Raw genomic sequence first — 288,358 nt, 5'->3', positions numbered from 1 at the left:
AGTTCGGCTCAGCAAAGGCGACGACGCGTGAGCGAAGGGAGGTTTCTCGGAAGCGGGATCCGCCGCGCGCGCTGCGTGTGGTGCGGTGCGCGATGCTGGGGAGGTTCCCCGTCTGAAACCCATTAGGCGCGTGCGATGAAGGCGGGTCAGTGTGTGCCACGAAGGCCGTGCACCGGGAGGGCGCGCGAGGGGAGCTGCGGGCGAGAGGCAAGGCGCGTCGAGGGCCTTGCGGATGGAGGGGTGGAGTGTCGCGCTGCGGGGGCTGGCGAAAAAATTGCTTGACATCCAACTCACAAATTCATGGCTACATTCTCCTCTTCTTTCCTCAACAGAGAGACTCAAGCTTGACCCTTACCTGAATGGGTAATAAAAAATACTTCTCTCTTCCCTGAAGAGGAGGTGTTTGCAAAATTAACTTTCGAAGAGAAATAAAGTTTTCGTCAAAATTCTCTATCTCTAGGCTTCTCTTATGAAAAGGTGGCCGATAACAAAGGTTGAGAAAAATATCATGGAGGAGTGAGTCCATCACACTCTCCTTGGAAAAGGGCCCTCGATGATGGGATGGCCTACCAAAAAATATTGGGGGGCCACAAGGAGAACGAGCTTCCGTCGAAGCTCTCCCTAGAAATAGGGTTCCTTGTGTGATAATAAAAAATTGCTTTGCAAACTGTTCATGAAACACGAGTCCCTTCCAACTCTCTCTAAAAAAGGGGTTCAACAAACCAACAAAAAATGCATGCGAAAGGCATGAGCTCTCTTGAATTCTCCCTATGAGAAAGGGTCCCTCACAAGAGAAATGATTGATAATTAATTTTGAGCCAATTGGCAAACAAGTTCGACACAAAGGTCGAATCTTGAAATACCATGATTGGCGGCTGCAACCTAAAGATTGAAAAATAATGATTGACTTTGATAGAATTGATAACCCGAAGGTTTGCTTGATAAAAATTGATGACCATAGGTCTGACTGACAAAATTGGTGAAATGGGCGACCCAGAGGTCTGATTGATAAAAATTGATTGATTGAAATTGATCGATAAAAATTGATTGATTGAAAATTGATTGACCCGAAGGTCTGACTAACAAAATTGGTGACTCGAAGGTTGGTTAGATAGACTTGAGTGACCCGAAGGTCTGATAAAGATTGTTTGGCTCGCAAATCTGAAGTTTGGCATTGAGCCTGAACCCTAATGCGAGACTAGTGTTTGGATTGAATTTTGGAAGAGCGACCAGTATGAAAAATCAAATTTTGAAGAAGCACTAGCACGAACACTGAGTTTTGAAAGAGTACCAGCATGAATAATGAATTTTGAAAGAGTACCAGCACGAACACTGGATTTTGAAAGAGTACCAACACAAACACTGGATTTTGAAAAAGGTACCAGCACGAACATTGGGTTTTGAAAGAGTATTAGCACGAACACTTGATTTTGAAAAAGTACCCATACGAGCACCGGATTTTGAAAAGGTATCAGCACAAACACTGGATTTTGAAAAAGTACCAGTACGAATACTGGATTTTCAAAAAGTATCAGCATGAACACTGGATTTTGAAAAGGTACCAGCACGAACATTGGATTTTGAAAAAAGTACCAGCATGAACACTGGATTTTGAAAAGGTACCAGCATGAACACTAGATTTTGAAAAAGGTACCAGTACGAATACCAGATTTTGGAAAAAGTACCAACACGAACACTGGATTTTTGAAAAAGATACCTGTCGATTATGATGGGAGATTTTTAGTCTTCAACCTCATGATGACTTGGACAACTGCTGGGGTCTCATGATTTGTCTCTTATCTTGAACGGGTAAAAATTTGATACAAATGCAAATAGATGCAAATGAATGCAAAATATAAATGAATGTGAATAGATGCAAATAAATGCAAATGAACGATGAAATATTTTGTTTGATCCTGCCTGCATATAGAACATTTTAAAGTAGAGATAAATTTTCAAAAAAATGCCCTAGTGTAACTGGGAAGTAAGATGTTAGACGAAAGGATAGACAATTGACGAACGCTCTCTGAAGATAACAAGGCGACAGATTGGCAATACGCTTTTTGATTGATTCAGGAGGCACTTTAAAAGAGGTCACTCATCGCAAGAAGATATTTTGCAAAAAGAAGACGGTGTCAGGTTATGAGAAAAAAATAGATAATTTTATTGATGCATTAAAATAAGAATGACAAATCAAAAAAAGAAATTAGACTACATCATCCCTTTAAAACAACAAAAGCAAGATAGGAGAGCATTGACATTTTCAGTTTCTTGATTGATCAAGGAGAGGCTCGGTCAAGACAGACTGGTCCTCTGCTTTGTCTGCCACAAATAGGTTCTTGTTGATGCAATCTTGAATGATGTTCTTCAGAACGAAGCAGTTCTCTACGTCATGTCCTATCGCGCGATGGAATTTACAAAATTGATCTTTGGATCTTCCCATAACCATGGGGGGATCAAGGACTCTTGGGAGTTTTGCTAATCCCTTGGCCAATATGTATTCAAGAAACTTTTCACCCGGCTGCTCTAGGGAAGTAAATTCGCAGTCATAACTCCAACCGTCATGCTTTATGTTTTCTTTTTGTGGGGGTTTCTGGTGAGAGCTTGACTTAGAGGAACTTCTTCTTCTGCTTTTGACACTGCTTCCATCGGGCTTGGAACCTCTCGTACTGCTGTTGTTGTTGCGAGTGGTGTTCGTGGAGAAGGTGACAAGTGCTTTCTTCTTGACAGGAGCCCTTATGTGACTGGCTTCGGCTTGTTCGATCATCATTTTAATCATTATTCTCTTGAACAACTGATAGGCGGAAGGATTGATGTTATCGCCACCCTGCTGACCCTGTCCTCTGGCAGATCGAAGAGAATTCATCTTTTCTCCGCTGCTGATGTCGATGATGTGTTGATGTGGTGTAGTCTTTTTGCCTGATCCGGTCTGAACCACACGACAATGCCAAAGCTCTCTGTAGGACAAATGGAACGATCAAAATGATAGAAAAGTTCTTGAAAGCAACAACTTTGATGAAGAATGATAGAAAGAAAAATAATGGATGAAGACTTGAAGTTAGGTTAACAATTTGAGAGATATCCCTTTACCCGAGATTGGGTGGTCGCTGGAATCACGACAATTGTATTGCCACTCTCGCTGAGAGAGGTAAGCAACTAAGATATGCATTGTTACCTAGGCGAGGTCGTCGACCATGAAGAAAATGCCACTTTTAAAGGAAAGAGATATCTCGACCCATAAAGGATTTTTGGAATAAAATGAGGGGAAAAGGAAGGTGGGCGGACAATTTCCACCGCAATAAACAAACGATTCTTTGAAAATACGAGGAAGTAACAAGACTTGAGAAAGGCGCACAATTTTTTGAAAAAGTAGATGGCATGATCAAAATAAGGCCGGAAGTTTGAGATCCAGCAAAAAGGAAAGAAAATCGCCTGGAGCTTTTTGAAGAAAACAGGGAATTTCTTGAAAAATCATCCATTGTTTGATAAAAAAAATTGTAAAAAGGGGAAATATAAGAAAGTAAATGGAAAATAGGGAATATTGAAAATCATCCAGTATTTTTATAAAATCGTTGGAAAAATATGAGAAAATAAAATGAAAATGAGATGAAAAAGGGGAAATAGCTAGAATATATTCAATCACATCCTGTAGAAACAAGTATACGCATGAAACATTCCCTAAAAAGCTGACTCTAAATGCACAAGTTTGAAACAGTTGTTGGACCCTAACCCTAACTCTAACTCTAAGGCTCAGATCATCTGTGTCCAATCATTCTATGTTGATATACTCGAACCAAGGCTCAATGTACGTGGCGTAAAAAGAATTTCTTCAGTTCTAGGCTCATGTTTTCCAACATCCTTGAGCGTCTGCCAATATACTTTGGACTATGGCCCTTGGTACGTGACAGAGGGGGGGGGGGTCAACCCAAATAGGTGAACCAGTTGTGAGGCTTTGTCCCGAACTATCATTCTAGAAGAAAGCCCAACAACGTAGTAGCCAGGTAAAAGTAGGTGGGGTTGTTTTTGAAATATGATCAATATGCAAGAAAACAGAAGGCTCTAATGACCTAAAGAAGTAGAGTTTTGAAAAATTTATAAGAAGCAAACATCATTTTCAATCAAATCCTAGATTGAGGAGGATTGTATTTGATCTAGGTCTAAGTGAGCATGAATAATGCCTCCTCAATCGGTCCTACCAAACCATGCCTAAGTCTACATGCAATTCATGTCAACTGGGTTTGAGACTAGGCTCATAGGCTCACAAGATATAAAGTTGACATTTGTAAAACACGATTTTGACAAGTTGAATAGAGAAAAGCACTAGATTGATCAGGCGAAGACAGGTCCCATCACGGTCACCAAACCTGTTATCATTGCAAAATTTTACTTTTGCAAGTCAAACTGACATTTGAAAAGTTTTTTAAAATAACTTGCCTCCATTTTAAAATGCATTATAATTCTGAAGAATGGGACTCGTCTGTCGGTACGAGGTTCAACCATTCCTGGTACCATAACCATGGGTAATTGAACCAAGGATCAATCTAGTGCTTTGCTTTGCTTAATTTGTCTAAATTGATATTTTATTTCCTAAATGCACAAAGAATCATGCATGTGCTATGAATTTTTGAAAATGCAGATTTAAAAATGTGATGTTTGCTTGGAATAATTGGAAATACTTGGAAAAGGAGACACTTTAAAAATCATGAATCACATTTAGAAAACATTTCTGAAGAAAAGGAAAATCGATTTCTGAAGAAATCTTGAGGTTTTAAGAAAATCAATTTTGAGGAAATACAAATGACTTTGAGAAAAGTTGATTTTTGTTGAGATTGAATTGGAAAACATCAAAAGATATGGGCGTCTAGCCCTGTGAAAACTATTTATGATGCAGTTTAACTTAGATGATGCATTAATGCTATTTTATGAAAATATTTTCTGAAGAATTTTTGAGAAAATCATTGATAAAAGGATTTTGTGCCTTATAGAATTTCAATAAGATAGATTCTCCTCATATCCCTAACTATGGTCATGAATACATATTGAATATAACTCATTTGATTCTAAAAGGAAAAAATATTTAGAAAACTTTGAAAATATGTAATGATTTTTTAAGATGCCTAAGAGTGTAGGTCATTTGTGGCTTAGAAAAAGATGATAAATCTAGGTTTCATTCGTATGCTGGCAATGGCCATAAATACAAAACTCACTGAGTTTATCAACTCCTTAGAAGTTAGTGCACGTGTCATTCGTGTAGACCATTGTGAGTTTGAATATGTATGAATCATCATCCATCACACAATTAATATTTATTGAAAGAAATAAACTATATGCAATGCAACCCTATTCTAAGCAGGAAATTAAATTCTTATTCCAAAGTTTAATTATATTTTATATCAATGATAAATTAAAATAAAAGAAAAGATAAATAAATAAAATATAGTCTTGAATGTCCCTGCAAAACTAAAAAACTTGTTAGTGAAGATATGTCAGATTTTTTGGATTTATCCAATAATATCTAGAAATTACTGGATTTATCCAGATATAAGCCTTTTTCCATGTTTTCTTGAGATAAACATAATAAAAGATGATATAAAATTGAAGAAATAATAAAAAATAGAACTTTGGAATTCAGAATTTTGGGAAAAATGACAAAAATGCCTCTAAAAACAAGACTATGGTCTTGAAATCAGGGTTTTCAGAAAAGATTTTTGTAAACCTTTGGATTTAGAGATCAAATGGATTCAAATAAACACCAAATCAGGTGTGAAGCACTCTAAAATGATTATAAACAAGACCAAATATTAAAAATATAAAACATTTTATAAAAAAATGAAATATCACAAAAATAGTAATTTTTGCCAGTGTTTTACTCGAGCCAGGACTCTACGGGCACCCTGTTTTCATGATTTAATCAAATAATATATCAAATGAATTCAAAAATCTATAAAAATTGACATGGATAGTTCTGATAACTTTAAAATTAAATTGTTATAAAAAAATATTTTTTTGATATTATTTTAATATGAAAATTGAATAAAACCCTAAAATATATATTTTTGCCTGCGGGCACACACTTGTCATAGTGTCAGACCCAAATTAGGTATCAAATCACCATAGAAATTCATAAACTTTTACAGAGAGATACTAGATAAAAAATAAGAGATTTCCCTTTTTATATATTGGAAAAATAATCTGGAGTTAGGGAGACATCGCTCCGGCAATATACGCTTGATTTCGATGAATATATAACGAGTTGAAATAAATATATCTGGTTCGGGTACAGGAAAATATAGCAAATCATGTTAAAATGTTTTAAAACTTTATCAGATAAAAGTAGACACAATTTTTTTATTTTTTTATTTTTACGGATCATCAATCAAATCTTCAGTGAGGAAGATACGATCGACACAAGTCGATCTAGGGTTTAGACAATGTATAATGAGCTTTGTAAAACCAATTCTACTTTCTAATAAAATAAAAATAGCAAATAGATGCATAAAAATCTGAAAAATTTACAAGAAACACTAGACATGATAACGAAGACACTGCAACTTACAGATCATTGATCGGATCTCTGACGAGGGAAATACTACCTTGGCAAGTCATTCCAGAATCCACATAGTGATTTCACGATTTAAAAAGTAAGGTTCAATTTTCTATTTTTTGACAGGGTTACAGAACTCAAAATAATCCAATTTTTTTATAGAAAATCACTGACATATTTACGATTTAACCCTACAACAATCAATTTTTTTTATAGAAAAACATACATGAAATAATACTGTTCCTGCATGCCCAGGATCAAAGATCGCATATTATCGATAAAACTTAAAAACCCCTAATCCAAATGTAAAAAATAATAAGAAAAACATGCAAATAATATCATGAATTTGGATTTAATGCTTGAATGAGTAAAATAAACATCAATATGATAAAATAAGCAAAAAAAATAAGGGAAAACATGGTTGAAATTTGATTTAGCCACTGAAAGAGGGATTCGACCATCAAACAGTCAAATCTTGATCTTTTTCGGGCGTTTGATATAATAAACTCATAACCAACAATTTCAATAGATTATGAACATGCAATCAACTTTGGATGATCTGCAGATCATCATATTGAATCATTTTAGGGCTCCTTAATTAAAAAAAATAAGGAAGAAACTCATGCATAGGGGCGACAATGGATAAAAAACCTAAAAAAAAATAAAAGAAACTAATAAAATAGCAAAGAAAGCTAGAAAAACTCTTACCTTGGAGGCTGCTGCAATGAAGGAGAGATTGAGAGGAGGAAGCCATGAATTTTGGGAGAGAGAAAGAGGTGAGAAAAGCCTCCTTGACCCCCCCTAGAGTCCCTATTTATAGGTTTTCAAGCATTAATTAGGGAGACTCCTAATTGTTTTGAAATTTTCTTAATTAACTTAATTAGGGGGGTGGTTTTTCTAGCTGGGAATCCTATCCTAACTAACCTCTAATTAGTCAACCCTAACTAAGATTCCTAATCGGACCTTAAAACCAACCCAAATATGGCACCACCCTGTGGGCCCACATTTGATTTTAAAACTTTAAGTAAAATAAAGTTCAAATTATTAGAGTAAAAATGATTTTTTTAAAGTAAAATTCATCTCTTTTAAACTCCTACCCTAATTAGAACACTGATTAACCCTAAGCTAACCCTAACTCTTTCAAATATGGCACCACCAAGAGTGGGCCCCACTTGATTTTTCAAAAGTGATTTTTAAAACTTGAAAATGAAAGTTTTCAAAAAGAGGTTTAGAATTTAGAATTGAAATTGAAAGTTTTTAAACCAAATAGAGTTCTGACTGGATCAGAACTCTTCCAGATGTGGCGTCAACTGAGTGGGCTCTACATTAGGGTTTTGAAAAAGTTAAAATAAAGACTGAAAATGGTTTCAAAATAGAGTAAAAATCACTGAATAAAAATCAAAAGTTTTTAAAAATAGAGTCCTAAGCAAACTAAAATTCTAGACTAGAGTCCTAAACTAACTAAAACTCTAAAATTTAGGTTTTTGAAAGCCAAATAAAGAGTTTTTGAAAGATTTTCTCAAAATAAGTGAAAATAAGTCAAAAAAAACAGTTAGGGTTAGAGTGCTAACTCAACCAAAACTCTGAAATAGAGTCCTGAATCAACTGAAACTCTGCAAAATAAACAAATTTTTGAAAAAACAAGTGAAGAGAATGAAAATGGAAGTAGAAACAAAAATCAGAATGGAGTCCTAACCGGATTAGGACTCTGGGATAGAGTCCTTATCAGACTGAAACTCTAGATTTTTTGGTTTTTTTGACAATAATTGAGAGAGTTTTTAGAAAACAGGTGGAAATAGGATGAAATTTGAAATCAGGATTAGAGTCCTAATCCAACTGAAACTCTAAGGCAAAGTACTAGTTCAACTGAAACTCTAAAATATTGGGTTTATTTTTGAAAAACATGTAAAATAATGGTAATAGATAAAATCATGGTAGAGTTCTGAACTGATTGGGACTTTGGGACAGAGTCCTGATTTGACTGAAACTCTATAATTTTGCTTCTTTTGGAAAACAGATGAAAGGATTTTCGAAAATAAGTAAAAACAACAAGAAGTGAAATCAGAATAGAGTTCTGACCCGACCGAAACTCTATGGACAGAGTTCTAATTCGACTGAAACTCTAAAATTTTGACATTTTTGAAAGATAAATAAAAGAGTTTTAAAAGGTTTTCTCAAAATTTGATAAAATGAGCTAAAAAATGAAGTTAGGGTCAGAGTCTCAGTTCAACTGAAACTCTTGAAATAGGGTCTTAAGTTTACTCAAACTTTATAAAATTGGATTTTTTTTTGAAAAACAGGCGAAAAGGTTTTAAAAACAAGTGAAAAATGGAGTTAAAACAAAAATCAGAATAGTGTCTTGATCTGACCAGGACTCTGAGATAGAGTCCTAATTCGACTAAAACTCTAAGAATTTTAATTTTTCTGAAGACAGACAAGAAGATTTTAAGAGCTTTTCGCGAAAATAAGTGAGAACAGAATGAAAATTGAAATCAAAATTAGAGTCCTGATCCAATTGGGACTCTGGGACAGAGTCCTAATTCAACTAAAACTCTTAAAATTTAAGGTTTTCTAGAAAACAAATAAGAGGATTTTAGAAAACAGGTGAAAATAAGATAGAAATTGAAGTCAGGTTCAGAGTCCTAATTCAACTAGAACTCTGAGAATTTTTTATTTTCTGATAAGCAAATGATGAGATTTTTTAAAAAGGACTTTTGAAAATAAGTGAAAATGAAATTAGGATAGAGTTCTGATTCAATTAGGACTCTGAGGCAGAGTCCTAGTCCAACTAAAACTCTAAAATTTTGGCCAAAATAAAAGGTTTTGAAAGGTTTTCTCGAAAAGAGATAAAAATAGAAGTGAAAAGTAGAGTCCTGATCGGACTGAAACTCTGGAAAAAAGTTCTAATCCAACTGAAACTCTGAGATTTTGGCCAAAATGACGAAAATAGATAAAGGATAAGACTACTTCTGATTTAAAACCTAAAATGGAATTTTGAAAAAGGTTTAAAAAGTAAAAAGATAGAGTCTTGATTCGACTAGGACTCTGAAAATTTGAAAAATTTGAAGAACGAAGGAATCCAGATGCGACTAAACCTGGATGAGTCTCATCTGAGAACTGAGATCAGTTAAAAATTGATTTTAAAATGAATCCAGATTGTTTTGTAAAGAAAATATTTTAAAATAAAAGAATATAGGATCCTGGGGGTTAACAAATGACAAAATATTGATGTAAAACCCATGTATTTGAAATTGATTTTGAAAGAAAAGTTTTAAAATCGAATATGGATTGAATATTTTAAAAAACAGGAGTATTGGATCTCGAAAATGACATGCAATGCGATGCAATGACATGAAATGATACAAAATGATATGAAATGAGATGCAAAAGGCAAACCCTGGATAAGGGATTTGAAATCCCGAACCCCTGGTAGAGATAAATATTTGAACATTTCTGTTTGAAGGCAAGAATTTGATGATTGAAATTGAGCCAAAATAGATATTAAATCTTGATTGCAAAATGAAGTATCAGAATTTGGTGTATAATTTGAGCTCTGAATAGCCCTGACTCGGGTGTCGACCACCTGGTTCCCTGAAGGATTTAAAGAGTGGATCTCAGTGGTAGGAGGAAAGGTGTTTGTAAATAAAGATAAAAAAATTGAGGTGCTTACAGGAGCAGGAGCAGTCATCCATCTGAGGTGCTTATAGGGGAAATGCAAGAACCCGAAATTTTTGAGTTCTAGATTGGATGACAGGAGCAGAGGGTAGAGTTGGATGACTCTTGCTGGAGACTTCTCAGCAAAGAAAGATCTGAATATCCCAACATAATCCACATTTTTCGTGGATGATGAGCATGGGAGATCAACGATGGAGGTGTGGGTGATCGATGGTAGTGGTGGTTGGCAAGTGTGAGTAGAGATGGAAGCGAGGGAAGAAGATGGTGGTTGGGCTTCCTCCGTCCCAACATGCACGGTTGCAGTTTGAGTTCAACCAACGGTCCTACTTTTTAAAACTTTGAATTGAAGGGAAATTACGTAAAGATCCCTTAAAAAAACCCATAAAATACACAAGAAAAATCGCCTGGATCCCAGTTTGGCAAGGTCTTTCCCATCCATACCCGAATTTGTTTTTCATTCTTATTAGATAGGGATGTCAATAAAACGGATTCTATCCGATATTTAATAGGGTTCGACTCTGTTTAATCAGATTTTGGAAGCCAACCTATTATAATTGGATGAGGGTATGGTTTTAATTTTTTGCTACCGAATATGGAAAATATCCAGATTTAATGGATATCTAAATCCGATTACATGTAAAAACTGGATATGTTATGAGATTTTTACCATCTAAATCCGAATAGGTTTAGCAAGCATCCAATTAGTCAGATCTGATATTGGCCACATCTGATCCAAATCCTAACAAATTAGATCATAACCACATTTGGATATGTAGGATGTTGATAATGGATATATCCAATCCAAATCTAAATCCAACTAGTTCACAATCACACTACCCTGTAAAGTTGAAAGAGTTTGGCATTTACATCAACCTTTAAAAGTGCCACATATTTTACTGCCTTGATTTTTATTTATTTGTTGGAATAATAGTGTCACTATTTAAAATAATTGGTTCATACTAGGGGTGTCAATGGGTCAGATTTGACTGGACTGACCCATACCAAACCCTATAGGGTCAGAGTTTGGTGATAAATAAGAAGGTCCAATTAGAATCCGGGTCAGACCCAAAGAGTTCGATTAATACATGGAGCTGGGTATGGTTTGTAAAATTTCATACTAGACCCATGCCCAATCTGAGTTTCAAATAAGATTTGAAAATTTTCAATGTAAAAAGGATAAAGAACATTATTTTATCGAGTATGGACTGGCTCTGGTTCATGTAATCATTATAGAAACTGGGTATGGTTTCTCTTATAGTGGATTTTATTGAAACCGAGTCCAGACATGATACCAGCATGCCAAATCAGGTCTGGGTCTGGTTTCGCCTAGATCCGAACCAAATCCGACCCATTGACACCCTAGTCCATACGCTCCTGAAAGTTTTGAGAGAAAGCTAAGTAGGAGTGTCAATGGGTCAGGTTTGGTTCGGACCCAGGTGGGACCAAACTCATATATTGATTTGAGATGTTTGTATCGGATCCAGTTGAACCCACCATAAGAAAAATCATACCTAGATCCTATAAGGATTACATGAATCATACCCGGACTATATCCAATTAAATAATACATTTTTTGATCATTTTTACATTGAAAAATTATGGATATTAGATGGGATTCGGATCGAGCCCGTGTGTGGTATGAAATTTCACAAGCCATACTCAGCTCTATATATTAATTAATTAGACCCTTTGATTCTGACCCGGACATCCTTGGTTATCACCAAACCCTGACACTATAAGGTTTGGTACAGTCGGTTCATAGTCAGACCCGACCCATTAACACCCCTAAAGCTAAGCACATGTAAAATTTTTGTAAACTAAAACGATATAAAAACCCATAAATATAAAATATGAATTAATATGATCTTGAGAAAGTTGCTATATTTTGAGAAAAATGATATTCTGAAAATTCCTATTTCATCATCACTTAGTTATATTGCAATATTTCCAAAATACGCCGAGATTTGTGAACATAGAAGTTTTCACCTTTTCATAACACACAATAGAGAAACGAAAAGAAACGAGAAAAAGTAAAAAGCCAAAAAAATACAATGGAATGGCCCAACCAAGTTCGAACTGGTGACCTTTCACTCTACAACCAAATACTCTGACACTAAGCTATAAACTCATTTGACGTGATGATGACCTCAATATATTCTGGTATTCATTAATTTTGAAGTGGCCCGGCCCCAATCTCTTTGTTGGTCTCTCTAATCGTTGTTGATTGAGAGCGAGGTGTCTCGTTATTCCCTGCAGGTTATATGTTCCCCCCTGAACAGGGCCGGTACTGAGATCTCATGTTCGGGGGTTCCAAATAGCGCCACGTATAAGATGCAGACCGGCATGTATCCTCATGTGTGTCCGCATCATATTGCATCGTAATTTGGTGCCGCAGCAAAGACTTAAGTACCCTTTACCGTCATTCGCTTCCTCTTCCTCGAACGGACATAAATACCCTCCTTCTAGAAAACTGAATTGTCGGTTCTTGAAAAGGACAAAAATTCCCTTCATCGTTATCACACCAAAATGTTCCGCAAAGTTTGCGTATGCAGCAAGCTGTATGTTGTAGGATTTAAATAGTTCAAAACAATTCATTCTCGCCCAAAGCAGAAAACTCTACCGGAGCATTCTTTGCTTTCATCTGTGTACAACGGAGCATCCTTTCCTTTGTTCCAGAGCATCTGTTTCCGTCTTACGCGCAGTCGTAGCATCGTTGCCACCTTGTGTTGCGTATTAGTTGTTACTGTTGCTTACTCTATAGTTGGAATATCCAAAATCCTATCATTTCGGTGAGTTTCGTGTAAGGTTTCGTTATTCAATCTGTAGGTTTCTTCTTATACAACGACTTGTAAGTTTGAGAAATCTTACAAAGATGTGTACTTATGAACCCAAATGTTGCGATGATTTGTAATCATGATGATCGTTTAATTTGTTGTGCAGGTTAGCAATGTCTGCGCCTCATCAGAGAAGAGATGCCCCGTCGTTCTATGGTTTGTGTATTAGAGAAGTGATCTGTCAATCTCATCTATCCAAGGTTCTTGAAAGGTACCAAAATATACTTAACATTGAGAACGACGAAGACAGGGAGAAAGCCTTGTAATTGTATTATGCGGAGGATTATCCCTCAGATATCGAGGCTGCGGACCAAAGGAAGAATGTTGAAGAACAAAAGATGCAGAAGAAGGATGACGAAGAGAAGGCAAAGCAAAGAAATATGGAGGAGAATGAAAAGAGAAGGCGGAGGAAGATGGCAGAGCAGAAAGAAAGGCAAAAAAAGAATGAGAAGGATTGGCAAAGGTATTTTAACAAGGTAATGATGGAGGCAAGGGCGGAATTGGATAAGGGGATCTTGGAGAATAAAGCAAGGCGAAACAAGGCAAAGCTACTGAAGGAGGCGGAAGAGAGGCAAAGGCAAATGAATAAGGAGGAATTGCAACGAAAGGAGAAGGAGGATGAAGAGAAGAAGGAAACGCAACGGAAGGAGAAGGAGGAGGAGGAACAAAAGGAAAGAGAAAGGAAGAAGCAGGAGGAGGAAGTGTTGGAAAGAAGGAAACACTATTTGGAAGAGGAAGAAAGGCGACAGAAGGAGAATGAGGAGGAGGAACAGAAGGAAAGGGAAAGGAAGAAGCAGGCAGAAAAAAGGCGGCAGGCGGAAGAAAGGCGGCAGTTGGAAGAAAGACGGTGGAAGGAGAAGGAGGAACAAAGGCGGCGGAAGGAGAAGGAGGAGGAGGAAGAAAAGGAAAGTGAAAGGAAGAAGCAGGTAGAAGAAAGGCGGCAGGAGGAAGAAAGGCGCCGGAAGGAGAAGGAGGAGGAGGAAGAAAGGGAGCGGAAGGAGAAGAAGGAGGAAGAAAAGGAAAGAGAAAGGAAGAAGCAGGAGGAGGAAGTGCGACGGAAGGAGGAGGACGAGAAAAAGGAGAGAGAAAGGAAGGAGGAGGCGAAAAAGGAGAGACAAAGGAAGGAGAAGGCGCAGAAGGCGAGAGAAAGGAAGGAGAAGGAGGAGGCAAGAAAGGCGAGAGAAAGGAAGGAGAATGAGGAGGAGAGAAAGCAGAGAGAAAAAAAGGAAAGGGAGGAGGAGCGAAAGCAGAGAGAAAGGAAGGAGATGGAGGATGAGGAAAGGAAGGAGAGGGAGCACGAGAAAAGGAAGAAGAGAATAAGGAAGGAGAAGGAGGACGCGAAAAGAAAGGAGAGAGAAAGGAAGGAGAAGGAGCTCGAGAAAAGGAAAGAGAGAATAACGAAGGAGAAGAAGGACGAGGAAAGGAAGGCGAGAGAAAGGCAGGCGATGGTGGAGCCAGTAGAGATGGAGATTGAAAGGCAGTTAGAGACTGTGGACCCACCAGAAAGGCCTAGGTTGGAGGGAGAACAGGAGAATAGAGTGGCCAACGTAAATAAATTCAGCCTGTCTTTGAAGATTTAATAATGTGTTTAGCGATTTTGGTACAACAATTACTGTGTTAGGTATTAATATCTATAGCGATTACTGCGATAGTTTGTGTGCAACCAATATTATTTATAGCAGTTAGTAGAATAGTATTTATAAGTACAAATGGAACTAATTGACAATTGGTATGAATAACATGTTATTTTTTGTTACAGGGAAGTCACAGGAGAAGGAGAGCACTAGGTGAAAAGCCCAGAGGCTGGTGTCAATGGCCTGTAGTTCTGTCATGGTATGGTCAGCTGAGTGCATATCAGAAGGACCGATTACGAAATATGCACTTCGGTGCCCTTTTGGACCAGCAATATTTTGAAACTTGCTAGAATACCATGACCCACCTGGTAAATAAGTGGAATGATAAGACTAACACATTCCAGTTTGATTCTTCTGAGATGACCATGACTCTAGAAGATGTGACGAGGATTACTGGCCTTAAGTGCGATGGCAGTGCTGTCCTATTACGTCATTCAAACTATAACGCAAGGGAAGAATGCACGGCCCTTTTGGGAATGTCGATGGACGAATGGAGTCAATGTATTTCTGGTGGAATGAAGTCCACATCAATGAAAGTGTCATTTATCCGTAATAAATGGGAAGGTCGCTCTGCTACTTGTGCATCTGAAACAGCTGACCAAGAGTTGCGCGGCTTCTTTCTTTATTTTTTTGCTCTTATATTATTTTCCGATTGTTCTGGTTCAAGAATAAGTTCCATGTGGCTGCAGTACCTGGCAGACTTAGATGAAGTCGACAACTATGCCTGGGGTGTCGCTATGCTCACACACTGGTACAGTCAACTCTACCGTGCGAGTAATGGTACGAAAACAATTGAGGGATTTTGGCCATTTGTTCAGGTATTTGTTGATTGCATAGTTAGTAATTGTAGACTAATTTCATTGAAGGTTGTAGTGTTACTAATAATATTGTTTTTGTTAGGCTTGGGCATGAGAACATATTATCCCATTGCATCCATGTGCTACCCCTGCGAGTTGTGGTTTTCCAAAGATCAGTCGGTGGGCTACAATAAACGTCACAGTGCATAATGCTAAGTCCATTTTAGATGGGCTGCAACTGAATGAGGTAAACGTTCTAAAATTGTTTACTTATCATTGAGTATTATAAATCGTTGTAATGTTTAACATTCTTAAGTAATCATCGTTGCAGGAATGTTTTCCGTAGTACATATTGTTGTCGCCATATCATGCATAAGTAAATTGTAATATATTTGTCACTCGTTATTAAAAAGAATTAGCAATGTACAGGTTTTGTGGAGACCTTATGGAGATAGGGAGGCCGATGACCAAGACGTTATTGCAGAGGCTGCTAGATTGTCTAACCGCGATTTGTGGCTGTTTTGCAATTATGAAGCCAAGTTGCAGCATGGTAGTCGAGTTCTCCTACAATCTGGCTTAGGACAGTCCATTCCAAATATGCCTTTGGAAGTGAGAAGGAAGTTGAATAGTGGTGGGTGCAGGAACGTGAATTGGCGCGAACTCTACATGGATGAATTATTCATTTGGAACTCGAGTGGTGTCCCTGCCGTATAGTATGATTCTAACGGACAACAATTTGATCCCTTCTATTTCGAACGCTATTGGGAACCAATGCGCCGAAATCTGTCGATTGATAAAATTGGGAACCCATGCATCCCAACTGCCCGCTCTCATGTTGCAGTCAAGCCTCTACAACCAAAACGTCGTCTCTCTTCTGTTACAACAACGATTCCCTCAACAACAAAGCGCGATGAGGAGCGAACAATTGCTACAAAAGAGCACATTGTCTCTGCCTCAAGGTTCGATCTTATGGAGAGGGAGAATAAGAAATTAAGGACAGAAGTTAGCAATATAGGGATACAATTGAACTCAGTTATGGAGATGATGACCAACTTTTTTAGTAAGATGCACGCAATCCAGAGGCCACCCAGGATAGAGGGTCCACCAATAAAAACAGAGAGACAAGTGTATGATATTTCATCTGATTCGTCAAGTGCCTAGTAATAAACCCTGGGCATTTTTTTATCACGATAGCTATTTATTGTAATTGTATAATTAATTATCGTAACTTGACATTTTTTTATTGTTTAATTCTTTATTATTACATGTAACAGACACGTTTCGTCTGTGGATCTCGTAAATAAATAAATTTTAATCGAAAATAGATGTATGTTCTTCAGAATGCGTGGCATTGAATTGAATAAGGTCGTCATCGTTATGATAGAGCATTTCTGCCCAGCAATCGCTGTATTTGTCTCCCCTTAGAAAATACATCGCAAAAAGGATTTGCGATGTAGGTCGTGAACAATAATTTAACGAGTTCTGACGTCGTAATTGACATCAGTGAATAGCGATCAGAGAAGATTGATGTGACAAAATCGCTATTGATGATCATAAGTAAACTGTAAGTAGATTGCAATCGCGCAATAGGATGCCGGACAGCCAAAATCGGTACGATATTGTTCTTTGTCAGAAGTCGCTCATTTGCGAGGATTTCAATTCATGAGGTCAACAACGCAAACGGCAATGGCTTGTCCCTTTGTAAACATTGTAAGTCAACAAGGATTTGCGGTGTTAAATGATACTAGTATAAAGCGACAATGAACGTTGTTAAAAAACCGACAACAGCTACGATATTTGGCATGAATATATCATTGTATCCATGTTTGATAATCAATTGAGTAATCGTCAAAGATTATTCATACCTGGAAAATGGGTTTGTTCGGGTCGGGTCAATCTCTCATTCAACCATTGTTATAATATGAAGTCGAAACGACGGTTTTTTAATTATTTAAAACCCAATCATTTAAGTTGCTGGTTGTCTTCGATAAAGGACGGTATTCGAAACGACGGTTTTTAATTATTTAAAACGAAATTATTTAATTAGCGGGTTTTTTTCGAAAAAGGGCGGCATGGGAAAAGACGTATTTTGTATTATTTAAAACACAATCATTTAATTTGTGGACGTTTATTGAGCAAGGGCGGCATGTGAAATGACGTATTATTAATTATTTAAAACGCAATCATTTAGTTTGCGGGCGATTTTCGAAAAAGGGCGGCATGTTAAAGGATGTTTCCTTTATATTTGACTGACGACGTCGATTCTGTATCTGCGTTGCAAAGGTGGCATCGATATCGTCGTCTAGGCATGACGCCGAAGAAGAGGACTATGGCAGCAATACGACCAGGCATGACGTCGAAGAAGAGGACGATGGGAGCAGTACGACTAGGCATGGCGCCAAAGGAGAGAACGATTGGAGCAATACGACCAGTCATGGCGCCAAAGGAGAGCATGATGGGAGCAATACGACCAGCCACGGCGCCGACGAAGAAGACAACCACTCCCACAGTACCAGCTTTACCGCTTAAGACGTATAATTTTGCCTTTTCATGTCGTATTTCGTCTTTTGTTGATAAAACGATACTAGTATAAAGCGATGTTAAACGATACTCGGCCTTTGTAAATGGTGTTAGTCAACACCGAGAGCGGTGTTAAACGATACTAGTATAAAGCGATAATGAACATTTGTTGATAAAAACCACAAGGATCTGATTGATCCCACGTTAAGAACTCCAAAGCGATTGTGAGAAATTGTGGAGTACCACTCACACTTGCACTTCCACTGTTAAAGCGAACAAAGCTCACCATGTAACAGACGAAAAGGTTTACTTACCTATTAAGAAATGAAGTGAGGAAGAGAAACAACACATTGATTAGCCTTTTATTTACAACATATAGCTAAAAGTTTTCACAATATAACAATTGGAGGTGTTGGGAACACGAAAGAATTGCTGCAGAAGAAGTTGAATCGACATCTTTTATTTACACTCATAGCTTTACCAACTAACGTTGGTAAATTGACCGGAATTCCTTCTTTGTTCCATTGTTGATCTTTCTTTGTCCAGGAATGGCGCCGTTGAAATGTAAGGTTCGATTTCTCGCAATCGCTTGGAGCTGCATAAGTAGACTTCGTAATCGCTGCATAGTCAGTTGTGGTTATCGCGGGAAAGCGATTGTGCTGTCAGCTGGACAAGAATCTCGTGTGGGCTATTAGTTTAGTTGTCATGCCTCTTTGCATGAACCGATTTCAACATTGTTGGATTTGTTACAAGTTTATAGTGATTTGTCATCGACGACTTGCGGTCCGTGCTTGTGTTTTTGCTTAAATCGATAAATAGCGATTTGTGGCTTCTGCTGGAAGTCGATTCATGACATCACTTAATGGCAATTTTTTGGTTATCGTCGAATAACGATATTTGGCATTGCAGCATAATGATTTGGGGGTATTGTTCGATTGTCACTCTAAGCGGGATGCGAAGGGTTGTTCAAGTAAGTTTTTTTGGGGCATTGATGAAGGTTGCGTTTCATTTTATGATCTAAGTAAGATTTCATTTGCATGGTGATAGCTTACTTAGATCATAAAATGAATCGCAACCTTCATCAATGCCCCATAAAAACTTACTTGAACAACCTTTCTCAGCCCGCTTAGATTGACATTCGAAAAATACTCACACATCACTATGTTGCGATGACACAAATTGCTATTCAACGATAACCACAAATCGCCATTCAGTGATGTCATGAATCGACTTTTAGGAGAAGCCACAAATCACTATTTATCGATTTAAGCAAAAACACAAGCACGGACCGCAAGTCGTCGATGACAAATCACTATAAACTCGTAACAAATCCGACAATGTTGAAATCGGGTCATACAAAGAGGCATGACAACTAAACTAATAGCCCACATGAGATTCCTGCGTCCCATACCTATCTGTCAAATGCATCAGAGTCTGTCATGATAGAGAAAATATAAGACACTGCATTAAGTTTCACAAGAAATACATATCTCCTCACCACATTGATTACATACCAATAGACTTGTAAAACTGAAGTGATCCTTGCCGGAAATCTGGTCGGGAGGAATGGAGGTTTCAACGTTTGCTGGTACTTCTGTAGGGTATTGCTGCATGTTGGACATTACACGAGTTAGATATTGACAAGATTCACGTAATGGGAAGCAATATAATGTCTTACATACTTGTTCATTCGAAGGGCTTTGTTGTTTTTTATTACAGGTTGGTTGTTTCTTAGTCATTTTCTTGCCAACCAATTCTAGTGCACCCTTTGACCTCCGACGACTGCGATCAAAGGCAGGTTTTCTTTTGATACCCTTCGCTTCATGAATATGTCCATCATAATCAACAACGTTCACTACTGACTTGTTGAAGACAATGTTTACGCTTCGGCGCAACTTCTCGGGAGTGTCAAGCGAAACATGATTTTCACCTACGCTGTTCGATCCCATTATCTTCGGCTGGTATTCATTCGCTGCAACAGACTTAAGGTGAATTAACTCCACATTTTCAAGTAACTCCATTGCAGCTTTTCTCACAGATACATAGCATTCTTCACTTCTCGATGCCAAATCAACAACATGCATGAATGACCTACACAGTTGTTGGTAACGAGAGGCTATGTGGCACTTCTGGTCAACACCAGATTTACTCGCATTGTCCATAACGAGCATTTCAATCTTTGCGCGTCTCTTCCATCTTCGCATTACGTAAGACTCAGGTGTTTCTTGTATCTTCTCTAGATTGAGTGCCTTTAATGCATGACAACATATAATAACTTTGAATTCATACATTTTGCACGAACATTCAACTCTTCCATTGTCAACATTGTACGTGACATGTGCTTCTTGCCTTTCGTGATGGTTTTCGCCCTGCCATAAAATATGGTATTTGTGCATATTCTCGGTTTGCACGAGTTTTTCTATTTTGCAATTCGTGACATGTAACACCTCTTTCTTGATTCATTCAAATACAGTCAGTGTATACAGAGCTGCAGGTCACATCAATATTTTCATGCCAAGAGTTAGAGGTTGTGTATTGAAGCATTTCACGTCTTGTTCAAGCTCACTCTGTCTTAGACCGTCTACAAATAAATCATATTGTTCCATGAAACGAAACATTGTTAAACATGAATACAGGGTCTTCTTCAGCATGGCATGCATAGATTCAGCTCTTTGTGTGCTTATCATACCTGCACAAAAGTATTGTCTTCCATATGCCAATGCCCACTTCTCTTTTTCTGCATATAAATTTTGTAACCACAGATAGTCAATAAGGTCGTATGTCTTAATCTTTTACTCCCAATCTGACTTAAAGGTGACCTCGTCTACGCTATGAAGTACACACCTTGTAAACTTTTTGTCAAACCTTGTATTCTGATTAAATATGTGTCCTATGTTCCTTGCTGCATTTTGAAAGATATGCCACAAACATAGGCGATGATGTGCATCTGGCCACACATGAAGCACTGCAGCCGCAATTGCGTGATCACCATCTGTAAGTACAGTTTCAGGATGCTTCCCGTTCATTGCCTGTGTGAATACTTTGAACAACCACTCAAAGCTTTCCTTGGTCTGGTCATACAAAAACGCCCCGCCTAATATACAACTCTGTGCGTGATGGTTCACTTTGACAAACTGCGCAAATGGCCACTGTTCAGTATTAATCTTTACTGTAGTATCAAACACAAGCACATCATTAAAGCATTCATAATCCACTCTTGACTTTGAATCTTCCCAAAACATATTCACAGCATACTCATCTTCGTCCACTTGCATTGCACTAAAGAAATCATGTTCATTGCTTGATTTATTCTGTAAGTAATGAACCAAAGAACACATTTCTCTGTTCTTCATGTTTTCTGTCATCTTCCTTCTCAAGTGGTTTCTTAGATCCAAAGGTGTGAATGACACATTTTCGCGACCACCATCCATGCGGGTAAACAAATTGTATGTCTTCCTTGGTGCAATGTCGGCGCTATCGGCTATTTCAGCCATTGCAGCATGCGCTACAGTTACTTTACGATGTGACCTTAGCATAGGAGTCATACATGATGCAGATAACTCATGATTATGATCACTGATTAAAGTACGCACGATAAATTTCCCATTCGGATGTCTTCTCAAAACCATTCTCGCTTGACATCCACATCTTGATTCTGGCATGCTCCTTGTTGGATTTCCCATTGATTTCTTCTAACCTTGCTTGGAACAAACATATGTCTTTCTAACCACGACACCCTGTGCATTTTTTCACCAGGAAAACCTTCTCACACTGAATCCAACTTTTAAGGCATAATCATTGTAAAATTTATATGCAGCTTCCTTATTATTAAACTGCATTCCTTCTACAGGAACAGAGTCAAGTGTAATTCCATGTACATTCCCAGTTCCGACGCTTTTATTGTGTGTACTGACATCAAAATCTGCCTCATTATTGACTTGCATTTCTTCTATTGTAACATTCAAGTCAAGTGTACTTCCATGTATATTCCCGGTGCCTACACTTTTATTATGTGTACTGTCGTGGTAGTCTACCTCCTTATTGAATTGCATTTCTTCTACTGGAACATTCAAGTCAAGCGTGGGTCTAATGACTGCACCCTTCTTTTCATGTGCATCATTAGTGCAGATGTTCAATTCTTCGGTTGCGTCAATAGTATAGATATTCAATTCTTTAGATCTTTCGATTGATTAAGCTACATCATCTTTATTACAACCTAATGATAAGCTCAACAATGTTTTAAGCAATATATCAATCTGTGTTTGCATCAAAATAGCAAACAAATCGATATTAACTAACAAAAATGTATCTCACAAAAATGGAAGTATGTTACTAAAACAAGGGTTTTTCGATACAATGCATATAATGAGTTAATGTAGGATACCTGATGGGGTAGAGGCCCTTCCTAGCATTTGTAAACAAGCATTCTTGTCAACAGGTCCCAGTGTCTTACAAATATCGATAAGTTTTCAACCATCGTAAGAACATGATCTACCTGCAATAACCAAACAATGCCTTAATGGCACACCAGACGACATGCCTTCTTCATCGATAGCATGATGAGATGAAAAGCTACTCACGCTGCCTTAATGGCACTGGTTGGAATGTTTGTGAATCATTGCTTTCTTCCATAATGCCTACAAGCAACGAAAAAGAAGAGAAGATAGTGGAATGTTTTATAAACAATATATCAATTTGCGTTAGCAAGCGTATACGTTTACTACGATTTAATCAGGATGCATATAACAACGGATATCGATAAGGTTAAGCAAGTCAAAGCAATGATTTAATGAATGACAGTATCAAAGCAAGTGCGGTTTGATATTTGCTTATACTGAGCATCGAGTTGTCGCTTACCATGCCAATTGTAATACACATGTCGTACATGTGTGTTAACGATAACACTCTCATTACATCCACTAGGCTCAAAAGCGAGTCCAATCGAAGTCGCTGAGAGAGCAGCGACATGCCTGCAAAAATCGCCCCCCCCCCCTCCCCCCCACATGCAAGTAAAGATGTGTTTCTGCAAGCACACATTTTCAAAGTTTGTGCACAAATATCTTAGAAATACATATTACATAACATATAATATCTTACAAATCGACATACATATCGATTTGTAAGATATTGAAAATCGATACGGCAATTCAGCATAATAACTTACAACTCGACAACCAAAACCATACTATCTAAAAGGTCGATAAATATATCGCACAATAAATTACAAATCGATAAGAAAGAAATTGAGCATAATAGCAAACAAATCGATACAATGCATATAATGAGTTAATGTAGGATACCTGATGGGGTAGAGGCCCTTCCTAGCATTTGTAAACAAGCATTCTTGTCAACAGGTCCCAGCGTCTTACAAATATCGATAAGTTTCCAACCATCGTAAGAACATGATCTACCTGCAATAACCAAACAATGCCTTAATGGCACACCAGACGACATGCCTTCTTCATCGATAACATGATGAGATGAAAAGATACTCACGTTGCCTTAATGGCACTTGTTGGAATGTTTGTGCATCATTGCTTTCTTCCATGATGCCTAACGACAGCAAAAATGAAGAGAAGACACATGAATGTTTTGTAACACAAGGCAGGCACGAGAAGGCGACAATGTGTTGTAAAACAAGATAAAAAACAAGGCGGAAAGCTCGACTGGAGACGAAGGCAAAGTTTGGGTTGATAATGGGAGCTACTGTTACAGCAGATGGCGCAGGAGTTTAATGAATAGGGAACGTCTCCACTTTAAATAGTTAACATCAAACTTTCTGGATGAAGGACTTTTTTGTCCTTTTCTCGAACGATCGTTTCACAGCTTTTTAATGGAGGATATTTTTGTCATTTCATCGAACCGTCATTTCAGGGCAAGAAAAGCAAGTAAGGGTGATTAAGTCTTTGCAACAACACCAGAGTCCGATGCAAAGGTATGTCAACATACACGGGCATACGAGCCCCATGTGCATGAATACGTGGCGCTCATTCGACCACCCGAACACAGACGTGGGATTCAGTGAATCATCGGGGGCGAACATACACCACCCTCTCCTCTTGTTTAGTCGAGTCCCCCTCTAAAACTTCGTATGACCACCCTTTTTTTGTACATGCTAGGGATATTTGTTTTCGTTTTTTTTTTCGATACTTATCAAGGAAAACCTTGCTGGTTTGGACCCTCGAGGGTTTAAAGCAGATGCAGTCGAACTGGGTATGGTTTCTCTTATGGTGGATCAGATGACACCAAACAATGATAGAATCCAGCTTTCGGCAGGCCCTGAGTCAGGCTTCAACTTTTAAGGGTATTTTGGTGAAACCCTTACATCAAGCTACGTTCGGCTGTGGAATGATGAGTAAGCCCCCAACTAACCGCTGTGGGCAGTTAACGTCATCGTCCAATACATCTCTCCCCACTCAACACTGTTGAGCATAAGTACCACGTGCTGCATTGGCTCCAAGACTAAGTTGCGTGTCTGCCCCGGCTGTGGACACCACTCATATCCATGGAATTGTGGACGATAATTTTGTAAAAGAAATTCCCATCTTAAACTTTTCATGTTAAACAAGAAAGATTACCCCCGACAAGCAAACTCCACTACAACCCCACCTACATGATCCCTTTAGAAAGGAAACCACCACCTCTTCACCCTCCCCCAACATCATATTGTGTCATATCTCCTCCCCCCCCCCCCCCCCCCCCCCAACAATATCCCTTCCTCTAAACTATACTAAAATATTTAGTATTATTCAACAACACACAGAGAGAAAGAGATGGAAATTTGTGGGTGGCTATGGTGCCTCTTCCCACTCATCGTCCTGTCAGTTTTGGTGGTGCTGCTGCTGTGCATCTTGAAGCCGTGCTGCAGCTGCAGCATATGCCGCTCCTACCTCACCAACCAGTGGACAGAGGACTTCGACAACCTGGCCGACTGGTACGCGTCCCTGCTGAAGCAGTCCCCCACGCACACCATCCACAACCACCTGCTGCGCAACATCATCACAGCCAACCCCAATAACGTGGAGCACATCCTGCTGGCCCGTTTCGACAACTACCCGAAGGGCAGAGCCTTCTCCGCCATCCTGCACGACCTACTGGGCCGCGGCATCTTCAACGTCGACGGTGACCTGTGGTGGCAGCAGCGCAAGATGGCCAGCTTCGAGCTGGGCAGCGTCAGCGTGCGGTCCTTAGTCTTCGGGCTCATACGGGAGGAGATCCACGATCGCCTGGTGCCGGTGCTCGGCTCGGCGGCCAGGTCCGGGCATTGGGTAGACCTGCAGGACGTGCTGAGGCGGTTCTCGTTCGACTGCATCTGCAAGGTATCCTTCGGCGTTGACCCACGGTGCCTCGACCTCGCGCTGCCCTTGTGCGAGTTCGCCAGGGCCTTCGACTCGGCCTCCCAGATATCGGCGCGGCGGGCTACCATGTGGGCGCCCTTCGTGTGGAAGGCCAAGCGCCTGCTGCGGGTGGGGTCGGAGCGCGAGCTCAGGGAGGCCGTCCGGAAGACGCACACCCTCGCGGAAGAGGTCATCCGCAAGCGCCGGGCGGCCCTCGGCCCAACCTCGCACCAAGACCTCCTGGCCAGGTTCATGTGCTCGACCGGCGACGATCGCCTCATGAGGGACATCGTCATCAGCTTCCTCCTCGCAGGGCGAGACACCATCGCCTCCGCCCTCACTGCCTTCTTATGGCTCATCTCGCGGCACCCCAACGTCGAGAGATCCATCGTCGCCGAGATACAGAGAATCGTTGGGCCAAACACCGGTCTGCAGTATGGGCAACTGAAGGATCTGCACTACCTCCACGCGGCGCTCTCCGAGAGCATGAGGCTCTACCCACCGGTGCAGTTTGACTCCAAGTACGCCACGGAAGATGACGTGTTCCCCGACGGGACGTTTGTGAGGAAGGGCACCCGGGTGACGTACCACCCCTACGCTATGGGGAGGATGGACTCCATATGGGGCACCGATTGCGAGGAGTTCCGGCCCGAGAGATGGCTCAGGGACGGCGTGTTCGTCCCCGAGAACCCCTTCAAATACCCAGTCTTCCAAGCGGGCTCCAGGGTCTGCTTGGGGAAGGATATCGCCTTCATTCAGATGAAGAGCGTTGCTGTCTCCCTCTTCCAGAGGTTCAGGTTAGAAACCAGCCCTCGCTGCAATAGGTTGAAGTTCGCCCCTGGACTCACCGCAAACATTAGTGGTGGCCTCCCTGTTATCGTCAAGCCACAGGACATAAGCGTATGAGCTGATAAGATTGTGTTTTAATCATAGAGTGTTTGACAAACTTATGCTTTATTCTCTATTACTGTGAAATGTATAATTTTGTACGGAGGACCACATCCATATTTAAATTTTAAAACTCATACTTGCTTTTGCCATAAAAATGGGCTGGCATAGTGAGCGAAGCAGGTTATATGTTCCCCCCCGAACAGGGCAGTTAGCTACATCTCATGTTCGGGGGTCCCAAAGAGGACCACGTATGTAAGCATGTGTGTCTCGTATCCCCATGTTTGTCACCATTAATTAGCGTTGGAGTTTGATGCCATTCAAAGACTTAAGTATCCTCTCCTCCATTGGTGCAAAAAAAAATGACGATTCTTGAAAAGGAGTGGTTGTAAAGACTTAAGTGCCCCGAAGATGATTATTTAAGACCTAGTCTCTGCACTGCAGGATTATCCGAGAAAGAAATCTCCCCTGGAGGAGGCCATGAACATCAACCCTCTCACTCTCTCTCTCCCTTCTATTTTTGCTTCTGTGCACATCCAACAGAAGATCCTATATTGCTCCATCAAGCACCGACTGACCTGCACATTGACTGTTGTGGAGCCTGATTCAGAGTTTTTACCCTTACAGGAGAAGGGTTTGGGGGCTCATCCCAGCGTGGGTAGCATCATTATACTAAATGAGTTGTAGATCCTGATTCAAAGTTTTTACCCTTACAGAAGAGGGGTCTGGGGGCTCCTCCCAGCGTGGGTAGCATCATTCAACTTGAAGAGTTGTGGAGTCTGATTTAGAGTTTTTACCCTTACAGAAAGGGGGGTCTGAGGGCTCCTCCCAGCGTGGGTAGCATCATTCAACTTGAAGAGTTATGGAGTCTGATTTAGAGTTTTTACCCTTACAGAAAAGGGGTCTGAGGGCTCCTCCCAGCGTGGGTAGCATCATTCAACTTGATGAGTTGTGGAGCTTGATTTAGAGTTTTTGCCTTTATAGGAGGAGGGTTTGGGGGCTCCTTCCAACGTGGATAGCATTGTTCAAATTGATTCGTTGTGGAGCCTGATTCAGAGTTTTTGCCCTTACAGGAGAAGGGTTTGAGGGCTCCTCCCAGCATGGGTAGCATCGTTCAACTTGATTCATTGTGGAGCCTGATTTAGAATTTTTGCCCTTACAGAAGGGGGGTCCGGGGGCTCCCCTCGGCACGGGTCCCGGGTGTCGTGGTAAAAAAATGCACAGGGTGTCATGGTGAGAAAGACATATGTTTGTTCCAAGCAAAGTTGGAAGAAATCAATGGAGAATCCAACAGGGAGCATGCCAGAATCAATATGTGGATGTCAAGCGAGAATGGTGTTGTGCAACTCAAATAACACAAAATAATAAGGGTTTGGTTTTTAGTTAAAATGGGAAATGAAATTATAATAGAAATTACTTAAAATTTATAGGAATAAACTATACTCAATAACAAAGACACCACTTTTTACGGATTTGGAATATGACCTCCGGTTAGGGAGATATGGCCCTGACAAGTTTGTCCTAATTCGGGTAGCGATTTACAATGATTTGCTTACTGAATAACACTATAAATCGTTATAGCGATTGCGGAAGACACTACAAATCGCTATAGTGAGATTCAAAAACACTATAAATCACTATAACGATTTGCGGAAGACACTACAAATCGCTATAGTGAGATCCAAAAACACTATAAATCGCTATAGCGATTTGCGGAAGACACAACAAATCGCTGTTGAAAAGCCGGATAACACTATAAATCGTTGTGGGGCTCGTTGGAGACCCGAAAATACTACAAATTGTTGTAGGAAAGCTCGATAACACTACAAATCGCTGTTGGAAGGCCCCAAAAAAATTTGGTCCAGAGGGCGCTGCCCCCCGCCCGCTGACCGCGCAACGGGATCCGCGCCGGGGGGGAGCCCCCGGACCCCCTCCTGTAAGGGCAAAAACTCTAAATCAGGCTCCACAACGAATCAAGTTGAATGATGCTACCCACGCTGGGAGGAGCCCTCAGACCCCCATTCTTTTAGGGTAAAAACTCTGAATCAGAATCCACAACTCTTCAAGTTGAACGATGCTACAGTCAGTGTGCAGGTCAGTCGGTGTTTGATGGAGCAATGTAGGATCGTTTGTTGGATGTGCACAGAAGTAGAGAGAGAACGGAGAGAGAGTGAGAGGGTTGATGTTCATGGCCTTCTCCAGGGAGAACTCTTTGCCTCCCTTGATTTCTTCTCTAGAGAGAGAGAGAGGGTTTTACAGTGTTTTACGGAGAAAGAAGAAGAAGACTTTGAAGAGTCAACATCATCCTCGACTTTCTGGATGGAGGACATATTTGTCCTTTTTTTGAACGGAGAAAGAAGAAGAAGACTTTGAAGAGTCAACTGAAAGTGCACTAGGATCGAGACAACGAGCACTAGAGGGGGGTGAATAGTGCTTTTAAAAAATTATCTGCAGAATATTTAATGATTTTGCAAATCTCAAAGCAAACACACAAAGAACACAAGATTTTATCCTGGTTCGGTCTAACCCGACCTACATCCAGTCCCCAAGCAAAACCCGCTTGAGATTTTCACTATCAACCTTGTAAACTACAATATCACACAGACCATAACTGGTCCCACTTTCAGTAACAACCCTACTGAAAGCAAACAACTCCTTTACACCAAGGAGTCCTTCTTTTTACAGAAAATAAGTAACAACTTACAAAACAACCTATGAGCCTTCCTTTTGAATGCAAATGAGATGCAATTGGCTTTTGAGGTTGTTGAAATACTCTACTCACGAATTCACTATCTCTCAAAGTGATTTGAGTGAAAAAGTGAAGTGAAAATATCACGTGAGTGAGAAAACAAATACTTGAATGAATAGGAGTGAAAAGCAATAAGTAAATGATTCAAATCAATTGAATTCTTGTTCTATTGAGTGTAAAATACACTCATATTTATAGTTCAAAGATTCCATACGTTGAGAGTATGAAAGGGTGTCAAAATAGTTCATTTTGAACGATCAAAAAGCTTGAAAAATGAAAAGACACGCCTTTTTTGAAGTTTCAAGAAAACGGCAAAATTAGTCGACTGAAACATCAGTTAGTCGACTAATAGTTAGTTATTAGTAGACTGACAGTTATCGTTGGTCGACTGATCTGTTAATCGAGCCGTTTGAAAATCTGAATTTTTGAAACTTAGTCGACTTGAGAAAAGTTAGTCGACTGATAATATCATCAGTAGACTGAAAAACCTTTTAGTCGACTGCTGCTAAAAAATCTTCTGAAAAACAAACATTCTGTTCGGTCGACTGATAAAAAGCATTAGTCGACTGCTGCTAAATTTTTTTTTAGAAAACACATGTTCTGTTCAGTTGACTGATAAAACCATTAGTCGACTGCTGCTAATTTTCCAGAAAACAGACATTCTATCAAGTCGACTGATAAAACCTTCGGTTGACTAATTTGACAAAAATGAGTTTTTAGAAAATATGGCGCGAAAGGATTAGTCGACTGGTAAGTCTATTGGTCGACTAATAAACATGAAAATTTAAGAAAAGAGTTTTCTAAAAAGATTTTCATGAGGGTTCTTTTTGAAAAAGTTTTTCTAAAGACTTTTAAGGTGAAATGCAACCTAAATATGCACTCTAAGTAAGGCTCTTACAAGAATCTAAGACTTTTAATGAATTAAACATTTGCACACTAGTCTTCAAAGATTCTTTATCGAATTCTTCAATTTCTTCATAGCCTTGGCTGAAATGCAGTTGATTCCACTTGCTCATCATCAAAACCTTGTACTTGAAGTATCATGCATGGCTTCATTGTCGTAACAATCTCCCCCTTTTTGATGATGACAAACTTAATCAAAGATGAAGCATTTAGATGCATAGATGGAGATTTTACTCCCCCTATCAATATGCTGCAAAACATTAAAAGTTAGCACATTTAAAGCACATATATCACATATTGATTGGTTTGCATTTCCATTCATCATTTCTTCATGCATTTAGAAATACATTCATTCAAAGCTTTCTTTTTCTCTTAATTTTGCATTTCCCATGCAAGATCTCCTGCAATGTAATTGCTATCATCTTTTTCTTCCCCTTTGTCAGAATCAAAAAAGAGTAAGGGCAGAAATAGCATAAGCAAAATAGAGATACAAGTTTAAAATATTACAACCCATAAAGTATGAAAGTTCAGACAACAAAGATTAGAAAAGTGAGTTAAGAAAATCCTTGATTGAAGTAATCTCTTTCTGAATCGAAGATAGTTGTTGAGTCACATCTTCACGAAAAGTGTGTTGATGCAGCTCCAAAGCTTTCAATCTCTGCATAACTTCATCATGGTCTTGACTTGTCGAAAATTTCTTTCTTTTTGCATGAGATGAAGGTGTCGCAGAAGGTGAAGGTTCAGAAATTGATGGTTCATTAGGATCAGATGGTTCAGTTTGATCAACATTTAAAGGAGGCAGATATTTAATTTTCATTCTTTTAAAAATTGTTTGATCAAAGAACTCTTTTTGCCTAATGTATTTTTCATTTGTTAAAGGAACTTTGAAATGTCTAAAAATACGGGTTAAAAGACAACCATAAGGAAGAAATGGTTTTTGTTTCCACAAGTTTGTAAAATACACATTGGCCCAGTTGACAGAAATATTTCCAAATAAAACATAAAGAGCCGTAGATAGATCTGTGGAATAATAATCAAAAGAACCAGTTTTGGGTAGAACATTATGGGCAAGGATTCGTCCAGCAATGCGTGCATGAGTTTGAAGATTAGTATTTTTGAAAGGAGGGCAGTGAGGTGCGCCTGGAAGAAGAATTTGTTCAAAAACTCTTTCATCATTTAATTCAATAGTGTTGAAAAGAGTGTCTGAAGGTGGAATTTCAAGAATTTCTCCAAGTAATTTCGAATCAAACTCGATTTCAACATCACGAACAAGAGAGGACAAAACTCCAGTTTCATGATCCATTTGTAAATTCGTGTAAAACAAGTGAATAAGAAACATATAGTGAAGGGTATCTGCACAAGCATAAAAAAGATGTGAAATTCCAGGAAATAATTCTCTTATTTTGTAACGAGAAAACAAGTGAAATAGAACATTTCGTCTTGGTAAAATAGGTAGTGCAGAAATTGATCCAAAAGTATCATAGAGAAGAGGATTGCAAAGTAATCTTAGTGAAAAACCATGTCTTGAAGAAGGTGTAGGAGGAGGAGAACCTAAACCTTTTGCAGATGCAGACTTCGTACGAGGCATGGTTAAAAAAAATAGAGTTACCAAAAACAATGACGGCTTCCAAATGATTTCCGGCAGAAGTAGAACATTGTCCGACGATGTGAAACAGAACCAGAGGAGGATACAATGGCTGACGGCGAGTGAGAAGTCGGCCACAAGGGGATTCCAGCAATGCACTGTCACACAAGAGGGTTCTGGCGTGTTTTGAAGATGCTCCAGTTACTGCAGGAGGATTCCGGCGTTTCAAGATCACGACCAGAAGACTCAGGCGTCTCCTTGTTATGGTAAGAAAATCCCAGCGAAAATGGGATCGAACGGCACTCCGAGGGTTTTTCGGAAGAAAGAGAGGCAAAAGAGAAAGAGGGTTTTCGTTTTTAAGAAAAACGAAAAGATACGAAAACGAAGTGAAACGATGCTTATTTTAAAAAGAACGGGTGTTTTAAAAATCCAAGGGGTATCGGGTCCCTTCATTTAAAAATTTTAAACAATTTTAGTCGACTAAATCTTTATCGGTCGACTAAGAATGTGCGACTCATTCTAAAAATATCATCAGTCGACTAGAAATATATCGGTCGACTAATATGGTGCGATACATTCCAAAATTTAAAACACCAGTCAACTAGAATTTTATCGGTCGACTAATATAGTGCGATTTATTATAAAATTCTAAAACATCAGTCGACTAGAATTTTATCGGTCGACTAATATAGTGTGATTTTGAGATTTTGTTCAAAAATCAGCATTTTTATAAATCCAAAAATGAGCAAATACCTAGTTCTCTCCTAATTCTCATAAAATCTTTATTTTTAAGAGTTTTAGTGAAGATATCGGCATGTTGTTCTTTAGTGGAAATAAAATTTAACGAAATATCTCCTTTTAACACATGATCTCTTAAAAAATGATGTCTAACTTCAATATGCTTAGTTCTTGAGTGTTGAATAGGATTTTTCGAAAGATTTATAGCACTAGTGTTATCACAATAAATAGTTGTTGAGTAATTCAAACCAAAATCTTTTAAGGTCTGTTTCATCCAAAGTACTTGTGAACATGCTAAACTAGCCGCTATATATTCTGCTTCAATTGTTGAGAGTGATACTGAATTTTGCTTTTTACTAAACCAAGAGACTAAGGAATTTTCTAAGAAATGACAAGTTCCACTAGTACTCTTGCGATCAGATTTACTTCCTGCAAAATCTGCATCACTATATGAAACTAAATCAAAGGAAGATGATTTTGGGTAAAACAATCTGAAATCTGAAGTATCTTTCAAATAACAAAAAATTTGTTTTACTGCAGTTAAATGAGATTCCTTTGGATTAGCTTGAAATCTTGCACACATACAAACACTAAGCATAATATCAGGTCGACTAGCAGTTAAGTATAATAGAGATCCGATCATACCTCTGTAGAGCTTAGTATCTACACTTTTACCATTTTCATCTTTATCAAGAGAAGTAGTTGTACTCATAGGATTCCTTCTTGATTTCGATGAGTCCATCCCAAATCTCTTGAGAAGTTCTTTTGTATACTTAGCCTGATTGATGAAGATTCCTTCTTCAGTTTGCTTTATTTGAAGTCCAAGGAAGTAGTTTAATTCGCCCATCAAGCTCATTTCAAACTCTTTCTGCATAGCTTTAGCAAATTCTTTACAAAGAGAATCATTAGTAGAACCAAATATTATGTCATCAACATAAATTTGTACAATAAGAATATCTGAATTAAGATTTTTAATAAATAAAGTGGAGTCTACCCGACCAATGGAAAAACCAGATTGTTCTAGAAAATTTCGTAGTCTTTCATACCACGCTCTTGGTGCTTGTTTGAGTCCATACAAAGCTCTTTTCAATTTGTAGACCTTTTCTAGATATTTCTCATTTTCAAAGCCTGGAGGTTGCTCTACATAAACTTCTTCATTGATGTGTCCATTTAAGAATGCACTCTTAACATCAATTTGATATAACTTGAAGTTCATGTAACTAGCAAAAGCAAGCATCATTCGAATTGACTCTAATCGAGCCACTGGTGCATAGGTTTCATCAAAATCTATGCCTTCTTCTTGATTATAGCCTTGTGCCACTAGCCTTGCTTTGTTACGAATGACTTCACCATTTTCATCCAGCTTATTTTGGAAGACCCATCTTGTTCCAATTACTGGATGATCCTTTGGTCTATCAACTAGATCTCAAACATCATTCCTAGTAAATTGGTTAAGTTCTTCAGACATGGCCAAAAGCCAAAATTCATCAACACAAGCCTCATTGATATTCTTTGGTTCTAATTTAGATATGAAAGCAACATTTGCAATATATTTTTCTAACTGCCTTCTAGTTTGGACACCACTCTTTATTTCACCAATAACTTGTTTATGTGGATGATTAGGAACTTCTTTCCAAACCGGTTGAAGAGGAATATTTTCTTGAGAAGTACTCTCTATCAAGGGTTCTTCTTGAAGTATTACTTCTTCTCCTTCGCTTAGAGGTATAACCTGCTCACAATTCTCATCAAATGCAACATGTAAAGATTCTTCAATACAAGATGTTCTTTTATTGAAAATACAATATGCTTTACTTCTAGAAGAATATCCAAGAAATATTGATTCATCTGATTTTGAATCAAACTTATCAAGATTATCTTTGGTATTTAACAAGAAACATTTACTACCAAAAATTTTGAAATATGAGATCTTTGGTATACGATCATAATACAATTCAAAACATGTTTTATGTAAAATTGGTCGAATAAAAACACGATTTAAGACATAACATGTTGTATTAATTGCTTCAGCCCAAAAGTATTTTGGTAAATTTTTATCTTGAAGCATGGTTCTAACACATTCTTGCAAAGTTCTATTCTTTCTTTCAACAACTCCATTTTGTGGAGCCGCTCTAGGAAAAGCAAAGTTGTGAGATATACCATGTAAATCACAAAACTTTAGAAAAGATTCATTTTCAAATTCACCACCATGATCACTACGAATTTTAATAATAGATGTAGATTTTTCATTTGTAATTCTTCTACAAAGTTTAGAAAATTCTGAAAAAGCATCATTTTTGCTTTTTAGAAAAATCACCCATGTAAACCGAGAATAATCGTCTACTATAACAAAAGCATACTTGCTACCATTTAAACTTTGAATTCTAAATGGTCCAAATAGATCTAAATGTAAAAGTTCAAGAGGACGTTTTGTTGAAACTATATCTTTTGCTTTAAAAGAACTCTTGATTTGTTTACCCCTTTGACAAGCATCACATAAGTGATCCTTTTTATATGGTATTCTAGGTAGGCCTCTTACAAGATCATTCTTGGATAACTTTGAAATAATTTTAAAGTTAACATGTCCAAGTCTCTTGTGCCATAACCATTGAATTTCATTTGAAACAATAAGACATTTTTCATTAAAAGAGGGTAATTCATCTAGATATAGTTCATACACATTGTTTCTTCTTTTACCTTTAAAAATGATCTTTTTAGATTGAAAATCAGAAATTAAGCATAAATCATTTTCAAAAGAAACATGAAAACCTTTATCACATAATTGACTGATAGATATTAAATTATGCATTAAACCATCTACTAAAAGAACATTTTCTATCAAGGGAAATTTTGGATTACCAATATTACCAATACCTATCACTTTTCCCTTGTTATTGTCACCAAAGGTGACGGTTCCTCCATCCTTATTTTGGAGGGTGGAAAATAACTTCGGCCTTCCAATCATATGTTTGGAACAGCCGCTGTCCAATATCCATTTGCTCCTTATGTTGTGTACCTACAACAAAATCAGAAAACAGAGCATTTGACCCCTTTCTATTTTCGGGTCCATGAGAGTTAGTCTTAGGAACCCATATCCATTTGGATTTTGGTTTCCTTTGATAATAAATATTCTTTCTATAAAAGGATTTAGAATAAACATGTCTAGAATAATCATATTTAGATGCATTTCTATTAGAACTAGAAAGTTTAGTTTTATGAACAAAAGGTTGAGAATAATGTCTTTGATTTTTCACTACATAGTTTGGTCTATTTTGACTATCAAAGAAGCTATATCCTAATCTGGTTTTATTAACCGAGCATCTTTGAGAACCAAGAAGTTTTTCTAGATTCTCTTGACCATTTGTGAATTTGGTCACTATAGAAAGAAGATCATTTGACTTTTCTTTAAGACTAGATATTTCTTTTTGTAAGAGATTGGTTCTAACTCCAATTTCTTTTATCTCAAGTGCTTGGCAAGAATTTTCCTTCTTGAGATCTTCTATTTCTTGAAGTAACACTTTATTTTGAGAGTCAAGAGTTAAATTTTCAGTTTTTAACTCTTTATTTTTAGAACTAAGACTCTTAAATTTAGCATATAAATCATTAAATGCTTCAAATAACTCATCATAGTCAAATTGACTTACCGAATCTTCTTGTGCTACAAAACACATGTTGGCGACTTCTTCATTTGATTCTTCATCGGAAGAGGAGTCACTATCATCCCAACATGCTTGAAATGCCTTTTTCTTCTTGAATTGGTCCTTGGGCTTGAATTTGAGAAGAGGACAATTTTTCTTGATATGTCTTGCCTTTTTGCAGTTAAAGCACTTGACTTCATTGGAAATGGAAGAATCTGCTTTCTTTACCTTTCTTTGAAATCTTCCCTTTTTGATGAATCTTCTGAATTGCCTTGTGATGAGGGCAATATCTTCATCTTCTTCTGAATTTTCTGAGTCAGAAGTAGCCTTAAAAGCAAGAGATTTCTTCTTAGGCTCTTCTTCTTGTCTGTCTTGAAGTTGGACCTCATATGCCATTAGGTTACCAACTAAGTCTTCAAGAGTGAGAGTATTGAGATCATTTGCTTCTTCAATAGCAGTGGTTTTTCTCTCCCATTCAGGAGTTAAACACCTTAGAATCTTTCTGACTAAATCCACTTGTGAATATTCTTTTCCAAGGGATTTCAAAGTGTTAGTTATATCGGTCATTCTAGTTACCATGTCCGATATAGATTCATTTTGCTTCATTTTGAACAATTCAAATTTATGAACTAAAGAAGCAATTTTAGATTCCTTTACCTTTGACGTACCTTCGTGAGTTACTAGAAGAGTATGCCAAATTTCATTTGCTGTAGAGCATTGAGAGATGCGATTGAATTCTACCTTGTCAACGCCACAATATAATGCATTCATTGCTTTGGCATTCAATGAAGCAATCTTTTTTTCATCATCGGTCCATCGGCTGAAATCAATTGATGGAGTTTGGTACTTTTCTGAAACAACTCTCTAGATATCGAGATCCATGGATTGCAAGAATATTGTCATTCTTACTTTCCAGTATCTATAGTTTGTTCCGTCGAAGAGAGGAGGACGAACAGAGGAGCTTCCTTCTTTGTGCTGAGATGTTGTAGTTGCCATGCTAGATGATGGTCAAATCAAAGTAATAGCAAACTTGTGCTCTGATACCAAATGAAAGTGCACTAGGATCGAGGCAACGAGCACTAAAGGGAGAGTGAATAGTGCTTTTAAAAAATTGTCTGCGGAATATTTAATGATTTTGCAAATCTCAAAGCAAACACACAAAGAACACAAGATTTTATCCTGGTTCGGTCTAACCCGACCTACATCTAGTCCCCAAGCAAAACCCGCTTGAGATTTTCACTATCAACCTTGTAAACTATAAGATCACACAGACCATAACTGGTCTCACTTTCAGTAACAACCCTACTGAAAGCAAACAACTCCCTTACACCAAGGAGTCCTTCTTTTTACAGAAAATAAGTAACAACTTACAAAACAATCTATGAGCCTTCCTTTTGAATGCAAATGAGATGCAATTGGCTTTTGAGGTTGTTGAAATACTCTACTCACGAATTCACTATCTCTCAAAGTGATTTGAGTGAAAAACTGAAGTGAAAATATCACGTGAGTGAGAAAACAAATACTTGAATGAATAGGAGTGAAAAGCAATAAGTAAATGATTCAAATCGATTGAATTCTTGTTCTATTGAGTGTAAAATGCACTCATATTTATAGTTCAAAGATTCCATACGTTGAGAGTATGAAAGGGTGTCAAAACAGTCCATTTTGAACGATCAAAACGCTTGAAAAATGAAAAGACACGCCTTTTTTGATGTTTCAGGAAAATGGCAAAATTAGTCGACTGAAACATCAGTTAGTCGACTAATGGTTAGTTATTAGTAGACTGACAGTTATCGTCGGTCGACTGATCTGTTAATCGAGCTGTTTGAAAATCTGAATTTTTGAAACTTAGTCGACTTGAGAAAAGTTAGTCGACTGATAATATCATCAATAGACTGAAAAACCTTTTAGTCGACTGCTGCTAAAAAATCTTCTGAAAAACAAACATTCTGTTCGGTCGACTGATAAAAAGAATTAGTCGACTGCTGCTAAATTTTTTTTCAGAAAACACATGTTCTGTTCAGTCGACTGATAAAAAGCATTAGTCGACTGCTGCTAATTTTCCAGAAAACAGACATTCTGTCAAGTCGACTGATAAAACCTCCGGTCGACTAATTTGACAAAATGACTTTTTAGAAAATATGGCGCGAAAGGATTAGTCGACTGGTAAGTCTATTGGTCGACTAATAAATATGAAAATTTAAGAAAAGAGTTTTCTAAAAAGATTTTCATGAGGGTTCTTTTTAGAAAAGGTTTTCTAAAGACTTTTATGGTGAAATGCAACCTAAATATGCACTCTAAGTAAGGCTCTTACAAGAATCTAAGACTTTTAATAAATTAAACATTTGCACACTAGTCTTCAAAGATTCTTCATCGAATTCTTCAATTTCTTCATAGCCTTGGCTGAAATGCAGTTGATTCCACTTGCTCATCATCAAAACCTTGTACTTGAAGTATCATGTATGGCTTCATTGCCGTAACATCAACATCATCCTCGATTTTCTGGATGGAGGACATGTTTGTCCTTTTTTTGAACTATTTGTTTTTTCTTTTTTGAATGAAGGGCATTTTTGTCATTTTCTCAAACCATCACTTTATGAGAAGAATAGCAAGAAAGGGTACTTAAGCCTTTGCAACAACACCAGAGTCTGATGCAAAGTTATGTCTACATACACGGGAATACGAGCCCCATGTGCTTGTATATGTGGTGCTCATTCAAAGCCCCAGACACAGACGTGGGATTCAGTGAATCATCGGGGGGGGAACATACACCACCCTCTCCATAGTGAGGGTGGTTTTATAGGCGAGAATTTCTAAACATGTGTTAGACTTTATAGACTTATATTTAAAGTTTGATTATTTAGATTGATGATTTAAACTATTTATTTTACATTATGGCTTCAAATAGATGATTTGAATGATATTAAACATGTGTTGGACCTCATATCCTCAGGTTATATTTCACGTTTAAAAAATAAAATAATGATTTGATTTTTGACAAAAAGTCTTATAGTTTTGTACAAAAACCTGGTACTAAAAGATAAGAACTGCTTGCACTCAGGTGAGCCCTAGTGCTTTGTACAATTGTAATATGATCATAAATTAGTCTTGAAATCAATTCACTTTCATTTAAAAATAAATTTAATTTTTTAGAAGTGAATTTGCGGTTATTACAAAATTTGGTGTAGGCCCAACAAGATTGGTGCCAGATGGACAAACTAGGCACTTACTTGGTATGGGTCTCTTGGATTGGATCTAGGTTCAGATCTAATTCGGACCCATAATGGTTGGTGCTAGTCTTAAAGATTGGTTATGATCCAATGGATCTGAGTACAGATTGAGTATGACTAGCCCAATGCATATATGATCCACTAAGATTAGTGCCACTCTATTGGACTGGCTCTGATCCAATAGATATGGTCCTACATAGTCCCAATCCACATAGGCCAGTGACAGTCTTATAGACTGGCTCTGATATAAATGGATCCGGATGAAAATGCCTTATCTTGAGATTTATAAATTCATGTGACAAATAATTTAGTATGCTTGACTCAGCTACAACTGGCCTTTTAAGCTCCAAATGTAAAAAAAAAGATGCCTTTAAAATAGACCAATTTTTTCAAACAAGTTATTTTTAGAAACAAAAGCATTTGATCAACAAAGCTCGCATGCTTGCTGACAATTTGTTGTGGCAGCACATACCAAATAGCTGTTGTCTTTTCAGCAACACGCAATTACTATGCATGCTCCATTACTGTCAACTATCTAGCAGAGTGAGAGAGCATAGAAAAATCTACTGAGTTGCGGCAAATTCAGGCTAAGTTTCTGATGCTTAGTGGGATGCCTGTCCGATGCTCATACACCAGTATATTCATTGAATATGTGGAACAATCTAACAGAGTTCATCTCATGGCATTGGCTTTCATGCATAGTAGTGAACCCCCTTTCTAAGTAACAACGATGAATGCTATGAGCGAAATTGTGTGCGCAGTTGGAACTGCTCTGTTCTGTTGTGTTGAGCTATGTGCAATGTGCAGGCATTCTTCCTAAATAGAATGGGGCAGGTTTGTAGATACTTCAACAGGAAGCTGTAACTTAGAGTATATGACCTGGGAAGTGAGATAACGGAAGACAGAATGTATCATGACGGAAACAATTGGTTGCTGAAACTACTACTACCCGGTTCGTGTACACTAACATGGTCCACTGACATGCTGCTACTGTCATGCAGTCCTAAGTATATCAGATATTTTGTTGCATGCAATTGGACTTATAGAGGACACACACCTGTTAGTTTGCAGGAAGATGCAACCAAACCAATGCACCTCAATTCAAACACTATGAAGTCAATTAGGCCCTCATCTTCACAGCTACAACAAAAGCATGTTGAGACGGGTGATCTAATAGAGTATATAGCTGGCCCTTGGGCTGCAATGCTGCACAAGATTGTAGACAACATGAATTTCTGCAATATGTTACTGCTTCCCACTGCGTGTCATGTGCCAAGCGAAACAATAGCTGGAGATGATTGCTGCACCGAAGGCATGCAAGCCTTAATTTTTGTGTTATCATGGCAGCTCCTTAACTGTCACTTGGACCTGATGAGGTATTTTTGCCAGCAAGCAAATTCATACAAACTAATCACTCTATATGACATATTACGCAAGTAGGTCTGAGACACCACCAACGAAAGAGGCCAACAAAACATTCTAATGCAGAGTTTTCGCACAAAAGATGCGCTCTACAACCTTGGTGGCTGATTTAATCCTACTGCAAATATCCCAGTTGACACCTGCTGAGAAGAGTCCTTTCTTGCTGAACAGGAATGTGACAGAATTTTGTTGCACTTCCCTTCTTTTGTTGCTGCAATCCCTTTACCGAAAATGTCCATCAACATACACATCGATATGAAGCAACCTATGAATGCTATGTTCAGTGATATGCAGCTTGATACGTACACGAGAGCTGCATCACTGTGATCCAAGGTACACCAAGAGTACAGTTCTTCAAAGAGCGATGCATGTCACAACCCGACATTTGAAGTTGCAAGAGGCCGCGGCACTTACATGAAATCGCAGGGAGGGAAAATGAAGGCATGGCATGGGTATAAGCAATGGCAGCCACCTTGGAGCTCTCAATGTTGCGTGCAAGCCCTATAATTGCCTTGAGGACAAGGTAAATTTTAAGGAAGCAGGAATTGATACCGACCAAGTTTTGGTCCAAGCCTATGGGTCAGCTAATATGCTTGGGCGGGTTCATGGGGCAACTTGGGGATTATTGTAAGCCTTTAAGGGCATTATGGGTATGAATTGTTTGTTAGTTAAAAAGGGTACTTTTAGTCTTTTGAGTTCCTTGCTAGAGTAGAGGCTCCCTCCTACTTGTATTCATTCTATCATCTTAATAACAATTGACTCGCTCATCTAGTTCTCAAGTCGAGTTAGGCTCCTGACAAGTAGTTGAGAGAATTTTGTACCCTAACAACTCCACCAACCCTCTAACCTCTCCTTAACCTCTTCCATTCTCCCTAATCCCCTCTCTATTCTCCCTTCTTTTTTTATTCCTCATACCATAGCTGACCTCTATTCATCCTAAACACCTTAGCCGATCTTACCACTATCATTTTCACCCGTGAACCTTGTTACCTCCCGTCGTTCTCCATTAGAGGATGTGGATCCCAAAATTTGAAAGCAAAAAGAGGGGTTTTCAAAAGAAATTTAAAAAAAAATGAATAAAAAACTGGATCCAAATTTGAGAGTTTATCAGGTCCGCTCTTCAAGCTTTGCATATTTCCTCCTCCATTAAGTAAGGATCGACTGCACGAGGAGCTCAAAATTTTCAACACGGGTTTCAGCTTGTGAGTACAGATACCTCATATGCATATCCTAAAGAAAGGTGAGGTTAATGGTGTGAAGCACCAACAATGCTTGAAAAAAGCACAAAAAAAAACATGACAAATATATATTTGTTAGAAAAATCTATATTTTTATAATAAAATAAATAAAATAAACATGAAAAGCAAAACCAAATCTCACATCAAGCTTAGGTATCCTTTTCTTACATTGATAATGAGTGTGCTGGAACTCTAGCATCACTCCAACTATGCGTGAGCTACGAAGATGGGTGAGATAGAGGATTTGGATCCGAGGCTAAGCTAAGTAGGCTCAGCTAAGCTAGGTGAGTTAGGTCTAGTTATGTAGAGAATTTGGCAGAGTATGGGTACAACTAGATCTAAAACTCTAGATGTTAGAATAGGGAGTGGACCCCTATTTATAGTTTTTATGGAGGATCCATACATGATTCTCACAAATTCAGGATTCATAAATCTAGATCTGTTCAAAGATGGCATGGAGAAACCCTAGTGTATACCTTTCAATAGGTACTTTAGATTGGTTGAGGGTCTTTTTAGCCTAATTTTAGGGGGTTGGTTGGTTTGGATTTAGGATAGGTGGAATTTCAGTTTTTTTGGGTATATGGATAAGATTTCAAATGAGCTTCTCCAAATGGTGTGCATTTTTTAACTCAAAAAGGTGATCAACGACAAAAAATGGTAATGACAAATATGAAAATATCATTAGAAAATGTGTTGACGACAAACATGTCATTAGAAAAATCTTAACAACATATCTAAAAAAAACTAGCTGCTTACGATAATTATTAAAAATGCCAATGACAAATCCAAATTGCCCATGTGTCGTCAATACTTTGCTAAAAGTGCTAACGATACATGTCAATAGGTTAACTTGTTTTGGCCATAACTTTCTATCTGAATTTTATTTGAAGGTGATTATTAATGCATTTAAAAGCTAACATCCTCTAGTTTAATTCATATTTTAAGTAAAAAATCAAATTTATTATTTTAGTAATAAAAAAGATACTATAAATGGGTTCGATCTGAAAAACAAGATTTTTACTAAACAAGTCACATTGTTTTGGTCATAACTTTCGACTTCGATGTCATATTGACCTAATTTTTGGCTTATTAGAAAGCTAAGATTTTCTAATTTAATTAATCTTTTTGATAAAAATCTTTAGAATGTTTTTTTAAAGGTTAAAAATTAACTTAAATGTAAAATAACTCTAAAATAGTCCAAAATTATTAGATTTTGACATATGACTCCTAACATGAAATGATTTCATCAAAATTGAAGTGTCTATAGATGCTCCTCTTTGTTGTCGAGCATGTGAATCTCTATCGATAAAAAAGTAGGCACACTGGTTTTAAGAGACAAAGGATTGACTTTGACATTGTGCTTTTTTAAAAAAAAAGTCTTGTGAAAGATAATGACATGATGACAAGTTGTGTGCATTGTAGCTAAAGGCATGTATGTAGCTCAACACGAGAGTTTCTTTATGATCATGTTTGTATATGCAGAGAGGTCTTACCAAGTGAGGTTGGACCAAAGACTAAGCATGTACCTTATCCCATATGAGGGATTTCTCTTGAACTCAGTATGATTACCAAGAAGTCTTTGCTAAGCAAGGTTAGATAAAAGACAACAAGTGTCTTGTCACGTAAAGTTGCACAGAAGATGATTGATAAATTTTCTAAAAACATAGGCTTCTTTAAAAAGACATAGATGAAGATAAACTTTTGGGCAAAAAGTGTCTGAATATGACGAAGATGTTTGACAAGACATTCTTGGTCCAAACATATCTTGGAGATATAGGTTAATGAGATGGTTTACACGCTTATCAAATAGGTATCAGATTGCTCTATTAATCCATGAGATATTCTATGGACCTAATGTCTATCTATCTATATGATGATCCTATGATATGACTGAGCAGGCTTACCTAATGAGACGATTGGATTTCTAAGAACTATGCCAGCTACAAGAAAATTGATTAGTAACATGAAAAAAAATGCATATGACATGTCATGCTAATGCATGATAAAATGCTCTAATTTGATCCATTTTGATCAAAGTGATCACGAATCAAGTTCTTAAGATGAATTTTCTTAATCATGAAAGATAAATTTTTTGAGAAAATAATGTGAAAGATACTTGACCTTAGCTTGCTTGAAGTCAATATTGACAACTTTGACAAAAATGATTATGTTAGCAAAATTCATTTTCAGACATTCCTCACTCCTCGACTTGATGTTCAGTTGCTCAAGGCAAGAGGGTGTTGATGACGATCAATCATTGATCTCAAGACAAAGCAATAATCTTGTTTCACATGAGGGTCTCCCCGATGTAATGAGTAGTCATGTTAGGTGAGAGGTCTTGACGATGACCAACCATTGGTCTCAAGACGAAACAAGACAAAAACATATTTTAAAAACTGGCTCAAAATGACACTCTTTGTAAAAGTTATGACAATGATCTTTGCATTGTGAAAAATTAAATTTGGATAAAATCAACAAAAGATTATAGAAAAATTTATCAAAACAAATGTTATTGTAATATCAACTTGTAGACCTTTATAGATCAAATGAGGCAACCTAAATGATTGAATGCAATATGAATGTTATTAGTGAGATAATCAAATCATGATGCTAAAGAAATTTATGACAAACAAATGACCAAACAAAGATGACATTTATAATTGACAAATAAGTAACCATGTTTCACATGAGGGTCTCCCTGGTATAATTAGTAGCCGTGTTAAGTGAGAGGTCTTGATGATGACCAACCATCGGTCTCAAGATGAAACAAGTAAGACAAAAACATATTTTAAAAACTGGCTCAAAATGACACTATTTTCAAAAGTTATGATAATGGTCTGTGCATTGTGAAAAATCCAATTTGGATAAAATCAACAAAAGATTACAAAAATTTTTATCAAAACAAATCTTATTGTAGTATCAACTTGTAAACCTTTATAGGTCAAATAAGGCAATTTGAATGATTGAATGCAATATGAATGTTATTGGTGAGATAATCAAATCATGATGCTAAAGAAATTTATGACAAACAAATGACCAAACAAAGATGACATTTATAATTGACAAGAGTGCATGACATAATATTAAGTGCCATGATAGGACTTATAAAATGCAATGTGAATGATGACCTAAGTCTAGAAAAAGAAACTTTCCCTTACTAAAATTGCTATGAACAAATTTTGAAAATGAAAAATTTCATCTGACTATATACTTGCCTTGGAAAGTGTTGCAGACATGAGACGAGTGAGTGTAGAAAGATTGTGTGCAACTTGTATTACTCAACAACAATTTGATTATTTGTCAATCTTGATTTGACTCCACTTTCCAGTTTTTGCCCCTAATTGAAGTCATTATAAAACAAACAAGCTCGCTCTTTTTTACTAGAATAAATCTCTTGTTTAACCCTTAAATTTCAAAGCAACTAGTCATATAAGCGCACACATAATGTAATACCCACAATTTTTTGAGGAAATTTCATGAATTTTTGCACATCTTTGCTTGTGTGATATGTCAAAATTGATAATTCAAGCTAAGCTTTACTCTATAGGGTTTGTAGGACTTAGAAAAATTTTCTAAGTATAAGAAATACCCCCACACGCCCCAAGGGTTCCATCGACTCTGTTGAATTCCATTTCTTCTGAAATGATTTTTGAAGAATGTGAATTATCCTTAGGAATAATACGTAAAACAAATAAATTAAATACAGGGAAATTTGAATTTCAATAGATGAAATTCATTCACATTTAAGCCTAATTCAGAGTTCATATAGTGTCATTTTATGTAATTCCACATTTGAATTTCTAAAGAATTGAATTTGTATTTAAAGTGAATTAAGTTGGAATTTATTTAGTGGAATGAAACTAAAAAATTAATTGAATTTTATAATCTTGTAGGAGTCCATAGGTGGGCCATCCCATCTTATGTGGCACTCCAATTTAAATCAACAAAAAATAAAAGAAACTCAAAAATCAAGTTTTAAAAATAAAACTTACCTAATTTCAAGACAAGTTTTGAAAAGTCAAAACTTGCCTTATTTCAAGCTATGGCTCCCTTTAAAGAGGGACATTCCCTCAAAGAATGGCTAGACCAAGGTGAGATAAAAAGAAAGAATGAGAACAAGAAAGAAAGGAAAACAAAGAAAAATAAAACAAAATAAAACCTAGACTAGTTAACTTGCTTGCCAAGCAAGCAAGTTGAAAATTTTGTATATGGAAAGTGGCTTGGCCATGGGGGTCAACCAGCCCATGTGGTTTATCTAATATATGTTATATAATGTGTACTCTACCTAATATGAATGAAATAAACATTATAAACTAAGCTAACAAAAAAAAAAGAGAAAAGAACTAAAAGGAAAGGAAAGTAGAAGTTTTTGAAAAATAGAAAGAATGCCCTAGATTAAGATCAAGGGTTGGGATTTACTCCAGCCCTTGACCTCTCCTAACCTTTATAAAAGTAGGGGAGGGGCTCCCCTCCCCCCCGCCCTTATTTGTCCCCCTTATTTTTTTTAGCCTCTCTTTTCCCCTTGTTTTTCCTTGCTCCCTTGCGTTTTCCTCTTCTTCCCCTCTTCTTCCATACGTAAGCTCATCCTTGGATCAATAAGAAGCGCACTTACGTACATGTGAGCAGTGGGAGGAGATCGTGGTGATCTCATTTCATGTGGTGGACGGTCGGTTTGTGCTAGAAAATCGACTTACATGCATAGGAGTTAGTTTTTGCCAAAAAGGTAGGGGGTCCTATGCTCTACACGTGAATTGAAATTCGTAAGCACAAATTCCTTCAGTTTTTCATAGGGACAGACCCTAAACCATGTCTCTCACATGTGGGTTTGACTTATGGCTGTCAAAATATACCCTCTAAAAATTAATTTATCTAAAAATTGGTTTCTCAGAAATAGAATCTATAAAATTTGTAAAATATGTATGTTGCTTAGTTGTTTTTCTAAAAAAATTGGTTAGAAATAGTAAACTATGTTCATATGAATGTACTATAAAAATTAGAATGATTTTCATGACTTTTTTCATAGAAAAATAAGTGTTTTATATTATCAGATTTCTTTAAAAAAATCTATAATTTTAGCAAAAACCATGTTATATCTAATTATTTTCATGTAAAATTGAATTAGAGATTGTAATGTATGTGCATGCAAATACTCTAGATTTATAGCATGATTTTCTTATTTTATTTCATAGAAAAATTATGTGTTTTACATGCTTAATTGTAAATTTTACCGAATCTATTTATGAGAAAATAAGCTTTAGGGAGACGAGTCTATTTTTTGGCCTAACAACTGCGAAAACATGACTTGTCCATGGTAGATTAGTTAGAATTGATGTAGAGATAACTTTATGAATTTTTGAGATGTGTGCATGTAAAAAAAATCAAAATTTTGAATTTGTGTGGCCTATTTAGCCCACCCAAATGCCTGATTTCCGAAATTTTGTATTTCTAGCCTAACACCCAAGTGGTAAATCACTCGTATCTCCTTCGTTTGGAGGAGTTTTTATGAACAATTTATTATATTAAAAAGTTAATAAAATTTTACAACTACTGTGAAGTTTTGAGCGCTATTCATGAACTGAGTACTATTTTGTGACAGTTGAAACAAAAAAATACATATCTACAACAAAACATTCGTAACTCCCTCGTATGGATGAATTTTTATGAACAGTTTGTGGCATCAAAATGCTGACAAATTTTTTTATAAACTGTGAAAAATTCAGATCTGACCATTGAATGAAAAAAAAATTGTCACTTCTGTAATGAATAGAGTTGGGTTTTTCAAGTTTGAAACTGGTTTAGGAAACTGACCCTCGAATGAGTGCATAATTTATTCATTGATATGCGTGCTTTTATGAATGGTTATGAGCCTCTATATGCACTATGAAAAGTTAATTTTCTTCAAGGAATGGTATGGCCACCTAAGTGGCATGAACTGAATGATAAATGAATGCCTAAGATCGCCTACATGACCTTTCGCTAATTAAGGGATTGTAGTGTCCATTTTGCGTATGCAATTATAATAATTAAGAAAGTTGTACCTGCTGCAATTTAGTTATATGTTTGCTATAATAATAATGATGATGATATAAATGAATGGATGCATGCAAGGTTTAAGAATTCCATTATTTTGTTTATGCATATATGCATGTGATTGACAAGAATGAAGCATAAGCATGTATTCGAATGTAATGTTTAAAAATGCATCCATTGGCCCTGATATAGCCGAATCCTTTTTATGGATTCATATACGATGTTGCATGTAGAGCATTGAATATAAGAAGAAAAAACATGTAATACTAAAGCAAGGCATGTAAGGAGAGGGCAAGCGGTACTTACAGTTTCATGGGATTAAGAATTTGAGTACGAAAGGTTACTCATCCGTAACCACAAAGATAGGAGAAACCCTTTGCACTAGACTGCAACTTAGAGGAAAGAAACTCATGAGTGAAAGTCTGATGCATCAAGATGGTGGTGTTGAGTGCTTCTCTCGCTCTCTCACCCGATACTGGAGAAAGGTGCCCGACCAAGCCAAAGCCACCAATGTATGAAAATACTGCCTGCGCCACGGCCTTGATCCAAGTATAAGCTTGTGTTTATACCTATAGGGCTAAGAAGTAAAATCTAAATGAATGTGCATTAAGTAGGCATGACATGCATCATCTAAGAAAAAAAGTTAATTAAAGATAAGAATTGACTAATGCATAAGATCGGCTTCTGCAATGGTAAGTACGTGCATTTTTAATTGTTCATGCATTTTTAATTGAATGAATGATTGATTTAAAGTTAATTTAGCAAATGTATGCTTATGTGAGATATTAGCAATGCATGTTTGATTTTGTGGTATTTACTTTAGATAAATGCATAAAAATTTAAAGTAATTCCTGCTTACTAGTTTCATTTTACGTGTTCTGTATAGTTCTATCCTACTGAGACAAGTTTTGTCTAATCCTATAAAATTTAATATTTTTCAGGAAGTGAGTGAGTTCATATATGATGGCAAGAGGTTGCAACGGGGGTCGAGCCATGCCTTATCTAATCTCCGAACGTTTTGGATTGAGAGCAATTTTAGTTGCTTAAAGCCTCTGATAATTTAATTTAATTTGTTAAATAAACATTTATATTTAACATGGACATGTATGAACTTTTGTTCAATTTTTAAATATTCAATTTTATTGGACATGGTGGGCTATGATGTCATTCTCGGCATAGACTGGAAGTACGATGGTTGCACTTTTGTAAGTGATATTTTTAAACATATTTTTCAATAAACATAAAGGAAAATCGTCAACCAAAGATATAAAAACCGACTTTCCACCGAAGTGGCGAGTACGGGTCGAATCCACAGGGAACGGGATATTTCTGAAGTAATTCCAAAATAACACTTTATTAATAAAAACAAAGTTTACAACTATGTCAATGTTTACAAGTTACATTAAATAACATTCTAACTATGAAAATAAACTACAAGAGGTGACTAAGTCTTCAGCAGGTCTCCAGGGGCATTTCTGTCTTTTCATATCAAGTGCAGTCGCACATCACAATTGAATTGCATCTGTTAACCTGTTCTAACTTAACAACCTCTTGGTCGATCCGAAGAATGGGGGGATGAAGAGAAGAGCGGACTTTGCTTGGCTTCGCACCGTTCGGGACCTTGTTGATGCTGTTTAACATCTCTTTGTTGTACTTTTACAGGGATCCATAGGTGGTGGTGTTCCGGGAAGAGGAAGAAGAAGAAGAAGTGGTGAAGATGCGTAGAGGGCCGTACGGGGGTAGAGACGACCGGCCATGGAGAAGTAGACTGCACCCCTACCACGACTAGAACACTCCAATGCTGCAAATACCTGCAAAAGACAACCTCAATGATTAGTTTCAGCAGGGGGAGAAGAAAGACAAGATGTGAAAAGAAAAGAATGGAAGAAGAGGGTGGCGTCTTCATTGAAGATAGTCTCCATGGATGAGGAAGAAGGTGGATGAGAGGGGCGGCTAGGTGAAGGTGGAGTTGAGCTAGAATTGTGCCCCTAGGGCACGAAAATCAAAGCAAAGACAGGGCTGGAATGGGCGCCCCCCTCCTTTTGACGTTTTGGCTACTTTGGGTTTATTTTCAAAAACAGTGTTAAAATAAAAATATTTACTGGGCGCCTCATTTTACAGGGGGTTTTTAGAAAATGTTTTTACAAAACTTAAGTGGGCTGGAGCTGGGTTAAATCCATGTAATTTGGTCCAGATCCAAAGTCCAAATGGGCGTCTGGATCCAAATCTCTCAAATCGGATCCGATATTTGACCCGCTACACTGTAAATGCCATAATTTTTTCGTTTTAACTCCGATTTTGATGAAATTCGAACCAGAGCTCCCTAACATCATTATGCACCTAAGTGTATGCTATAAATCTATAGATGATGCATTTATGCAGTGAAAATGTATTAATAAAAGGTGATATTTATGCATCATCAAATACCCCCATGCTAGAATAATTGCTAGTCCCTAGCAATACACTCTAACATGCAATAAAAATATGGACTACCCAATAATCATGAAAGCTCTTATTAAATAAAAATAAAATAAAATAAAATAAACTAACTCACTTTCGTAGGAATCACGATTGCATTTAGCACATGCAACAAGTCCTTTAAACCCCTGGGTTACCCCAGTGGACGAGTAAGGTCTCATGAGGGTTTGCAGAGATGCTACCCCCAAACATCAAAATCATGCATGAATAATTTTTCAGAAATAATAGGCAATTAAGAACTTATTGTAAAAAAATATTTCATGTAATCTACATTTTCAAAACAAATTGAGAAATTTCTATGCCACCACAGTAAAAATCATTTTTCTTTCACTTCTCTAAACTTGTAATTATTTATGAATTTTCTCAGAAAATCAAGTACCATCATGTTTTACTCATTTATCCTCACCTGTATATTTTCTGTACAGTAATTCATTAATTATTCATAAGCATTGAATTTCTCTCTTTAAACTCATTCTTTTTCTTTTGATATTCTATTTTCACTCTTTTTCATTCTTCTAAATTGAGCACTATTTCGAATATCAAGTCTCATGACCCGTGTAGCGAGCTTTAGGTCAGTGACTCCCAAGTCGGCCGGCCTTAGGGCACTAGATACAAAGTATCCCTCAGACTTAATTGCTCGAGTCACTAAACCTTCAATTCTAATAGTTACGTATAGTTTTCCTCTCATCACGTACAATGTCTCTATCTCTTAGGCTTTCTATGCAGTCCATGTAACAAGTTTTCGAATCGGTGGCTCCCAAACCAGCTGGCTTTGGGGCACCAAGTGTAAAACACCCTTCAGACTCTACTTACTCGAACTACAAAGGCCACAGATGTCGACTAGATAAGAGAATGATCTCCTTCGTTATCCATTTCGTAAGAGACTCAAACATTTCAACTCGTGTCTGAGTTCTACTAATTGGATTCACGAAGAAATCAACAACTAAACGTAGCTCTATTCTATTAAACTCATTTTTCAAAAACATAATTCAATTGCTCATTTTTCTCATAAAACACACTGTGCATACTTATACTTAAGTGAATCAAAACTTTCTAACATATCAAATACTATCTTTTCTTTTCTATTTCATAAACAACTACTCTATTTAAATCAGATGAGAAAAAAAAATATTTTACATGGGGCTTGTACATTTCTAACTTGCCAGATCATGCAGATAAACAATCATAAATGCTACAAATAATTCTTAGAAGACCTACTTTTATGAGTTTTAAGCTATCAGATATAAAGAAAAAATTTTAAAATTTGTGCATCTAAACCATCCCCCCATGCTTGAATGACACTGTCCCTAGTGGCATACAGAATAATGCAAATATGCAATGCAGATGCACACTATAGAACAATAAAATGAATAAGGAGAAAGGATTGATACAACTTGGCATACTCGACCCTCTGGAGTTGTCGATTGACTGGACTCTGCACCACCACTATGCATGTACAAATACATAGCTTTCTGCTCATCTAGTCAATTTTCTACTCTTGAAGGCTTCTTCATATCCGATTTACTTGGACTCATACATTGATGGATCGGATTGTTCATACATGTAAACAATGAAATTCAAATGAAATTAAAACAAAATTCAGAATAAAACAAAACACATAAACAAATACTACTTTATTATAATGTACATATGATACATCTAAATAATATAAAACATTAATATATAAAACCACTAACTATGTTAGAATAATCTACATCTAAATCAGTAAAACAATGAACAAAGTAGCAACTAACCTATGTTAGAATTAAAGTATGATAATCAATCTAATCTAAATCAGCAAGTTAGCAATTACTCTATGTTAGACTATGCTAAAATAATCTAATTATTCTATGAAATAAAAACATCTACTCTAAATCAGAGAGTTAAACAACTAAACTATTTAAAACTATGTTAAAGCTATCTAATTAAACTATGCAACTATGTTAACAATGTTAAACTAAGTTAATTACTCTATGAAATAAAAGATAAGCTATTCTAAATCAGAAAATCAGTAAATACAGGAATAAACACTATTTTATCTAAGGCTCACATGTTTATTAAATCATTGAAGCATGGAATTCAGTGAATCTTTAAGAAAAACAGCAAATGAACCCTATATTTTTCTAACAATGTTAATTCTATAAGCTAAAACAATTAAATAAACTAAGTTAAACTAAACACATATATTAATAAAATGATATCTCAGAAATAATCAGAATAAATCGCCGTTCCCCGGCAACAGCGCCAAAATTTGGTTGCACTTTTGGAAGTGATATTTTTAAACATATTTTTCAATAAACATAAAGGAAAATCGTCAACCAAAGATATAAAAACCGACTTTCCACCGAAGTGGCGAGTACGGGTCGAATCCACAGGGAACGGGATATTTCTGAAGTAATTCCAAAATAACACTTTATTAATAAAAACAAAGTTTACAACTATGTCAATGTTTACAAGTTACATTAAATAACATTCTAACTATGAAAATAAACTACAAGAGGTGACTAAGTCTTCAGCAGGTCTCCAGGGGCATTTCTGTCTTTTCATATCAAGTGCAGTCGCACATCACAATTGAATTGCATCTGTTAACCTGTTCTAACTTAACAACCTCTTGGTCGATCCGAAGAATGGGGGGATGAAGAGAAGAGCGGACTTTGCTTGGCTTCGCACCGTTCGGGACCTTGTTGATGCTGTCTAACATCTCTTTGTTGTACTTTTACAGGGATCCACAGGTGGTGGTGTTCCGGGAAGAGGAAGAAGAAGAAGAAGTGGTGAAGATGCGTAGAGGGCCGTACGGGGGTAGAGACGACCGGCCATGGAGAAGTAGACTGCACCCCTACCACGACTAGAACACTCCAATGCTGCAAATACCTGCAAAAGACAACCTCAATGATTAGTTTCAGCAGGGGGAGAAGAAAGACAAGATGTGAAAAGAAAAGAATGGAAGAAGAGGGTGGCGTCTTCATTGAAGATAGTCTCCATGGATGAGGAAGAAGGTGGATGAGAGGGGCGGCTAGGTGAAGGTGGAGTTGAGCTAGAATCGTGCCCCTAGGGCACGAAAATCAAAGCAAAGACAGGGCTGGAATGGGCGCCCCCCTCCTTTTGACGTTTTGGCTACTTTGGGTTTATTTTCAAAAACAGTGTTAAAATAAAAATATTTACTGGGCGCCTCATTTTACAGGGGGTTTTTAGAAAATGTTTTTACAAAACTTAAGTGGGCTGGAGCTGGGTTAAATCCATGTAATTTGGTCCAGATCCAAAGTCCAAATGGGCGTCTGGATCCAAATCTCTCAAATCGGATCCGATATTTGACCCGCTACACTGTAAATGCCATAATTTTTTCGTTTTAACTCCGATTTTGATGAAATTCGAACCAGAGCTCCCTAACATCATTATGCACCTAAGTGTATGCTATAAATCTATAGATGATGCATTTATGCAGTGAAAATGTATTAATAAAAGGTGATATTTATGCATCATCATACGAGCACTACGCTTGTATGATATGTCGTGAGCAACATATCCGGTTTACTCACTTTGATCAGCCTATACTTGAGTATAAGGCGAGTAAAAAAGAAAGTAAAGGACATGATTTTGGCGATAAATGCGCAATGATGCATGGAAAAGGAGTGTGTGGCCTTCTTGGCCAGTGTTTCTTTGATAAACCTCAACATGACCCCGATGGAGGACTTGGACGTGGTTAGTGAGTTCGTGAACATATTTCTAGATGACTTTCCAGGCTTACTGCCTGCAAGAGAGGTTGATTTCGCCATAGAGTTGGTGCCTAAAACGACTCCAATATCCAGAACTCCTTATCGCATGGCCCCAAGGAGTTGGAGGAACTGAAGAAGCAACTGCAAGAATTGATGGACAAAGGTTTTATTCGGCCAAACGTTTCATTGTGGGGTGCTCTAGTATTGTTCGTCAAGAAGAAGGATGGGTTGATGTGCATGTGAATTGACTATCGTATGCTGAATTAAGTGACGATAAAAAATAAGTACCCTCTTCCACGGATCGATGACTTGTTTGATCAACTTCGTAATGCCAAGGTCTTCTTCAAGATAGATCTTCGATTGGATTACCACCAATTGAGGATCAATGAGTTAGATATGTAGAAGATGACTTTCAGGATGTGGTATGGTCATTACGAGTTTTTGGTGATGCTCTTCGGGGCTAACCAATGCTCCAACAACTTTTATGGATTTGATGAATTAAATCTTTTGGCCCTACCTGGATCTATTCATGATCGTGTTCATAGATGACATTGATATAGGAAGACCATCGTGAGCACTTGAGGATTGTCCTCAAGACACTTAGATAACATCAACTGTATGTTAAGTTTTCTAAGTGCAAATTCTCGTTAAAGCAGGTCATGTTTTTGGAACACGTGATTTTCAAAGATAGGATGTCAATAGACCCTACTAAGGTAATGCACCTCGACGATTATGTTTTGAGGAAAATTATCTGGATCTTTATTTTGATCTGATTAAATCTTATGTTTAGATCTAGGTGGAAGCGGTCTTAGATTAAAAACAACCTAAGAGCATATCAGATATTCGTAGTTTCCTTGGACTTGCAGGATACTACAAGAGATTTATTAAAGACTTCTCAAAGATTGCATCACTGATGATGAAGCTGTTTTGCAAAGAAATCAAGTTTGTATGTGTGAACACCCCAAATTTTTCAAAAATCTTTTAAATATTTCATTTTTTCCCCTGATTTCATTTTATGAGCAATTGAGTCAGCTTTAAATCTAAATTCCAGTTTATTTCTCAAGTTTTACTGAAACTAAATCCATTTTATATATCTGACTCGATTTCGGATCCGGATCCGGTGTTAAAATCCAAATCTGAGCTTCGTTGTCCAATTTTTTAAATCAAATTCTCAAAATTACCAAAATAACTTTTTAAAAGGCTCAGACAGTTCATCCGGTATCTGTTTGGATCCATCGCGTTATATTCCTTGATTCGAGGTTTAAAACTCGAATATTTTCTCAAAACTTGGGTCCAAACTCATTTTCTGAAGAAATTTCCCCAAGATAACCCTGTTTTTTCAGAAAAACCCTTCTTTTGTAAATATTTTTGAAATTTTGTAAAATTAGTTTAAATTCCTTAGTTTTTAGAGTTTTATTTTCAAAATTACAAATATATATATATATAATTTCAAGAAAAGAACAAAAAAATAAGAAAATCGAAAAAGAAAACAATAAAAAATCCAAAAATTCAGAAAATATGACTCTTTTTGAAACTTGTTTTGTTAAAAACTCTCTCTTGAAACCCCTTTTTGAAAATCAAAGACCACTTTTTAGAAAAATCTTAAAAGGGACCCTTCTTTTGAAAAAGAGAAAATTTTGCAACGGTTCGTTCCCGCGCACTCCTCCCTCTCATTTCTACCCTCCATCTTCAACAACCATCGTGGTTTTTCACCCTCCATCTTCAACCAATCGCCTGCTCGAATTCTCCTCTTCCTCTTTAAAAGGGGAGCACATAGGGTTCTTCAGAGGATCCATTAACCACTTCGATCCGTCTTCACCCCTTGTCTATCCATCATCCGTCTTCTGCCTCACCACGTTCATCTTCATTTTTTTTCTCCTCCTGATCTTTTTTTTTTTTACGGGACACATCTTCTTCACCTTCCCTTTTCCCTTCTTCGTTGATCATCTCTGTCTCCAATCGGCTCCAGCCTTCTCTCGCTTCAATCTTGCAAAACCACGGTAAGTATTCCCCTTCTCCCCTTTATTCTGATTTTTCTGATTTTCCTGGGTTCATTCCCTTTAAGCACCTTCAGTAGCATCGAATTACTTATGGTAATGTCGGTCTACATCCGTGCAACATCAACGGAATTTCCGATTCCCATATCCCTTTTTTTTCTTTTTCTAAAAATTTCATTATGATTAGACAATTTGAATATTAATTTGTTCGATACCTCCTCTTTGTTTTATATTGTGTTTTCCCTTTCTGTAGATTTTCCATTTATCTCTAAGGTTGATATTGGATTGTACATGTGGCACTTGATCTTCCAATTCCAGCAGTATTTGATAGTATTTCTGTCCATTCGGTTAAATAAATCCCTCACTTGCGTTTCATCTTGATGTGTGACGATTTACGAAATCCCAAAGGTTGTACTGAGGGGAATGAGATGAACGTTTATCTTTAATTACCTATGGTTTAGTTCTTCTTGATATGGTCATGGATTCTCGGCTAATAGGGTCACGAGAATAAGCTTACCTGCGTTTTGAGGTTTGAAAATGGTTAAAGGGGTTAAGTGTATAAGAAGGCATAGAAGGAGAATGGTTTGGCTAACTATGTTCTCTGTGATCTGGACGAAACACCACAGACGACATCTCCCTGTCCAGATAAATGGTTGCTACGAGACATATCTTCTGGTAAGTGGTTCAGTTACGATCCTCTGTATTTTCTTGATTGCATATAATCATGTTTCCTTCAATGGCATCAGATCATATGAATCTAGTGTTCCTTGTTTCAAATCGTTATATCTTGGTTTTAAATACCTTCATCCGTAGGTTTAGATCCCCATCATATTGAAGGTTTTGCATACAACAACTATATATTGTATTTTTTTTTCTTTTCTCTTCTTCTTTTTTCTTTTTTTTTTTCTCCCTCTTTCAGCACTACGATCCCCAATTTCACCTTCAGGATATTGTTGCTTGGGATCCATTCACTCAGCTATGTTCCATTTGGTCATATCCCCCTAATTTAAGTTACAAATCTGTGGATCTGGCTAATTATTAAGCCTGATTGAGTTCTAGTGAGCTACAGCTTCTGGATTCTCCAAAATAGCAACACAAGTTGGAGAAGTCCTCTAGCCTTGGATGCGTTCATCAATTTCTAGGTCAAATCTGAAAGATGGGAGGTGTCAATCCAAATCTGGGTGGAGACTTAATAAGTGTCCTCATAAAAGATAGCAGTAAACTCACAGGTACGGGAGTGGGGGATGAATGACAAGGAAATTTTCTCATACCTCCAGTCCCGATCGAGTTTTGAGATTCTGCCAAAAACTTTTTGTCATGCTCATTAAATCATGGAGGATGGTTAAAAAAAAAAAATCATGGAGGATGTCATGATCCAGTCTTGACCCTTAAAAGACCAATACCTATGCATGTCTCTCGTTTTTGCAAGATTCATAAGCAGCAACACCGTCTGTATCTGCAATCCACCTGTATAATTTGTGTTGTCTTTATATTGTCCATGTAGCATTCGTAATCTCTATTTATTTTTTTCATTTATTTTTTTTCATTTCATATAGTTTATAAAAAGGTTTTCAATAACTAAAAAACATTAGGGGATAATTTCAAAATCTATCAAGATGTTCAGAAAATGCAAACCATCTGACGTTGGTTATGATGAAAATATCTAGATTTCAAATATGCAGGTTTAAAAAAAAAAGAAATTGTAGGATTTAAATAAATTTATTTTTAGAGAGAATTGGAATCTCAAACATGTATTTGTATGTACTACTGTATGATTGCTTTATTTTGTGGACATCTATATTATTTATTGCCATCATTGTGTATCCCTGCTCTGTACACCATTTTTTTTTTTTACATAGGTCTGTGAAACCTCTTTTTCTTTGTACCATTATATTATAGATGGCATATTTGTATGCTTTCGTTTCATGCATAAAACTAAGACATGGATCTCTGTGGAACAATATCATTTGACCTGTATCCTTCACCATATCTTCCATTCCTGTTTCAGCATATCCCCTGTTGTAATATCACCCGTAGTGTTACCCCAGATTTTTTTTTTTTTTTAAAAAAAACTGCCAAGTCTAGTAGGAAGTTTGGTCCATGTGACATGCAAGGAGCCTATTCGCGTTGCCACTCCAAATCAATTGGAGAATTGTCCTCAAATTAAAAAGATGTCAAAGGTTTCAAGTAATGCTCTTGATTAAATAGCAATGAGTGATGATCTTGATTTAGGGTATGTTTTTTATCAAGCAAGCCGCAGCTAACGAGGCTTTTTCAGAGAATTCTAAAGGATTTTAGTGAACTGCCATCTATGAGAAGGAAGCAAAGGGGAGGGGCTCTGTACTGCCTTCTAAGAGGCCAATACCTATTAAGTAAGAGATTTTAACCATGTCGCCAAAGGCCCCTCATCCAAAAACCTGATCATTTGTCTGTTGAATAACAATGAGTACATGTGGATGTCGCTCGGTTCCTGTGGCAAAACCAGACAAACCAAAAGCTCAAATGCTATGGCTGCTGCTCAATCAATTCCTTTTGTTGGTTTTGTTGATTTTAGAGCATCTTGTGTTTATGTTTCTGACTCAATGCAGGTTAATTCAAATGTGTTTTACTTAAGCTACAGGAATTGATTTTGTTGTGAGGCCCTTGGATCGAACCCCAGAGGAATGGAATTCAGACTATAAGACTGAAGTGGCTGCATCAAAAATGATGGTTTGAAGACAAAGCAGCTTTGTTCAAAGTAGCTTTCTAGCTGATGAAAGGTTCAAAATTAGATAATTCAATAGTGATCAGTGACAAAATTAGCTCTTTATATTTCATATTTATAGCCGCAACAGGATGCTGGCTCTTCGCACAAACCTTAAGCCCAGGATTGACATCCGGCATGCAACAACCCTACTGTCAACTATAATATACTCTTCCATTTAGCCTATCCTTTCCATCGCTTACCGACAGACCCACTCTCCATCTCCCAGAATTCACACACCCACAATATGTGCATGCTCCTATAGCTGCAACTGTTATTTCCACTCCATTATCACTACTGGAACACTCTTGCAACACCCATTTACCTGCTGCAATGGTGCACCTGTCTCCTATTGCACATCACCTGTACATTAGCATTTCCCCTGTACACAACCCTCATTACCAGTCCATTCCCAGCACCATTCACCCACCTGTCATCATACCACTTACCTGCTGTAGGTATATTTTCTGCCATACTTTGGTCAATCTCCATACACCATGCACCATTCACCATCATTGTTATGCAAAGATTTCTAAATTTTCCCCTGTACACAGCAACCAGCTCCACATTCCATCATCATTGCTACATTCCCATTTGCCATTGTATAATCCCATTTTCCAACCTGTTACTGGACTCCCTTGCACTTACTGTATCATCCTTGATTCTTGTTGCTTACCTATAGTGTTCATTTCTTCCACAGGTTGTCCCTCAGTGTTTAAACCTTGTAGATAGCACATCAATAACCCCTGCATTACATCATCACATATTTTTTTTTTAGCTAAATACCTTTCACCTCCCCAATGTATATCTTTCACACCTAACTCCCATTATCAGCTACTACACCACATCTGCTCTAAATGCCATCTATTGTCTTTACTGAAGGAGCCCATCCACAGCAGTAGCACCCATTACATTCCCCACCTAAAATAGTTACAGCCACTTCTATTGCAAATATCAATCTCCTTTCATAGCACCTTTCCTAACTATCATCTGCTGCACATTGGCCCTGTTTACCTAACACCAGCTACACGTTGTCCAATAACGGGTTTAGCATAACATTACTTTATAAGCACTAAGTTTTCACCAACCATCTGTTGTAGGTCTTTTTACCTCCCATTTACCATCCTTGTTGGTATACTCATAAGCACCTTCACAGTAACCCACTTATCCCATAACACTTATACTTCCTTTTCATATATTTTTGTGTATATATCATATGAATACCCCCACATCCATTAGTAATATGATGCATTATATAGATATTTTCATGTAAATATTGCTCATTGGATTAGATTTCATTGCATGTATATAGGGTTTCTAAAGCATAGCAATTTTTCTTATTATTTCCTTTGCTTGTGCTAACTCTGTTTTGCAGGATTATAGATCTTCCTTTCTTAAGTTAGATATTTTTCATCTCTTCAGAATTCATAGTTAGGTTGTTAATGAGAAGATTACATTTTCAGCTTTTAGATAGAATGAATGAGCATTGTAAGTATCATGAATTGCTTATTTTCATGCTTTTTACCTTCATTTCCCAAAATCTCACAATGGTGAAACACGAATGGCACGTGCATCATTTTGTAAAAGGTAAATTAATCCTAAGTTGATGATTTACATCAATGGCCATAGTCAGGATGTAAACAAAACTTAGGATTTTTATCTTTTATAAAATAACACTGGATCCCTTTCAAAATTCATCATATTTTTCTCTAAATATTTTCCTCTTTTACCAGAGTTTAGTTTAAAATTAACTCAAAATATATATCAATGGTCATAGTCATGATATATTGAGGGTTAATTTCATTTTAAACTCTATAAAAGCACCAAAATGTGTTTCATTCTTCATATGAATTTAAATACAGATTATTATATAATACATTCAATGACCATAGTCAGGGATGTATTATATCTTCAATCTTATTTTAGTTCATTTAAAGAATGAAATAGCTTTTCAAAACCCAAATTTTAAATTCTTTAAATTCATTCATCATTTAAGATAGAACTGCATCATATTTTCAAAATTCTTTTTTCAAAACTCCAAGTGATGTTAATATCTTCTTCAATCAATCTTCAATTCTTGTAAAATCCAATTCATCTTTTCATTTTCAATTCTATTTCATTTTTCAATCTCAAATTCCAATTTAACTTTGAGATTTCAAATTCATTTTATATTAAAAAAAAATCCAATTCAAATCAGATTTCAAAGTTCAATTTGACTTTGAAATTTCAAATTCATTTTATATTCAAAAATTCCAATTCAAATCAGATTTCAAAGTTCAATTTGACTTTGAAATTTCAAATTCATTTTATATTCAAAAATTCCAATTCAAATCAGATTTCAAAGTTCAATTTGACTTTGAAATTCTAAATTCATTTTATATTCAAAACTCCAATCAAATTCAAAGTTCAATTTAAACTTTGAGATTCCTGATTCATCTTCTAAATTCCAAATTCAAGCTCCAGATTAAAGTTCGATTTGACTTTGAAATCCATTCATTCTCAAATCAAATTTGAAATTCCAAATTCATTTTAGGATCCAGAACTCAACTCCACTTTGGATCTCAGACTTCAGATCCAAAACTCATTTTAGAATCCAGAACCCAATTCTACTTTGGATCTCAGACTCCATATCCAAGTCCATTTTAGGATTCAGAATCCAATTTCATCTTGGATCTCAGACTTCAGATCCAACTCCATTTTAGGATCCAGAATCCAATATCATCTTGGATCTCAGACTTTAGATCCATTTTAGGATCCAGAACCCAATTCTATTTTAGATCTCAGATTTCATATCCTAAATCCATTTTAAGATCCATAACCCATTTTAGGATCCAAAATTCAATTCCATATTGGATTCCAGATCTTGGATCCAATTTTATTTAGGATCCGGAATCTAATTTCATTCCCAATTCTAGATTTTAAATCCAATTCACCTGAACTTTCTAAATCCGTTTCCATTTTTAAATACCATTTGAATTTCTCAAGTCCATCCTGATTTCAAATTTGAAATTCAATTCCACTTCAAATATTTATTTCCTTCTCTTAAATCCATGTTTAAATTCAAAGTCCATTTCTGACTTTGAAGCTTCATTTCCTTTTCACTCATCTTCCAATCATTTCTTTCCAAATTCAAAGATTTATTTTCCCAACTCTGATTATTTCAAAAGACTTAGAACTCCTCTAATCTATCTCAAGTTCTAAGTTAGATTCAATCATTTCTTCACTCCATCATCAAGTTCATCTTAGAACACTTGGAAATTTTCAAAGCGTCTTTTCAAGAGAGCATACATCCTTCCATTGCACAAGCATGATTCTCTGTGCATTTAGACTTAGGGTCAATTCATAGATAATATTTAGGCAAAGCAAAAGGCATAAATTTGATCCTTGGTTCGATTACCCCTAGTAAAGGCGCCAGGAACGGTCGAACCTCGTACCGACGAGTGTATTATATCTTCAATCTTATTTTAGTTCATTTAAAGAATGGAATAGCTTTTCAAAACCCAAATTTTAAATTCTTTAAATTCATTCATCATTTAGGATAGAACTGCATCATATTTTCAAAATTCTTTTTTCAAAACTCCAAGTGATATTAATATCTTCTTCAATCAATCTTCAATTCTTGTAAAATCCAATTCATCTTTTCATTTTCAATTCTATTTCATTTTTCAATCTCAAATTCCAATTTAACTTTGAGATTTCAAATTCATTTTATATTAAAAAAAAAATCCAATTCAAATCAGATTTCAAAGTTCAATTTGACTTTGAAATTTCAAATTCATTTTATATTCAAAAATTCCAATTCAAATCAGATTTCAAAGTTCAATTTGACTTTGAAATTTCAAATTCATTTTATATTCAAAAAATTCAATTCAAATCAGATTTCAAAGTTCAATTTGACTTTGAAATTCTAAATTCATTTTATATTCAAAACTCCAATCAAATTCAAAGTTCAATTTAAACTTTGAGATTCCTGATTCATCTTCTAAATTCCAAATTCAAGCTCCAGATTAAAGTTCGATTTGACTTTGAAATCCATTCATTCTCAAATCAAATTTGAAATTCCAAATTCATTTTAGGATCCAGAACTCAACTCCACTTTGGATCTCAGACTTCAGATCCAAAACTCATTTTAGAATCCAGAACCCAATTCTACTTTGGATCTCAGACTCCATATCCAAGTCCATTTTAGGATTCAGAATCCAATTTCATCTTGGATCTCAGACTTCAGATCCAACTCCATTTTAGGATCCAGAATCCAATATCATCTTGGATCTCAGACTTTAGATCCAGATCCATTTTAGGATCCAGAACCCAATTCTATTTTAGATCTCAGATTTCAGATCCTAAATCCATTTTAAGATCCATAACCCATTTTAGGATCCAAAATTCAATTCCATATTGGATTCCAGATCTTGGATCCAATTTTATTTAGGATCTGGAATCTAATTTCATTCCCAATTCTAGATTTTAAATCCAATTCACCTGAACTTTCTAAATCCGTTTCCATTTTTAAATACCATTTGAATTTCTCAAGTCCATCCTGATTTCAAATTTGAAATTCAATTCCACTTCAAATATTTATTTCCTTCTCTTAAATCCATGTTTAAATTCAAAGTCCATTTCTGACTTTGAAGCTTCATTTCCTTTTCACTCATCTTCCAATCATTTCTTTCCAAATTCAAAGATTTATTTTCCCAACTCTGATTATTTCAAAAGACTTAGAACTCCTCTAATCTATCTCAAGTTCTAAGTTAGATTCAATCATTTCTTCACTCCATCATCAAGTTCATCTTAGAACACTTGGAAATTTTCAAAGCGTCTTTTCAAGAGAGCATACATCCTTCCATTGCACAAGCATGATTCTCTGTGCATTTAGACTTAGGGTCAATTCATAGATAATATTTTGGCAAAGCAAAAGGCATAAATTTGATCCTTGGTTCGATTACCCCTAGTAAAGGCGCCAGGAACGGTCGAACCTCGTACCGACGAGTGTATTATATCTTCAATCTTATTTTAGTTCATTTAAAGAATGGAATAGCTTTTCAAAACCCAAATTTTAAATTCTTTAAATTCATTCATCATTTAGGATAGAACTGCATCATATTTTCAAAATTCTTTTTTCAAAACTCCAAGTGATATTAATATCTTCTTCAATCAATCTTCAATTCTTGTAAAATCCAATTCATCTTTTCATTTTCAATTCTATTTCATTTTTCAATCTCAAATTCCAATTTAACTTTGAGATTTCAAATTCATTTTATATTAAAAAAAAAATCCAATTCAAATCAGATTTCAAAGTTCAATTTGACTTTGAAATTTCAAATTCATTTTATATTCAAAAATTCCAATTCAAATCAGATTTCAAAGTTCAATTTGACTTTGAAATTTCAAATTCATTTTATATTCAAAAATTCCAATTCAAATCAGATTTCAAAGTTCAATTTGACTTTGAAATTCTAAATTCATTTTATATTCAAAACTCCAATCAAATTCAAAGTTCAATTTAAACTTTGAGATTCCTGATTCATCTTCTAAATTCCAAATTCAAGCTCCAGATTAAAGTTCGATTTGACTTTGAAATCCATTCATTCTCAAATCAAATTTGAAATTCCAAATTCATTTTAGGATCCAGAACTCAACTCCACTTTGGATCTCAGACTTCAGATCCAAAACTCATTTTAGAATCCAGAACCCAATTCTACTTTGGATCTCAGACTCCATATCCAAGTCCATTTTAGGATTCAGAATCCAATTTCATCTTGGATCTCAGACTTCAGATCCAACTCCATTTTAGGATCCAGAATCCAATATCATCTTGGATCTCAGACTTTAGATCCAGATCCATTTTAGGATCCAGAACCCAATTCTATTTTAGATCTTAGATTTCATATCCTAAATCCATTTTAAGATCCATAACCCATTTTAGGATCCAAAATTCAATTCCATATTGGATTCCAGATCTTGGATCCAATTTTATTTAGGATCCGGAATCTAATTTCATTCCCAATTCTAGATTTTAAATCCAATTCACCTGAACTTTCTAAATCCGTTTCCATTTTTAAATACCATTTGAATTTCTCAAGTCCATCCTGATTTCAAATTTGAAATTCAATTCCACTTCAAATATTTATTTCCTTCTCTTAAATCCATGTTTAAATTCAAAGTCCATTTCTGACTTTGAAGCTTCATTTCCTTTTCACTCATCTTCCAATCATTTCTTTCCAAATTCAAAGATTTATTTTCCCAACTCTGATTATTTCAAAAGACTTAGAACTCCTCTAATCTATCTCAAGTTCTAAGTTAGATTCAATCATTTCTTCACTCCATCATCAAGTTCATCTTAGAACACTTGGAAATTTTCAAAGCGTCTTTTCAAGAGAGCATACATCCTTCCATTGCACAAGCATGATTCTCTGTGCATTTAGACTTAGGGCCAATTCATAGATAATATTTAGGCAAAGCAAAAGGCATAAATTTGATCCTTGGTTCGATTACCCCTAGTAAAGGCGCCAGGAACGATCGAACCTCGTACCAACGAGCGAATCCCGTCTCTCCATTTTTCTGCAATATTTCAAAACGGAGGTGAGTTAATTTTCTAAATATTTTCAAATCAAGGTCAAGTGAGACCCCACAAAAGAGTTTCTCTCTCTCTTCTCTTCTTTCTTTTCTCTTCTCTCTTTCTTTTCTGTCTTCTATTTTCTCCCTTTAAAAAGGAGGAAATAGAGGTTGAAAAGGGGGAAAGCGAAGGAAGAGAGAGAAACCACAAGAGAGGAAAATTTTTGCGATGATCACAGTATGAACTCAGCAGTGCAAAGAGAGCTTTCAGGAGCTGAAGAAGAGGCATACTATTGCCCCAGTACTCACCTTGCCTTCAGGATAGGGAGACTTTACTGTTTACAATGATGCATTGGATACTGGATTGGGATGTGTGTTGATGCAACATTGAAAAGTCATAGCATACACTTCACGCCAACTGAAAGTGCATGAGAGAAATTATCATATACACAACCTGAAGCTTACAACAGTAATTTTTGCACTTAAGGTTTGACAGCATTACTTGTAGAAAGAGAAATTTGAGGTTTTCTCCGACCATAAGATCCTCAAATACATTTTCTCAGAAAATGACCTGAACATGAGGTAAAGGTGGTGGTTAGAGTTCTTAAAGGACTGACTTCTCCATATCATACTACTCAAAAAAAGCTAATGTAGTGGTTGATGCTTTGAGCAGAACAACAGAAAGTCTTGCTAGTTTGATTAGCAGCGAGTGGAGGTTACTTAAGGACTTGATCGACTGAAGACCTTTTGACATCGACTTAGGTCGCATCCATATTGTCAGCTTAGTTGTGAGGACAAAGCTTATGGACCGAATCATCGCTCAACAAAATGATGACCCGAGCTTAACGAAGATGGTTGCAGCGTGCAAGTAGGATAAGGCAACTCTTCATCTGGAAGAAGATGCAAGCATCTAGTATAGTCAAAGACTTAAGGTACCAGAGGATCCTCAGTTGAGGAAAGAGCTTCTAAACAAGGCACATCAGACCAAATTCACTATACATCCGGGTAGCACAAAGATGTATAAGAACCTTCAAAGGAATTACTGATGGCACGACATGAAGCGAGACATTGCCAAATATGTATCGAGATGCTTGGTCTGCCAGCAGGTCAAGATAGAGCATGAGAGACCTGGTGGCATGTTGCAGACAATAGAGATTCTGCAGTGGAAGTGAGAGAACATTAACATGGACTTCGTAGTAGGTCTGCTCAGGACACACCATTAGTATGACACCATTTGAGTTATAGTAGATTTCCTTACAAAGTCGGTACACTACCTACCGTCCAGGGCGAATCAAACACTGGAGAGTCTAGCAGATTTGTATGTTGACGAGATCATCAGGTTACATGGGGTACCTACCTCGATCACTTCAGATAGAGATTTGAGGTTCATGTCAAAGTTTTGGGGGCAACTTCAGAAAGCTTTGGGGACAAAGCTTAAGTTCAGTATGGTGTTTCACCCACAGATGGACGGACAGTCAGAGAGGACTATCTAGACCTTAGAGGATATGTTGTGATCTTATGCTTTAGAGTAGAAAGGCGATTGGAGTAAACATCTGAAGCTAGCCGAATTTGCCTACAATAACAACTATGACTCGAGTATCGACATGAATCCATACAAGGCATTGTACAAATGACCCTGTAGGTCCCCGGTTTGTTAGAGCGAGGTTGGTGATCGAGCTATAGAGTCATCAATAGTTCTACAACATTACACAGATCAAGTATAGTTGATTCGGAAGAGACTTCTGATGTCTTTTTTTGCAATCGTTGTAATTTTGAAAAGATTTTTAAATGAAAAACATGTGAAAACCAAACATCAAATAATAAAAACCGGTTCTCACTAGTGGATGAGACCGGGTCAAACTCAGGGAACGGGAATATGTTGTATTCAAACAAACAAGTCTAAACTATTCTTTATTGCCGAATTATTGAAATGTAAAATGTTCAGAAAAGTAAAAACAACTAGCTATTACAACAAATGAATACCCTTCGCAGAGGGCGTAAAGTGCAATATTTACAAACCCAATTTCAAATTTCTAATTCTAAACTAAAAAGTAAAACGAAGCTTTATTCTTCGTACTTCGTGTCACTTAATCGCTTCCACTCCAGTCCTGTGCTATCCTGCACAATTCAAAAGGACACGAGCAGTACAAGAGAAAGAAGTAGACAATAGCTAAAAAGGACAATACTAAAACAATGAAACGTAAAATAAACGAAATCTAAATGACAATAACTAGATAAACCTAATGACAATTAACTAAGTAATTAAAAATACAAATTGCTTGTATCAATCAAATATGCTAAAAACTAATAGCTAACAATTCAATGAACTAACAATGCAATCCAGCCATTTGATCACTCCTTCCAAAATACTGATTTAAATTCTAAACAGCCACCCTGGAAAATGAGTTAAAAACAACACTGTAAAGAAAACTCAGTAAAATATACTTCAGATCAATGAAAATAAGATAGATCTTCAAAAATTTGAAATTGCATTGATCATTCAAACTGATTCAGGGATCAAATTAATTCAGAGAACAGCAATGATCGTCACTTTTGATCCAGTAATTCAAAATCAAACATTTGATCCAGTAATTCAAAATCAACAAAATGGTTGAACACATTTCTCTTTCATTAAACAAGCCTTCTACAGGAATCACATAATCAACCAGAATTTTCAGGTGGTACTTCAATCCCTTGCTGGAGAAACCATTAAACAAAAATCCATCTCCGGATTTGCAGTAAAACTCATGCCATCAGATGGAACTCACTACAGATATACGATGATAAAAAAAACACAGCAATAAGAGGAATCCAGCTATCCGATCAAATGAAATCAACACAGAAATTAATGAAAAAAATTCTGAAACTAAATCACACTATGAACAGAATTTTTAGAAATGAGAAAACAATAATAAACAGAAAATCAACGACAGCATGAAATTGATTAACAGATGAAAAAAAATTTCAGAAACATCAATGATCGGTTTAATTTTTTTTTCGTTTTATTTCTATATTTTTTTTTCTTTTTCAGACGAAAACAATAAAATCAGACAAGTTGAAAGAAGAAGAAGAAGAATCGGAGGAAAAAGAGAAAGAAGAAGATACAGAGGATGAAGAAAAATCAGAGGAAGAAGAAAAAGAAGAAGAAGAAGAATCTGAAGGAGAAGAAAAAGAAATCGGTAGAATCAGAAAAAGAAGAAGAAGAAGAAGTAGGAGAAGAAGGAGAACTCAGCACTCACCGTGAATGAATCTGAGGGAAGAAGCTGGCGACCTCCACCACCGCTGCCGTCGCTGGAAGGAAGCTCCACCACCGCCGGTTTGAAGAAGATAATAAGGAGGAAGAAGAAATAGAGGAAGAAGAAGGGGAATCCGGCAATGGAAATGGATGAGAAGAAAGGGAAGAGAGGGAAAGAGGGGAAAGGGAATTGGTTCAGGCGTAAATGGGGGAGGCACTGATTTTTTCTGAGTTTGGGGTTTTTAAAAATAACGAACCGGCTAGAACCGGTTTGAAACAGATGCAAACCGGTTCAAGCCGGTTTGTTTATTTATTTTTTTTTTAAAAGCAAACCGGGTGAACCGGTTTGTGTTTATTTTTGCAATTTTCAAAAATCAAAAACTATATAAAATTTTCAAAGATTTAAAAACAAAACTTATTTATGAAGAACTAAAAAAAACTATTCTAAATTTTTTTTCTCTTTTTTAAAAAAACAAACACTTAAAATGAAAAAAATATTTTTCTCTATTATTTTTTTATTTTATTTAAAAAAACTAAAACTAAACTACTATGATTATAGAAAAACTAAAATATGTATACAAATGTAAAAATAAAACTATTTTTCATGCATTTTCTATTTTTAAATCATTTTAGCACATTTACTCAAAAACTAACATAAAATTGGGTTTTTGAAACATTATTTTATAAAATCATGCATATTTAAATGTTAATAAACCCTGAATTATATGCATGATCAAATACCCCCATGCTTATGTTTTGCTAGTCCTCGAGCAAACTAGAAAAATGCAAGAAATCAAACTATCACCTAACTCACTTTCGTAGGAATCACGATTGCATTTAGCTCATGCAACAAGCCCTTTCACCCCCTGGGTTACCCCAGTGGACGAGTAAGGTCTCGTGAGGGTTTGCAGTGATGCTACCCACAAACATCTCTGTCATGTATGCATAATATTACACATCCTCACAATCAGTAGGTAATCAAAGACTTTATTTTCACAAATATTTCCTGTTATTTCAAAATCAAAATATAATTAGAGTCTTTTATGTACCACCACAGAAAAAGAATTTCTTTCACTTTTCTAAAAATCACAATTATTTATGTTTTATTCTTAGAAAATCCAATAAAAACATATTATTATTTACTTATCCTCACTCATATGTTTTCTACACAGGTTTTCTCAATCACACTTCTAAGCATTGAACTTTTCTTTCTTTTTAAGCTCTTTCCTTTCTTTCTTTTCACGCTTTTTTCTTTTTGCGCACTTATTTTTCTCTTATAGCTTGCGTGTGGTCTGCTTTTATGCCTTGTGCAATGTCAATATCTTCTATACTTTTCAATACATACCAAAAGATATCAACTAAGACATAAAAGTGACTTCCTTCATTCACCTTTATAACCTGAGAGTCAAATATTTCAACTTGTATCTATTCTCAGTTACTTAGGATCATGAAGTTTTCCACTCTCCTTTTCGAAAATGGAATTAAAAGTTTCAACTTACATCTAAATTCCATCTACTACGGATTGTGGAATTATCCAAACAACCTAACACATGCTATATTTTTTCTTTTGAGCTCATTTTTTACGCTTTTGTTCATTTGCTTAGTTTTTAAAAATAGAACTGTGCATATTCATATTTATGATTCAAAATAAATTCTAACATGTATTTATCCTCATTTCTTTGAAATCCGCATAAACAACCATAATTTTTAGATCTATGTCAGAAAAATTTTTCGTGGGGGCTTAAAAAAAAATCCTCTAAAAACATCAGATTTGAAATAACATTCATATAAGTTCAAACTCTTTCTTTAAAAATCTACTTTTTATGAGAAATGTGTAAACATGTGCAAGAACGTAAACAGAAATATCAAGGTGTGCATTCTACACCCTCCCCCATGCTTGAATGACACTGTCCCAGTGGCACTCCCCCATGCTTGAATGAAACTAAGTGAATGCACATAAGAGAAAATAATTGAGGGAAAAGAGTAGAATGACCTGACATGAAAAAATACACGTTCTATGAATGTAATAAATGCAATATATACATGACAAAACACAAAACTCATGAAAGAAACAAAAAGAACATGAAAAACTCATAAAAAAGTAAAAACAAAATAAAATCTATAAATTCTAAACAAATATACAAGATATGGGTTGCCTCCCATAAAGCGCTAAGTTTCACGTCCCCAGCCAGACGGATCCCTGGAAAAACCTTCATCGTCCATGAGATCAATGGACATGAAGTCAAACTCAACCGGGCTCTATGAAGAAAAGAGTGTCATCTGTGACACTACGCACTGTGTTTCCATCCCTTCTACCTCCAAATGTAGTATCATAACTCTCTTGACATGAAGAACGGAGATTAGTCTCATCTGAGAGACTGGTCAAGAATCGAGAGTCTAGGACCGACCGAGTATCAATGAATGCTACTTCAGACTAGTGGTGAATATAATCAGGCTTGACTTGGTCAAGCACCTTCTGCATCTGCACCTCTTGCTTAGTAAAAATTGGTGATCCTAAAGGCTGAGAAAATGGGGATTTATATGATAATGCATGTTGTAGGTCAGGCCCCTTCTGCTGAGGTATCATGGAGATCGACTCGTCAGTAGAAATGATATGAGGTTCATGAGTCGATTCCTGAGTAGAGTGACACACCTTCCCATACTGAAGGGATGTAATAGATTTGACTTGCTCATGATGTGAATTAATGGGTTGCAAGTCAAATGACATGGAATCCTCTCCCTTAAAGACAACAGATTGACTATGAAGGTTCCCCTGATTTTGTCTACTCAATGTCTGAGCTAATTGTCCCATTTGAGTCTCTAGCTTGGCTATTGACTGCGTATGAGAACAAAGAGTGGCCTTGATATCAGAAAAGGCTTCTAACATCTTCTCTTGAAATGATGAACTTGGAATGGGCTCCTAAGGTGAAGGTAGACAATACTGGGGATGAACCTATGGAAATATAGGATGTGAGTAACCTTGTGAAGGGTTACTGGGTCTATAATGTGTCTGGAAGGGCTGATGGGATAGGGGAATGGATTGGTTTCGCCAACCTGGGTTATATGATGATGTAGACGAATCAGGCATGGGTCTAGCAAAACCTTGGGCAGCATTCACCTGCTCCTGAACGAATTCAGGATATAATGGCGCTGCCGGACAATCCGCAACACAGTGTGCAGGGCTAGCACATAGCTCACACACTCTTTCTACTGGATTTCTCGAAGAATTGGCTAGGAATTGATCTAACTTCCTAGTCAACTGGTCAACCTTGGTACGCAATTCTAATTCGGACCCAACTTCGGAAATCCCAACCTTCCTAGGACCACTAGGCAGAGATGTAGTCCTATCGAGCCGTGAAGACAAATTATGATGCATCGTGTTTTCACTCAAGGTCTCAAATAGAGACCACGCCTCATCTTCACTCTTGAGCATAAAAGTGCCCCCACAAGACGAATCAACCATTTGACGATGCTTCTCAGTAAGCCCATCATAAAAATACTGCACCAACTGCCAACGAGGCACCTGGTGATGGGGACACTTGCGAAGAAGATCTTTCAATCTCTCCCAAGACTCGTGAAATTGTTCTCCCTCAATTTGAGAAAAACTGGTTATAGCTTTACGAAACTGGTTCGTCTTACCAATTGGGAAATATTTTTTTAAAAATTCTTTTTGCATTCCTTCCCAATTAGTAATACGAACTGTCTCAAGAGATTTTAACCAGTGCTTGGCTTTATCTTTGAGAGAGAACGAAAACAAAGTTAATCTCATAGCGTCGTCTCCAAAATTATTGATTCGCACAGTCGAACAAATCTCAAGGAATTCGTCGAGATGACGATATGGGTCCTCATTGCTAAGGCCATAAAACGAAGGTAACATTTGAATCACACTGGCCTTAATCTCAAAATGGCTTGCTCCTACATCAGGTCTCGTGATGCAGGAGGCGGGAGTATACGTATTTGGCATGAAGTACTCCCTCAAAGGACGGATCAATTGATGATCGTCAGCCATTGCTTACACCTTAGAGTAGACCGGTGTAGCACACGTCCTAACTTTGGTTTTCTACCTAACTAACGCACTAAGCGGCCAAACCACGCAAACCACAAAGCGAGTTAACTAAAAACAACAAAAACTAAACAAACACCATGCAGTTACACATAAAAGAGATTATGCATAGAAATATAAAATCTATGTGTACGGTACCAATCGTACACAGTCACCTCTAAGGGAATCCTAATAGGTGGGCTGTGCAGAAAAGTAAGCTCGTCTCTAAGATATGCACATACGTGGTTCTAAACCTAAATGCACACAAACACTAGGCAATAAAGCGAATACTAATATTACGCCGTTCCCCGGCAACGGCGCCAAAAATTTGATGTCTTTTTTTGCAATCGTTGTAATTTTGAAAAGATTTTTAAATGAAAAACATGTGAAAACCAAACATCAAATAATAAAAACCGGTTCTCACTAGTGGATGAGACCGGGTCGAACTCAGGGAACGGGAATATGTTGTATTCAAACAAACAAGTCTAAACTATTCTTTATTGTTGAATTATTGAAATGTAAAATGTTCAGAAAAGTAAAAACAACTAGCTATTACAACAAATGAATACCCTTCGCAGAGGGCGTAAAGTGCAATATTTACAAACCCAATTTCAAATTTCTAATTCTAAACTAAAAAGTAAAACGAAGCTTTATTCTTCGTACTTCGTGTCACTTAATCGCTTCCACTCCAGTCCTGTGCTATCCTGCACAATTCAAAAGGACACGAGCAGTACAAGAGAAAGAAGTAGACAATAGCTAAAAAGGACAATACTAAAACAATGAAACGTAAAATAAACGAAATGTAAATGACAATAACTAGATAAACCTAATGACAATTAACTAAGTAATTAAAAATACAAATTGCTTGTATCAATCAAATATGCTAAAAACTAATAGCTAACAATTCAATGAACTAACAATGCAATCCTGCCATTTGATCACTCCTTCCAAAATACCGATTTAAATTCTAAACAGCCACCCTGGAAAATGAGTTAAAAACAACACTGTAAAGAAAACTCAGTAAAATATACTTCAGATCAATGAAAATAAGATAGATCTTCAAAAATTTGAAATTACATTGATCATTCAAACTGATTCAGGGATCAAATTAATTCAGAGAACAGCAATGATCGTCACTTTTGATCCAGTAATTCAAAATCAAACATTTGATCCAGTAATTCAAAATCAACAAAATGGTTGAACACATTTCTCTTTCATTAAATAAGCCTTCTACAGGAATCACATAATCAACCAGAATTTTCAGGTGGTACTTCAATCCCTTGCTGGAGAAACCATTAAACAAAAATCCATCTCCGGATTTGCAGTAAAACTCATGCCATCAGATGGAACTCACTACAGATATACGATGATAAAAAAAACACAGCAATAAGAGGAATCCAGCTATCCGATCAAATGAAATCAACACAGAAATTAATGAAAAAAATTCTGAAACTAAATCACACTATGAACAGAATTTTTAGAAATGAGAAAACAATAATAAACAGAAAATCAACGACAGCATGAAATTGATTAACAGATGAAAAAAAATTTCAGAAACATCAATGATCGGTTTAATTTTTTTTTCGTTTTATTTCTATATTTTTTTTTCTTTTTCAGACGAAAACAATAAAATCAGACAAGTTGAAAGAAGAAGAAGAAGAATCGGAGGAAAAAGAGAAAGAAGAAGATACAGAGGATGAAGAAAAATCGGAGGAAGAAGAAAAAGAAGAAGAAGAAGAATCTGAAGGAGAAGAAGAAGAAATCGGTAGAATCAGAAAAAGAAGAAGAAGAAGAAGTAGGAGAAGAAGGAGAACTCAGCACTCACCGTGAATGAATCTGAGGGAAGAAGCTGGCGACCTCCACCACCGCTGCCGTCGCTGGAAGGAAGCTCCACCACCGCCGGTTTGAAGAAGATAATAAGGAGGAAGAAGAAATAGAGGAAGAAGAAGGGGAATCCGGCAATGGAAATGGATGAGAAGAAAGGGAAGAGAGGGAAAGAGGGGAAAGGGAATTGGTTCAGGCGTAAATGGGGGAGGCACTGATTTTTTCTGAGTTTGGGGTTTTTAAAAATAACGAACCGGCTAGAACCGGTTTGAAACAGATGCAAACCAGTTCAAGCCGGTTTGTTTATTTATTTTTTTTTAAAAGCAAACCGGGTGAACCGGTTTGTGTTTATTTTTGCAATTTTCAAAAATCAAAAACTATATAAAATTTTCAAAGATTTAAAAACAAAACTTATTTATGAAGAACTAAAAAAAACTATTCTAAATTTTTTTTCTCTTTTTTAAAAAAACAAACACTTAAAATGAAAAAAATATTTTTCTCTATTATTTTTTTATTTTATTTAAAAAAACTAAAACTAAACTACTATGATTATAGAAAAACTAAAATATGTATACAAATGTAAAAATAAAACTATTTTTCATGCATTTTCTATTTTTAAATTATTTTAGCACATTTACTCAAAAACTAACATAAAATTGGGTTTTTGAAACATTATTTTATAAAATCATGCATATTTAAATGTTAATAAACCCTGAATTATATGCATGATCAACTTCTGACCACTCAGAGCCGTCAGAAGAGCTACGCAGATTTGAAGCACTAAAAAGTTGCATTCGATGTGGGAGACCATGTGTTCGTCAGAGTATCGCCAACAAAGACCATGTTTCGGTTTGGCAAGAAAGAAAAGTTGAGTCTGAGGTATGTAAGACCTTTCGTCATCCTTGAGAGGATCAGAGGCACAACATATGGATTAACACTTTTTCTTTAATTCTCAAACATCCATGATGTTTTTCACGTGTCGATGTTGAGAAAATATGTGCTAGACCCTATGCACAGCATTTGGTATGATGAGGTAGAGGTGCAGAAGGATCTCGCGTTCGATGAACGCCGGATTGTGATAGTAGATCGATGAAAGCAGGTGCTACATTCATTACAACAGAGCATAGGTTTTCCGCCCTGTCAACAGAATTGTTCCGACCAAAGATTTTGAAAGCTCTAAAACCCTAATCAAAATTTATCAAAATAGATTTTGAAAAATATGGGTGAAAGGTAACATTATAACAAGTTTCTATAAAAAGGATTTTGTCAAAAGATTTTTTTGTAAATCTTGAAAAATTCCTCAAACCAGATTAAATTTCTACAGTTAATAGGATCTGTCTGATATTTTTCCTAAATAGGGTTTAGTCCTAGAATTTTTCTGATTTTATTATAACAATTTTTTCAATTTTGCTTCTTCGACTGTGTTCGTAAGATGATGGGGCAATCCCAATAAACATTTGAGAGTTAAATTTGGTTCCTGTGATTTTTGGTGGGTTTTCCAAAATTAGGTTAACAGGAATCCAAACAACACAATATGACATGTGTTGATGTCGAGTTGTATTTTACTTTATGCAGCATGTTTGTTGATGCTTAAATGGGATATTGGATTGATATGCATGTTAATTGAATACATTTTATTATTGATTGAATTGAGCATGCATAAATATCAATGATTGGCCTAGCTTGACTATATAAATGCATAATGATTGCATTATTATATTGATTTTATGGTCGAGACTAATCAAAAGCATGCATAGAGTATCATGAATATTGTTGCATATAAACCCTGAATGTGGTTGCATGTTTGCATTGGCATGATTAACAAGCGAGTTAATTAAGAAATTAAAATGAAATTAATTATCTTAGGGCTTATTGAGAGAGTAAGCATAGTACTGATAGTTCTTTGGGATATTTGGCTTAGCATGGAAGGTTGCTTTTTATCTCCCATCCATAGAACCAGTAATCGGGGGAACTACCATGATTTGTTCACAATGTGGTAGGTAAGACTCATAAGGAAAATCTGATATATTGATATTGCAGAAGTTGGAAACTCTCTCTCTATAAAATTGTATTCTCTCTCTAGAGCATGCAGAGTTGAGGCATCATGTAGGTTAATAAGACACAATTGTTTGAAAATACAAACCTGGGTCGTACCTCTATATGAGAGAGTCTGTGTTGTACCCATAGACAAATATTAGCAAGTAAAACAAGATTGTGAATTGCATATAGATAGAATATAATATGCATCATTTAAACAAGAAAACAATAATTGAATATACAAACTTATTCATGCATGAAAGACTCACAACACTTGAATGGTAAGTTCATGCATCTTGTATTTGTTCATGCATTTTGTACATGTCCATTCATGCACATAATTTATTATATTGATAAAAATCTTAGCATAAATGAATGTGCATAAAACTGACCTGCTATTTTAATTGTTAGCATAATTTTATGCTTATTGTCTGCTAAGATATGTGTTACATGATTGATATTTGAGGTTGTGTTTGAATGTATTATGATATCGTGTATTTATTGCAAGTATGTTATTTTCTACTAGACTTTCATAAGTCTAACCCATTTTATGAGGTTTCAAGTAGATTATGATGCGCAACTGCACAATGAATGTAAAATGCTTACGTGGCATTGAGAGTCGGCCTTTTTCTTTCCCTGTGATAGTTTTAGAAAAATAATTATTGTTACCAAAATACTCTTATATGTATTTTAAATTATTAAAACTGAATTAAATCTTAATGTTCATATTTTAATTCAGTTATGATGATTGATTATACTGTAACTTGCACAAAATGTTTAACCCAAAGAAAAATATTGTTTCCGCTATTTTTTTTTTTAAAAAGTTTTCTCTGAAATTTTATGGTTAAAATTTTGAGGCGTTACAGTAGAAGAATGCATCTGAACTGGCCTAGTGGGGGTATCCCAGCATGAAAATTGTTGCCCCACTATGGATAGGGTCATCATGCCTCTGGGGTATACAAAATACATTGCATAATAAACCCCCCAGATGATCACGTTGATTTCAAAGTCATGCTTCTCTCACGTACTAGGGTGTGAACGGTTAATATCAAAACAATGCATTAGCTATAGGTACAGTCATGAATGAATGAATGTGTGTTAATGTTACTCATGCATCACCTTGTGAAATGCATTGATATTGATACATTGTTGGACCGATCAGGCAATGGATCCAAATTGTATCTGCATGACTAAGCTAAGCTCAAGGAGCTCTTTCTTTGATTCATGGGATACTGATATGCTAAGTCATGAAGACTTGAGCTACATTATTTTCAACTACGACCTGAAGTGGCTTATCATGTTTTTCAAGTTTTATACTTGTTTGAATTTGAATGCTTTTCTACCAGACCAACGATGGTTCTGGCCTCATTTTATAGAGGATACAGGTATTAAACCTATGGTGTGATATGTGGAGTAGGGCATCATCGAGTCCTAGGGTTTCTCCAGGTTGTGTTGGATATTTCATTTACAAACCCAGTTTTATTTGGTACTGCTTTACCAAGCAGTATTGTCTGTAATAAATAACTTATTTTGGTTTGCTTAAATGAAATACTTTGGTGGTCAATGAGTGCTTGGCCATATACCTTTGACTTGCCTCACATCTTCTAAAACTGATGACTATCGTTTATTTCTACTATTAAAAACCTTTTCTAAATTCTACTATAAAGAAAAAAAAAGAAATCTATGAATTTTTTACCAAGTTTTGTTTTGGAAATCTAGGGTATTACATGACCATTACCTAATGATACTGAGTCAGGCAAGATCTCGAGCATTCACGTGCATAACTCAGCTTGTATCTTATTCACATGGTGTTTTATTAACTAAGTCAAAACCCACAAATCTCAAACAACCAATGACACACTTCAGGTCGGAACATTGGCAACACATGCACAATGTTGGGGCAATAATGACCCATACTCAATGCCACTTTTGTTCGGTATACCAAAATCCTAACAGGTAAAGCCAACCCTCACTGCACCTAAGCAAAGCAGTGAAAAGTCCCTTACAACTGTGGCTAGGGACTATGGACCCCCTATGTGTCTATTGGAAAAACATCAATGCTCACAGTGTCCAGTATCACACAATTCCCACAACCGGCAACTGAGGTTCCCACACCTAGTAGGCAACCAAGGGAATTAATACGTTGTATCAATTTTTTTTTGTGAGTTGACATTCATTTATTCCATGCAGCAACGCTGGACTCATAGTATGCATTACATAGTGCATCTTTCGATTGGGATACACCCGCTCGAGAAATAATAGTGTATCTTTATGTGCAAAAAAGTACCATTAATCATATACATCACAACACAATATAAAAAATGTATTCATATGATTAATACATCAATATTGCACTACCATATTGCCATCCATAGGCCTATATGTAGCGAACTCATAAGCTATAATTAATACCATTCAGTTCACCTTTAGAATTGTCTCATGCATTCAAGTAAGCATTACCCATTAAATGACATATAATGCTCACTAGGCATACACCATGGTCACATGTTGTATGTGATTAACAAAAACAATCATACAACATCATGTTGCATACATAACTCACATCTAAAATATTTGCATGCATGTAATTCAACACAGCCTATCTAGAGCAATCCCATGTAAACAAGCAAAACAATTTACATGCAAAATTATCAAAACAAAATTTTTTTTGTCAGTATAAATTTTGTCATGCATCATAGTGTATGAAATAAATTCTAAACATTTTACTATAAATTCTCATACATGTTAGCTATCTACATCCAAAAACCTAGGTCTAATCTCATCCCGGATCAGAGGAAAATAAATTTTTTATTGAAACTGGTTTTTTGTTCACAAAATAGACCTATCCAGTTTGGCTTTACCGAAGGACCATCAGTCAATAAATTTGTAAAATGAAATAAATTGTGTAATTTTTATTGTAGTTAGTTTGAAATGTCTGACATAAGTTTTAAAAGAAATCAAGTCTAAACTCCATCCCAAATGAGAATTAAAATTCAAGAACTCCAGTTTGTTTTTGTTCTTTAACATACTGTATTCCAGAAATTTTAGGTTTCAGAACAGTCTTTCATAATTTTATTTCTCAAACTGTAATGAATTAGTGAGCAAGATTTTTATTATGGGTTCTTTAATAAATAAACTAACACATAAAAATCTTGACCATAAACATTGAGCAATTTGATAGAAATAAAATCAATGAACTTCTGTGGCCATTACAAAATTTTTGTTAAGAAGAAAATTCTATGTTGACTTGTAGAGCTCGTATCTCCCCATCCAAACTCAAATGAGCAAAAAAAAAATTGGGACTCATCTTATATGTCTGAAACATCCTTTTAAAATTGATTTTTTTTAGTTCACTATTTTGGAGATTTACAAATTTCTTTAAAACTGATCAGAATAAAAATACAAGACAAAACATAGTTTTCAAGAAATACATCCATAATTCAGGATTTTCATAAAAAAAAAATACCAAGACATGCATCCAATGGTCTTGAATTCATTATAATCACATCATACACATGCATATAAACATCTAAACATGTTGTAAACATCAAATATATTTGTTAACATGTAATTAAGCACAAATCTAATTAGTTTTTTTTATCTAAAGATGAATTAAATCGCTCATACGAATTAAAATAATTATTCTGAAAGCAAAATAAGGTTTCTAAAACAAATCCAATTACAAGAACTTGATTTTATGCTTGGATCGACCACCTATACTAAATCCTAAACATGCTATAAAATGTATAAATTTGTACCTCTGAAGCATAAACTCATATAACACAACGAACATGTGAAAGGGTATTTAACCATAATGGAAAATACCCAAAAAATACCATAGATCTCTGTCCAACTCAAGTGAATGTTGTCTAAGGCCAAAATATAGACATTGTATCGGACCATACTAAGAAAATAACTAAAAAAAGAAAGATATAGAGGAAGGCTTACCTTGGCCCCTATTTACTTCTTTTGTCCTCTCTCTCTCTCTCTCTCTCTCTCTCTCTCTCTCTCTCTCAAAATCGTATGGGAGAGAGGAGACCCCACCTCTCTTTTTATAAAAAAGAGAGGGCTCTTGGGTGAGTCCTCCTTGGTGGGGGACTCTTCCCCAAAATAGTCCATCTCTCTTTTATTTCCTCTCTCACTTAGAGTTTCCACTCATAATGGAACTCCAATCTTCTCTCTCTTTCTTTATAGGCTTTCTCTATGGGATGCCCCCCGCTCCTTGGCTTCCTACTTAGTTTCAAACTCTATCAAAACTCTCTAGAAGATATCCTAATTAATCTCTTTCCTAACTAATTTAAGTTCTTAATTAGGTTTTCTAATTTTTAAAAAAATAAATTATTAATTCTAATGGATAATAGAATCCTATATGAACTATGGATCCTATACAAAATGGATCCATGATCCAACATGACACCTTACTCCATTTAATTAATTAAAAACCATTAACTAATTATTTATTAAAAAATATCATTAAATTAATTTAAATTTCATTATTAAAATTATCAAAAATGCTAGGCATTACAAATTCATGTCTGAATTTGATCAAGTTCCAACATGGATAGGGGGTCAAAGCGAGTGTAATCATCTAGTGTCAATTCTTTGGATCAAATCAGGCATAAATCTAAACCCAACCCAGATTTGATCCAGCTTTGTGGGATCATAACTAGTATGTTAGATTGGCACCGACCCAGGTCAGAACCAGTCTGTTAGACTGTTACCAACTTGAGTCGGAGGCAATCTTTTAAACTGACACTAACCAAGGTTAGAGACAATATGTTAGACTGGCTCTGACCTTGGACTGGGGTATGGCAGAAAGCCTACATATACTCCCTCTTGGGTTCATTTTCACACATCTTGAGCTCTAAATAAGCTCTCTACTTGAGTATATGTTTGGGTCGAGAATTGGGAGCTCCTACCTTTTTCCTTCCTTTCATTCGCTTCGATGAACGATCCCTCGAGGTAATTTTCCTTTCATCTCTCTAGGATATACAACTTTCCTAGGTAGTAGCTATCTAGTCTAGGTGTTGAAAACTCAGGAAAAGGCTTAGAAAAGTTAAAACTCAAGAAATCTTAGTGGATGGGATAGAGGGGTCCTATCATGGTCTCTAAACAATTGTAGATGTGAAAACCTGCAATAAAAAGTTTTTATTTAATTTTTAAAAGATTTTACAAATGATTTTTTATTAGAAAACTCGCCTTCAATTTTAGAAAATACCAGTGCTGCTCCATTGGTACGAGATTTGACCATTCTTCCTCATGTGGCAAAGGATAACTCAATCAAGATTGAGTTTTTTCATGATAATTGCTTTTCTCGGCTTTTCAACAAAGTTTCACCAGTACATGTGAAAGAGAGAGAGGGAGTCTTGGTGGTGGGACCCACCGAGCCTCAGAGATAGACAAAAAAGAGAAACTAACAGTTAGCAAATTTAAATAACAAAAATTTAACTGAAAATGAAAAAGAGAGGTTAGATAACTTATTTGGGCTTGTAAAAGCCCTGACCCCGCTCTTGAGGTTAAGAGTCTCCCCACTCCGATCGCGAACTCAAAATATGGTAGAGTATCCATACTCTGACCGGGGTTTACTACTACCAAGGGGCACTCCTCGGAAAAGCTACTTTACCTAGCTCGAAAAGTAAATTCCTAAGCTATACTAAGAGTAGTTAGTATTTTCCCATGAATACATGAGAAAATCCTAAGAGGGGTTATCTTAGGCTAGGGAGTGCTTTCCTCGTCGAGCCACCGCACATGTCGCCCGCCTTTTCTACTACTCTTACACTGACGTGGGCACTCTAGTTCCCCATCGACTGGCTGTAGGTGGACAACCTCCTGCATGCAAGCAAGCTAAGTTACGCCTCGGTTGTTCCAATAACGGACTGATGGATGCCTGCCATCTCGGTTGTTTTAATAATGGACTAACATGGTAATCTTGGCTATGCAAACATTCTTCGTTTATAATCCGTGACATCCTACTACACAAGGAATGGTCCATTCAATTGAACTTTCCACGCAGTGAATTCTGATTGATTGTGGAAGGAACTAATGTTTGCATAGCAAAGATTGCAGTGTCAAATCGCAGGTTCCTCTTTCAATCTTGTCGTTCCATGCACATGAGCACGTGTATTCCATAGTCAAATGAACAGACACCCAGTTTCCCTTCAATCCAAAGTTGGTAACGATGATTATGCAGTGTGAAACTGTTGTGTTGCTGCAGAGCTTCAGCCAAGTACCTCAAGTACGACCATCAAACATGTTCAATTTCAAAGCTCTCAATTAAAAAACAATCTCATTGTATAAAAAGCAACGATTGTCTCTAGAGAAGAAAACAGAAAAAATTACTCCACACACGATGGCGTATAAGATCAATGAGATCATGATGTAAGAGCAACTTTTTTGTTTTTATTTTCATTGAGTTGTGAAAGTGAACTTTTCTTTTCTATCATAACCATTTCCAAAAGAACCCTGTGATTAATTTTCTGTGATTATTGCCCTGATTAACTAGAAGTAGGATTTGCAACAATAAGAAATGGTGGTTGTAAGACACGGATACCTTAGCACAAGCCCAGGAAACAATGACCGCAGACAACTGGTGGAAGACGAGAACCTTATCCAATTCACTGAAAGCATGAGCCTCGAACATTACGGTCCACAAAAAAAGAATCAAACCCATCACACACTTTCCTCTCCATTTCCTGTGAGGTAAAGCATATATACCAGAGTCTATCGATTGTTCTGTGCGGATTGTAGCTGGCCAGGCATTGCATGTTCAGTGACCGCAGTACATTGATCAACTTGTCTATGTAACCTTTACAATATCGTCCAATACAGATGCAAACGGGTCTCATTTCGGATCCCAAAATACATCGAGGAGTTGAGTCTATTCGGATCCGAGACAAACAAATTTTGCAAATTCTTCTTGAATTCGACCCATTTGCAACCCTATCGTCCAAGTGTCATCCATCTGTCAAAGGCCTTCGTGATTTTCGGTTTGGCCCCACCATTGTGGCACCTCTTCTACTCGTGTTACCCTCAAAAATTGATGTTGTGTGATGACCGCAACAGGCCTGTAAATCCTTCATTCAAAGCTACAAAGAAGCGAAACTCATAAATCCAAACCATTTGTTCACAAAGCGCAAGAGAAATATGGGGGTGTCAAAATAGGGCAGCAAAGAAACCCTAGCGCAATCCTATGAAAGCTTGGAGTAGAATGGGTTTTCGTGCCTGCCGGTGGGCTATACTGGCTTGCCAAAGAGGTGAAGTGCAATGTCAATGCCTGCGTGGTTGATGGTGCCCATCGACGATATCGCGGTGTTCACGCTTTCTGGTGGAGTGGTGCACGCGAAGGTGCCATGGCCAGGGAGCCCAACCGCAGCGTCAACATCAATGCGGTCGATCCTGATCAGAGATGGTCAGGCGGTGGCACCTTGGTAGTAGGTCTTTGTCTTCATTACATGCTGCAAAATATTTGTTCTTGCACAAAACCATGTGAAATGCGTAACGGAGAACATTTTCTAATTTCCGGTCGATAATGGTATTTCTAATAAAACTGAGTGCCAGCCGTAAAGTCTATGAAACTAAAGCAAGAAAACAAATAATGTCGGGCTCGCCTATAGTGAATTGAGGGGCGCCTGTATGTTGGAAACAAGGTTTTGAAAAGCATTATGTGTAAGGAGATCCCGGAAAATATAGATCAAGGTTGTAAGCGTGTAAGCCTCATTTTCTTTTGATATTTTGAGATAAAAACTTAACAACACTAAAAGTTTTTAAAATTCTTATTAAAAAATTTGCATACAAAACATAAATATGTTGGTGTGAACAATAGGACTGACAACAACAGACACATTTTTAATGTTTTGAAAAGTCAAGTACTTGTAAAAAACAGAATTGCTTACATATTTCAATTTGAGAAGAAACTTTGCATTCAAGTTTGGATGATTATTAGTGAAAGCTTATTCTCATTTATTTTATGGGCAATTACCTCGCTTTTATTAGAAATATCATTCTAGAAAATATCACAAACATAGCTAATTTACTGTTAACACTTTTCCCTTTGTAGCCTGAAAATTTTGGCGCCTGCTTTTTTCAGGGGACAACTTATATGGCGCCTGACTTTTCCAAGCTAAATGGCACCTGATCTTTCAACAACTTAATGATGCCTGATTTTTTCAGGTGACACTTTTATGGCACCTGATTTTTTCAGGGGACAACTTAGACAAGTGATTTGATCAAGGCGTCTAATTTTTTAGGCAACAAAAGAGTAAAATCATCGAGAAAAAAAAAACCAAGTGGTCGTGTTTGACATATTTTGAGTAGTGAATTGCCCATGTTTTGACATATTTCTCTAGCCTCAGCCAAAACAAGGAATGGTGCAAAAAGTGAATACCACCTATGTCATTGTCAGTTTATTTTATTGAAAAATGACCATACTATACTACTAATTTGATATGTTTCTCTAGAAACCCTACAGTTTTTGTTATTCTCCCAATGTCCAAAATTGCAAATGTTGAGTGTTAAAATAATCATTTTAACCTTTGCATGTGCTGACCTCCTAAGATACGTGAACTTTCTCTGTGACAGACTTTACTATTAATTTTTTACCCAAAAAAGTTAATGATTCTCATGATTTTTTGGTCACCTCTATGGAAATCTAAAAAAAACAATAAAAAATAGATAAACAAATCGGTGCATTAGCTTTCCAACGCCATCAAGATCGCCTTAATCTAATGAGTAGGTTGGGAGAAACATCCTCTGAAAGATAAACTTTTCAGATATATCACATCCTTTAAATAAAAGGTTGATTCACACAAGTTTTTTTTATGGACTTCCTCATTCTCACATAAAATATAGTTGAACCTCCTCATCCTCGCATAAAAATATATGCATCCTCATCCTTGCATAAAATATATGCAAGCCTCCTCATCCTTGCATAAAATATATGCAAACCTCTTCATCCTCGCAAAAAATATATGCAGACCTCCTTGTCCTCGTAAAAAAAATCATATGAATCTATCTTTTAGTTATATGGTGCAATATATTCAAAAAGTGTACCTTTCAGAGAATGTTTCAGATCAAGGTGATCTTGGTGGCATTGGAAAGCTAACGTCACGATATATCTTTATTTTTTTTACTATTTTTTTCAGACTTTCAACGCAGTTGGCTGAAAAATAGCATAGAACAGACAAAAAAAATGCAGTTGCACCTGTTCATCTCTTGGTTTGGGAAATCATAAGTGAGAACTCTAGTGGGGTTTTCGATTCTGACAAAACAAAAAAATTACAGGACTGTGTCTAGGCTTTCTAATAACTAAACACATAAGTTTTCAATGTCGGATTGGAGAGATACAAATCTGAGAACAGAGACTGTTCTATAAAAAACAATCACATATTTAAGAGGAAATTCGTATATATTTAGAAAGACTGCATGTGCGGAAGGACAAAAAAACCTTTTTAACACACAACATTTGCGATTTTGAACATTGGGAGAATATCATAGATTATAGAATTTTTAGGAAAAATGTGTCATATTTATCGCACAGTAGTTATTTTCTGTTATTTTATTTTTGTTTTACGGTTCATACTTTTAATTATATAAGGCCATAAGGCTAAACTGGTGCATAGTTTTATATGTCCCAAGTCAAAATAATAAGAAATGATATCCCTTTCCTGCAGTACTTCATATGAAATTAACAATTATTAACGATTTTCCTTCACTTATTTGCTTTCCACTTTGGTTAACGCATCATATTTATGTTTGGTATTTTCTTATAGAATGAAGTTGTCAATGATCTCAAGATTTATTTGCTCAGATAGTGTGTAAATCCACTTTCTTTGTTAAGATTAGCTTGTAAATTTCTTTTATCCACTCATGTTTGTGCTTAGAATGAGATCATTTTATTTTTCAGTGGACCATTTTCAAGTGAAATAAAACTTGCCATTAAAAAAAAAGTGAAAGAAAACTTCAAAGTAAATGCAAACGTGAAACTCAATTTTGAGAAGCTCAAAGTCTTTTAGCCATTAAACGCATAAACTTGTAAAGCCTCCATCTAGCCTTTTACCACCCTGGTAAAAGAAGCTGGATCACGTTGACCATTTATTTGGAACTATGAAGTCCTCTGTTTGGACAGGACTCTCTCTCTCTCTCTCTCTCATGCCATAAAGCACGTAAACCACGTTCTATCAGATGCACTTTAGCCCTTTTATCACTTTCTGGTTCACCGAAATATGTAAAACTTTCTACTTGAGAATACGCAGAGTTGACCGATACAAAGCACCCCCACCAACCAACACTAATTTTGTAGCACTGGCAGCAAGACATGATGAAGCGTGAAATTTAGGTTCCACTCGGCACCTTATATACGGTGACCCAGACTGCTTTCTAAAGGTCAATGCTGCAATGCGAGAAAATTGCTTTTTTGTATCACAAAAACATGGAGTAGGCTTCGATAAAATATAAGCACTACTAGAACTTTTTTTTCCCACAGTATTTTTCCCTTCCGAGCAGTTGAATAGGGACGCTAAGTAGAACTGAAAAGATAAGTTCTTCATGTATTGCAGACAATGGTATAAAATATGAGGCATTTTTGGAAATATCAAACAATAAAGGGGATTTTGAGAATAACATTTCGATTGCTTTACAAATATTAGCAAATGATGACATGACCATTTTCAGGAATTGTAGTGATATCAAATAACAGCACAAACCTCAAATTCGTAGCTGAACTCATCAATACGTGCAGTCCTACACCTACATTTAAATCAACACAAGCTTCACGTTACATTCCAAAAATGAAGCTAAATCCTGTTGCTGAGTAAAATTTCAAGTATTTCCCAAGGCAGTACTTCCCTGAGTGAACGTTCTCTATAGAACTGATTTCCTGTTACATATATGACGTTTTACAAGTCTGATGCTTAAACCTTTTGATGTAGAGCACCAGACCAAAGACAGTAGCTTCTGCGTTCAGGATTAGTGGAAAAGAATTTTAAGTGGATTGTGCTGCCAAAACTTCTTTTTGCAACTCAACACTGAAGCTTAAGTTGTCTGCCGTGCAGGTTTTTAAGCTTTGTGAGTTCTTTCCTTCTTTTTCTAGCTTCAGTTGCAGCAGCTGCATCTGACAATCTCTTATGATACAAATTTTTATCCTTTATCTTTGTTGATGAATGAAGAACTGAGCAGGGGGGAATGGGAGAAACGTGTTCTCTTGAATCTGGATCTAATAGAACCAAGTTCTCATGGTAGACAGCTGAGGGATCACTAGTTCCAAAGATGGGTATGAGGGCCAGGGCTTTAGAATGAAACCCTGATATCTGGCTTCCTCCAACCATCGAGCTTCCACTTGGCCTCTTCATAAATTCATCATTTCTTTCTTTAGTGGTATCCATTGTTGAACCGCAAGCATTTGTTTTGCCATGAAGAGCTTTTGGTCCAAGGTCTGCCAGTTTCAGAGACAAGTCTGTCTCATGCTGATAACTGTTCGGAGCACCATCGCTTTCTTTTGAGCTAAGGGTAATGGAAGGGAACGGCCGAGAATCTTGGTCATTTGCAGAATAGATTAATGGGCAAGGAAGTACAAATAATTGGGCCCTGGGTCCACTCTGCCCTCCAAAGCTGCCTCTTCCATGAGGCAGATTGGTGGTGAATGTTGCCGATGGGTTTTTCTCACAATGAACAGGTTGTGGCTGGCCAGGATCCAAAGGCCGCATGATCGACGACCATGTAAATTGTGCAAATGGTGTTCCATTGTAAACTAGCAGCGGGAACCGCATGGATGAAGGCATCACAGTTTCTGTCTTGCAGGTGGCCTCTTCTGACGAAGCTTCCTTAACATCGTCTGTTGTAATATCCTTTGCATCATCTTTATCTGACTCTGCAACCTGCCCAACACAATATTTGGAGAGAGAAAAGAAAAGATGAGCAATCGAGTATTGGCATAAAACTAAAATTTAAATGAAAGCCTAGATCATTGACTTGAATAGAAATTTGGAAGGACAGACTGTTGAGTTCAGTGCCCAGACGGGACAACCAGATCTATGTCAGTTTGTCAGATTATAAAACGCGACTCAACAGCCAGTATCTAGTCAATCTGGTCCAGATGACAGAATGGTCCCCATCTATGTCGGTTTGTCTGCTTATAACCCCATGCAATTCTACATTCAGAATCTAGTCAAGGTGGATCCAAACTTAAAAGATGAGTATTGGGTACGAAAGAATAGCATCCAACAGAGGTTAGATCATGGACTTGACAATGAATATGAATAGATGCAGGATTGAGCCTAGTTGGGTCCCCCATCACACACAATAAGGCCGCACTGACTTGGACAACCCAACAACGTCGTGTTCATGAAACTTCCAGCATCAGACTTGCTGAGCTTGGTCAACTGGTTAGGCCTTATGTTTACATACAACATACAGAATACTTGAGCCAAACAATCAGTCACCAAAAGAACCATATTAGCAGTATGCCAAGCCATTTGGTAGTTACCTGCTCTTTCAAACGCTTGTTTGTGTCAACTAATGAAAGGTACTCCTCCATAGCAGATTTGATTTCCTGTTCCAATTGCAGATATCATAAAAAACAATCTATTAGATAGCTTCTGAAACCTTTTTAGAAATGTCTACCTCAAGTTTTCTATGAAAAGTAATCCTTGGTCAATGTTTCAAGATCAGCGGCTGATAAGTAGGGACATGCATAGCCATCCTACCATTGTTTGACACAATCCAACAGTCTATAGCTGCTTCCATGGAGAAAGAACATCATGATTACCTTGTTCATTTTTATCCTACATATTTTATGTTCACAGTACAACAGAAAAAGTGTTCAGGCAGCAAGTTTAGCAGTAACATCCTGGGAAATATCAATGACTGAGAATGAACAGGTCATCACAAGCATAACTGATGTTTCACAGGTGGATATCTTGGTTAATTTTAGGTAGTTAAAAATAATGCATCTGCTACTTAGAAAATATGCATGTAGAACCACTGCCTACATGTCATGTAATATCATGTGTTTTTCTACCATGTTAAATTATGAGATTTTAGAAAATTTGGCTAGTGTTTTAGTAAAGTTGATAAAATCCTCGATTTTAGGTAGTGTCAGCTGAGTCTGGGTGTGGCCCAGGACCCATTGACAAGACCTAAACGAGCCAATTAAGATTTGGTAAAACTTTTTATTTTTAACCTTTAAAATCAAGTGAAATTCGGGTTAAATTCAAGCAAAATTCAGGTAACATATCATTAGATGCATCTCGAAATTCTGAAAACATTGATATTTTGTTTTTCTGAATTCGAGCTATGATTGGCCCGAAAATCGCATTTTTTCAAAAGTGACCTACCTCGATGTGACCAGTTCTGGATTGGATCTGATCCGATCCATTTGACCCAAGTTAATATGGATCTGAACCCAGTCCAATACCCATATTAATTAGGATCTGGTCTAGTTTGAGATATATATAGATATTAGGTATGGATTTGGATCTTGGATCCGGATCCGAAATCTAATTTTTAATCAATTTAAAGTTTTAAATTCAATATAAAGGCTAAATTGAGTTAAAATCCATGTTAAGAAGACTCCCAAAGGGGTGAGATACTGTAACGATCGTGAAAAAAAAAAATCGTGTCTGACTCGTGTCAGACACGTGCCCTGCACGTGTCAGACACGTGTCGGGGGGTCTGGGCTTGTCGGACCCGGATCCGAGCTGGACCCGAGCCCGAACCCGGGTTCTCGAACTCTCGAGAACCTGCGTCTTTTAAAAAGAAGCAAGCGTCTCGGGCGAGGGTTCAAAACTCTCGCCCCTTCTCTCTCTCATTTGCTCCCCCCCCCCCTCACGCCGCGGCCGCCATCGACAGGAGACGCCGGCGAGCAGCTCCGTCCGGCCACCTCCTCTTCGTCCGGCTGGCTTCCCGGCGACGCAAGCACCAGCACTCCCCTATTCGTCCCCAGTGTTGCAGGATGTCGGCGATCGATGCCGACGACAGCCTCTGAGTTCCGGCGACCAGCGATCCTCCCTGCGGTCACCGAGCGCCAGCGACTCGCCGTTGGTCACCTGTTTCTTCCCCCTTTGCTGCTGTTTCTCCCTGCAGCTGCTGCCGGAAGGCGCTGTCTCCCCCTCAGTCGCCGGCGACTCGCAGCCAGCATCCCCAGCCACCAGCGACCTGAGCAGCTCAACCGACAGTAGCCCTCTTCACTTCTTTCCAGCCCGACAACTCCTGTAAAACCCCATTTAAAAAAAAAATCTGTTTGGACCCGGGCCGGGTCGGGTACGGACCCGACCCAGGCCCCTTTTTATTTTAGGGTTTTCAAAAACCCGAGCATTCGGGCGCCGCAACCCCCCCCCCCTTTGTTTCCCCTTCGCGTGCGGGCAAGTTTGGGAAACCCACCAGGGGTTTCCCCTTTCACTTGCCCCCTGCGCCTTTATGAGGGAGGTTGGAGGGCGAGGGGAGTCACGCCTCCCTCTCGCAGCCCTCGCTCCCCCCTTCGCGCCGGTCTCCTCCCTGCTGCGCACGCCGCCGACACCGGCCACCACTCCCAGGTACGCCGCTCTCTTCCCCTCCCTCTTCTCTTCTCCTCCCTCTTCTCTTCCTCACCCCCTCCCTGTCACCTCGCCGGGAGGCCGGCAAGCAGCTCACAGCCGCTGCTGCGGCCTCCCACCGCCTCCCTGTGCCATCGGGGCCCCGACAGGTGGCCTACGCAGCCCCTGTCGTCGACCTTCTCTCACTGGGGATCGCCGGAGTGCCGGCAGGGGACCTGAGGCCCCTCGACCCCCCCCCCCCCCCCTTTTCCTTTGCTGCCACCTTGTGGCTTTTGGCAGGGCCTGGCCCCCCCCTGCCATCTTCTTGCTGTCGGCAGGGGTTGGCCCTTGCCGACCCGTGCTTTTGGCAGGGGCTGCCCCCCCCCCCCCCCCCCCCCGTGCCATCTTCTTGCTGTTGGCAGGGGTTGGCCCCTGCCGACCTGTGCTTTTGGCAGGGGCTGCCCCCCCCCCCTGCCATCTTCTTGCTGTCGGCAGGGGTTGGCCCCTGCCGACCTGTGCTTTTGGCAGGGGCTGGCCCCCCCCTGCCATCTTCTTGTTGTCGGCAGGGGTTGGCCCCTGCCGACCTGTGCTTTTGGCAGGGGCTGGCCCCCCTGCCATCTTCTTGCTGTCGGCAGGGGTTGGCCCCTGCCGACCTGTGCTTTTGGCAGGGGCTGGCCCCCCTGCCATCTTCTTGCTGTCGGCAGGGGCTCAGCCCCTGCCACTTCTTGCTGTCAGCAGGGGTTGGCCCCTGCCGACCTATGCTTTTGGCAGGGGTTGGCCCCCCTGCCATCTTCTTGCTGTCGGCAGGGGCTCAGCCCCTACCACTGTGTTGTTGGCGGGGGCTCAGCCCCTGCCACTTCTTGCTGTCGGCAGGGGTTGCCCCCCCTGCCATCTTCTTGCTGTCGGCAAAGGTTGGCCCCCGCCGACCTGTGCTTTTGGCAGGGGCTGCCCCCCCCCCCCCCTGCCATCTTCTTGTTGTCGGCAGGGGTTGGCCCCTGCCGACCTGTGCTTTTGGCAGGGGCTGCCCCCCCTGCCATCTTCTTGCTGTCGGCAGGGGTTGGCCCCTGCCGACCTGTGCTTTTGGCAGGGGTTGGCCCCTCTCCCATCTTCTTGCTGTCGGCAGGGGCTCAGCCCCTGCCACTGTGTGCTGTTGGCAGGAGCTCAGCCCCTGCCACTTCTTGCTGTCGGCAGGGGTTGGCCCCTGCCGACCTATGCTTTTGGCAGGGGTTGGCCCCCCTGCCATCTTCTTGCTGTCGGCAGGGGCTCAGCCCCTGCCACTGTGTGCTGTTGGCAGGGGCTCAGCCCCTGCCACTTCTTGCTGTCGGGAGGGGTTGGCCCCTGCCGACCTGTGCTTTTGGCAGGGGTTGCCCCCCTGCCATCTTCTTGCTGTCGGCAGGGGCTCAGCCCCTGCCACTATGTGCTGTCGGCAGGGGCTCCGCCCCTGCCATTTCATGTTGTTGGCAGGGGCTCAGCCCCTGCCACTTGGTGGCTGTCGGCAGGGGTTGGCCCCCTGCCGCCACGCTATGTTTTGGCTGGGGCTCATCCCCTGTCGCCCCGCTATTTTCGGAGGCAGGGGCTTGTCCCCCCGTCGCTTGTCTGTTTTCGGCCAGCAGGGGCACACTCCTACTGCCTCTCTTTTTCCTATAGGCAGGTTTGTTTTTCTATTTCTCCGCATTATAATTAACATAGCACTGTTGCAGACCTCGCATCGGACCCCCGCTCTGGCTCCGCGGCCCGAGCCTCGTATCATCTACACGCGTAGACGCACGCAGCTGCACGACATCCCGAGGTAGGGGAAAGTCGCACGAATAGTGTGTATGAACAAAATAAAATAAGACTTCTGAGATAGAATAATTATTTTGCATATTTGCGACTCTGAAGAAGTATTTGTTGATCCATGTTTTACTCTTTGTGATTCTTTTGAAATTTCATAATGTAAATTCTCTGGGTAGACTCATTCTAGAAAGAATCAAGTAGTTTACTTGTCATGCCTGTTTACGTGTACGATTACTTAACTCATAATTGTCTATTATGCATGCTTATTCCTTTAAAACTGCATACTTAAGATAGACTTTGTGAAGAGACTCAAAACCACTGCAATTGCTATTATAACCGAACCTTAAGGCAGGTACAGTATGAATTTTATGTAAGATCATGGAGGGTATTGAAGTGTGAAATCTATACTTTACTGAATTTGATGTGGTAATATCGGCCTCCACAGGCCAAATTGCTCAGAAAAGCAAAACATGTCATGTAGGAAACAAAAGAATCATAAACCATTATGTTGCCCTCTCATCGTAGTTGTACCTCTAGGAAGGTACGATTGTACTTTTGGACAAGTACGTCCCATGTGGGTTACGATGGTGGAATGATGAGGTTGTGGCAACCTCGATGAGTACAATTAGCAAAATGCTAAGATCACATAAAAAGGTGACCTTTCGCCTTCACAGGCAAGATGCTCGAGTGGGTCTAATGGACCAGAGCATGTAGGATGGGGCGGCGGTTAAGAAACCCCCGTCGTACCCATCCGATCTTCACGGTTCATCAAGGGAGAGGATGGATGGTACAAAGACTCCGATGGACAGGTTGTTAACAACCACCCCACGGGCAAAAGACTCGGTTTTCCCCACTCATCGGAGTTAGGGGAATTGGGATTACCATAAATTATCCTAGGTGGTAACTCCCAGGCACTTCTGCAGAAGTTGGATGCATTCATGGGCCACGAATGCCTTTGGGGATTTACTCTCTTGGTCACTGACCGTCCCCTTAGGAGCGGACTCAGTCAGCCATCCGGGTTAATGAAAACACCTCACATAATAAACCCCCGGATCGGTCTCGGCTGTTTCTACGTTTCGCGTTTGTGCGTACCCACAAGCCAGTTAATATCAGAACTTAAATAATATATTCAGATGACTGAGACTTACACTGCTTCAACTAATCACTCTTTGCACTTATTACATTTGTTAGATGCTTATCTCATGAATATCCTGTTGTATTTTCATTCTACTTATCTGTTCGTGCACCTACTGGTTTGTTATGAAACTGACCCATTTCATGGGCAGGTGAGGAGTAGGACTTCACTGGCGGCCGATGGCGTGGTGCAACGTGGATCAAGATTCATCTTCTTTCTGCTGACGGCTTAGCTCTGGGACTTTTTGGAGTTTTCTTAGATTTATTGAACTTTGGAATAAAATACGCATTTTGTAATAAACTGCAGATTTTAATCTATTGCCTTATTTCTTAAATTACTTTAAGTTGTTGCACATGTGAATGATGGTTTTTCAGCTAACGTACCCAGAATTGTTGACTTGTGTTCCTTTCTAAATGTCTTCCGCTGTCATTTTTAAAAGTTAAAACGTTAAATCTTTGAAAGGTTTTTCAATAAAGTTTTCGAAATCACAAGTCGAAATTTTGGGGCGTTACAACTTGGTATCAGAGCCAGATCAGAAAGAGGTGAAATCTTTACTATGGAGCATCCCATCGCGCTGTAAGTAAGTCTGATATTTCATAGCATGTTTTAATTATGTTCTTGTTTTATTCGTAGTACCTTTGGATAGATGGACCCATTTACTGGCGCTAGTGGTAGTCGCGGTAGGAGCACGCGTAGAGTGCGTGGCCGTTCCGTAAGGGAGAGGGGCAGACATGAGTTGTTCAGGGCTGGTTACTGGGCTAATCGCCCTCCTCTACCCATTTTTACGGATGAGCAAGGCTTCCCACTACCGATCGCCTACCAGACACCCTTGACAGCAACGTGGGCTGAGGTACATGCTCGAGAAGGTGGTTTTGCGCCTTCACACATTCGGGTGCACCATCAGACACCACAGGAGTCATCGGGAGATTTTGTTCCCCCTGAGTTAGCAGAGGAGTGTGGTTTCTGCGGAGAAACTGGGCACACCGTGGATGCTTGCCTCCACAAGGCCGAGCATGACGACAAGATCGCATTCTCGACTGCAGGCGAGCAACCACCACCTCCAGCAGACCCAGTGGGCGGTGTATCACCCACATACACACCTGCGACGGATTCTTCAGATTATAGCCTTGGCTCACCGGAATATACTCCGACGACGCCCCTTTTCGGGCAGGAACCCTCTTACGAGGAGCCACTTCCCTTCACCCCTAAGCGCAGATTCAGGCGCAAAGGCAATAGAAGGGAATATCTTAGGAAGTACTCTAGCCGTCCCTAAGGGGAGGTAGCAGTTACCCAATTTTGTTAGAGTCTGTGAACTCATGTATAAGTACGGAATAGAATTTTTGCTTATTTACCAGCACAACTGGATTCTAAATATTTGACTTTCGTAATAAAGATCTATGTTTTTGCCTTTGCTCCTATACTTATGCCTACTTGTACGTCTTCGGTATTTTTTGACCTTAAATCTTGGTTGCTTTTTAAGGATGGCGGGAAACTCAAGCCACAGCATGGCCGATGAGTTGCGCGAACAGAGGGGATTCATGATGGATACCCTCAACTCCTTGGCTGAGGCGATTCGTAACCAGGGTCGCCCCCATCAGGATCCGGGTTCCCTTGTTGGGAATGTACCAACTGTCACTTATGAAAAATTTCTGAAGTTGAACCCTCCTACTTTCTCTGGCAAGGTTGATCCTGACTTGGCGGAGAGTTGGGTTAAAGAGGTGGAACGGGTGTTCCAAGTGTTGTCCGTTCCTGATGATAAGAAGACAATGTTCGGGTCCTTTCGTTTGAAGGACGACGCTCGCGAATGGTGGGACACTACGCGGGAGGTGCAGTTTCCGGGTGCTGAGGTGATTCCGTGGGAGGCCTTCCGAAGGGTTTTTCTCGGAAACTATTTCCCTCCTCATGCGAGGGAAAAGAAGGTGGAATTTTTGGAGCTGTGCCAAGGCAGCTTAAGCCTGAACGAATATATCGCCAAATTTCAACGGTTGGAGCGCTATTGTCCTCACCTATTCGAGGATGATCATGAGCGGGCCGGGAAGTTCATTCGCGGACTGAAGGAAGGACTCAGGCATAGGGTTCTCACCAGCATGCCCGGGACTTTTTCTGCGGCAGTAGCAGCAGCCACCCTACTGAACGAGGATTGGGAGCGTTCAAAAAGTGTGCAAGCCAAGAAGTCAACCGCGTCGGGTGGTGAGCAGAAGAAGACATTTTCCGGCGGCCCAGGGCAACGACCACCTTTACCAGTGAAGACTGAGGGAGGGAAGAAGCAGTTCCCTCCGGCAAAGCGCCAACGACAGCAGGGCCATCCACCGTCCAGGCAGCCGTCTGGCGATAACTGCCCCAGGTGCAAGAGGCCACACGTGGGACAATCTTGTCCGCAGGACACTGGCGGATGCCTGTACTGTGGTAAGATGGGTCACTTCATACGCGACTGCCGGAAGAAAGCAGCAGATGACCTCAAGCGAACCGGCAACGTATCTCAGCCTCCTCGACCACCTCATCAGCAACAACAGCGAGCACAACCAAGCAGTGGCAGGGAGCCGAGTCGAGTTTATGCAGCCACGGTCGATCAATTGACCAAAGGGGATCTCGTTCAAGGTACCATTCTTGTTGCTGATCAAGCAGCTTTTGCACTCTTTGATTGTGGTGCTACACACTCGTTTGTGTCAGAAAAATTCGTAAAACAATTGCATATAACGGTAAAAACATTTGATAATGCTTTAGACGTGTATAACCCCGTTGGGAAGAACACAGTTTGCACCACTTTCATACCTGAATTGGACGTAGTTGTGGCAGAGCGGCACTTGCCTGCTTGTGCTATCCTGCTGGAGATGACCGAATTTGACGTCATCATAGGCATGGATTGGTTGCACAAGTATCATGCCAAGATCTTTTGTCGTGATGGCAAGATCGTTTTGTCACCTCCAGGCTCTTCGAGAGTAGAATTCAGAATCCCCAGACCTGTTCGAGCAAGCCGGATGATCTCGGCACTTAAGGCGCAGAACTTTTTGCGGAAGGGATGCACTGCCTTTTTGGTTAGTGTTATCCAATCAGATCCAATGCCTATTCCCATCAGTGAGCTGGATGTTGTTCGCGATTATCCCGACGTTTTTCCTAAAGAGCTGTCGGGACTTCCCCCGTCTCGTGAGGTGGAATTCAATATTGAATTGCTACCAGGTACGACACCAATCTCCAAAGCACCCTACAGGATGGCGCCAGCTGAGCTTGAGGAGCTGAAGAAATAGTTGCAGGAGTTGTTAGATCAGGGATTCATTCGCCCCAGCGTTTCTCCTTGGGGAGCTCCTGTGCTCTTCGTGAAGAAGAAGGACGGGACCTTGCGTCTGTGCATCGACTATTGAATGCTCAACCAGGCCACGATAAAAAACAAGTACCCTTTGCCGCGTATCGAAGACTTGTTCGATCAGTTGCAGAAGGCCAAGGTTTTCTCGAAAATCGATCTTAGGTCCGGATACCATCAGCTCAGAATTAGGAATGAGGATATTCCTAAGACGGCCTTTCGGACGAGATACGGACATTACGAGTTCACAGTCATGCCGTTCGGACTGACCAATGCCCCCGCAGCCTTTATTTACTTAATGAATAGGGTGTTCAAGCCATTTTTGGACACCTTTGTGATCGTGTTCATCGACGACATCTTGGTGTACTCAGAAAGTCGAGAGCAACATCGGGAGCACCTAACAATTGTGTTGGAAACCTTGCGTAAAGAACGTTTGTATGCCAAGTTCTCTAAATGTGAATTCTGGCTCGAGGAAGTCATGTTTCTGGGACACGTTATTTCTAAAGAAGGAGTGTCTGTGGACCCTGCCAAGGTGGAGGCTGTACTTGGTTGACAGCAACCAAAGAACGCACGTGATATCAGAAGTTTCCTTGGACTAGCGGGTTACTACAGAAGATTCATTCAGGATTTTTCTAAAATTGCGTTACCCCTGACGAAGTTGCTGAAGAAAGAGGCTAAATTCTTATGGGACGAGAAGTGCGAGGCGAGTTTTCAGTTGTTGAAGGAGCGACTTACCAGTGCTCCTATTTTGACCTTACCTTCTGGTAAGGGTGGATTCGTGATTTATACTGATGCCTCTGGGTCAGGCCTAGGAGCCGTGCTGATGCAGAATGGGAAAGTGATCGCATACGCCTCTCGACAACTTAAAATTCACGAGAAGAACTACCCAACTCACGATTTAGAATTAGCTGCGGTGGTGTTCGCACTGAAGATTTGGCGACATAACCTGTATGGGGAGCAGTTTGAAGCATTCACCGATCATAAGAGCCTTAAGTACCTTTTTTCGCAGAAGGAATTGAACATGAGACAACGGCGTTGGCTTGAATTCCTCAAGGATTACGCCTTCACCCTCTCCTACCACCCAGGAAAGGCGAACGTCGTGGCTGACGCTCTCAGCCGCAAAGCACCGGAAATTTCGATAAATGCTTTATTTGCTGGATGGAGGTTGGTCGAAGACCTAGCCTCATGGGAACCTTTCGCGATCACTCAAGGTTCAATCGGCTTATCCCACCTTGTTGCTCAACCTGAGCTACTTGCGAGGATCATCAATGGACAGAAAACGGATGCACGCTACGAGAAGTTGAAGGCTCAAGCGATATTGGCAGATACACCTTTTCGTCTGAAGGAGGATGGAAGTATATGGTTGAAGGAGCGCCTTTGGGTTCCTGACGACCCGGTCCTTCGAGATGAAATTTTGGCGGAAGCCCACAAGTCTAGGTACACCATTCACCCTGGAAGCACGAAGATGTTCAAGGACCTACAACGCAGTTATTGGTGGAGCGGTATGAAGCGAGACGTGGCTGAGTATGTCTCGAAGTGTTTAACATGTCAGCAAATCAAGATCGAGCACCAAAGACCCGATGGGGTCATGCAGCAGTTAGAAATCCCTTTATGGAAGTGGGAAGATGTTACTATGGACTTTATAGTCGGTCTTCCGAGGACGCGGAGGAAGCATGACGCAATTTGGGTGATCGTCGATAGACTCACCAAGTCGGCTCACTTCCTACCTATCCGTCTCAACCAATCTTTGGATAGTCTCGCTGATCTCTATGTTAGAGAGATTATGAGATTGCACGGTGTTCCAGTCTCGATTATCTCCGATCGTGATCCTAGGTTCACTTCAAGGTTTTGGGGACAACTTCAGTTGGCGTTGGGCACAAAGTTGAAGTTTAGTACTGCGTTTCACCCTCAGACGGACGGGCAGTCGGAGCCTACGATTCAAACCTTGGAGGACATGCTTCGAGCCTGTATGATGGACTGGAAGGGAGAGTGGGATTCCCACATCAGTTTGGCGGAGTTCGCGTATAACAACAGCTATCATGCGAGCATCGGGATGGCCCCATACGAAGCTTTATATGGGAGGCCATGTCGATCACCTGTTTACTGGGACGAGGTTGGCGAACGAAGTTTGGAGGCACCTATAGTCTTGCAACACTATACTCAGCAAGTGCAGATGATTCGAGAGCGGCTCCGTACCGCTCAGAGTCGGCAGAAAAGCTATGCAGATAGACGCCGACGAGAGCTTACCTTCGATATTGGTGAGATGGTTTTTATTAAGGTATCTCCGACGAAGAGCGTATTTCGGTTCGGGAAGAAGGGAAAGCTAAGTCCTAGATACGTCGGACCGTTCGAAATCTTGGAGCGGATTGGAGAAGCAGCTTATCGCGTGGCGTTACCTCCGCAGTATGCTCAGATCCATAATGTTTTTCACGTATCCATGTTGAGGAAGTATGTTCACGATCCATCACATATCATTCATTATGATGATGTGGACATTAGAGGGGACTTGACATTCGAAGAAAGACCAGTGGAGATCGTCGACCGTCGTGACCAAGTGCTAAGATCAAAAACCATTTCCTTTGTAAAGGTTCGGTGGCAACATCATGGAATTGACGAATGTACTTGGGAACCTGAGAACGATATTAGGGAAAAATATCCTGACCTGTATTTTGATTATTCAAGGTAATAAATATTTCGCGGACGAAATTCTTTTAAGGGGGGTAGGATGTAAAACCCCATTTAAAAAAAAAAAAAAAATTTGTTTGGACCCGGGTCGGGTCCGGACCCGACCCGGGCCCCTTTTTATTTTAGGGTTTTCAAATACCCGAGCATTCGGGCGGCGCAACCCCCCCCCCCTTTCTTTCCCCTTCGCGTGCGGGCAAGTTTGGGAAACCCACCAGGGGTTTCCCCTTTCGATTGCCCCCTATGCCTTTATGAGGGAGGTTGGAGGGCGAGGGGAGTCACGCCTCCCTCTCGCAGCCCTCGCTCCCCCCTCCGCGCCGGTCTCCTCCCTGCTGCGCACGCCGCCGACGCCGGCCACCACTCCCAGGTACGCCGCTCTCTTCCCCTCCCCCTTCTCTTCTCCGCCCTCTTCTCTTCCTCAACCCCCTCCCTGTCACCTCGCCGGGAGGCCGGCAGGCGGCTCACAGCCGCTGCCGCGGCCTCCCACCGCCTCCCTGTGCCATCGGGGCCCCGACAAGTGGCCTACGCAGCCCCTGTCGTCCCCTTCTCTCGCTAAGGATCGCCGGAGTGCCGGCAGGGGACCTGAGGCCCCTGCGACCCCCCCCCCCCCCCCTTTTTCCTTTGCTGCCACCTTGTGGCTTTTGGCAAGGGCTGGCCCCCCCTGCCATCTTCTTGCTGTCGGCAGGGGTTGGCCCCTGCCGACCCGTGCTTTTGGCAGGGGCTGCCCCCCCCCCTGCCATCTTCTTGCTGTCGGCAAAGGTTGGCCCCTGCCGACCTGTGCTTTTGGCAAGGGTTGCCCCCCCCCCTGCCATCTTCTTGCTGTCGGCAGGGGTTGGCCCCTGCCGACCTGTGCTTTTGGCAGGGGCTGGCCCCCCTGCCATCTTCTTGCTGTCAGCAGGGGTTGGCCCCTGCCGACCTGTGCTTTTGGCAAGGGCTGGCCCCCCTGCCATCTTCTTGCTGTCGGCAGGGGTTGGTTCCTGCCGACCTGTGCTTTTGGCAGGGGTTGGCCCATTGCCATCTTCTTGTTGTCGGCAGGGGCTCAGCCCTTGCCACTGTGTGCTGTTGGCAAGGGCTCAGCCCCTGCCACTTCTTGCTGTCGGCAGGGGTTGGCCCCTGCCGACCTGTGCTTTTGGCAGGGGTTGGCCCCCCTGCCATCTTCTTGCTGTCGGCAGGGGCTCAGCCCCTGCCATTGTGTGCTGTTGGCATGGGCTCAGCCCCTGCCACTTCTTGTTGTCGGCAGGGGTTGGCCCCTGCCGACCTGTGCTTTTGGCAGGGGTTGGCCCCCCTGCCATCTTCTTGCTGTCGACAGGGGCTCAGCCCCTGCCACTATGTGCTGTCGGCAGGGGCTCAACCCCTGCCATTTCATGCTGTTGGTAGGGGCTCAGCCCCTGCCACTTGGTGGCTGTCGGCAGGGGTTGGCCCCTTGCCGCCACGCTATGTTTTGGCTGGGGCTCATCCCCTGTCGCCCCGCTATTGTCGGAGGCAGGGGCTTGTCCCCCCGTCGCTTGTCTGTTTTCGGCCAGCAGGGGCACACCCCTGCTGCCTCTCTTTTTCCTATAGGCAGGCTTGTTTTTCTATTTCTCCGCATTATAATTAACATAGCACTGTTGCAGACCTCGCATCGGACCCCCGCTCAGGCTCCGCGGCCCGAGCCTCGTATCATCTACACGCGTAGACGCACGCAGCTGCACGACATCCCGAGGTAGGGGAAAGTCACACGAATAGTGTGTATGAACAAAATAAAATAAGACTTCTGAGATAGAATAATTATTTTGCATATTTGCGACTCTGAAGAAGTATTTGTTGATCCATGTTTTACTCTTTGTGATTCTTTTGAAATTTCATAATGTAAATTCTCTGGGTAGACTCATTATAGAAAGAATCAAGTAGTTTACTTGTCATGCCTGTTTACGTGTACGATTACTTAACTCATAATTGTCTATTATGCATGCTTATTCCTTTGAAACTGCATACTTAAGATAGACTTTGTGAAGAGACTCAAAACCACTGCAATTGCTATTATAACCGAACCTTACGGCAGGTACAGTATGAATTTTATGTAAGATCATGGAGGGTATTGAAGTGTGAAATCTATACTTTACTGAATTTGATGTGGTAATATCGGCCTCCACAGGCCAAATTGCTCAGAAAAGCAAAACATGTCATGTAGGAAACAAAAGAATCATAAACCACTATGTTGCCCTCTCATCGTAGTTGTACCTCTAGGAAGGTACAATTGTACTTTTGGACAAGTACGTCCCATGTGGGTTACGATGGTGGAATGATGAGGTTGTGGCAACCTCGATGAGTACAATTAGCAAAATGCTGAGATCACATAAAAAGGTGACCTTTCGCCTTCACAGGCAAGATGCTCGAGTGGGTCTAATGGACCAGAGCATGTAGGATGGGGTGGCGGTTAAGAAACCCCCGTCGTACCCATCCGATCTTCACGGTTCATCAAGGGAGAGGATGGATGGTACAAAGACTCCGATGGACAGGTTGTTAACAACCACCCCACGGGCAAAAGACTCGGTTTTCCCCACTCATCGGAGTTAGGGGAATTGGGATTACCATAAATTATCCTAAGTGGTAACTCCCAGGCACTTCTGCAGAAGTTGGATGCATCCATGGGCCACGAATGCCTTTGGGGATTTACTCTCTTGGTCACTGACCGTCCCCTTAGGAGCGGACTCAGTCAGCCATCCGGGTTAATGAAAACACCTGACATAATAAACCCCCGGATCGGTCTCGGCTGTTTCTATGTTTCGCGTCTGTGCGTACCCACAGGCCAGTTAATATCCGAACTTAAATAATATATTCAGATGACTGAGACTTACACTGCTTCAACTAACCACTCTTTGCACTTATTACATTTGTTAGAATAGACTACAACTGCTTATCTCATGAATATCCTGTTGTATTTTCATTCTACTTATCTGTTCGTGCACCTACTGGTTTGTTATGAAACTGACCCATTTCATGGGCAGGTGAGGAGTAGGACTTCACTGGCGGCCGATGGTGTGGTGCAACGTGGATCAAGATTCATCTTCTTTCTGCTGACGGCTTAGCTCTGGGACTTTTTGGAGTTTTCTTAGATTTATTGAACTTTGGAATAAAATACACATTTTGTAATAAACTGCAGATTTTAATCTATTGCCTTATTTCTTAAATTCCTTTAAGTTGTTGCACATGTGAATGATGGTTTTTCAGCTAACGTACCCAGAATTGTTGACTTGTGTTCCTTTCTAAATGTCTTCCGCTGTCATTTTTAAAAGTTAAAACGTTAAATCTTTGAAAGGTTTTTCGATAAAGTTTTCGAAATCACAAGTCGAAATTTTAGGGCGTTACAACTCCCCCCTTTGCGGTTTTCGGAGGTAAACCCTCCCCTTTTCCTCCTTTATGCAAGGTGGATCGACAGGGGGGCTGAGCCCCTGTCGTCAATGCTTGTTGGCAGGAGGTTAAAACCCCCCTGCCTCCCTTTTTGCTATTGATCGACAGGGGGCTGAACCCCTTGTCGATTGACTCTTCTTGGCAGGGGGTTCCACCCCCTGTCACTTTCCCTTGTTTCTCGGTAGGGGGCGGAGTCCCCCTGCCTTTGTGATTACCTTCGGCAGGGGGCTTCGCACCCCTGCCTTCTTTTTGTTTCCCGGCAGGGGGCGAGCCCCCCTGCTCTCCTGTTGTCCCTCGGCAGGGGGTTCTGCCCCCTGCCTCCTTTTGGTTTTCCTGCAGGGGGCGGAGCCCCCCCTGCACCCTCTGTTGTTCCTGGCAGGGGGCGGAGCCCCCCTGCTCTCTTGTTGCTCCTTGGCAGGGGGTTCTGTCCCCCTGCCTCCTGCGTTTGTTTTCTCGGCAGGGGGTGGGGCCCCCCTACTCGCCTGATTGCTTTTCGATAGGGGGCGAGGTCCCCCTACCTTTGTGTTGCTTCTCGGCAGGGGGTTTTGTCCCCCTGCCTCTTGCGTTGTGCCGGCAGGGGGCGAGGCCCTCTGCCTCCTGCGTTGTGCCAGCAGGGGGCGAAGCCCCCCTGCTTTTCTGTTTTCGAGCGGGGGCTTGCCCCCTGCATCTCTGTGTTTGTTCTCCGACAAGGGGCTTTGCCCCCTTGTCTTGTTCTTGCTACCGGCAGGGGGCTGCGCCCCTGTCTCGTGTTCTGACAGGGGGTGTTTCCCCCCTGCCTTGTTGTGGCATGTGTGGCAGGGAGCCTTTGCTCCCTCCCCTGCCTTTTTCTTTGTGTCTGGCAGACAGGGAGCTCCTGCTCCCTGCCTCTGTTGCTGTTGCCAAGCAGGGCTGAGGCCCCTGCCTCTGGCACCCTTGTCTGCAGGATGCAAAAGCTCCTGCCTCTGCCTCCTGCAGACAAGAGACCTTGCTGCCTTATTGCTTGTTTATATTCGGCTTATGCTAACGTTCTAAGCTCTCCAGGTTGAACGGTGGATCCGACTCGCCCTCTGTGGCTTGAGCTCTTGCTTGCCTACGTTGCATGCGTACGAGGACCCGCAACCCCTTAAGGTAGGGGATTCTTGCGTGAAAGGACAATGAACTGATAAATGCTAAAATAAGAAAGATAACTAAAAGAGGACGATATATATATACGTATAATGTATATATGTATGTCTTTACCTTCAAGGACGCGGTTTCGCGATCCTTGTCCTCTTTACTTTCCTGCACTTTCCTTTCTGTCGCCGCCGCGCTATATGTGCCTAGGCTTTCCAGTTCTGTCTTTACATTCCATGTCTTTTAACTCAAGGACGCGGTTTCGCGATCCTTATCCTCTTTACTTTCTCGCACTTTACTTTCCTGCTGCCCCGCGCTTTGCGCCCTGGCATTTACTTATGTTTGCCTTGTTCTCCAGGATGCCTGGTCCTCCTTTACGTTCTTGCACCTTACTTCCTGCAATTACTTGTTGCCCCGCGCTTTATGCGCCATGGCCTTTGCTTCTCGCTTTACTCTTCGTGCTTTACTTTCTTGTACTGTCGTGCTTGCCCTTGCACTTGCCTTTTGCTTGTGTTCGTCCTTACCTTGTTGTTGCCCTTCATGCATGTATTCTTATCTCTGTCGTATGCTTTCTTTCTTGCTTACGCTTATCGTTATGAAGGTGCAACCCCATGCCTCGTGAGTCGTCCTTTACACTTGCGTAGTCAGTATAGGATCTCCTACCTCACGAGTTGCTTACGTAGTTGCCTGCTTGTGTGTTACGATGATCGAGGTATGATCTCATACCTCGTGAGTAGCCCTAGCGTTCTACCCTCGCGGTGCAGCTCCGCACAACGAGTCTTGCCCCTCGTTTTGCCTTTGTATTAGTATGTGCATGAGTTTGCCTCTTGTCAGCTTGCACTCCCTGAGTGCAACTTCGAGTGTATAGTGTATATCGTCTCACTTGTCTTACAAGCCACGACACATACTTATGCACTTCGGTTCTCCAAAGACATTGTCTTAGGTGCAAACCTATTTTCAAGATAAATAGTTTGTAAAGCAGAGGTAGCGGTCGGACCTCCCAAATCGATGTATTTGGGATAGATGTGTACAACCTTAGTCCACCTATCCGATACGACTTAGATAACCTTGTTTAGGATCCTGTGCACGAATAGGGCGGGGATCCTAACGAAGTACTTGCGCCATCACTAGATCGGCGTTACCTCACCTCTGATGTGAGACCTAGTTTTTAGGCTTTCTGGTTCAACAAAGATTGTAGCGCCTTCCTTCCTTTGCGAAGGTATTGTTGGATCTCTTATAAAGGATCCATGTTCCTCTTGTAGTTGTACCCTTAGTCACGTACGATATGTTTGGACTACGAGAGCAGGACGAGAGGTCTATAGTAACCTCTAAGCGTGTATTGACACATTAAGCTAATCCTGTTATGTTGTTTTCGCCTAATAGGCAGGTTGCTCGCGATTGTCTAAAGGACCCGAGCACGATCAATTGGAACTGGAATGAGTTCACTGTAGGCTTCTATAAAGTAGAAGCATTGGGATTTCGTGCGAGAGATCCGTACCCCTCTCATCGTGGTTGTACTTTTGAACAGGTACGTTGCGTACTACGATGAGTAGGATGAGAGGTCTATGTCTGCCTCGAACATGCAATGACATGTGTTTGAGATCACAAGAGTGATGTTTCTACCCTCACTGGGGATTGCCCCCCTTTCATCGTGATTATACTTTTGAATAGGTACGATGCGTACTGCGGTGAGTAGGATGAGAATTGTGTGTTTGCCTCGAACGCGCAATGTCGCGTATAACTCACCTAAATAATAATCATGCGCCTTCACAGGCAAGATGCTCGATTGGGTTGAAAGACCAGAGCATGAGAATGGGACGGCGGTTAAGAAACCCTCCGTCGTGCTCATTCAGGACGGTTCATCAAGAGAGAGGATGGATGGTACAAAACTCCGATGGACAGTCATTAATGGCAACCTCGGGCAAAGATCCGACCTTCCCCAGTCATCGGAGGTTAGGGAAAATCCTTTGGGCCACTTCTGCAGAAGTACGGATGAGCATCCATTGGGCCTTTGTTTGCCTTTGGGGATTTTACTCTCTTGGTCACAGACCGTCCCCTTAGGAAGCGGACTCAATCAGTCATTCGGGGTATAATAAAATACATAGCATAATGGACCCCCGAATCGATCTCGGTTGTTTCTACGTTTTGCCTTGTGCGTACCCACAACGGCCTGCTCAGTAATGAGACAAGATATAACTTATACACATGATCATGAGATATGCATGTTGTGACGTGCATTGCTTGCTTGCTTGTTAGCTCGGTAGTTCGGTATGCTACTCGTTGAGCTAGGTACGCCTGTCGAGGCGTTACCTTTGTTGGTTAAACTGCTTACGCAGTTCCTTGCTTAGTAATAACTAGCTTTTCATACTAGTTGATTGCTTATCCTGTGTAGCTTATGAATTGCTTGTGATGCAATAGCTTGCGCCTTACGATTAATGTAGCTGCTGGCCGATAGGCTGAACCATATAATGGTACTTGTGTGTATTACGAGTATTGTTATGAATACTTGTCTTATGCAATTGCTTCGCTTGGCTGGTGAATAGAGTTAGTTACTCTTCACCTATTATATCTGTGAGATTGCTATAGTTGCTTGTGTAACACTATAATCCTTATTGCTCTTGTACGTAGTTGTTTGCCTTACTAGAGCCTTGCCTACTCTACAACACATTTGGTTAGATTTGCTAGTCTTGCTTGTTCCTGTTTGAGCTAGCGTTTATCTTGCTTATTACAGCCTTTGTTCTTTCTTGTCCTTTGCACCCCTACTAGTCTGTTGTGAGACTGACCCATTTTCATGGGCAGGTGGTGAACAGGTTGAGACAGCTTGCGATGGCACGATGACGCGATGCATTCAAGGCAATGCCCTTTCCTGACGTTGCGCTCTTGGGGATACTTTTGATGGATGTGGTATGAAGTTTCTTGAAAGCATCTCTTCTGGTTTAAACCCTGGATTTCTAAAACTGTATTACCAAAACTTGGTTCTTCTTTTCATTTCAATAAAACATATATTTGAACTGCAAATCGGTTTGTAAGGGAAAATCTGCTTTTGGTTGTAATGCGCCCAAGGTCTAGGGACTTGTTGTTTTGAACCTGATCTTCCGCTGAACTTCTGTTTTAAACTCTGATAAATGATTGATTTCAAAGCTTTCAATCTTTTTCATAAAAGGTTTCAAGTCCACGATTTTGAGGCGTTACAGATACCCTATGAAACTTTTTAGAAATTTATTATTTAATAAATAATTAAATATTAAAAATTAATTCTGAAAATTTTTTTTTGGTAATAGCAGAGTTCTACATTTGTGAAACTCTACCTAATATATAGGGATTCTAGAAGAGCCCGAATAGGGTTAAAGTAAAATAGTAAAACAAAATAAAATACCAAATAGATAAAAAGTAGTTAAAAAAGGAAAGAAGAGGTTAGAGATAGAGTTCTACATTAGAAGAACTCTATCTCATAGCCATATGGGAAACCTGAGAAGGGACGTCACCCTCTCTCTAGAAGACTAAAAAAAAATTATAAAAGGGTTTAACTCGCCCCTCTCTCTAGATTTCATTTTCTAGAGAAAGAGAAAAAGGGAGAAAGAGAAAGAAGAAGGGAAAAGAAAGAAAAGAAAGAAAAAAAAAAGAGAAGAGAGGAAAAGAGAAAGGAAGGAAGAAGAAGGAGAGGGATCTCCTTCCGTTCCAATCGTCCGACGTGTATTTCTAGCTATGTCACATGGGTGCGGGTGCGGGCACGGGTGCGGGGATTCGGCACTTCCAAAAAACCCGGGTGCGGGGGTGCGGCATGGGCAAAAATGTAATATATATATATATATATATATATAAGGGGGTCGGGGGGGTCCCTTATATACAGTTGCATGCACCCATCTCGTCAGGAGAACAGTGAATACTAATAGCCAGCAAGGCTACCACCATCATTATCATTTATTATGGAGAGAGAAAATCCTTTACGAAAAAGAAGGATCAGCAAGGCTACCACCATCATTATCATTTATTATGGATAGAGAAAATCCTTTACGAAAAAGAAGGATTAGGAGCAGCAGCTGCTGTCACCTGCAGCAGCGGCTGTCTATCATTTATTATGGAGAGAGAAAATCCTTTACGAAAAAGAAGGATTAGGAGCAGCAGCAGCTGTCAGCAGAATTTTTTTTTTTTAAATTTCGCAGCACATTTCATAGGGCAATTTTTTTTTTAAAAAAAAAAATCCAAAAAAAAAATGGACCTAAATGATCCTAGGTGAGGTCAACGCACCCAGGATCGGGTTGACCGCACCCGGTGCCGCACCCGCACCCGCGTCGAGTCGAGTCGCGTCGCGTCGACGCGGGTGCGACACCCTGCTAGCCGAATCCCTGTGACATAGATTTCTAGTCTTTTTCCATCTCCGATCGAAGGTACGGGTTCTTCTATCGATTCGATCGGGGAGAAATAGCCCAAGTTAAGTTTATGTGATGTTTTTAATGGAAGAAGAAAGAAAGAAATTTGATTTTTTTTATGAGTACATATATATATATATATATATATATATATATATATATATATATATATATATACTTGAAAAAAAAAACACATGGCTTCAAATATATATATATATATATATATATATATATATATATATATATATATATATGTGTGTGTGTGTGTGTGTGTGTGTGTGTGTGTGTGTACGAGTGCGCGTGCGCGTGTGCGCGCATGCGCATGCATGTGTGCAGATTTATTTTTATGAAGGACGATTTTCTCTATGTATCAAAAATCTGATTTTTTTTTCTCTTTGTATACCTATCGATTTTTCTGTATATGCATAGCAAAAGGAAAAAATGATGTAATGTACATGTTCTTAAGTTCGGATCTACCACATGTACATATGGACAGATCTGTCCGACAATATCAGTGGACAGTTCTGTCCGACTACGCATGTGGACAGATCTGCTAATTTTCACAGATGCGCATATCTGGTCCAAATTTGCTGATTTTAAACTGTTATCAGACTGTGCTTAAAACTGCTATCAAAACATTCTTTGTGTACATGCTGAAAAATCGTTGGTTAACAAAATGGGGTTCCGATTTTCTATTTAAATGTTTTTGTTTAAGGAAAGCATGTTTAGATTTAATGGACAGGCACTTTTTTATGTTTATCATGTATAGTTTCCATTAAGGAAACATGTTCAGATTTAAATGTATATACAGTTTCTGTTTAAGAATGCATGTCCAGAGTTACGCAGTTGTTTATTTTTATCATGTATCGATTCCATTAAAGAAACATGTTCAGATTTAAATACATATGCAGATATGCAGTTTCTGTTTATAAGGTATCGTTTCTAATTAAGCATGATCAAATTTATTGCATATGCAGTTTTGCTTGATTTTTATCATGTATTTCTTTTTACATGTTCAGATCGGTTAAGTATTACATACATATGCAGCTGAAAATAAAATAAAAATTTGTTTTGGGTTTAGGATTTGCCAAACTGTCCATGAGTTGAATACTTTTTCTGTTGGTCATGTTTCTGAACATGTTTCTTTTGGAACTGCTGGCTGCCTATCGACAAATCTAGTCCGGACTTACCGTGTTCCCACACGTAAATCTGAACAGATTTACGGGCCACTACTCGTGGACAGATCTGGTCCAGATCTGCTCGGGTGGTCCTTTTATTGCTAGCCGACTGTCTCGGTGTGCCGGTTCTCCAAAATGGAATGATCAAATCATATTTTGATTTTTTTTTTGTTTTTACACTGAACTATGTAAGGCATTCAGAAGTTTATTCTAGCCATCGGTGGGCTGTTATGCGGAAAATGAAATATGCTTATGTTCGATAGTGTTGATCTCCACCGATTTGTTGTTTATCTCCTGTTTTACCTACCCACCCCCTGTGTGGTTCAAGAAGAGGTTATTCATGTTTGTTTTTCAGCAATGAGATGGATGTCATTAGGTTGTTCGAGGTTATCCTATGGACGGGCATCAAAACAACCTTGAAATTTCAATATTGATCTATGTTAGCATTATGTTAGAAAAAAATTTGGTATGCTGTTATGATTAGGTTGAATATTAAATTGTTTTTATTGCTGCCATATGATCTAATATAATGTTGTTAAATGTATTGTAATTATAAAATTTTTTGGGCTAATGTGAGGCTAACCAGTGTTGCACATTTGTGTGCAAGACTGTCCACTACCATTGGCTAAATGTTTATGCATGAGAAACATGCTGCCAATAGCATGCTAGTGCTGTCCTATGTATGGGGGCAACATAGCTTTGGCTCGGTAGTTATGTTATGTATCCCAAGCAATGTCCGAATTGGCAACGATGTTTATTGGTTATGTATGTTCATGAAATTGAATATTATGTTGGCATAAATATGCATATCATGAACATGTAATGTAACGACCCCAATTCATACCCTTTGAAAATGCGGAAATTTTTTTTTTTTCTAAGAGTTGCGGAAAACTTCCCAGAGACCTGGGGTCCCTACAGTTCCAATTTCAGTTGGATAACCACCCACCACAAACCAACTTACATTTATCATTCTTAATCAATCAACTGAACTCTTTTATTAATGAATCAATAAGGGTCATATTCAATGTCAAAAGTGAAATAACAGCTTGCAGGAAACAAGAAGAACTAAAAGTAAATAACAGTAGAGTCACTCTGTCCGCAAGTGAAGCCGTCTGAAACAAATGTGACCCTCGTATCCCCTCAGAAGCGAGTCAACTTCACTGATCACCTGTGTCTGGGAAAAACCAATAAAATGAGAGGGTCAGAAATCCGAAGAATTCTGCATAAAGGTTTCCCTAATGAATCAAATAAAAAAAAAAGCATAAATAAGATCCATGTAATATTTTAGAAGGATACAATTGTAACCAAATTATAAGGCAATTAATCAGTTATGCAACAATAAAATAAACATTAAGCATGAGGGAACACTAAGTAAGTAACAGTGATTATAATTTAATCCATAAAGGCATTTGAAAGCAAAAGAGATCAACATCAAGCAATGATCAATATATAACAAGCAAGTGCACAGGTAAACATGCATGAACTAATGCAGAGCAAGAATATGCATGATTTATGTATAATGCATGAACCCATATTATCTTTCATTTAAGCTCCCCTCTTTCCATATGCATGTCATATTAAATGCATACAATCTTTAAGTTCCTCTTTTTAATTTATTATTGTCCGCGGATACACCAAACGGGTACAATCCTCGAGGTAAGTAGGGTTCCCGGGGTAACTTCACACACAATTTGTATTTTATTACCGGGTTCCAAACTTAGCCCTCGACCGATATCAGGAAACAGCACCATCCATCGGAACCTTGGAAAACAACATCCAAAGTCGGGGACACCATGGAAAACAGCATCCACTGGCGCCACTTTCTTGGTATACCAAAACAACCTCACAGCTGTGACTAATAGACCACCCCCAGGAAAAGCGGCGGACTCTCCCTAAAACCGTGGCCAGGAGAAGAACCTCAATATCGGGTTCAGGGGCAACAAAATGCACACGGAGTTTTTTGTATCCTCACGGTTTCCCCTAAACCGCAATATCCAAGATTCTCACGCTAAAGCAGGGACATCAAGGAGAAAGTGAATTACATTGTTTTTTACTTTCTTTTATCTAGTTATTAATTCATTTCTTTTACATTTGCAAATTTACATGCAGAATTAATAACATAAGCTTGCACATCAGCATGCTAAGCTTTTCACAGGATCACAGCCCGTGACCACATGGAACAGTGCGGTAAAACAATAATATCACATTTGATCTGTTGCAATGCATCAAAATAACTAAAACAGAGAACAACTGGTTCTCGAGGCTCACCCAGCCCCTGATGATCCAATTTGATCATCACTGCATTCATAAGCAAAAATCATGAATAACAGACCATTATGAATTCTTTTATATGCTTCTCAATGCACATTCATTTAGGATCATTTAAAGGTGTGCACGAAACAATAACATACATATACTTGTGCACGAGTTCACAACTTTAATTTAAAATTTCATGCTTTCATTCCATACACATGCTCATATCCCATGTATGATTTTATTTAGCCTATGCATTCATGTCAATGCACTTTGATGAAATTACACATCTTAATCAGCATGTGAATCCTTCAAATGGTGGTGCACGTGTCAATACATCAAGTTAGTGTACGATATGCATAAGATGTAACTTTGCAGCAAATACTTTGATTTTAGCTTAATGTGTGAAATGCAGGAAAACAAAACACATCATGCTCTTACACACATAGGTCTGAATATCAGGTAAGCATAAATATGAAAACTTCAAGAAGAACTGAACCTTACACAAACTAATTTAACTCAGCCTAAAATATTTAGTTTAAGCCAACCGAAAACATTTACATGTTTAGCTAGATTATGATAACCAAAAGCTTAATAAGACATTAATTGAAATCCTGAATATATATATATATATATCCTGTTTGTGATCTACCCATCCTAATGTAAAACAGGATTGAGGACAGGGCAGTATACTCATTCAGTAGCCCCCTCCACAGACCAACCCGAAATCCAAACCCATTCCTTTGAATTTCAGTCGTACCCTTGGTTCCGACATACCCAACAAGAGCTCGGTTTACACCGACTCTTGTGCTCAGCTGGACATGTACCATAAACAGATTTAGTAAGAGAACTTTAAATATGTATAGATACAGAAACTACATAAGGGGTCAATTTAAATCCATGTCCAACATGCTAACCCCAAAGAATTCAAGGTCTTTTATACTTAAATATACTAAAAAGGAAATCTGCGCATGTAAATAGGTCTGAGTTCGTTCACAAATTTAACCACGTAAATCTTTTAACATGTTGTCCACCATATCAGCAGCAACTGTACAGGCCATCAAATCTGGATTTCGTGAGGTTTTGTTTATACCTCCAACAAAAATTTTATCACAGCAGAACAACAATTTCTTAACAAGAGCACCACACAGTTTTACTTTTTCTTTTTACCATGATTCGAGACTGTGGCAGTCTCACCGAAACACAAATACCAACATACACCAGACCGTGTGACATATCAATTTGTAAATACCTACCGGCTGCTTTAGCAACAACCAACATAGGCTAATTTTTCAGAGCTGCTGGACCTGTTAACTAGTTTCATTTGTTTTTAAAAAAACAGATTCAGCAACACAAGACCCAATATAAAAAAAATATTGATTTAACAATATATATTTTATGATTGTGCAACGAGCCTGTAATAACATGTACATATATATACATAATATGTCATAACAATTTTCTTTCAATAAGCTGCCAGCACACGAAAATGTTATGTATAGACATCTAAATTCTGTTTTTCTCTTCTTTTGAGGATATGTGACCCCAGTCCAAAATGAAGCCACACCAGGCCCAAAATCGTTATCCAGCCGACATGTAATCGGCTGGGGCTAAGGCCGAAAAATGCCCAACTGATGCACTCGGATGAGTCTCGGCCACCACCATGCTCGACCCTGAAAACTGAATGGGAGCAACGAACATAGGAAAATAACAGAAATAAAATGCTAACAGGTAAGCAATGTTGAACACTACAAACCAAACAAGTCTGGGTTTGGGCAGATTCTTGGCTTCAAGTTCGAAATGCAACAACCAGTAAAAAGAAGCACAAACAACTGAGATAGAGTGGAAAACTGTACATACAAAAAAAATCAAGATCGACCACACCCCTTTTACGTATCTTAGGGTAAACACTTAGAGTTACCCTTTTTCCCAGGGATTCCTCTCAAAAACACCACATGAAAATCAAACCTATGATCAAATTCTCATCCGAAGCAAGAGTGGAACCCGTACCTTTGAATCGGTGTTAGGTGGCTGCTGAAACTGCTTGCCGTGAGAGAAAGGGGGGTCGTAGATGGCCCTGCTGGCTGTGAACCGCAGCTAGGGCTGGCATCGGTGGTTGCCGCACCCAAGGGAAAGAATAGGAGACGGGGGCTGCCGTAGCCTGCGGTGGCTGCTAGTAGCTACGGCTTTCCGGCGACCTCTACCTCCCCAATGCTCGCCCACACGAGAGAGAGAGAGAGAGAGAAACGAGGGAGACAAGGGAAGAGGATGAGACCCCCTCTTCCGCCTCCCCTTTTATCACCGAGATGGGGGGTTTCGGTTACGCCCCTTTCTTGATCTGTTACAAACCTATCGGGCAACCCTTATCGGGTTGCCCCTTTCTTAAAAAGGATTACACAGGGGCGTGGCTGGGGTCCGGACCCGAGGCCCGTAACCCGACCCCCAAACTATATGGATCCACCAGTTGGATCCGAATGGATCCAACTGTGGATCCTCGGATAAATAAATAAAAATTTAAATTTTATTTATATATTCTTCTTATTATTATTATTATTATTAGTTTTATTATAGATATGGATATAAAGACCATTTTATGGATCTTAGATCCACATGTTGGATCCATTTGGATCCAAACACGGATCCAACCTTAAATACTTGGTTTTTTTTTATACTATTAATTATTTATTTAAATATTATAAGTATAGTTTTAATACCCCATGGTGGGTTATTTACGCATTCTTTTATGGATCCGGTAACGGATCCGAGGCCCAAATTTAGAAAAGTACTCGTTATTTTCAAATAAATTTAAATAAATAAATTACAAAAATTGAGGTTATTACACGTAATTTCTGAAATTATTTTAATAACATGATCTTGTGCATGTTTGGATGTTATGCATGAGATGAATCATGAAAGCAGAATGCATATTGCAAGTAAGTGTTCATATGCATATGTAAATTGTTTTATATGTACATTCTTGTTGTGTATGAATGAATATGCATTGTGGACATGTCTGAATAATTGTATGGTTACATGTTTACTGAGGATTTTTGCTTAAGATCCATCGGTGTTCAGATGTGAACCACTTTACGCCATGTGGGTCACGAGCATGTGTTGCTCTCCGATTTGTTGTATGCATTGCAAAATCCATTTTGAAATTATTGGCTTTCTGAATTAATTGCACTGTTAAATATTGTAACGGGCCAAGGTCTCGTGTTGTATTTTGCATGTTGGTTTGCAAAACTATTCTTCTCGTAAAGAAATTGACTTTTGTTAAAAAGATAAAAGCAATAACTAGTATAATTAATGTTTCTCTTCCTGGATGACCCTTCCATAGTGCAGGAATCCTAGATGGTGGTTTTGGAGAAACAGTGAGGATACTAAAACTCCGTGTGTGTTTGTGCCCCTAAACCCAATATGGTGGTTTGCCTTCCGGCCACGGTTTTAGGGAGTTTTCTGTCATTTTGCCTAGGGGTGGTGTTGTAAACACAGATATTGTTATTGATATACCAAGAAAGTGGCATCAGTAGATGATTTTTCTGGTGTCTCGACATTAGATGTTGATTTCTAATATTCCGACGGATGGTGTTGATTCCTGATATCGGTCGAGGAACAAGTGTGGAACCCAATAATAAAATACAAATTGTGTGTTAAGCGACAACTGAGAACCTATCTTAAACTTCGAGAATTGTTGTGTCTGTTTTGAGTATATGTGGGTTTAATGAAAAGTGTAACTAAACTTGTGTGTATTTAATAGGAACATGCATGCAAAAGAGAACTCTGATAATAATTTAATAAATTATTCATGCATGTGTATTGGAATCATGCATATTTACTGTTCTGCATTAGTTCATGCATTCTTACTTATTCTGCTTCATGTGAGATATTGTCATTATATGATAATTACTTTTAAATGCTTAAATAGTAAATGGTTTATGAGATTGTTGTTTTATTTCCTTTGAATACTTGAATGAATTTGATTTATGTTGTTTCTTGCCTATTTGGATTTTTAGAGAAATTCTTACGAAGGATCTTTGATTTTTACCCAATACTCCCTATGTTTTTCACAGAATCTGAATCTCATTGATGAGGACAACTGCCACAGGGATCCTATGAGACAGTGTGACTTACTTCTGTTATTCTTGGATAGTGTGGCTCTATGATTTTAGACATTAATTTAATTATGTTCTTAAACTTTGATTATTGATTAATAAAGTTAGTTATCTGATTTTTTGTTCAATGTAGGATCTCGTGTGGTTTGGAATTTGGTTAAGTTTGTAAGGCCCCGAATCCTTGGGTTTTGGTTTTCACAATTTTTAAAAAAAAACAAAATTTTCACTTTTCAATGGGGATGAGTTAGGGTTGTTACATGTCAACATACCACTGGACCAAACCTTGTTGTCAGGATTCAAGAAAACATACCTCTCTCTCTCTCTCTCTCTCTCTCTCTCTCTCTCTCTCTCTCTCTCTCTCTCTCTCTCTCTCTCTCGCTCGCTCTCTCTTTTATCTGTTTTTCAATGATAATCTTCCTTGCCTTGGGCATCAAAGTCAACAGAGACTCGCTTGGAGGGAGGTATCGAGCACCAAGAGTCATCAGGAGGGAGATATTTGGTGTTGGAGAGAGGGGTAGGTATTAGGCTGAGTCAAGGCAAGACAAAAAATCCCCTCCTTTTACCACGCTCTGACTTTATTAAAGAAAAAAATGTTTTTTGGGATATTCTGAACTGGGTCTGACCTGATGTAATCAGACCCATACCCTTAGCATAACAGGACCTGTGTCATACTGCTTTGACACGCTATGTGTCCCTTCCAGAGGTACCCGTGTTACATGGTGGAATATCAACTATGGAAAATGAAATCTATCATAAAAAATGACCAAAATGCAGGAATTAACATATTTAACCAACATTATATGCCTTAAAATGCATATCAGCTCTCAACAACTAGCAAATAAAACAAAGGTAGAGTTTTATATCGAAGGAAATGTTCCTTACTTGTTTTATACTTTTATTTTCCAATGACAAATCAGCAGCCTTCTTTGTTAATTCCTCACAAAGGGCCTATTGGAGTAAAACATGAATTAACAGATGTACAAGAAGCTATCAAGAAAAGGGACATGGACTAACAATAATTTAATTATCTTATGAGAATCATTAATTGTTTCAGATTTAAGACCATGAATATAACAAGTAGGGATGCAAACGGTTCGGATTTCGGATCAGAAAATACATTGGGGAGTCAGATCGGTTCGGATCGGGACAGCCAAAATTTGCAAATGCCCCTAACTGAATCAGACCCATTTGCAACCCTAATAACAAGATAGGGCAAAAGCAAGAGCACACTATTTGGATTTATACAAGTTCCACTAGAATATGTAATCTGAATCTCTACAAGTTCTAACAAAACCTGAAACTGTTATAAGGTTGACCCCATGCTGGATTCTCAACAGTTATATCCAACAAAAAAAAAGAAATATCTGTTTGCTAATGGCAACCATGGTAAAGTTGGAGCACATGAAACAGCCACAGCCATCATATTGAACATAACCAGTTAGACACCCATGAAACATGTGATATTCTTGAGACAAGAATGCCAACAGAACTTAAACCATTTACTAAAAATCTTACAATAAGTCAGCCAAGAAAAGAAAACCGTCATTAATAAAGAGAGGGAAGGCATGGAACAGGACATAGAGAAAAAAAAGAAAAGCTAATGGTAAGTATTGAAATGTTTTATCCCTCAAATATCCTCCAGCCAAACTACTGATGAATGGGAATATGTGGAATGTCCATTATGATGCCTTGTGTCTATGCCTTTTCAGTCATATAGCAATACAATTCAGATTTTTCTTTTTTTCTTTTTCTCTCTTTATTTGATCCAGGTAGCCATTTCATGATCACAATGTTCCTTACAAAATATTTCAAAAAAAAGTGCCAAGTCCTATTTCCTTATCATCTAGCATTGTAGCTTTCGATTATTACTGGGCTTGTCAAAGTCAAATTATAATCCCTATTATCCTTTTCTTCTTGAAGGGATGATAACCAACTTTTTATTCATCACATATTTTTATTCTTTTTTGGTGATATAGTAGTGGCTGTGGTGGTGATACTGATCAAGCTGGTTCCTTCAAAATAGATGGAGAATATCAAAAAAAAGAAAAGTACAATCTGCATAGAAACAAAATTTATAGACAAAATAGCAATAAGTAATAAAAGTTTCCATGCCTAAGGCTGGGAAACAAACCAAGCTGAGAAAGGTTTGGCTTGGAATGAAGCTCATTTAGGATCACAAAGTGACCTTGGTAAGCCAAGCCACGAGCAGCTCGTATTAGAATACCAAACCAACTATAAACAAGGAGTGCTCGGCTGATATAGGTCGTTAGCTATGGTACCGAGATGCGCCATTTCGGTTGGCATACCCGTGTCGACATAGGGCCGGGTACCGGACAGAGCACTTTGTGTGTCCTATCCATTTTCAGTTTATAACTTTATATTTTCAGTATATAATATATATTTTAGATATAGCATATATATTTACATTATATTCAGTTTATTTTGAATTTATTTTGTATTTATGTGATATTTAATATATATACATATATAGTTGTGTCCCCGTACCCACTTTTTTGGAATTGCTGTGTGGTACCCTCCATTTGTATCTCTTATGTCAATTCTGATTCATACTAGTGCAAGAGGTATTCCATTCTTACTAATAGGCCCATAAGGAGTAAGCAGATAGCCAGATACTAACTAACAAGAAAACAAAGGTGGCATATAGAAAAGTAGGTAGGTGGTAGAATAGGATGAAGGGATCAAGCAAAATTGGATTAGGAAATGTTTTATGAACAGGTAGATCCTACCCAAGACGTTCAAAAGGGATTGAATTTTGGTGCAGAGGTTGTAAGATTGCGTATTTTTGGTCCTTAGTCAATTCATGCAATTTTCAAAACTTGGCTAAGTCTGGTAGGAAAATCGTTTGAGGCTCGATTTTTAGATCAATGTCTTAGAGTTTGGGTTTGACCCAAGTCTTATCGATAAGGTCAAGGCGAGCCAATCGAAACGTAGTAAAGAGTTTTTATTTCGACTTTTAAATTCAAGCGAAATTTGGGTTATTTTTGAGCAAAATTCGAAGTTTGATATTTGTGTAATATATCGTTAGATGCGTCTCAAAATTCTGAGCGCGATGGTATTTTACTTTTCTAAATTTGAGTTCTGGTTAGCCCGAAAATCACATTTTTCTAAAATTTTAGCAGTTTGTCGAAACGGATCCGGAGTTGGATCGGATTGGATCAAAGTCCTAGGATCCGAATTTTTATGAATTTGGGTCCTACTTAGGTCCTATAAAAATCTGGACTGGATCTGGGTCTTACTCCATTTTTTGTTTGGGTATGGGTTTGGATCTTGGATCCGAATTCGGATCCAAATCCAAGCCCAACGTTTTTATAACCTTAAATTCAGCTAGAGGCTTTAAATTGAGGTTAATTTCATATAAAAAGTCTCCATGGTCAATATGACCAATTTTGGAAGCCTTTAAATATTTAAGAATAAATAAATTCAAAAAAATAAATTTATTAATTTATTATTTTTTACTAATTTCGGGATTTGGGTTAAAGAGGTTTAGGGTTAACCCTCTTCCTTAACTAATTAGGAGACTAGATGTAACGCCCCAAAATCGTGGACTTGAAACCTTTTATGAAAAAGGTTGAAAGTTTTGAAATCAATCATTTATCAGAGTTTTAAAACAGAAGTTCAGCGGAAGATCGGGTTCAAAACAAGTCCCTAGACCTTGGGCACATTACAACCAAAAGCAGATTCCCCCTTACAAACCGATTTGTAGTTCAAATAGATATTTTATCAAAATTAAAATAAGAACCACATTTTGGTAATACAGTTTTAGAAATGCAGAGTTATAATCAAAAGAGATGCTTTCAAAGAAACCTTATACCGCATCCATCAAAAGAGTTCTCAGGAGCGCAACGTCAGGAAAGGGCACTGCCTTGAATGCATCACGTCATCATGCCATCGCAAGCTGTCTCAACCTGTTCACCACCTGCCCATGAAAATGGGTCAGTCACACAACAGACTAGTAGGGGTGCAAAGGACAAGAAAGAGCAGAAGCTGCAATAAGTAAGATAAACGCTAGCTCAAGCAGAAACAAGCAAGACTAGCAGATCTAACCAAATGTGTTGTGGAGTAAGCAAAGCTCTAGTAAAGCAAGCAGCTACACACAAGAGCAGGGAGGATCAAAGTGCTGAACAGACCACTATAGCAATCTCACAAATATAATAGGTGAAGAGTAAATAACTCTATCCACCAGCCAAGCAAAGCAATTTCATAAGACAGGTATTCATAACCACACTCGTAATATATACGAGTAGCATAGGATGGCTCAGTCCATCGACAAGTGATTACCTTAATTGTGAGGCACAAGCTATTGCATAACAAGCAATTTATAAGCAATACAAGATAAGCAATCAACTAGTATGAGAAGCTAGTTATTACTAAGCAAAGAACTGCGTAAGCAGTTTAACCAACAAGGGTAACGCCTCGACGGGCGTACCTAGCTCAACGAATAGCATACCAAACTACCGAGCTAACAAGCAAGCAAGCAAAGCACGTCACAACATGCGTATCTCACGATCATGTGTATAAGTTATATCTTGTCTCATTACTGAGCAGGCCGTTGTGGGTACGCACAAGGCAAAACGTAGAAACAGCCAAGATCGATTCGGGGGTCCATTATACTATGTATTTTATTATACTCCGAATGACTGACTGAGTCCGCTTCCTAAGGGGATGGTCTGTGACCAAGAGAGTAAATCCCCAAAGGCAAAATAAAGGCCCAATGGATGCGCATCCGTACTTCTGCAGAAGTGGCCCGAAGGATTTCCCCTAACCTCCGATGACTGGGGAAGGTCGGATCTTTGCCCGAAATTGCCATATATGACTGTCTATCGGAGTTTTGTACCATCCATCCTCTCTCTTGATGAACCGTCCCGAATGAGCACGACGGAGGGTTTCTTAACCGTCGTTTCATTCTCATGCTCTGGTCTTTCAACCCAATCGAGCATCTTGCCTGTGAAGGCGCATGATTATTATTTAGGTGTGTTATACGCGCCATTGCGCGTTCAAGGCAACCAAACAATTCACATCCTACTCACCGCAGTACGCATCGTAATTATTCAAATGCATAATCACGCTGAAAGGGGTCAATCCCTAGTGAGGGTAGAAACATCACTCTTGTGATCTCAACCACATGCCATTGCATGTTCGAGGCAGACATAGACCTCTCATCCTACTCATCGTAGTACGCAACGTACTTGTTCAAAAGTACAACCACAATGAGAGGGGTATGGATCTCTCGCAGAAAATCCCAATGCTTCTACTTTATAGAAGTCCACAGTGAACTCATTCAGTTCCAACTGATCGTGCTCGGATCCTATAGACAATCGCGAGCAATCTGCCTATTAGGCGAAAATCAATATAATAGGATTAGCTTAATGTGTCAATACACGCTTAGAGGTTACTATAGACCTCTCGATCTGCTCTCGTAGTCCAAACATATCGTACGTGACTAAGGGTAGAACTACAAGAGGAGGAACATGGATCCCTCGTAAGAGATCCAACAATACCTTCACGAAGGAAGGCGCCACAATCATGGTTGAACCAGAAAGCCTAGAAACTAGGTCTCGCATCAGAGGTGAGGTAACGCCGATCTAGTGATGGCGCAAGTACCTTGCTAGGATCCCCGCCCCATTCGTGCACAGGATCCTAAACGAGGTTACCTAAGTCGTATCGAATAGGCAAACTAAGGTTGTAACACATCTACATCAATTTGGGAGGTCCGACCGCTACCTCTGCTTTACAAGCTGTACATCTTGAAAATAGGTTTGCACCTATGACGATGTCTTTTGAGAACTGAAGTGCATACGTGTGTGCCGTGGCTTGTAAGCCAAGTGAGACGATATACACTATGCACTCGAAGTTGCACTCAGGGAGTGCAAGCTGACAAGAGGCAAACTCATGCACATACTAAGGCAAAACGCGGGACAAGACTCGGTGGGCGAAGCCGCACCGCGAGGGTAGAACGCTAAAGCTCCACACGAGGTATGAGATCATACCTCGATCATCGTAACACACGAGCAGGCAACTACGCAAGCGACTCGTGAGGTAAGAGATCCTATACTGACTACGCAAGTGTAAAGGGCGACTCACGAGGCATGAGGTTGCACCTCGATAGATCAAAAAAAGCGTAAGCAAGACAGGAGCATACGACGAAGATAGGATACATGCATGAACAAGGCATATGCACGAAGCGCAGCAACAAAGTAAAGACAAATACATACAAAAGGTAAGTGCAAGAGCAAGCATGACAACACAGGAAAGTAAAATACGGAGAGTAAAGCAGAAGCAAAGCCATGACGCATAAAACGCGGGGCAACAAGTAAATACATGACGTAAAGTGCAAGAACGTAAAGAAGGACCAGGATCTACATCCTGGAGAACAAGGCAGACATAAGCAAGTAAATGCCAAGGCGCAAAGCGCGGGGCAGCAGGAAAGTAAAGTGCGGAAAAGTAAAGAGGACAAGGATCGCGAAACCGCGTCCTTGAGTTAAAAGACATGGAATGTAAAGATAGGAATAGAAAGCCTAGGCACATATAGCGCGGCGGCGACAGAAAGGAAAGTGCAGGAAAGTAAAGAGGACAAGGATCGCGAAACCGCGTCCTTGAAGGTAAAGACATACGTATATATATTATACGTATACATATATCGTCCTCTTTTAATTATCTTTCTTATTTTAGCATTTATCAGTTCATTGTCCTTTCACGCAAGAATCCCCTACCTAAAGGGGTTGCGGGTCCTCGTACGCATGCAGCGTAGGCAAGCAAGAGCTCGAGCCACAGAGGGCGAGCTGGATCCACCGTTCAACCTGGAGAGCTTAGAATGTTAGCATATGCCGAAAATACATAAACAACAAGGCAGCAAGGCCTCCTTGCCTGCAGAAGGCAGATGCAGAAACTCTGCATCCTGCAGACAGGGGTGCCAGAGACAGGGGCCTCAGCCCTGCTTGGCAACAGCAGCAGAGACAGGGAGCAGGAGCTCCCTGTCTGCCATGCACAAAGAAAGGCAGGGGAGGGAGCAGAAGCTCCCCTGCCACAACAAGGCAGGGGGGAAGCACCCCCCTGTCAGAACACGAGACAGGGGCGCAGCCCCCTGCCGGCAGCAAGAACATGGCAAGGGGGCAAAGCCCCTTGCCAGAGAACAGCAGTGATACAGGGGTCAAGCCCCTGCTCAAAAACAAGAAAAGCAGGGGGGCTTCGGCCCCTGCTGGCACAACGCAGGAGGCAGGGGAGCCTCGCCTCCTGCCGGCACAATGCAAGAGGCAGGGGGACAGAGCCCCCTGCCGAGGAGCAACGCCCCCTGCAGGGGAAAAATCGAAGGCAGGGGGGCCTAGCCCTCTGCCGGCAAACAACAGAAGACAGGGGACGAAGCCCCCTGTCGAGAAGCAACATCATGGCAGGGGGACCCCTCCCCCCTACCGAGAACCAAACAAAAGAGCAGGGGGGCTCAGTCCCCCTGCTGACCCACTACAAAAAGGCAAGGGGGGTAACCCCCTGCCGACAAGAGGCGACAGGGGGCTCAGCCCCCGTGTCGACCAAGAGCAAAAAGGCAGGGGGTAACCCCCTGCCAAAACAAGAGGCGACAGGGGGCTCAGCCCCCCTGTCGTCCAACAGCAAAAAGAGTGACAGGGGGCGGAACCCCCTGCCAAGAAGAGCCAACGACAGGGGGCCTAGCCCCCTGTAGACCAATAACAAGGGAGGCAGGAGGGTTTAGCCCCCTGCCAACCGGCGGTGATGACAGGGGGCTCAGCCCCCCTGTCGATCCACCCCGCACACAGAAGAGAGGAGGGGAGGGTTATACCTCCGAAGACCGCAGCAACGGGAGAAGTCGCTGGTCGCCGGGGACGCTGGCTGCGAGTCGCCGGCGACAGAAAGGGGAGACAGCCAAGGGGCGGCCGACGCTGCCGGCTGCCGAAGACCACCCAGAGGGGAGATGCTGAGGGGAGACGAGAGGCGAATCGCCGGCGCTAGGCGACTGCAGGGAGGAATGCAGGTCGTCGTCGGCTGAGGATGCCGGCTGTGAAACGTCGGCGACTGAAGGGGGAAAGAGGCCTCACGGGAGCAGAACAAGGGGGGGGCGACGATCGCCGGCGGCTGCAGCACCTAGGACGGCGGTCGTGGCTGACGGCGAGTCGTCGGTGCTCGAGGTCGCTGGTGGTTGAAGGGTGGTCGGTGGCCGGCGCAGTCGACAGCAGATAGGGGTTGACCTGGAGCGAAGCTCGGGGGCCACTGGGTCGCCGGAACTCAGAGCGGAGGCGAAGAGGTGGCCACAGGGAGGATCGTCGGTCGTCGGGGAGGCGGCCTGACGGGAACGCTCGCCGGCGTCTCTGATCGCCAGCGGCAGCATGAGGGGGGAGATCGGAGCAGAGGAGAGAGAGAAGGGGCGAGGGTTTTGCCCCTCGCCCGAGACACCTGCGTCATTTTAAAAGACGCAGGTTCTCGAGAGTTCGAGAACCCGGGTCCGGGTCCAGCTCGGATCCGGGCCCGACAAAGTGGCCCAAACCGTGACACGTGTCTGACACGTGCAAGGCACGTGTCTGACACGAGTCGGACACATTTTTTTTTTTTCATGGTCTTTACACTAGAGGTTTCCAAATCATCTAAAAAGTCAAAAGTCAAAAAAAAAAAGGTAGTTTCAAAAAAATCTGGAAACTCCCCTAGAGAGAGAGAGACCTATTTTTGGAAACCAACTATTTAAGAGAAGAGGGGGGGGGGGGGGGGGGCAGCCCTTCTCCCTTATTTACTCAAAGAGAAAAAAAAATAAAACAAGAAAGGGAGAGAGAAAAGAGAAAAAGAAAGAATAGAGAGGAAAGAAGGGGAGAGAGAAGGAGAAGGAAGGAGGTTTGAAGAACAAGGGTGAAGCCATTGATGCTCAGCCAAGCACCTTCCACAGCCCTCTTTTTGTGTTTTTCTCTAAAGATACGGGTACTATCTTTTGATTCGGATGAGGGATCGAATATGGATGGGTTTCCATGCGTGATTCGGTGGAAATCCATGGGCAAAAGGGCAGGATGTACATGCCTATTCTTGCTTGTGAAGAAGAGGGGTTGTATGGATCCCTCCATACCCATGTGGTTGAAGCTTTGAAGGCTTCATTATTTCTGTATTAAAAACAGAATTTTTAATGACGAAAAAGCATGTCCTTCAATGCCTAATCTTCATAGTACATGTTGTGGATCGATTTCTTGTTTTGTGCCTAGTCTTCCCTCTCTTTTTAAGAAAAGAAATTTTTATGCAAGGCTCAGCAGTGGGTTGGGTCACGTTCTTCTTAAACTATATATATAGTCAGCCTGCCCCATACGGTGCTGGCCGAACAAGCCGCACCATTGGGTGTAGGCCCAACCGAGTGATCGGCTAGGCATGTTGCTTTCAAAAAAAAAAAAGATAAAATAAGCTTTTATTTTTGTACCCAGGGTTCGGCTGGCTGTCAGACCAGCCGAGCTGGGCTCGGTTGGCCTGACAGGCCGAGCCTGGGTGCAGGCCTGTAGTTGCAAAGAAATTAAAAAGAAAATAAGAGGACAGAAAATATATATATATGTATATATATATAAAGTAAGATATATATAGAGTAAAAATATTTTCGTTATGCTCTTATTTTTGTTGTTATGCTGTCCAGTTTTGACAGCCTACACAGGCCCGGACTCGGGCCTGTGTATACGCTGCCATAACCAACTGAGTGTTGGCCTGTGACACGGGCAATACAAAAAAGAAAATGTGTAAGAATAAAAATAAATAGTTTTTGTTTAAACACGTATGATGTTGTTTACTGGCAGCATACACAGGCCCAAACTGGGCCTGTGTGTATGCTGATTGGACCCAGCCGACAGGGTCGGTTGGGCTGGGCATGTTACTTTCAAAAAAAATATAATAAATAATACATATATATTCATATATCAGTCGATTGAATCTTCCGATATACTGTCCGGCTTCGACAGCATACACAGGCCCGGGTCGGGCCTGTGCATAGGCTGTCAGACCCAGTCGACAGGGTCGGCTGGGTATGTGCTTAGTGGAAAAAAAAATCTTTCTTTTCTCATGCAGTGATATGTTGTTCAGTTTTGACAGGAGGAATGTGAGTTTTAATGTATGCAGATTTGATTGAAGTGAGCAATGTTATGATTATACAAATAAACATGTAAGGTGTATAGTCATGCTTCTGCTAGATTATTGATGTCTCATTTAACATAAACAGGCGAAGTTGATGGGTTTATTCATGCGCGCACACACACACACTCAAGGGAGTAAGCATGGGCATGAATATATGTATGTTGATGCAAGATTTCACAGGGAAAAATATGCATATGAATCAAGCACCTTCATGCTTATGAATAGTTTTGTTTTTGCATGTGTGCAGATGCTTTTTGGGAACATGATTCTTGTGTGATAAATGACACAATGCTTGGTCTTGGCATGTGATGCATCGATGGTCTAAATGAACCATCAATGGTCTGGAAAGCCGTGGGCTTGGGTGTTTTTTCTTAAACAATAAATTGCATTGCTTAAATCACACTGGTTGATCATGCACACTACTGTATTGTTCGTGTCGTCCTCACGAGCTAGAGTCCCGTAAGGGTCCACGCAGGGGTGGATGCGAGCTTTTGCCTTTACTTATGCATCTGGTATTGCAAATGTCAATAAATGACTGTCAACAAAAAATAATAATTAAGAACAGTGTAATATACTTTCTACAATCTCCCATCTGGAGAATGGGGTTCTTAGAGATCCGGTCTTGGGGAGACTGTGAGGATACAAAAACTGTGTGCTTTATTTTGTCCCCTGAACCCGATATTGAGGTTCCTTCTCCTGGCCACAGTTTTAGAGAGAGTCCGCAACTTTACTTGGGGTGGTGTGTTTTGACACAACTATTGTTTTTGGTACCAAGAAATGGGCATTTGTGGGCGTGGGGTGTCCCTTGTGTCCCCAACATTAGATGTCGAGGTCTAATGTTCTGAAGGTGATTCGGTCGAGGGCTAAGTTTGGAACCCAGTAATAAAATACAAATTATGTGCTAAGCTACCTTGGGAACCTAACTTGACCTCAGAAATTATACCCGTTTGGTGTATCTGCGAGCAACGGTAATTAAAAAGAGAAACTTAAAGTTGTATGTATTTAATAGGGCATGCATATCTAAAAAAGGAAACTTAAATAAAAGATAATAAAATGATTCATGGATTACACAGAAATCATGTATTTTCCTGTTATGCATTAGATCATGCAAATTTTAATTATCTCCTCAATCATTACATGATGGTGAGTTTGTAATGTTTACTTTTTATTGCATGCTGAAGTTTTGTTTCTTGTTACTGCTTAATATTGATGCATGCTTAGCACTTATAACTGTTACATGAAAAATTTCTTAAATGCTATATAATGTCAGGTTGCATTTCCCTCAGATCATTGCATAAAAACTTATCTATATTTTTTTTCTCACATGTTTCACTAGAAGTAGTTGTGTTCAAGATTTCGGTTCTGACACCCTACTTTATTGGTTTTTCAGAGGGACAAGTGATCAGTGAGGTTGAGAGCTATTGGGAGGGCACGAGATTTATACCTGGTTCTTGACAGCTTCGCTTAAGGAAAGAGTGCTCTTTTTTTTGTCTTTTAGTTCTACCGTTCTTTTCAGTTCCTTGTTTCAATCAGTTGCTATGTTACTTTCTGTTAAGTCGAACACTATCTCTGAGATTGGTTCTTGATTCATAAATAAAGAGGTTATTTTGGTATTTATGGATGATGATTGTAAGTTCCTTTGTGGTGTTTGGCTATCCAATTTGAATTGGAAATGTGAGGACTCCTGGTCTCTGGGAAGTTTTCCGTACTGCTTTAAAAAAAATCGCATTTTCAAGGGGTAGGGAGTTGGGGTCGTTACAGAGGTCCCAACTTTTCTTGGCCAGGAAGAAGTTACAAAGCTCTCCTAAGGTGCACCATCCAATCGCATCATTGGTACACCAATAGCATCAGAGTTCGCTTCAGTAATTGACTGTAGAGAGTAATTTTTCTAATCTAAATTCAAGATTCCAAATAAAACTAGAGGAGCTTATTAGGATAGCTTGGTAAGCAACCAACCTGTTATGTAGGCACCCACTACCATCTTGTTCTTTTCTTTTCTTTTGAGTTTTTATTCATCAAAACAATTGTTGAAGATTGATTGCTAGATCAAGGATGTGATGTTAAGATGTGTATATATATATATATATTATATATATAATGATGTAATAGGTAAATACCCTCTAGGGGTATTTTCATCATTTTACTTATGTAATAGGAACTGTTGCTTTTCCTTTTTTATTATTTTTTCTTTTTTTTGTATTTTCCCATTTAGATCATGGGTTCTATGGCCTTTTGACCATAGAGTTGTTGGGAGCTCCCCAACGGTCCTGTTGGAACGTGATATGTTTATGTTTTGGATCCAGATCTGTTGGAACGTGATCCAGATCTGGATCCACATTAAGATTTGCTGTGAAATATGTTTCCTTTGTATTATTTTATCTGTCCAATTTACCCCTTATCATTTAATAGTTCTATTTTATAGTTTGGGGTAATATTGTATTTTATGATGTAACAGTTATAGAAAGCATATCAATATAATGAGAAAACCCACACACGTCCGAGGTATTGACGTCTCTGGGTATTCTGCTGTAGCCCTCTCCTCTCTTTCTCTCTGGCTATCTCTCCCCTACCCACAATTCTGGTGGATGATCTCGTTCTCACATGGTATCAGAGCGGACAATATCTGGTTGACTATCAAGGTGAGTCCAAGATCTTGGCTTTCGTTCTTCTATTCTTGATCTCTTTTCTATCTCAAATCAATATCTTTCATCTGATTTCTGTTTGTTCAGAAAGCCAGATTTCTATCTGTTCAGAAACTCAAATTTATTATTTTATTCAATATCTTTCATCTGATTTCTAAATATTCAGAAATCCAGAAAATACTTTCTTGAATCCTGAAATCTTTCTCCATTTGATTTCTCTTTGTTTTATCTCTTTTTGTTTTCACGTGAATTGTAAACCCAGATTCACGTGAATTGCAAACCCAGATTCACGTGAATTGCAAAATCCTTCTCTCTTCATCTCTTCCAGGTTTCCCACGTGAGACCTGTTTTCACGTGAATCTCAGAATTCATCTTTCTACAGCATATTTCAAGTGATTTTCTTTTTCAAGAAATTCTTTTATTTCAGATCTAATATGATTATTAAGATCGACCCTTTTTGAGATTTAAGTTTTGGTTATCTGTTATTTTGCTAAAAAAAATAGACCAAATTGTTGTTAATAGTCGATCTTATCACTATTTCTTGGATTGTTGTTTTTATCTCCATATGGATTCCTATACTTCTATTTCCGCTAATTTTTTAAATCAACTCGTATCCGAAAAACTTAATCATTCTAATTTCCTCACCTGGAAGAGACATTATTCCTTTCATTCACAACCAAGGTCTTTCGGGTCATTTCGATGGATCAATCCAGGTTCCACCAGAAATTTATTATATAGGAAAGAATGATGGAAAAGAGGTTGTTGAAACTACCCATGTGCAGAATCCAGATTTTGTCTCTTGGATGAAGCGGGACCAGGCACTTGTGGCATATATTACATCTACACTGTCCCAGGAAGTTTTAATTAGTATCCCTAATTATTGCACAGCTATGGAACTTTGGAGTAAGTTGGTTCAAACATTTTCACAAGTTTCAGAAGCATAAGTCATGTTTTTAAAGAAAGAATTTCAAAATCTTAATAAGGGTTCCATGTCCATAATGGAATACCTGAATAAGATGAAGCAAATCACTGACCAACTCGTTATGGTTTGTTATAAAGTTCCAGAAAAGGATAAAGTGCAGCAACCACTTAATAGTTTGGGACCTGAATATGGTGTGGTATATACTACACTATCTGCTTTGAAACATTACCCAGTTTTGAACTATTGAGATCTAAATTGTTGCATTTTGAGATGAACATGCCCAGAACTTTAGGGACAAATTCGGCTGTTGCAGATAATCATAATGTCTGCCTATCTGAGTCACAATATGGAAGAGGACGTGGTGGAGTACGAGGAGGAAGGGGTCGTGCACGTACAGGAAATTAGGGAGGTCGTGTTCTTGCACTTCCAAATACTCCACCATGGATGGGTAAAAATATAAAGGTCCCAACATGCTATGTGTGCAAGAAACCAGGTCACGTGAAGAAAGATTGGTGGTTTAAGGATGATCCCAAGTACAATCAAGGAACGTCGTCAGATAAGCAAAGGGGATTAGGGTCAAGTTCAGATGTTCAAGCACCTGTGGACAGACAATTCTTATTGGCAGCACTTGTAGGACTTAATCTGAAACAGAATGATCAAGGAGTTTGATATTAGGACTCTGGGGCAGCATACCACATCACGGAAGATAAAGGTAAAATTCAAAACTTGGTCCCTTATTTTGAAAAAGATAGTCATTACCGGAGATGGAACTCGACACCCCATCACTGGCACTGAAAAAGTTTATATTCCTATGTCCAAATCTAGCCTTCAGTTATCAAATGTTTTTCTCGTTTCCAACATAAAAAAGAATTTTGTGTCTGTTTCAAAATTAGTTGATGACACCAATTTGTGCGTTATTTTTACCTATTCTTCTGTTTATGTGAAGGATTTTTACATGAGAAGACATACACTGAAGGCCAAAGACAAGAAAACATGCACCTCTTTAAGGAAGATTCATTTGTTGAGGTCAAGAGTAAATCAATTGAGCAATCCAAAGCTTGTTCTTTATCACTATGTCTTGTTAATGAGTCTAAGTTAAATAATTTCAGTGTCTAGCATAGTCGTTTTGTGCATTGTAATAAAGCTTTCATTGGGAAGCTAATTTCAAGTTATGATTTAAATTTAGAGTTGGAGAGTCGTGTTTGTCCTAATTATCATATGTCCAAGAGTCATGTACTACCTTTTATTTCCAGAAATAAAAGAGCTTTCAAGGTATTTGAATGTTTGGGGACCTGCTCCTAATCCTCTTATAGGAGTAGATTCTATATGATCTTTGTTGACGTCGGCTGGGTTCCTGGCAAAACAGTAACAGAGAGAGAGAGAGAGAGAGTAATCATTGTTAAGCATTAAGCCCTAATCCCTTCTTAAAGGAATTAGTTAGTAAGTTACAAAAGTACTCCATCTATTTTTCACTAATTACGTACTACCACCCAAACTGAAAAGATATTCCCTTTTTCCTTTTTAACACTCCCCCTCAAGCTGGAGCATATATATCTATCATGCTCAGCTTGTCACAACATCTAAGGAAGCCCACACTAGCAATAGGTTTAGTAAACACATCAGCAGCTTGATCCTCTGAAGCAACATAACACGTAGAGATTTATCCAGTCTGTACTAGATCTCTTATGTAGTGACAATCAACTTCAATGTGTTTCGTCCTCTCGTGAAACACTGGATTATTTGCAATATAGGTGGCTGCTCTGTTATCACATCTCATCACCATTGGCGTTGAGGTTTGTACATGTAGATCTCTGAGAACTGATCTAACTCATATCATTTCGGCTGCAGTTTGAGCCATGGCTCTATATTCTGACTTAGCACTCGATCGGGCTACTACGGTCTGTTTTTTGCTTCTCCAGCTTATTAAATTTTTGCCTATAAACACACAAAACCCAGTAGTAGACTTTCTATCACTAATGTCTCCTGCATAGTCAACATCCGAATAGGAAACTATATCAAGAGAAGAGCTTGATTTGTATAGTAGTCCTTTACCTAGAGAAGACTTCAAGTACCTGAGAATCATCATTGCAGCCTGTCAATGTACTTGGATTGGTTTATCCATGAACTGGCTAATCTTGCTCACGGCTAGGGAAATATTTGGTCTTGTCACTGTAACATACAAGAGTTTACCAACCAGAGACCTGAAACTTCTACTGTCAACAGGTTCTACTTCAAACATGTGAAGTTTAGGATCCAATGGAATGTTGGCAGGTTTGGCTCCTAACATTCCTGTTTCCCGTAACAAATCAAGTACATACTTCCTCTGTGATAGGACTAACCCTTCACAGTTTCGAGCCACCTCTATACCCAAGAAGTATCTAAGAAGACCAAGATCTTTCGTAACGAAGTGCTTCTGTAGATGAGCTTTGGTATCTGAGATATCCTTGTTATTGCTTCCTGTGAGTATAATATCATCCACGTATACAACCATAACCACAACCCCCGTGGGAGTTTTCTTAACAAATAATGAGTGGTCTGATGCCGACCTGTTAAAACCAAATGCAGACACACTCTCAAACAGCTTCTAAAACCACGCACGTGGACTTTGCTTTAGACCATATATCGGTTTTTTTAACTTGCACACCTGGTAACACTCCCCCTGAACCTCGAAACCCGGAAGTTGCTGCATATACACAGTCTCAGACAAATCACCACACAAAAAGGCATTCTTCACATCCAACTGGCATAGGCTCCATCCATTATAGACAGTCACTGATATGACCAGCCGAATAGTGCCAATGTAAAAAAAATATAAAAATTTGTTTGGACCCGGGATGGGTCGGGTCCGGACCCGACCCGGGCCCCTTTTTTTATTAGGCTTTTAAAAAAACCCGAGCTTTCGGGCGCCGCAACCCGCCCCCCCCCCCCTTCTCCCCCTTCGCTTCCGGGCAAATTAGGGAAACCCATCAAGGGATTCCCCATTCGGTTGCCCCCTGCGCCTTTAAGAGAGAGGTTGGAGGGCGAGGGGAGTCACGCCTCCCCCTCACAGCCCTCGCCCCCTTTTGCGCCGAGCTCCTCCCTGTTGCGCACGCCGCCGACGCCGGCCCCCACTCCCAGGTACGCCGCTCACTTCTCCACTCACTTCTCTTCTCCTCCCTCTTCTCTTCCTCCCCCCCCCCTCTGTCCCCTCGCTGGGAGGCCGACAGGCGGCGCACGGCCCCTGTCGTGCCCTCCCGCCTCTCCGGTACTCATCGGAGGGACGACAGGTGGCCTGCAAGGCCCCTGTCGTCCCCTCTTCCCTCTGGGGTGCGCATGAGTGCCGGCAGGGGACTAATGGCCCCTGCGACACTCCCTCACCCCTGGGGGTGATAGGGAATCCGACAGGAGGTCGGCTGCCCCCTGTCACCCCCGTCCCGAGCCCTCTCTCTGGCAGGGGTTGGTCCCCCTTGCCATCTCTCGATAACCGGTAGGCAGGGGCAATGCCCCTGCCGCTGCATGTTTCCCCGGTAGCAGGGGCTCGCCCCGCTGCCTCTGGGGTTTTGGCGCGCAGGGGTGGTGCTCCTGTCGCCTGCCTGTCTCGGCTGGCAGGGGCAATGCCCCTGTCACCCCTTTTTGTCTTGCTGGGCTGGTAGGGGCTCGCCCCCCTGCTGCCTCTTGACTTCTGGGAGGGCAGGGAATACCCCCCTGCCGCTCTTGACCCTCGGCACGCAGGGGGCCAGACACACCCTGCAGCTCCATGATTTTTGCCATTTATGGGTGTTTCTGGTAGGGGCCGAGGCCCCAGCCGTCCCTTAATTCATCTGGCTGGGGCTGGGGCTGGGGCTGGGGCTGGGGCCCCTGCCATTCCCCATGTTTGGCAGGCTGGGGCTGGGGCTGGGGCCCCTGCCATTTCCCCATTTTCGTCAGGTAAGGGCCAAGGCCCTTACCATTCCTTTGTGCCAGGCAGGGGCCGAGACCCCTGCCATTTCTTATTCGTCGTGCAGGGGGCCGAGGCCCTGCCACTTAATGTTGCTGGTAGGGGCTCAGCCCCTGCCACTTTAACGTTGCTGGCAGGGGCTCAACCCCTGCCACTTTATGTTGCCGGCAGGGGCTCAGCCCCTGCCACTTTAATGCTGCTGGCAGGGGCTCAGCCCCTGCCACTTGGATGTTGCTGGCAGGGGCAAAGCCCCTGCCACTTTGTCGTTGTCGGCAGGGGCTCAGTCCCTGCAGCTTCGTTGTGTTCGGCAGGGGCTGCCCCCCCCCCCTGCCGCCTTGGTGTTTTTAACAGAGGGCTCAGCCCTGTCACCCCGCGGCTGTCTGCAGGCAAGAGCTCGCCCCTTGTCATTTTTCTGATTTCGGCCAGCAGGGGCACACCCCTGTTGCCTCTCTCTTTTTCTACAGGCAGGCTTGTTTTTCTATTTCTCCGCATAATAATTAACGTAGCACTGTTGCAGACTTCGCATCGAACCCCCGCTCTGGCTCCGCGGCCTGAGCCTCGTATCATCTACACGCGTAGACGCACGCAGCTGCACGACATCCCGAGGTAGGGGAAAGTCGCACGAAGGGTTTGTATGAATGAAATAAAATTATAAGGATTCTATGATAGAATAGTTTATTGGACATGCATTCTCACTTGTAGAATTTCCGAACTGGTGATTGTCTGTGTTGTGTTTCTGCATCTGTATTCTTTTGAAATTACATGCTTATTGTTGAGCTCTACGAGTAAACTCATTGTTAGACCTTATTACTGTATTTTCGCCTTGCTCACTATTATAAGTTACTATAGATGCTTTATTGATTATTGCCTGATGAATTCTTGGATGCGACTTCTTGATTCTTAGTATTCGAGCATGTCAAGTATAATTCAGACATTTATAAAACCTTGTGATGGGTTATCTATCGAGAACCCACAAAATTTACTTTCGTAATTAGACCTGAAGACAAGTATGATACAAATAGTACGGGAGGTCATTGAGTACCTCGAAGTGATTAAGAAACTCCTTATTGATATCCATGAAATAATACCGGCCTCCACAGGCCCATTTGCTCAGAGAGCAATACATGTCATGCATGAACCAAAAAAATCATAAAACATTATGTTGCCCTCTCATCGTAGTCGTACCTCTAGGAAGGTACGATCGTACTTTTGGACAAGTACGTCCCATGTGGGTTACGATGATGGGATGATTTGGTTGTAGCAAACTCGATGAGTGCAATTAGCACAATGCTGAGATCACATAAATGGTGACCATTCGCCTTCATAGGCAAGATGCTCGAGTGGGTCTAATGGACCAGAGCATGAAGGATGGGGCGGCGGTTAAGAAACCCTCGTCGTACCCATCCGATCTTCACGGTTCATCAAGGGAGAGGACGGATGGTACAAAGACTCCGATGGACAGGTTGTTAACAACCACCCCACGGGCAAAAGACTCGGTTTTCCCCAATCATCGGAGCTAGGGGAATTGGGATTACCATAAATTATCCTAGGTGGTAACTCCCAGGCACTTCTGCAGAAGTTGGATGTACCCATGGGCCACGAATGCCTTTGAGGATTTACTCTCTTGGTCACTGACCGTCCCCTTAGGAGCAGACTCAGTCAGCCATCCGGGTTAATGAAAACACCAGACATAATAAACCCCCGGATCGGTCTCGGCTGTTTCTACGTTTCGCGTCTGTGCGTACCCACAGGTCAGTTAATATCAGAACTTAAAGAATATATTCATGAATAGTTGTAGATGACTGAGACTTACACTGCTTCAACTAACAGCTCTTTGCACTTATTACATTTGTTAGAATAGACTACAATTGCTTTAATTGCTTAAATATCATAATTGTTTATCTCATGAATGTCCTGTTTTATTTTCATTCTACTTATCTGTTCGTGCACCTACTGGTTTGTTATGAAACTGACCCATTTCATGGGCAGGTGAGGAGTAGGACTTCACTGGCGGCCGATGGTGTGGTGCAACATGGATCAAGATTCATCTTCTTTCTGCTGGCGGCTTGGCTCTGGGTCTTTTTGAAGTTTTCTTTAGATTTATTGAACTTTGGAATAAAATGCTCAGTTTGTAATAAACTGCAGATTTTTAATCTATTGCCTTATTTCTTAAATTCCTTTAAGTTGTTGTACATGTGAATGATGGTTTTTCAGCTAACATACCCAGGATTGTTGACTTGTGTTCCTTTCTAAATGTCTTCCGCTGTCGTTTTTTTTTTAAATTAAAACTTTAAATCTTTGAAAGGTTTTTCGATAATGTTTTCGAAATCACAAGTCGAAATTTTGGGGCGTTACAACTTGGTATCAGAGCCAGATCAGAAAGAGGTGAAAACTTGACTATTGAGCATCCCATCGCGCTGTAAGTCTTTGATATTTTATAGCATGTTTAGACAAAATTATATTCTTGTTTTATTCGTATTACCGTTGGATAGATGGATCTGTTTACTGGTTCTAATGGTAGTCGCGGTAGGAGCACGCGTAGTGTACGTGGTCGTTCCGTAAGGGAGAGGGGCGGACATGAGATGTTCGGGGCTGGTTACTGGGCTAACCGCCCTCCTCTACCCATTTTTACGGATGAGCAAGGTTTCCCACTACCGATCGCCTACCAGATACCCGTGGCAGCAACGTGGGCTGAGGTGCATGCTCAAGAAGGTGGTTTCGCGCTTTCACACGTTCGGGTGCACCATCAGAAACCACAAGAGTCGTCGGGAGATTTTGTTCCTCCTGAGTTAGCAGAGGAGTGTGGTTTCTGCGGAGAGACAGGGCACACCATGGATGTTTGCCTCCACAAGGCCGAGCATGACGGCAAGATCACAATTTCGACTGCGGGCGAGCAACCGCCACCTCCGGCAGACCCAGTGGGCGGTGTATCACCCATATACACACCTGCGACGGATTCTTCAGATTATAGTCTTGGCTCACCGGAATATACTCCGGCGACGCCCCTTTACGGGCAGGAGCCCTCCTACGAGGAGCCACTTCCCTTCACCCCTAAGCGCAGATTCAGGCGCACAGGCAATAGAAGGGAATATCTTAGGAAGTACTTTAGCCGTCCCTAAGGGGAGGTAGCACTTACCCAGTTTTGTTGGAGTCTGTGAACTCATTTATAATTACGGAATAGAACTTTTGCTTATGTACCAGCACAGCTTGATTCTAAATATTTGACTTTCGTAATAAAGATCTATGTTTTTGCCTTTGCTCCTATACTTATGCCTACTTGTACGTCTTCGGTATTTTTTGACCTTAAATCTTGGTTGCTTTTTAAGGATGGCGGGAAATGCAAGCAACAGCATGGCCGATGAGTTGCGTGAGCAGAGGGGATTCATGATGGATACCCTCAACTCCTTAGCTGAGGCGATTCGTAACCAGGGTCGCCCCCATCAGGATCCGGGTTCCCTTGTTGGGAATGCACCAACTGCCACCTATAAAAAATTTTTGAAGCTGGACCCTCCTACTTTCTCTGGCAAGGTTGATCCTGACTTGGCGGAGAGTTGGGTTAAAGAGGTGGAACGGGTGTTCCAAGTGTTGTCAGTTCCTGATGATAAGAAGACGATGTTCGGGTCCTTTCGATTGAAGGACGACGCTAGCGAGTGGTGGGACACTACGCGGGAGGTGCAGTTTCCGGGTGCTGAGGTGATTCCGTGGGAGGCCTTCCGAAGGGTTTTTCTCGGAAACTATTTCCCTCCTCATGCGAGGGAAAAGAAGGTGGAATTTCTGGAGCTGTGTCAAGGCAGCTTAAGTTTGAACGAATATATCGCCAAATTTCAACGGTTGGAGCGCTATTGTCCTCACCTATTCGAGGATGATCATGAGCGGGCCGGGAAGATCATTCGCGAACTGAAGGAAGGACTCAGGCATAGGGTTCTCACCAGCATACCCGCGACTTTTCTGCGACGGTAGCAGCAGCCACCTTACTGAACGAGGATTGGGAGCGTTCAAAAAGTGTGCAAGCCAAAAAGTCAACCGCGTCCGGTGGTGATCAGAAGAAGACCTTTTCCGGCGGCCCAGGGCAGCGGCCACCATTACCAGTGAAGACTGAGGGAGGGAAGAAGCAGTTTCCTTCAGCAAAGCGCCAACGACAGGAGAGCCATCCACCGTCCAGGCAGCCGTCCGGTGATAACTGCCCAAGGTGCAAGAGGCCTCATGTGGGGCAATCTTGTCCGCGGGACACTGGCGGATGCCTGTACTGTGGCAAGATGGGTCATTTCATACGTGACTGCCGGAAGAAAGCAGCAGATGATTTCAAGCGAACCGGCAACGTATCACAGCCTCCTCGACCGCCTCATCAGCAGCAACAGCGAGCACAACCAAGCAGTGGCAGGGAGCCAGGTCGAGTTTATGCAGCCACGGTCGATCAATTGACGAAAGGGGATCTCGTTCAAGGTACCATTCTTGTTGCTGATCAAGCAGCTTTTGCACTCTTTGATTGTGGTGCTACACACTCGTTTGTTTCAGAAAAATTCGTAAGACAATTGCACATAACTGTAAAACCACTTGATAATGCTTTAGACGTGTATAACCCCGTTGGGAAGAACACAGTTTGCATCACTTACATACTTGAATTGGATGTAGTGGTGGCAGAGCGGCACTTGCCTGCGTGTGCTATCCTGCTGGAGATGACCGAATTTGACGTCATCCTAGGCATGGATTGGTTGCACAAGTATCATGCCAAGATCTTTTGCCGTGATGGCAAGATCGTTTTATCACCTTCAGGCTCTTCGAGAGTAGAATTCAGAATTCCCAGACCTGTTCGAACAAGCAGATGATCTCGGCGCTTAAGGCGCAGAACTTCTTGCGGAAGGGATACACTGCCTTTTTGGTTAGTGTTATCCAGACAGATCTAATGCCTATTCCCATCGGTGAGCTGGATGTTGTTCGCGATTATCCCGACATTTTTCCTAAAGAGCTGTCGGGACTTCCCCCATCTCGTGAAGTAGAATTCAATATTGAATTGCTACCAGGTACGACGCCAATCTCCAAAGCACCCTACAGAATGGCGTCAGCTGAGCTTGAGGAGCTGAAGAAGCAGTTGCAGGAGTTGTTGGATCAAGGATTCATTCGCCCCAGCGTTTCTCCTTGAAGAGCTCCTGTGCTCTTCGTGAAGAAGGACGGGACTTTGCGTTTGTGCATCGACTATCGAATGCTCAACCAGGCCACGATAAAAAACAAGTACCCATTGCCGCGTATCGAAGACTTATTCGATCAATTGCAGAAGGCTAAGGTTTTCTCGAAAATCGATCTTAGGTCTGTATACCATCAGCTCAGAATTAGGAATGATGATATTCCTAAGACGGCTTTTCGGACGAGATACGGTCATTACGAGTTCACAGTCATGTCGTTCGGACTGACCAATGCCCCCGCAGCTTTCATGGACTTGATGAATAGGGTGTTCAAACCATTTTTGGATACCTTCGTGATAGTATTCATCGACGACATCTTGGTGTACTCAGAAAGTCGAGAACAACATCGAGAGCACCAAACGATTGTGTTGGAGACCTTGCGAAAGGAACGTTTGTATGCCAAGTTCTCTAAATGTGAATTCTGACTCGAGGAAGTCATGTTTCTAGGACACGTTATTTCTAAGGAAGGAGTGTCCGTGGACCCTGCAAAGGTTGAGGCTGTACTTGGTTGGCAGCAACCAAAGAACGCACGTGATATCAGAAGTTTTCTTGGGCTAGCAGGTTACTACAGAAGATTCATTCAGGATTTTTCTAAAATTGCATTACCACTGACGAAGTTGCTGAAGAAAGAGGCTAAATTCTTATGGGACGAGAAGTGCGAGGCGAGTTTTCAGTTGTTGAAGGAGCGACTTACCAGTGCTCCTATTTTGACCTTACCTTCTGGTAAGGGCGGGTTCGTGATTTATACTGATGCTTCTGGGTCAGGCCTAGCGGCCGTGCTGATGCAGAATGGGAAGGTGATCGCTTACGCTTCTCGACAACTTAAAATTCACGAGAAGAACTACCCAACTCACGATTTAGAGTTAGTTGCGGTGGTGTTCGCACTGAAGATATGGAGACATTACCTGTATGGAGAGCAATTTGAGGCGTTCACCGATCATAAGAGCCTTAAGTATCTATTTTCGCAAAAAGAATTGAACATGAGACAACGGCGTTGGCTTGAATTCCTCAAGGATTACGACTTCACCCTCTCCTACCACCCAGGAAAGGTGAACGTAGTGGCTGACGCCCTCAGCCGCAAAGCACCAGAAATTTCGATTAATGCCTTATTTGCTGGATGGAGGTTGGTCGAAGACCTAGCCTCATGGGAACCTTTCGCGATCACTCAAGGTTCAATCGGCTTATCTCACCTTGTTGCTCAACCTGAGCTACTAGCGAGGATCATCAATGGACAGAAAACTGATACACGCTACGAGAAGTTAAAGGCTCAAGCGATATTGGCAGATACACCTTTTCGTCTAAAGAATGATGGAAGTATATGGTTGAAGGAGCGCCTTTGGGTTCCTGACGACCTGGTCCTTCGAGATGAAATTTTGGGGAAAGCCCACAAGTCTAGGTACACAATTCACCCTGGTAGCACGAAGATGTTCAAGGACCTACAACGCAGTTATTGGTGGAACGGTATGAAGCGAGACGTGGCTGAGTATGTCTCGAAGTATTTGACGTGTCAGCAGATCAAGATCGAGCACCAGAGACCCGGTGGGGTCATGCAGCAGATATAGATTCCTCTTTAGAAGTGGGAGGATGTCACCATGGACTTCATAGTCGGTCTTCCGAGGACGCGGAGGAAGCACGACGCGATTTGGGTGATCGTCGATAGACTCACCAAGTCGGCTCACTTCCTACCTATCCGTCTCAACCAATCGTTGGATAGTCTCGTTGATCTCTATGTTAGAGAGATTGTGAGATTGCACGGTGTTTCAGTCTCGATTATCTCCGATCGTGATCCTAGATTCACTTCAAGGTTTTGGGGACAACTTCAGTTGGCGTTGGGCACAAAGTTAAAGTTCAGCACTGCGTTTCACCCTCAGACTGACGGGCAGTCGGAATGTACGATTCAGACCTTGGAAGACATGCTTCGAGCCTGAATGATGGACTGGAAGGGAGAGTGGGATTCCCACATCAGTTTGGCGGAATTCGCGTATAACAACAGCTATCATGCAAGCATCGGGATGGCCCCATACGAAGCTTTGTATGGGAGGCCATCTCAATCACCTGTTTACTAGGACGAGGTTGGCGAACGAAGTTTGGAGGCACCTATAGTTTTGCAACAATATACTCAACAAGTGCACATGATTCGAGAAAGACTCCGTACCGCTCAAAGTCGGACGAAAAGCTATGCAGATAGGCGCCGACGAGAGCTTACCTTCGATATTGGCGAGATGGTTTTTGTTAAGATATCTCCGACGAAGAGCGTATTTCGGTTCGGAAAGAAAGGAAAGTTGAGTCCTAGATACGTCGGACCGTTCGAAATCCTGGAGCGGATTGGAGAAGCAGCTTATCGCGTGGCTTTACCTCCGCAGTATGCTCAGATTCATAATGTTTTTCACGTATCCATGTTGAGGAAGTATGTTCACGATCCATCGCACATCATTCATTATGATGACGTGGACATTAGAGGGGACTTGACATTCGAAGAAAGACCAGTAGAGATCGTCGACCGTCGTGACCAAGTGCTAAGATCAAAAACCATTTCTTTTGTAAAGGTTCGGTGGCAACATCATGGAATTGACGAATGTACTTGGGAACCTGAGAACGATATTAGGGAAAAATATCCTGACCTGTATTTTGATGCTTCAAGGTAATAAATATTTCGCGGACGAAATTCTTTTAAGAGGGGTAGGATGTAAAACCCCATTAAAAAAAAAATTGTTTGGACCCGGGCCGGGTCGGGTCCGGACCCGACCCGGGCCCCTTTTTTTATTAGGGTTTTAAAAAAACCCGAGCTTTCGGGCGCCGTAAACCCCCCCACCCCTTCTCCCCCTTCGCTTCCGGGCAAATTAGGGAAACCCATCGAGGGTTTCCCCATTCGGTTGCCCCCTGCGCCTTTAAGAGAGAGGTTGGAGGGCGAGGGGAGTCACGCCTCCCCCTCGCAGCCCTCGCCCCCTTTTGCGCTGAGCTCCTCTCTGCTGCGCACGCCGCCGACGCTGGCCACCACTCCCAGGTACGCCGCTCTCTTCTCCTCTTCTCTTCTCCTCCCTCTTCTCTTCCTCCCCCCCCCTCTCTATCCCCTCGCCGGGAGGCCGACAGGCGAAGCACGGCCCCTGTCGTGCCCTCCCGCCTCTCTGGTACTCATCGGAGGGCCGACAGGTGGCCTGCAAGGCCCCTGTCGTCCCCTCTTCCCTCTGGGGGTGCGCCGGAGTGCCGGCAGGAGACCAATGGCCCCTGCGACACTCCCTCACCCCTGGGGGTGATAGGGAATCCGACAGGAGGTCGGCTGCCCCCTGTCACCCCCGTCCCGAGCCCTCTCTCTGGCAGGGGTTGGTCCCCCTTGCCATCTCTCGATAACCGGTAGGCAAGGGCAATGCCCTTGCCGCAGCATGTTTCCCCGGCAGCAGGGGCTCGCCCCACTGCCTCTGGGGTTTTGGCACGCAGGGGTGGTGCTCCTGCCGCCTGCATGTCTCGGCCGGCAGGGACAATGCCCCTGTCACCCCTTTTTGTCTTCCTGGGCTGGCAGGGGCTCGCCCCCCTGCTGCCTCTTGACTTCTGGGAGGGCAGGGAATACCCCCCTGCCGCTCTTGACCCTCGGCACGCAGGGGGCCCGACACCCCCTGCAGCTCCATGATTTTTGCTATTTGTGGGTGTTTCTGGCAGGGTCTGGGGCCCCTGCCATTCCCTTAATTCGTCAGGCAGGGGTTGGGGCCCCTGCCATTCCCCATGTTTGGCAGGCAGGGGCTGGGGCCCCTGCAATTTCCCTATTTTCGTCAGGTAAGGGCCAAGGCCCTTACCATTCCTTTGTGCCAGGCAGGGGCCGAGACCCCTGCCATTTCTTATTCGCCGTGCAGGGGGCCGAGGCCCTGCCACTTAATGTTGCTGGCAGGGGCTCAGCCCCTACCACTTTAACGTTGCAGGGAGGGGCTCAGCCCCTGCCACTTTATGTTGCCGGCAGGGGCTCAGCCCCTGCCACTTTAATGTTGCTGGCAGGGGCTCAGCCCCTGCCACTTGGATGTTGCCGCCAGGGGCTCAGCCTGTAAAACCCCATTTAAAAAAAAAATCTGTTTGGACCCGGAACGGGTCGGGTCCGGACCCGACCCGTGCCCCCTTTTTATTTTAGGGTTTTCAAAAGAAAAACCCGAGTATTCGGGCGCCGCAACCCCCCCCCCCCCTTTCTTTCCCCTTCGTGTGCGGGCAAGTTTGGGAAACCCACCAGGGGTTTCCCCTTTAGATTGCCCCTGCGCCTTTTTGAGGGAGGTTGGAGGGCGAGGGGAGTCACGCCTCCCTCTCGCAGCCCTCGCTCCCCCCTCCGCGTCGGTCTCCTCCCTGGTGCGCGCGCCGCCGACGCCTGCCACGACTTCCAGGTACGTCATTCTCTTCTCCTCCCTCTTCTCTCCTTCCCCCCCCCCCTCTGTCTCCTCGCCGGGAGGCCGACAGGCGGCGCACGGCCCCGGTCGCGCCCTTCCGCGTCCCCTGTACCTTTCTGAGGGTCGACAGGGAGCCCTCGGGCCCTGTCGCCATTTTTCTTTTTTCCCTTTTCTACCGGGGCTGTCGAAGGGCCAGCAGGGGTCCAGTCACCCCAACGGCACCTGTTGTCGTCATCGTTTTGGGGGTCGCCATGACTCGGTCTGGCAGGGGCCCAGCCCCTGCCATTCGTTGACTCGGTCTGGCAGGGGCTGGGCCCCTGCCATTCGTCGCCACCTCACCGCCATCGGCAGGGGCTCAGCCCCTGCCGTCTCGTGTCTGTCGGCAGGGGCTCAGCCCCTGCCGATTCGATGTTTCCGGCAGGGGCTCAGCCCCTGCCACTTGACGTTTCTGGCAGGGGCTCAGCCCCTGCCACCTTCATTTACGCAGGCAGGGGCCCAGCCCCTGCCACCTAATCGGTTCTGGCAGAGGCTCAGCCCCTGCCACCTTCATTTACGCAGGCAGGGGCCCAGCCCCTGCCACCTAATCGGTTCTGGCAGGGGCTCAGCCCCTGCCACCTTCATTTTCGCAGGCAGGGGCCCAGCCCCTGCCACCTAATCGGTTCTGGCAGGGGCTCAGCCCCTGCCACTTTCATTTTCGCAGGCAGGGGCTCAGCCCCTGCCACTCGGCTGTTGCTGGCAGGGGCTCAGTCCCTGCCACTTGATTGTTTCTGGCAGGGGCTCAGCCCCTGCCACATTTATTTTGCCGGCAGGGGCTCAGCCCCTGCCACATTTATTTTGCCGGCAGGGGCTCAGCCCCTGCCGCTTCTTTGCGTTGGTAGGGGCTGACCCCCTGCCGCCTCAGTAGTTTTCGACAGGGACTCATCCCCTGTCCCCCCGTTGCTGTCTGCAGGCAAGGGCCCGCCCCTTGTCGTTTTTCGGTTTTCGACCAGCAGGGGCACACCCCTGCTGCCTCTCTTTTTCTCCTATAGGCAGGCTTGTTTTTCTACTTCTCCGCATAATAATTAGAGTAGCACTATTGCAGACCTCGCATCGGACCCCCCGCTCTGGCTCCGCGGCCCGAGCCTCGTATCATCTACACGCGTAGACGCACGCAGCTGCACGACATCCCGAGGTAGGGGAAAGTCGCACGATGGGTTTGTAAGAATGAAATAAAATTATAAGGATTTTGTGATAGAATAGTTTATTTGGCATGCATTCTCAATCGTAGAATTTCCTAACTGGTGATTGCCTGTGTTGTGTTTTTGCATCTGTATTCTTTTGAAATTTCATACTTATTGTTGAAGCTCTACGAGTAGACTCATTGCTAGAAAGACCTTATTCATGTATGTTCACCTGGCTCACTGTTATAAGTTACTATAAATGCCTTATTGATTATTGCCTGATGAATCTTGGAGGTGACTTCTTGATTCTTAGTATTCGAGCATGCCAAGCATAATACAGACATTTATAAAACCTCGTGATAGGCTATCTATCGAAAACCCACAAATTTACTTTGGTAATTAGACCTGAAGAAAAGTATGATACAATAGTACGGGAGGTCATTCAGTACCTCAAAGTGATTAAGAAATTCCTTATTGATATCCATGGTATGATACCGGCCTCCCCAGGCCCCTCTGCTCAGAGAGCAATTCATGTTACATATGAACCAAAAGAATCATAAATCATTATGCTGCCCTCTCATCGTAGTTGTAACTCTGGGAAGGTACGATCGTACTTTTGGACAAGTACGTCCCATGTGGGTTACGATGGTGGGATGATGAGGTTGTGGCAACCTCGATTAGTGCAATTAACAAAAGGCTGAGATCACATAAAAAGGTGACCATTCACCTTCACAGGCAAGATTCTCGAGTGGGTCTAATAGACCAGAGCATGTAGCATGGGGCGGCGGTTAAGAAACCCCCGTCGTACCCATCCGCTCTTCACGGTTCATCAAGGGAGAGGATGGATGGTACAAAGACTCCGATGGACAGGTTGTTAACAACCACCCCATGAGCAAAAGACTCGGTTTTCCCTAGTCATCGGAGTTAGGGGAATTGGGATTACCATAAATTATCCTAGGTGGTAACTCGCAAGCACTTCTGCAGAAGTTGGATGCATCCATGTGCCACGAATGCCTTTGGGGATTTACTCTCTTGGTCACTGACCGTCCCCTTAGGAGCGGACTCAGTCAGCCATCCGGGTTAATGAAAACACCTGACATAATAAACTCCCGGATCGGTCTCGGCTGTTTCTACGTTTCGCGTCTGTGCGTACCCACAGGCCAGTTAATATCAGAACTTAAATAATAATTTTATGAATAAATGCAGATGACTGAGACTTACACTGCTTCAACTAACCACTCTTTGCACTTATTACATTTGTTAGAATAGACTACAACTGCTTTAATTGCTTAAATATCATAACTGCTTATCTCATGAATGTCCTATTTTATTTTCATTATACTTATTTATTCGTGCACCTACTGGTTTGTTATGAAACTGACCCATTTCATGGGCAGGTGAGGAGTAGGACTTCACTGGCGGCCGATGGCGTGGTGCAACATGGATCAAGATTCATCTTCTTTCTGCTGACGGCTTAGCTCTGGGACTTTTTGGAGTTTTTCTTAGATTTATTGAACTTTGAAATAAAATGCTCATTTTGTAATAAACTGCAGATTGTAATCGATTGTCTTATTTCTTAAATTCCTTTAAGATGTTGTACATGTGAATGATGGTTTTTTTTCAGCTAACGTACCCAGGATTGTTGACTTGTGTTCCTTTCTAAATGTCTTCCGCTGTTGTTTTTAAATATTAAACTTTAAATCTTTGAAAGGTTTTTCGATAAGGTTTTCGAAATCACAAGTCGAAATTTTGGGGCGTAACATCTTGGTATCAAAGCCAGATCAGAAAGAAGTGAATCTTGACTATTGAGCATCCCATCGCGCTGTAAGTAAGTCTTTGATATTTTATAGCATGTTTAGACTAAATTATATTCTTGTGTTATTCGTAGTACCGTTGGATATATGGATCCGGTTATTGGTTCTAATGGTAGTCGCGGTAGGAGCACGCGTAGTGTACGTGGCCGTTCCGTAAGGGAGAGGGGCGGACGTGAGATGTTCGGGGCTGGTTACTGGGCTAACCGCCCTCCTCTACCCATTTTTACGGATGAGCAAGGCTTTGCACTACCGATCGCCTACCAGATACCCTTGGCAGCAGCGTGGGCTGAAGTGCATGCTCGAGAAGGTGGTTTCGCGCCTTCACGCATTCGGGTGCACCATCAGACACCACAGGAGTCATCGGGAGATTTTGTTCCCCCTGAGTTAGCAGAGGAGTGTGGTTTCTGCGGAGAAACAGGCCACACTATGGATGCTTGCCTCCACAAGGCTGAGCATGACGACAAGATCGCAATTTCGACTGCAGGCGAGCAACCGCCCCCTCCAGCTGACCCAGTTGGCGCTGTATCACCCACATACACACCTGCGACGGATTCTTCAGATTATAGTCTTGGCTCACCGGAATATACTCCGGCGACGCCCCTTTACGGGCAGGAGCCCTCCTACGATGAGCCAGTTCCCTTCACCCCTAAGCGCAGATTCAGGCGCACAGGCAATAGAAGGGAATATCTTAGGAAGTATTCTAGTCGTCCCTAAGGGGAGGTAGCACGCGCCCAGTTTTGTTGGAGTCTGTGAACTCATTTATAAATTGCGGAATATAACTTTTGCTTATGTACCAGCATAGCTAGATTCTAAATATTTGACTCTCATAATAAATATTTATGTTTTTCCCTTTGCTTCTATACTTATGCCTACTTGTACGTCTTTAGTATTTTTGACTTTAATCTTGGTTGCTTTTTAAGGATGGCGGGAAACTCAAGCCATAGCATGGCCGATGAGTTGCGTGAACAGAGGGGATTCATGATGGATACCCTCAACTCCTTAGCTGAGGCGATTCGTAACCAGGGTCGCCCCCATCAGGATCCAGGTTCCCTTGTTAGGAATGCACCAACCGCCACATATGAAAATTTTCTAAAGCTGGACCCTCCTACTTTCTCTGGCAAGGTTGATCCTGACTTGGCGGAGAGTTGGGTTAAAGAGGTGGAACGGGTGTTCCAAGTGTTGTCCGTTCCTGATGATAAGAAGACAATGTTCGGGTCCTTTCGTTTGAAGGACGACGCTCGCGAATGGTGGGACACTACGCGGGAGGTGCAGTTTCCGGGTGCTGAGGTGATTCCGTGGGAGGCCTTCCGAAGGGTTTTTCTCGGAAACTATTTCCCTCCTTATGCGAGGGAAAAGAAGGTGGAATTTTTGGAGCTGTGCCAAGGCAGCTTAAGCCTGAACGAATATATCGCCAAATTTCAACGGTTGGAGCGCTATTGTCCTCACCTATTCGAGGATGATCATGAGCGGGCCGGGAAGTTCATTCGCGGATTGAAGGAAGGACTCAGGCATAGGGTTCTCACCAGCATGCCCGCGACTTTTTCTGCGGCAGTAGCAGCAGCCACCCTACTGAACGAGGATTGGGAGCGTTCAAAAAGTGTGCAAGCCAAGAAGTAAAACGCGTCAGGTGGTGAGCAGAAGAAGACATTTTCCGGCGGCCCAGGGCAACGACCACCTTTAACAGTAAAGACTGAAGCAGGGAAGAAACAGTTTCCTCCAGCAAAACGCCAGCGACAACAGGGCCCTCCACCGCCCAGGCAACCATCGAGTGATAACTGCCCCAGGTGCAAGAGGCCTCATGTGGGACAATCTTGTCCGTGGGACACTGGCGGATGCCTGTACTGTGGCAAGATGGGTCATTTCATACGCGACTGCCGGAAGAAAGCAGCAGATGACCTCAAGCGAACCGACAACGTATCTCAGCCTCCTCGACCACCTCATCAGCAGCAACAGCGAGCACAACCAAGCAGTGGCAGAGAGCCGGGTCGAGTTTATGCAGCCACGGTCGATCAATTGACCAAAGGAGATCTCGTTCAAGGTACCATTCTTGTTGTTGATCAAGCCGCTTTTGCACTCTTTGATTGTGGTGCTACGCACTCGTTTGTGTTAAAAAAATTCGTAAAACAATTGCATATAACGGTAAAAACACTTGATAATGCTTTAGACGTGTATAACCCCGTTGGGAAGAACACAGTTTGCACCACTTACATACCCGAATTGGACGTAGTTGTGGCAGAGCGGCACTTGCGTGCTTGTGCTATCCTGCTGGAGATGACCGAATTTGACGTCATCCTAGGCATGGATTGGTTGCACAAGTATCATGCCAAGATCTTTTGCCATGATGGCAAGATCGTTTTATCACCTCCAGGCTCTTCGAGAGTAGAATTCAGAATCCCCAGACCTGTTCGAGCAAGCCGGATGATCTCGGCACTTAAGGCACAGAACTTCTTGCGGAAAGGATGCACTGCCTTTTTGGTTAGTGTTATCCAGTCAGATCCAATGCCCATTCCCATCAGTGAGCTTGATATTGTTCGTGATTACCCCGACGTTTTTCCTAAAGAGTTGTCAGGACTTCCACCGTCTCGTGAGGTAGAATTCAATATTGAATTGCTACCATGTACGACACCAATCTCCAAAGCACCCTACAGAATGGCGCCAGCTGAGCTTGAGGAGCTGAAGAAGCAGTTGCAGGAGTTGTTGGATCAGGGATTCATTCGCCCCAGCGTTTCTCCTTGGGGAGCTCCTGTGCTCTTCGTGAAGAAGAAGGACGGGACTTTGCGGTTGTGCATCGACTATCGAATGCTCAACCAGGCCACAATAAAAAACAAGTACCCATTGTCGCGTATCGAAGACTTGTTCGATCAGTTGCAGAAGGCCAAGGTTTTCTCGAAAATCGATCTTAGGTCCGGATACCATCAACTCAGAATTAGGAATGAGGATATTCCTAAGACGGCCTTTCGGACGAGATACGGACATTACGAGTTCACAGTCATGCCGTTCGGACTAACCAATGCCCCCGCAGCTTTCATGGACTTGATGAATAGGGTGTTCAAGCCATTTTTAGATACCTTCGTGATCGCATTCATCGATGACATCTTGGTGTACTCAGAAAGTCGAGAGCAACATCGAGAACACCTAACAGTTGTGTTGGAGACCTTGCGAAAGGAACGTTTGTATGCCAAGCTCTCTAAATGTGAATTCTGGCTCGAGGAAGTCTTGTTTTTGGGACACGTTATTTCTAAGAAAGGAGTGTCTGTGGACCCTGCAAAGGTGGAGGCTGTACTTGGTTGGCAGCAACCAAAGAACGCACGTGATATCAGAAGTTTCCTTGGACTAGCGGGTTACTACAGAAGATTCATTCAGGATTTTTCTAAAATTGCGTTACCCCTGACGAAGTTGCTGAAGAAAGAGGCTAAATTCTTATGGGACGAGAAGTGCGAGGCGAGTTTTCAGTTGTTGAAGGAGCGACTTACCAGTGCTCCTATTTTGACCTTACCTTCTGGTAAGGGCGGGTTCGTGATTTATACTGATGCTTCTGGGTCAGGCCTAGCGGCCGTGCTGATGCAGAATGGGAAGGTGATCGCTTACGCTTCTCGACAACTTAAAATTCACGAGAAGAACTACCCAACTCACGATTTAGAGTTAGCTGCGGTGGTGTTCGCACTGAAGATATGGAGACATTACCTGTATGGAGAGCAATTTGAGGCGTTCACCGATCATAAGAGCCTTAACTACCTATTTTCTCAGAAAGAATTGAACATGAGACAACGACGTTGGCTTGAATTCCTCAAGGATTACTTCACCCTCTCCTATCACCCAGGAAAGGCGAACGTAGTGGCGAACGCCCTCAACCGCAAAGCACCAGAAGTTTCGATTCATACCTTATTCGCTGGATGGAGGTTGGTCGAAGACCTAGCCTCTTGGGAACCTTTCGCAATCACTCAAGGTTCAATCGGTTTATCCCACCTTGTTGCTCAACCTGAGCTACTAGCGAGGATCATCAATGGGCAGAAAACTGATGCACGCTACGAGAAGTTGAAGGCTCAGGCGATACTGACAAATACACATTTTCGTCTGAAGGAGGATGGAAGTGTATGGTTGAAGGAGCGCCTTTGGGTTCCTGACGACCCGATCCTTCGAGATGAAATTTTGGCGGAAGCCCACAAGTTTAGGTACACAATTCACCCTGGTAGCACGAAAATGTTTAAGGACTTACAACGCAGTTATTGGTGGAACGGTATGAAGCGAGACGTGGCTGAGTATGTCTCGAAGTGTTTAACGTGTCAGCAAATCAAGATCGAGCACCAGTGACCCGGTGGGGTCATGCAGCAGATAGAGATCCCTCTATGGAAGTGGGAAGATGTTACCATGGACTTCATAGTCGGTCTTCCGAGGACGCAGAAGAAGCATGACGCGATTTGGGTGATTGTCGATAGACTCACCAAGTCGGCTCACTTCCTACCTATCCGTCTCAACCAATCGTTAGATAGTCTTGCTGATCTCTATGTTAGAGAGATTGTGAGATTGCACGGTGTTCCAGTCTCGATTATCTCCGATCGTGATCCTAGATTCACTTCAAGGTTTTGGGGACAACTTCAGTTGGCGTTGGGCACCAAGTTGAAGTTCAGCACTGTGTTTCATCCTCAGACTGACGGGCAGTCGGAACGTACGATTCAGACCTTAGAAGACATGCTTCGAGCCTGTATGATGGACTGGAAGGGAGAGTGGGATTCCCACATCAGTTTGGCGGAGTTCGCGTATAACAACAGCTATCATGCGAGCATCGGGATGGCCCCATATGAAGCTTTATATGGGAGGCCATGTCGATCACCTGTTTACTAGGACGAGGTTGGCGAACGAAGTTTGGAGGCACCTATAGTTTTGCAACACTATACTCAACAAGTGCAGATGATTCGAGAAAGACTCCGTACCGCTCAAAGTCGGACGAAAAGCTATGCAGATAGGCGCCGACGAGAGCTTACCTTCGATATTGGCGAGATGGTTTTTGTTAAGATATCTCCGACGAAGAGCGTATTTCGGTTCGGAAAGAAAGGAAAGTTGAGTCCTAGATACGTCGGACCGTTCGAAATCCTGGAGCGGATTGGAGAAGCAGCTTATCGCGTGGCTTTACCTCCGTAGTATGCTCAGATCCATAATGTTTTTCACGTATCCATGTTGAGGAAGTATGTTCACGATCCATCGCACATCATTCATTATGATGACGTGGACATTAGAGGGGACTTGACATTCGAAGAAAGATCAGTGGAGATCATCGACCGTCGTGACCAAGTGCTTAGATCAAAGACCATTTCCTTTGTAAAGGTTCGGTGGCAACATCATGGAATTGACGAATGTACTTGGGAACCTGAGAACGATATTAGGGAAAAATATCCTGACCTGTATTTTGATTCTTCAAGGTAATAAATATTTCGCGGACGAAATTCTTTTAAGAGAGGTAGGATGTAAAACCCCATTTAAAAAAAAAATCTGTTTGGACCCGGGCCGGGTCGGGTCTGGACCCGACCCGTGCCCCCTTTTTATTTTAGGGTTTTCAAAAGAAAAACCCGAGCATTCGGGCGCCGCAACCTCCCCCCCTTTCTTTCCCCTTCGTGTGCGGGCAAGTTTGGGAAACCCACCAGGGGTTTCCCCTTTCGATTGCCCCTGCGCCTTTTTGAGGGAGGTTGGAGGGCGAGGGGAGTCACGCCTCCCTCTCGCAGCCCTCGCTCGCCCCTCCGCGTCGGTCTCCTCCCTGTTGCGCGCGCCGCCGACGCCTGCCACCACTTCCAAGTACGCCGTTCTATTCTCCTCCCTCTTCTCTCCTTCCCCTCCCCCCTCTGTCTCCTCGCCGGGAGGCCGACAGGCGGCGCACGGCCCCTGCCGCGCCCTCCCGCGTCCCCTGTACCTTTCGGAGGGTCGACAGGGAGCCCTCGGGCCCTGTCGCCATTTTTCTTTTTTCCCTTTTCTACCAGGGCTGTCGAAGGGCCAGTAGGGGTCTCCTGCCATTCGTTGACTCGGTCTGGCAGGGGCTGGGCCCCTGCCATTCGTCGACTCTTCCGGGCAGGGGCAGGGGCCTTGCCACCTCACCGCCATCGGCAAGGGCTCAGCCCCTGCTGTCTCGTGTCTGTCGGCAGGGGCTCAGCCCCTGCCACCTTCATTTACGCAGGCAGGGGCCCAGCCCCTGCCACCTAATCGGTTCTGGCAGGGGCTCAGCCCCTGCCACCTTCATTTACGCAGGCAGGGGCCTAGCCCCTGCCACCTAATCGGTTCTGGCAGGGGCTCAGCCCCTGCCACCTTCATTTTCACAGGCAGGGGCCCAGCCCCTGCCACCTAATCGGTTCTGGCAGGGGCTCAGCCCCTGCCACTTTCATTTTCGCAGGCAGGGGCTCAGCCCCTGCCACTCGGTTGTTGCTGGCAGGGGCTCAGTCCCTGCCACTTGATTGTTTCTGGCAGGGGCTCAGCCCCTGCCACATTTATTTTGCCGGCAGGGGCTCAGCCCCTGCCGCTTCTTTGCGTTGGCAGGGGCTGACCCCCTGCCGCCTCAGTAGTTTTCGACAGGGGCTCATCCCCTGTCGCCCCGTTGCTGTCTGCAGGCAAGGGCCCGCCCCTTGTCGTTTTTCGGTTTTCGGCCAGCAGGCGCACACCCCTGCTGCCTCTCTTTTTCTCCTATAGGCAGGCTTGTTTTTCTACTTCTCCGCATAATAATTAGAGTAGCACTGTTGCAGACCTCGCATCGGACCCCCCGCTCTGGCTCCGCGGCCCGAGCCTCATATCATCTACACGCGTAGACGCACGCAGCTGCACGACATCCCGAGGTAGGGGAAAGTCGCACGATGGGTTTGTAAGAATGAAATAAAATTATAAGGATTTTGTGATAGAATAGTCTATTTGGCATGCATTCTCAATCGTAGAATTTCCTAACTGGTGATTGCCTGTGTTGTGTTTCTGCATCTGTATTCTTTTGAAATTTCATACTTATTGTTGAAGCTCTACGAGTAGACTCATTGCTAGAAAGACCTTATTCCTGTATGTTCGCCTGGCTCACTGTTATAAGTTACTATAAATGCCTGATGAATCTTGGAGGTGACTTCTTGATTCTTAGTATTCGAGCATGCCAAGCATAATACAGACATTTATAAAACCTCGTGATAGGCTATCTATCGAAAACCCACAAATTTACTTTGGTAATTAGACCTGAAGAAAAGTATGATACAATAGTACGGGAGGTCATTCAGTACCTCAAAGTGATTAAGAAATTCCTTATTGATATCCATGGGATGATACCGGCCTCCCCAGGCCCCTCTGCTCAGAGAGCAATTCATGTTACATATGAACCAAAAGAATCATAAACCATTATGCTGCCCTCTCATCGTAGTTGTACCTCTGGGAAGGTACGATCGTACTTTTGGACAAGTACGTCCCATGTGGGTTACGATGGTGGGATGATGAGGTTGTGGCAACCTCGATTAGTGCAATTAGCAAAAGGCTGAGATCACATAAAAAGGTGACCATTCGCCTTCACAGGCAAGATGCTCGAGTGGGTCTAATAGACCAGAGCATGTAGGATTGGGCGGCGGTTAAGAAACCCCCGTCGTACCCATCCAATCTTCACGGTTCATCAAGGGAGAGGATGGATGGTACAAAGACTCCGATGGACAGGTTGTTAACAACCACCCCACGAGCAAAAGACTCGGTTTTCCCCAGTCATCGGAGTTAGGAGAATTGGGATTACCATAAATTATCCTAGGTGGTAACTCGCAAGCACTTCTGCAGAAGTTGGATGCATCCATGGGCCACGAATGCCTTTGGGGATTTACTTTCTTGGTCACTGACCGTCCCCTTATGAGCGGACTCAGTCAGTCATCCGGGTTAATGAAAACACCTGACATAATAAACTCCCGGATCGGTCTCGGCTGTTTCTACGTTTCGCGTATGTGCGTACCCACAGGCCAGTTAATATCAGAACTTAAATAATAATTTTATGAATAAATGCAGATGACTGAGACTTACACTGCTTCAACTAACCACTCTTTGCACTTATTACATTTGTTAGAATAGACTACAACTGCTTTAATTGCTTAAATATCATAACTGCTTATCTCATGAATGTCCTGTTTTATTTTCATTATACTTATCTGTTCGTGCACCTACTGGTTTGTTATGAAACTGACCCATTTCATGGGCAGGTGAGGAGTAGGACTTCACTGGCGGCCGATGGCGTGGTGCAACATGGATCAAGATTCATCTTCTTTCTGCTGACGGCTTAGCTCTGGGACTTTTTGGAGTTTTTCTTAGATTTATTGAACTTTGGAATAAAATGCTCAATTTGTAATAAACTGCAGATTGTAATCGATTGTCTTATTTCTTAAATTCCTTTAAGATGTTGTACATGTGAATGATGGTTTTTTTCAGCTAACGTACCCAGGATTGTTGACTTGTGTTCCTTTCTAAATGTCTTCCGCTGTTGTTTTTAAATATTGAACTTTAAATCTTTGAAAGGTTTTCGATAAGGTTTTCGAAATCACAAGTCGAAATTTTGGGGCGTTACACAGCCCCTGCCACTTTGTCGTTGTCGGCAGGGGCTCAGCCCCTGCCGCTTCGTTGTGTTCGGCAGGGGATGCCCCCCCCCTGCCGCCTTGGTGTTTTTGACAGAGGGCTCAGCCCTGTCACCCCGCGGCTGTCTGCAGGCAAGGGCTTGCCCCTTGTCATTTTTCTGATCTCGGCCAGCAGGGGAACACCCCTGCTGCCTCTCTCTTTTTCTATAGGCAGGCTTGTTTTTCTATTTCTCCGCATAATAATTAATGTAGCATTGTTGCAGACATCGCATCGAACCCCCGCTCTGGCTCCGCGGCCTGAGCCTCGTATCATCTACACGCGTAGACGCACGCAGCTGCACGATATCCTGAGGTAGGGGAAAGTCGCACGAAGGGTTTGTATGAATGAAATAAAATTATAAGGATTCTGTGATAGAATAGTTTATTGGACATGCATTCTCACTTGTAGAATTTTCTAACTCGTGATTGTCTGTGTTGTGTTTCTGCATCTGTATTCTTTTAAAATTACATGCTTATTGTTGAGCTCTACGAGTAGACTCATAGCTAGACCTTATTACTGTATTTTCGCCTTGCTCACTATTATAAGTTACTATAGATGCCTTATTGATTATTGCCTGATGAATTCTTGGATGCGACTTCTTGATTCTTAGTATTCGAGCATGCCAAGTATAATTCAGACATTTATAAAACCTTGTGATGGGTTATCTATCGAGAACCCACAAAATTTACTTTCGTAATTAGACCTGAAGACAAGTATGATACAAATAGTACGGGAGGTCATTGAGTACCTCGAAGTGATTAAGAAACTCCTTATTGATATCCATGAAATAATACCGGCCTCCACAGGCCCATTTGCTCAGAGAGCAATACATGTCATGCATGAACCAAAAGAATCATAAAACATTATGTTGCCCTCTCATCGTAGTCGTACCTCTAAGAAGGTACGATCGTACTTTTGGACAAGTACGTCTCATATGGGTTACGATGATGGGATGATGAGGTTGTAGCAACCTCGATGAGTGCAATTAGCACAATGCTGAGATCACATAAATGGTGACCATTCGCCTTCACAGGCAAGATGCTCGAGTGGGTCTAATGGACCAGAGCATGAAGGATGGGGCGGCGGTTAAGAAACCTCCGTCGTACCCATCCGATCTTCACGGTTCATCAAGGGAGAGGATGGATGGTACAAAGACTCCGATGGAGAAGTTGTTAACAACCACCCCACGGGCAAAAGACTCGGTTTTCCCTAGTCATCGGAGCTAGGGGAATTGGGATTACCATAAATTATCCTAGGTGGTAACTCCCAGGCACTTCTGCAAAAGTTGGATGCATCCATGGGCCACGAATGTCTTTGGGGATTTACTCTCTTGGTCACTGACCGTCCCCTTAGGAGCAGACTCAGTCAGCCATCCGGGTTAATGAAAACACCTGACATAATAAACTCCCGGATCGGTATCGGCTGTTTCTACGTTTCGCGTCTTTGCGTACCCAAAGGTCAGTTAATATCAGAACTTAAAGAATATATTCATGAATAGTTGTAGATGACTGAGACTTACACTGCTTCAACTAACAGCTCTTTGCACTTATTACATTTGTTAGAATAGACTACAATTGCTTTAATTGCTTAAATATCATAATTGTTTATCTCATGAATGTCCTGTTTTATTTTCATTCTACTTATTTGTTCGTGCACCTACTGGTTTGTTATGAAACTGACCCATTTCATGGGCAGGTGAGGAGTAGGACTTCACTGGCGGCCGATGGCGTGGTGCAACATGGATCAAGATTCATCTTCTTTCTGCTGGCGGCTTGGCTCTGGGTCTTTTTGGAGTTTTCTTTAGATTTATTGAACTTTGGAATAAAATGCTCAGTTTGTAATAAACTGCAGATTTTTAATCTATTGCCTTATTTCTTAAATTCCTTTAAGTTGTTGTACATGTGAATGATGGTTTTTCAGCTAACGTACCCAGGATTGTTGACTTGTGTTCCTTTCTAAATGTCTTCCGCTGTCGTTTTTTTTTTAAATTAAAACTTTAAATCTTTGAAAGGTTTTTCGATAATGTTTTCGAAATCACAAGTCGAAATTTTGGGGCGTTACAGCCAAGACGTGCCACAAGAGAAAAGGTTTCAAAGAAGTCTACCTCATATGTCTGTGTGTAACCTTTTGCCACCAATCTGGCTTTGTACCGTTCAATTGTGTCATCCGAATTGTACTTAATGGTGTAAACCCACTTACACCCAACAATATTTGCGTTAACAGGTGGAGTAACCAATTCCCAGGTATTCTATGAAACTAAGGCATCCATCTCATCTTGCATAGCAGCCTTCCATTTGGAGTCTAAGATTGCCTGATGGTGATTCAGTGGTAGAGATTCAGCAGATAGAGCTATGATAAACTTCTTCATGTGACTTCCAAGTCTTGCATCTGTAACAAACTTAGAAATGGGATGTAAGGTGCATTGCCTTTTACCTTTCCTGATAGCGATTGGCAAATTATCATCCATAATAGAAGCTTCAGTCGTGGCTGAAGGACTTACCTCTTAGGAAGAAGGTAGTGTAGGTTCTGATTCCAGAGGAGATCTACGAGCATATACCAGAGGGGGATCATGATACCGTGAGTGAGTGTTAGAGGTAGGAAAGCTTGTAGGAATCAACTCCAAAGGAAAAGGGGGTATAGGTAATGGCATAGCATCACCCTGATCACATAGTAATCTGGAGGCAGTACTTGAAAAAAAAAGGAATGGACTCAAAGAAAGATACATCTGCACTGATATACTCTCTACGAGCGAAGGGGTCATAACATCGATACCCTTTTTGATTTTTTGGATAACCCACAAAAATACACTTTATGGATTGAGCTGATAGTTTGTCTCGATGAGGCCCTAGTTTATGAACAAAACAAACACACCCAAACACCTTGAGAGAGATCGAGAAAAGAGGTGTATTGGGATATAGGATTTTTACAGGAATTTGTTCTCCCAATGAGGATGACGGCATGTGATTGATAAGGTAGCAAGCTGTAAGAATGGCATCTCCCCAATATGAAGGAGGCATACATGATTGTAACATAAGACTGCGAGCAACATCTAGAAGGTGTCTATGCTTCCTTTCAGCTACCCCATTTTTGTTGGGAGGTATGAGCACAAGTCGTTTGAGGTCGAATGCCACGATTCTTATAAAACAGTAGTAACTCATTGGTTTTAAACTCAAGAGCATTGTTTGTGCGAATGATTTTGACAAGAGAATCAAACTAAGTGTTTATTTCAATAATGAGAGACATAAGAATAGAAGAAACTTTTGATCTGTCTTTTATTAAAAATACCCATGATAATCTGAAAAAATCATCGACAATGACTAAATAATAACGACACTGGGAACTCTACTCGGTCCCCACACATCAACGTGAAGAAGCTTAAATAATCTTTGGCTGGATGGATTCTGACTTGAAGGAAACGAACTCCTGTGGTGTTTACCCAGATGACGGGCTTCACACTGGAACGAGACAGAAGGTGAAATTTGAGAAAGAATTCTACAAAGTTTTGGCAACGGCACATGACCAAGACGAAGGTGTCATTGATAAGAACTGGTGGATGACTCAGACACTGTAAAGCCCACGTTTAAAAAATAATAATAATAATAATAATAATAATAATAATAGTATAGGACCCGGGTCGGGTCCGGACTCAACCCGGGCCCAATCTCGTTAGGGTTTTTTTTTTAAAAACAAAACCCGAGCTTTCGGGCGCCGCAACCCCCCCCCCCCATTTTTTCCCTTTAGTTTTCAGGTGGATTAGGGAAACCCACCCAAGTTTCCCCTTTCATCACCCCTGGTGCCTTTAAGTGAGGCGTTGGAGGGCGAGGGGAGTCACGCCTCCCTCTCGCAGCCCTCGCCCCCCCCCCCCCCCTCGCGCTGGTCTCCTCCCCTGCTGCGCACGTCGCCGACGCCGGCCACCGCTCCTAGGTACGCCATCCTCCCTCTTCTCTTCTCCTCCCTCTTCTCTTCCTCACCCCCGTCTCTGTCACCTCGTCGGGAGGCCGACAGGCGGCGCACGGCCCCTGTCGCGCCCTCCGACGTCCCCTGTGCCCTTTGGAGGGTCGACAGGGAGCCCTCAGGCCCTGTCGCCTTTTTCCCCCTTTCTACTGGGGCTGTCGAAGAGCCGGCAGGGGTCTAGTCACCCCTGCGGCACCTTTTTTTATTTCCGGCGGGGGCTCAGCCCCTGCCACCTAATCGTTGCTGGCAGGGGCTCAGCCCCTGCCACCTAACCATTTCTGGCAGGGGCCCAGCCCCTGCCACCTTTTTATTGCCGGCAGGGGCTAAGCTTCTGCCACCTAATCGTTTCTGGCAGGGGCTCAGCCCCTGCCACTTGACTGTTGCTGGCAGGGGCTCAGCCCCTGCCACTTGATTGTTGCTGGCAGAGGCTCAACCCTGCCACTTTAGCATTTCTGGCAGGGGCTCAGCCCCTGCCACATTTATTTTGCCGGCAGGGGCTCAGCCCCTGCCGCTTCTTTGCGATTGGCAGGGGCTGACCCCCCTGCCGCCTCAGTATTTTTCGACAGAGGGCTCAGCCCCTGTCACCCCGCGGCTGTCTGCAGGCAAGGGCTCGCCCCTTGTCGTTTTTCTGATTTCGGACAGCAGGGGCACACCCCTGCTGCCTCTCTCTTTTCCTATCGGCAGGCTTGTTTTTCTATTTCTCTGCATAATAATTAACGTAGCACTATTGCAGACCTCGCATCGGACCCCCGCTCTGGCTCCGCGGCCCGAGCCTCGTATCATCTACACGCGTAGACGCACGCAGCTGCACGACATCCCGAGGTAGGGGAAAGTCGCACGAAGAGTTTGTATGAACAAAATAAAATTAAGACTTCTGAGATAGAATAGTTATTTTGCATACCTGCTTATTCGGAGAAGTATTGACTGGTCATAGTTTACTCTTTTTTATTCTTTTGAAATTGCATGCTTAATGTAAATTCTTCGGATAGACTCATTCTAGAAAGAATCAAGTAGTTTAAGTGGCATACCTGTTACCTGTAGAATTACTTAACGCGTGATTGTCTGTTCGGCATGCTTATTCTTTTGAAACTGCATACTTAAGGTAGACTTTGTGAATAGACTCATTTCTGGAAAGAAAACCACTGCAATTACTATTATAACCAAACCTTAAGGCAGGTATGGTATAAATTTGACGAGAGGTCATGGAGAACCTTGAATTAGGAAATCAACACTTTATATAGATGAGTTAATGTTGGCCTCCACAGGCCAAATTTCTCAAAAGAGCAATACATGTCATTTATGAACCAAAAGAATCATAAAACATTATATGTTGCCCTCTCATCGTAGTCGTACCTCTAGGGAGGTACAATCGTACTTTTGGACAAGTACGTCCCATGTGGGTTACGATGGTTGGAGGATGAGGTTGTAGTAACCTCGATGAGTGCAATTAGCACAATGCTGAGATCACATAAATGGTGATCATTCGCCTTCACAGGCAAGATGCTCGAGTGGGTCTAATGGACCAGAGCATGTAGGATGGGGCGGCGGTTAAGAAACCCCCGTCGTACCCATCCGATTTTCACGGTTCATCAAGGGAGAGGATGGATGGTACAAAGACTCCGATGGACAGGTTGTTAACAACCACCCCACGGGCAAAAGACTTTGTTTCCCCAGTCATCGGAGATAGGGGAATTGGGATTACCATAAATTATCATAGGTGGTAACTCCCAGGCACTTCTGCAGAAGTTGGATGCATCCATGGGCCACGAATGCCTTTGGGGATTTACTCTCTTGGTCACTGACCGTCCCCTTAGGAGCGGACTCAGTCAGCCATCCGGGTTAATGAAAACACCTGACATAATAAACCCCCGGACCGGTCTCGGTTGTTTCTACGTTTCGCGTCTGTGCGTACCCACAGGCCAGTTAATATCAGAACTTAAAGAATATCTTCATGAATAGTTGTAGATGACTGAGACTTACACTGCTTCAACTAACAGCTCTTTGCACATATTACATTTGTTAGAATAGACTACAATTGTATTAATTGCTTAAATATCATAAATGCTTATCTCATGAATGTCCTGTTTTATTTTCATTCTACTTATCTGTTCGTGCACCTACTGGTTTGTTATGAAACTGACACATTTCATGGGCAGGTGAGGAGTAGGACTTCACTGGCGGCCGATGGCGTGGTGCAATATGGATCAAGATTTATCTTCTTTCTGCTGGCGGCTTGGCTCTGAGTCTTTTTAGAGTCTTCTTTAAATTTATTGAACTTTGGAACAAAATGCTTATTTTGTAATAAACTGCAAATTTTTTTTAAGTTATTGTCTTATTTCTTCAATTCCTTTAAGTTGTTGTACATGTGAATGATGATTTTCAGCTAACGTACCCAGGATTGTTGACTTGTGCTCCTTTTTAAATATCTTCCGCTGTCGTTTTTAAAAGTTAAAACTTTAAATCTTTGAAAGGTTTTTTCGATAAGGTTTTCGAAATCACAAGTCGAAATTTTGAGGCGTTACAACTTGGTATCAGAGCCAGATCAGAAAGAGGTGAAATCTTGACTATTGAGCATCCCATCGCGTTGTAAGTAAGTCTTTGATATTTTATAGCATGTTTAAACTAAATTATATTCTTGTTTTATTCGTAGTACCGTTGGATAGATGGATCCGTTTACTGGTTCTAGTAGTAGTCGTGGTAGGGGCACGCGTAGAGTACGTGGCCATTCTGTAAGGGAGAGGGGCGGACATGAGATGTTTAGGGCTGGTTATTGGGCTAACCGCCCTCCTCTACCCATTTTTACGGATGAGCAAGGTTTCCCACTACCGATCGCCTACCAGATACCCGTGGCAGCAACGTGGGCTGAGGTGCATGCTCAAGAAGGTGGTTTTGCACCTTCACACGTTCGGGTGCACCATCAGAAACCACAAGAGTCGTCGGAAGATTTTGTTCCTCCTGAGTTAGCAGAGGAGTGTGGTTTCTGCGGAGGAATAGGGCACACCATGGATGCTTGCCTCCACAAGGCCGAGCATGGCAGCAAGATCGCAAATTCGACTGCAGGCGAGCAACCGCCACCTCAGCAGACCCAGTGGGCGGTGTATCACCCACATACACATCTGCGACGGATTCTTCAGATTATAATCTTGGCTCAACGGAATATACTCCGACGACGCCCCTTTACGGACAGGAGACCTCCTACAAGGAGCCACTTCCCTTCACCCCTAAGCGCAGATTCAGGCGCACAGGCAATAGAAGAGAATATCTTAGGAAGTACTCTAGCCGTCCCTAAGGGGGGGTAGCACTTACCCAGTTTTGTTGGAGTCTGTGAACTCATTTATAATTACGGAATAGAACTTTTGCTTATGTACCAGCACAGCTGGATTCTAAATATTTGACTTTCGTAATAAAGATCTATGTTTTTGCCTTTGCTCTTATACTTATGCCTACTTGTACGTCTTCAGTATTTTTGACCTTAATCTTGGTTGCTTTTTAAGGATGTCGGGAAACTCAAGCAACAGCATGGCCGATGAGTTGCGTGAGAAGAGGGGATTTATGATGGATACCCTCAACTCCTTAGCTGAGGCGATTCGTAACCAGGGTCGCCCCCATCAGGATCCGGGTTCTCTTGTTCGGAATGCACCAACTGCCACCTATGAAAAATTTCTGAAGCTGGACCCTCCTACCTTCTCTTGCAAGGTAGATCCTGACTTGGCGGAGAGTTGGGTTAAAGAGGTGGAACGGGTGTTCCAAGTGTTGTCCGTTCCTGATGATAAGAAGACAATGTTCGGGTCCTTTCGTTTGAAGGACGACGCTCGCGAATGGTGGGACACTACGCGGGAGGTGCAGTTTCCGAGTGCTGAGGTGATTCCGTGGGAGGCCTTCCGAAGGGTTTTTCTCGGAAACTATTTCCCTCCTCATGCGAGGGAAAAGAAGGTGGAATTTTTGGAGCTGTGCCAAGGCAGCTTAAGCCTGAACGAATATATCGCCAAATTTCAACGGTTGGAGCGCTATTGTCCTCACCTATTCGAGGATGATCATGAGCGGGCCGGGAAGTTCATTCGCGGACTGAAGGAAGGACTCAGGTATAGGGTTCTCACCAGCATGCCCGCGACTTTTTCTGCGGCGGTAGCAGCAGCCACCTTACTGAACGAGGATTGAGAGCGTTCAAAAAGTGTGCAAGCCAAAAAGTCACCCCCAGACAGGTGGTGATCAGAAGAAGACTTATCCCGGTGGCCCTGGGCAACGACCACCATTTCCAGTGAAGATTGAGGAAGGGAAGAAACAGTTCCCTCCGGCAAAGCGTCAACGACAGCAGGGCCATCCACCGTCCAGGCAGCCGTCTGGTGATAACTGCCCCAGGTGCAAGAGGCCTCACGTGGGACAATCTTGTCCGCGGGACACTGGCGGATGCCTGTACTGTGGCAAGATGGGTCATTTCATACGCGACTGCCGGAAGAAAGCAGCAGATGATCTCAAGCGAACCGGCAACGTATCTCAGCCTCCTCGACCACCTCATCAGCAGCAACAGCGAACACAACCAAGCAGTGGCAGGGAGCCGGGTCGAGTTTATGCAGCCACGGTCGATCAATTGACGAAAGGGGATCTCGTTCAAGGTACCATTCTTGTTGCTGGTCAAGCAGCTTTTGCACTCTTTGATTGTGGTGCTACACACTCGTTTGTTTCGGAAAAAATCGTAAAACAATTGCATATAACTGTAAAACCACTTGATAACGATCTAGACGTGTATAACCTCGTTGGGAAGAACACAGTTTGCACCACTTACATACCTGGATTGGACGTAGTTGTGGCAGAGCGACACTTGCCTGCTTGTGCTATCTTGCTTGAGATGACAGAATTTGACGTCATCCTAGGCATGGATTGGTTGCACAAGTATCATGCCAAGATCTTTTGCCGTGATGGCAAGATCGTTTTATTACCTCCAGGCTCTTCGAGAGTAGAATTCAGAATTCCCAGACCAGTTCGAGCAAGCCGGATGATCTCGGCGCTTAAGGCACAGAACTTCTTGCGGAAGGGATGCACTGCCTTTTTGGTTAGTGTTATACAGTCAGACCCAATGCTTATTCCCATCGGTGAGGTGGATGTTGTTCGCGATTATCCCGACGTTTTTCCTAAAGAGCTGTCGGCACTTCCCCCGTCTCGTGAGGTAGAATTCAATATTGAATTGCTACCAGGTACAACGCCAATCTCCAAAGCACCCTACAGAATGGTGCCAGCTGAGCTTGAGGAGCTGAAGAAGCAGTTGCAAGAGTTGTTGGATCAAGGATTCATTCACCCCAGCGTTTCTCCTTGGGGAGCTCCTGTGCTCTTCGTGAAGAAGAAGGACGGGACCTTGCGTCTGTGCATCGACTATCGAATACTCAACCAAGCCACAATAAAAAACAAGTACCCATTGCCGCGTATCGAAGACTTGTTCGATCAATTACAGAAGGCTAAGGTTTTCTCGAAAATCGATCTTAGGTCTGGATACCATCAGCTCAGAATTAGGAATGATGATATTCCTAAGACGGCTTTTCGGACGAGATACGGTCATTACAAGTTCACAGTCATGCCGTTCGGATTGACCAATGCCGCAGCAACTTTCATGAACTTAATGAATAGGGTGTTCAAGCCATTTTTGGACACCTTCGTGATCGTGTTCATCGACGACATCTTGGTGTACTCAGAAAGTCGAGAGCAACATCGGGAGCACCTAACAATTGTGTTGGAGACCTTGCGAAAGGAACGTTTGTATGCCAAGTTCTCTAAATGTAAATTCTGGCTCGAGGAAGTCATGTTTCTGGGACACGTTATTTCTAAGGAAGGAGTGTTCGTGGACCCTGCAAAGGTTGAGGCTGTACTTAGTTGGCAGCAAGCAAAGAACGCACGTGATATCAGAAGTTTTCTTGGGCTAGCAAGTTACTACAAAAGATTCATTCAGGATTTTTCTAAAATTGCGTTACCCCTGACGAAGTTGCTGAAGAAAGAGGCTAAATTCTTATGGGACGAGAAGTGCGAAGCGAGTTTTCAGTTATTGAAGAAGCGACTTACCAGTGCTCCTATTTTGACCTTACCTTCTGGTAAAGGCGGATTCGTGATTTATACTGATGCCTCTGGCTCAGGCCTAGGGCCGTGCTGATGCAGAATGGGAAAATGATCGCATACGCCTCTCGACAACTTAAAATTCACGAGAAGAACTACCCAACTCACGATTTAGAGTTAGCTGCGATGGTGTTCGCATTGAAGATTTGGCGACATTATTTGTATGAAGAGCAATTTGAGGCATTCACCGATCATAAGAGCCTTAAGTATCTATTTTCGCAAAAAGAATTGAACATGAGACAACGGCGTTGGCTTGAATTCCTCAAGGATTACGACTTCACCCTCTCCTACCCCCCAGGAAAGGCGAACGTAGTGGCTGACGCCCTCAGCCGCAAAGCACCAGAAGTTTCGATTAATGCCTTATTCGCTGGATGGAGGTTGGTCGAAGACCTAGTCTCTTGGGAACCTTTCGCAATCACTTAAGGTTCAATCGGTCTATCCCACCTTGTTGCTCAACCTGAGCTACTTGCGAGGATCATCAATGGACAGAAAACTGATGCACGCTACGAGAAGTTGAAGGCTCAGGCGATACTGGCAGATACACCTTTTCGTCTGAAGGAGGATGGAAGTATATGGTTGAAGGAGCGCCTTTGGGTTCCTGATGACCCGGTTCTTCGAGATGAAATTCTTGCGGAAGCCCACAAGTCTAGGTACACAATTCACCCTGGCGGCACGAAGATGTTCAAGGACCTACAACGCAGTTATTGGTGGAACGGTATGAAGCTAGACGTGGTTGAGTATGTCTCGAAGTGTTTAACGTGTCAGCAAATCAAGATCGAGCACCAGAGACCCGGTGGGGTCATGCAGCAGATAGAGATCCCTCTATGGAAGTGGAAAGATGTTACCATGGACTTCATAGTCGGTCTTCCGAGGACGCGGAGGAAGCATGACGCGATTTGGGTGATCGTCGATAGACTCACCAAGTCGGCTCACTTCCTACCTATCCGTCTCAACCAATCGTTGGATAGTCTCGCCGAACTCTATGTTAGAGAGATTATGAGATTGCACGGTGTTCCAGTCTCGACTATCTCCGATCGTGATCCTAGATTCACTTCAAGGTTTTGGGGACAACTTCAGTTGGCTTTGGGCACAAAGTTGAAGTTCAGTACTGCGTTTCACCCTCAGACTGACGGGCAGTCGGAACGTACGATTCAGACCTTGGAAGACATGCTTCGAGCCTGTATGATGGACTGGAAGGGAGAGTGGGATTCCCACATCAGTCTGGCGGAATTCGCGTATAACAACAGCTATCATGCGAGCATCGGGATGGCCCCATACGAAACTTTGTATGGGAGGCCATGTCGATCACCTGTTTACTGGGACGAGGTGGGCGAACGAAGATTGGAGGCACTTATAGTTTTGCAACACTATACTCAACAAGTGCAGATGATTCGAGAACGACTCCATACCGCTCAGAGTCGGCAAAAAAGCTATGCAGATAAGCGCCGACGAGAGCTTACCTTCGATATTGGCGAGATGGTTTTTGTTAAGGTATCTCTGACGAAGAGCGTATTTCGGTTCGGGAAGAAGGGAAAGCTAAGTCCTAGATACGTCGGACCATTCGAAATCCTGGACCGGATTGGAGAAGCAGCTTATCGAGTGGCGTTACCTCCGCAGTATGCTCAGATCCATAATGTTTTTCACGTATCCATGTTGAGGAAGTATGTTCACGATCCATCGCACATCATTCATTATGATGATGTGGACATTAAAGGGGACTTGACATTCGAAGAAAGACCATTGGAGATCGTCGACCGTCGAAACCAAGTGCTAAGATCAAAGACCTTTCCCTTTGTAAAGGTTCGGTGGCAACATCATGGAATTGACGAATGTACTTGGGAACCTGAGAACGATATCAGGGAAAATTATCCTGACCTGTATTTTGATTCTTTAATGCAATAAATATTTCGTGGACGAAATTCTTTTAAGGGGGGTAGGATGTAAAGCCCACGTTTAAAAAAAATAATAATAATAATAATACTAATAGTTTTCGGGTTTTTTTTTTAAAACAAAACCCGAGCTTTCGGGCGCCGCAACCCCCCCCCCCCCTTTTTTCCCTTTAGTTTTCGGGTGGATTAGGGAAACCCACCCAGGTTTCCCCTTTCATCACCCCTGGTGCCTTTAAGTGAGGCGTTGGAGGGTGAGGGGAGTCACGCCTCCCTCTCGCAGCCCTCGCCCCCCCCCCCCCTCGCGCTGGTCTCCTCCCCTGCTGCGCACGTCGCCGGCCACCGCTCCCAGGTACGCCATCCTACCTCTTCTCTTCTCCTCCCTCTTCTCTTCCTCACCCCCCTCTCTGTCACCTCGCCGGGAGGCCGACAGGCGGCGCACGGCCCCTGTCGCGCCCTCCCACGTCCCCTGTGCCCTTCGGAGGGTCGACAGGGAACCCTCAGGCCCTGTCGCCCTTTTCCCCCTTTCTACTGGGGCTGTCGAAGAGCCGGCAGGGGTCTAGTCACCCCTGCGGCACCTTTTTTTATTTCCGGCGGGGGCTCAGCCCCTGCCACCTAATCGTTGCTGGCAGGGGCTCAGCCCCTGCCACCTAACCATTTCTGGCAGGGGCCCAGCCCCTGCCACCTTTTTATTGCCGGCAGGGGCTAAGCTTCTGCCACCTAATCGTTTCTGGCAGGGGCTCAGCCCCTGCCACTTGACTGTTGCTGGCAGGGGCTCAGCCCCTGCCACTTGATTGTTGCTGGCAGAGGCTCAACCCTGCCACTTTAGCATTTCTGGCAGGGGCTCAGCCCCTGCCACATTTATTTTGCCGGCAGGGGCTCAGCCCCTGCCGCTTCTTTGCGATTGGCAGGGGCTGACCCCCCTGCCGCCTCAGTATTTTTCGACAGAGGGCTCAGCCCCTGTCACCCCGCGGCTGTCTGCAGGCAAGGGCTCGCCCCTTGTCGTTTTTCTGATTTCGGACAGCAGGGGCACACCCCTGCTGCCTCTCTCTTTTCCTATCGGCAGGCTTGTTTTTCTATTTCTCTGCATAATAATTAACGTAGCACTATTGCAGACCTCGCATCGGACCCCCGCTCTGGCTCCGCGGCCCGAGCCTCGTATCATCTACACGCGTAGACGCACGCAGCTGCACGACATCCCGAGGTAGGGGAAAGTCGCACGAAGAGTTTGTATGAACAAAATAAAATTAAGACTTCTGAGATAGAATAGTTTTTTTGCATACCTGCTTATTCGGAGAAGTATTGACTGGTCATAGTTTACTCTTTTTGATTCTTTTGAAATTGCATGCTTAATGTAAATTCTTCGGATAGACTCATTCTAGAAAGAATCAAGTAGTTTAAGTGGCATACCTGTTACCTGTAGAATTACTTAACGCGTGATTGTCTGTTCGGCATGCTTATTCTTTTGAAACTGCATACTTAAGGTAGACTTTGTGAATAGACTCATTTCTGGAAAGAAAACCACTGCAATTACTATTATAACCAAACCTTAAGGCAGGTATGGTATAAATTTGACGAGAGGTCATGGAGAACCTTGAATTAGGAAATCAACACTTTATATAGATGAGTTAATGTTGGCCTCCACAGGCCAAATTTCTCAAAAGAGCAATACATGTCATTTATGAACCAAAAGAATCATAAAACATTATATGTTGCCCTCTCATCGTAGTCGTACCTCTAGGGAGGTACAATCGTACTTTTGGACAAGTACGTCCCATGTGGGTTACGATGGTTGGAGGATGAGGTTGTAGTAACCTCGATGAGTGCAATTAGCACAATGCTGAGATCACATAAATGGTGACCATTCGCCTTCACAGGCAAGATGCTCGAGTGGGTCTAATGGACCAGAGCATGTAGGATGGGGCGGCGGTTAAGAAACCCCCGTCGTACCCATCCGATCTTCACGGTTCATCAAGGGAGAGGATGGATGGTACAAAGACTCCGATGGACAGGTTGTTAACAACCACCCCACGGGCAAAAGACTCTGTTTCCCCAGTCATCGGAGTTAGGAGAATTGGGATTACCATAAATTATCCTAGGTGGTAACTCCCAAGCACTTCTGCAGAAGTTGGATGCATCCATGGGCCACGAATGCCTTTGAGGATTTACTCTCTTGGTCACTGACCGTCCCCTTAGGAGCGGACTCAGTCAGCCATCCGGGTTAATGAAAACACCTGACATAATAAACCCCCGGATCGGTCTCGGCTGTTTCTACGTTTCGCGTCTGTGCGTATCCACAGGCCAGTTAATATCAGAACTTAAAGAATATCTTCATGAATAGTTGTAGATGACTGAGACTTACACTGCTTCAACTAACAGCTTTTTGCACATATTACATTTGTTAGAATAGACTACAATTGTATTAATTGCTTAAATATCATAACTGCTTATCTCATGAATGTCCTGTTTTATTTTCATTCTACTTATCTGTTGGTGCACCTACTGGTTTGTTATGAAACTGACCCATTTCATGGGCAGGTGAGGAGTAGGACTTCACTGGCGGCCGATGGCATGGTGCAATATGGATCAAGATTTATCTTCTTTCTGCTGGCGGCTTGGCTCTGAGTCTTTTTGGAGTCTTCTTTAAATTTATTGAACTTTGGAACAAAATGCTTATTTTGTAATAAACTGCAGATTTTTTTAAATTTATTGTCTTATTTCTTCAAGTCCTTTAAGTTGTTGTACATGTGAATGATGATTTTCAGCTAACGTACCCAGGATTGTTGACTTGTGTTCCTTTCTAAATATCTTCCGCTGTCGTTTTTAAAAGTTAAAACTTTAAATCTTTGAAATGTTTTTTCGATAAGGTTTTCGAAATCACAAGTCGAAATTTTGGGGCGTTACATACACGGTATGCGCGACTCCCAGTGGTTGATAAAAATAGTAAACACCTCCTTCTTCATAGCCTCCATCAATCCTCTTGCCCGTCAGCAAATCCTGAAACATACAACACAAAGGATAAAAAATCACTCTACAATTGTGCTCTTTTGCAATATGACTAACTGACAATAAATTTTGAGAAAAGGAAGGAGCATGAAGCACATCCGTCAGTTGAAGTGACGGAGAGATTGAAACATTTCCTTGTCCCACAATGGGAGATGAACTCTCATCGGCAAGGACAACCTTGTGATGATCACACATGGGGTCTAGCTTAGAAAAATTTTGAGAAGACCCACATAGGTGTCTAGAGGCACCTGAATCAATAATCCATCTACTACCTTGGTGATTCAATCCTTCACCTGCTGAGTAAGCAACATCAGCAGTGGGAGTAACTACGTTTGAACTAGGACGGTGAGACATCAATTCTTCATAATCTGCACAACTAAGAGTGACCGAGTCATTGGAGAAGCCAGTGGGAATCTCCATGTCAGGCTTCGCAATCTGAGCCTTGGACACATTTGGTGTCTGAGAAGAAGAAGGGGGTCTACCATTTTTATCCCAACACTTGTCCTCAAGATGTCCCAATTTGCCACAATAGGTACACTGAAATCTACCTCTGCCTCCTGTACCTCTGCCACGACCTCTGCTACGCGAATTTAGGAAATTTCCTCTTCCCCAACCAGGGGTGACTACAAGCGCCGATATTTGTGAATCAGAATGAGTTTGCGGAAGAGTGATAGCCAATCTACTCAGTCGGTTGTAGGCTTCGGCAAGAGTTGGGACATCCGATCCAGTCAACATCTGAACCTTGGCAACCGCAAATTCAGATGATAGTCCTGTCAGAAATCTTGCAACCATGGTTTGCTCCTGATGGAACTTCTGCGTGGTACAACATAGGGGCCTGTGTGCATTCAGTCTTTCAAATGCAAATTTGACATAAGCATAATATTGGGCCAGCGCCTGATCTCCTTGTTGCAGTTGATAAATCTCCTGCTCGACTTGTAAGATGCGGTTTACATTAGTCTCGTGAGAGTACGTATCTCGAAGGTTGTCCCACATCTCTTTAGCAATGGTGTAGTAAATAAGACCACCAGCGATATGAGGCAATACGATGTTCATCATCCACGACATAACAATGTCGTTATCTTCATCCCATGTGCTGTATTTCCTAGATTTATCAGGTGGTTCCGGTTCTAAAAGAAAATGTTTTTTTCGATGACCAGAAACGGACATCATAAAAGTCCGGGACCACCTCGCATAGTTCGAGTCATCTAGCTTGACAGAGGACCCATACGAGAAGGGATTCGCAAAGGCTTTATATTCACCACTCAGCTCCCCTTTTTTATCACCATCTTTAGACATCTTGACTTAGTCTCAAACAACCACCAGACTTGACCTAGATCAGACCCCCACCATGATAGTTCCATCACCAGATCTGACGTTAGATCTGATTCTAGATCAGCGTCTGACACACAACACTGATCCCACGACTTCTCTACACCGATCCCCACTCGATCTGGTCTTCTCCACGATCCACACTCCACGAGCTTCACGACTGCATCATGCTGGAGGCTGCAAACCTTCTCTAACAATTACAACTTCAGCCATATTCAGACCTGGCTGCATCACCTGTCGACCTGCTGTATTCAGGCCTCGACGGTGATCTCAACACAGATCTGAAACTCAGATCTGTCTTCCACACGATGGTTCAGTCACAGCAGACGCAGCAGCGACCCCAGCGATAGCAGTGGCAGAAACGACCTCATAAGCACTGCCCCGTGTCGCAGACGCAATAGCAGCAGTGTCGCAGAAGCAACAACAGCGACGACTGCCACGGCAACGTCGACACCTGCAGACAGAGGCAACTGCGGAGGCTACTACAGAGACGTCTTTGCACAGCAACGTCTAGAAGAGGAGGTTGTAGCAGCGTCGTCGTCGACGGTGTTAGTCACCCAGGATGGGTGGCTCTGATACCACATTGACGCCGGTTGGGTTCCTAGCAAAACAGTAACAGAGAGAGAGAGAGTAACTATTGTTAAGCATTAAGCCCTAATCCCTTCGTAAAGGAATTAGTTAATAATAAGTTACAAAAGTACTTCATCTATTTTTCACTAATTACGTACTACTACCCAAACTGAAAAGATATTCATTTTTTCTTTTTTAACAATCTTTGTTGATAACTATTCTCAATACACTTGGATATATTTTATGAAACATAAGCATGAAGTTTTTGATATTTTCAAAAATTTTCATGCGATGGTGCGAAATCAATTTTTCACATCCATAATGAATTTTTAATGTGATGGTTCAAGAGAGTATTCTTCAAATGATTTTAGTGAGTACCTCAAAATAAATAGGATAAATCGAAGTCTCTTGTCCCCGGACACCTCAGCAAAATGGGCTTGCTAAGAGGAAGCACAAGCATATCATTGAAAGTGCATTAGCCATGACACATGAAAGATGTGTTACTATATATTTATGGACCGAGGCATTCCATACAGTTGTTCATGTTATCAATATGCTGCCAATGAGAGTGATTCACAATAAATCTCCTTTCTATGAACTATTTGGCAGACATCTTGATTATAAAACTTTAAAGGCCTGTGGATGTGTTTATTTTGTTCATATCGATGCATCACTGAGAAATAAATTTGATAAGCATACTTTTGCAAATTTGTTGGTTATGCTAATGAGTACAAAGGTTATCAATGTTATGAAATTGAGAACAGGTGCATTTGATTATCAAGAAATTTTTTTTGATGAAAGAAAATTCGATCACAAAGGCAACATGCATGAAGGAGTAAAGACAGCCACATTTTACCAGCCCTGGTTAAGTGAGAATCTGTTTCCAGCAGAAAATGATTAAACATCACAAGACTTGGTAAACGAAGATGAATGTGCCGGTGAAATTCATGTACAGCAGCAGGGTGATGACTCAAGAAATCAGCAACATGATGTATCAGACCCAGTTCCAGCATCCCATAATGACAAATATAAAGGGATAGTATACAATCGTGAAAATGGGAGTGAATTTGACACGAGTTCATTACAAGAAATCACAGCCAATCAGGCTGATCAGGTGCAGCAGAATGCAATTAGCACCTATGCTGATCACATCGCCTCAACTGTAAGAAGATATGAGCGTATCTAACATCCATTGAAAAGATGGGTAAGCTATGAAAATTTCAATATAGATCATCAATTTTTTTAACATTTGTCTCAAAACAAGAAGATCCCAAAACATATCATCATGCATCAAAATCAAATAGATGGATTGAAGCTATAAATGAAGAGATGAAGGCATTATATGAATGTCAAACATGAGACATTGTACCAAGGCCTCTAAACAAAAAATGTTGTGAGATCAAAATGGGTTTATAAAATCAAATACAAACCAAATGGGAGCATAGAAAGATATAAAGCTCGACTTGCAGCAAAGGGATTCACACAAAAACACGGATTGGATTACAATAAGACTTTCAGCCAAGTGGTTAAAATAGGAACTATTCGTGTTATTTTATCTCTTGCACTCAATCATGGTTGGATATTAAACCAATTGGATGTTAAAAATGTGTTTTTACATGGAGACTTGAAGGAGAAAGTTTACATAGAGCAATCACAAGAATATAGTGAATGAGATTCAAACAAAATTGTGTGCAAGCTGAATAGGGTTATATATGAGCTTAAGCAAGCATCCAGATCGTGGTTCGAGAGTTTCTCCCTTGAAATTCAAAAACATGGATTCATCAGATCGGAACTTGATCATAATTCAAAAAAGCATATTATTGAGATCAAAGAAGTTCTAAGTCGAAGATTTAAAATGAGAACGTCATGACAATAATGGTCGATTTCAGAATATAGTGTTTTTGTTGGGACAAGTCTTGTTTCATGGAGCAATAAGAAACAAAAGGCTGTTGTTCCTCTAGTATAGAGGCTGAGACTAGGGCTATGGCTACAGCATCCTCAGAAGTGACATGGATTAGATATCTACTAAGTGAATTGGATCAGAAAATGTCATGTTCAGTGTTGTTTTGTGATAACCAGAGTGCAATTAAAATTTCACTCAATCCAATTTAGCATGGAAGAACGAAGCATATTGAAATAGATCAGCACTTCATCCGAAACAAAATAGAAAATGGTGAGATTGAAGCAAAATTCATTGGGACAAAAGAACAGGTGGTTGATCTATTCACAAAAGGCCTGAGCAAGCATCGGTTGTGGTTTCTAAAAAGCAAGTTATCCATGACTTTAACCATGTACAACTCGAGGGAGTGTGTTGAAACATGATATGTATATATTTTGGATCCATATCTATTGAAACATGATCCAGATCTAGATCCACATTAAGATTTGCAGTGAAATATGTTTCCATTGTATTATTTTATCTGTCCATTTTACCCCTTATCATTTAATAGTTTTACTTTATAGTTTTGGGGTAATATTGTATTTTTTGATGTAACTGTAATACCCGTAAGAATTTGAGTGATTTTGTATATGGGACCCGGGATTCGTTACCCAGATCCAAAAGAAATATAGATATGGGTATTAAAAATATATATGTAATAACAATATTCAATAAATAAATAAATAAAATTATTTTTTAGGGAATAATATTAGTATAAAAACTAATTATTTAGGGTTGGATCCGTGGTTGGACCCAAATGGATCCAACATGTGGATCCAGAACCCGTTACAGATCCACGTTCCTTGTGAATCTAGCGCTAAAGGGCCAACCCGGATCCACGCTAAAGGCGGATCCAGCAGCATCGCGGGTCGCGGGGCTCGGACCCAGACCCGACAACTTTTTTATTTTAAAGGGGCCCGATTGCACGATTCTTGCATAGCGTCAAGAAGGGAAGGGGGAGGAAGTTACGGAAGTCGTAACCAACTCCCTCCGATTTTCTCGGAAGAGAGGGGGACTTCGGCTCGTTAAAGAGGAGATGGAGGGGGAGTCTCGCTCTCTCATCTCTTCCTCCCACTTCGTCCCTCTCTCTCTCCCTCTCTCTCTGTCAGTGTGCGCACGCCGGAGAAAGGGGTTCTGTCGCCGGCGAACTCCGGCTACCAGCAGCCATCACTGGCCTCCTCGAGCACCCCTGTCACGGCAGTGACTGGAGCGACACCAGCCGGCCCTGCCCTCGCGACTATAGCCTCCGATCATCGGGAAACTCACCGGAGAAAGGTACGGTTCTTCCTTTGAATTCGGGTGAGGAATCGAATATGGATCCGATTCCGTGTATGGATTCGAGATGAGAATCCATGGAAACCCCTTTTAGATGATAATGATGACCCACAGCAAGCTCGATTAACTTCACTTGTCAAAAAAAAGCGCGAATTTGAAAAAGAGGTGGTGCGGCAGTTTGATGCAATAATGAAGATTTTGTCCTAATTCTTGGCCTATAAAAAAATAAGATCTTTATAGTTTAGACTTTAGAGAAGATTAGCGGATAAGAATCATAACACATGGCTTACATGTGATGTTTTTAGTTCTCATGAACTCTCAATAGTTTAATTATGACTTATGACATTTTAATATGACTTGGACGTGAACTTAATATTGTTAAGGCTTTAATTGTGTTTAAATAATGTAGTTGCCTACTTGCCTTTTATTTACATTGAGCAAATCCTTTTTTTTTTAGTTTTGACCTAGGTCAAAGGAGTTTTTTTGAGTTTTGACTTGGGTCACTGTGTATTTTTGACTTTTGACCCGGGTCAAAGGACAAGGCCAGTTTAATCCTGCCCAGACCTTGACAAATCCCCTGCCCCCTCCATCTTCTCTCTCCCTCATTCGAGTCACTTCCCTTTAAGCTGATTTCCGTGTGTGTTCGCAACCAAGAGGTCTTGGGTCCCATTCCCATATTGAATATACCATTGCGCACTAAAAAATAATTTTTTTATAAGAGCCAGCTCAAGCATGACTTATATAGCTCATGCTCATCATCAGTTCGGACTCCGCTTGGCTCACCAGGAGCTTAGGCAAAGTACAGAGCTATGGTGCTTACAACATGTGAACTAACTTAGTGAAAAACTCTCATACCGGAGGTTGGGTCGATGTGAAACTTCCTATGGGCACGCATTGTGATAATCAGATGGCAATAGCTCAAGCTTTTACTGATCCTGAGCCTTAACGAATGGAACCCGAACAGGCTGAGGTCAGATCATTTTGTCCCTATCCATGCCTTCAACAGACTGTCTTCATTGCATTTCAAAAATCTTCATTTATTTTCTTTGATTAGTTTAACCAAAGTAAAAGCAAAGGTGTACATACACATTGAATAGCAGAACCAGTCCAATAAGTGTACATCATGTTAATAATAAATCACTACCTGTCTCCGTCGGATCGTCTGTCTCGCTGACTCTCTATTTGCTTGAATCCTCCGCAATCTTCTTTCCTCCTTATCAGCCTAGAGAACATTTCAAATTGAAAATAAACGTCTTCATAGTCCATAGAAACATCAAAAGGACAAGATGCTTTCGCTTACAAACCTCACTTAATTGCTGCTTTGGCATGCCCCTGGATGGAGTCTGCCTTGTGGTCTTCTTAAGGTTTTGATCAGCACTTGGAAATTCAGCATGTTGTTCAATCTTTATATTTTTCTTTATTATAGTCTTGCATGGTTTCCGTGGTTGTTGAGCTTGTTTGCTCAAGCAATGGGCCTATTTCAAAGCCATAAGACAAACTCAGTATGAAAAATGCAGTCAAGTCTTACCAATCTTTTAAAGCATTGATACTAAAGAAACCTCAGCCATAAAAGCTATAGATGTGCACGATTTATTTAACAAAAAGCACACATCTGAACACGAGAATGCACAAACATAAGAAGCTATATGAAAATGCATGCATCTGCAAGCACCTAAACAAGAATGCACAAACATAGAGGGGGCTTTATGAAAATGCACACATCTGTAAGCACCTGCACAATCGCAATATACCTTCTGTCATTGAAGGTATCAGACAAGACATCATTTTTGCTATCACTACCAAAAGACATAACATGTCTGGCTCTCAACAACAAAAGGTGTCTTGTTGTATCATTATCATTAAGGTTTTACTTTTCAACTATTCTTGCTCATCTCATGGCAGATAGTTTTTGCTGCCACTCACTATGTATATAAAAGAAATTTTGGAAATCTTGAGTTTTGTGTCCAAAAGAGTACTTACATTCATCCTTCTATATGTAGCTGCAAAGGTGATTCAGACCCATGGGAGGGGGATTCACACTCGTGTAGAAGCCACGGCTTGCAAAGGGATGAAAGGGCATGGAGAAGGGAAAGGAGGGTGCATGAGATGGAAGGGAGAGAGAGAGAGAGAGAGAGAGAGATGGAGACGTGAGAGAGAGGGATCCCATTGGTTGTGAATCCCAAGAGGCCAATTCCTCCTCAAAGAAGGAAGTCAAATCTTACAAGGTAAGCCAAAAGAGTTTTACTATTTGCATAAAAAGTAGGAAACTAATTACATGGCTTTAAATAGAGAAAAGAGCATAAAAAAAGGAAATAATGCTAAAAGGAAGGAAATGAGCACAAAAAGAGGGAATCCAGCTGGGCGCCCCTATCACTGGGGGATTTCTTCCGCATTTCTTTCCATTTTGCCCCTATATTGGCGCCATCCTTGGAGAAGTAATGATTTGCTCTTGAAGAAGATGGTCTTTTCTGCCCCTGTCACTTCTCTGAAATGCTTTATTTGTCCTCTTATTTGGAGTTGATTGGACTATCCCTTATCCTAACCCAAAATCCCGTTTACACCCATATGGATCAGCAGACCCATTTATCTAACTAGGATGTCCCATATCCAAACACCTAAGCTAACTAGGTCGGGATGCTATCAATCCCGCCCTCTTCAAAACAGCCTTGTCTTCAAGGCCGGTAATTGAGGATGTCTCTCCAACCACCGGTTCTTCCCGTCCTCCTGTATCAAATTTGTACGTTGACCCTTTCTTTTGTTTATAGCAATAGAGCCTAACATTGGCTGGTTGAGCTCCCGGAATGATAGCAGTTTGCGGGTCATGAGATCTTACTGGGGAAAGCTCCTTTGGTTCAACAACGATGTCATCAAAGTGATTGAGGTTTTGCACCATTTTGTATGAGAAGGGTCCCTGGGAACACCCTTCCAGGGTGTGGGGCAAGGAGACCTGTTCTCCTTGTTGCATGGATTTGGATCCCACGATCTCTTGGTTGGGTCGGGGAGCGGTGATCTCAACCCGTTTACCCGCTTGGTCGAACTTTACACTCATGGATTTGAAATCCCATACGATCTGCCCAAGGGTCTATAGTCATTACATCCCTAATACGAGCTTAGCTCCCTTTAGTGGAAGCACGAAGGCATCCAAGTTGAGAGTGGTGCCTTGGATCGTGATCTTCAAATTGGGGCATATCGCTTGGCACTGCAATTTGCTCTTGTTTTCTTCTACTACCTTAAACAGGTTGTGGGAAGTGGTTAGACACTTGATCTCTTTGGCAATTTGAGTTCGAAGGAAGTTGTATGTGCTTCCAGTGTCTATGAGGACGGATATCGGGGTGCCCTTGAGAGTACCAAGTACTCTGACAGATTGGGACATGTCCACCCTCGTGAGGGTGTGGAGTAAGCCCTTTGTCTCATCTTCAGGTGGATCCTCATCCTTAAAAGTCTCTTCCTCTCCCTCGCTATAACTATTTTCACTATCACTATTTACAAAATACAGATGCATGGTTTTACATCTATGGTCGGAGCGCCAAACCTCATCACAATGGTAGCACAACCCCTTTTTTCATCTTTCAACCATGGCATCAGAAGACATCTTTTTAACATTCATTTTTACATGTGCATAATTAAAATGAGGCTTTGAAGTGTGCTTGAACCCACTAGTGCTTGTTGCTGCACTGGATCCACCTGATCCATTTTGGAAGGAATGATGAGTTGGGTCTTGTTGGAATCCAGATCTGAACTGATTCAAAGGCTTTTGGACCTTTGGTGCTGCAACTTCTCAGCTAAGAAAGCACTCGAGGACATTGGTGGAGCAGCTGGTCTGTACTACGATACGGGGTTGCTTCATGTGATTTTTCCCATTGGACTAGCCGGACTGCTGGTCAGTAAATGTAATGAAATGGTGGTCTTCAACAAATGCACAAATAACTCACAAACAAGTGTCTATTGGAGACACTACAAGCATGACCCTTGAAAGGGTATAAAGGGAAGAACACTTGAAAAATAAATAATACTTTATTCATGAACAAAATGCTTAAGAAGCATGGTTATTTACATTGAAGGGGTTCACCCCTATATATACAAAACAATGGGAGAGAGAGGAGAGCTCATTTTGAGCTCTTCAAAAAGAGACGTTGGATTCCAACGTCTCTTAATATAGCTGTTGGACTACAGTCCAACAGCATTTATTATTATAGCTGTTGGACTATAGTCCAACAACATTTATTGTAGCTGTTGGACTACAGTCCAACAGCTACTTGCACAGTCAAGTTCCAACAGGAACTTGACTGGATCAAAATATCTAGTTTCTATTGAACTAGATGCTAAAAAAGAAAATAAAAAAATAGAAAAAGAAAATAATAAAAGAAAATATAATAATATTAAATAATATATATATATATATTACAGTTTACATTTTAACACTCTCCTTCAAACTTACGGTACAATGAGCGAAAGTTTGTCTAAGAGGAAGTGAAATCTGGGAGCAGCGAGAGGCTTGGTGAAGAAGTCTGTTAATTGATATTCTGATGTAACATATGACAGATCAATGGTTCCATGTAAGTATTCCTCTCTGACATAGTGACAGTCCATCTCAATGTGTTTAGTGCGCTCATGGAATGTCTGGTTGCTTGCAATGTAGATCGCACTTTTGTTGTCACAGCACATCTTTGAAGCTTGCGTTGCTTTAGCTCCCATATCTGCTAGCAATCGTCTGAGCCAAACAACCTCCATAGTGGTGGTTGTCATGGCTCTGTATTCAGCTTCGGTGGAGGAAAGAGAGACTTTCTGCTGCTTCTTGCACCTCCACGAAATTAAGGTTTCACCTAGGAACACACAAAAACCAGTAGTTGAGTGTCTATTATTGGGATCACCTCCCCAGTCAGCATCAGTATATGCAATTAAATTTAATGAAGATGAAGCAGACAAGAAGAGTCCTCGTGAAAGAGAGGATTTTAAGTATCTAATAATACGCAAAATCGCTCCCATGTGCACGGAGGTGGGAGCATGCTGAAACTGACTGACTGTATGAACCGCATGAGTTATATCTGGCCTAGTAATGGAAAGATAAGAAAGAGCTCCAACAAGTTGTCTATAAGGAGTAGGATCATCAAGAAGTTCTCCATCATCAATTTTCATTTTAACATTGACAACTTTTGGAGTGTCTACTTTCTTATCATCTGTAATTCCAGACCTGGAAACGATATCAAGAGCAAATTTAGATTGAGATATCAAATACCCCCGAGGGGAATAAGCAACTTCAATGCCTAAAAAATATCTTAATAAACCTAAGTCAGTCATTTCAAAGTGAGTTTTAAGAAGAGATTTGATATTTGCAACTCCCTGTTTGTCGCCTCCGGTGATGATCATATCGTCCACATAGAGAAGAAAAATAATGATGCCTGCATCAGATTTCTTAACAAACAAAGCAGTGTAAGTTAAACAAGGTTGAAAACCAATATCAAGCATAACATGACTAAATCGGTCATACCAGGCTTTTGGAGCCTGTTTAAGACCATAAAGAGCTTTTTCTAGACGAAGAGCTTTACCCTTAGGGATACTAATACCAGGTGGGGCTTCCATGTATACTTCTTCAACGAGATTCCCATTCAGGAAAGCATTTTTGACATCTAATTGAAAGATAGGCCATGTTCTAATGGAGGCCAAGGCTATTAAAGTTCTAACAGTGGTCATACGGGCCACAGGAGCAAATGTTTCTTCATAATCGATGCCATACTCTTGGGCATATCCTTTTGCTATTAAACGGGCCTTATATCTTTCCAGGGTCCCATCACTTTTGGTTTTGACTTTGTATACCCACCTACAACCTATAGGTTTCTTACCCGGAGGAATATCTTGTATCGTCCAAGTATTGGCCTTTTCTAGTGCATCCAATTCTATTTTCATGGCTTCTATCCATTCTATATGATTTTTTGCTTGAGAATAGGATGATGGTTCAACATATGATTGTATTAATGTAATGGCGGCCCTATACGTGGGTGAAAAAGATTCATAAGACACAAATTTTTCTGGAGGTTTAGAGATTCTAGACGTTCTTCTAGGTGGGACTTCAGAGTATTTTTGTAATGCACATGGAAGATTTTGCTCTCTACGTCTTGAATATTGTAGACTAACATCACTATGGATTTGCTCTTCATTATCATCATTTTCAACAACAATAGGACTTTGATCATTGTCAAGGTCACATCCAACATCACATTCATTGGATTTTGAAGTTGGATCAATTAAAAATGAGTATTCAGTGACATCCTTGGATTTTTCAAATTCAAAGAAGCTTTCTTTTTCCAAAAAAGATACATTTCTTGACACATATAATTTGTCATTTTGAAAATCGAAACACCTGTAGCCTTTTTGATTATCAGCATATCCTAAAAAGGCACATGGGATTGCACGAGGAGAGAGTTTATCATTTCTGTTGGTGAAAACAAAACATTTGCATCCAAAGACTCTTAATCTAGAATAATCTGGAGTTAAATTAACAAGCTTTTCTATTGGAGTTGTATTCTTTAATGAGGAAGATGGCATCCTATTAATGAGGTAGGTGGCAGTTAGGACCGCTTCAGCCCAAAAACTTTTTTGAACTTGATTTGCAATTAGCAATGTCCTAGTAGTTTCCATAATGTGCCGATGTTTGCGTTCGGCTAGGCCATTCTGTTGTGGAGTGTGTGGACATGATCTTTGATGTGTAATACCATGTAAATTGAGATAGTCTTTGAATTCGTTGGACATAAATTCTCCCCCTGAATCAGTGCGAAAAACAGAAATATCATTTTGAAACTTATTTTTAACCATTTTATGAAATATTAAGAAGTTAGCAAAGACATCAGATTTATGTTTAAGAAAATAAATCCAAGTATGTCTAGAAAAGTCATCAACAAAAATGACATAATATGTATAACCACCTTTGAAAATAACTGGTGCGGGGCCCCAAACATCCGAATGTATTAACTCAAGTGGTCGTGAGGAAACAAAAGTTCTACTAAGAAATGGTAACCTTTTCATTTTGCCAAGAATGCAGTCTTTACAAGAAAAATTTTCAGAATTACAAAATTTTTCCAAACTTGGAAAATATTGAATTTTAGACATATGAGGATGGCCAAGCCTTTTGTGCCATAAATCCAATTCTAATTTCTGAATATTATAACAAAATGCATTCTTGGGTAATTCCAAAAAGTCCATGTAATAAAGTCCTCCTTCTCTATGGCCTTCCCCAATCAGCTTCACTGACTGGCGATCCTGTACCCAACAACCATGAGAAGAGAAGGAGATATTACATCCATAATCAGATATTTGCGAGACAGATAAGAGATTCAAATTAAGTTTAGGGATATATCTAACTTCTGGGATAAAAAATCTTTTGGATTTTTGAAGATTTTCAAAACATCATATTCCTTTTACTTCGAGAGATGTGCCATCGGCTGTAAAAACCTTTGACACACTTGAGTCATTTTTAAGACATTCGGATAGACTATTAACATTTGGGGTCATATGAAAAGAAGCACCAGAATCTAAAAGCCAAGGAAAGTTACCTGGACCGGAGAAAGATGCAACTGCCGCTCCAGTTGAGGCTTCGGTTGAGGAGGATACCCCTTTGAGAAGAGGTTGAAGGATTTCCACCAGTTGAGCCATAGACATAGGTGCATCTTGATCTTTTGACTCAGATTCAACAGATGCAACTCTTTTTTCTTCTCTTCTTTTTAACTTTGGACATTGAGGCCTATAGTGCCCCGGTTCATGACAATGATGACAAATAACTTTTCTTTTATCAAAGTCGCTGTTTTGCCTTCCAAAATGAGGCGGCTTGTAAGTACGAGTATGATTCCCCGGTCTAGATACAGCTAAAACGGAGTCATCATCAACTTTTGGAGTACTTTTTCTAAGTCTATTTTCCTCCATAGTGAGCTCTTCTATAGTATCAACAATAGAAGGAATTTTTCCACGATGTAAAAGGGCCGATTTGGTGGATTCAAACTCCGGCCTTAGACCATTCACAAATTGATAGAAATGTTCCATATCGAGTTGCTTTTGGCGAAGCTCGATGTCTTCGGCACAATGCCATTTGGGCTCAAGAAGAGCCAACTCTTCCCAAAGTTCGGACAACTCATTATAATATTTTCGAATAGTTTTATCTTTTTGAGTCATTGTCCGAACTTTATCTTGTAAATTGCATACATGTGCAATATCTTTAAGGGAATACATGTTTTTGAGGTATTCCCAAGCCTTATCGGCATGCTCAAACTTAGCTAGACTAGAGCATTTTTTAATGTCTATGCTATTGATGAGCCATGACATAATTTTTGCATGCCCTATCCTCCATTCTTTCCATTTCTTTTCATAAGTGGCTAACGCCTTACTCTTCTCTTCTTCCGTTAGAGAAACCTCTTTATCACCCTCTTTCTTGGTAAGAGATAGTTTAGGTTCCAAATCGGAACCATCCACTATACCCCCATAAACCTTTTCCCCAAATGTGGTGCTTCATAATCAAAGCCCACATTACATAGTTAGTATCATTTAGCTTCATAGGAATGATGGTGATCTTATCATTGTCATCCATCTTTTACAAGGGTAAGAGAGGAATAAATAGGAGGAGAGAGAGAGAGAAAAATAAAAAGAAAAGAAAAAGAGTAGACAAAGGAATAAGAGAGGATACAAAACCAAATTTTTTTTTGTAGCACAAGTTCGCCTTTCTTCAAACAAATCTTCTTGAGCCAAGAACAAGGTGATGAAACACCTTTTGTAAATGTGGCACGGAAATCGAGGTGGAAGCACTTCAAGATCTAAGGATTTCGTAGCTCTGATACCATGTAATGAAATGGTGGTCTTCAACAAATGCACAAATAATTCACAAACAAGTGTCTATTGGAGACACTACAAGCATGACCCTTGAAAGGGTATAAAGGGAAGAACACTTGAAAAATAAATAATACTTTATTCATGAACAAAATGCTTAAGAAGCATGGTTATTTACATTGAAGGGGTTCACCCCTATATATACAAAACAATGGGAGAAAGAGGAGAGCTCATTTTGAGCTCTCCAAAAAGAGACGTTGGATTCCAACGTCTCTTAATATAGCTGTTGGACTACAGTCCAACAGCATTTATTATTATAGCTGTTGGACTATAGTCCAACAACATTTATTGTAGCTGTTGGACTACAGTCCAACAGCTACTTGCACAGTCAAGTTCCAACAGGAACTTGACTGGATCAAAATATCTAGTTTCTATTGAACTAGATGCTAAAAAAGAAAATAAAAAAATAGAAAAAGAAAATAATAAAAGAAAATATAATAATATTAAATAATATATATATATATATTGCAGTTTACATTTTAACATTCGGGTGGGTTGGACCTCCCAGATGTTTCCTCCAAATGATGGTTTATGAACTCGTGCATCATGGTGCTTAGTTTTACCACTTGGCAATTTGTCTCAGTCACTCGTCAATTTGTCTCATTGAATTTTCAGTTTGTTTCATCAACCTTGTCGTTTGTCACCCCCAGGTGGAACTAGGTGTAAAACTTTAAAAAAAATAACTTGGATTCGGGTCGGATCCGGACCCGACCCGGACCCAGTGGAGGCACCGCCCCTCGTGTCTTTTAAAGACAACGAGGCAAAGGGGGGGAGGTTCTCGAAACCCCCCTTTCCCCTCTGCTCACTCATCTCTCTCTCCCCGACCGCCTCTCCCACTCTCCTCGTTTCTGCTCGCCGACGAACCACCGCCACCAGCGACTTCCTCCGACGACCCCCAGGTACGCCTCTTCTCCCCTCTTCTTCTCCTTTTCTTTTCGTCTGTTTCTCCCTCACCTCTCTGTTGCACAGGGAGGGGGCCGAGCCGCCTCCCTGCTGCCCTAAATCACAGGGGAGGGGCAAAGCCCCCCTCCCTGCGACTCCTTTCAGCAAGAGCCCCCTCCATGCACCGTGTTTGGTAAGAGAGGGGTCGAGCCCCCTCTCGGTGCCCTCTGGTTGCAGAGGAGGGGTCGATCCTCTCCTTGCACCCTTGTAGGTAGGGGAGGGGGGGGAGCCCCTCCCTGATTCTTGTTACGGCAGGGGAGGGGGTCGAGCCCCTCCCTGCTCCCTGTTATGGCAAGGGAGGGGGGTGAGCCCCTCCCTGCTCTCTTTTACTGCACGGGAGGGGGTCGAGCCCCTCCCTGCTCTTTGTTACTGTAGAAGATGAACCGAGCCCTAGAGAGAGAAGAGAGAGAGAGAGAGAGGGAGAGAGAGAGAGAAAGAGAGAGAGAGAGACGGCTGCACAGGAAAACTAAGAACACGATTTCAATATTAGGGCCTCTCTCTATGTTAAATAGAGAGAGGCTTAAAAGCATAATTACAATAAAGCCCCATTATAAAAAACTAAAATACAAATAGCATCTTAATATAAAATAACTTTACTTAAAACCACCTATTCTCAACACTCCCCCTCAAGCTGGAGCATAGATATCAATCATGCTCAGCTTGCCACAACATTTTGAGAAATTTGGTCTGGCAAGAGGTTTTGTGAACATATCTGCAACTTGGTCTTCCGACTTTAGATATTTGGTAGTGATATGACCCGCTTGAACCATATCCCTTACATAGTGGCAATCAACCTCAATGTGCTTTGTTCTCTCATGAAATACAGGATTGTTCGCTATATATGTTGCAGCTTTGTTATCGCACATCATGGTCATGGGAGAGGAAACCTTCACCTGAAGATCAAGAAGAACAGTACGAACCCACATCAATTCAGCAGTTGTTTGGGCCATAGCCCGATATTCTGATTCTGCACTCGACCTAGAAACCACATTTTGCTTCTTACTTCTCCAAGAGATCAAGTTGTCTCCCAGGAACACACAAAATCCTGTGGTAGATTTTCTATGTACTACAGATCATGCATAGTCAGCATCAGAATAGACCACTATATCCAGAGTTCCACCTTTCTTGAAACAATAACCCCTTTCCAGGAGAAGATTTTAGATATCTGAGAATCATAATAGCTGCATTCCAGTGTACCTCAGTTGGTTTGTCCATAAACTGACTGACTTTACTTACTGCTAAAGCAATATCCGGCCTGGTCACAGTTACATACAGTAGTTTACCAACTAGGGAGCGATAGCTTTTGCTATCAACCAGTTTTGACCCTTCTTTAAACAACTGAACTTTATGATCCATGGGAATATTTGCTGGTTTAGCTCCCAACATTCTTGTTTCCTTTAATAAGTCAAGAACATACTTCCGTTGAGACAAAACCATCCCTTCACGGCTCCTGGCAACTTCTATACCCAGAAAATACCTGAGTGAACCAAGGTCTTTTGTAACAAAGTGTTTTTGAAGATGAGCCTTTGTGGCTTCAATAGCTTTCACATCATCACCTGTAAGAATGATGTCATCCACATATACCACCATAACAACTATGCCAGAGCTAGTTTTCTTTATGAATAGTGTATGATCTGTTGCTGACCTATTAAAGCCAAAACATGACATCACTTCAAACAACTTCTGAAACCATGCACGAGGACTTTGTTTCAAGCCATAAATTGCCTTTTTCAATCTACACACCTTCTGACACTCTCCCTCAACCTCGAATCCTGGAGGTTGTTGCATGTAAACAGTCTCAGATAAGTCCCCATATAGAAATGCATTCTTCACATCTAATTGGTACAGGCTCCAACCATGCTGAACAGCTACTGAGAGAACAAGACGAATGGTACCCATCCGTGCAACAGGAGAAAAAGTTTCAAAGAAATCAATACCATATGTCTGAGTATACCCTTTGGCTACTAATCTGGCCTTGGACCGTTCAATTGAACTATCAGATTTGTACTTTATCGTATATACCCATTTACATCCAACAATGTCAGCATCTGCTGGGGAATCAACTAGATCCCAAGTATGCTGAGATATTAAGGCATCCATTTCTTCTTGCATAGCCAGCTTCCAGCGAGTATCAAGCTCTGCCGCTGATAGTTCAGAGGAATAATTTCAGAAGATAAAGCTGAAATAAAAGATTTCATCTGATTTCCAATTCTGGCTTCGGAGACAAAATGAGATATGGGATATAAGGTACATTGTCATGTCCCCTTTCGTAGAGCAATCGGCCTGTTATCATCATCATGAAGATCATTATTGTCAGTAGAACTTACCGCAGGGGAATAAGAAGATGGAGGCACTTGCGGAGGTGGATCTCTACGCACATATACCAATGGAGGATTATGAAATCTGGAAGAGGATGAAGTGTGGTTCGGGAATGAGGGAACGGATTCCAAAGGAAAAGGAGGTATAGGTAATGGACAAGACTCAGTTGGATCAACCTGCAGCGGGGAACCGGTATTAGAGTAATATGGAGTGGATTCCAAGAAAGATACATCCGCACTGACATACTCTCGGCGAGAAGTAGGATCATAACATCGATATCCCTTTTGATTTTTGGGATAACCTATAAATATGCATTTTGTAGCTTGAGCAGCTCATTTATCACGGTCAGGGCCAAGTTTGTGTACAAAACAAACACATCCAAACACTTTGGGCGAGAGGGAGAAGAGAGGGGTATTGGGTTTTAGGATATGAATTGGAATTTGATCACCCACAGAAGAGGAAGGCATGCGGTTGATCAGATAGCAAGCAGTTGTAATTGCATCTCCCCAGTATAACGCAGGAACATTTGATTGAATCATAATGGTCCTGGCAATATCAAGTAGGTGACGATGTTTTCGCTCAGCCACCCCATTTTGTTGAGATGAATAGGCATAGGAAGTTTGGGGTTGGATGCCATTATCTTGGTAAAATTGTAACAGACTTTTTGATTTAAACTCGAGAGCATTATCACTGCGAACAATCTTGACACTAGATTCAAACTGAGTTTTTATTTCAAGAATTAAATATTTGATAATATTTGGAACATCAGATCGTTCCTTTATTAAAAACACCCATGATAACAACAATAACTAAATAGTATCGACACTGAGTCCTAGTAGGAATCTTACTAGGACCCCATACATCTGCATGAAGAAGTTCAAAGACTTTATTACTAGACTGAGTCTGACTCGAAGGAAACGAACTTCGATGATGCTTGCCCAGCTGACATGCTTCACACTGAAATGATGTGGTGGAGGGAATCTGAAGAAAGACCGAACGAAGCTTTGACAATGAAGGATGACCAAGACGACGATGCCACTGAACAGGACTAAATGAATGTTCCACTGCAGCATGAACAGTACCCATTGGATGATGTAAGTAGTAGATTCCATTTTCTTCATAGCCTCCACCAATCTTCTTCCCCGTCAGCAAATCCTGAAAATGACAACCCATTGGATCAAATATTACTCTACAGTGTTGTTCTTTTACAAGGCAACTAACAGAAAGTAAACTTTAAGGAAATTTCGGAGCATGAAGAGCATTTTTCAACTGTAATGAGGAGGATATAGAAATATTTCTCTGACCAACAACCGGGGAGGTACTCCCATCGGCTAATGAGACTCCAAGCTGAGCCTTATTTATACACAAGAGAAGGAGAGGGAGAGGGCCAAGAGGCCTTAAAAGGAGAGCCACCTAGGGGGCTCCCCATGTAGTCGTTGAGAGCCCCCAACGGTCACAAATGTGACCGTTGGGGGCCCCATCGACTACATGGTGGGGCCCCTTTTGTGTGAGCAAAAAAACAAAAAATAAAAAATAGAATTTACAAAAATTAAAGAGAAAAATAAAATAAGAAAAACAAGTACCCCTATCGGGTACTTGTGAAATGACAAAAATACCCCTATCGGGTATTACATATATAAATATAAATATATATATATATATGAATTACATATATTTTAACACCCTCCCTCAAGCTTTACGGGGATATAACCGAAAGCTTGTTAAGGAGAAACAAAAACCGAGGAGCCGCAAGAGCCTTAGTGAAGAAGTCCGCCAATTGGTACTCTGATGTGACGTAAGGTAGTGTTATAGTTCCTCTTAGGTATTCATCCCGAACGTAATGGCAGTCCATCTCAATATGCTTAGTACGCTCATGGAAGGTGTGATTGCTTGCAATATAGATTGCGCTTTTGTTGTCGCAACACATCTTCGAAGGAGTAGAGATGACAATGCCCATATCACTGAGGAGGCTTCTTAGCCACACAAGTTCCATGGTTGTAGTGGTCATAGCACGATATTCTGCTTCCGTCGAGGACAATGATACTTTGTGTTGCTTCTTGCATCTCCACGAAATCATAGAGTCACCTAAGAAAACACAAAATCCGGTAGTTGAGACTCGGTCATTGGGATTTCCTTCCCAATCTGCATCAGTATAAGCAATTAAATCAAGTGACGAGGCAAAAGAAAGAAAAACTCCCTTAGTTATGGTATTTTTGATATATCTGACAATCCTTAAAACTGCACTCATGTGCACGGTTGTAGGTGCATGTTGAAACTGACTGACAGAGTGGACGGCATGAGCAATGTCTGGCCGTGTGATGGATAAGTAGGTTAGAGACCCAACAAGTTGCCGGTAGGGAGTAGGATCCTCGAGAAGTGTTCCATCTTCCAACCTTAATTTTGCATTGATGACTTCTGGGGTTTCTGTCTTCTTATCATCGGAGATACCCGATTTGGAACAGATGTCAGCAGCAAGTTTCATCTGAGAGAGAATGTACCCTCGAGGAGAGTACGCCACTTCAATTCCTAAAAAATATCTTAAGAAACCAAGGTCAGACATATCAAAATTTTCTTTTAAAACCTTTTTAATATCATTAATGTCTTGCTCATCACTTCCTGTGATGATCATATCATCAACATAAAGTAGTAAAATAACTACTGAAGACCCTGCACTTTTCACAAACAAAGCAGTGTCAGTATAACATGAACGAAAATTTAAACTTGTCATTACATTACTAAATCTATCATGCCAAGCCTTTGGGGCTTATTTAAACCATATAATGCCTTTTTAAGTTTAAGAATTTTATTTTTACCAATACATATTCCTGGTGGGGAATCCATGTAAACTTCTTCATTTAATTCGCCATTTAGAAATGCATTCTTAACATCGAGTTTATAGATAGGCCATTTCTTCACTGACGCAATAGCAATAAGAGTCCTAACACTAGTCATTCTAGCAACAGGTGCGAAGGTTTATTCATAATCTATACCATATTCCTAAGCATATCCTTTAGCTACTAACCGTGCTTTATAACGTTCTAATGAACCATCACTCTTGGTTTTAATTTTGAAGACCCATCTACATCCTATTGATTTCTTTCCAGTGAGTAACGAAGTTATTTCCCAAGTTTTTGCTTTTTCAAGAGCATTAAGCTCTAAGTTCATGGCTTCAACCCATTGGGGAATATTTTTGGCCTCATTATAGTGTGAAGGTTCATGAAAAGAATGCAATGCAATTAGACATGCTCTATATCTAGGAGTTAGGGACTCATAGGAAACAAACCTATTAGGAGGGTTGGAAATCCGACTGGATCTCCTTAAAGAGGTTTCTTCTATGTTGGATCCTTGAGAGTATTTTTCTAAGGCACTTATCTGAGTTTGTTGACCACGCCTAACATATGTTTGGATTGGTCTATTATTCTCATCCATAGCATTATCAAGAGGAATTTCCTCTAGGTCATTCAAAGACTCATTAGAGATTTCCTCTTCTTGAGGAGTCTCATCTTCTTGAGATAGAAGATCAAATAAAAAGGTATATTCACTTTCGTCAATATCTTTAGTTTTCACAAAACCATTTTCATTTTCCAAAAATGTTACATCCTTGGATACATAGAGTTTGTTATTTTTCAAGTCAAAACATCTAAAACCCTTTTGATTTTCTCCATAACCCAAGAAAACGCATTCAATAGCTTTAGGAGATAATTTGTCCCGTTTATGAGTAAGGACAAAACATTACATCCAAAGACTCTTAATCTATTGAAGTCGGGTGTTCTTTCAAATAGTTTTTCGTATGGAGATGTATTTTGTAAGGATGAAGATATCATTCTATTTATCAAGTAAGTTGAGGTTAAGGCCGCTTCGGCCCAAAAATTCTTTGGAATTTCTTTGGAAATAAGGAGTGTCCAAGTGGTTTCCATGATATGTCTATGCTTTCTTTCGGCCAAGCCGTTTTGTTGGGGAGTCCTAAGACACGATCTTTGATGGCAAATTCCATTTACTTCTAAATAGTTTTGAAATTCATTTGATAAATATTCTCCACCCGAATCGGATCTAAGAGTAGAGATATTACTTGAAAATTGATTTTTAACTATCATATGAAATTTTTTGAAGAAATTAAAGACTTCGGATTTTAAATTGAGAAAGTAGATCCATACATACCTAGTGTAGTCATCTATGAAAGTGACATAATAGGAGTACCCTCCTTTAGATATGACGGGGGAAGGACCCCAAACATCCGAATGGATTAACTCAAAAGGTCTTTTGGACACAAAAGTTCGGTTTGGAAAAGGAGTAGATTTCATTTTGCCAAAAATACAATTCTTGCAAACAAAATGTTTCTCATTACAAAATTTCTTTCCAAATGGAAAGGAGTACATTTTTTAGAAACTTGGGTGTCCAAGTCTTTGATGCCAAATATCAATATTTTTATCTTGGACATGGTTACAAAATGAGTTAGTGGGAAGTTTCAAGTTGCTCATGTAATAGAGATCTCCCCTTCTATGGCCTTGCCCAATCAGCTTCCCGGACCGGAGATCCTGTATAGAGCAATCCTTAGTTGAGAAGGAGATTTTACATCCATGATCACATATTTGAGCAACAGAGAGGAGGATTAAATTAAGTTGAGGTACAACTCTCACGTTTGGCACAAAGAAGTCTTTTGAAAAGTTTAAGGTTCCAAAACTTTTTACTTGTAAAGATGTACCATCGGCAGTTGAAACATAGGAGTTTTTATAATTATTACATAAATCGGAAAGCAAATTTTCAAGGGGAGTCATATGAAAGGAAGCTACAGAGTCAAGGATCCAAGACGACATACCTGGAGGAGAGGAGGAAGCTACGGCGGCACCCGAAGTTGATGGAATCTTGAGTAGAGTTTGTAGTGCCTCCGATAGTTGAGCAAGAGAAAAAGAGTTCGTTCCTTTGATTGCTTCCTCTTTCTTTTGAGTAGCTTCTTCAACGGAAGCAACTTTATTTTTTGGTGCTTCATTCAACTTAGGGCAATTAGGTCTTATATGACCCGGTTCTTGACAATGATGGCAAATGGCTTTTCTATAGTTGCCATTATAGTTATTTTGCCTTCCAAAATGTGGAGGTTTGTAGGTTTTCATATGGTTGTCGGGTTTTGATACGGCCAAGACATCATTTCCTCCTTTAATCATGCCAAGACGGGTTTCTTCTTGGCATATTTCGGCTATGGCATCTTCCAAGGGAAGAGGCTTTGATCTATGTAGGAGGGAGGATCTAACTTGTTCATATTCGGGCCTAAGCCCATGTAAAAATTGGAAAAAGTGTTCTTTTTCCATTTGTTCTCTCCTTAATTCCACATCTATACTAGAAACCCATTTTGGTTCTAGTAAGGATAGCTCATCCCATAGAGGGCCAAGAGTGCTAAAGTAGTCCCTAACACTCATTTCTCCTTGCTTGATAGTCCGGATTTTTTCTTGAAGAAAGAATTGACGAGCAAGGTCTTTTTGTGTAAACATACCTTTCATGAAGAACCATGCTTCATTTGCCATCCGAAATTTGGCAATGTTGGCGCAAATCTTGAGCTCCACATTGTTCATGAACCAAGCAAGAATCTTGGCATGCTTACTTTCCCAATCTTCTATTTTAGATTGGTGATCTTCAATGGCCTTCATGCGGGCATCTCCTTCAAGAGCTTTTTCTTGATCGCCTTCCATCTTAGTTAGTTGGAGTTGTGGTTCCGGAATGGTGCCCATAACGTATCCCCAAAGCTTTTTCCCTTTGAGGTTGTTTTCCATGGCGGCGGCCCACATCATGTAGTTGGAGCCATTGAGCTTGAAGGAGAGATCAATCTTTTGTTCTCCTTCCATAATAACCACTCACAAGAGGATAAAAGAAGAGAGAAACAACAAGAAATAAATATAGCTACACAACTAGCTATATTAAGAAGAAGAGCATACACAAGGCTTTGATACCATGTAATGAAATATGCGGAAAAGCAAAGAGTGCACTAAGCACTTACAACATCAACTAATGAACAAACAAAGAAAGGCTAATACCCAAACCCACAAGAGACAACACAACATAAAAATATGTCTCTTATTGAAAGAGAGAGAGCTCTCAAGAGTGAGAAATACAAGAGGGGTTCACCCCTATTTATACACAAGAGAAGGAGAGGGAGAGGGCCAAGAGGCCTTAAAAGGAGAGCCACCTAGGGGGCTCCCCATGTAGTCGTTGGGAGCCCCCAACGGTCACAAATGTGACCGTTGGGGGGCCCATCGACTACATGGTGGGGCCCCTTTTGTGTGAGCAAAAAAACAAAAAATAAAAAATAGAATTTACAAAAATTAAAGAGAAAAATAAAATAAGAAAAACAAGTACCCCTATCGGGTACTTGTGAAATGACAAAAATACCCCTATCGGGTATTACATATATATATATATAAATATATATATATGAATTACATATATTTTAACATTAATATCCTTTAGATATGAAAAAACAAGTGAATTTCCACACAAATGTCTGGATGCACCAGAATCAATAATCCACTTACGGTCAGTCGGATGAAGAAGATTTTCGGTTGAATAGGCAACACGAGCAACAGGAGAGGTAGAACTCAAAGGACGAAGAGCTATCAGCTCATCATATTCAGCATGACTGAGGGTTATACTACTGTCACTTGCAGAGATATTTTCTTGTGCCTTTGTTGCCTCGAGAGTAGTAGTATTAGCTTTAGGAGCATATGACTTTGATGAAGAGGAGGTTGGTCGGCCATGCTTATCCCAGCAACGATCTTCTAAATGTCCAGATTTTCCACAGAATGTACATTGAAGTTTTCCTCTCCCTCCCACACCTCGTCCGCGACCTCGTCCTCTGATGTTCTGAAGATTTCCACGTCCATAACCAGATGAAACAACTAAGGCAGATGACTGAGTCATAGGCTGAGAATGTGGAAGAGATATCGCAAGTCTGCTTAGACGGTTATATGCCTCAGCAAGAGTAGGTACATCCGAACCAGTCAACATTTGGACTTTTGTAACAGAAAATTCTGAAGATAAACCTGTAAGAAACCTAGCAACCATAGTTTGTTCTTGATGATCTTTTTGTTTCGAACAACAGAGAGGTCTGTGAGCATTAAGTCTTTCAAACGCAGCTTTTACGGAGGCATAGTACTGGGCCAAAGTTTGATCTCCCCGCTGTAAATTGTATATTTCCTGTTCGACTTGTAGGATACGACTCACATTAGTCTCTTGTGAGTATGTATCTCGAAGATTGTCCCACATCTGTTTGGCTGTATTATAATAAATTAAACCATCTGCAATATGGGGTTCGACACTATTCATAATCCATGACATAACTATGTCATTATCTTCATCCCAGGTAACATATTTTCCCACCTTTTCAGTGGGTTCATCTTCCAACAAGATATGTTTTCTACGATGTCCAGATACCGACGTCATAAATGTTCTGGACCACCTGGCATAGTTAGTTTTATTTAACCTTACAGACGAGCCGTACGAAAATGGATTGGCAAATGCCTTATATTCTCCAATATGTTCCAATTTTGAATCACATTTCAAAGTTTCAGCCATACTTCTGGTTAAAAAAAACTGGACAGTCTCCAAACTAAACAAGGAAAAACCGTGTGTTACACTCACACACCAACTGATATTCCAATCAGCAGTTGTTCACTCACGAACAAAAAAAACCCCACGACAGTAGTGAGCAGCAGCCCACAAACAGAAAAATAATTCAGCACGTCAGTGAATCACGATTAACATGACTTCTGCATATGCAGCAATTTTTTTTTTTCATAACAGGGGCATCTCCCCAGACATATACAGTTCGACAATGAGTCGTTCATTTTTTTTTCACGAGCAACACCACTACGTGTTGGATTGCTGCTAAAAAAAAATTAAGCAGGAAGTCACGACCTGAAATCACGACATGTTCAGTGCAAATTGTACCAACAACAATCAAACTCCCCACAGCAACGATATCAAGATAAACAAAACAGGGCCCCAACCATATGTAGAATCACCAACAACAATCAAACTCCCAACAGCAACGATATCAATATCTCACACGACATGTTCAGTGCAAACTATACCAACAGCAATCAAACTCCCAACAGGTAGTCACGAGACTCACGGCAGGAAATACCACCGAGGCAGTAGGTAGTCACGAAAAAAAAAAAAGGAGCTATGAACCCACAGCAAGCATCCACGACTTGCAGCATGATTCCTTTAGGGCAATAGACAATAAAATTTATCAAGGTCCTCGACTTTCTATCTGTCCACCCATCTACCATGATGTTACAACCAGTCTCTCTCCATGACTGTCTCATCTCATCACAATAAGCTTTCACTTCATTCACATTAGCATCTAAAATCTTTCCTCTTAAAGCATGATATGAAGGCATCTTATATTCAGGCCCGATACTGGTTATAGCATCTGCCATGGCTTGAAAATGAAAGAAATTTATCGCATTGAAAGGAATGCAGGCATCATAGAACCATCTTCCAACCATGACATCTGCCTGCTCAACTAAATATTGAGGAGTCATAGTAGTACGAATGTCGGGTTGCGCCCCAAGGGTAGTCCTAAGAGAAAAAAAACTCTTAATAGAGCCTCTAACTCTACCTCTTGGTCCTCCTCTCAAAGAACTCCCTCATGCTCCTCTTCTATCTCCTCCTCATCTTCTTTTTGTGCTTGCGGCACTAATATTGGCACCAACCACACCTTTTTCCTTCGCTGCAGAACTTCCTACTTTTGATCCTATGTTATAGGTTGTAGGATCAGAAGTAGGGAGCTCATCTTCGTAATACACATCCTCCCAGGGCTCCGCATATCTCATTTCTGCTCTATTCATCTTTCTTTCTTTTCTTTTTCCTCTCAGATCATCAAGTAATTATTGGCATTGGCATTTTATGGCATCCGGCAATTTTCTTGATGTGCATGCTTGCACATTATGATGTGTCTCGACTAAATGATGCTTCAACCGAGAGATATCACCCGAAAAACTATTTTGGTGTCATGACGGATCTTTCGATGTCATCTTCCACCAAAAACACTCAATAATAAGCAAAGAATATGGCTCTCCCTTGCGCAAGAATCAGCCCACAAATCGTTCTCATGGAACCTTGGGTGCATGGATTCCCTTCCAAGAGCCTATGCACATGTGTAGAAGTCGGCCCTTAAGAAGGATTTTAAACCCAACATGAAAAATACCTGTTTTCGGGTCTTTTAAAGTTCGTCAAACCCATATCGTACGATACAGAGTGTATCGTACGATACACCCGATACGGGTACGATACATACTAGTATCGCGATACGAGTGTGTATGTATAGTTAGACCAAAAAGTAACGATACGGACAACCTTGGTTAAAACCCTTTAAAATATTATAGATTGGACCTCTTACCTTGCAATTTCAATCTTCAAAGCATCCAGCAATCATGCAAAGATATAAATCCATCACAAAATCAACTTGTAGGGCTCAGACTTTTGATAAAGTTATGGGCTCAATTTTGGACAAATCTACAATTTTTTAGGGTAATTTGATCTAAAAATGCAAGAAAGAAGGTCATTTTGGGTTTATAGGTAAAAAAATGGGGACTTCTTTTTGGCCAACAACATGTATAGTAGGATACATGATGGTATCGTATGATACGGGCCAATACAAAATGTTAACCCCTGTAAAATGATTTTTATGCATAAAATCAACTTATGAGCTGATACACTGATATTCTATGTTATATTGTCCTATACGATACAATAAGTACAATGTTGTTTTCTAGAATTGTTTTTTTAAACGTTGGCCACATTCTTTGATGGAAGGCTTTTGGATCTTATATTATCAATTATTTGCAAACTCTACAGTTGATCCACTGCTGAGTTTGAAGCATGCTAATGAAACTGTTTGGACAAACAGAATTGTTCTAATAACAAAAGTGAAGTTGTGGGACATGGTAAATCATTACTTGAAGTACTGATCAACTCTATTTTCATTAGTACGATTTTTTATCTTTTCTTCTAGAAAACTTAATAAAGGCATATAGAAGAACACCTAATGGACTGTTTCATGGTTTGAAAAAAAAACTTAGGCATGGAGCACCTGGTCGAAGGTAGTCTCCTGCTTTATCACCACCCCCTTTCTCCACACAAGCTTGGAAGTCTATTATGAACCAGATGACTTGGTCGCAGCTCATCATCCCAGAATAAATTTCCTCATCACCTTTAGCCATGATCCAATAACCAGCTTCAAAGGACACAATTACGTAGTCCTGTTCCAGATCAGGAAATATTTTGAAAACCATATCTGGTCCAATGTGTTAACCAGAGATCCAGTATGTCGTTGAATGAATGCTGTATTGGAAACTTTTTGGAAGTGGCCAATATTTAAGTGAGGCTAATAGAAAGACAAGTACCCAAGTTACTAGTTAACTGTTCAGAGGAGATGATATTGAATCCTTAAAGAAATTATGGAAAGGAGTTCAATATGTGAACATTGCTTGCTTGGACAGACCTGGCAATGTTGCAGGACTAAATGTCCTCAATATTCCTAGGTAGGTTTATCCTTCACACCAGTAATCGATGACAGCATGTTCAAAGTTCCTCTTAATGGTAGATATCTTGCAATTCGAATTGGAGTGTGTTTGAGGCAGGGCTCTCATAGTGTGATCCCAATCAACAGCTAGACTTTTTTTTTCAAGAAACTCTGAAGAGTGAAGAGAATTGTTCTTTCAAGTAATGAGATGAGAAGGTACAGCACCAATGATTTATATTGTAAATCCTGTAGACTGTTCTGGCAGTGGAACACTGTCTTTCGGTCACATATACATAAACCAAAATCAAAGACCTTCATGAGCTTAGCAGCATTGTTATTTTCAGTTCAGAATCCTGGGTACGGGAGCAGGTGCGGGTGCGGGTGCGGGTACGGGTATGGAGGGTACCGCACGGCAATTCCAAAAAATGTGGGTACGGGGACACGGCTAAAAATATACTGAAAAATATATATTATATATCTAAAATATATATTATTTATCTAAAATATATATTATACTGAAAATATATATTATATGTCTAAAATATATATTATATATTGAAAACAATAATATATAATATAATATTATATAATATAGGATAATATAGGACACAGCAAATGCCATGTCCAGGTACCAGTACCTGTGTCGACATGGGTACGGCACCCTAAGTGCCGTGTCGCAGTAACATAGGTTCAGATCGAAACATGTCTGATCTAGGAGAGATATTGAAGCACAGATTTTGATTGTACCATCTTCAAACTCAAGAAAATAACATCTTCTTATTCCCATATGGCGATTGAGTGAGATAGAAGACGAAGTTCCAGCAGCTATCTGCTGTCATCTGTGAAGATATGAAGCTTTGCATAAAATCTCCATAACTTTTACGAGTAATTCAAAAAAAACTCTCCAATTAATTTGAAAGTTTACTGAAAGGTCTGCAAACATGATCAATCTGAGGATAAAGCCCCAGCTTTATGTAAGTAACAATGTGATGATAAATGAACATTCCAAGACATTTCTCAGTATGCATTACATTGTGACATATGTTTGTGGTAGTGGAAATTTTTTGCGTCAATTAAAACTGTGCAAAGCATTCGTGATCAAACAACAGAAAATCAGAAACGGAATATAGCGTAGATTCTAGCATAACTCCCAATATATTCACTGGAGCACAGAATTTTAGCACATCATATGGCTTTCAAAGTCTTAGGAACAGAAGTTACATAATGCAGTATGATAGCCACAGGGAAAAAAACGGTTATAGGACAATAGGTGAAATAACAGAAACAAATACAAACATCCGGGTCCCAGAAGTGTTGCCCGTACTGCTTTAATCAATCAGATCATTTAGAATATTAGAAGTAGTAGTTGTAAATGTTTCCAGGTTATCATTAGTAAGAGCTAAGGCGCTTGAAGCTCAAAAAAAAAAAAGCACTAGCCACAGACAAACTAAACAGTACATGACGTTCTCCCTTACCTGTCAAACTGGTTTTCGTGAGACCACAATGTTCCCATTCAATCTGCCATTGTCATTCACCTACCATCTTTTGAAGCATAAAATGCATGCTTCGAGTTCCATCCTTTGAAGCATAAAATGTAGGCTTCAAGTCCCGTTGCCCTCAAACCAAACAAAATCGCTAACTTTCTGCATGATCTTTGCCACCATTTACGCTCCCGATCTGTCCTTTTAAAGAGCCATAATTTTCCTAAGCATTCATATAATGCCCACCAAATCCATTACCCCGAACCCCACATACAATTTACATGTTGATCATTGCCATGCTCCGTTCCCCTCAAGCAAACAAAAAATGATTCCTGCCACTACCAAATCCATTTATAAACTGAAAATTCAATCACGAAGAGAACAGCCAAATTCATAAAAAAAAAGAACAACTTATTCATTAGTTCATCGAACTAAAAAATGCGAATTCACAACCACATTAACAAAAATAAAGATACAGTGGAAAATAAGGTATTTTCAGCCTCTGCACACATATAAGAAAATCAACGATAATCCAAGAAAAGCACATACACAAGAAAATCAACACCCCCCCCAAAAAAAAAAATAGAAGAAAAATGGAGAACGGTACCTGCGCATCCTGCAAGGAAGCGGCCTTATCGAAACCCCGATATGAGTTGCCCCAAATCTCGACATTCCTTCGCCGCTCCGTGGTCCGGCGCCCCCGGCTCCCCCACTTTCGCTCACCCTCAAGACGGCACTCGAGGCCCCTGTTTGGCATCAGCGCAAGCTGCGCAAACTCTGCGAGCACGTGAGCGGCATCGAGCTCAATCTTCACCATCGGATCCCGTCCAACGCCACCGGAGGGCTCATCCTCCGGCGATGACATCTCTGTTGTCGGCAGCTCTGAGGGCGGCGCTAGGGACGGATCGGCGCGCCGCCGGAGCTCCCCGGAGGGGGGTCCGGGGCTCGTGGGGGCTCTGGAGCAGCAAACCCTAATTTCGTCGCCGTCCGCGGCCATTGAGGAGGGGAGCTGCTGCCGCTCTCTGTACTTTCAGATGAGAAAGGGAAGAGAAAAGGGAATGCCCTTGCGCGTTGACTCCCTTTATAGATCCCATCTCCTCTCGCCACGTATTACCGCCAGGTCACACACTACGTCCTTGACTCCCCTGGTTGACCTCTTTATCTGTGCCAGATCATTAATATTGTCTTAGCTGGCATCTTGCTCTGCGGACAAGTAGATAAAAAGCTACGCCGGACGAATGCTTTGTTGTGGGCCCGCCCTAACGTAGATGCTTTTATGTGTGAACACGTTGTTGGGAGACAGTAGGTGGACGGAACGGAAGTGCGTTCGGGAAGAGCTTGGGTGCTGAAACTACTAAGATAACTTTGTTTGTGGCTCATTGACGAAATTGCCCTTATTGGCGTGGAGAAATTACGAAACGAAAACATCGGATCGACTTAAGGCGCAAGCCTTCCGTTGACGTTGCTGGCATAATGACCTATGTCCGAGTCATATGGCTTGGTTGACTAGCACATCCGAGCTAATGGTGACCGGAGTCATTGAACCACCAAATTAATGGGTTGGATGGCCTCGACTGAGTCGTAGGCTAATGAGCTAACAAGCTGTTGACTAGGCGGTCGTTAAGACCTGATGAGCGACTACTAGCTAGCCTACCCGGGACACTGTCACCGACTTTGTGTTTGATTTAGCTGGCTAACTCAATTCAGGCTTGTAAGGCCTTGTTAATTTGAAGAAATTGGACTCAGTTAACTCAAACCAAGTCTTAAAGCTGCCCGTCTTCGCGGATCCAACTTAGAGTTCAACGATTTGTGTCAAGTTTGCTTGTCTAATAAATTTTTAGTAAGGCCTAGTTTGGCATTGATGGTTCAAATCGATCGTCTGCCAGGGCTTAGCTGGCTCACATCGAGTCTTGATTAACTCTATTCGATTGTTCGAGTGGGCATATATAAGTCATCAATAAGTCGTCATTGGTGTACTGAAGCAATTGACTTAGTCCACCTCCCAGCTTTGCTGATGTACTAGGCTCTCAGTTGGTCTCTCTCTAATCGTTGGAGGGGTTTAAAGCCATTGGCCGCCCTCTTTGCTTATTAGAGAACCTCCTTCCCAAAAGTAGGAGTGTCAACAGGTTGGGTTTGGTTTAGACCCAGATGGAACCAGACCTGGCCCCGATTTTTTGGGTATGGTATCAGGGCTGGACTCGGCTCTAATCAAACCCATCATAAGAAAAACCATACCCAAACCCAATAAAAACTACATGAATAGGAGCCCGGCTATACCTGGTAAAACATTATTTTTTTCATTTTTATATTAAAAAATTATGGGTCTTAATCAGAATTCGGGTCGGGTCCGGGTCTGGTATAAAATTTCACAAACTATACCCCGTTCCATGTATTAATCAGACCTTCAGGTCCCAGACCCGGGTCTTAATCAGGTCTTCTTATTTATCACCATACCCAGACCTTATAGAGTTTGGTACGGGTCAAGTCCAAGTAAACCCAACCCGTTGACACCCCTAGCCATAAGGCAAAGAATGCACACCCCAGTATCCAACTCATGACATCCATTAACCTGTATGTCTTAAGACGACCAACCTAGCCAAATGTGCCAAACCCATGTGGGCCATATTTGTTTGTTTGTTGTTGATAGGTTTTTTGATGTCGGAGCATAAGCATCGGGTTCGAGGATCCATTTGGATCTGCTTTTTATGTTTTAAATTTTATTTAAATTGTACTTAGATATTGATCCAAATGATAGATTCATTTCAAATTAGGAAGTGCATCAAGATAGGAGCTTACTTAATTAGTGTTTATCAAAATTATGAAGTTTGTTTAATTCTAATTAAGAAACCTCATTTTATAAAAAAAAAAGATGAGAGATTTAAGAGTTTTAATTAGAGTTGAGTTGAAATCAGATTTGTTATATTTTTCAGTTATTTCTTATTTTCAGTTAATTTCTTGTCATTCCTTTATGCTTCTCACTTTTTTTTAGATAAATTCTTAGTTGGCTGGACTTTTTTTGGTAAATTCGATTTGGATTTATGTCAGTTGGTATTAAAGCTCAGGATCATCGCCTCAATTCGTTCAAAAGAACCAACTTATTGGATTTTAGTATTCACCAAGTATTAGACACGAGGAGCGGATCTTGATAGAAACATGACACAACTCTCCAACAAAATTTTCAAAACAACAGCATCCGAGGTTACTGACCGATTGACAACATCATGTGGCAGCATAGCGCTTGACAACATCATCTTATGGTGGCCATCGATCAACACCACGAAATGTCCACCCCTTGCCAAGAGCAGGGACCCAGGGAGCGGCTATGTGCCATGGCTAAGTGTCATAGAAAATCGCATGACAGCATTTCATGTGGGGCTTGTACTTTGTAACTGTGGGCTTCATCCAATGCTGTCATGTCATTCGCTGTGGCACTTAGCCATGTCACTTAACCGATCCTTTCATCTCAACTCCCTTACCAACGGGGCTGTGGTTGTTTGGTATGAGCTGTTAATGCAGGTCACCATGTGTTGAGACGTTGCAAGTTCAAAACCCAATGGTATGTTGTGTGTGTACCTGGTGGAAGTCTGCCTAAACCCAGCTTGCTTATAAAAAAAAACTTCACCTCTTTGTTGAAATAGTTTGATCCACCAGCACAATCCTGCTCTACGCTATGTGTCATACCAGCAACTTTGATTGGATTTCCAAACCTAGCATCGACCCATTTTTCGGCCGGAGTTTTTACTTGTTGTGGAAGCAGCCCCTACTAGCCGAAACCAGTCCCGCAGCCCATTGCAGGCTTGGACAGGCTGTCAGCAACCTCCTTCAACAGCCGGTGTGCGTTCACAACCACCGACGACTCTCTTCTTCTTTCCCACCCTCATGTAGGGATGGGCAACTGGCCCAGCCGACCAATGGGCCAAGCCAACCCTGCCCACCATGGGCAGGGCTTCGCCATGATTTTAGTACCGGGCCCATTAAGTACGGGGCTGAAATCTGGTCTGTTATATATGTGGACCAGGCTCAGGCCGGCCTGCAGGGTACCAGGCTGGCCCGATAGGCTTGAGTTATTTATTAATTTTTTTAATAATATAAATTTTTTAAAAATTAACTATTACATAACAACTTTTGGATAACTATTATTATTTACCTAATTAGTTGCACGGGAACTTTCTATTTTGTTAATTATTACTATTTAGCTAATTAGTTGCACGAGAACTTGTTATTCTCTTATTAACCCATAATTTCAGTCAACCATTTATGCATTTTAAGATTGGGCCAGGTCGGACCCTACCCACTTTACATTGGCCCGTTAGGCCAATGGGCCAGGCCATGGGCTTCTCTTCAAACTCGAGCCCGTTAAGAACCTGGCCAAAACCCAGCATGATGGACCGGTCTAGGCCAGGTCGGCCCGATGCCCACCCCTACCCTCATATGAACATACAAGAACTCGGTCAAGGAATGGCCGCAGGCTAGGATGACATCAAGGAAGCCCCTCATACTGTCGTATATCCGCTTCCCATTTTTTCCATATGAGAGGGGGTAGGTGGATTTACTAACCCCTACCTACCGACTTTAGCCCACCCAGCAGAAGGGACGACTGTCGGCCAGTGGCGGAGCCATGGGTGGGCGGTCACCCACCCTAACATTTGAAACTGAGTCGTCCCATGACTCAGAAAACTGAGTTGACTCGAGAAACTGAGTCGACTCGAGACCCGGGCTCTCGATAAGTCTAGAGCCTGCGTTTTAAAGACGCAGGCTGAAAGGGCGAGGGTTTTAACCCTCGCCACTTTTCCTCTCCTTTGTGCTCTGCCCCTCCGTTCCGGCGTTCCCCATCTGTCATCAGCAACCCCATTCTCCGGCTCTCCTCCCCTGTGCTCTGCAGCCACCGGCAACTGTGCCGCCGGCCTCCCTTCGGTGAACCCATGGTGTCGATGCCCCCTCCGAGCTTCTCCCTCTTTGCTGCAAGCTCAGGCGACGCGAGCCACCGGTGTCGCAGCCGAACCTTCCTCCTCCGTCATATTCCTTTCGCGCCGGCGACCATCGCTAGTCGTCGGCCGTCGCACTGCCGCAGGTAACCTCCCTACCCCCATCGCTAGCCGTCGGCTTCGCTCCCCTCTGCCTGTGTAGTCATACACTTCAATTTCTCATTTCATTTCTTCCTGTTACGTTACCTAATTGGTTACTTCAGTCAATTTATGGTTCAAACTGCCACTCAAAGATGGGGCATTTCCCATTTGATATAGGAACTTCTGTGGGCGTACCCACAGAACATGGTTTTGAGCTCGATGAAATCCACATATTTGTGATTGCGTGGATGGAGTTTTGTCTAATCTGCCTGTGATCATTAGCAGCATTGAAGCTTGTTTGATGCAGATCTAATTGGTTTGTGAAATTGGTTAACTTTGTAAATAACCGGTGAAATGAGAAATTGGTTCCCAATGTGGTGCATGTGCCTTCAAAGGGATCATCTTGAACGATCAGTTTATGCAAAGAAGCTTTTATTTTATATGTTTTTCGAGATCCTATATTTTGCAATTTCTGATTCCTTGACAAGTTGTATTGTGTCAAAGCTGAAATGATTTTAACTCGTTCAGAAGAATCAGAAGTTACCATTTCTCAATGACCAAGATTTTTTTTGTCTTTGATTTTATACAATTGAGATTAGAATAGCCTTGTTTGTTTGCAAGGGAGTTGGTTCATTGAGTTTGAAGGCTTCAAGGGAGGTTTCTGTATTGACCCAAGAAGTTGCAGTTTCTGAACCCAAAAGCGCCAAGGACCATGATGGGTTGGATCTGTTTGAGGAGATGAAGCATAGGTTTTTAACCTTCAAAAACCAGCAATTTCTGTAAGTGGTAGTGAGAAAAAGTTCAGGAGAGTTTCAAGAGATCTTTGGTTTATCAGTCAACTTCAACCCACATGTGCATATTTGGACAGGAAAAACTTGGACCATTTTGGAAACCTTGCCGAAGCCCAAGCTCCGAAGGTGATGATACATTCTAATTTTAAGCACTGGCCATGTTTTCCATCACACTAATAATCAATCATTCTCGATGGGTGTTTTTATTCATTTTATCACCTGAACAATGTTGGGGATTCGTTTTGAGATGACAAGGTTGGATGCAGTTTATGGTAATTGCATGTGCGGACTCCATAGTCTGTCCTTCCAAGATCTTAGGAATTTAGCCTGGTGAAGCATTTACCATCCGAAATGTTGCCAATTTGGTCCCCCCCATTTGAGGTACTTTGCTTGCTTGGTGGTTATAGGATTCTGATAGATATTTATTCTTTTCTTCTAAATTGCAATACCTTATACCTAAGGCATCAGTTTATGAATAGATATTCTCATATATTGAATTTTTATTGAATATTCTGGTTTTCTGCAGAGCGGGCCATCTGAAACTAACGCAGCCCTTGAATTTGCTGTGAATACTCTCGAGGTAAGGACCTTTTGTTCTTCTCCCGCTATTAATTGCTTCTTCTTTTTATCATAGTGACTGCCCTTTTCTTCATGTTTGATGATTTCATTCTAAGTAGAGGTTGGGAATATATTTGTAATTGGTCATAGCCGATGTGGAGGAATTAGGACCCTCAGCCTAATTCCTTTTAATTAAGTAAACAAGTATTGGCTAGCAAGCTTATGTACCTAATATTTCATTATTTTGTTTCTCTAGTTTTAGGCTCAGCCTTATTTACTTTTATGAAAAAAAAGTTATTAAAAGTTAAGATGTGTTATGAGTTGGCTAAATGAATTATCATTCATCAAGAACTTGATTTTTTGGACTGACACTGGACTTTGCTTCCACTGCCTCCTCTGATTGCCAACAGGGGGCAAAGCCCCCTGCCTTGTTCTTGTTCTTGTTGTCATTTCATTTTACTCGATCCTTTTTTGCAATGAGATTTGGCTTATATAACATTGTCATATTTTTTTTTCGTTGCGTAGGAATGGATAAGTTTATAACAAAAAGGTCAATCTTTGATAAATCTTCTGTAACTCGAGAATGAGAACCAAGTCAGAAAATATGCAAAACAGAAAATGATAAATCAGAGTTACCTGCAGAACCTGCACTTCGTCCTTCTATTTCTAGTTATCATCCTAATATCCAAGATAATGTTCGTAGAGCATATATGATCCGAGGTCCTTGTCAACCTCGAGATTGTATGTTTCAACTAAACCACCAAAAACGAAGGTTCATTCCAGCTTGGTATGATGAGTATAAGGATTGGTTGGAGTATAGTACAAGTAAGCATAAAGCATATTGTTTGCAGTGTTATCTTTTCAGGCCAAAAAGCACAGAGAAGATTAGTGTAGAGGCATTCGTATCTGAAGGATTTGATAACTGGAAAGACAAAAGAGGTTTGATAAACATGTTGGAAGCTCTGGCAGTTTTCACAATTCAGCACGAATGAAGTGTCAAAATTTGATGCAACAAAAACAACATATTGATTCTATACTTTATCAACAAAGTGTTCGACAGAAAGATGAATATAGACTTCGCCTTTGGGCAACTGTTAATGCAATCAGATACTTGTTAGGTCAAGGATTGGCATTTTGAGGGCATGATGAAGCTGAAGAATCTCTTAATAGAGAAAATTTTATTGAGTTGTTGAAGATATTTGCAAAGATCAATGATGACATAAATAAAGTTGTATTGAAAAGTGCTTCAAAAATAACAAATTGATATCTTCTGATATACAAAAGGATATTGTCAAGGCTGCTTCTATACAAACCACAAATGCTATTATCATGGAACTTGGAGATACCTTTTTTTCTATTTTACTTGATGATTCTCGTGATGTATCAACTAAAGAACAAATGGCTATTGTTTTATGGTTTGTTAATGAAAAAGGTCGAGTGGTTGAGCGATTTCTTACTCTTGTGCATGTTCTTGAAACAAGTTCTCTGTCACTCAAACAAGCAGTTGAAGAAGCATTCTGTAAGAATAAATTAATCATATCAAGTTTGCGTGGACAGGGTTATGATGGAGCAAGTAATATGAGAGGGGAGTTTAATGGATTGAAAAGTCTTATATTACATGAAAATGCATCTGCATATTATATTCATTGTTTTGCACATCAACTTCAATTGGCATTAGTTGGTGTTGCTAAAAATATTCATTGCTTGATGTGTTTTTCAATATATGAGGCAGGTTGTCAACTTTTTTCTCCACTTCATGCAAGAGATCTGAGCTTATTCGAGAAGCAGAATTTATGTGAATTGCCGAAGCACTTGCATTGGGTGAACTTGAAACAGGACGAGGATTAAATCAATAAATAAGTTCCAAACGACCTGGTGATACTCGGTGGGGTTCTCATTACGATGCTTTGGTTAATTTACTCAGTATGTATTCTTCTGTTATTCAAGTGTTAGATTTCATTGCAGAAGATACATATTCAGGAAAAAGTTCAGATGCAATTATTTTATATCATCAGTTGCAAGATTTTGAATTTGTGTTTTGCTTACATTTGATGTGTAAAGTTTTGGGAATAACTGATGATATTTCACAAGCACTTCAGCGAAAAGATCAAGACATTGTGAATGCTATGAGTTTAGTCACTATATCAAAACAATGCCTTCAAGGTCTGAGAGACAATGGATGGGACTCTCTCATAAACAAAGTGTTCATATTTTGTAAGAGATTTGATATTCTGATTCCTGATCTAGGGGACTCATATACACTTCAAGGACGACCAAGACGTAAGGTTGAAAAGATCACCACATCACATCATTATCGTATTGATGTGTTTTATGTTATTATTGATTTGCAACTTCAAGAGTTGAATGATCGTTTCACTGAAGCAAATACAGAGCTCCTCCTTTCAATAGCATGCTTGAGTCCAAAGAATTCTTTTTCTGCTTTTGATAAAGATAAGTTGATTTGTCTTGCTGAGCTTTACCCTAAGGACTTTTCTAAAGTAAACATAATTAGACTGGAAAATCAATTAGATATATATATTGCAGACATGCGAAATAGTGATCAGTTTTAAAGTTTAAAATCTTTAGCAGAGCTAGCAGAGATGATGGTAGCAACTCAAAAGCACATTGTATTTTCTCATGTGTATCTATTGATTAAGCTGGCATTAACTTTGCCAGTTGCAACAGCAAGTGTTGAAAGAGCATTATCAGCTATGAACAATATCAAAAGTCGTCTACGTAATAGAATGGGAGATGAATGGATCAATGATGCTTTGGTTACTTACATAGAGAAGGAGACATTTGATACCATCAGTGATGATGCAATTATGAATTGTTTTCAAAATATGAATAATAGAAGATGCCAATTGTAAAATTTTCATGAATTTAGTTGTTTGTATTTCTTAAGTGAACAATTTTTATTTTAGTTTAAAAGTACAATTTAAGGTTTTATCTTATTATGTTCATAAATTTAGTTGTTTGTGTTTGTAACAATTGTTATTTTAATTCAAAGGCTTATTTAAGTTTTATCTCTCCACGAATGACTGTTCCTCTAGCGATTTTTTTTTGGCTCCGCCACTGGTCCGAATAAATGGATCGTCCTTTAAGACCATAGCATTGTCCTCGAGACCCGAAGTCTGCCCACCCAAGGAAAAACTTCTGGCTCCGCCACTGCTGTCGGTCATGCACTAAGCGATGACCTGCTGTCGGCCAGTCTTGACCGGCGAGATCCCCACCTATCGGCAGAAGAGCCTACACCTGCCGCTGGTTCGCTGGTGGTGTTGGGTGGTTCTCCTTGGCTAAACCCTAACTGCACTTCCCTTTTCCCCAAACCATTGCAGGGTTGGGTGGTCTTGTCTGAACCGGTTTGGTTCAAAACCGATTCAGTCCCACCATGACTCATCGTCACCCTCCTAGACGTTTTCTAAAGACCAGTTCATGCCTTCAAACCCAATTCACACCCCAAAACAACTCCACTAACCCGATTTCAGACCTTGGACCAATCCAAACCCTTTTAAACCCGGTCCAAATCAAACTAAAACCTATTTTGACCCATACCCACTTCAAAATCCAATTAAATTGTCCCACTATAACCTAAATATCTACTTAAACCAATCAGATCCTATTTCAACATGTATTCCTTGTCCAAGTCCTAACCCAATCCAAGATTCACAAGCTCCAATTTGTCCCAAACTAAAAATGACTTGCAAGTCCTAGTATCCAAACATCCACCAAGAATTACAGAACAATGGTTAGATTATTGAATTTGTGCTGGATATGATGATAAATTGGATATTCTGGAGTTCACATGCCGACGTGGTGCAAATGCATTCTTTGATTGGATTCAATTAATGGAGTGGACCTTCCAGCAACACCAAATTACAAAGTATTGAAAAGTCATCATAGCCATTATTTCCTTTCATGAAGTAGCTTGATGGTGGTGGATGGATGTGCAAGCCACTCGTGCGCTAAGCCAGATCAAGATGAAGCACGTTCACAAAACATTCATCCTTCACTTTTGGTCCAAAACATACCCAAATGTTGTTAGATAATATCCTATTTGAACCTATCCCAAATGAACCCTCCTAAAACCCTTTTCAAAACCTTCCGGTTGCCCAAATCCAATTGTTTTAGATTTGGATCCAAAATCTCATAATAAATCCAAATATGATTTATTAGATCTATCCAAACCCATTTTAGAAATTGTTACCCAGACTTCAAATCGACCTTAATTAAGCCCTAACCAAACTCACCTAGACCCAATCTAAGGTGAACCCTCCTATATCCTACCTACTATCCAAACCCAACCTCATGATACCCACAAACAATTAGTTTTGGATCATAGTGGATACCCTCAAGACATACACTTTATCCAGATCCACAATCAACATAAACCCATCTTGTTTGCCTCAAGTCTGTCCCAAACCTTCAACTTGCCTGGATTGAAACAAGTTTTCTTAAAGTGAATCATGATTTCATCTCAGCCAATTGCTTCAGATTTGTTTGACATGTTTTACTTTAGAGACCTTATAGATGATTTGAAAAAAATATTCATGCCCTTGTTATGCATATTGAATAAAATTCAACAAGTTATTTTTTCTTTCTAGTGCAACATAAAAACATTGTTCTACATTGAGGGCTCATAAACCATAAGGTAGAACAAAATTGAAAAATGAGTGCGGAATCTAGACTTGAGGGCAAAACTTCTCCAAATCAAGAAGGATGATGTAATAGCAAAACCACCAGGTCAAGAGTCCATTTGTATTCATTTTTTGTTTTTATTTAGATTATATTTGGATATTGATCTAAATGATGGATTCATATCTAATTAAGAAGTGCACTAAGATATAGAAACTTATCTTAGTTTATCAAAATTAGGAAGTTTGGTTCTAATTAAGAAACCTCATCTATAAAAAGATGAGATTTAAGAGCTTTAATCAGAGTTGAGTTAAAACTAGACATCCAGAATTGCTACTTTCCAGCTATTTCAAGTTTTCCTGTTTTCAATTAATTTATTGTTTTTCAATTAATTTTTTGCAATTCCCTTAATATTTCCTATGTTTCCTAGATAAATTCGTGGTTAGTTAGGCTTTTTCTGTAAATCTGATTTGGATTTACGTCAGTTTTCTATTCCAAAGACCTATTATTGAGTGAAAACTAGGGACTTGGGTAGAATAGGTGTGTGTGTGTGCACGCGCGTATGCTCACGCAACAGCAAAAATAGAAATGAGGGAACCCTGCTTCTCAACTTGATAAGAAGGCAGAAGTATGCACCTTTTGTACATATTTTTTTGTCCTCTATTACAACAAATCACTTACGTGCGATTGAATGCCTTGATCTCAACCAGATATCTGTTGGGTTTCTCTCCTTATTCAGTTTCGCCGCACTCCAAGCCCTATTCGCTGCAGTCTCTTTCAAGCATGTTGCCTCGTCTTGTTGAGGACGTTTTCGTATTCGCTGGACAGCGATTTGTAGAAGTCCTCTCAGTTGAATGACGATTCAGCTGTTCAGAGTTTGTGGATCAGCGATTTTGTGGTTTGGGTTTGGAGCTGCGTAAGTCGACTTCATATTTGCTGCATAGCGATTTGTGGTTATCGCTGAATAGCGACTTCTGCTGTCAGCAGAACATCGATTTGGAGTATCGCTGAATAGCGATTTCTGCTGTCAACAGGACAACGATTTGGAGTATCGTTGAATAGTGATTTGTGGTTATCGCGGAATAGCGATTTCTGTTGTCAGTGGGATAACGATTTGGGTATCGCTGCATAGCAATTTGTGGCATCACAGCACGGTGATTTGCGAGTATTGTTGGAATGGCAATTGACACTTCTGATGCTTCGTAAGTTGTGAAAGGCGTTTGGTCTTTTTCGCATTTAATGCGGGTCTCGTCTCCTATATATATATATAGGATGGATGAGAAAGGCTAGTGTAACCTTTTCGAGACTTTTCGGTGAGAGCTTTGCAGAGCGCAAAAAGGCAGAAAGTGTGAGAAACACTTTTAGGGCACCAAAAAGGGTGCGAAGAGAGAAAGGGTAAGAAGTGCTGCTACACTTCTTTTCAGGACAACTTCGTCAAGCTGGTTCTTTAGATCATTCGTTCTTTGTTCTTCAGTGAGGTATATCCTCTTGTTTATTTGTTACACCTTGTGTGTTTGTAAGGCTTATGCCTTTTAACCACCTTATAATTTTTGCAAGAAGAGAGTGAAAGGTGCTGACCTATTGGTCGCTGTGGACGTACCTCAGTTGAGAGGGAACCACGTAAATCGTTATGTGTTGGTTTTGTTTTCGCTGTTGGTTTGTTTTTTATTTTCTTTCACTGTCATCGTTGCATTGTTTTCATCGATTCACACTTGTGGAGAAGACTCGATTCGTCAGTTTGTTTTCTCTTTATTCCCAACATCTGGATCAAAGCTTTGGTTTGTATATTTGTGTGTGAAGTTATGGAAAATAACATTGTCGAGCCTATGATCAGTTTAAATGGCACAAACTGAATGACATGAAAAACTAAGATGGAAGACCTCTTAGTTTGTAAAGATCTGGATGGACCCATTAAGAGTGTCAGTGGCAAACCAGAAGAGATGAAAGACGTCGAATGAAAAAAACTAGACCGAAGGGAGGTTGGTTTTATTCGACAGTGGATAGACGACAGTGTCTTTCATCATGTCTCTACAGAAACTTCGGCGCATGGTCTTTGGATCAAACTAGAAAGCCTTTACGACAGAAAGACGACAGTGAACAAGGCTTTTCTATTTTGGAAGCTTGTAAACCTCAAGTATAAAGAGGGTAGCTCTATCGTAGAGCATTTGAACGACATCAAAAGCATTGTGAATCAGCTGACCACAATGAAGATCGCTTTTGATGATGAGCTACAAACTTTGTTGCTCCTTAGTTCCCTTCATGAGAGTTGGGAAACTTTGGTGGTTATTGTTAGTAACTCTGCACCTGATGGAACGGTAACTATGAGCCAAGTTACCAGTAGCTTGCTGAATGAAAAAACTAAGAGAAGGTCATCAACTGATGCTTTTACCTTCGAGGCGTTTGTGGTTGAAAACAGAGGGAGAGGCAGGAGTAAGAACAAGACCCCACACTTCCGTGGCCAATCCAGAGGCCACTCACACTCGAGCTTGAAAAAGGATGTCGAGTGTTACTATTGCCACAAGAAGGGGCATATGACGAGGGAGTGCAGGAAGCTCAAGTTCAAGGAGCAGAGCAGAGAGAAGAGCCCAGAAGAGAAGCAGGGTGCCACCACCGCAGTCACAGAAGAAGAGCTCATGGTTGTTTGTGATGGCACCAGCATAAATTTGATCGGTCAGGAGACTGATTGGGTGATTGACTCTGGAGCTTCGTTTCATGTTACCTCATGGGTTGGCTTCTTCACTTCTTATTCGCAAGGTGATTTCGGAAATGTCTGAATGGGAAATGAAGATGTGTCAAAGATTGTTGGCATAAGCGACATTTGCTTAAAAATAAGTGTTGGCTACAAGTTGTTGCTGAAAGATGTGAGGCATGTACCAGAGATCTGACTGAATCTGATATCTACCGGAAAGTTGGATGATGAGGGCTACAACAACACCTTTAGTGATGGAAGGTGAAAGTTAACCAAGGGTTTCTTGGTGGTAGCCAGAGGGACAAAGGCTTGTTCCCTTTACACTTTGCAAGCGAAGATATGCAAGAGTGTTGTGAATGTTGTGGAGACTGACTTATCCACAGAATTATGGCATAGAAGGCTCGAGCATATGAGCAAGAAGGAGCTGCAAGTTTTGGCCAAAAAAGAGCTCCTGGCAGGTGCAGCAGGTACATCGTTAAAACCATGTGTCCATTGCTTCCATGGCAAATAGAATAGAGTTTCTTTCCATAGAAGCATTGCATCTAGAAAATCCCACGTTTTAGATCTTGTACATTCTGATGTATGTGGACCTTTGAAGGCCAAGACACTTGGTGGTGCACTGTACTTTGTGACTTTCACTGATAATCACTCAAGGAAAGTTTGGGCTTATACACCAAGAACTAAAGACCAAGTTCTAGAGGTATTCAAGCATTTTTAGGCCATGGCTGAAAGAGAAACTGGCAAGCAGTTGAAGTGTGTTCGCTCGGATAATGGCGACGAATATCTTGGGTCATTTGATCAGTACTGCATCAATCACGACATCAAGCATGAAAGGAACGTGAGGATGACACCTCAACAGAATGGGGTTGCTGACAAGATGAATCACACCATTCTTGAGAGAGTTAGATGTTTGTTGTCTCACTCTAAATTGCCAAGATCTTTCTGAGGTGAGGCAATAAGGACAGTAGTTGATCTTATCAACTTGTCTCCTTCCATTCCTTTGAAGGAAGATATTTCAGAGAAAGCTTGGACAGGGAGAGAACCTTCCTATGGACACTTAAGAGTGTTTGACTACAGTGCATTTGTTCACATTCTGAAGGAAGAGAGGTCTAAGCTTGATCCAAAAGCCAAGCAGTGCATCTTCCTTGGCTATGGACATGAAGAGTTTGGCTACAGACTGTATAACCCTATTGATAAGAAGGTGGTCAGAAGTCGAGATGTTGTCTTCCTAGAAGATCAGACCATTGAAGACATTGGTGAGTCAGAGTCATTAGAATCCAGTAAAGGTGATCTTGTTGATATAGATCCCCTTGATGCATCGGTTGTTCAAGATCCTGTGGAGGAGATGTCACCTCCTCAGAATAATACAGAGGAAGGAAGTACTAAGACAGAAGTTGAGGGGGAGCCAACATCCCAAGAGCCACTTTCTCAGACTCCGATAAGGAGGTCTACCAGAGAAAAACAGTCATCCAGGAAATACTCATCAAATGAGTATGTGATGATTACAGATTAAAGTGAGCCAGAAACTTTTGAAGAAGCTTTGGAGGATGCAAACCAAGCTAAGTGGCTTAAGGCAATGAAAGAAGAGATGAATTCATTGCATGAGAATCACACCTTTGATCTGGTAAAGACACCTAAAGGGAAGAAGGTGTTGAAGAACAAGTGGGTCTTCAAGTAGAAGACTGATGGCGACAACTCCCAACCTAGGTACAAAGCACGACTTATAGTGAAAGGTTTTGCTCTAAAGAAGAGAGTTGATTTTGATGAGATCTTCTCACCAGTTGTAAAAATGTCCTTCATCTGAACTATGCTTGGTATAGCTGCAAGCATGAATTTAGAAGTTGAGCAGCTTGATGTGAAGTCTGCATTTCTGCATGGTGACTTGGAAGAAGAAATTTATATGGAGCAACCTGAGGGCTTCATTGACAAGGGTAAAGGGCACCTTGTCTGCAAGTTGAAGAAGAGCTTGTATGAATTAAAGCAAGCACCAAGGCAGTGGTATAAGAAATTTGATTCCTTCATGACTGAGCATGGATATTCAAAAACCTCCACAGACCATTGTGTGTTTGTGAAGAAATTTTCAGATGGTAATTTTACCATTCTCTTGATTTATGTGGATGATATGCTGATTGTGGGCCAAGACATCAGCATGATAAACAAGTTGAAGCTGGAGTTGAGTGAGACCTTTGCCATGAAGGATTTAGGTCTAGCAAAACAGTTTCTTGAGATGAGAATCGTTCATGACAGATCATATGGGCTGATCTGTTTATCACAAGAGAAGTATATCAGAAAGGTTCTTGAGTGGTTCAACATGGACAAGGCAAAGTTTGTTAATTGTCCACTTGCAGACTACTTCAAACTCAGCTGAAAGCAATGCCCTGCAAATGATGAAGAAGGAATCAAGAGGCAAAAAATTTTCTATGCTTCGGCAGTAGGTTCATGCTATTGGAGTCGTCAGTTAGTTTTTGTCAAATCCAGGGAAGGAACACTGGGCAACAGTAAAATGGTTTCTCAGGTATCTTCAGGGCACTTCGAAATTGAGTATGTGCTTTGGAAAGGGTGAACCTATTCTTGAAGGGTTCACAAATTCTGATATGGCCGGTGATGTGGACAGTAGAAAGTCTACTTCTGGGTATTTAGTTACCTTTGTAGGGGGAGCAGTTGCATGGCAGTCAAAATTGCAGAAGTGTGTAGCTCTTTCCACTACAGAGGCTGAATTCATCGTCATTACAGAAGCCAACAAGGAGTTGATGTGGGTGAAGAAATGCTTGCAAGAGTTGGGCTTGAAGCAAGAAGTGTATATTCTTCACTGTGATAGCCAGAGTGTGATTCACTTGAGCAAGAATTCCTCATTTTATTCAAGATCAAAACATATTGATGTTCGATATTACTGGATTCGGGATGTCTTGAATGAAAAATTACTGCAACTGGAGAAAGTGCATACTGATGACAACACATCAGATATGCTGACCAAGTCATTGCCAAAGGACAAACATGAGAAGTGTCGATTCCTAGTAGGAATGGAAGAAGCTTCCACATAAGTCGAGAAGGGAGACAATTGTTGGGTTTCTCTCCTTATTCAGTTTCGCTGCACTCTAAGCCCTATTCGTTGCAGTCTCTTTCAAGCACGTCGCCTCTTCTTGTTGATGATGTTTTCGTATTCGCTGAACAATGATTTGTAGAAGTCCTCTCAGCTGAATAACGATTCAGTTGTTCAAAGTTTGTGGATCAGCAATTTATGGTTTGGGTTTGGAGCTACGTAAGTCGACTTCGTATTCGCTGCATAGCGATTTGTGGTTATCGCTGAATAACGATTTTTGCTGTCAGCGGGACAACGATTTGGAGTATCGCTGAATAGTGATTTGTGGTTATCGCTGAATAGCAATTTCTGCTGTCAGCAGGACAACGATTTGGAGTATCGTTGAAAAGCGATTTGTGGTTATCGCGGACTAGTGATTTCTGTTGTAAGCAGGACAACGATTTGGGTATCGCTGCATACCAATTTGTGGCTTCTGCAGGAAGTTGATTTGGGAGTATCGCTGGATAGCGATTTGTGGCTTCTGCAGGAAGTCGGTTCGTGACATCACTGCATGACGATTTGTGGGTATTGCTGGAATGGCAATTGGCGCTTTTGATGCTTCGTAAGTTGTGATAGACGTTTGTTCTTTTTCGCATTTAATGTGGGTCTTGTCCCCTATATATATAGGATGGATGAGAAAGGCTAGTGTAACATTTTCGAGACTTTTAGGTGAGAGCTTTACAGAGCGCGAAAAGGCAGAAAGTGTGAGGAAAACTTTTAGGGCACCAAAAAGGGTGCGAAGAGAGAAAGGGTAAGAAGTGCTGCTACACTTCTTTTCAGGACAGCTTTGTCAAGCTGGTTCTTCAGATCATTCGTTCTTTGTTCTTCAGTGAGGTATATCCTCTTGTTTGTTTGTTACACCTTGTGTGTTTATAAGGATTATGCATTTTGGCCACCTTGTAATCTTTGCAAGAAGAGAGTGAAAGGTGCTGACCTATCGATCGTCGTGGATGTACCTCAGTTGAGAGGAAACCACGTAAATTGTTGTGTGTTGTTTTTGTTTCTGTTGTTGGTTTGTTTTTTATTTTCTTCCACTGTCATCGTTGCATTGTTTCCATCGATTCACACTTGTGGGGAAGACTCGATCCGTCAGTTTGTTTCCGCTTTATCCCCAACAATATCCATGGACGGGCTCATGTCAGATCTGAACTCCCATCAAAGAAAGTGAAGTGTCTTTAATAGTTAACAAAAAGCAAGATGAAAATGTGCAGCAAAATGAAAATGCATGTTTGATGTATTCTAGATATGTTAAGTGGCTTATGCAATAAGCGACTTGACGGCCACATGCCAACTCCCCAAAGAGAATGAGGATTAAAAAAAAAAGATATTATACAACAAATCAAACAAAGAAACCTTCTGAATATGAACACAGTTTTACCTCCCACCACCCTCTGAATAAACAAAAAAAATCCAAAAAGAGCTTACTCAGAATACAAAAACTCCATCTGTATATCAGCCTAGTATCCTGTCCAGTACCTATGGACGTCTATACTCGTCACCACAGTCACCAATAACTTTAAGCAGATCTCTTCCTTTCTTTGATACTGACTCAATACTGCTCTTGTCCTCTTCATCCAACTCCAGAGAAAATATAGCAAGTAAATCCTCTATATGTTGGGATAGACCAAATCTTACCCCCTATCATGGATCCTGCAACTGAGGGCTGCATAGGGAAAACCAATTGCAACTCTTTTACAACCAGAACTGTCAAACTTGTGCAGAGGAATTACAAATTAGATAGTAAACTAGGTTGGATTGGTGACTTGATTTGTTTTCAACAGGTTAATCCTACATATCCAATCCATACCGATCGACGTGGTTTGGTTGCTTATAAATCTAAGTAGGTCATGCTACTCCGGTATTTCAGAAAGCAAAGCCATGACAATCAGAGGAACCACATTTATTTGTAAGGTATAGATTGACAGACCTGATCCCAGTATGTATTTAACAACTGTTGGTATTGAAACCCCATGTTTCACGGCTACTTTCTTCAGTGTCTGAAGCAGTACTTGAAAAAGACGCCACCCTCCCCATGCATCTAGCATCTGACAAATAGAGACATGCATCACCTTCAAATCAATACAAAGGTCTAAGAGGGGGAGCAGCCTCTATAAGTGAATATTTGAAGATATCCAACGCATCAGTGCATCAAGATAGATGCTTCAGTGCATCAAGATATCCAGAATTTGAGCAATCCCACCTAAGCAAAGCAAAAACAAGTTACATTACAAACTAACATCGTAAAATCAGTCAAAGCAGACAGTGGATTGTCTTTGGCATCTTAGTAATGCTTTTCTTCATATCTATTAAATTAACAGTGCTATTAGAATAAAGACAAGTGAAGAAATAGGATACCAGTGAAACTGAAGCATGTCCAGATAGGCAACATCCATTCACTTTCGAGAAACATTGATGCTATCGCAAACATAGCTACTTGTCACTTTAACTGGGGGAGGCACCCACTTGGTAAGGCTGCAAAACATTCGCAACTTTTAAAATACATTTTTGGAAGCTAGCATTTCTGTACCTAAAAAACAGAACATAGTGCTTAATGTAAACTATCTACTTCATAAACAATTTACAGGGAGATGCAATTTAAGCCTTAATAGCCAACTAACTTTTTGCTAAAGTAAATTATTGTTTACTAAGAAATACCCATATATCCAAGCAACAAAAATAATATGATGATGCTCCCCATGGTACTAACTTCACCACCCTTTACATAAACATGTCTTCAGAACAAGCTCAAAATTTTTATCACACCAAGACTTTTCAAATTTCTAGTAGAAAATCATTCTCCTTAAAGGAAAAAAAGGTAAATGTGAAAACAATATACTGGGATACAAATGAATGTCATAAATGAACAGACATATCACCAGAAAATTCAAAGTAATTGAGGATATTGAAACATCATAAAGCATCTTACTGCATACAAGACCACAAAATTCACCAACAAAAGGTCTTTTAAGAACTGGATAAAGTTGAAGTTACACATTTTCATACTCTGCAATCAGATTTTCAAAATCAGATAAGAATTCTCAACTAGATAAAACTTTAAGTTAAATATGATCATAAAACATAGAGTCACTGTAACGCCCCAAAATTTCAACTTGTGATTTCGAAAACATTGACGAAAAGCTTTCACAAATTAAAGTTTTTACTTTTAACATTGACAACGGAAGCAATTTAGAAAGTAGCACAAGTTGCCAAATTCTGAGTGCGTTAGCAGTAAAATCATCATTTCACATGAAACAACAACTCAAAGGAAGTGAAGAAATAAAACAATAAATTATTAATAAAATCTGCAGTTTATTACAAAATGAGCATTTTCCCACTATCCAATAACCTAAAGAAAAATTCAAAACTCAAAGTCAAGACGCCACCAGAAAGAAGGACAATCTTGAGCCATGTTGCATCGCGCCATCGGCCACCTGTAAAGTCCTACTCATCACCAGCCCATGAAATAGGTTAGTTTCATAACAAACTAGTAGGTGCACGAATAACAATGTAAAATAAAATAAAGCAAGATATTCATGAGATAAGCTATTTATTATATTAGAAGCAACAAGTACAATGTCATTTATTCTAGTAGAGGCAACATATGCAAACTATGCAAAGATCTATTATCTTGAAACAGATATAACCACAACATTTCAAGTAATATAAATCTCAATCATCTATAACTTATTATTAAAATGATATTCTTTAAGTTCTGATATTAACTGGCATGTGGGTACGCATAAACGCGAAACATAAAAACAATCGAGACCGATCCGGAGGTTTATTAGGTCAGGTGTTTTTCATTAACTCGAATGGCTGACTGAGTCCGCTCCTAAGGGGACAATCAATGACCAAGAGAGTAAATCCTCAAAGGCATTCGTGGCTCATGAATGCATCCAACTTATGCAGAAGTACCTGGGAGTTACCACCTAGGATAATTTATGATAATCCCAATTCCCCTAGCTTCGATGTCTGGGAAAGCCGAGCCTTTTGCCCGTGAGGTGGTTGTTAACAATGTGTCCATCACAGTTTTTGTACCATCCATCCTCTCCCTTGATGAACTATGAAGGTCGAATGGGTACGACAAGGGTTTCTTAACCTCCGCCCAATTCTACATGCTCTGGTCTGTGAGACCTACCCGAGCATTTTGCTTGTGAATGCGAGTTGTCACCAATTATGTGATCTCAGTATTTGTGCTATATACGCACTTCAAGGTTGCCACAACCTCATCAACCAAACATTGTAACACCAACGTGACGTACTTGTCTAAAAGTATGGTCATACCTGCCTGAAGGTATGACTACGATGAGAGGGCAAACATTTAATATCTTACAATTTCTTTTGTTCATACATGACATACATTGCTCTTTGAGTATTTGGCATGTGGAGGTCGACATCATTATTTTATTTATTTCAATAAAGTGCTTATTGCACACTTTGGGGTACTCAATGACCTCTCATACTTCTTATCGTAATATATATATCGTACCTGTCTTAAGGTCTGGTTACAATAGCAAACTTGTGAGTTTCTCGATGGATAACCCATCACAGTATTTTATAGAATCAGTTATATACTTGACATGCTCAAATACTATGAAATAAGAAATCTTAAACAGGTCTTAAGATCGTCGTGGATCCAACCATTTCTTTTGAGTAGCCGACTCGGGGTACAATTAGTTGCATCTAGCAATGCATAACTACATCACAAGCTTTATAAGCAAAAAATCGTTCTCTAAGAGCAGCCTTGCACAAGAAAATACCTTCTCTCGAGCTTTTAGAGCTTGTACATAATTTTGCACCTTTCCAAAAAGCACAAGATGTGGTACATGCACCTGCACACCCTACAAATTCATCATGCAATAACAAACAAGGCATCTACAGTAAAATCACAATAGTGAACAAGTGCAGAAACACAATAATAGGAATTACTGTAGAAATGAGCCTACCCACACAATATACATCAAGCATGTAATTTTTGAGGAGTAGGAACAAGAAAACACAAAACAGGTAATCACAAGTTATATTGTTCTACATGTAAGCATGTATGCCAAATAAATTATTCTATCTCAGAATTCTTATACTTTATTTCATTCATCCAAAATCCTCGTACGACTTTCCACTACCTCGGGATGTTGTGTAGTGTGCGCCTACGAGTGTAGATGATACGTGGGCCAGGCCGCGGAGCACGAACGGGACCCATTGCGTAAATCTACAAGAGTGTGAAAGCTATTATGCCATAGTTGTAAAAAGAACAGAAGGGCAGTGGTAAGGCTTGCCATGTCGACAGAAAGCATGAGCGGCAAGGGTTGAGACCTCTGTTGTACAGAATCTGATGAGTGGCAGGGGTCAATGCCCCTGCTTACCAGGAAAGAATTGAACGTAGGGGCCCAAGACCCCTGCCTGACAAAATGGCGAACAACAGGGGCCCCGACCCCTGCTTGACAAAACGGCAAACAACAGAGGCCTTGGCCCCTACCTGACAGAACAACTAATGGTAGGGGCCTCGGCCCCTGCTTGACAAATTAGCCAAGGGCAGAGGCCTCGACCCCTACCTAACAAAAGCAACAAATGGCAGGGGCCTCAACCCCTGTTTGACAAAAGCAACGAATGGCAGAGGGCTCGGCCCCTGCCTGACAAAACAACAAACAACAAGGGGCTCGACCCCTGCCTGACAAAAAAAAAAAACAAATGGCAGGGGCCTCGACCCCGCTTGACGAAATAACGAATGACAGGGACCTCAGCACCTGCCTGACAAAACATCAAACAGCAAAGGCCTCGGCCCCTGCCTAACAAAACAACGACAAATAGGAGGGGAGGAGAGCATGTCAGGGACCATCGCCCCCCTGCTAGCCTCTTGACAACGCAAAGAAAAGAAAGGGGGGGGGGGGGAGGTGCGGCATGGGGGTTGTCGGTCCCCTGCCACCCTTCTGGTAGAAACAGAGAGAGCAAGAGAGCACGACAGGGGCCACTGGCCTTCTGTCATCCTCCCAACAAGACAACAGAGGGAGAGGCAGGGCACGATAGGTAGCCGTCGGCCTTCTACAGAGCCAACAGAGAGAAAGGAGAGAGGGAGGGGAATAAGAAGATGGGGGAGGAGGAGAAGGGTGTATATGTGAAGGGATCGACAACGTCGACCATCATCATCGGTCGGCATCATCAGGGCTGACACATGCAGGGAATAAGGGAGCTGCAGGCGTACCGGTGAGGGTCGGCAATGGTAGCATCAGGAGTTACGAGAAGGGAGCGTCGACGCTAAGAGAGCGAGGAAGAGGAGGAGAGGAGCATGGTTGAGCCCACCCTCCCCTCCTTCGATGCTCTTAAAGAGTTTGGGGGGCGATATTCGGGGAAACCCTCAAGGGTTTCCCTTATCTAGTCGAGGGGATGGAGCGGCACAGGTGGGGTGCGGCACACAGAGGAGAGGGTTTTGTTTTAAAACCCTCACTCTGCATCGGGTTTTAAAATCCTAACGAGAACGAGCCCAGGTCGGGTCTTGACCCGACCTGGGTCTAATCTTTTTTTTATGTGGGTTTTAAATCCTACCCCTCTTAAAAGAATTTCGTTCGTGAAATATTTATTGCATTCAAGAATCAAGATACAGGTTAGGGTATTTTTCCCTGATATCGTTCGTAGGTTCTCAAGTACATTCGTCAATTCCATGATGTTGCCATCGGACCTTTACAAAAGAAATGGTCTTCGATCTTAATACTTGGTCACGATGATCGATGATCTCTACTAGTCTTTCTTCGAATATCAAGTCCCCTCGAATGTCCATATCATCGTAATAAATAATTTTCGATGGGTCGTGAATGTACTTTCTCAGCATGGATACATGAAAAACATTATGGATCTGAGCATACTGAGGAGGTAATGCCACCGATAGGCTGCTTCTCCAATTTGCTCTAGGATTTTGAATGGTCTGACATATCTAGGACTTAGCTTTTCATTTTTCCCAAACTGAAATACGCTCTTCGTCAGAGATACCTTAACGAAAACCATCTCCCCAATTGCAAAGGTAAGCACTCATCAACGTCTATCTGCATAGCCCTTCTGCCGACTCTGAGCGGTACGAAGTCGTTCCTGAATCATTTGTATTTATTGCGTATTGTGTTGCAGAACTATAGGTGCCTCCAGCCTTCGTTCACCGACCTCATCCAAGTATATAGGTGATCGACAAGGCCTTCCGTACAAAGCTTCATAAGGAGTCATCTCGATACTAGCATGATAACTGTTGTTATACGCAAATTCTGTCAGACTGATGTGAGAATCTCACTCTCCCTTCCAGTCCATCGTACAGGCTCGGAGCATGTCCTCCAGGGTCTGAATTGTACACTTAGACTGCCCATCAATCTGAGGGTGAAATGCAGTACTGAACTTCAACTTTGTGCCCAAATCCAGCTGAAACTGCCCCTAAAACCTCAAAGTGAATCTCGGATCACGATCGAAGATAATCAAGACCGGGACACCATGCAATCTCATAATCTCTCTAACATAGAGATCTGCCAGACTATCCAGTGACTGGCTGAGACAGATAGGTAGGAAATGAGCAGACTTAGTGAGTCTATCGATGATCACCTAAATCGTGTCATGCTTCCTCCGCATCCTTGATAGACCTACTATGAAGTCCATGGTGATATCCTCTCATTTTCATGGATGAATCTCCATCTGCTGCATGACCCCACTGGGTCTTTGGTGCTCGATCTTGATCTGCTGGCACATCAAACATTTTGAAATATACTCAGCCACGTCTCGCTTCATATCATTCCACCAATAACTCTGTTGTAGGTCCTTGAACATCTTCATGCCACCAGGATGAATAATGTATCTTGACTTGTGGGCTTCCACAAGAATTTTGTCCCTCAAGACCGGGTTATCCGGAACCCAAAGGCACTTCTTCAGCCATATACTTCCATCCTCCTTTAGACGAAAAGGTGTATAAGACATCATCGCTTGAGCCTTCAACTTCTCATAGCCCGCATACATCTTCTGCCCATTGATGATCATAGCCAGTAGCTCAGGTTGAGCAACAACATGGGATAAACCAATTAAACCTTGCATGATCGCAAAAGGTTCCCAAGAGGCTAGGTCTTTGACCAACTTCCATCCAACAAATAAGGCATTAATCGAAACTTCAGGTGCCTTATGACTGAGGGCGTCAATCACGACATTCGCCTTTCCTGGGTGGTAAGAGAGGGTGAAGTCGTAATCCTTGAGGAATTTGAGCCAACGTCGTTGTCTCATGTTCAATTCCTTCTGCGAAAATAGATACTTAAGGCTCTTATGATCGGTGAATGCCTCGAACTACTCCCCACACAAGTAGTGTCGCCATATCTTCAATGTGAACACAACCACGACTAACTCTAAATCATGAGTTTGGTAGTTCTTCTCATGAATTTTAAGTTGCCGAGAAGTGTAAGCAATCATTTTCCCATTCTGCATTAGCACGGCCCCTAAGCCTGACCCAGAGGCATCAATATAAATCATGAATCTGCTTTTACCAGAAGGTACTGCCAAAATAGGAGTACTGGTAAGTTGCTCCTTCAATAACTAAAAACTCGCTTCGCACTTCTCGTCTCATACAAATCTAGCCTCTTTCTTCAACAACTTCGTCAGAGGTAACACAATCTTAGAAAAATCCTAGATAAATCTTTTGTAGTATCCAGCTAATCCAAGAAAACTCTTGATATCACATGCGTTCTTCGGTTGTTGCCAACTGAGTACAACCACAACTTTTACAGGGTCCACAGACACTTCTTCCTTATAAATAACGTGTCCCAAAAACATAACTTCTTTGAGCCAGAATTCACATTTAGAGAACTTGGCAAACAAATAATCTTTTCGCAGGGTCTCCAACACGATGATTAAATGTTCCTGATATTATTCTTGACTTTCTGAGTACATGATGATATCGTCGATGAACACAATCACAAAGGTGTCCAAAAATGACTTGAACACACTATTTATTAAGTCCATGAAAGCTGTAGGGGCATTGGTCAATCCGAAAGGCATGATCATGAACTCATAATGCCCGTATCTGGTCCAAACAGCTATTTTAGGAATATCATCATTCCTAATTCTGAGTTGATGGTATCCATACCTAAGGTTAATTTTCAAGAAAACTTTAGCCTTCTATAATTGATTAAACAAGTCTTCGATACACGACAATGGGTAATTGTTCTTTATCGTGGCCTGGTTGAGCATTCAATAGTCAATGCACAATCGTAAGAACCCATCCTTATTCTTCACGAATAGTACTGGAGCTCCCTAGGGAGATACGCTGGGGCGAATAAATTCCTGACCCAACAACTCCTGCAATTGCTTTTTGAGCTCCTTAAGCTCAGTTGGCGCCATCCTATAGGGTGCTTTAGAGATTGACATCATACCTGGTAGCAATTCAATATTGAATTCTACCTTATGAGGCGGTGGAAGTCGTGGTAGCTCCTTGAAAAACATGTCAGGATAATCACAAACAACATCCAGCTCACTTATGGGAATAGGCATTAGATCCAATTGAATGACATTAACCAGAAAGGTAGTGCATCCCTTCCGCAAGTAGTTTTGTGCCTTTAGCGCCGAGGTCATCCGGCTAGCTTGCACAAGTTTGAGAATTCTGAATTCTACTCTCAAAAAGCCTGACGGAGATAAAATGATATTGCCATCATGACAAAAGATCTTGGCATGATACTTGTGCAACCAATTCATTCCTAGGATGACGTCAAATTTTGTCATCTCCAGCAAGATGGCACAAGCAGGCAAGTGTCGCTCCACCACAACTACATCCAACTCAGGTATATATGTGGCGCAAACTGTGTTCTTCTCAATAGGGTTATACATGTCTAAAGCATTGTCAAGTGGTTTTACAGTTATATGCAATTGTTCTACAAATTTTTTTGAAACAAACAAGTATGTGGCACCACAATCAAAGAGGGCAAAATCTGCTTGACCAGTAACAAGAATGGTACCTTGCACGAGATCCCCTTTTATCAATTAATCGACCGTGACTGCGTAAACTTGACCCAACTCCTTCTTGATTGTGCCCGATGCTATTGTTGCTGAGGTGGTCGAGGCGGCTGAGGTATGCTTCCGGTTCGCTTGAGGTCATATGTTGCTTTCCTGCGGCAGTCATGTATAAAGTGACCCATCTTGCCACAATACAAACATCTACCAGTGTCCCGCGAACAGAGCTCTCCACCATGGGGCCTCTTGCACTTGGGGCAGCTCCAAAAGGTTGCCTGGGCGGTGGGTGGCCCTGCTGTTGTTGGCATTTTGTTGGAAAAAACATGCTTCTTTCCTCCTTCGGTCTTCACAGGTATAAACACCCCAAATTTTCACCCTTATCCAGTGCTTACATTTCATGTGTCATTGCATATCATTGCATGCATTCAACATACCATTTCATTGCACAGCATAGCATTGCATGTCATTACATCTCATCTTCGAGATCCAACACTCCTGTTTTCAAAATATTCAATCCAGATTTGAGTTTTAAAACTTTTCTTTTAAAAATCAATTTTAAAACCTGGGTTTTTAATCAACATTGTGTCATTTGCCAACCCCCAGGACCTTATATTTTGAAGTATTTTCTCAGAAAACAATCTGGATTCATTTCAAACTCAATTTCAATTGATTTCAATTCTCAGATGAGACCCATTTAGGTGGTGTCTCTTCTGGATTCCTTCATTTATCAAAAATCTCAAAAATTTTAGAGTCCTAATTGGATCAGGACTCTTTTTTCAGAGTCCTAGTCGGATCAAAACTCTACTTTTCACTACCTTTTTACCTGTTTTCGGAGAAAACCTTTCAAAATCTTCTGTTTTGGCCAAAATCTTAGAGTCCTAGTTGGATCAGGACTCTTCTTCAAGAGTCCAGTCGGATCAGGACTCTTCTTCAGAGTTTTAATTGGATTGGGACTCTAATCTTTTACAGCTATTTTATTCATTTTTAATCAAACCTTTTAAAATCTTTCAAAATGAGTCAGAAACTCAGAGTTTCAGTTAAAACAGGACTCTGTTCAGAGAGTCCTAGTTGGATCAGGACTCCGATCCTGGTTTCAAATTTTGAAAGAATCTTTCAAAAATCTTTTCATCTATCAAAACTGTTGCGCTTTTATCAAAGAATTTTAAAATTCTGAGGTTTTATCTCAGAGTCCTGATCAAATCAGAACTCTACCCCAGAGTCCTGATCGAAGTAGGATTCTATCCAAAATTGATTTTCTCACTTCATTTTCACTGGTTTTCAAAAGCTTTGCTTAAATTCCATCACTTACTTATCAGAAAATCCAACAATATAAGAGTCCTAGTTCAATCAGGACTCTATTCTCAGAGTCTCAGTTGAATCAGAACTCTGGTTTATTCCAATATTTGTTATTATTTTAACTGTTTTCACAAGTTCTTTCAACTGTTTTTCAAAAAATACCAAAAAAAATCTAGAGTTTTAGTCCGATCAGGACTCTGTCCTAGAATCCCAGTCCAGTCAGGAGTCTGTTTTGAAGTCTGTTTTTATTCCATTTTTTATTTGTTTTCATTCATTTTCAAAAAATTAGGTCATTTTGCAGAGTCCAGTTAGTTCAGGACTCTATGTCAGAGTTCTGATCGAGGTAGGAGTCTAACCCTGACTGTATTTTCTGACTCGTTTCACCATTTTCTGATAAAATCTTTCAAAAACCTTTCATTTGGCTTTTTAAAATCTAAAATCTCATAATCCTAAGAGTTCAGGACTCTAACCTGGAGTTCCAGTTCGCCTGAGACTCTATTTTCAAAAATCTTGAATTTCAATTATTAATTTAAACCTCTTTTCAAAGGTATTTTCAGTGTTTATTTCAAAATTTGCAAAAATCGATGTGGACCCACTCAGTTGGAACCATATCCAGAGGGGTTTTGACCCAGTTAGAACCCTATGTCATTTCAAAACTTTTAATTTCAAGCTTACTTTTGAAAATCTTTTGAAAACTTTCACAATTTCAAGTTTTAAATTCATTTTTTTGTGAAAAACTCAAGTAGGGCCCACTCGAGGTGGCGCCATATTCGAGTAAGTCAGGGCTAGACTAGAGTTAGTCAGTGTCTTGGTTAGTGTCAGAAGTTTAGAAGAGTCAAAACCATTTTGAAAACTCATTTTGAAAATTAGTTTTTAAAACTAGTGTTTTTAAATGTTTTTAAAGGTGTTTTAAAAACCCAAATGTGAAGGATGCCAAGTGGCATCACATTTGGGGGATTTCTAGGATAGACTAGGGGTTAATTAAGCATTAGTTTAGATAATTTAGGCTAGGGGTAGGATAGTAACTACACCCCAAAATCGCCCCCCCCCTTAGAGAGTCCAATTTTTTTAAAAAACTTGATTTTTAAACCTAATTTCTTTTTATAAATAGAAAGAGAGAGGTGGACGATTTTCACTATTCACCTTTGAGGTTTCTTGAAGCTTCTCTCTCCTCTCCAGCCCTTCCTCCATTGCTGCAACTCCAAGGTATGAACTTCTTCACTTTTATTTATTTTATTTAATTTTTTAATGCTTTAAACCTAGATTTAGCCTTAGATGCTCCTCCTTATGAAGATTCAACCATGATCCAACCTCAAGAACCATCAAGAATGGTCCAAGAAGATGATCTAACCCTGTTTTGTGTGATTTACATGGATTTTAATCCATTAAAAGTGATTTAAGTATGATCCTTTGCATTATTAACCAATAAAATACATGATTTACCCTTTTAATGGGTCAAATCCATGTGTTTAAGGGTGAAATCAAATTCCAGCCATTGATTCCTTGATTTTATTTTATTTATTTGTTTATTCATGTTTATTTTACATTTTTCAGCATATAAATAATTTTTATTTACTGTTTTATGGTTTGTTTTATTGTTTTTCATTAGTTAATGCATGATTTCTTAAGTTTCTTAGATTTCTGGGTGTTTTTTAGTTTAGAACAGTAAAAAGCATGCTGTTTCGGATTGAAATGTTCGTTGTTTATTTCTGATTTTTTTCATATGTGATGCATGCATATCTAAAGGAACTACTATAAAAAAATCAGAGGTTTTGGACCTCGGGAACCTTGTCAGAAAAATCAGACATCAAATCGGGTTTTTAAATCTTTAAAATCGTTGTTAAAATCAAGAAGGTAACTTGCTGTGCTGATATTTTTCTCATCCTATATCCGATTTTAGATCTGTAAAGTGCCATGGATTCACATTGATTAGATCTGTCTACTGTGAAATTTTCAGAATTTTTAATTACTGTTTAGTATTTTTTTTCTGTCAGAGACTCTGATTTTCAATTTAAAACTCGTTAGGGTTTACCAAAACCCTAATCAGACTTGTGTTATTCATAAATCCCAAACCACAGATCCGATTCATGATCTATAAAAAGTGAGTATTATTATTTTTCTGTCTACTGGTTACTGATAAAATATAAGATATTTTAGATTAGTATTTCTATTTATCCCAAAATTATCAATTGAAAGTATCTGTTTTAACCCCTGTTAGATTTGTTAGATTTTAGTTCAGATTGCTGGAAGGGTTTCTCCCTAATCAGAGATGCTTTTTCCAATCTGTAAATTGGGAAATATCTGTTTTTCTTCCTAGTTTGTCTCTGTAAAATTTCATAGATTTTCATGAACGATTGGCCCCTGATTCAGGTCTAACTCTGAAACTGGTTGGTGAACTAGGTCAAAAATAGCATATTTTTAGGGTTTGATGCAATTTTCGGGTTACTTTAATGTCAAAAAAATATTTTTATAATTCTAATTCAAAATTAGGGTTATAACAAGTGTAGGTACCAAATTTGATGAATTTTGGAATCTGATTGATGGCTGAATTAAGCAAATTGCAAAACTGGGTTCCTGAAAGATCCAAAAACACTGCCAAAATCACAGTTTTTGTGATATTCTTGGATTTTCGTGCATAAGCATATATTTTTAGGGTTTAATCATATTTATAATCATATTAGGATACTTTAGGTTAAATTTGATGTTCATTTGACTTCATTTAGTGCATCAAACCTAAGTTTTATCCAAAATCTATTTCAGAAAACCCTGATTTCAAGGCCATAGTCTTGTTATTAGGGGTAGTTTGGTCATTTGACCTCAATTTAGAAATCCCTAGCCTTAGTTTTCATGTGTTTAAGTATGTCATATCATATTTTAGCCTAGTTTATTTGCATTTGAATTTCAAAACTTGCATTTTACCAAATATCTTTCTGAAAACCCTAATTTCAAGGCCATAGTCTTGTTATTAGGGGTATTTTGGTCATTTTGACCCCAATTTCGAAATTTCATATCTTATCTTCCTTATTTATTCAATTTTATTTCATACTTTATCATTTTGATTTAATGGAATCATGGCAAAAAGGCTTATATCTAGCAAAATCCAGCAATTTCCTGATATTGCTGGATAAATCTAGAAAAGCCAACATATCATCACTAACAAAGTTTTCTAGTTTTGCAGGTCCATTGAAGACTTTATTTTTCATGTATTTAAATTTCAATAGTGATGTAAACTAAATTAAACTTTGGAATAAGAATTTACATTTCCTGCTTAGCTTAGGCAGCATTGCATATAGTTTATTTTTTTAAATAATGTTAATGTGTGATGGATGATGATTCATGCATATTCAAACTCACTATGGTCTACACGAATGACACATGCACTAGCTTTTATGAAGTTTATAAACTTGGTGGAATTCGTATTTATGGCCATAGTCAGAATATGAATGATACCCAGATTTATGATCTTCACATTAGCCACATTCACCCTACACTCTTAGGCTAACTTCAAAATGCACTGCATTTCTCAAAAATACAAAGAGTTTTTCCCAATTCCTCAAAATCATATTCATTCATTTCATGAATTTTCCAATTCCAATTCCAATTCAAATTCCAAGTCAAAGGAATCAAATTCTTCAAAATTTCCTAAGTCTTATTCAAAATCGATTTTCTCAAAATATGGATTTGCCAATGATATTTCAAGTATTTCCCAAGTTCCAAATTCGATTTTCTAAGTTAGATTTTCAATTTCAAAGTTTGAATTCAAAGAAATCGAGTTTTTCAAAGTTATTTCACATTTCTCAAAATCGATTTTCACAAAATCCTTATATTTCTTCAGAAATCGATTTTCACTTTCTCAAATACAGCATCTCAAAAATAATTCACAATTTTCAAAGAGTTTATTTTCCAAGAATCTTCCAAATATTTTCCAATCTTTGAAGCAAACATCATGTTTTCAAATATGCATTTTTAGAAATTCATAGCACATGCCTGATTCTATGTGCATTTAGAAATTAGAATATGATTTAGATAAGTTGAACAGAGCAAAGCAGTAGATTGATCCTTGGTTTAATTACCCCTGTTAAAGGTGGCAGGAACAGTTGAACCTCGTACCGACAGGCGAGTCCCATTCTTCGGAATTATCCCGCATTTTAAAAACGGAGGCGAGTTATTTTCAAAATCTTTTTCAAAGGTCAGTTTGATTTGCAAAAGTAAAATTTTGCGATGATAACAGGTTTGGCGACCGTGATGGGACCTTCGAATTTCCGCACAATGAATCTGATAGGGGTTTTGCAAAAGGAAGAAAATTGGGGTCCCTAAAGCTTGAAAAGGGTTTGATTTTGGGCGTCTCATTGCTGAGACTAAATAGCTTTTGAAATTGCCTTTTGCTGAAATTGGTGGCTTAACCTCAAGCCGAAATTGGACTGTCTATGGTGGGACAGTGGGGACACAGGGAAGTGTGCGAATCTGAGAGCCCGTGCACTCAGATTATACCAAAGAAGGGAAGGAATCTTGAAAACTTCTGTAATCAAGTCCTAAAAGGGATGGTGTCAGGATGCGCCAAAGATGAACCTCGAGCTCTCGCTTCATGCCAGGATAGATAGAAAATATTGTCAAAATGTTGAAAATTATTGTTGATTCAAAATAATTGAAAATGATGCACATTGGTGTGAAAATATTCCCTCTTTTCTTCCTGAAGTATTACCTCCGACTGGGCTTAACTCCATAGAATCAAGATTCGAATTCAAATTGCTTGCGATTGACTTTCTTTCAAGGAAGCTATCAATTTCCTTGATATGGACGGAAAAGAAAGTATTCTTGATATTGCGAGAGCTATTGGTGAAAGAATGTTGATAATAGAATTTCACAAAATTAAAGAAGATTTTTTATAGATTCGGCAGTCTGATATCCTGGGATTCTTTTCTCACGATGATCATTCTGCACTCTTTTTGATAGAATTGGAGCTCTCTTGGATTTTTCGAGAATTACATCATCCTTCATTTTGGAGATGTCCTGACTTTTCTCTCTTTTTGGGAAGGGCACGTCACAAACTCCTTCATCTCAGAGATGTTCCGATCCTTCTTTTTTTTCTCAGGGATTATTTTGATGATTATTGGCTCATTGGTTGGGAATCTCTTGATAATAGCAGAAATTAAATATCTTTTAGGGTTTGTCGGTAGGCTCATCACACTCTCCTTCATCTCGACGGTGATATGAACTTTCCCTGGAAGGATCCGTCACGAACTCCGTCATCTGGGAGATGATCCAAATCTTCTTTGGCCCCGGGGGTCGACTCGCTTAATTCGCCTTTATCTTGACGACAATTGAGAGATCCCTTTTACAGATAGTTAATTGCAGCTTAGGTGATTGAGGAGATATGAAGCTTGAGTGGATTTTTCTGTATCACCCAGGATATTTCGACTGCTTATTTTCCAAGAATGATCTTTAAAATGTGCCATTGACTGCGATCAATATCAATCACTCATGGCTTTGCAACAACAATGAATTCTCTTTGCTGGCCATATCGCGGATTTATTCTTCATCCTTTTGGTTGGCCAATAGAAAGATTTTGAACTTTGAATCCTTTTTCGCGAAAGCATTGCCCTTTCGGAAGTAATACTGGAGGTATTCTGAAGTAATAATTTTGTGCAATAAAGATTTTTGAAACCAACAAATATTTAATGACAAATTGGCAAAATTTTCTTGAAATCCCTTTGTGAAAGCGAGCATTCGAAGCACAACGCAACGCATCCGTGACAGAAATACTCTTCTCCTTTCTCCAAAGGAGAAGATTTAGAATTTGGAATTAGGAATTACTCCTCTCTTCCCTGAAGGAGAGACTCAGAAATTGAAAATAGGATATTGGATGACCTGGAGATCAAAATTGTGAATTGGTCTACTGGGAGCGACATGGGTTCTGTAGGGATCCATCCTAAGAAAGACATTGGTTCAATTGAGAATGACATTGGTTCATTGGGAACAACATGAGTTCGATAGGTATTCAGCCTAAGAACAACATTGGTTCAATTGAGAACGACATTGGTTCACTGGGAACGACATGGGTTCTGTAGGGATTCAGCCTAAGAACGACATTGGTTCAATTGAGAATGACATTGGTTCACTAGGAACGACATGGGTTCGATAGGTATTCAACCTACGAACGACATTGGTTCAATTAAGAACGACATTGGTTCACTGGGAACGACATGGGTTCGATAGGTATTCAGCCTACGAACGACATTGGTTCAATTAACAATGACATTGGTTCACTGGGAACAACATGGGTTCAATAGGGATTCAGCCTAAGAACAACATTGGTTCAATTGAGAACAGCATTGGTTCACTAGGAACGACATGGGTTCGATAGGTATTCAGCCTAAGAACGACATTGGTTCAATTGAGAACAACATTGGTTCACTAGGAACGACATGGGTTCGATAGGTATTCAGCCTACGAACAACATTGGTTCAATTAAGAACGACATGGGTTTAATAGGTATTCAGCCTACGAACGACATTGAGAACGACATTGGTTCCGCAGGGGTTCGACCTACGAACTATCAATTCCATAGGAATTCAACCTAAGGATCATAGCTTAAGAAGGAATGATTCCAACTCGTGAGCTTTGAATGGACCAGGTACTAAACTGGGTTTTTGAGGGAAGATTCGAATCAAAATTCAACTCTTCAAGGAAAACTAGATGAATTGGATTTTGAAAGAAAATTCGGGTCGGAACTCGGATCTTCTAGACCAACTTGCAGGGTAGTTTGAGTAGAAGTTCAAACTTGTAGAGGAAAGGTAAGCGAATTGGATTTGAAAGAAAATTCAAGTCGGAACTTGGATTTTCTAGACCAACTCTGAAGGAAAAGAAAACTCGAGTCGGAACCCGAATCTTCGAAGGAAAACCAAGTCCATTATGAAAGGAAAAGAAATCCGAGTCGGAAAGGAAAGGAAATTCGAGTCGGAACTCGAATCCCAAAGGAAAACTAGATTATCTAGAAGGAAAGGAAATTCGAGTCGGAACTCGAATCTCAAAGGAAAACTAAACCGGTTAGAAGGAAAAGAAATTCGAGTCGGAACTCGAATTCCTGAAGGAAAATTAGATCAAATAGAAAGAAAGGAAATTCGAGTCGGAACTCGAATCCCAAAGGAAAACTAAACCGGTTAGAAGGGAAAAAAATTCGAGTCGGAACTCGAATTCCAAAGGAAAACTAAACCGGTTGGAAGGAAAAGAAATTCGAGTCAGAACTCGAATCCCAAAGGAAAACTAAATTAGTGGACACTGAATTTTAAAGTGTACCAGTGTAAACACCGGATTTTGAAAACATGCCAATACAAGCATTATGTTTTGAAAAATTACCAGTACGAATACCGGGTTTTGGAAGATTACCAGTACGAACGCTTGTAAACACCCCAAATTTTCACCCTCATCCAGTGTTTGTCCATTTCATATGTAATTGCATATCACTGCATACATTTTTGCATATCATTTCATCGCATTGCATGTCATTACATGTCATTACATCTCATTTTCGAGATCCAGCACTCCTGTTTTCAAAACCTTCAATCCAGATTTGAGTTTTTAAAACTTTTTCTTTCAAAAATCAATTTCAAAACCTGGGTTTTTATTCAACATTCAGTCATTTTCCAACCCCCGGGACCTTACATTTCGAAATGTTTTCTCCGAAAACAATATGGATTCATTTCAAACTCAATTTCAATTGATTTTAATTCTCAGATGAGACCCATTTAGGTGGTGTCGCTTCTGGATTCCTTTACTTATCAAAAATCTCAAAAATTTTAGAGTCCTAGTTGGATCAGGACTCTTTTTCCAGAGTCCAGTCGGATCAAAACTCTACTTTTTACTACCTTTTTACCTATTTTTGAAGAAAACCTTTTAAAATCTTCTGTTTTGGCCAAAATCTCAGAGTCCTAGTTGGATCAGGACTCTTCTTCAAGAGTTCAGTCAGATCAGGACTCTTCTTCGGAGTTTCAATTGGATTGGGACTCTAATCTTTTATAACTATTTTATCTATTTTCAATCAACTCTTTCAAAATCTTTCAAAATGAGTCAGAAACTCAGAGTTTCAGTCAAAGCAAGACTCTGTTCAGAGAGTCCTAGTTAGATCAGGACTCTGATCCTGATTTCAATTTTGAGAGAATCTTTCAAAAATCTTTTCATTTATCAAATTTGTTATACTTTTATCAAAGAATTTCAAAATTCTGAGGTTTTATCCCAGAGTTCTGATTCAATCAGGATTCTACCCCAGAGTCCTGATCGAATCAGGACTCTATTCAAAATTGATTTTCTCACTTCATTTTCACTGGTTTTCAAAAGCTTTGCTTAAATTTCATAATTTACTTATCAGAAAACAAAAATTTCTTAGAGTTCTGATCGAATCAGGACTCTTTCTCAGAGTCCTAATCAGAACAAGACTCTGAACCAAAACTTTGATTTCATCTTGTTTTTAGCTGTTTTTCAAAATTCTTTCATTTGTTTTTCGGAAAATACCAAAAAAATCTAGAGTTTTAGTTGGATCAGAACTCTGTCCCGGAGTCCTAGTTCAGTCAGGAGTCTGTTTTTATTCTATTTTTATTTATTTCCATTTGTTTTCAAAATTTAGGTCATTTTACAGAGTCCAGTTAGTTCAGGACTCTATTTTAGAGTTCGGTCGAGTTAGGAGTCTAACCCTGACTGTGTTTCCTGACTTATTTCATCATTTTCGATTAAATCATTTCAAAAACTCCTTCATTTGGCTTTTAAAAACCAAAATCTCAGAGTCCTATAAATCCAGGACTCTAGCCCAGAGTTCCAGTTTGCTTAGAACTCTATTTTTAAAACTTTGAATTTCAACTGTTGATTTTAACCCTTTTTTAAAGCCATTTTTAGTATTTATTTCAAGTTTTTCAAAACTTCGATGTGGGGCCCACCCCGTTGGCGCCGTATCCAGAGGAGTTCTGACCCAGTTGGAACTCTATGCCATTTCAAAAATTCTAATTTTAAGTTTACTTTTGAAAGTCTTTTGAAAACTCCTTCAATTTCAAGTTTTAAAATCACTTTTTGAAAAACTCAAGTAGGGCCCACTCGGGGTGGCGCCATATTCGAGTAAGTCAGGGCTAGACTAGGGTTAGTCAGTGTCTTGGTTAGTGTTAGGGGTTTAGAAGAGTTAATATCATTTTGAAAACCCATTTTGAAGTTTAGTTTTTAAAACTAGTGTTTTTAAAGGTTTTTAAAAAACCAAATGTGGAAGATGCCAAGTGGCATCACATTTGGACTTTCTAGGGTTTAATTAGGGGTTAATTAGGGATTAATTAGAGTCCCACCTAGGCTATAATTCTTCAAAAAATCGTTGCCCCCTTTATTGGATTTATTAGAAAGAGTTCTAAAAAAACAAAACTCCTTAATTAACCCTAATTAAGGAGGTTTTGAAAACCTATAAATAGGGGACTTCAAGAGGTCAAAAGAGGCTCTTTTTCTCTCAAATTTTCGTGGCTTCTCTCTCCTCTCCAGCCCCTTTACCTTCCTCCATTGCAGCTGCAGCCCCAAGGTGAGTTTATTTAATATTATTTTATTAGTTTTTATGATTTTTCAATAGATTTCAGTATGGAAACTCTTGTGTTCATGGATTTAACCATGGATTTCATCCAAGAACCCCAAAATCGACCCAAGAAGATGATCTAACTCAGTTTGAGGGTGATTTCAAGGATTCTAATCCATTAGAATCGATGAGAGGTACGCTTTTCATGTTCTTAACCGACGAAACGTGAGATTTACCCGTTAAATGGGTTAAATCCATGATTTCAAAGGTGAAAGCAAATTTCAGCCATGGATTCCCTGTATTTTATTTATTTATTTGCTTATTAATGTTTATTACACGTTTTCCAGCATAGAAATCAATTTTATTTTACTGTTTTGGTATTTTCTTTATTGTTTTCATTGATTAATGCATGCTTTATTGGGTTTTATCAAATTTCTGTGTGTTTTTAGTTTAGAACAGAAAAGAGCATGATGTTTTGGATTTAAATCCTTGTTGTTTATTTCTGATTTTTTTATATGTGATGCATGCATATGTGGTTGAACTACTGTAAAAAAATCAGATATTTTGGATTTCGAGAACTCTGTCAGAAAAATCAGACATCAAATCGGGTTTTTAAAACTTTAAAATCGTTGTTAAAATAAAGAGGGTAACTTGCTGTGATGATATTTTTCTCATCTTATATCCGATTTTAGATATGTAAAGTGCCATGGATTCATATTGATTAGATCTAGCTACTGTGAAATTTTCAGAATTTTTTATTACTGTTTAGTATTTTTCCTCTGTCAGAGACTCTGATTTTCAATTTAAAACTCGTTAGGGTTTACCAAAACTCTAATCAGACTTGTGTTGTTTATAAATCCCAAACCATAGATTCGATTCATGATCTGTAAAAAGTGAGTATTGTTATTTTTCTGTCAACTGTTCACTATTAAAATCTCAGTATTTTGAATGAATGCTGATATTTATACCGGAATTTTCAATTGAAAGTATCCGTTAGGATCAAAGTTAAAATCAATATATTCAAGTCCATACTGTCGGAAGAGGATCTCCCTGATTCTAAGTGATTTTTGATATCTGTAAAAAGGAAAAAATCGGTTTTCCTGTCTATTTGGTCTCTGTAAAATGTCATAGATTTCCATGGAGGTTTGACCCCTGGTTCGGGTCTTGGACTGAGACTGGTTGGTGAGCTAGGTCAAAAATAGCATATTTTTAGGGTTTGATGCTATTTTCGGATTAAATTAATGCCAAAAAATTATTTTTATAATTTTAATTTGATATTAGGGTTATAAAAAGTGCAGGTACCAATTTTGAGGATTTTTAGAATCCGTTTGATGCTTGAATGGCTTGAATTGCAAAATAGGGTACCCGAAGAATTCTAAAACACTGCAAAAATCCAAAATTTGTGATATTATTGGATTTTCGTGCATAATCATATATTTTTAGGGGTTAATCATATTCATAATCATATTAGGATGCTTTAGGTTTAATTTGATGCTCATTTGATTCCATTTAGTGCATAAAACCTAAGTTTTTACCAAAATCTATTTCAGAAAACCCTGATTTCAAGGCCATAGTCTTGCTATCAGGGGCAATTTGGTAATTTGACCTAAATTTCGAAATCCCTAACCTTAATTTTCATGTGTTTAAGTATGTCATATCATATTTTAGCCTAGTTTATTTGCATTTGAATTTCAAAACTTGCATTTTACCAAATATCTTTTTGAAAACCCTAATTTCAAGGCCATGGTCTTGTTATTAGGGGTATTTTGGTCATTTTGACCCCAATTTCGAAATTTCATATCTTATCTTCCTTATTTATTCAATTTTATTTCATACTTTATCATTTTGATTTAAGGGAATCATGGCAAAAAGGCTTATATATAGCAAAATCCAGCAATTTCCTGATATTGCTGGATAAATCTAGAAAAGCCAACATATCATCACTAACAAAGTTTTCTAGTTTTGCAGGTACATTGAAGACTTTATTTTTCATGTATTTAAATTTCAATAGTGATGTAAATTAAATTAAACTTTGGAATAAGAATTTACATTTCCTGCTTAGCTTAGGCAGCATTGCATATAGTTTATTTTTTTTTATAATGTTAATGTGTGATGGATGATGATTCATGCATATTCAAACTCACTATGGTCTTCACGAATGGCACATACACTAGCTTTTATGAAGTTTATAAACTTGGTGAAATTCATATTTATGGCCATAGTCAGAATATGAAGGATATCTAGATTTATGATCTTCATATTAGCCACATTCAGCCTACACTCTTAGGCTAATTTCAAAATGCACTGCATTTCTCAAAAATACAAAGAGTTTTTCCCAATTCCTCAAAATCATATTCATTCATTTCATGAATTTTCCAATTCCAATTCCAAGTCAAAGGAATCAAATTCTTCAAAAATTTCTTAAGTCTTATTCAAAATCGATTTTCACAAAAATCTCTTGAATACTTCAGAAATCGATTTTCACTTTCTCAAATACAGCATCTCAACCCTAATTCACGATTTTCCATGTGATATCCTTTCCAAGTACTTCAGTTATTCAAAGCAAACATCATGTTTTCAAATGTGCATTTTTAGAAATTCATAGCACATGCCTGATTCTTTGTGCATTTAGGAATTAGAATATGGTTTAGACAAGTTGAACAAAGCAAAGCATTTGATTGATCCTTGGTTCGATTACCCCTGTTAAAGGTGGCAGGAACGGTCGAACCTCGTACCGACAGACGAGTCCCATTCTACGGAATAATCCCGCATTTTAAAAACGGAGGCGAGTTATTTTCAAAATCTTTTTCAAAGGTCAGTTTGATTTGCAAAAAGTTAAAAAATTTGCGATGATAACAGAGCTGGATTTTGGAAAATTACCAGTACGAGCACTGGATTTTGAAAGATTACCAGTACGAGCACGAGCACTGGATTTTAAATGGTTACCAGTACAAGCACTGGGTTTTGAAAGTTTACCAGCACGAACACTGGATTTTGAAAGTTTACCAGCACGAACACTGGATTTTTAAAAAATTACCAGCACGAACACTGGATTCTGAAGAATTACTAATTGATTTTGATGAAAGATTTTCAGTCTTCACCCTTGCGACAACTTGGGCAACTGTCGGGGCCTCAGAATTTATCCCTTATCCTGAATGGGGAGTTCAATGCAAATTGATGTAGATGAATGCAAATGAATGCATGCAAATGCAAATGAATGTAAATGGGTGCACATGTGTGCAAAATGAGAGATTTGTTTGATCCTGCCTGCATACAAGATGTTTTGAAGATAATTTTCAAAATAATGCCCCAGTGTAATGGAGGAGTAAGATATTGGATGAAAGGATAAATAATTGATATTTGAGGAATGTTCTCTGAAGATAACAGTGGAAAGATTGACGATGTGCTTCTTGATGAATTCGGGAGACACTCTGAAAGAGGTTACTTCTTGTAAAAAGACATTTTGTAAAGAAGGAGAAATACAAAAGATGATGCCAAACTATGAGGAAGATTGATAATTTTATTGATGAAAGAGATGAGACCATGCCATCCATACAAAATAACGAATGCAAAATGCAAGAATGAAAGAGTGATGGCCTTGTCGCTCTTAGGGTGTTGATGAGCTGGCTGCTTTATCTTCTTCTTTGCCTTCCACAAGGATATTTTTATCGATATAGTCTTGAATAATATTCCTGAGAACGAAGCAATACTTGGTATCGTGCCCCATGGCCCGATGAAACTTGCAGAATTGATCTTTAAATCTTCCCCTAATGATAGGAGGATCATCGACTCTTGGGAGCTTAATCATCTCCTTGGCCAACATATATTCAAGGATTTCTTCACGCGGTTGATCTAGGAGAGTAAAGTCACGTTTAAAACTCCAGTTGTCGTGCTTCGGATAAAAAAACCTGTTATCATCGCAAAATTTTTGCTTTTTGCGAGTCAAACTGACCTTTGAAAAAGATTTTGAAAATAACTCGCCTCCGTTTTAAAATGCGGGATAATTCCGAAGAATGGGACTCGCCTGTCGGTACGAGGTTCGACCGTTCCTGCCACCTTTAACAGGGGTAATCGAACCAAGGATCAATCTACTACTCTGCTCTATTCAACTTGTCTAAACCATATTCTAATTCCTAAATGCACAAAGAATCAGGCATGTGCTATGAATTTCTAAAAATGCACATTTGAAAACATGATGTTTGCTTCAAAGATTGGAAAATATTTGGAAGATTCTTGGAAAATAAACTCTTTGAAAATTGTGAATTATTTTTGAGATACTGTATTTGAGAAAGTGGAAATCGATTTCTGAAGAAATATAAGGATTTTGTTAAAATCGATTTTGAGAAATGTGAAATAACTTTGAAAAACTCGATTTCTTTGAATTCAAACTTTGAAATTGAAAATCTAACTTAAAAAATTGAATTTGGAACTTGGGAAATACTTGAAATATCATTGGCAAATACATATTTTGAGAAAATCGATTTTGAATAAGACTTAGGAAATTTTGAAGAATTTGATTCCTTTGACTTGGAATTTGAATTGGAATTGGAATTGGAAAATTCATGAAATGAATGAATATGATTTTGAGGAATTGGGAAAAACTCTTTGTATTTTTGAGAAATGCAGTGCATTTTGAAGTTAGCCTAAGAGTGTAGGCTGAATGTGACTAATGTGAAGATCATAAATCTGGGTATCATTCATATTCTGACTATGGCCATAAATACGAATTCCACCAAGTTTATAAACTTCATAAAAGCTAGTGTATGTGCCATTCGTGTAGACCATAGTGAGTTTGAATATGCATGAATCATCATCCATCACACATTAACATTATTTAAAAAAATAAACTATATGCAATGCTGCCTAAGCTAAGCAGGAAATGTAAATTCTTATTCCAAAGTTTAATTTAGTTTACATCACTATTGAAATTTAAATACATGAAAAATAAAGTCTTCAATGTACCTGCAAAACTAGAAAACTTTGTTAGTGATGATATGTTGGCTTTTCTAGATTTATCCAGCAATATCAGGAAATTGCTGGATTTTGCTAGATATAAGCCTTTTTGCCATGATTCCATTAAATCAAAACGATAAAGTATGAAATAAAATTGAATAAATAAGGAAGATAAGATATGAAATTTCGAAATTGGGGTCAAAATGACCAAAATACCCCTAATAACAAGACTATGGCCTTGAAATTAGGGTTTTCAGAAAGATATTTGTTAAAATGCAAGTTTTGAAATTCAAATGCAAATAAACTAGGCTAAAATATGATATGACATACTTAAACACATGAAAACTAAGGTTAGGGATTTCGAAATTGAGGTCAAATGACCAAACTACCCCTAATAACAAGACTATGGCCTTGAAATCAGGGTTTTCTAAAATAGATTTTGGATAAAACTTAGGTTTTATGCACTAAATGAAGTCAAATGAACATCAAATTTAACCTAAAGTATCCTAATATGATTATGAATATGATTAAACCCTAAAAATATATGCTTATGCACGAAAAATCCAAGAATATCACAAAAACTGTGATTTTGGCAGTGTTTTTGGATCTTTCAGGAACCCGGTTTTGCAATTTGCTTAATTCAGCCATCAATCAGATTCCAAAATTCATCAAATTTGGTACCTACACTTTTTATAACCCTAATTTTTAATTAGAATTATAAAAATATTTTTTTGACATTAAATTAACCCGAAAATTGCATCAAACCCTAAAAATATGCTATTTTTGACCTAGTTCACCAACCAGTTTTAGAGTTAGACCCGAATCAGGGGCCAATCTTTCTTGAAAATCTATGAAATTTTACAGAGATAAACTAGGAAGAAAAAAAGATATTTCCCAATTTACAGATCGGAAAAAGCATCTCTGATTAGGGAGAAACCCTTCCAGCAATCTGAACTAAAATCTAACAAATCTAACAGGGGTTAAAACAGATACTTTCAATTGATAATTTCGGGATAAATATAAACACTGATCTAAAATATCAGATATTTTAGAAGTAAATAGTAGACATAAAAATAACAATACTCACTTTTTACAGATCATGAATTGAATCTGTGGTTTGGGATTTATAAACAACACAAGTCTGATTAGAGTTTTGGTAAACCCTAACGAGTTTTAAATTGAAAATCAGAGTCTCTGACAGAGGAAAAATACTAAACAGTAATAAAAAATTCTGAAAATTTCACAGTAGCTAGATCTAATCAATATGAATCCATGGCACTTTTTATATCTAAAATCGGATATAAGATGAGAAAAATATCATCACAGCAAGTTACCCTCTTTATTTTAACAACGATTTTAAAGTTTTAAAAACCCGATTTGATGTCTGATTTTTCTGACAGGGTTCCCGAAATCCAAAATATCTGATTTTTTTACAGTAGTTCAACCACATATGCATGCATCACATATAAAAAAATCAGAAATAAACAACAAGGATTTAAATCCAAAACATCATGCTCTTTTCTGTTCTAAACTAAAAACACACAGAAATTTGATAAAACCCAATAAAGCATGCATTAATCAATGAAAACAATAAAGAAAATACCAAAACAGTAAAATAAAATTGATTTCTATGCTGGAAAACGTGTAATAAACATTAATAAGCAAATAAATAAATAAAATACAGGGAATTCATGGCTGAAATTTGCTTTCACCTTTGAAATCATGGATTTAACCCATTTAACGGGTAAATCTCATGTTTCGTCGGTTAAGAACATGAAAAACGTACTTCTCATCGATTCTAATGGATTAGAATCCTTGAAATCACCCTCAAACTGAGTTAGATCATCTTCTTGGGTCGATTTTGGGGTTCTTGGATCAAATCCATGGTTAAATCCATGAAGGGGATGGCACCAATGGCTAAAAGTGATTTAAAACATGAAAAAGTATTGAATAAAACTAAAAAATATTAAAAATATTACCTTGTTGCTTGCAGCTGCAATGGAGGAAGGTGGAGATGCTGGAGAGAAGAGAGAGAGTCATGAAAATTTGAGAGAAAAAGAGCCTCTTTTGACCTCTTGAAGTCCCCTATTTATAGGTTTTCAAAACCTCAATTAGGGTTAATTAAGAGTTTTTTCATTTTTTCAGGACTCTTTCTAATAAATCCACTAAGGGCAACGATTTTTTGGAGAATTATAGCCTAGGTGGGACTCTAATTAATCCCTAATTAGCCCCTAACTAAACCTAGAAAACCCTCAAATGTGATGCCACTTGGCATCTTCCACATTTGGTTTTTTAAAAACCTTTAAAAACACTAGTTTTAAAAACTAAACTTCAAAATGGGTTTTCAAAATGATATTAACTCTTCTAAACCCCTAACACTAACCAAGACACTGACTAACCCTAGTCTAGACCTGACTTACTCGAATATGGCGCCACCCCGAGTGGGCCCTACTTGAGTTTTTCAAAAAGCGATTTTAAAACTTGAAATTGAAGGAGTTTTCAAAAGGATTTTCAAAAGCAATCTTAAAATTAGAATTTTTGAAATGGCATAGGGTTCTAACCAATTCATAACTCCTCTGGATATGGTGCCAACTGAGTGGGCCCACATCGAGTTTTGAAGAATTTTGAAATAAACACTGAAAATGGTTTTGAAAAGGGGTTAAAATCAGTATTTGAAATTCAAGGTCTTTGAAAATAGGGTATCAAGCGAACTGGAACTCCGAGTTAGAGTCCTGAACTCTTAGGATTTTGAGATTTTAGATTTTAAAAAGCCAAATGAAAGGTTTTTGAAAGATTTTATCAGAAAATGGTGAAACAAGTCAGAAATTACAGTCAGGGTTAGACTCCTAAGTCGATCAGAACTCTGACATATAGTCCTGATCTAACTGGACTCTGCAAAATGACCTAATTTTTTTGAAAACGAATGGAAACAAATGAAAATGGAATAAAAACAGACTTTAAAACAGACTCCTGACTGGACTGGGACTCTGGGACAGAGTCCTGATCGGACTAAAACTCTAGATTTTTTTGGTATTTTCTGAAAAACAGTTGAAAGAACTTATGAAAACAGTTAAAATAATAACAAATATTGGAATAAACCAGAGTTCTGATTCAACTGAGACTCTGAGAACAGAGTTCTGATTGAACTAGGACTCTTATATTGTTGGATTTTCTGATAAGTAAGTGATGGAATTTAAGCAAAGCTTTTGAAAACCAGTGAAAATGAAGTGAGAAAATCAATTTTGGATAGAATCCTACTTCGATCAGGACTCTGGGGTAGAGTCCTGATTTGATCAGGACTCTGAGATAAAACCTCAGAATTTTAAAATTCTTTGATAAAAGCGCAACAGTTTTGATAGATGAAAAGATTTTTGAAAGATTCTTTTAAAATTTGAAATCAGGATCGGAGTCCTGATCCAACTAGGACTCTCTGAACAAAGTCCTGTTTTGACTAAAACTCTGAGTTTCTGACTCATTTTAAAAGATTTTGAAAGATTTGATTGAAAATGGTTGTGAAAGATTAGAGTTCTAATCCGATTAAAACTCTGAAGAAGAGTCCTGATCCAACTAGGACTCTAAGATTTTGGCCAAAACAAAAGATTTTGAAAGGTTTTCTCCAAAAACAGGTAAAAAGGTAGTGAAAAGTAGAGTTTTGATCCGACTAGGACTCTGGAAAAAGAGTCCTGATCCAATTAAGACTCTAAATTTTTTGAGATTTTTGATAAATGAAGGAATCCAGAAGCGACACCACCTAAATCGGTCTCATCTGAGAATTGAAATCAATTGAAATTGATTTTGAAATGAATCCAGATTGTTTTATGAGAAAATACTTCAAAATATAAGGTCCTGGGGGTTGGCAAATGACACAATGTTGATTAAAAACCCAGGTTTTAAAATTGTTTTTGAAAGAAAAGTTTTAAAACTCAAATTTGGATTAAATATTTTGACAACATGAGTGTTGGATCTCGAAAATGAGATGGGATGACATGCAGTGATATGCAATGCGATGAAATGATATGCAAAATGTATGCAGTGATATGCAATTACATATGAAATGGACAAACACTTGATGAAGGTGAAAATTTAGGGTGTTTATAGATGCCCCTCTTTGCTACTAAGCCGGTTGTAAGCCGAGCTTAGTGGCAAAGAAAAACACACTAAATTCAGACTATAAACATGCCCCAGTTAGATGAATTTGACTGTGTATGAAAGAATTAGTTCAAATGATGGTGGTAGATATAGCATAAAGAATAAAGATGAAGATTCACCTCATCGAAATGAGGCTCAGGCTTAGCCCTTAACCTGGATGGGACGACAAATGAAATATCTCATCAGAATGAGGCTCAGGTTTAACCCCTTGACCTGAAAGGGGACGATACCTCGTGGAAAAATGAGGCTCAGGCTTAACCCTTAACCTGAAAGGGGAAAACAAACAGAATCCTCAAATGAAGAAACCACGATGGGACCTTCGAATTTTGCACAATGAATTCGAGAGGGGTTTGCAAAAGGAAGAAAGGGGGTTCCCTAAAGCTTGAAAAGGGATTGATCTTGGGCATCTCATCGCTGAGACTGAATGACTTTTAAGACAGATGACCTTTTTTGCAGAAAATTCAGGTTTAACCCTTAACCTGAACAGGAACTGCCTATGGTGGGACAGTGGGGAGCACAAGGAAGTGTGCGAATCTGAGAGCCCAGGCACTCAAATTAAAACAAGAAGGGAAGGATCTTGGACAACTCCTCCCATCATCCGATCCTAAAAGGGATAACAACAACGCCTGGATACATCAAAATAAACATCAAGTTCTCACTTCATGTCAGGATAACTTGAAAGGATTGCCAATAAGATAAAAAAATTGTAGTTAATTCAAGAATGATAAGCACATATATATATATATGAAAAATATTCCCTCTTTTCTACCTGAAGTATTACCTCCAATTGGACTTAACTTCGTAGAATCAAGATTCGAATTCAAATTACTTGCAATTGACTTTGCTTCAAGGAGACTATCAATTTCCTTGATATGGACGAAAAAGAATGTATTCTTGATATTGCGAGAGCTATTAGTGAAAGGATATTGATAAAAGAATTTCACAAAATTAAAGAAGATTCTTGATAGATTCGGTAGTATGATATCCTGGGATTCTTTTCTCATGATGATCTTTCTGCACTCTCTTTTTAACAGAATTGGAGCTCTCTTGGATTTTTCGGGAATTACATCATCCTTCATTTTGGAGATGTCCTAGCTTTTTCTCTCTTTATTTTTTTGGAAGGGTACGTCACAAACTCCTTCATCTCAGAGATGTTCTGATCCTTCTTTTCTCTCAGGGATTATATTGATGGTTATTGGCTCATTGGTTAGGAATCTCTTGATGATAGCAAAAATTAAATATCTTTTAGGGTTTGTCGGTAGGTCCATCACACTCGCCTTCATCTCGACGGTGATCTGAACTTTCCCTGGAAGGATCCATCACAAACTTCGTCATCTTGGAGATGATCCAAATCTTCTTTGGCCCCGGGGGTCGACTCGTCTAATTCGCCTTCATCTTGACGACAGTTGAGAGATCCCTTTTGTAGATATTTAATTGCAGCTTAGGTGATTGAGGAGACATGGAGATTGAGTGAATTTTTCTGTATCACTCAGGATATTTTGACTGCTTTTATTTTCCAAGAATGATCTTGAAAAGTGTGCCATTGACTGCGATCAATATCAATCACTCATGACTTTGCAACAACATTGAATTTTCTTTGCTGGCCATATCGCTGATTTATTCTTCATCCTTTTGGTTGGCCAATAGAAAGATTTTGAATTTTGAATCCTTTTTCACAAAAGCTTTATCCTTTCGGAAGTAATACTAAAGGTATTCTGAGGTACAATTTTATGCAGTAAAGATTTTGAGATCAACAACTATTTTTCATGAAAATTGGCAAAATATTCCTGAAATCCTTGGTGAAAGAAATCACTTGAGATCTAAATGACACATTCGTGGCTAGATTCTCCTCTCCTTTCCCCAAAGGAGAGACTCAGAAATTGGAAATAGGATATTGGATGACCTGGAGATCGAAATATGGCGCCACCCCGAGTGGGCCCTACTTGAGTTTTTCACAAAAAAATGATTTTAAAACTTGAAATTGCGAAAGTTTTCAAAAGATTTTCAAAAGTAAGCTTGAAATTAAAAGTTTTGAAATGATATAGGGTTCTAACTAGGTCAAAACCCCTCTGGATATGGTTCCAACTGAGTGGGTTCACATCGATTTTTGCAAATTTTGAAATAAACACTGAAAATACCTTTGAAAAGAGGTTAAAATTAATAATTGAAATTCAAGATTTTTGAAAATAGAGTCTCAGGCGAACTGGAACTCCAGGTTAGAGTCCTGAACTCTTAGGATTATGAGATTTTAGATTTTAAAAAGCCAAATGAAAGGTTTTTGAAAGATTTTATCAGAAAATGGTGAAACAAGTCAGAAAATACAGTCAGGGTTAGACTCCTAACTCGATCAGAACTCTGACATAGAGTCCTGAACTAACTGGACTCTGCAAAATGACCTAATTTTTTTGAAAACAAATGGAAACAAATAAAAAATGGAATAAAAACAGACTTCAAAACAGACTCCTGACTGGACTGGGACTCTGGGACAGAGTCATGATCAGACTAAAACTCTAGAATTTTTTTGGTATTTTCTGAAAAACAGTTGAAAGAACTTGTGAAAACAGTTAAAATAATAACAAATATTGGAATAAACCAGAGTTCTGATTCAACTGAGACTCTGAGAATAGAGTCCTGATTGAACTAGGACTCTTATATTGTTGGATTTTCTGATAAGTAAGTGATGGAATTTAAGCAAAGCTTTTGAAAACCAGTGAAAATGAAGTGAGAAAATCAATTTTGGATAGAATCCTACTTCGACCAGGACTCTGGGGTAGAGTTTTGATTTGATCAGGACTCTGAGATAAAACCTCAGAATTTTAAAATTCTTTGATAAAAGCGCAACAATTTTGATAGATGAAAAGATTTTTGAAAGATTCTTTCAAAATTTGAAATCAGGATCGGAGTCCTGATCCAACTAGGACTCTCTGAACAGAGTCCTGTTTTAACTAAAACTCTGAGTTTCTGACTCATTTTGAAAGATTTTAAAAGATTTGATTGAAAATGAATAAAATAGCTGTAAAAGATTAGAGTCCCAATCTAATTAAAACTCTGAAGAAGAGTCCTGATCCGACTGGACTCTTGAAGAAGAGTCCTGATCCAACTAGAACTCTAAGATTTTGGCCAAAACAGAAGATTTTGAAAGGTTTTCTCCAAAAACAGGTAAAAAGGTAGTGAAAAGTAGAGTTTTGATCCGACTAGGACTCTGGAAAAAGAGTCCTGATCCAATTAGGACTCTAAAATTTTTGAGATTTTTGATAAATGAAGGAATCCAGAAGCGACACCACCTAAATGGGTCTCATCTGAGAATTGAAATCAATTGAAATTGAGTTTGAAATGAATCCAGATTGTTTTCTGAGAAAATACTTCAAAATATAAGGTCCTGGGGGTTGGCAAATGACACAATGTTGATTAAAAACCCAGGTTTTAAAATTGATTTTTGAAAGAAAAGTTTTAAAACTCAAATCTGGATTGAATATTTTGAAAACAGGAGTGTTGGATCTCGAAGATGAGATGTAATGACATGCAATGCTATGCTGTGCAATGAAATGGTATGCCGAATGCATGCAATGATATGCAATGACACATGAAATGTAAGCACTGGATAAGGGTGAGAATTTGGGGTGTTTACAACAGGTAATGGTGGCCGCCGGAATGGGTCCTCTTCTGATCACCACCTGTTGCAGGTGGCTTCTTCGCCTGAGCACTCTTCAAATGCTCCCAATACTAGCTGAGTAGAGTGGCTGCTGCTACAGTTGCATAAAAAGTCGCGAGCTTGCTAGTGAGGACCCGGTGTCTGAGTCCTTCCTTCAATCCATGAATGAACTTCTCAACCTGCTCATGGTCATCCTCGAACAAGTTGGGACAATAGCGCTCCAACCGCTAAAATTTGGCAATGTACTCGCTCAAACTTAAGTTGCCTTGTCACAACTCCAGAAATTCCACCTTTTTTTTTCCTTGCTTGAGAATGAAAGTAGTTTTCTAGGAAAGCCCTCCAAAAGGCCTCCCAAGGAATCACTTCAGCACCCGAGAACTGCATTTCCCGAGTAGTGTCCCACCATTTGTGAGAGTCGTCCTTCAGTCGGAAGGACTCGAACATCGTCTTCTTATCGTCAGGGATGGACAAAACTTGAAACACTCGTCCCACCTCTTTGACCCAACTCTCCGCCATGTGAGAGTCAACATTTTCAGAGAAGGTTGGAGGTTCGAGCTTCAGGAATTTTTTGTAAGTGGCAGTTGGTATATTCCCAGTAAGGAAAATTGTATCCTGTTGTGGGCGAATCTGTCTTCGAATCGCCTTTGTCAGGGAGTTGAGTGTATCCATCATGAATCCTCTCTGCTCGTGTAGCTCATCAGCCAGGTTATTGCTCTTGCTTCCCATCATCCTTGAAAAGTAACCAAGAGTAAGGCTCAATATACCGTGGAAACACAAGAAAAATATAAGTCTTTATTAAGAAAGGCGTTCATTTTCAGATCCAATAATACTGTTATAAAAGCAAAAATGTTTTATTCAGCAACAATAAAGGAGTTTGCAGACTCTATCAAAACTTGGCAGGTGCTACCTCCACTCAGGGATGACTAGAATACTGCTTAAGATATTTCCTTCTATTGCTTGAGCATCTGAATCTGTGCTTAAGGCTGAAGGTAGGTGACTCCTTGTAAAGTCTATCCTCTCGGGCATAAACTTCAGCCCATGTCGCTGTCAAGGCTATCTCGTAGGCGACCGATAGTGAAAAGCCCTGAACATCCGTAAAGGTGGGTAGAGGTGAGCGGTTAGCCCAGTAGCCAACCCCGGACATCCAATGTCCAGCCCTTTCCATGAAAGAATCCCTCCCACTTTCAGAACGGCCATGCAACCTACGCGCGCCCCTACCGTGACTACCACTAGGACCAACGAACGAATCCATCTTTCGGACCATGCTACTAATAGAAGCAATAATACAATTTAATCTAAATATGCTATAAAATATCAAAGACTTACAGCGCGATGGGATGCTCAATGGTCAAGATTCACCTCTTTCTGAACTGGCTTTGATACCAAGTTATAACGCCCCAAAATTTCAACTTGTGATTTCGAAAACACTCACGAAAAATCTTTCAAAGATTAAAGTTTTTACTTTTAACATTGACAACAGAATTAATTTATAAAGGAACACAAGTTACCAAATTCTGGGTACATGAGCAGTAAAATCATCATTTCACATGAAACAACAACTCAAAGAAAGTGAAGAAATAAAACAATAGATTATTAATAAAATCTACAGTTTATTACAAAATGAGCATTTTCCCACTATTCAATAACCTAAAGAAAAACTCAAAACTCAGAGCCAAGATGCCAGTAGAAAGAAGGACAATCTCGAGCCATGTTGCATCGCGTCATCGACCATCTGTGAAGTCCTACTCATCACCTGCCCATGAAATGGGTCAGTTTCATAACAAACCAGTAGGTGCACAAATAAACAATATAAAATAAATTAAAGCAAGACATTCATGAGATAAGCAGTTTATTATATTAGAAGCAACAAGTACAATGTAATCTATTCTAGTAGGGGCAACATATGCAAACTATGCAAAGATCTATTGTCTTAAAACAGATATAACCATAACATTTCAAGTAGTATAAATCTCAATCATCTACAACTTATTATGAAAGTGATATTCTTTAAGTTCTGATATTAACTGGCATGTGGGTACGCACAGAGGCGAAACGTAGAAACAATCGAGACTGATCCGGGGGTTTATTAGGTCAGGTGTTTTTCATTAACCCGGATGGCTGACTGAGTCTGCTCCTAAGGAGACAATCAGTGATCAAGAGAGTAAATTCCCAAAGGCATTCGTGGCCCATGGATGCATCCAACTTCTACAGAAGTACCTGGGAGTTACCACCTAGGATAATTTATGGTAATCCCAATTTTCCTAACTCTGTTGACTCGGAAAGCCGAGTCTTTTGCCCGTGAGGTGGTTGTTAACAACCTGTCCCTTAGAGTTTTTATATCATCCATCATCTCCCTTGATGAACCATGAAGGACGAATGGGTACGATGGGGGTTTCTTAACCGCCACCCCATTCTACATGCTTTGGTCTGTGAGACCCACTCGAGCATCTTGCATGTGAAGGCGAGTTGTCACCATTTATGTGATCTCAGCATTAGTACTATATGCACGCTTTGAGGTTGCCACAACCTCATCAACCAAACATCGTAACACCAATGTGACATACTTGTCTAAATGTATGATCGTACCTGCCTAAAGGTATGACTACGATTAGAGGGAAAACATTTAATATCTTGCAATTTCTTTAGTTTATACATGACATGCATTGCTTTTTGAGCATTTGGCTTGTGGAGGCCGACATCATTATTTCATTTATTTCAATAAAGTGCTTATTGCACACTTTGGGGTACTCAATGACCTCTCATACTTCTTATCATAATATATATATTGTACTTGTCTTAAGGTCCGGTTACGATAGCAAATTTGTGGGGTTTCTTGATGGATAACCCATCACAGTATTTTATAGAATCAGTAATATACTTAGCATGCTTAAATACTATGAAATAAGAAATCTTAAACAGGTCTTGAGATCCTCGTGGATCCAATCATTTCTTTCGAGTAGCAGACTTGAGGTACAATTAGTTGCATCTAGCAACGCAAAACTTGATCACAAGCTTTATAAGCAAAAATTCATTCTCGAGGAGTCAACCATGCACAAGAAAATACCTCCTCTCGAGCTTTTAGTGCTTGTACATAATTTCACACCTTTCTAAAGGTGCAAGATGTGGTACATGCACCTACACACCCTACGAGGCTTGCCTGAGGGTGGCAACAAGATTCATCATGCAATAACAAACAAGGCATCTAAAGTAAAATCACAACAGTGAGCAAGTACAGAAACACAGTAATAGGAATTACTGTAGAAATGCGCCTACCCATACAGTATATCCATTTGCATCAAGCTCAAACTTCCTTCTTGCATGCGCGCTCCTCCAGAAGCACACACCATAATAACTGGGAGAGATCTATCAGTAGCATACTCGATCAAACAGGTGATTTTCTCGCCTACTACGGATCCCATACTACCCCCCATGAACTTAAAATCCATAACCCCAATTGCTATGGGAATACCATTTAGTTTGCCTATGCCTGTTTTACATCAAGCATGTAATTTTTAAGGAGTAGGAACGAGAAAACATAAAACAGGTAATCACAAGTTATATTATTCTACATGTAAGCATGTATGCAAAATAAATTGTTCTATCTCAGAATTCTTATACTTTATTTCATTCATCTAAAATCCTCGTACGACTTTCCCCTACCTCAGAATATTATGTAGTTGTGTGCGCCTACGAGTGTAGATGATACGGGGGTCGGGCCACAGAGCATGAACGGGACCCATTAAGCAAATCTTCAAGAGTGCGAAAGCTATTATGCCATAGTTGTAAAAAGAACATAAGGGCAGTGGTAAGGCCAACCATGTCGGCGGAAAGCATGAGCGACAAAGGTTGAGACCCCTGTCGTACATAATTTGATGAGTGGTAGGGGTCAAAACCCCTAGAATTGAACGGCAGGGGCCCAAGATCCCTGCCTGACAAAACGATGAACAATAGGGACCTCGGCCCCTACCTGACAAAACAACGAACTACAGGGGCCTCGCCCTCTGCCTAGCAGAGCAATGAATGGCAGGGGCCTCGACCCATGCCTGCCAAAATAGCAAACGGCAGGGGCCTCGACCCCTACCTAACGGAAGTAACGAATGGCAGGGGCCTCGACCCCTGCCTGACAAAACAACCAACGATAGGGGCCTCAACCCCTGCTTGACAAAAGCAATGATTGGCAGGGGCCTCAGCCCTTGCCTGACAAAATAATGAATGGCAGAGGCCTCAGCCTCAGCCTGACAAAATAGCAAACGGTAGGGGCCTCGACCCCTGCCTGACGAAATGACAAATGGCAGGGGTCTTGGCCCCTGCCTGACAAAACAACAAATGGCAGGGGGCTCATCCCTTGCATGACAAAACAACGACGAATAGGAGGGGGGGGAGAGCATGGCAGGGACCGTCGCCCTCCTGCCAGCCTCTCGACAATGAAAAGAAAAGAAGGGGTGGGGTCGAGGGGGGGGGGGGGTGGTGTACAGTAGGGGGGTCATCGGTCCCCTACTCTCCTTCTGGTAGGCACAAAGGGAGCAGAACGGTTGGACAGGGGCCGCCGACCTCATGTCGTCCTCCCAACAAGACAATAGAGGGAGAGGCAGGGCACATGTTATCATTGCAAAATTTTACTTTTGCAAGTCAAACTGACCTTTGAAAAAGATTTTGAAAATAACTCATCTCTATTTTGAAATGCAAAATAATTTTGAAGAATGGGACTCGCCTGTCGGTACGAGGTTCAACCATTCTTGACGCCTTTACCTGGGGTAATTGAACCAAGGATCAATCATGTGTTTTGCTTTACTCAACTTGTCTAAACCGACGTTTTATTTCCTAAATGCATAAAGAATCAGGCATGTGCTATGGATTTCAGAAAATGCAGATTTGAAAACACGATGTTTGCCTCAAAGATTTGAAAATTCTTGAAAAATAGACCAATTGAAAATCGTGAACCGTGTTGAGAGAACATTTGTAAAGAAAAGGAAAATCGATTTTTGAAAAAATCTTGAAGTTTTGAGGAAATCGATTTCTGAGAAATTCAAAAATGACTTAGAGAAAGTTAATTTCTCTAAGTTTAGACTTTAAAATTGAGAATATGACTTGGAAAATCGTGGATTGAGTTTGGGAGATACTTGAAAAATCTTTGAAAAGCCAAGGGTTTTTGAGAAAATTGATTTTGAGGAGAATCAGGGCAAATTTAAGGAAAATCAATTTTTTTGAAATGAAGTTGAGAAATAAATCAAAAGAAGTGGCATGTGGCCCTATGAAATATGTTCATGATGCAATCTAAACCTAGATGGTGCATGAATGCTATTTTGATAAAATATTTTCTGAAGAAATTTTGAGAAAATTATTTGAAAAGGGAAGTTTATGTGCCTTATAGAACTTTAATAAGATATATTCTCCTCATATCCCTGACTATGGCCACAGATATGGATTATCTCTAATCCATTTAATTTTAAAAAGAGAAAATATTTAGAAAACTTTGAAATATGCAATGGTTTTTTAAAATAGCCTAAGAGTGTAGGTTGATTATGGCTTAAAAGAAGATAAATCTAGATTTTGCTCGTACTCTGACTATGGCCATAAATACAAACTCAATCGAGTTTACCAACTCCCTAAAAGCTAGTGCACGTGTCATTCGTGTAGACCATGATAAATTTGAAATATGTATGAATCATCATCTATCACACAATTAACATTTATTAAAAAGAAAGTAAACTATATGCACATGTAAACCCTAATCTAAGCAGGAATTTAAACTCTTATTCCAAATTTATATTTAATTTACATAACTAATTGAATTTAAATAAAGAAAAACAAAAGCAATACAGTCTTGAATGTTTCTGCAAAACTAGAAAACTTGTTAGTGAATATATGTTGGCTTTTCTGGATTTATCGAATAATATCTAGAAATTATTGGATTTATCCAAATATAAGCCTTTTTCTATGTTTTTCTAAGATAAATATAATAAAATTTGATGTAAAATTGAAGAAATAATAAAGATAAACAACTTTAAAATTCGGAATTTGAGAGAAAATGACAAAAATATCCCTAAAAACAAGACTATAGCCTTGAAATCAGGGCTTTCAGAAAATATTTTGGTAAAATTTTGGATTTAGGGCTCAAAAAGATTCAAATCAAAGCCAAATCAGATATGTAGCATCATAACATGATTTTAAACATAAAAAAACCCTAAAAATTATAAACTTTTATGAAAAAAATAGAAATATCACAAAAATCATGATTTTGCCAATGTTTTGCTCGAATCGGGACTCCGTGAGCACCCTATTTTTGCAATTTAATCAAATAATATATCAAATGAACTAAAAAATTAACAAAAATCAACATGAATACTTGTGACAACCCTAAAATTAAAAAAGAATTAAAAAAATCTATTTTTGACATTATTTTAATATGAAAATTGAATATAACACTAAAATATGCAATTTTGCTTGTGGGCACGTACCTATCACAGTGTAGGACCCAAATCAGGGATCAAATCACCATAGAAATTCAAAACAATTTACAGAAAGATACTAGAGAGTAAAATAGAGTTTTTCTTTTTTATAGATCGGAAAAATCATCTTCGGTTAGGGAGATATCATTCCAGCAATATATGTTTGATTTTAATGAATATAAAACATGTTGAAACAAGTATATCCGGTTTTGGGTACAGAGAAATATAACAAATCACATTCAAAAATTATAAAATTTTATAAGTGAACATAAGATATATAGAGAAAGATTTTTTTTTTATAGATCGTCGATCCGATCTTCAATTAGGGAGATACGATTGACACAAGTCGATTTAGGGTTTAAACAAGGTATAATAAGCTCTGAGAAACCGATTGTACTAGTAAACAAAAGTATAAAAATATGAAAAAATTATAGTAAATACTAGACATCAAGACTAAACCTCTGCAACTTGCGGATTATTGATCGAATCTCGGATGACAGAAATATTGCTTCTGCAAGTCGTTCCCAAATCTCAATAGCGATTTTATGGTTTGAAAAATAAAGTTTGGTTTTCTATTATTTTGAGAGGGTTTCAGAACCCAAAATAACCTTATTTTTTTACAACAAGTCACTGGCAAATCCGTGAACCAACCCTAAAAAAACCAGATTTTTCTGATGAAGACTTAACCATGAAATAATATAATTTTTGAGTGTTTGGGGTTGAAATACATGGTTATTTGTTAAAACATCAAAAACCTTAATTTAAACATGAAAAATAATGAAAAAAATAAAGAAATAACACAATGAAATTGGATTTGATGCTGGAATAAGTAAAATAACCAGTAACATGATAAGAAAATAAAAAAAATCAATGAATACACTGCTAGATTTGATCTAGTCTTTGAAAAGAGGGATTCAGCCCATTTAACGGGCAAATCTCATCTTTTATTTGGCAAAATCATAAAAAATATTATTCTAAACTATTGTAATGAATTAAAAATATGAAGTAAACCATGAATCAACATTAGATCATGTTCTTGATTTCATTTTAAGGTTCTTGAAGGTGGATCATGCTTAAAATTCATAAACAAGGGGCGATAATGGTGAAATCCATGGTAAAAAGCATAAAAAATTAATAAAAAACATGAAAGAAAATATAAAATCTCACCTTGGATGGCTGCAGCTTCAATGGAGAAAGTAGAGCTGTTGGAGAAGAGAGAGACAGAGAGAGAGAGAGAGAGCAAGAAATAATGAGAGGGAAAGCACTAGGGGTCGACCCCCCCCCCCCTTTTGGCCCTTATTTATAGATTTTTAGGAAAACTAATTTGGAAAGAAATAAGTTTCCTAATTTAAGTTGGATAAACACCATATAAGGCATTTTTTTGGAAGACTCCTAACCTAAATGGACTCTAACTAATCCCTAATTAACACCTAATTAAACCCTAGAAAGACCAAATGTGGCGCCAACCCCTATGGACCCACATTTGGTTCTTAAAGCTTTAAATTCAAAAGTTAAAAATAAAGTTTTAAAACATTAAAATAAAATAAAAATTTAAAATCAATTTGGGTTTTTTCAAACTCCTAACCTAATTAGGACATGGACTAACCCTAGACTAACCATAACTTCTTCAAGTGTGGCGCCACCGAGAGCGAGCTCCACTTGGTTTTTTAGAAAACAAATTTAAAACTTTAAAAACAAAGGGGTTAAAACAAAATTTTCAAAAAGGATATTTAAACAAACCAATATATTTTTTTCAAAATAGGACAGATGTAATGAAATGACAAGATTGAAAATTAGGGTTTTGTACCCCTGCAGGATGGGCCCCGCTTGAAGAAAGTTAAAAATTGATTCGAAGATCCAGTTTTTGAAATAAAGGGTTTTAAAAGGAAAGTTTTTGAAGGAAAGTTCAAAAATGAAACTGAGGTTCTAAATCAATCAGAGTCCTATATGGATTAAAACTCCTTCAGAGGTGTCGCCAACTGTGTGGGCCCCTCATCAGAATTTTGAAAAAGTTGAAATAAAGACTAAAAAAGGTTTTAAAATAGAGGTGAAATAACCAGATGAGAATCAAAAGTTTTGAAAACAGAGTCCTAGACTGACTTAGACTTTGGACTAAAGTCTTGAAATTTTAAAACTCTTAAATTTTGGGTTTTTGAAAGAAAACAAAGAGGTTTTGAAAGATCTTTTTAGAAATTGATGAAAATGAACATAAAATACGAGACCAGGATCAGAGTCCTAATCAACTGGGACTCTGGGATAGATTCCCAGAATTTGAAAACTCTTAAAATTGAGTCTGTTTTCAAAAAACAAGTAAAGTAAAAGTATCAGGATGAAATCAAAGTAAATTTCTGACCCGATTGAGTCTCTGGGGCAGAGTCCTAAAATTTCAAAACTCTAAGATAGAGTCCTAAATTTTTGAAACTCTACAACGAAGTCTTGAAATTTTAAAATTTGGTTTTTTGAGAGATGAATGGAGAGATTTTGAAAGATTCTCTAAAAAATGTAGTCCGGATTAGAGTCCTAATCCAACTGGGACTCTGAGACAGAGTCCTGATCCGACTAAAACTCTAAAATTTTGACTTATTTTAAAAGATTTTGAAAGATTTTATTAAAAAACAAGTAAAAATGGAGATGGAGAATAAAGTCTTAGTCTGACTGAAACTCTGTGATAGAGTCCTAGTTCGACTGAAACTCTATGATTTTGGCTCTTTTGAAAGTCAGATAAGAAAGTTTTTGAAAACAGGTGAAAAACAAGAATAAAGGATGAAATCAGAATAGAGTCCTAATCCGACTGAAACTCTGCGATAGAGTCCTAGTCCGACTGGGACTTTGTGATTTTTTCCAAAAAACGGAGAAAGTGGACAAGGGATAGGACTACCTCTGATTTAAAATCAAAATGGAATTTTGAAAAAGGTTCAAAAAGATGAAAAGACAGAGTCCTAATCCAACTAAGACTCTGAAATTTTAAGAAATTTGATAAATGAAGGAATCCAAAAGCGACACCACCTAGCTGGGTCTCATCTAAGGATTGAAATCAGTTCAAAATTGATTTTAAAACAAATCCAGACTATTTTTCTGAAGAAAAGTTTTTTAAAATAAAAATGCAAAGCTTTGAGGGTTGGCCAAATAGCAAATGTTGATTTAAAACCCAATTTTTTTGAAATTGATTTTGAAATAAATATTTTAAAATCAAATTTGGATTAGATGTTTAGAAAAATAGAGTGCTGGATCTCGAAAATGAGATGAAATACAATGAAATGTTATGAAATGACATGAAATGTAATGTGAAATACAAACCCTAGATAAAGAATTTCAGGTATTGGACCCCGATCGACAGTTATACCAGTTTAAAGAGTGATAAAAATAAACAAAATGATTCAAGAAATGGTTTTTGTCCCTGCAGAGCCAAGAGTGATACTAAAAACTGGGGTTTTAACTGGTTTAAACTGGAATAAACTAAGTTCTAGGGTTTCAAAACTCAAATGAACTGACAAGACACTGGCTGAACTAAACTCTTAGCTTGAACGATCGAGAAATGATATCATTTCTTAGAGAAATAGTGAGAAATGATCACTATAGTGAAGTGAGTTACGAATAAGAACTGGGTTTGAACTGGAACAAAGATCAGTAATACTGAGATGAACTAAAACTGAAGCTCAAACACTAGCTCAACTAACTGGACTCAGCTCAATTTCAGCTGAAATGGGTTAAAATGGACTCCGACACCATGGAATATTGGTTTGAACTAAAACTGAAGCACTTGAACTCCTGGTGATCTCAAGCTAGACTCAGAGGAATAGGATTGACTAGGAATAACTGACTCAGAGACAATTGGCTTGGATTCGAGTTAGAAATGAACTCATTTCTCAGAAAATAAACCCATTCTGGCAGGAATGGTCAGAAATGAATGGGATTTGCTCTTCATAAGCTCAAGTGAGCTAGAAATAGCTGACATTCTGACTGTTCTGAGTTTAAAAATGAGCTTGGTTGACTCTGACTGATAGAGATCTAGGGTGACCTAGGGGTAAAAGGGTAATCTTCCTAGTGAAAGGTTGTAAAATGATACCTAAACCGAGGCAAACTTAGGTTGGACTCCTATACTGACCTACCGGGATTGGCATCTGCAAGAGGGGGGGGGGGGTCTGAGAATGTATGAAGAAAATTTGGGGTGTTTACAAATGCCTCTCTTTGCTACTAAGCCGGTTGAAAACCGAACTTAGTGGCAAAGAAAAACACACCAAATTTAGACTATAAAAGTGCCCCAGTTAGGAGAATCTGACTGATTATGAAAGAATTAGATCAACTGATAGTGCTAGATATGAAATGGAGAATGAAGAAGAAAATTCCCCTCATCGAAATGAGGCTCATGCTTAGCCCTTAACCTGAATGGGATAAAAAATACCTCATGAAAGAATGAGGTTGAGGCTTAACCCATAATCTGAAGGGGACAAAAATGCCTCATGAAAGAATGAGGTTCAGGTTTAACCCTTATCCTGAGAGGGAGAAAAATGCCTCATGGAAAAATGAGGTTCAGACTTAACCCTTAACCTGAAGGGGACGAAAAATGTCTCATGGAAGAATGAGGATAAGGCTTAACCCTTAACCTGAAGGGGGCGAAAAATGCCTCGTGAAAGAATGAGGTTCAGGCTTAACCCTTAACCTGAAGGGGACGAAAAATGCCTCGTGGAAGAATGAGGTTCAGACTTAACACTTAATCTGAAGGGGACGAAAAATGAAATTCTCGAAAAGAGAAACCATGATGGAACCTTCGGATTTTGCACAATAAATCCGAGAGGGGTTTGCAAAAGGAAGAAAATGGGGGTTTTTTAAAACTTGAAAAGGGATTGATCTTGGGCGTCTCATTGCTGAGACTGAATGACTTTTCAAACAGATGACCTTTTTGCAGAAATAGTTCAGGTTTAACCCTTACCCTGAATGGGAAAGATGAAATTCTTGAAAGGAGAAACCATGATGGAACCTTCAGATTTTACATAATAAATCCGAGAGGGGTTTGCAAAAGGAAGAAAATGGGGTTCCCTAAAGCTTTGAAAATGGATTAATGTTGGGCGTCTCATTGTTGAGACTGAATGGCTTTTAAAATAGATGACCTTTTTGCAGAAATAATTCAGGCTTAACCCTTAGCCTGAATAAGAGATGAAATTCTTGAAAGGAGAAACCATGATGGAACCTTCAGATTTTGCATAATAAATCTGAGAGGGTTTTGCAAAAAGAAGAAAATGGGGTTCTCTAAAGCTTGAAAAGGGGTTAATCTTGGGCGTCTCATTGCTGAGACTGAATGACTTTTAAAATAGATGACCTTTCGCAAAAATAATTCAGGTTTAACCCTTACCCTGAACGGGAACTGTCGATGGTGGGATAGTGGGGAACAAGAGAAGTGTGCGAATCTGAGAGCTCAGGCGCTCAAATCAAAACAAGAAGAAAAGGATCTTGAAAACTTCTATTATCAAGTCCTAAAAGGGATAAAACAACGCCATGATATATCAAAATAGACATCAAGTTCTCACTTCATGTCAGAATAACTTAAAAATATTGTCAATAAGATAAAAATTGTAGTTGATTCAAGATAATTGGAATGTAAGCACATTTGTTTGAAAGATATTCCCTCTTCTACCTAAAGTATTACCTCCAATTGGGCTAACTCCGTAGAATCCATAATCAAATTTATTACTGTTGAGTTTCTTCAAGGAAGCTATCCATTTCCTTGATATGAAAAGAAAGGAATTTTATTCTTAGTTTCATAAAAGCAATTGATGAAAGAGATATTGATAAAAGAATTATACATAAATAGAGACAATTCTTGGTAAGTTTGGTAGTTTGATATTTGAAGTTTACCCATGATGATCTTTTTACACTCTTCTAAGACATAGAGATTGAGCTTTCTTGGGGTTTGACGAGAATCTCATCACATTAGCCTTCAACTCGGTAATGTTCTGATTTTCTCTAGAAGGACGCATCACATACTCCTTCAACTCGGAGATGATTCACATCTTCTTTAGTCCCAGGAGTCATATTGATAATAGTGTCTCTTTGGATTGAAAATCTCTTTGTGATAGTGATGATCAAATATCTTTTAGGGATTGACGAGAGGTTCATCGCATCAACCTTCAACTTGATGATTTTTTGATGTTTCTCTGGAAGGACACATCACATACTCCTTCAACTTAGAGATGATTTGAGTCTCTTTTGGCCCTGGGGGTCTAACTCATCCATCACTCTTCATCTTGACGATGATCGAGAGATCCCTTTTTGCAGATAGTTGATTGTAACTTGATTTATTAAAGAGATTGAAATTGAGATTGAGTGAATTCATTTATATCGCCAAGGATATTTTCACCGTCTTATTACCAGAAGAATAGCCTTTTAAAAATGTGACATAGCTATGATCAATATTAGTTCACTTATGGCTTTTCAACATCATTGAATTTTCCTTTGCTGGCCATATCAAGGATTTTTCTTCATCCTTTTAGTTAACCAACAGAAAAACTTGAATTTTCTTCTTTCTTCATAAAAGTCGTCCTTTTGGAAGGAATACTAAAGGTAATTTGCGATAATTCTTTGTGCAATAAAATTTTGAGATCAACAACTATTTTTCTTGACAAATTGGCAAAATATTATTAAAATCCTTGGTGAAAAAAATAGCTTGAGGTCTAAATGACATATGCGTGACTAATTTCTCCTCTCCTTTTCCCAAAAAAGAGACTCAAGCTTGACCCTTACCTGAACGGGTAATAAAAAGATACTCCTCTCTTCCGTGAAGAGGAGGTGTTTGTAAAACGAACTTTCGAAGAGAAATAAAGTTTTTGCCAAAATTCCCTATATCTAGGCTTCTTTTATGGAAATGTGGCCGATAACAAAGGTCGAGAAGGATATCATAGAGGAGTGAGTCCATCACACTCTCCCTGGAAACAGAGTCCTTAATGACGGGGTGGCCTAACAAAAAATATTGGGGGCCACAAGGAAAACGAGCTTCTATCAAAACTCTTTGTAGAAAAAGGGTTTCTTGCGTGATAATAAAAAATTGTTTTGCAAACTGTTCGCGAAACACAAGTCCCTTCAAACTCTCCCTAAAAAAGGGGTTCGACGAACCAACAAAATTGTATGCAAAAAGAACGAGATCCCTCAAACTCTCCCTAGAAAAGGGTCTCTCGCAAGAGAAATGATTGATAATTGATTTTGAGCCAATTGGCAGACAAATTCGACATAAAGGTCAAATCTTGAAAGACCATGATTGGCGGATGCAACCCGAAGGTTGGAAAATGAATGTTTTTGATAGAATTTATAACCTAAAAGTTTGCTTGATAGAAATTGATGACCAATGGTCTAACTGACAAAATTGATGAAATGGATGACCCACAGGTCTGATTGATAAAAATTGGTTGATAACAATTGATTGATAAAAAATGATTGACTCGGAGATCTGAAAATGATTGGTTTTGACAAAATTGGTGACCGAAGGTCTGACTAACAGAATTGTTGACCCGAAGGTTGGTTTGATAAACTTGAGTGACCCGAAGGTCTGATAAAAATTGATTGGCTCGCGGGTCTTAAGATTGGCATTGAGCTTGAACCCTAATGCGAGACTAGTGCTTGGGTTGAATTTTGGAAGAGCAACCAGTATGAAAACCGGATTTTGAAAAAGCAACAGCATGAACACTAGACTTTGAAAAAGTACCAGCACGAGCATTGGATTTTGGAAAAATACTAGCACTAACACTGGATTTTGAAAAGGGTACCAGCGCGAACATTATTTTTTTTAAAAAATGACCAGTACAAACACTGGATTTTGAAAAAGTACCAACACAAACACTAGACTTTGAAAAAGTACCAGCACAAGCACTGGATTTTGGAAAAAATACCAATACGAACACTGTTTTTTTTTTAAATGACCAGTACGAACACTGGATTTTAAAAAAGTATCGGTACAAGCACTGAATTTCGAAAAAGTACCAGCATGAGCACTGGATTTTGAAAAAATACCAACACGAGCACTGTATTTTGAAAGTTACCAGTTGATTATGATGGGAGATTTTCAGTCTTTAGCATCGCGATGACTTGGACAACTTGTCAGGATCTAAAGATTTATCTCTTATCCTGAATGGGCATAAATAAAGTTGATGTAAATGCAAAATGGATGCAAATGAATGCAAACAAATGCAAATGAATGCAAATATATGCCAATGAATGCAAATGAATGATGAAAAGATTTTGTTTGATCATGCCTGCATACAAGGGTATTCCAAATAAAAGATAGGTTTCATAACAAAAGATGCCCCAGTGTAATCTGGGAGAAAGATGTTCAGATAAAAGAATAGTTGATTATTATTTGAAGGAATATCATTGAGGAATAAAAAGATAGAATAGAAATTTTCTACATGTAGAATTTCTTCAGATGTTGGCCATTGATAGGATCAGGTACTTCAACCTCGTCTACATTAATCAGACAATATGAATTACATGGTAACACTTCTTTGAACACGTAGGGACCTTCCCAATTTGGTGACCATTTGCCACAAGGGTGGTGCTTGAGATGTGTTGTTGATCTAAGGACCAGATCGTTAATTCGAAATCTTCGTTCGATGACTAATTGGCATATTGCCTAGCTATCCTCTGAAGATAAGATTGAGCATGCTCTACCACCTTGAGTCTTCTCTCATCAAGTAGATCAAGTTGTACCAACCTCTGCTACTGATACTAGTCGAGTGTCAGCTCTAGTAAAGATGCGAATTTAAGAGCGGGTTTCTAAACATAAAGAGGTAGTACGACTTGGTTCCATAAACAAGCTTCAAAAGAGTTGCATTGGTTGGGGTTTGAATAGTGGTTCAATATGCCCAAAGTGCATCATGGATTTTCTCGTGCCAATCACGACCCGTCTCAACGGTTCTTTCCAAAATGCAAATCAAAATTTTATTTGTAGCTTCTGCCTGGCCGTTTCCTTGGGGATAGTAGGGAGCCGAGAAATGATGATGATTTTTGAATTTCAAATAAAAGATCTTCATTCTCTTGTTCTTGAAATGAGTTCTATTATCTGAAACAATGTCGTGCGGTATGCCAAAACGATAAAGGATATTCTTGTGGATAAACGAAACCACGTGTCGGCCTTCCACTGTACACAAAGTGACAGCCTCAACCCATTTGGTGAAATACACTATCGTGGCTAGGAAATACTTGTGACCATTGGAGGCGGAAGGAGTAATTGGGCCTATGCCATCAAAAGCCCACATAAAAAATGGCCAAGGAGAAACAACATATTTCAAATACGTGGTTGGCACATATATGAAAGGCGCATGTATCTGACATTGGATGCACTTCTTTACGAATCGATAGTGGTCTTGTTGCATGGTTTTCCAATAATACCCTGCTCGAATGATCTGCTTAACAAGAGTTTGATAACCGATGTGGCCACCACAATTGCCTTCGTGCGCTTCTCGTATGACTTTCTTGGCTTCTTCTTCGTCTAACCACTTGGAATATTCAGCACTGAACCCACAACGATAAAGAACATTGGCAAGAATAAAATATCGAGCAAACATACGTTGAATTGCTTTATGCTCATTTTTTGACAATTCTGGTGGAAGATCACCAGTTTCGATGAAATCCTTGATATCTTGGTACCAAGGCTTTTTCTTCTACTCGGCCTGGTTGATCTGCATAACTGGAATGAAGGCAGGTTGATCGAGTTTGTCAATTTCAAAAGAGCGACAAGATTCTCCATCTCTGAAAGACATAATGGAGCCTAGGCTGGCTAAGCCGTCAGCTATTTGATTAAATTTTCTTTTGATATGGAAAAGTTGAAATTCATCAAAATTGTTGATAAGAGCTACAACAATATTTTGATAAGGAAGTAACTTTTGATCCTTTACCTACCATTTGGCTTTGACCTGGCTGATGACGAGTAGTGAGTCACCGAAAGCGTGCACTCTCTTGACATTGAGGTCTTGCAGAATCCTCAAACCTTGTATTAAAGCTTCATACTCGGCCATGTTATGAGTATATTGAAAATCAAGTTTGAGGGAGAAAGGGATCATCTTCTTCTCAGTTGTGATCAATAAGATCCCGATCCCTATGTTGGCTATGTTCTTAGAACCGTCAAAGAATAAACTCCAAACTGGAGATTGCTAAACATTATAGATGCACTCATCAGGGAAATCATCATTGACCTTCACATCTTCTGAAAAAGGAAAATCAGCTAGCTGGTCAGCGATAGCCTGGCCTTTGATTGACTTCTGAGAGACATACTCTAGGTCATACTGCATTAATAGAACTTGCCACTTGGCAATCCGTTCACTGAGAAAGAGTTGTTCGGGAATATACTTGAGAGGATTAAGCTTTGATAGAATCTTGACTTCTGATGCTAATAAGTAATGTCTCAATTTCTGACACATCTAGACCAGTGCTAGGCATGTCTTCTCTATCTGAGAATATTTCTTCTCATAATCAATGAAGGTCTTGCTCATGTAATAGATGACATGCTCAACCCAACTGTCTTTTTCATATTGTGCCAAGAATCCGCCATAAGCGGTTTGATTGACTAAGACATATAACAAAAGAGGCATTCCCAATTCTGGCGGTTTTAGAATGGGTGGATCGAGGAGATATTTCTTAATGAGCTCGAACGACTATTGACACTCTAGCCCCCATTCGAACTTCACTCCTTTTCTGAGTAGATGATTGAAAGGTTCACATCTCATGGCCAAATTGGATATGAATCATTGAATTGACTGCATACGTCCCTGAAGACTATGCAACTCTTTAAGATTGGTCAGGGGTGACATATCGATGATAGCCTTTGCCTTAGCAGGATCTATTTCTATCCCTCTTTTGCTGACCATGAAACTAAGTAGCTTGCCTGACTCTACTCCGAAAATACATTTTTTAGGATTGAGTCTCAACTTAAATAAAATGAGTTGCTTGAAGACTTGACTCAGAGCATCAATATGATCTTCTTCTTCCTTGGACTTGACCAGGATATCATCGACATATGCATCCATAATCTTGTGCATCTGGTCATGGAAAATGACAGTCATTGCACGCTGATAAGTTGCCCCAACATTCTTAAGCCCAAATGGCATGACTGTGTAACAGAAAGTGCCCCAAGGCGTGGTGAAGGATGTTTTGGATTGGTCTCGAGCGACCAACTTAATCTGATTATATTCAGAATATCCATCCATAAAATAAAACATGGCATAATCTGTCGTGCTATCGATCAAAAGATCAATGTTAGGAAGTGGATAATCATCCTTTGTAGTAGCTTTGTTGAGATCTCTGAAGTCTATGCAAATTCGGACCTTGCCGTTCTTCTTAGGAACATCGACGATATTTGTTAGCCAGTCTAGATAGTCAATGGCTTGAATGAATCTTGTTTTAAGCAAGTCCTCAAGTCCTTCTTTAACTTGTTGCTTAATTCAGGGATCCATCTTTCTTAATTTTTGTTTGACCGGTTTGGCATCTGGCTTCAGAATGAGACAATGCTCAACCAATTTAGGATCCAAACCCAGCATATCCTCGTAAGTCCATGCGAACACTTCTTGATATTGCTTGAGAAAATCGATGAGCCTTTCCTTCTCATCTGTGCTCAGACTGGTACCGATCTTGAGAATCTTCAGATTATCCTCTGAACCAATATTGATGTCTTAAGTTGGATCCTGAACTAGGGGTGCTGGTTCATCTTGCTTCTGAATTGCTGCGAATTCTGGCAATTCTTGCAGAGACGAATCAAATTCTATGAGTTCTTCTGACTACTTTGTTGTCATATTGTTCTCCATTCCTGCCTTGACCTGATGGATCTTTGCGAGCTTCAACACGATTGAAAGATTGATGACTAGTTTCTTTATTGATTTGGAAGACATTTTAAATTTTTGGGAAATGAATAGTATTTAGAAAAATTCGCCCATCATAAAACAAATTGTAAGAAACAGAGAAGATAATAACAATGAATTTCAACGACAAATTATAGAGAGAGAAGAGAAGGATGACATTCAGATAGACGAGAAAAATTGATAACTTTATTGAAGACTTAAATGAAAGAAAATGAAATGGGGCATCGTTCATACAAACTATAGAAACCAAAGAAATGAAGTAGAAAAAGAATAATGGCAGATGCTTTTAATGGATCCCCTTGATGAAGACAGTATCCCTATGAGATCTCTTGCCCATGAATCTCAATCCTGCCTTGCGCGAATGATGGTCAAGAATTACTGGCTCTAGCCAACCGTCTTCGTTCTTGCCCAAACCTTTGAAAGGCTGATAGCCATGCTTCAATAAAAGGTCAAATCCTTTCTTGGCTTTTACAAACTGAGGGAACAAAGGGTGGTATCTGAAAGTGCTGTAGTCAAGATGACCTTCGATCTTGAAGAAATGTGGTCCTTGCCATCGAACCATCGTTGTGGTATGCTCGGTCGATTGTGCTTCCTCTAGCTTTAACATCTCGAGGCTTTCACTGATAATTACCTCATCATTTTTTCTAATACTGGGGATATCAGCTATATAGGTCATCCTGGGAATCATAGGCTGCAGTAGCCTTTCTTCTGGATCCTCCTCCAAGATCATGGTGATCATGCCGCCTTTGGACCACTTAATGCACTGATGGAGAGTGGATGGCACCGTATTTGCATTATGAGTCCATGTTCATCCTAATAAGAAATTATACATTGGTGGCACATTGACGACATGAAAAAGGACTATATGAACATAGTAGTTGATGATTATCTCTAAGAAAATCTTCCCCTTTGCGGTCTGTCCATGGTTGTCGAATCCATAAATAGTGATGGGATCAGGGAGATATTCTTCTTCCTTCTATCCTAGAGCCTTAGCAGTCATTTCTGGATAGATGTTGAGGCTGCTGCCTCCATCGACGAGCACATGGGGTACAGTCATTCCCCTGGTCCGCACTATAATATATAATGCATTATTATTGAATGCATGAGGCTTCGACAGATCCTCATTTGAAAAGATGATGGGGGCATTGGTCATGGTCTGGTTGACAATCTGGGCCATGTCTTCAGGAGTCATTCCTGGCTTGACCTTGATTTTCCATGGTAAATCATCCAGGATTTGCTAGTGCTCAGAAAAGGCATGCGTAAACTCGAGGATTGACACATTTAAGGGGGCAGCGACTGGTTTCTGGATCGAATCGGTTTCTTCTTTGACTATTCTGTCTTTATCTTGCGTAGTCTTGATGAAGCACTTGGGAAACTCTGAAATCCTTCTGACCACTTCTAGGGATGCCTTGGCAGGCTCCCTTGAGACATTCAACTTACTGAAAGTTGAAACAAGATCCATCTTTTGGGTATTAGACTGGGACCGCTATAGCATCTGGACTTGATGCTGAACATGGATATCATCGCTGGGACATGGCTGAATACGATCTTATGGCTGAAATGGATGGTCAGATATCACTGCGGTCGAGTGCTGAAGGAAAGGCTGATTAAAGATAGCCATCTTTTCATCTTCACCACCTTCTACCAAAAGGTTCTTGTCAATGTAATCTTGAACGATGTTCTAGAAAATGAAACAGTTCTCAGTGCCATGCCCCACTATCTGGTGGAACTTATAGAATCTGTCTTTCATTTTTCCCATGACGACTGGTGGATTAGCCACTTTTGGGAGCTTGATTATTTCATTGGTAAGCATATACTCAAGCACAATCTCGAGTGACTGATCCAGAGGAGTGAATTTGAGATCGTAGTCCCATCCTTTATGTTTTGCTTTCTGCTGTGGTTTTGGTGCCTGCTCAATGGTTGGTAGAGGCGGTTTGTTATTCTGTGGGAATGACTTACCCTTCTGCTCATTCTGGCTCGGATTCACGCTTGCATAACTGAATGATTTTTCTCTCATTCTTACGATGGTTCTTGCCATGACCTTTATCAGTGGAGTAAGTAAAATGAATATTCTTTTTAGACTCATGTTGGCTGTTGTTCTTGGTAAAGGTGAAGCCCTCATAAACTCCATTTTCCATGCTCAGCTCGAGCCATTCATATCGTTCTGACAGTTTAACAAAGGTCTTTGACAGAGAGGTAGAAATCAGTCCCCTTAGGGGTTGTGCAAAGTTGTTCAGGATCAGTGACATTGCATGTCCTTCTAATATTTGATCCTTCATTTTATTGCAAGCGAACCTCCACCTGTGAATGAAATCCCGACCCTTCTCATTTTCCTTCTGCTTAAGGCTCCAGAGATGGCTGAGGGTTGGTAGCACCTCTGCATTGAAGAGAAACAGTTCGACAAATAGATTGACCACCTTGTCAAATTCTTTTAGTTCAATGGGATTGATGTGTTCTGAATACCATTTGGCCATGATACCCTCCAAACTGCGGGAAAAACAAAGGAATATGGCTCGATTGTCCCTTTTAAACTTAGAACATTCTGCGAAGAACATGGCGAGATGTGCTTTAGGATCACCAGAACCATCAAACCTGATAAATTTCCTGGGAAGATTGCCGAGACTGTCATCTCCATCTAATTCATCATAAAAATCTTCGCTCGTGAGGACCTTCTTGCCCTTGTCACGAGCTTGCAGATCTTTGACCATTTTGACCACATTTTTGAGTTGTGGCTGATCAGGGTCATTAACAGACCGATCCTTGGACTTATAGACCAACCCTTGTCCCTGAGTCGACTTTTGAAGTGCCTGCTAAATCTCATATTCTTTATCGGTATCACCCACTGATTCTGCTTCATCAGATGTGTCTTCATGGAGATTCTGCCTTTTTGATATTTTCACATACTTCTTCATTGTTCGGCCCTTAGCCTTTTTCTTGGCTTTCCCTGAACTAGCCCCTGTTTGCTCAATCAACATCTTCTTCAGCATTTTCTAAAACAAAGCATACATATGAGGATCAACATCATCATTGCTCTGCTGACTTTGACCCCTGGGAGATCGTGGAGATGACATTTCCTGTTCAGAGTGATCAATATGCTGGATAAATGTGGTCTTTTTGCCGGACCCTGTCTGAACCATGAAGGATTGCAAATGCTCTCTGCAGAACAAAATGGACAATTAGCTTTGAAGAATAGTTTTAGGATAAAACAGATAGGGGGAAAGTATTTGATAAATGTTAGGTTGACAATTTGAAGGATACCCCATTACCAGAGATTAAGTCGTCGCTGGAATCACGACAATTGCATTGATATTCTTTATAAAAAGAGATGAACAACTAAAATATGCCTTGTTACCTAGGCGAGGTTGTCAAACCATAATAAAATATGAATTGTTGAAGGAAAATAATTTTATTAATAATAAACTTGACAAAGAGGGGGCGGACAAACAATTTGCCACCACTCATGATAATCATAAGACACTCGAGGACCAGAAAAAATAGTAAGAGTAACAAAAGAATCCCAGCTATGCTTGGCATAATAGTATATTCCAGACCACTGAGCAGACTTCAGATTGAATTCTGGCACAATGTCTGACAATAGTCGAGATTCAATGTGCTTCTGCCTCTGTGAGAACTGTCTGGCATATCGCTTTGGCTGATAATAAACAGAGAAGAATGGTCTGAGTAACTTGAATCGCTTGCCATATGCATAAGTGTACTGACGGGGTGACTCCTGATGGTCGAAGTAGTCCCACACAATTTCTTCTTCAGGGAGGTTCTCAATCAAGAATCTGTACCGAGAAGTAGGTAGTGACTTCTTGTATCTGAATGAGCTGGCTCGAGATGGCGCATGACAGAGGAACCAAGACTATAGTGCGTAGATGCACCCTTCTACTAAGATAGAATCTTTAAGCATGAAACGGGTCCGTCCATGGTATAAGAAGGCAAGTGCGACCATAGCGATCGAGAGATGGTTGGTCTGCTGACTTTCCCATCTTTGTAAAAGCTATACTGTCCTGATATCAACGTACTTTTGTCCATCCTAAAAGAATGCTAGTCCTACTGTACACAAGATCATTTCATGTTGTACTCTCTCTCGAGATGTTCGAGATAAAGAATCGACTTCTTCAAAGGTTCCATACTGTTGGTGTAGCTCAAACATATCAACATATTGGCTCTCATATGCCTCTATCAGTGGCCAGGATCTACGTCCGGTCATTGTTATTGTCGCAAAATTTTTCCCTTCCTTGTGAGAGAGAGGGGAAACGACCTTGCGAGTCAAACTTAATCAAAGTTTTGAAAATTGTTTTGAAATACTCGCCTCTGTTTTGAAAATAGCGGGAAAATTTTAGAGAATGAGACTCGACCTGTCGGTACGAGGTTCGACCATTCCTGGTGCCTTTACTAGGGGTAATCGAACCAAGGACCAAATATGTGCTTGACTTAGCTAAATTAACAAAATCATGTTCTATCCTAAATGCACAAAGAATTCAGGCATGTGCTATGAAATTTTGTAAAATGCAGGTTGGAAAACATGATGTATGCTTTGAGAATATTTTGGCATTGGAAAATGTTTTCAAGGCAAATGATGGAAATAAATTTCTCAAGGAAACTCTGATAAAAGGGATTTTGACAATCTTAAGAAATTTTTTGAAGATTTTGGGAAAATCATGGAGTAAGAATCCAGTGAAAATAGGAAGAATTCTTGAGAGAAGATAGATATTGAAAGGGAAAAGGTTTGTCAGGAAAACTCCGACTTTGAAAATTTTCTTTGGGAAATGATTATTGAAAATTCATAGAAACTCTTTTGAGAAAGAAAGTCAAATCCTACGAAATTGAAATTCTGAGAATCATAGCATTGAAGAGTTGGAAATCGAGTTTGACTCTAGAAAATGATGAAAAACTCTTTTTGAAAATGAATTCTAAGAAAAGAATATTTTCCAAGAAAATCGTGGAAAACTTGGTTTGGGAAAATCCAACTTTGAAAATTTTCAGAGTCTCTTGAGTGAGTCGATTTCCTTAGGATGAAATTTTCTTGAGAAAAGCATGAGAAATGCCTGTAATCTCATGATGCCAATGATTTGAATGGATGAATGCACTTTGATAAAGATATCCAGAAAATTTTCTGAGGAATTTGTTGGAAAATGTGTATTAAATCAAAGTAAGCTCTTTACATATTCCGACTGTGGTCGTGAACATGTTTAGAATTTAATTGATTTAATTCCACAATATTTTGCAAAATGGAAATATGATGTGATTTCGAAGATAGCCTAATAGTGTAGGGTAAATGTGACTAGTAGGAAGATGCTGAATCTGGGTCTCGTCCATATTCCGACTAGGGCCGTAAATATGGACTCCATCGAGTTCATCAACTCCCTAAGAGTTGGTGCACGTTCCATTCATGTACATTCATAGTGATTTTCTAAATAAAATGCATGAATCACACAATCAAGATATTGCATAAATTCAAACTATATGATATGCATCCTAATCTAAGCAAAAAAGTAAATCTCTTATTTCAAAGTTGCATTTAATTATTACATCACTAAATAAAATGAAAGAAAGAAAATTGCAGATTATGGCTCCTTCCTTTGAATGTCCCTGCCAAGCTTGAAATGGGGTTAGCTCAAATATGTGAGTTTTACCAAGGTTTTCCAATAATATCCTGAGATTATTGGACTTAGCTGGATATAAACCCGATTTTCATACTTCCTTGATATTTGAATGATTTAAAATGATGCAAATACAGGAAAATCAGATAATAAATAGTTTGAAATTCAGAATTGTGGTCAAAACAACCAAAATATCCCTAATATTGAGGTTATACCTTTTAAAATCAGGGTTTTTGAAGGAATTTTGATAAAATTTAGAGATTTTAAATGCAAATGGAATCAAATGATAATGAAATGCATGATGAGGCATAATGGCATGCTACTAAATACGATGGGACTATAAAAATCAGAATTGACATTTGAAATTTGGCCAAAATAATGAATTTCGCTTGTTTTTCACCCGGATCAAGGTCCTGCGGGAACCCTAATTTGATGATACGGCTAAACCTATCATCAAACAGTTCTCAAATCATGCCAAATTCGGCAAAGAGTATCTCTATGCCTTTAGGAACAACATATAATGATAAAATGCATGGAATGACATGGCCTAAATGCAAAATTTCAAAGAAAACTCTAAAATAAGCAAATTTCACCTACGGGTACGAACGAAATATAGCATTTAACTCAATAATGCAGAAATCTACCATAGAAATATCTGATATTTTGCAGGCTGCTAAAAGACATGAAAATGAACAAATTTGGTTTTTACAGCCCTAGGATTTTACCTATGGTGAGTTTGGTAGCATAGATTTAGTTCTGACGGGACTAAAATCAACAGGATCTGCTTTGAAAATGAATAAAAATGATAATTGATCACCAAAACTTTCCAAAATTAAATGAGAAACTAATGACATGCATATAAACAACTTTCATTTATATGAATTTGGCATTTGACTAACTGACTGAGAAATAAAAATATGACATTACACGCATAAACCAGAAGAGCAAATATAAATACCAAAACAAAAGACCGAAATAAAAAATATGTAAAGGGGATACAGACTATTCTAAAAATTGCAAAATTTCAGAGTCAAATAGGGGACATTTAGAATATAAAGTTCATTTTTTATAGATCCATATTTGGAGCTATATTCAGAGAGAACTAGTCGACCCAAGTCGATCTAGAGTCTCAGAGGCTCAAATTAGGCTCTGACATGTGTTCCGAGCTCTCAGATTTTTGTCAGACGGAAAAAAAAAATTAAAAAAACTCTAATAAAATTATATTAAAAACTAAACTATAATCTGAGTCCAAGGATTTTTTTTGGATTAGGAATCGAATCTTCCATAAGGGAGATCTCGATTTTACAAATCAGGATCCAAGGTCCTCAGCGTTTCTTGGGTCTTAAAACCCAACTTGGCATTTTGAATTTTGAACAAAGAAAATGAACTCAAACGATTTCAATTTTTTTTCAGATGATTAGGAACAGCTATACGCCCACAATGTGATTTTTTTGGCATTTTTGGCGAAAAATAAAAACATAAAATAACATATGGACTGACTGCTAAAAACAGAGAATTACTGAAATGAAACAGAATTGAAATAAATACTAAATATGACCTAATTAACTTCTAACATATGACAAATTAACATAATAAAATATGAATTAAATTTAATTAATGCATGAATGCTAGAAAATCATCAATGAAGTGTATTTGCATTTGATATATGTCATTTATAAGAACAGTTCAGTCCATTATCCGGCCGAACCCTTTTCTTTAAACGATAAATTCATATGATCATATACGATTTTCAGTATATAAATGAATATGAGAATATTATTTCAATACATGAATATGATCATATATAAAATTAACTTGAATGGAAGCCCACCTTGTGTTCTTCTGATGTTTTAAAGCTTCAGAGATGGGCGGCTACGAGATGACTCCTTGAGAATGGACTCCAGAGTGGTGCAGAGGAAGTCAGAGAATGAAGATGAAAAACATGAATTGAGGGGTTCTCCAGGGGGCGTGAGATGATAGAGAGAAAGAGCTATCCAGGGTTCCAGATCCAAAAAGAAAAAGTCCTCCCTTGGGCTGGGCGTGGGCTAGGGTATTTATAGATTTCTGGGAGGATTTTGAAATTCAAGCAGAATGAATCTGGGCCCTTCATGTGGCACCATCTCAGAGGATGCCACTTTGGAATTTTTGGAATAAATAAAATGCAAATTTTGTAAATAAGACACCTCAGCAGAATTTGATTTTTTTTGAAATGAGGTTGGCTTGATTTTCTCTGCAGGAGCTTCCCATGTGGCACCACCTATGTGTGGGCCCACATTGAGATTTGCTTTTTCTGGAGGAAGTAGAGATGGACATGTGGCATCAACTCAGGGTGTCTCTACACTGCCATGTGTCAGAAGGAAGGAGCAGAGGAAGCATATGGCTCCACCTCAGAGGTTTTTGAATTTTGGTTTCTGCTTTTTCCTAAAATCAAGCTGCAGAGCTATTTTTGAGGAGATACTTTTTCAGAGATGGTGCCACATCAAGGGGGGCGATTTTTGCTTTTTTAGATGGTTTAAAATTCAAACATTTGTTGGCTCTGAAGGAAGGAAAGATGGCCATGTGGCACCACCTCAGGGTGGCTCCACACTGACAAGTGTCAGCTGCAGGAGGAAGCATCTCAGATGGCGCCACCTCAGGAATCATTTGAAATTCAAACTTGGTGGATTCTGGAGGAATGGAGGATGGTCATGTGGCGCCACCTCAGGGTGGCCCCACAATGCCATGTGGCAAGTGAGAGAGAAACAAAGGGGTGGACATGTGACACGTGGCATGAGATGAAGAAGAGTACTGAAGACATGTGGCGTCTCCTTAAAGAGGCCCCACATTGACACATGTCGAAAAGTAAAAAGGGAAAGATGTAGGGAGAACAAGTGGCAACTAATGAAGGTGTAGGGAGGAAGACACGTGGTGTCACCTCAAGGTGACTCCATACTAACACATGGCAAAGAAATGGAAGGTGAGAGAAAGTGCCAAGTGGCACCAATTCAGAGACAAAGCTCCTATTTCTAAGGGATTTCACTTTTCTGAAGAAAGACACATGTGGCATCACCTTAGGGTGACCCCACACTGACACATGGCAAAGGAATACGAGAATAAAGAAAGGAGAGGCCATGTGGCATCACCTTTGAGTGACCCCACTCTGCCAAATGGCGTAGAAAAAAGGAAAGCAAACGACACATGGCAAAAGGTGGAAGGAGAGAGGAGGAGGAAGCACCATCTCTGGGTGGCCCCATGCGAATAAAAATTTAAATAAAAGGAAATTGAAGTGTGACGCCACCTCAAAGTGGGTCTCACATCATTTCTTTATTTAAAATAAAAACAAAATTAAAGTAAAATGTAAAATTCTTTTTGAAATTTTTATGAAAATTAGACTAACTAGAAAATACGAAGCGAAATTTGCAAAAATTTGAAAGAAAGGTGGCCCTTTAGAGCAAAATGGAGAAATTTTGTAAAGAAATTCAAAGTCTTTTCGCAAAGAGTTCTGAAACTCTAAAACCCATCTCAATCTAGCTCATCTCAGTTCAATCCAGCTCGAACCTCAATTTTCAGTGTCACTCTGACCCAGTAGAGTCCCGAAAACCATTTCTAGAGCTATTTTGCAAAATTTATCAATTTTAATGCTTTTTAAACTGATACAAGTGTCAATCGGGGCTTGACATCCAAAATTCTTTATTCAAGGTTAGCATTTCGCATAGCATTTCATGTCATTTCTCATCATTTCATATCATTTCTCAGCATTTCATAACATTTCATCACATTTCATTTTATTTTCGAAGTCCAAAACTCCAGTTTTATAAATTTCAATCCTGATCGAGTTTTAAAAGCTTTCAAAAATCAATTTTAAACCCTGGGTTTCCAAAATTGACATTTTTACCCCCATGAGTCTAAATTTGGAAATATTTTCTCAAGAAAAATAATCTGGATTTATTTCAAACTCAAATTTTTGAATTCTACATTGGATTTGCTTCGCAACGGGGTATTGAACTTCAAAATCCGAGCTCGTTTCAAAAACTGCCAAAAATAGCTCGTTTTGTGTGAAAATAGATTTGGAAGCATTTTCTTGAGAAGAACAATCTGGATTTCTTTCAAAATTACATTTTTAAATTCTACATTGGATTTGCTTCGCAACGGCGTATTGAACTTCAAAATCCGAGCTTGTTTCAAAAACTGCCAAAAATAGCTCGTTTCGTCTGATTTTTTTTTGAAAAGACTATTTTACCCCTCTAATCGACAAAATGAATTTCAAAATAGGAATTTGGACCCGCTCTGAGATGGCCCATTCATTTACATTTCTACTTTATTAAAAAAATGTTTCTTTTTATTTGTTTGTTTTTGTTTTTATTGTTTTTTATTTTTACTTTTTTATTTATTTTAGAGAGAAGGTGGGACCCACAAGGTGGTCACCTAAGCCTCCAGCCCCACTTTCCATTTTTTTTCCTCATTTTTCTTTCCCTTTTCCTTTTTCCCTCCTTTTCTTTCTTTTTCCCTTTTCTTTCTTTTTCTTCCTTTTCTTTCCCTTTTCCTTCTTCCCTTCCTTCTTTCTTTCTTTTTCCCCAACCTCCAACCCATTCACGTAAAGGGGGGATTTCCTTTTTTATTAGGTCATTAAGACCTAGGTTAGAGGACAATTAAAACCTAAGTTTAAAAACCAAAAAAAAGAAAAGAAAGAGAGAGAACGGCTGCCTCTTCTCTAACCATTCTCTCTCTCTCTCTCTCTCTCTCTCTCTCTCTATCTCTCTCTCCTCTCCCCTTGGCTGCTGCAGCCTCTCTCAGCCCAGCCCTTGCAACCTCCCCTTGCAACCTCCAGCAGCACCTTGGCTTCAGCGACCACAGCAACCAAGCTTCCTCCTTCACCCCCATCTTTCCCAGTCGGTGCTTCCTTGGCAGCTCCTCCGGATTCAAGCTATCAGCAACAACCTCCATTGCTCCACCTTCACCACCTCCACAGCAGCATAGCAGCTCCAACATCTCCACCACAGCTTCAACACCCCCAGCACTTTGGAAGCCTTCTCTGCAATCGGTTCCAGCCACCTACAGCAGCCATCATCAAACTCCATCTTGCAACAGCCACCTCTTCCAAGAGCTCCTCTAGCCGGACCCCTACCCAGCTTCAACCACCTTCACGCCCAATAGCTGGTCCAGCATATACAAGGAAAAATCCCTTTTCAGTTGGTGTCATCTTCCTTCAATTGGTGCAGCCTCCTTCAATTGATCCAAATTAACCCAAGGTAAGATATTCATTTTGTTTTTTGTTTTTTGTTTTATTATTTTCATTTGTTTTCCTTGTTTCATGTTGTTGCTATTGAGGGAAAATGATCCATCCAATCAATGGACCAGATCCTCCCTTCTCATAGCCATAAAAATAAATATGATTTGTGTCTCCCTGAATTTTTCATGTTTCATTCCATGTTTTAGATAAATTTTATGTTTTATGTATTGCATTTAGTCTCATTTCTCCGTTTCTTGTTATTTAGCTCAATTTAATTGATAGTTCATCATGTTTTATTTTAGATATCCACTTTAGCTATGATTTTATATAAAACTTTTCCTTCAAAAATCCTAAATTTTTTGTGATAGTTACAATTATATGTCTGTGATATCCTGCAAAAAAATTGAAATCCATTTGAGCTTTACATCCCTATTAAACAAATCAAACCCTATATCGGGTTTTCTGTCTTTTTGAATTTTCAGTTTGCGCTTTAGCAGACAAAAACCTCCGGTACCACCCTTGTGGGAGATCCGGATCATCCTACAAAAATCACAGTAGATTCATGATTGAATTTACTAATGATCTGGAAATTTTAAAGTTTTTCTAATTAATTTTGATCTCTGTAAAAAATCGGATTTCTCAGACCCCAGGGAAAATATTGATTTTCTTTCGTCAGGGTATAGACAGACCTTAATGCACCGAGTCCATCCAATCTGTAACCCGTCTGCAAAAACTTTCAACATGAAAGTTGTTCCTAACATAATTTCCTATCATTTCTCAAAATTTGGGAATTTTTGGATCTGTTTCATTATTTTGCTCGGATTTGCCCTTTCTGTCTAACAGATTCCAATGTCCAGAAATCTCAGAGATTTAGGTCTCTGATAACAGTATGGCCTTTTCATAACCATAACTCTAATCCCAATGGTGTCAAAAGATCAAATCTTCATCTGTTTGTCAGAGACATGTTTCCACAATTTCAGCCTTTTCCCCATCTGTCTGTCATTTTCCCCATGTTTTCTACCGAAACCTGTCTGTTTCCCCTAAATCCTAGAGTCGCCGGATTCCGATCCGACTTGCCGGAGTGGCAAAACTCTGACCATAGGTCAAAACCAGAAAGTGTAAAAGGCCAAAATCTTTGACTTACTGTCCTCTGTCACCCCATAAAATTTGGAAATTTTTTATGGAAATTTGATATCCTAAATCCCCTTTAGAATCAACATTTTAGGCAAAAATCACAAAATTTAGGGTTTTTATTTGAATTTCCATATTTAAAAATACAAAAAAAATATATTTTCGAGCTCCATTATGTTTTTAGGGTTATTTTGGGTGTCCATGCCAAATTTGGTTTAATTCCAAGTTCATTTGCTCCATGTGTTAGTTTATCTTTAAATTCAGAAGCGAAAATCAGGCGAAAATCAGGTTAAATTTGATATTTTATGATATTTTCGCCATTTAAAGGTTTTATTCATGTAAATTAGCATGTAGAATCATATTAGGGTTAATTTCAATGTCATTTACATTTCACATTTTCCATTTTTGCAAAATTTATTTCAAAAAACCCTGGTTTCAAGGGCATAGTCTTGTTGTCGGGGGTATTTTGGTCATTTTGACCATAATTTCGAAATTTCAATTTCTAATTTCATAAATTTTCATGAATATCATCATATGTTATCATATTATGTTTGATTTATTTCATTTGATTTTCAAAATTCTAAAATTTACAAAAATTCTTTCAGAAAGCCCTGATTTTAAGATCTTCAGGGCTATTTTGGTTATTTTGACCCTAATTTCGAATTTCCAAGTTTATTTTCAAAATTTATTCATTATTTATTATGATTATATCAAAGGGGGTATGAATTTGGGTTTATATCTGAATAATATCCGATAATTTCCCATATTTTCGGATAAATTCAGAAAAACCTACATTTTTGTGCTAACCTTGTTTTCTAGTTTTGCAGGAACATTCAAGAAGAAGATTTAGATTTTATTTCTTTTATTTAAATTCAATGTAAAAATCAATGTAATATTTGGAATAAGAGTTACATTTCTGCTTAGAATAGGGCTGCATTGCATATAGTTTATTTTATGCAAATTTCGATATCTGATGTATGATTCATGCATATTTATTTCAAATTCACTATGGTTTACACGAATGGCACGTGCACAAGCTCTTATGAAGTTTATAAACTCAGTGGGATTCGTATTTATGGCCATAGTCAGAATACAAAGAAAACCAAGATTTATGATCTTCGTATTAGCCACATTCAGCCTACACTCTTAGGCTAACTTCAAAATGCACTGCATTTTTCAAAACTTCAAAAGAATTCCTTAATTCCTCAATTGAAATTCCCTTTTCAAATTCATATTCATTCATTCATTCATTCATATCATTCAAATTGCATTATTCTCATATTCATTTTCCAATTCAATTTCAGAAAATTCAACTTTCTCAAGAATTTCCAAGTCTTTCTCAGGATCTGATTTTCTCAAAATCCTGAGTTTTCAAAAGAGATTTCAAAGCATTTCCCAAGTTCAAACCAAGATTTTCCAATGTTTTAAAATTCTCAAATTTCAAAGTCTCAAGTTTTCAAAAAGATCGATTTTCTCAGATTTCTCATTTTCCTAAGAACTCAGTTTCCTTAGAACTCAGTTTCCTGAGAATCCATTTTTTCATTTCAAAAGTCATTTTCCAATGAATTTCTTAGATTTTCTCAGAATTCTCAAATCCATTTTCTCAGAAAAGCAATTCCAAATTTCAAAATCGATTTTCTAAAGTTCAAATTTTTCTGAGAAATCACTTTCCAATGCAAATTTCTGACTTCCAATGAAATTCAATGATTTTCCCAGGAATTCAATTTTCAAGTACTTTTCCTATCAATTTTCAAGCATATTTCAAATTTTCCAAAGCAAACATCATTTTTTTTATCAAACATTGCATTATTTTCAAAAAATTCATAGCACAAGCCTGATTCTTTGTGCATTCTAGGAAACATAGAACATAATTTAGATATTTGAGTCAAGTTAAAGCACGTAATTGATCCTTGGTTCAATTACCCCTGGTAAAGGCGCCAGGAACGGTTGAACCTCGTACCGACAGACGGATCCCATTCCACGAAATTTTTCCGTAAATTTTCAAAACAGAGGCGAGTAATTTTTAATACCATTTTCAAAACTTTGGTCGAGTTTGACTCGCGAAATTCATTTCTCTCTCGATAGGAGGGGAAAAATTTTGCGATGATAACATGTTTGGCGACCGTGATGGGACCTGTCTTCGTCTGATCAATTATGTGCTTGACTTAGTTCAATTATCAAAATTGTGTTCTATGGAATGTCAGCTTTTGCTTTCTGATATCATGTAAACCTAGGAGCCTAGAATTGATCCCAGCTGACATGGACTGCATGTAGACTAGACATGGTTTGGTAGGACCATATTGAGGAGAATTATTCATGCTCACTTAGACTTAGGTCTGAAATACAACACTCCTCAATCTAGGAATTGTATGAAAACAATGTTTGCTTCTTTAAAAAAAAATTCAAAATTCTATCTCTTTAGGACTTAGAGCCCTCTGTTTGTCTGCATGTGATCATATTTCAAAAACCACCCCACCTATGTCTACCCGGTCTTCACGTTGCTGGGCTCTCTTCCAGAACCATAGTTCGGGACAGAGCCTCACAACTGGGCCACTTATTTGGGCTAACGCCCCCCTGCCACGTACCAAGGGCCATAGTCCAAAGTATATCGGCAGACGCTCAAGGATGTTGGGAAAACACAAGCCTAGAACCGGAGATGAATTTATATGCCACGTACATCGAGCCTCGGCTCGAGTATATCGGCATAACTGGATTGGACACAGTTGATCTGAGTCTAGAGTCAGGATTAGGGTCCTAAAGCTCTTTCAAAATCAATGCATTTTGAGTCAGCTTCTTAGGGAATGATGTATGTGCATAATTGTTTGTGATTGAATGTATGATATTCATTTCCATCTTATTTTCCCATATTTTTCCCAATTTTTCCAAAATACTTCATTTTCCATCTTTTGTGAAATATCTCCTTTTTCTAAAAAACCCTGGATGATTTTTTTAAATTATCCACTTTTTCTTCGAAACTCCAAGAGATTTTCAATTCTTTCGTTCCTCTGGACTTCGAATTTCCAGCTTTCATTTTATCCTGCCTGCAATTTTCAAAATTCTTGTATTTTTTCAAAGTCTAATTCCAGTCTTCTTGTCTTTCAGTCCAATGGCATCTAGTCAGCTCGATTCTGTTTTTCCTGAGGGTCACATCTCCTACGAGGTGCGACAAAGTCTTCCTGAGCATCGATCTCTTAGCACCGGACCCTTCTTCCCCCAGTGGTACTATGTCTGGTTCAAAAACTTCTCTCATATGTTTCCGGACCACTTGAGCGATTGCGGGTTGGAATTGGCATCTGCAGTGGGGAAGTTGACAGTTAATGGTAATCTGATCCATGCACTGGCATAGCGATGAAATCCGCGCACTTGCACATTCTGGTTCCCGTGGGGTGAGATGACACTACTGATGGATGAGTTTTCAGAGATTATGGGACTGCCTAAGCCAGCCGGTCAGCCTGGAGATCCGTTAGAGCAACAGTTTCTAATTAATGTCAAGGGTCTGGACCCTAAAGATGTCGTGGCTCGCATGACAGGGCGTAAGTCTTGGCCACTGATTGAAGAAAATGAGAATGAGTACGTGAGCCTGATCGAGATCTATCAACAGTATGGGGCATTTGCAGAAGTCAGCTCATTATCTAGAACAACTCGAGAAAGAAATCACCATGCGATGGTTCTGTGCACTGAAGGGCTCGCCTTCTTCCCAAATATACATATGTGTATGGCAAGCAGTTCAAGCTACTTGGCCCATTTTCCTGTACCTACTATTATCCAGAGTGATGCGTCAGGCAATTTTCTCAGAGACAGAAGCGCGTAGAAGCTCGGCTACTATCAGGGGTTATGCTAGAGTTCAACCTTGTATCAGCGCAGTGGTCCGGAACATACCATTCTGCCAGATATGGCTGGGACTCTTTTGTTACTCTTCCACTTTTTCCCGGTCCTCGTGTCTCTGCCAGTTATAAGGAGTGGTGGCAAATTGTCTGTCCGCCCCCTCTTTCCTAAGTCCACTATTGATGCAATCATATTTTTCCTTCAATAAAAAAAATCCTTCAACTTTCATTCTATCATGGTTTGACGACCTCGCCTAGGTGACAAGGCATACTTGCAGTTGTTTGTTCTCCTTGCAAAGAATGGCAACATAATTGTCGTGACTCCAGCGGCGACCCAATCCCTAGTAATGGGGTGTTCTTTCAATTATCTACCAAATTCTCATCAAATATTTTTCCTATATTCATTTCTATCCCGAATCTTCATCATCAAAATATAATCATCCATGTCATTCTGCAGAGAATATTGGTATCTCTAAGTGGTTCAGATCAGATCAAGCAAGAAGACACCACTGTGTTAGTGCATCAGTGATTTTAGAAGCAGACAAGAAGAAATGGATTCTCCAAGATCTGCCAGAAGACAAAGTCTGAATGATAGGGATGACATTAATCCTGCTACATATCAGATGTTCAAGAAAATGATGATTAGGATTATGTCTGAGCAAGCTGAAGACAGTCTCAGAAAGGCTCCCATCAAGGAGAAGACATATGTCTCCTTCTCTCAGAATATCATTGGCAAGAGCAAGAAGTGATTCGGCGCGTGTCTGCTTGATATTTTATTCTCTCTGATGTCCTCTATCATCGTGGATTCAGTTCTGAATATTCCAGATGCCTAGACAAAGATGAAGCCAAAGAAGTCGTGCGGGAGGTACACGAAGGCATTTGCGGTGATCACGTCGGCTACCAAATTCTTATCAAACAAATCATCTAGGCTTTATGCCAGATACATGCACCTTTTGTTCATGCGTTAGTAACATATTTGCAATCTGTTATCTCTCCATGGCCGTTTTTTATGTGGATCGTTGATGTTGTGGGCCCCATCACTCCTTCTGCTTCAAACAACTATAAATATTTTCTTGCCGCAACAGAATATTTTACTAAATGGGTCGAAGCTATCACTCTACGCATAGTAGAATGTCAACATGTGGTCTCGTTCATCCACAAAAATATCCTTTATCGTTTCGGCATACCGCACGATATCGTGTCGGACAATGATAGCCATTTCAAGAATGAGAGAATGACGACATTTTGCATGAAGTTCAGAATTCAGCATCATTTTTCTGCTCCCTATTATCCTCAAGGGAATGGTCAGGCAGAGGCCACCAATAAGATTTTGATTCGAATCCTGTAATGAACTTTAGAAACAGGTCATGATTGGCATGAGAAGATCCATGATGCGTTGTGGGCATACAGAACCACCATTCGAACTCCAACCAATGCTACTCTGTCACAACTTGTCTACGGAACTGAAGTAGTATTGCCTCTACATGTTCAGAAACCTGCTCTGAAATTTGTATCACTTCTAGAATTACCTCTTGATCAGTATCAGCAACAACGACTAGTGCAACTTGATTTGCTCAATGAAAGAAGACTCAAAGCAGCAGAGCACGCTCAATCATATCGTCAGAGGATAGCCAGACAATATGCAAAATCCGTCATTTAAAGGAAATTTCGAGTTAATGATCTAGTGCTCAGATCAACGACTTATCTCAAGCACCGCCCAGGTGGAAAGTGGTCACCAAATTGGGAAGGTCCCTATGTTGTCAAAGAGGCACTACCTCGTAATTCATATCGGCTCATCAATGATGATGGTGTGGAATTATCAGACTCTATAAATGCTCAACATTTGAAAAAATTCTATACTTAAATCCTCTATTCCATCCTTTGTAATTCCTCAATATATTTTCTTCAATAATGGTCAAATTCTTCTTCCCCAGTTATACTGGGGCATTATTTTGAAAATTATCTTCAAAACGTCCTGTATGCAGGTGGGATCAAACAAATCTCTCATTTTGCACGCATGTGCATCCATTTACATCATTTTGCATTCATTTGCATACATTTGCATTCATTTGCATTTGCATGCATTCATTCGCATTCATTTGCATCCATATGTATCAAATTAATTTCCCCTTCAGGTTAGGGGATAAACCTGAGCTACCCATTCAGGATAAGGGATAAATCCTGAGACCCCGACAGTTGTCAAAGTCATCGTGAGGATGAAGACTGAAAATCTCTCATCAGAGTCAGTTGGGTAAGATTTTCAAAATCCAGTGTTCGTGCTGGTAAAATTTTCGAAAGCCAGTGTTTGTACTGGTAAATTTTTCAAATCCAGTGTTCGTGCTGGTAAATTTCCAAAATCCAGTGTTTGTGCTGGTAAAATTTTAAAATCCAGTGTTCGTGCTGGTAAATTTTCTAAATCCAGTGTTCGTGCTGGTAAATTTTCAAAATCCAGTGTTCGTGCTGGTAAATTTTTAAAATCCAGTGTTCGTGCTGGTAAATTTTCGAAAGCGAGTGTTCGTGCTGGTAAATTTTTGAAAGCAAGTGTTCGTGCTGGTAAATCTTCAAAATCCAGTGTTCGTGCTGGTAATTCTTCCAAAAACAGTATTCGTACTGATCCATTTTCAAAATCCAGTACTTATACTGGTTCATTTCCAAAATCCGGTATTCACACAGATACATCTTTCAAAATCCAATTGTTATTGGTCGGACTTTCAAAATCCAATTTTTATTGGTCAAACTTTCTAAATCTGGTTTATTGGTTAATGTTTTCAAACATAATCCATGCTAGTCTAGTTTTTCTTCGGGATTCGAGTTCCGACTCGAATTTTCTTTCCATCTAATTAGTCTAGTTTTCCTTCGGGATTTGAGTTCCGACTCGAATTTTCTTTCCTTCTAATTAGTCTAGTTTTCCTTCGGGATTCGAGTTCCAACTCGAATTTTCTTTCCTTCTAACCAGTCTAGTTTTCCTTCGGGATTCAAGTTCCGACTCAAATTTTCTTTCCTTCTAACCGGTCTAGTTTTCCTTTGGGATTCGAGTTCCGACTCGAATTTTCTTTCCTTCTAATTAGTCTAATTTTCTTTCGGGATTTGAGTTCCGACTTGAATTTTCTTTCCTTCTAACCGGTCTAGTTTTCCTTCAGGATTCGACTTCCAACTCAAATTTTCTTTCCTTCTAATGGATCCAGTTTTCCTTCAGGATTTGAGTTCCGACTCGAATTTTCTTTCCTTCTAATGGATCCAGTTTTTCTTCAAAGATTCGAGTTTCGACCTGAATTTTCTTTTCCTTCTGAATTGGTCTAGAAAATTAGAGTTCCGACTCGAATTTTCTTCCAAATCCAATTCAAATGTCTAGAATTGGTCTAGAAAATTAGAGTTTCGACTTGAATTTTCTTTCAAAACCCAATTCATTTAGTTTTTCCTTGAAGATTTGAATTCCGATTCGAATCTTCCCTTAAAACCCAGTTTAGCACCTGGTCTATTCAAAGCTCACAAGTTGAATCCTTACTTCTTAGACTGTGATCCCTAGGTTAAATTCCTATGCAATTGATAGTTCTTAGGCTGAATCCCTATTGAACCCATGTCGTTCCTAGTGAACCAATGTCGTTCTTAGGTTGAATTCCTATTGAACCCATATTTTTCCCAGTAAGCCAATTCTCAATTTCGACTTCCAGGTCATCCAATTTCCAATTTTGGCCTTCGGGTCAATCAATTTCAAAATTTCCAATTTCCAATTTCAAAATTTCCAATTTCCAATTTCCAATTTCCAATTTCAAAATTTCCAATTTCCAATTTCCAATTTCCAATTTCCAATTTCCAATTTCCAATTTCCAATTTCCAATTTCCAATTTCCAATTTCCAATTCCAATTCCAATTTCGGCCCTTGGGCCACCCAATTACCAATTTCAGACCTCCGGGTCAACCAATTTCCAAATTTCTAATTTCGACCTTCGGGTCAATCAATTTCCGAATTTCCAATTTCGACCTTCGGGGTCAATCAATTTCCGAATTTCCAATTTCGACCTCCAGGTCAACCAATTGTCAAATTTTCAAATTCGACCTTTGGGTCAATAGATTCGAATTTCGACCTTCAGGTCAATCGATTTCCAATTTCCAAATATCAATTTTCAAATTCCAAATTTCCAATTTCCAATTTCAAATATCAAATTTCAAATTTCAAATTTCAAATTTCAAAATTTCAAAATTTCAATTTCCAATTTCGACCCTTTTGGTCACTCAATACCAATTTCAGTCATTTCCTCTTGCGAGAGATCCTTTTTACAGGGAGAGTTCAAGGGAGCTCATTCTTTTCGCATGCTATCCTTTGTTCACCTAGCCCCTTTTCAGGGAGAGTTTGAAGGGACTCGTGTCTATGTGAACCGTTTGCAAAACAAAATTCCAATTTCATACAAGGAACCCTTAGTTCAGGGAGAGCTTCAGCGGAAGTTCGCTTTCCTTGTGACCATAATTTTGTACTAGGCCATTTCATCGTGAAGGACCCTCTTTTTAGGGAGAGTGTGATGGACTCGCTCCTTCATGACCAATTCACCGACCTCACCATTACCGGCCCCCTTTCCATAAGAGAAGCCTAATGTTAGAAAGTTTTGACGAAAGCTTAATTTCTCTTCGAAAGTTCGTTTTGCAAACACCTCCTCTTCAGGGAAGAGAGGAGTAATTCCTATTTCCAATTTCTGAATCTTCTCCTTTGGGGAAAGGAGAAGAAAATTTTTGTCATGGATGCATTGAGTTGTGCTTCAAATACTCGCTCTCACAAAGGATTTCAAGAAAATTTTGCCAATTTATCATTAAATATTTGTTGATTTCAAAATTTTTATTGTACAAAAACATTACCTCAGAATACCTTCAGTATTATTTCCGAAAGGTC

General features: G+C 40.0%; 2 protein-coding genes across 3 annotated transcripts; one reads left to right on the top strand and one right to left on the bottom strand.

Annotated features, from left to right (window-relative positions):
- The first annotated feature begins 24,711 nt into the window (after nucleotides 1-24,711).
- Nucleotides 24,712-26,329, top strand: LOC149816918 (cytochrome P450 94C1-like). Its single transcript, XM_089987711.1, has one exon. It carries the CDS (start codon nucleotides 24,778-24,780, stop codon nucleotides 26,245-26,247), a length of 1,470 nt encoding a protein of 489 aa, XP_089843837.1. The 5' UTR covers nucleotides 24,712-24,777; the 3' UTR covers nucleotides 26,248-26,329.
- A 60,630-nt stretch (nucleotides 26,330-86,959) lies between these two features.
- On the bottom strand, nucleotides 86,960-200,087 carry LOC149816917 (uncharacterized). Of its 2 annotated transcripts, none has more exons than XM_089987163.1 (6): nucleotides 199,668-200,087; nucleotides 176,239-176,409; nucleotides 176,079-176,156; nucleotides 117,056-117,121; nucleotides 88,862-88,927; nucleotides 86,960-88,253 (listed from the first exon to the last, which is right to left on the bottom strand). In XM_089987163.1, the coding sequence occupies exons 1-6, from the start codon at nucleotides 200,055-200,057 to the stop codon at nucleotides 87,399-87,401; spliced, it is 1,626 nt and encodes a 541-aa protein (XP_089843289.1). In that variant the 5' UTR covers nucleotides 200,058-200,087; the 3' UTR covers nucleotides 86,960-87,398. The 2 variants fall into 2 exon arrangements, with proteins under 2 accessions (XP_089843289.1, XP_089843290.1); XM_089987164.1 differs by lacking the exon at nucleotides 199,668-200,087 and adding an exon at nucleotides 176,915-177,089.
- Nucleotides 200,088-288,358: the final 88,271 nt, after the last annotated feature.

The sequence above is a fragment of the Nuphar pumila genome, chromosome 14 (assembly GCF_984573655.1).
Source record: "Nuphar pumila chromosome 14, dmNupPumi1.hap1.1, whole genome shotgun sequence".
In the NCBI taxonomy this organism is placed as follows: domain Eukaryota; kingdom Viridiplantae; phylum Streptophyta; class Magnoliopsida; order Nymphaeales; family Nymphaeaceae; genus Nuphar; species Nuphar pumila.
The sequence above is the reverse complement of the archived record's forward strand: the minus strand, read 5'-3'. Positions and strand labels throughout refer to the sequence as shown.

Excerpts from the sequence above, each read along its gene's own strand:
- LOC149816918 (XM_089987711.1), top strand. The coding sequence starts at position 24,778 with ATGGAAATTTGTGGGTGGCTATGGTGCCTCTTCCCACTCATCGTCCTG.
- LOC149816917 (XM_089987163.1), bottom strand. The coding sequence starts at position 200,057 with ATGGCCGCGGACGGCGACGAAATTAGGGTTTGCTGCTCCAGAGCCCCC. Across the intron at positions 117,122-176,078 it reads AGACGATCCGACGGAGACAG|GCCCTTTGTGAGGAATTAAC; the intron begins GTAGTGATTTAT and ends TTACTCCAATAG. Across the intron at positions 88,928-117,055 it reads AAAATAAAAGTATAAAACAA|GAAATCAAATCTGCTATGGA; the intron begins GTAAGGAACATT and ends CAATTGGAACAG.